A 266,364-nucleotide genomic window follows, 5' to 3' on the forward strand; every position below is an offset into this window, starting at 1 on the left:
TCATGAGACCGAGAATCAGAGGGCTGGGAGGGGGATTGGCAAGAGTGGGAGCCGTGTGAGAAGGCGCTGTTTGCAGCTTTCCCTCCACAGTGAAGCACCGGAGTCGCTCCCCTCCCAGGGGTTTGTCACTGTCCCCGCCGAGCTGCTCGCTGCGGAGCTCCCTCCCGGCAGGCGTCCCGCACTCTCCGGCCTGTTTCCATGGGTCCCGCTCCCTCCGGCCTGTTTCCATGCATCCCGGGCGGGCTGCAGGGCGCGGGGGGAGCCTCCCTGCGCGGCTCCCGCTCCCGGCTGTCCCGGACCCGCTGTCCCGCCTGGGTGCGGCGGCGTCTCCCCGGCGGCCGGGAAGCCCCGCCGGCTCCCCTCGGCCTCCCCCGCCCCGCGGCCCGGGCGGGCGGGGAAGCGCCGCGCTCCGCCCGGCCCCGCCAGCCCCGGGGCGCCACCGCCCGCCCCGCCCCGCCCCGTCCCATCTCATCCCGTCCCGTCCCGATCCCCGTGCCGGGCCGAGGGGAGCGCGGTCGCAGCCATGTCGCACGGGGCTCGAGTGATCCGCACCGGGGTCAGCAGCGCGGGGCCCGCCGCCCCGCCGCCCGTCACCGTCGCCTCCTCCTCGGCGGGCTCGGACGCGGAGCTCATGGACGGCGGCTATTTCCGCTCCTGCGCCGGCATGCTGAAGGTGGCTCAGATGGTAAGGGGCGAGCGGGGCGGGGGCCGCTGCCGGAGCTCCTCGGGGCCCTCGCAGCCCGCGGGAATCGCGCCCGTCCCGGCCGGACGGCTCCTGTGGCGGCGCGGCCGGAGAGCCCTCAGGCTCCGCGCGGGTTTGGCCCCTCAGCCCTCTGCCAGCAGCACCAAAACCCGCGTTCCTCTGGCAGAGCGTCTGTAGGAAGCTGTCCTTGCCTCCTCCTAACGCAGCAGTGATCCCTTCTGAGCAGACGGACGTGTGCGAGCCCAAAGTGGCAGTGTTAACTTTTTGCTACTAACAGCGGTAGCACCGTGATGCGATGGCACACCGTGCCGTGCAGCGCCTCATTCCTCGCTCATTCCGTAGTGTGGGGAAGCTTTTAGGAGGCAGCGGGGCCAAGTGGCGGTGCCCACAGCGACCTGGTAGAGTTGGGCACCACAGCTGAAGCTGCTGGCTCAGTGCCCTGCCTGCCAGAGACCTCCAGCAGTGACCCAGTGACACGGGGAGGGATGTGTGGCTGAAATTCAGTAGCAGTCGATGGTGGAACGCTGCCAGGATTTTGAGCTGATGCCTTAAGTCAGTGCATGAAATTCAGCTCCATGCAGATGTGGAGAAGATTAACAGATGGATAAGCTCTTTCTCATTTTTATGGGCCATAATTATCTGAGGGGTGATTTGTCAGCTTAATTACGGTTGTGGCAGTGATAATGCCCAGGAAAGAGCATGAAAGACGTCGTGTACGGATACCTCCACACGTACGTTTTCATCCTGCAAAAACTTGTGCCTTGGCAGAGTTTTATCTGGAGTTGTTGCCTTCATCTTTTGTAAGCTCCCAATGCCTTCTTTCCCCCTGCCTGTATTTGTCTGGTCATTTTTTTAAAGTTGTGTAGATTATTAGATTTCTAAGCTGACATTCAAAGTTAGGATTCATTGTGTTCTAAGTTATTGAGGAGTAACATCAAATCCTCAGCTTTCTCTTTCAAAGCTGCCTGGTTTCTTCTAGTTTGTTATTGGCTGTCAGCTGCCCTTAGAAGTGACCCTCAGTAAGAGGAGATGAAGTTGACCATGACTGTTCATGGCTGCCTCTACCTGCTGAGCATCTGCCCTGCCCTCATGAGACCTCGGAGCTGTCCCTCACTATGGATTCTGTGCTGTAGGAACACAAAGAGTTGATGTCTGCTGCCTTCTTCTGTCCTGGGCTCTTCCCAAACCACTGAGTGGATCTGGGGAGTCTTTGCAGGAGACATGTGAGCATGTGTCTACATTGCAGCTGAACCTGTAGCCCTAAAGCAGTAGCCTTGTGCTCTACTGATAAGCTGAAAGTCTATTTGCTTTCACCAGTGTAGAAAGAGTAGATCCTTTTATGGGCTGGAAATAACTCATCCTCTCTGCCCTCCATGCTGCTCTGGTGTCTCTCCAGCTCCGAGGTGTGACTCCTAAAGCTGCCCCAGCATGGGTATTGGTGCTGTAATGTCAGTTTCTGGTGTGCGTATTAAGTGCGTGCATTCTTTACATGCTTGGCATATTTTCATGTGCTGGATGTAAATCTATCTAATTTTATGTAATGCTTCACATACTTTGCATAAAGTCATATTTTATCAATGCTATTCAATCTAAAATTCATCCAAATTTAAGCAATTGGTTTTCTGTGGTGACTTTAACAGAAGTTAAAATAATCTAAATTATCTTTTCTTTGCACTCTTTCAGTTTCACCTTCTTATATTTTTGTGCTTTTCATCTTGCCTGTAAACATCAGTAGGAGTTACCTCAGGTATTCAAGGAACTTTGGGCAAATGAACCTCTTGCAATATCACATATCACAATAGCACTTTCTCAAATAATTCCATAAGAAAACCAAATGTTTGTGCTGTAGCCTGTAGAAATAACCATGATACATTAGCTCTAAATATACTCCTGCACCCAATAAAATAGGGAGAGCTAAATATTTTTGCAGTTCTCTTTTATCTCTTCTCAGACAGTATTTATACCCACAGCTCCATTTGTATGAGCATTCAGTTCTCCTAGTACAAAGTGTTGGCAGTAACTTTTCCTGGTAAAGATTTCTTCCTGCTAAGTCTGTACACATTCCTGCACTAGTGTAGGTGTGGCTGGTGGCTGTAGTGTTACTGAGAAGCAGAGCCCTTATGCTGGCAAAGCAGAAAGGTAAGGTCATTTGTGTTAGATATATATCACATTAAATTGTGTGCTGGGCCTCTGAGTGGTTGTGGTTATGAAGAGGAAATGTTACAAGTTTTGTTTTCTCTTTCTTCCTCGTCCCCGTTACCAAGAAGTAGAGGATGTTGTAGAGAGCAGGAAAGAAACATTTCATCATTTACTGTAACGTTGAGGGCTGTTTGCTGTGCTTGCAAGATAAAAACCCCAACGATTAGATGTATGTGTGAGTGACATGAACCTAATGTATGACAACAACATGCTATGGAAATCATAGGAAGAAAACAGAAGATAGTGTTACAGCTGTTCTGCTGTAAGACAGGACTAAAACTCAGGATTGTTGAAGAGATTGTGCAGCCTGAATTGTTGCTAATTTTGAGTGTTGCTCGTGCTTTCTCTTGAAATTCTGGGTGCTGTGGTGTCTAGCATAGAATGAAATTAAGAGGAAAAAAGTGTTTCTTGCCTGTAAGCCTATGCAAGTTCCTTTACATTTTTTTGCTAGAGAATTTCTTTAACCTTGCAGAATGATTATAGCTTTGAAAAGACAGTGTATTTTATGCATTGTCTTCATGGCCTGGGGAATAGTCTATAAATATGTTGAATATAAAATGGAGGAGAAAACATAGTTATGCAGACTTGTGTATTTTGTGTGGCAGTAAGACAATTTGAAAGCTGCTTTTCCATATGTGAGTGTCACTAACTTTAGTTGTGGCTTTTCAGAATCCAGTGTGAACTGACATTCTGATTTTAACAGGAAATTGTAAAGTATTTCAACATCTAACTTGCTCCAGCTTGTTTAACTTGATGTTGTTAATACAGATTTTGCTTTTTCTTTCCTTTCCTTCTCCTTTTTTTTTTTTTTTTAATATATTTGCTGTTGTGCCAAGACCTCTTAGGGATACATGCAGGATCCCACTGTGGCCACCTTGGTTCTGTAGCAGCAGTGCACTAAGCAAGTGTGTGAGTGGGTGTGTATCAGTGTGCACAATACACTTAGACCAGAGAAACTGACTGGTCTAAGTGTAACAAACTGATTTGAATGACTCAAATTTTCGCCAGCTAGCCAACACTGACACAGGTGGCACTCTCCAGCATTCTGCATGAGCTGTGCTGGTTTGGTTGAGGCACATTTGCTTTGTGTTTGTTTCTTTTTCTTGAAAAAGAAATTCACAAAAGCAAGTTCTGCTTGGTATTCTTTGATAGCTACTGAGTCTTTTAACTTGATCTTCAGAATGAAACATCTTTCTGTCCAAGGAGGTGATTGAAGTAAAACATCTAATTCTGTGCTACTGCTAACTTGTTTTATTGTAAGCCTTTGTAGGAACTGTTGCTAGCCTGGCAAGTTCTCAGTGGATGGGTTCTTGGGAGTTTTTTGAGGTATCCTGTGCCATTAGGGTCAGTGGTATGAATGTGCATTTGTATTGTCACCAGGGTGGCTCAAGTGCCAGCGTTGATAGAGATTGAAACAAGCCTGGTTCCACTGAACCAGACTCAAATGATTGCATTTGTCCTGGAGCCTCATGTGCTTTTTATATTTTTACAGCTGAAGTCTGGAGGATGCCACTGATGCTGTTCTGGATGAGATCCTGCTTCCAGCCCAGCCCCTGTGAGACAGGGGAGCCTGTGTAGGTGTCCCCCTCTCTGAGGCACTCGTAGGAGTGATTGTATCACCTGTGCACAGTGTCTGGGGCAGAGCTTTGCAGGGGTGTGCCCATACAGAATGAAGAGAGAAAATTGAAGAGCTGAGAGCTCGCATGTAGGAGAGCCATCATGGCACAGCACATGCTTGTGTAGGTTTTCAGGCTTCTCAAACTGTTGTTGGACCACTCCTTTTTCCTGAGAGGTGCACAGTGACCCATGGCCACCTTTGCCTCTCTTTCACCTCCCCCAGGTTGGGCCAAGCTAACTGTGCTCACAGTTCAGACTGAAGGCCATTGTTCCCACAATGACACCACTGTTACAGCTCTGTCAGAGTAAGCACAGCCTCAGAACACAGGGTGCTTTAAGCTGAAACCAGTGCTGATTCTGTCAGCTCAATGTGAGCCATCAGTTTCTCAAGACAGAGAACAAGAAAATCAAAATTACCTTTGCAAGGCTGAAGAAAAGATTTACAAGCAATTGAAATGTGAAAAAAGGATAAACTCAATAAAAGCTGACTTAACAACGTCATTTTAACTTGTTAAAAATGCTAAAGCAATAGCTAAAGCTTTTCTGCAGAGCATCTATTTAATTTCCAAAGTATGCCTTGACAATAGCATGACATACTTGACAAGTGAATGGCCAACAAGACAGTCTGTAATTCTGAGCAACTTTGAAGTGTGCTGAAACCTCTCTGGGTTATTTGTATACTAACATATAGTTGCATAATAGCATTCAAGAGAATATTCATTCATCCAACACTGAAGGCTAGAGAATGCTGGCAGTGAGGCTGCTGTAGCTAAGCTCCATTTCTGAATGTGTTTCCAAATTTACTGAAGAGCTATATTCAGAAGAATTTAAAATATGAAAAGAAAGCAAAATCTGTTAGTGCAAGAAAACAATTTCTGATTAAAATCATTGATGCAAGAAAAAGAAATTCACAAAAGCAAGTGATGCTTGGAATTATCTAAGAGCTACTCAGTCTTTTAACTTGCTCTTCAGACTGAAACATCTCTCTGTCCAAGGAGGTGATTGAAGTAAAACATCTAATTCTATGCAGCAGTGTGTCAGTGACATGATTTTGCCTTTATTCTAATAAAGCTGTTCAGTCAGAAGAGAGGCATTCTGGTGATATGCAGAGGTGCTGAAATTGTAAACCTGTCTGTGAGTCCTGTATAGACTGTGCTTTCTGGGGGATTGTGGAAAATCACCCCAAAAATGTGCAAGATAAACCACTGGCTAAGCAATGAGATGCATTTTCTGAGGCCAAGGTCAGAGCTGTTGTAGCTGCTCATTATTTTTGTTGTTCTGCTGGAAACTGCAGTAAAAGCACCTTGCTGGGCATGCTGAACAAAGAGATAGAAAAAAACTATCTGAGTCTTAGATGGCTCCAAACTAAGCTGGAGCACTCGAGTAAGGAATGTCCAAGCTTAGTAATTAAGCCCAGCAGGATTGGGAGGTGCTGTTATTTCCCCTCTGAGGACACAAAGCTGCCTGCCTGTCCTGCCTCAGCCAGTGGTGTTTTTAACGTGCTGCTGCTCTGCGTAGCCATTTTTTCTCTCCAGGTGTTTGCGTAAGAGCTGGAAGCAAACACTGTGTTCTCTGCATGCCAACCAAGGAGTGCTTGCTGGGAGCCTGACACACTTGTGTTTGATGATGTGAAATTCCACAAGCAACACCATTTTAAGGAGTTTCCCCCTTCTGTCTTGTCTCCATGCAGCTGTTCTCAGCTGTAGTGGTGTAGGTATCCACCAGGTTACACAGTACCAGGGAACTAATGGAGCTTCACTTCAGCTCTCTGGTTTTCTTTTTCCATAAGTGTTTTTAGGGAACAGTGCACCCACAGAGGCTGCTGTGGGCAAGAAGAGGTGTCTGGCATGGAAGGGCAGGAAATACATGAGCTTGAAGTGGTTCCATGTGTTTCAAACCACAAACTGAGAATGTAGTCCTTTTGCTTTTTCTCTTGGGCAGGAGAAGGTTTTGTACCATCTGTTTTGATTTCTATCTGCCTCTTTCAGGAAAAAAAGAAAAGAAACTTGTAGTTTTTCTGATGTCAAAGCTGCTCTAGAAAGCTCAAAAATCAACTCCAAGGCAATTATAGTCATTACTAAACACTAGGATATCTCTGCTCTGAATGTGTCAGTGAATGTTTTATTTTTTACTTACTAAAAGAGGCTTTCTAAAAGCTCAAAGTTGGAGCCATCTTTTATTGCTTATTTGGTGCATCCATTTGGATTTGTTGCAATCCATTCATTAGCAATCTCTTGTGCATGTAGAGGTGATTGTTTCTGTAGAGGTGATTGAACAGGGGTCAACAAATAACATTTTCTGAAATAACAAAAAAAGGGAAATGAAGCATAGGAATTTACCACATCACCTGAGATGTGTTTAGTGTGCCTGAACGAGCAGAGTGAATTATTGGCAGTGGTTTCTTAGCACATTTGTTTTATGGAAAGTTAAATTTTAAGGTGGTGTTTAAAAATCTTAGGTCACATGGTGTCTGTGGATAATAAGATGTGGTGAAAAATGTGGATTCTTACTGCTCTGTGACTTTCTTTTAAGATGTGCAAGAGTAGTGTGTTCCCTGTCCTCACTTTGTTTGGATTTGGTGTACCTTTGAGCATCCTCCTCTCCTGCCACAAGGTGACAGACCCCACTGAATCCCTTGTTTACAAGCTCAGTCTCCTCTGCCCAGAGCCTGTACATGACACAGAGCACCTTGCCAAGCATCCTTCACTGGGCTCCAGGGCTGCAGGGGCTGGGACCATTTGTTGTGTCTCACTGGGATCCAGCAGAAGCCATCAGTGAGAGAGAGAAGCACACCTGACCCTGAGGCTCTGGTACCTGCTCTGCATTAGTGGGGTGTTGTTCCCCAAAGCCAGACAGTGTTTCCTATGAGTAAGTGTTTCCTCTGCTGCCCTCCCTGGGGAGTCCCTGTGAGGTGCTCACTCAGTCCTGTGGCTGAGCTGTCCCCTTTGTGCTATTGTCATATCGTGTGTGCTGTGGTCTTGTCCTCCTATTTTGTGGTCATATGTAAAGTATGCAGCAGCCAGAAATTGCTGTTTTCTGTACACAGAGCTCAGACTCTGAAGTTGCTGTGATTTCCCTTCACCCACCTGTAAGCTTCCTCTCCTTTGTGTAACTGAGATTCCTGAAGGGGTCATTGTGGCTGAAACAACTCCCTGGCCTGTGATGATGGTCATCTGATGAATGTAATGGCAAGGACAGATGTGCCTGACTGGTCAACACTAGCTGTCTGCAGCTTTCAGAGCCAAAACAAACCTGGCTGCTGTTCCTGCAACAATAGCAGCAGCTGCAATGCTTAGGGCTTCCTCTTCTGCTCACAGCTTCCCTTAAGGAAAATGGAAGTGTGGTGATGACAAAATTAAAAAGCTGCTTCAGGGGGAATTTTCTCATAATATTTTTGGCAGTTTGATGTTTTGTTTCTGTTTTTTAAGGGTACCACTAATGAGTTCAAGACACAAGTGCTGACAGCTGGGCAAAAAGTATGCTGTTAACGTGAGATGACCATCAGCAGCTGCAGAACTGCAGACTGACTTGGCCTATTTTCCTCGAGTCTGTAATCATGCTCTGCAAGAGCTCTTTTCTTTGTTTGGGAAAAGCACAGTCCCCACTTGCTGCTTCTCACCTGCTGGCTTGTTGAGCCTTTTGGCAATTGCTTGAGTATCCAACTTCCCGGCAGACACAGGAGTGCTGTCCCAGCCTGTTGGAGAGGCCTGTCAGTCTCCAGGCACTCACTGAGAGCTGCCAGCTGCAGCAGTGCCACAGGGAATCTCATCTATTCCCATTTTCCCCCCTCTTTCAGTGCCCTTCGCTTCTCTGGCACCTTGCTAAGCATGGAGTACTCACATTTAGAAAAGGTTGTTCTGTGGTGTGCAAAGACCCGCCCTGACCCAGCAGCCAGGCTGTGATGATGCCAGTTCATCTGTGCATTGTCTTGATGTTTTCTGGAGCTCTCACCTGTGTTTTCCTGATGAAAATCATGATATACCAGCGCAGCTAACAAGGTGGACTGGGTGATGTAAATGAGTCCTCTTATTCAAGGAGACCTCCTCAAGGATCCTGTTTCCATGGCTTAGCAAAGCCCTTGCTGGAGATGATAGATAACAACTTTTTAACTGCTGTCTGTGACTGCCAGATGTCAGTGTGGTGATCTCTGAGGCAGGGAGAGATATGGCAGGTGTCAACTGAAGATCTGATTCAGTCAAGCACTAAATGCCTCACTCAGACAGCGAGAAGGGGCTGTGTTGTGAGCAGCATCTCTACGGGGGAGTGATGAGCAGATTGCTCGCTCAGGGTTGGCAGGCAGAGGCATGAGGCATCACTGAGCCCTTCACATGGTATCCCTTGATCTCAGCAACAACTTCCAGCAAGATGAGATTGCTGTTTGTTTTTTCATGCATCTAATTTGATAGCTTAGCTAGAATGATTGTTGCCCTGGGGTACTGGTTTTTGTGTTGTATGTTCCTATCTTAGTTTTAACTGGCTCTGTGCTGCTAGATACGTGTTGGATGTCCAGAACATGGTGGAAACTTTGCTGCCTGTAAACATACACAATGTACCCTGGGCTTCTAGCAGCCAGGCTTGGTTGGCCAGCCAACAAGGGCTCCTTCTCTGCAGGTGGTATTGCCATGCACAATTGGTGGATCCATTTTTAGACAGCCATGAAATTTATCTTCAACATCTCTATAGCTCACGAGTATGGATTAAGCTCTTTCTATATTGTGTATCACTGGCAATGTGGGACTTCACTTTGGGACTTTTTAATGGGCCAGCAATACAAACAAGCCAAACAATCCATCTGAGAATGGTTCAGAGCGGTGGTCTCAGAGGTGCCTGGTTCCTGCAAGCAGTTTATCTTCCCAGTCAGCTAGAAGGAGGTATGGCAGGTGAGGTGGGCAGCCTCCTGCAGTGCTTCTCCACTTACACAAACCTACTCACACTGGGGACTGTCTCCTCCTGGCCTTCTGTCTGACTCTCAGCTTTACCAGATGGACAGAACGGCTGATGTGGCTCTCCAGGAGGATCTAGATGGTGGAGGTGCTTGACTTGCAGAAGACAGGAGTATCAATCATAGCTTGCTGTGCAGTTCTTGAATCTGGAGAGATTTGGTTATACTAATTCCCCTCATTTTTGGCTGCTACCACCAGATACTCCACTTTCTCCTCGGGGAGTCTGGAGATTCAAGTGCCTTACAATGTTTTTACTTCCTGTAGTCTTTTGAGATGATTTAGAGATTCTCCCTACTACGCAAGAGAGATAATCTTCTGCAGTGGGGTGAGCCACAGCAGCAGCCACGGGCTTATGTGGTTTTTTGCAGCAATAAGGTTGCCTGCACAGAGGCAACCTTAATAATCCCTTATTAATAAATAAACAAGCTACAAAGTGCAGGGTTCTCCTGGTCCACAGTAATATTTCCATTTGTTGCAGGTGGCACTTCTTTGAAAGTTAGAGGGAAAGCAGCTGTGTTTCCCAGAGCTAGAACCTTGCTAGGGCATTTGCTGTATTAAAATTTCTGTTCCTGTCCTTTGCAGACATGCTAGCAGTCAGCTGTGCCGTTAATAGTGTTTTGCAGTGGATTTTATGTGTTTGGGGAATTGTTTGTAACTTGCATTATGCCACTTGTGCAATGTTACTGAGTTGCTGCAATACTTTGAGGGTCATGTGTGCAGCTTTTACATAGATTGGAAAAACTTACTGAAAGTGCTTTCACAGGTGGAATGTTTTAAATTTAAGTAGATTTTTAAAGAAATTGGAGAGAAGAAGAAATAAAATTATGAGGTGGGTAACAAGCTTTTATTTTTTTCACTAATTCACTGACTGATGGGAATATATCATATTGCTTGCCATGGAACTATGAAGTCCTCAGCTTTCAGTAAATAACATGCAGGATTGTGTGGTGCCTTTCAGTGTGTGCAGGCAGCTGTGGGATTGAGGCAGGGAGCTGGTTCAGCTGCCAGGGGTGGGATTGAAGTCCTGCATGCCCTGTGATCAGTGGCAGGCAGGGCTTAATTGCAGCTAGTCATTGCAAAGAATTGCCTTTTTAATGATCATGGCTGACACCCTGCTTCAAGGGCCCTTTAATAATGTCCTTCATATGCTGGCTCTGGGATTACCCCACATCCTTTTCCACCGCTGAGGCCTGGGCCTGAGCAGATAGATAACTTCTTATTAATAGATACAGAGCACCCCTCGCTTGTACTTAGGATTGTCCTCTTATCTGTGTTGTAGAGGGTCTGAATAAGATTATTTTGCCTTTTCTCACCCTCCCACCGTTTTTATCTTCAATAAATAGCCTGTGGATGGTGGTGCACAAGAGAAGTGACTTATCAGAGGCCAGGCAGCCTCCTTATTTTAGCAAAGCAGCCAGACAAGAAGGAAATCTGCCCAGACGCAGGGGCTGAGAGATGATTGTGCAACCAAAGACTGACTGCTTCACAGAACCATGCACTTGCAGGCAGCTGATTTCATCTGCCATTAATGAAGTTTCAAATGGACTGTGCCTTCTATCTTCTTTTTCTGGTGGGGGTTTACAGCTCACATTTCCAACACTGCCCTGGGAGAAGGAAATCTCGTTTACAGCAGCAGTCAACATTGCTGCTTAAATTAGCTGGACCAGTCTTGCCTGAGCTGCAGTTGTAACCTTGGTCTGTGCTTTGCTCATCTTTCTGATTTGGGAAGCTGTTAAAAAATTATTTTACTCCATCTAGAAGTATGAACTTAATAATATGTGGGTGTTGCTTCACTGTGTTGAGGTGTAACATTTGGAAATGTCCAGCTGTAATCAGTGACATTTCTCCAGGGCACAGTTATCCTGATTGGCTCTCATAGGGATGGAAAATTCCATCTACTATCTTGGCTGGTGTCACAAGCTGGAAACTTTGACTTTTTTTCGTTCAAATACAAAAAGCATTTAGCTCTTATATTAAAAAAATGTTGTGATGAAACTGCATGAGTCAGTGCTGTCCCTTGCTCCAAATTTGCAGACACACTTTCTGTACAATTGCTTGCATTAAAACTTGGGTAGGTTTTAACATAGTGGAAATCAAACAGGTTTTATCAATTTTATAAATAGTTCTCAGGGTCCTCTTTTTTTCAGATTCAGGAGGGACATTAAAGCAGTACAAAGGTTCATCAGTCCTCCAGCGAGTACAATGGATGAAAAAGAAAACCACTTTCAGATCTTACCAATAGGAAACTGGTGAGGCAGAGCTGCTGCCTGCAGTGTTTGTGCAGGTGTAGCACTATGCTGAATCCTGTCCCCTGACACTTCTCCCCTGAATGGTGCTAATTTTTGGTTAGCTAATTTCAATATGTGCCCTGATGCAAGAGAGTGGGCAAGATGGTTAGGAAACATTAAAAGAGGGAATTGGGGTGCATTGTCATGTGTAGAGGGAGATTTGGATGGGAAAGAATGAGAAATACAAAAGGAGAAGAAATATGGAGTGTAATGGAGGGAAAGAAGAGGAAAGGGGAATACGGAGCAGAAAAAAAAAGGAAAGGAAACACCAGAGACAAAATGTCTCTTCTTATGGGAGGATATGGTAGAGGGGAAAAGTCAAGGAAAAAAATACTCTGAGAAACATGAGGATGTGGTTATACATTGCATGGCAAAGTAATTAAATGAAAAGATAACACAGAGCTGGGTGGATTATACACGAGAATGTGTATGTCCTGGTACTATGGTAAAACTTTGAGATAAGAGTTATAATGTTCCTCTGTTACTGGGCACCTTGAGGCAATTTTGCTTCATATTAATGTTATCTTTCCTCCTGCAGTTAGGTTGGCATTTCACATCTTATTTCTATATAGAGAAAGAAAATTATTATCCAGAGCTTAAAGTTACATGGTCAGATAGCAGTTTCAGCCTGGCAATTCAGTACATCATCTTGGGATTTGTAAAAAACCATAGTCTGTGTGTTTCTGCAATGAAGTTTTTTAATATTGTTCTTTGTACTACCACAGAAGATAGAAATCCAGATAAGGGGTAGGCCACATGCAGTGAGTTAACCACATAGCCAGCAGCCAAACAGCCAGCCAGCCTCTCATTCACTGCCCTCCCCTGCAGGATGGGGAGAAAATAGAAGGAAGGCAAAAAGACCCATGGATCCAGATAATGGCAGTTTTATAAGGAAAGCAAAAGCTGAGCACACAAGCAAAGCTGTAAATTCTTCCATGACTCTGTTCAGGGCCAGGCTGGGTAGGTGCTCTAGCTGAAGGTGCCTCTGCCCATGGCAGGAGGCTGGGAACAGAAGGTCTTTAAGGTTCCTTCCAGCCCAAAACATCCTGTGATTCCATACATATTGGTTGCTTGGGAAGAGAAATGCCATAACCTAAAATATTCCTCCTGAAACCTGCTTGCCTTGAGCTTTTATCACTGAACACATCATATGGGCTGGAAAATCCCATTGCTCAGCTGGAGCCAGCTGGCACTGCCAATGTCTTGCCCACTTGTGAGCGTGCTTTGGGGTGAGGGGAGGGAAGGAGAAGCAGGAAGCCTTGCTGCTGTGTGAGCCCAGTTCAGCAGGAAGCACTGATAGGTTATCAGCAGAACCACCTTTCTGTGGCTTTAACCACAGAAGGGGCAGCCCCTGTGAGCTGCTGTGAAGGCAGCTGGTGACACACCCACAGCAGGGCATCACTGCTGTGCAGGGGCTGCCACAGTGGGAACGGGCAGCCTGTGCTCCACTGGCAGAGTGGTGAAAGAGCTGCTGCACAGGGGTGGCTGAGAATGTGCAGCTCTGAACTGTCAGGGATGGTCAAGAGGATGAGCACTAAAGTAGTCCTAGCAATAAAGATCCAAAACCAGTTTATTTGCAATGACTTGTGCATAGTGTGCTTTCTGAATCACTGCTCACAGTTGGTTTTAAGTAATAAGTGACAGACAGGAAGTAAATACTGATTTCCATTTTACAGTGAGCTAGTATTCTCATTTTTGTTTATGTTGTGTGCTGAGCTAGCAAGTCAAAGCAACTCTCAGAAAGTGAACCTTTTCCTCCTTTTGCTTGCTGTGTGGCTTCCTCCTTGGATGATTTTCACACCTGCTTGTCTGTTACATCTGTTGATTGTCCATTTGGGCTTTTGGGCTTTTTGGAGAGGGAAGCAGGGAGGAAAAGGATATGGGTATTTTGGTATGGCTTTGGGGGGGTTTTGTCTTGTCTTTTTTTGTTTCTTTGCTTGTTGGGGTATTTTTAGTGAGCATCTATTTTCATTCACTCTGTAAAGGAAAACAGCCATCTTGCCCTAGACATTTATTAGCAGTCCTCAAAATTTTTGCTTTTATTTTACATGTCTGAAGTGTTTCGAAGGAGAAGAAGTTTAGCACAATGCATGTGAAGTCTTTATTAGTCCTCATTTGGTGACTGGAGGAGCTGAATTGGGGAAACACATGATTTACTGAAGTTCAGACAGAAATGGGGTTACAAAACTGGAGTCAGGATTCAAGAGTCAGTGACTTACAATTTCTCCCTTGTTGTGTCAGTGGAAATGGGCCTCTCATCCTCAGAACATTAGGCTTTCCTTTAAGAGTATGTTCTTGTCAGTTTTGGAGATCATGTGGGATTTATGTTTGTGCAGGTAGCTGTGTCTGTGGAAAATTTAGTTCTCTCCAGACGTTACAGAGGAATTAGGTATTGGCAATAAAGCCAGAGCTTTATTTATGACATCCATTATAGCAGGACAGTAGAAAAAGATCATACAAAGCACTTGCACAGATTGATTCCTGGGTTATAAAATTGTTCTGTGGTCAGATAAACTACAATCATCTACCACATGAGCAAAAAATGCTTTGTGGTACCAGTAGGTACATGTGGAGCAAAACAAGTCCTTTCTTTTGTTATCCTCAGGACACTAGTGAAGAAAATTGTAATCTCTGGGCTGGTGGGCATGCACTCCTGCCTGCCCCTTCCTTGGAGCAGGTGGTTCTCTGTTAATTTTTTGAACTTTCTGGCTTGGCCTGGGCTTTTCCCTCTGTGCTGGTGCACTCCAGCACCGAGTGTTGGTGCAGGAGAGCCCAGCCCATCAGTCCTGAGGGCAGGCAGCTCTTGGGCAGTGTTGCTGGTGGCCTCTGGGGCCAGTGACAGGACGGGGAGCCACAGGAACAGCCAGGCAGCAGAGGGGCTGAGGGTTGTGTGGCTGGCTCTGGGTCTGAGCATCATGCCCAGCCCTCTCCCATGTGGACAGGGGCTTTGGAGCCAAGCTTGCTCTGTAACCTAATTGCAGGACTGCAGCCATCCAAGAGTGAGCATGGGGAGTTGGAGGTGGAATTCAAATCATCTAAAATGAGGAGTACAGCAGCATCTGGGCCTAATGCCATGGGGCTTTTCTCCAGTATGCACTTGCCTTTGGATAATTGGAAGTTGGATCTTCCTTCTATATATAATTTCTTCTTCATATGAAGGCATGATTCCTTTCATTAAGAAAGTGTTGAATTTTCCTACAGTGGAAGATTCATTTCCTTGAAGTCTTGATACACATTTTCTCGTTTTTTTACTGAGTGTAATAATGACCAGTAGACTCCAGATGCTCATTCTTTGTCAGGGACAAGAAGAAACAAGGAGGAAACCAGCTGATTTTTAAAAAGAAGCAGCATTTCCAGCACTTCCAGAGGCATTTTATAGCACAGGGGAGGAGAATGTATCCCTCTTGTCCAGTCCTTTCCTATCTTCTCTAGCCTGAGAAATGCAAAAGGAAGCTGTGCCATTCTGAACAGATTGAAGTAATATCTATGGGTTGGAAGGAAGATCCAGGGAATTACAAGTTTGAATGTCAGCTTCACCTCAGTCCCTTGGGAGGTGATGAGGAAAATCCTCTTAGAAAGCATTTCCAAACACATGAAGGACAAGAAGGTGATCAGGAGTAGTCAACATGGATTTACAAAGGGGAAATGATGCTTGACCAGCCTTGCTGCTTTTTTAATGAGGTGACAAGCTCGGTGGACTGGGGAACAGTGATGGATGTGGTTTACCTTGATCTTGGTAAGGTTCTGGTCTCCCATAACATCTTCACAGACAAGCTGACAAACTGGGTATGGGTGAAATAAGTGGGCAGTGAGATGGATTTAAAACTGAGCAACCCAGCCCAGAGGGTTGTGATCAGTGGTACAAGGTCCAGTTGGAGGCCAGTCACTAGTGGTGTACCTCAGGGGTCCACACTGGGACTGGCAGTTCCACATCTTCATTAGTGACCTGGATGATGATGCAGAGTGCACTCCTAGAAAGTTTTAGGTGATGAAAAACCTGGGAGGAGTGGCTGATGAGCCAGGGGGTTGTGCTGCCATAGAGAGAGAGAACATGGCAGTCTGCAAGGAGTCTCATCAAGCTCCACACAGAGAAATGCCAAGTCCTGTATCTGGAAATGTTTGAGGGTAAGCCCCTGCACCAGTACAGGCTGCAGGTTGGAAAGCAGTTCTCCAGAGAAGACCTTGGGGTCTTGGGGCACAGCACAATGACCATGAGCCAGCCATGTGCTTTTGTGGTGACAGTGGCCAACAGCTTCCTGGGCTGCTTTAGGAAGGAGACCACATCAGGAAAGAAAGAATTGTGTTTCATTTTTTTTGTAGATCTGAGTTAATTTCCAATACAAATGGGGTTTAGCTTGTGAAGGTATGTCAGTGCCATTCAAGAGGCAGATTGTGAGGATGTGGTTACCTCATCTTCAGCTCCAAGTAGGGAAGAGAATGCAGGTTCTGTAAAAGTCTTGCAGGCTCTATTATGTCTTTTCTGTCTGTAAGTGCTGACTGCCTTTAATTCACATTGCCTTGACTGCAAGATAGTTCCTGATCTATACCAGTGTCCCTAAACATTCTTCATGACTCATTTCGAATGTCTGGTCCAAAGGAGAGTCAAGAAGTGGGTTCATTTAAGCTGATTGACTTCTGTGAAACAGAGTAAATGTGGAACTTTATTTAAATCCAGAAATCCCTCCTTGGGGTAGATTAATGCATATGGTCTTTATTTTGTTCTCAGAAACCAGAAAGCACTTAAATAATAGTACCTGCAATGTGTCCCTCACCCCTTTTGTAGTGCAGGTCTGGAGCCCAGGTGTATATTGTGAAGCACACTGAAATCTTCTCATGAGACTGCCCATCACTTGACCTGTACTTGTGCTCACCCTGGCTTGCTGGCTATGGGTTATTACATCTGTACTGCTGTCATGACCTGTGAAGTGCTATATTGAAATGGAAATAGCGGTGCCCGGGGTTTTTTGATTTTTTTTTTTTTTTTTTTTTTTTTTTTTTGTGCCTCCAGTTTTTATTTTCAGGGTGTATAAACCTGCTCCCCTGAGCACAGATGCATAAAGAACACTCATAGCATTTGATCACTTCAGTGCTTTGCCATTCCTTTCTCTCTCTCTCTGTGCCTCCGACTGACTTCTGAGATAATGTTCAACTGTATCCCAGACAGTTACATATTTATCACTTTATCACTCAGTTCTCTGGAACCAGAATCCCAGGGGGAAAAAGGTACAGTCATCCCCTGGTATATCATGATAAACCAGTATCTGGTGAAGGAACTTCAATATTTGTCCGTTTCAAAGAAAAGTGATATTGGGTGGCTCTCTTACTTGTATTTGTTAGCTTTCTTTTTTTAACAGGTGAGTTTTAAACTCTATCTGCAGGCAATATAGTGTGGCAGATAGGGTACAGCTTTATAAAAAATTGTTGAGAGGTCCCCTTTGCACCTATCTGTGAAACAGAATCACATGCCTGTGAACTGAGGACGCTCTTTAGAAATCTCATGTTGCAAGATTTATGCTAAGGAAGTAAATCTTTGAAAGAAATATCTCTTGCCATGCAGTGCTTTCTTCCTGTGTGTGTGCTGAGGCACATCTAAATTTTAAAAAGGGAGAATCTTTACTAATTGGATTTGGAGTTGATTTAGTTATGAAGAACTGTTGAAATGGAAAGCATGTTTGTTCAAATCCACAGTTCTACCCTGTCAGGAGTTGAGCTGATTCTTCATTGGTACCATGTATCTCCTTATTTCCGAGGATGTACTTTCTGCCCTTGGATGACTCACATTCTTCTTTATGCTTCTCAATTTCTTTATACCTTTTAACTGAAAAGAAAAATACTGCTATGCTTCCATGAAATTGAAAGAGCTGGGTCTAGCTTAAACTAATGTTTTTTTCCCCACTGCTTTTTATTATTTGGATGGTGGTTGTACTTCAAGAGTCCAGTCCTCCTCCTTATCCTTTGTACATTGAAAAAAAAACTGCTAAAGTTAATTGTTCATGCATGAAATGAGCCAGTGAGCAGATTTAATATTTCTGTGAATTAACATTTCCTTCTTGATTTTTACCATGTAAAACCTGGGAACTGATTATTGTGAAGACACCTAAATAAGGGAAACTTCTTCTAGCCTTTAGTGGTTAGAGAATGTTGTCCTCATCCCATCTTTATCCAAGAGTAAGGCTCAGTGCTTGCTGTGACTTGTTGTTGAGTCTTCCTACAGAATAAAATTTCATTAAATTTAGTTTTAAATTATGGAAATAATAGCTGTGCCTTGCATCACTTAGAGTGTGCTCCTAGCTTATAGGGTAAATTATCTCCTTCTGATTGTTCAGGTTAAGTTATTTTTATTAATATTTAAGTTATTATTATTCAGTGGCTAAGTCAGATGACTCTGCTTAACTGACATTAAGATTCAGAGAGCAGGGCTCACTTACAGGGGTAATATCAGCTCCTTGGACTGCCACAGTAAAAATAATGGATCTGGACCAGCTCTGACAACAGCTTAGCCACTTGTGTGGGAAGGAATCCTGAGCACTGACTTTTTTCTCTGGAGCCACGGTAGTTCCCTGTCAAGACATTGATGTGGCTGTTTGGATGGAATTTGGTTTGGTGAAGGTCCTTGAGAAGTTTGTACATACAGACCTTTTGGTTGCCCTTGTACACGTGTATGTTTATCCTGTCCACTCAGAACTGAGCAGGTGAAACCTGGCTAACACTTAGGGAGAATCTAAGCTATGTTGTTTGGGCGTTGTGGTTGGGTTTTTTTCTCTTTTAATCTTAAGGGAATTATTCTGATAATGAATGCAGTTGGTTAGGAGTTTGGAAGATGAGTGTGCAGGAAAGAATGGCGCAGTCTTGAAGTGCTGGCTTCCTCAGATACTTTTTTAATGTCCAGGAGAAACACTTAAAATGTGAATCATTACAGCTTCTGGCTGACTTTTGACGAACTAAAAATTACAGTGGCTGAAAGCAAGCATTGACTGAGTCTGTAATAAAAAAATATTTTAGTATATTCTTGGTAGAATTATTTTGATCACCCAGGTTAGCCAGGCTGGTGGAAGCAGCAAGATTAGTAAAATAAACTAGTAGCTTTAGATTAAAGAAAAAAGCTTTTGTCCTTAGCAAGCATACAGCTGTAAGAAGTTGTACAATAATGCTTTATAGTTTTATGTGGCAGTGTTAACTTATAAAAGTTTTGGGGCTGAGGTGAATTAAATCAGTTCCTCCAAATGTTTGTATTATTTACTCTGATACTGCCTTACAGTCCACTAACACTTCTGCTCTGTAGGTGGCAGAAAAGGAAGAGTAAAACTGTTAGCTCAGGTCTCCTGATTGTGTGTGTGAGAAATGTCACAAATGAAAGTGAAAGGTGTGTTCATGGACACCTCCATTTTCACGGCTTTCAGTGGACTCCTGAAAGTCTCTGGGCTTCAGATGCTTCAGTCACTGGTGCAACTCCAGGCATCCAGTTCCATTTCTCTATTTGACATCCTTTCTGTTGTACATAGAGACATCTTCAAGCTGAAGCAGCTGAAACTGCTGCTTTCCTTCTGGCCATTGCCCCTTTCACCAGGGAGTTGCTTCAGCTCATTTATCGGCTAATTATAAAACCTTATTATCATGCTTGTCCATTTTGTTGGGACCACCCCATTTACATTAGATATTTGTCTTTTGTTTCTAAGTGTCATTTTGTTGTGCTTAAAATCATCTCCACAACCCTCTGAGCACCAAAGTGAACACCTTGAATGTGCCTTTTGTCTTCCAGATCACGCTGCTGATTGGATTCATCAGTGTAAATAATTCTCCATGGACAGATTACAGTGCATACAGCTTCTTTCAGATTGTCACCATGTGTGACCTGGTTATGATTTTGTTCTTCTACATCATGCACATTTTCAGAGTCTACAGGAAGCTGACTTGTGTTAGCTGGCCGCTCGCGGTAAGCCTGGGCTCCTCTCCTCTCTCCTCTCTCCTCTCTCCTCTCTCCTCTCTCCTCTCTCCTCTCTCCTCTCTCCTCTCTCCTCTCTCCTCTCTCCTCTCTCCTCTCTCCTCTCTCCTCTCTCCTCTCTCCTCTCTCCTCCCCTCTGGGCTGATGGGGCTTTCTCAGTCCATTCCCTTGTGCTGTTTTCCACTCAACTCTCACTCAAAATAGGCTGTCTTTCACTCAATTCTTTTTTGCCTCCTGTGCAAATCCTTTTGTTGCTTGCATTCAGCTCAGCAGATTTTGTAACTGTAAGATTTTCAGCTGATTTGGATTTGATTCTGCCCTCCTTTGCACAGACATAAATCTAGATTTATTATATGGAAGGCAATAATTTCATTAAGAGACAATTGAAAGGAAGCAACTGATCATCAAGCCTTCAGCAGGTGGGTCCTAGCTCAGGTCATTTATAGCAGCTCGGGGATTGCTGAAGTACCAAATCATAGCTTTAGAATTCATGTACTACATCCTGTCCCAAAATAAAGCCTGTGAGTGCTATTTAAATCAAATGTGCCTCTTTCTGGTATGGTTTTAGATAACTTAAACAACAGCAAAAAATAGTAGCCTCAGCCTGATTGCACAGCCTGGCCATTCCTGGGATATCCTGCAGGATGTTCCTGCCTCATTCCTGCGTTTCCTGTACACATCCATCTCTCATATCCTAGCAGAGAAGCCACAGGCAGCAGCAAAAATGTGAGACCTGAACTTCCTCATTAATATTGCTCAGGTCAGCTAACAGAAGAGTTTATCCATTCTAGTGTGGGATGATGGATTTTAACAACCTCTTAGAACATGCCTCCCTTGCATATGTTAGTTCCACTGAAGAAGGGCCAAAGGAGTGGGGAAAGCCAACTGGAGAGATAGAGAGGAATTTTTATACCCAATAAGTGGTTGGGTGGTGGTTCATGGAAACTACGTAAGCAATTTACAGATCTAAGATAACAGTTTGTCCATCCATCCATATATAACCAGAGAGAAAAATTTAATTTTCTTTTTCTTTTTAGCTGAAGAATATGGCTAGATTTTTTTTTCAAATAGTGCCACCACTATTTGTTTCTAAAGGTACTTATTTATCTAGAGATAGTACAGAGGCAGGGATTCAAATAAAGGAGTGAAGTAAGCTAATAAATAACAGTTTTGCAGAGCAGGATTTAATGTGTGCATTGCTGTAACAGGACTATGCTATTTTTGCCTCTGCATGGGCTGCTTCTGGGTTTTTTTTGTTGTGTGTTTAATTATTCCTCAATGTTCTAGAGTTTAAGGCACTGAAGTTTGTGGCTGCTCAGCTTCAGAAAGCTTTATAGGATGTGATGCTTGAACATTGCTGCTCTGTTGCAAAACAAACAACCTCATTTTCAGTCACATTTAAGTATCTTTAGAACAGAAGAGGAAGACGTGAGAGAGTCTGGAAAACTACAGCTAGCATTTGGATGAGTTTCCTGGCAGGATCTTTACATTGCAATCAGGGGTGTGATTTGCAGCCAGTAAAGCTGAAGTGGTTCAAGAGGTTGTTCATTGCTGACACCTTTTAAAGCTTGGAAGTATTTCTCCAGAGGGGCACTCTTCCGGCCCTGCCGGGGTTGCTTCTCCACCTAATGTGGCCTCTGATGACTCTGTTGCAGCTTTGCCCATCCCTTGGATTCCCTAAAGTAGTAGCCTGTGCACAGTGCTTTATTTGATGTCTCTAAAGAGGCAGTGGAATGTCCCATTTGCTGCTGCGTCATGGGCTAGTCAGAGAAGCCTCCTTGTGCATATAATTTATTCTGGCAAATGCAAGGCTTGAGATTTTGATTACCCAAAACAAGTTTATAAATTAGGAAAGTAACTTGTGGTCTCAGTGCCTACTTTACAGGAAAAATCCTCCTCAGCTCTTTTGAACATCTGAGCAGAGTGAAACTGGTAGGGTAGACTGTTCATCTTCTGGGCTTTCCTTGGAAAATTTCCTTTTGGAATTGTATTCCATCTTCTGATTTGAGACAGAATCTCTCCTCTCCTTTCCTTTGTATTTGCTTGGCTCATGCTGATAAAGGAAGCAGATATCCACCTGCCCCACCCCACTATGCACAAAAAACCAAAACAACCCATGTTCAGTGTCCAAACACTTGTACTGGTGTCATAAGCTTTGTGGGGATTCAAAATCGAAATCCACAGATACACCATGCTTGTAACTAGGTAAAATTGACTCCTGGACTGATACTTATCATCTCAGAGAAGAATTTAAATGTGGTGCCTTGGTCCTCTCTCAGAAAACCCCATGGCATCATGTTTTACTGCAGCTGTGCTTTTCATGGCTTCCCTCCCTTCCCTCCCTTCCCTGTGGTTCCCAGTCTCAGCTGATTTAAGTTTTTTGTAAATGCAGCAGTAGATCCAGTGCTTGCTTCCTAAGATTCTCAGAAGTAGGAGCATTTGGTTTCCCACTTATGCCATTTCATATAGGCTAGAGAAATGTGTCCTTAAGGCTCCTTCCTTGCTCCAGAGCCATCTCTTTAGGTAAGGTGCATACTTGGTGCAATGAAGTAATGTACTGAATTGAAAGGATTGCATCCATACCCAGCAAATAAATCCTATTGCAGTCACATTAGTTGACCAAACTGTTGTTTTTGAACAGAAACTGACGTTTGGCATAAAGTCCACTCACAAAGTGAATTGCTGGGTTTTGGTTTTTGTTTTTCTGCTTTGTTTTACTTTGCTTTCCCCCCTCCCCCCCTTTTTGGCTATGTTTTGTCCTCTGGGTTTGAGGGTTTGAGTCATCTCTGCCGACTTACTTTCTTTCTGAGACACATCAAAATGCTTTGTAGATAAGTCTCCCTTCTGATGCATGCTGTGCTTGTCTTTTCAGGAGTTTCTTCATTACTTAATTGGTACAATTCTGCTTCTCATTGGATCGATTGTAGCAGCATCCAAGAGTTACAATATAACTGGACTTGTGGCTGGAGCGGTAAGGCTGTGTTTATTAGGCTTGACACTTTTAAAATTGCAATATATATTAAGTAGGCCATTGGAAATCTATCACTTGTACCTCTGTTTTCTTACAGACTTGCCTGACTTGTGTCTTGGTTGGGTGAACAACCTTCTAGCTCATTTCAGTGAATGTTCTGTAACACAGTGCCAACAAAAATATTTTGTTGGCAGATGCTGGACTCATCACTAATGTTGGTATTTGTCCTGCCAGAGCATTGAAACCAAAGGCTTCTGCTTTAACTCACAGGAACTAATGTGTTTAGGTGAAGAATTAAGACAATTAACTTTTGACAAAAGACTCTTGTAGCAGCTGGAAATTACCTAAAGGATTTCATTCCACTTTTCAGCTTTCAACGCTTCCTGCTCCTGAACAGAGCCCTGTTCAAGATAATTTCTCCTGAGCTAAAACCAGTGAGGCTCTGAGCTGACTTCTGGCAGGTGCTGTCTGCTTCTCTTGGCTGGAAGGCTGTACAGAGAGAGGCATGACTTCCAAGTGTGGGTGACAGTATTTTCACAGCAGCAGGACCTGAAATACAACTCCTCCAGAATAAAGAATTACTTTCAGAAATTTAGTCCTGACAGTGCAAACAGACTAGGAGACCTACCTGACTTGTTTATTTGGCAGACAGCAGGGAAAGACTTGTTTGAATGGGGCAGTAAAAGAGCAGTAATCAGAGGTGCTAGAAACAGTCTTTTCTTTGTTGCAGAATCCTAGTGAGAAGTTCAGAACTTGACATTCCATGCTGCTGTCCAGCTGTTTCTCTCTCCTTGTGCATGACTCTCAGTCTGTCTTTCGGTTTTAACAAGACATAAGCTGCCATTATACTACAGAAACTTCTGGGTTTTTTAGTCTTTTGTCAGAATGGAGTAAAAAAACCCACTATTTTTTGTGTCTGTTAATCCCATAAAATGTGTAGCTGAATATACAAAAGTGTCCATACATGCATGGAATATGTGTCATCTAATGCTCCATAAGTATTTGTGGTTTGTTTGTTTTCTCATCCAGACTTTCGGGTTCCTGGCTACGATACTTTGTGTTATAAGCATGTGGTCATCCTACAAGGTTTCGTGCATCACACAGTCAACAAGTAAGTATCGTGCTTACTAACTGCCTGAATGCTTCCCAAAATGAATATTTATATTGTCTGCCACAGGGCTGTGTCTACCTGGAAGAATCTATTAATGCCCTGGTTGCTGTGACTCAGAATTACCCAAAAAGCAATAATTCCAAATTTTCTGTCATCACAAACATTGTCACAGCTACTGACAGCTGTTAACATATAACTACTGGAGCGAAATAACTTGCTTCTAGCTAATAGTGAACATAGCAGTGCTTTCTTTTCTCCCTTCCCCACCCCTTACCAAAAAGTTTCCAGTGTGTTGCTTAATAAATTGGATGAATTTGTTTGTGGCAACACAAGTGACACTTGTCTTCCTTTTCAAAGATGCATCTGTGTGACTTCATCACCTGTGCAAGACGTCTGCCTTACAAAACAGGATGCCAAAGAGGAGTGTCCACTACTGAGGAGAGAGACATGGGTGTTTTGTTACTAGCCTGGACAAGCTGGTAGCTTTGGAAGATCTACTTGAATTCCTATGCAAAACAATGTTGTGAACCAAAGTTTTTTTGCTCCCCCCACCCAAAGAAGTTTATAATGGAGAATCTGCTTGTTTCAGAGAAAGACAACTTCTATCTCTCAAGCTGGGCTGTGGCTGTTTCCTGCTATTTGCAATAAGTGTTATTTAAAACTCATTTGGACAGTCATTTGGTTCTCCTTTCAGAGGGATGGAAAAATTCCTTCTGATTTCCTCCATCTGTTTACACAAGGGAAATCCTGCAAATTCCTACCTGATTCTTAACTTCCAAGGATTATATGTTTAACAAATGAACAGTTACAAACTAATTCGTGCCTGGATAAGCTGACCCAAGCGTTTGTTAGCTCTTTCTATCAGAACTGTGGACTTCTTCTAACATCAGCTCAGCTAGCATCAAAATTTAAGAACTGCAACTTGAAAACATCATTGCAAGCACTTCTTCCTAGCCCCAACAGTACACGATGAAATCAGGGATTTTCTCCATGAATTTTTAGCAAAGATTATTCTTTAAAAATTCCCTTGACAAATAGAGGAAAATACGCACCCGAGAACATACATTTAATGTTTTATGGGGTCTTTTTTCTCCTTTTCATAGTAAGCCCACTTCTTTAAAAAAATTCTATGCATTTGCTATAAATTATTTGCTTTGTAATCTTAACAGTGTTTATGGAAAGCCCATTGTGAAAGGAGCAATGTGCTTCTTTCTCTCTCTTACATGTGATATTGTCACTTCTCTGCCTCAGCTGGAATCCGTGCTCCTGGGGACTCTGCCCAGAGCCTGGACAGGCAGAACAATTCAGTTTTGTCCAACCTGGTATCATAATGAAATTCTATGTAACTTCAGTGCTGAGACAATGCCTTCTTGGCACCTTTGTCTTTCCTTTTGCAATCCATCTCTGGTGAGCTGGGAATTCTTTGCAGGAAAAAAGGAAGCATGGGCCTCTCTTCCTCTTTGGTGCTTCTCCTATCATGTCTAGCTGTGAAGTAGAACTTGGTTTATTCTGTTGGGATAAGTGCACGATGGTGCAGCAGAAGTTGGGTTTATACAGTTTACCAGGGACAGTCTGAAGAAAAAAGCATTTTCTGGCCTCCTATTTATTTTTCTATTTGTCTGAAATTCTGCATCAATAATGCTAAGTAATTTAATGGTTGTCTCAGAAAACTCTTTTTGTGCCTCATGGCAGGTCAATATATATTGCTATTTGTTGCCACCTTTTTTTTTTCATCCTAATATATGTATCTTTACTTAGAATTTCTTTTTAATTCTGACAACAGAAAATTGACCAGCTGCTAAAATGTCAAAAATTTTGAGTAAGTAAATGAAAATAGATAACTTGAAGAGGTAAGAATCCCCCTCGTCATGGTGCACAGTTTCTGTGATTCTTTTTGCTATTCCCTTTCAAAAGTGTCCTGTTTGAAGCAACACAGAGCAGGAAACAATTCAAAAGGACAAAATTCTGTTTATAGTGGATGAAGGTACATACATTCACTCCAAGATATAGTGCTTCAGTATTAACACAGAGGATTATTCAAATAAACCATATAACAGGCAGGTATATTGTTACTAATTTCATATTGGCGATTATTTTTCTACAGTGTTCAACTTCTGCCCCCTACCTTCAGATGATGTGTTTTATGCTTAGCCAGGGATGAGCCATTTTTTTCTTTTTGACAACCAGAATTGAGCATAGCTCAAAGGCTTTCTGGCAAGAGAGAACAAACATTCTCCTCAGCTGGGAATCCATTGTCAGCAGTGTCAGGGATAGCTCAGCCTTCCTTGTGCTGCCAGCACAGGACCACTCAAATGGCCTTATGTGACAAGAGACTTCATTCTGGGCACTTTGAGTGAAAATACCTGCAGAACAAGGTACTCACACACACACACACACACTCACACACACATATGTGTGTGTATAATTTTTTGCAACAGGGGTGCTTGATCTCCAGTCCTCCTGCCAAGACTGACTTTACAGTTTTTGGAAAGCAGCACTCTGGCTTTAATTTGCACTGATATGACAGATGTTTGAGGATACAACCTCTCCTGTTTTCCTAGAAGAAAAAGGCTGTGCTATTTCTCCTTCACCTCCTGAGGTATGACCTCAGATTGACAGTAGGAACCTTCCCACATTAAGCTTTAAGCCCACTTGGCAGTCCTGTGGCAAGCAGTGTTGTGCTGCAGACAGGGTGAGTGCAGCTGACACCTCAGCCCTGCAGTGGCAATGGGGAGAAGCACCTGCTAAGGACTGGGGCTGGAGCCTGAGCTTGCGCTGCAGAAAATGCTGTTTCCACTTTCTCCTGGAACCATGCTCCCTCTCCTGCCACTATGCTGGCTTTTTTTTCTGCCTCTCACATCACTCTTGTCAGTTGTCACCATATGGAGGAAAAAAAAGTCAAGGGGAATTTCATGCAGTCTAACGACCAAAGAATTTCTGAGCCATGTTCTGTGATCATCCAAAGAATATGTTTTGCTGTAAGTGCACTTGCTTATACTGGATCAAGAGATGTGAGTTACCAGTTCCCTTTTGGCTTTTGTGCCTACTGACAGGGCTAAAATATCCCTGCAGCTTTGGCTGTTGTGACAGCGCTGGGTCCACAGACCCGCCAGATGCTCCTAATCAGGATGCTCTCAAGCTGGAAGACTGACATCTCTGCTGCCAAAGTTTCCTTGCTTTCCCCAAATCCTCCTTGTGAAGCATGTCTACCAAGAAGAGCACAGATTTTCTGTTATCACCAGCTCCACCGGGGGTTGCTGAATGACAGCTCCGTCTGGCAGGGAATTCAACACCTCTCTGCTGTACCTCTGCCAGCAAAAGTGTTTTAAGTCTCCTTCAGTGTCAACCTGGTTCTGAAAGCTCCATCTGTCTGCAACTTTGGCAAATATGGGATTCCAGCTGTTTTAGAAATAAACTCTGTTAGCTTTCTGGGTGATGTGGAGAATCAGACTGTTGTCCTGGTCATTTTTTTCCTTCCTCTACCACAGCAGTGGCTTTCTCTCAGGGGAGTATCAGAATACATCCTGTAACTGGAGGAAGATAGGTAAGAGCCACAGAAAAACCTGCTGTTGTGTTTGGATGTGCTCCAACTATCCCACCCAAAAGTTGTCCATCCTCTTCAGCTCCAAGATGAGTGTAGTTTATCCTTTGAGCTAACACAGAGTTTGAGATTCAGTTTTTACTGAAAAATTAAAGTGTAAATGCTGGGAGAAGAAAATTGGTAGTACAAACTGTTTCATACTGTGAAAAAACCGAAACCTCATGTTTGAGCTCTGGGGATTTGAGATAAGCTAGAGAGTGAATGGTGCTTTTGTCAGGTAGAAACCAGGAAAATGAGAAGGGGAAATGAAACTTTTAAAAAAGAGGAAGAGTGGCTTTGAAAATCTTGAGGACCACAGTGCTGGATGAAGACACTGCAGGTTATGTGACCTGCATAACTTGCATGCTTTTTCTGTTGCTGAGAATTGGTTGCACTGTTTGGAAACAGTTCACTATGTGGGGCAGCAGGATACCAGGATAATGATAACTTGTAAGGAAGTGTCTGTGTGCTGGTGGGGTGTCGAATGATGCTCCATGGAAGAAGGCTAGGAACTTTCTAGCACAAAAAGGAGCAGGAGAGAAGGAAGATCAGGTGCAGACATCCATAGAAAGCTAATGAGGGGAAACTAATGTGAGTGCCTTGTGCACTAATAGAAGTGGTGGCAGATATTAACAGTTTCTGTGCTGGTTATTAAAGGGCAGATCTGCCTGGAGTGACAGAGAAGTCTCTTTACTGCTTGCCTGCACTTTATACCCTGTGTCTGGGATTTTCCTGTTCTGCTAAAGCTGGGGGGATGCACGAGACCTGACCACAGGCTGTGGAACGTGGCATGAAGTTGCCACATGCTCTGCCCTGTTTCATTTTAAATTGCTGTGGGCTCCACTGTGCTTAGAGACAGCATGGAGCCACATGGGCTGCTGAGGCTGTGTGCTGCCCAGGGGCCTTGGCCATCCCTGCAGCTTGGGCAAAGTGTGGACCTACTTTTAGACTGAGTGCCATCAGAAAGCCAAGGAAAGCTGGATTTACCTCTCTCTGGGCCCTGCTGGGCATCCTGGAGGTGCTGCTGGTTGTGAGAGCCAGGGAGAAGTGGGGAGCAGAGAAAGGGAGGCCCACATCCTGTTCTTTCTGCCTGCAGAGATTTACACCCCAGTGGCAGGAGAGAGCCCTCACCACAAAGCTCTAGGGTGCTCTTAAGCAACCCACATGTTTGGGCTGTTTCAAGTTTCACACTGGAGCAAGTGCAAGTGCCATGCCCTTGGCTTACCCCTCACTCCTCTGCAGACACACGGGGCTGCACACTTGGGAGGCCATCCTGTTGGGAACAGGTGGCTCATGGTTCCAGTCCCTGATCCCAGGGCTTTTCTAACCCTAGCAGGTCAGAAAGTGGCACTAGTGCTTGTTATCTCCCTATCCTGGAGAAGAACAATTACTTTTTTCCAGCACAACGGCAGCTGGAAAACAGGAAAAGAATGATGTCCTTTCCAGAGATCACTGATTACCCACAGCAGGCTACTCCAGAGTTTATTTCTGTTCTGCCTGTCCCTGAGCCCAGTCCATCAGCCTCAGCTGGTCCCCTGGGTCAGCACACTGGTTTCTCACAGTCAGTATGGCAAGTACACATCAGTGTTTGTCACTAGGGACTGATCAGCATCCGCAGCGGGTTCCCACCACCCCAGAACTTGCACAAAATAAAGAAAAGGCCATATTTCTAACTAACTGATGATTCATCCTCTTGTTATCTCATATCTGCACTGTTCTACTGTCTAAAGGACTTGCCAATTCATTAAGGATCAAACAAGCCCTCATCACGTGCCTGAACCGGTCCCTCTGCCTTGGGGCAGTTGGCAAAAAAAAAAATCTGTGTTTTTTGCCCTTTACCAAACCTCTGCCTGAGCTGTGCTAATAGTGAAAGTGAAGCTGTCTGGCATGCCCAGAAGCAGCACTTCACAGGTGGGAAGATTAAAAGTTAGAGGGGAAAAAAGGAAAAAAACAAGGGAAGAAGAAGAAAACAATAATTAGAAGACTTGCAGCATCACAGGAGTTTACCTGCCTCAGGGATGAGGTGGCTGCCAGATTTCAGTTTTTCAGGTGAGCTTTCAGTTTGATATGGAGGCAGAATTTAGGTACCAAAATCCTTGGCATTGTTCTGGCTTAGTGCTGTGAAAGCTTGGCTTTAGGATTCCAGCGCTGAATAGTCAAAGGTCTGGTTTGACTGTGGCTGCTTGTACTGTGCTGCAGGGACAGCAGTATGATAGGGAGGGCTCATGAAAGGAGGCTGTGAGGGACCTTGGCTTTTTGTGTGGTCATGGTGAGGAATGAGGGCAGAGCTCAAAGAGAAAGTGCAGATGAGGAAGCTGAAATCCAGGGGTCACTGCAGAGTAGCAGCACTACCAACCTTTCCTGAGGGAACAGCTCAGCACAATGCTGTTCCTTGGATTAACATTTTAATATCACTTCCTGAGCATAACACCACCTCCAGCAGCACCTGGTTTTGCCATATTGCTGAACTGCAGCCCTACAGAAAGGCACAACAGTATTTTCAAAAGCAGTTTTGTCACTGGGTAAATGCTGGCTCTCAGGTGAGACATGTATTTGGGTAAAGTATGTCCTTCAGAGCACTATCCTTCAGAGCACTAGCCAGCCATAAAGGTCTGAACTTTTGAAGCAGAAAAAAAGGATTAGAACATAGATAAATTTGCTTCAATTAAAATTAATTTTTGATAATCCTGGCTTGGACTGATTTGAATTCAGAGTGCCCAAGATTGTGTAAATTTCATTTATTTCTCTTTAGATGTTTGCAGACCTAGAATAACAGCAAGACACCAAGCAACCACTTGAAAGGAATAAAGTGCCACCTCTAAAGCCCAAGCCAAAGAAATCAGTCCTGCCCTCCTCACGGTGACAAGAAGTTCTGCCTGCAGTGTGATGTAACCCAGGAATGCCCAGGTGCCAACACTTGGTGCTGCAAAGCCCCCGGGTTACTCTGCCTGGCCCTGCAGTGATCTCAGCCCTGCCTGGTGCACAGAGGCACTGTCACAGCTGTCACTTCAGAGCCCTTCTCCCAGGGGACTCCAGACAGCTGGGGCCATGCAAAGGCGGGCAGGCAAGTGTGCAGCAAGCCAAGCACCTGGGAAGGAGGGAATAGCACAGAAGAAAAGGAGCACACTGAGTGCTCTGGTTTTCCATGTGTGGGTGTGTGTAGAAAAGCAGTCCTGTGGGGGATGAAGGAAGCACCTGTGTGTTTCTGTGTGTGCTGAAGGGGCTCCCAGAAAGACAAGGAGAGCACAGCAGCTCTTGAGGCAGCTAGGCAGGGTGGTGGGGCATTCCTCCCCACAGAGGGGAATGTCCCCAGGCCACTAATGGAGAGTCATTGCTAAATTAAGTGTGTCTGAGCCACTTGTTCTTTTCTTACATGTTTGCACTTGTGCAGGAAGAGCAACACAGACAGGCAGCCCTCTAGCACAGGAGGAATGGTAACAAGAGGGAACTGGAATGAGGGGAAGAAGACACCCTAGGTGTAGACTTGAGGCATATAACCCTTGGGCATAGGAGGTCAGACTAGGAAATTAGAGACAGCACTCCTTCTGCAGTACTTTTACAGTCAAAGAGAGTAAAGATCCTTGTCCCAGGAAAAAGCACAGTGTATCTTGGAGACCATTTGCATGGGACTAGCCTTAATACTCAGCTACTCTCCCCTGCACATCTGATGAAGGAAGAGAAGAATCTCTTCTCAAGAGTGAATCCTAGCAGCGAGTCAGAGTGCAGGAGTTACCCTTCCCCTCTGATTCACCCTCCAGATGTGCCTCTTCCTCCATCAGCTACCAGGGCAGCTTGGCCTCTCAGCTGGAACAGCTCAGGGTGGAGCTGAGACACTGCTTTCACCTTCCCATGTGCAGCTGGGGCAACACTCACCTTTTACTTGTAGCACTTGTGTCTCAGCACATAACAGAGCTGCTGCTGTAGCTGGGTGGATGGAAAGGGACCAGGCTAGGGGTTTGATACCACCTCAAAGCCTGTAGCCAGCCAAAAGCACCCATTTGCAGCTTCCTTCTATTACATCTGCAAGCCAGCTGTGATGGTGGGGTATGACTCCCCTCCTCCCCCTGCCAGCACACACACACAATCACACTAACACAACTTTCCTTCATTATGATTATTGGGGGTTATATGAGGTGGACTGGTGCTGGGGGCTCTGTACCACCACTAGTATGAATTACAGCTCTGCTGGTGTAACAGCTCCTTTTCCACCAGAAGTGCTTTGTCTGTCTAGCATAGTCTACTGTTATTGCTACATCTGTAAATCACTCTTAACATAAAGCTTAATGATCTGCATCCCCCTTTTCCATGAACCCCTGCCAAACAAGAGCACAATGCTGCAGCTGTAGCTATTAAGCTATGGTGGCAGCAAAGCACTCCATTAATACCTCATGCTCAGCAGTTTGTGGTGCATGAGAGCTGAATAATTATGCCCTTGTTACCCTCAAATGAAATACACAATTGCCAGAAACAAGCGTTTACAATTAAAAAAAAACCCCAAAACTGTATCAAGTCAAGGACAACATTGGTTCATTCATAAAACAAGCCTTTCTGAGCAAAAGGACGATGAGGCAGAAAACAGGCTTACATTAATGAGCCAGTTGTTTCTAGAGCTCTATTGTACCCTCTCAGAAAGGCCTCCACAGCCTCTTTATCCCAGCTGTTTTGAGAAACTTAGCAGGCAGAGATTTAGCCAAGGCTCTTGTTGCTACGAGTTGCACTGATAGGGAGGTTTAGTTTAGGTTTGAGGTGCAGGAATGGGAAGCAAGGCTTTAGCAATGTGAGTATCAAATCCCAGTGCTCTGAAAGCATTTGAAACTGAGCAGGCAGGCAAAGGAGACTGAAAATGAAAATAGGAGTGATGAGTCTGTTCTCCTTGCTGAGGATGCCTCGCTGCTCACATCAGCATAGCAGCTCCACACCTTTGGTTAGTGGAGTGCAAGAGACCACAGAACAATTAAGTAACTGCCCCTTCTTCACCTAGACCTCAACATGAGCAGGGATTTCAGAATCTTGTCTGCACTGATATTTCTGGGAGAGGAACAGCTGGTGCAAAGGAAGTAGCTAAAAGGAGAGCCGAAGTGCAGACAGGCTTGCTTTATTTTGAGCAACATTGCACCATTCTCTAAGCAAGGGTAGAGCATATGGTCACAGCAAAGTTGTCATCCTTTTTGTCTTCCCATGTTATGCTTCCTGTAAGTCCAAGTGAGGACTAAAAAGAGAGCTCTGACATACAGCCCAAGCTTAGCACTGCAGAATAGTGCCTGCCTGTGTGCAGCACATCAGGCAGTGCACACCTGACTGGGGATGTGCTGTCCCCATCTGGCTGTGCATGCATCATGTGTTTGTGCTGTCACCTCCTCATGAAGCCTGACTCTCACCTCAGGACTTGCTAACTTCAAAACAGCCAAGTCTGGTTTATTTCCCCACCAATAATTCAGCCAAGAGATAATAGGTCATAAGAAACAAACTGAGTAAGTGATCAGGGCACGTGGGCTGGCCAAAGCAAGTTTCACTGGGATGCCTGGAGAGGACTGGAACTGCAGGAAGTCCCGTCTGGCACGCTTTACAGCTATGCTTGCCAACATTGCTGTTTGTGGACCTTGATTTTTTTCCAGCATGCATAATTTGCATTTTTGGATAATAAGCTTCCCTCATTTAACTTCTTAAGAGTCCAGGAAATGCACAGGTACGCCCCACTCCCTTCCTCTCCCACCTGTGATCCACAGGCCTTTCATTGAAAACCACAGCATAGTACAGACCACAAAGTTCCCCAAGACTGCAGTGCAGTGTTTCAAGTGCAGGTGCTGTCATGCAGCTGAAGCTCGACTTGCATTTTTAAAAACATGTATTGGCAGTTACAAAACACAAGTAATGCATGTAAAACCCTTTCAAACTGGTCAGGCAAAGTATCTCCCTGGGACAATACTGATGAGACTATATTGCCAAAAATAGTCCAAGCGACATATGGAGAAATAAGAAAATTAATGGAAAGAGTATCCCTAAAACGCACAGTTCAATTTATAGAGGGACATGGGGGCTTCAATCCCACTGGAAATAGAGTGGGAAGAGGACGGAGTCCTTCAGACCAAGTGATTTCAATCCCAGGATCATCTCTGCCCTCTTGTGGACAACCTTCCCTCCTGCAGCTTCTCGGCAGGTTCTTGTGCAGACGGCAGGAATAAGGCAAAACCATTTCTGCCCTTCCTTCCCTGTGCTTCCTTCCGCGGGCTAGGAATGGCCATTCCCAATCCAAGGGGCAGCCACGCCCAAAGCCCAGCCAAGCAGCGACCCTCGCTTGGCTCCACATGACCGCAGCTGTGTGAGAGAGCAGGCGGCTGGTCCTGCTCCTCCCTGGAAGGAGAAAATCCCAAAGCAAGGAAACGGATCTGTGCCTGGACCGAGGATGCACACACAGTGACCAGGTGGTGCCTGTGCACTCACAAAGGAAAGCTGCGTGCTACCAGCCCATATTCTGCCCTGCTGCACTACATTCTGTCATTTACACTGAACCAGCCTGGATTAGGCTCCTGAGAAGGAGGTTGTTATGATTCTAGCAATAACACAATTATACTGTCTGGTCAAGCTCAAATTATTAAATCTAGTATTTCTGAGTTATTTTCTCATGGTGTAAAATCTACCACTGGCATACCTTTCTAATACAACATTTTGCCTTGATTGTTTTCTTGCATCTAGTTAATTAAAAATATTTGAGACCTTTTTGCCTTTTGAGTCCTTACGATTACACTCATCTCTGGCAACTTCATCAAAGAGACAATTTCATCTTTCAAATGATTTCATCTTTTCATGTTACAAAATAAAGAAAAGCATACTGTGGCACCCCAGTTTCTGTGCCAACGATGAAGGAAGCATCATTCTCCTCCTGCGGACAAGATGACCACCAGGTAATAAGTAATCTGCAGGCTTATGAAACAAAAAAGTGCTCTCCTGCCAAAAGGCAAAACATGCAGGTTTGCTTCCTTTTCCTCACCCCTTACCACTGACAATCAGCCAAACAATTTTTTAAAGATCAGGTGGCTCTCCCTCAACCAAGGAAGTCAGTGACCTGTGTTTTTCTACACCAGAATAAATTATTTGCTCTCAACACCTTTTGCTAGGTTGTGCTCCTTCCTTTGGCAAGTCTGCCCCTTTATTTTTTCAGTTCCATGGAATCAAGACAATAGGAAGCAGCACCTGATTATGCTTCTCACAGGAACTTACAGACCACACGTAAAAGCTACTGCAAACTACTTAGGCTGGACCCTGTGGTCAGGGGCAATATGACCTTATCAGATCTTTTTTCCTGGGAACTTCTAGTGAGAATATCCAGCCACTTGGACCCTCTTCCCCAGGAACAGGCAAACACAATGCAAGCTCTTTCCTCCAAACCAGGAACAAAAGAATGATGTTATTTCCTATGGCTGGTTTTGGGAAAAGTACATAGCAACACCAAATCATAGCAGCAAAAACAAGACACACTTATTTACTAAACCTTTATTTTAAAAAAAAGATTACAAAATATTTTATAAAGTTCCTTAGATCAAGAAAACATAATGTGTTAAAAAAGATCACAGGTTTAGAATGATAAAAAAATATTTAGGCATTTAAAAATTATTTAGATGGAAATTCAAGGCAACACTGGAAACTACAAAATTCTTGCTTTATATATAGAAAATTAATGTATTATCATCCTGCTTTAATAATAATGAAAAAATCACTTAAATTCTTAATGGTATTAAAAGTGACATATAGCTCTGTCCAGCATAAAATTTAATATCCAGAGAGCTGCTTATGTTTACAGCAATAGACTAAAACAAAGATAAATTTTCATCTTGAAGGCAGTATCAGCATCTTTATTTGCTACAATTTTATGGAACCTTTGAAAATTTTCACTAAGAATTTCCCTTCTGTGTAGAAAGCTTGGTACTTCATTGCACAAATTTGAACAAGGATCACCATGACAGCCATTATGCAAAACCATCTTGTGCTGAGCTCTGGGAATTGTGTGAGATCACTCACTGCTCTCTCAGGTTGGAAGGTGCAAAGGTAGAACTCACCTGTAACAGACCACAACCCTTCCCTGCTCTTTTCAAGCCCAGGGTACAAGCAGTAAGGCACAATTCCTTCCCACACTCAGAACCAAAGGGCACTGGCAGCACTGTGTTTAACGTGGGCTAAACATCAAACACAAAAATTCACATTCACAATCTATGCAATGCCCAGTACAGATCTTGAGAGCAGTTCACAGTCCAGCTACTGGACAAGTCCTCATGAATCCTGAAAAATCCTCTGCACTGATTCTCAAGGTACTACAAAAAAGCCTTGAAAGTGGTTGCAGAACCTTAGCCTTGACAGGTTCAGCTGGAAAACACCAAAGCTGAGTGTCCAAGCAGGCTCCAACCCCACTGCCAAGCACTGTGGTGAAGAATGGAGGAGACAATCCCCAGATAGATCTACTGGGCCAGCTGCTTCCTTCCAACAGGCTTTACTACCAGTTACGATGTACAGAGATGTTCACTTTGCCAACAGAAGAAATTTGAGGCAGTTGTATCCAACAGCACTTCTGCCAGAGCTCCTGTCACTCTCCTGAACAATCCCTAATCTGCTTAAGCCAAAATCAGCAACCTTAATGGAAGCAATTTAAATAGCTGGTTTAAATAAGGTTGGCTGATTCCATCAGAAGCAGGCTGGGAAACAAGCAAAGGGCTTTGCTGAGAGCAAGGGGAGTAAGAGGCATCCAGCATACACACACAGCTCCTGCAGAACCAGACATTTAATCCAGCTCCAATAGTATTCTCTAGGATCAGTCTAATTAAGAGACAGACATTTAAAGCCAGCACCTGACACCAGAGGCATCAAAGGGGCATGTCAAGACTGCAGACAAGTCTGCTCAGTCACTGCAGCAAGGAAGCCTCTCCCTCACCTAGACTGGGAGGGCAGAGGACCTAGGAGTGATAAGGTAAGCTAGGATATAGGAAACTGATAAAGCAGTTTAAAAAATAACCGCACAGAAGCAGAAAACAGCACACACACGTGCAAATCTGCTTCTCAACTATTTTAAAACAGAGCAAAAACATCTTATAAGGTGCAAGAATTAACAGCACTATCATGCATGTTAGCCAACAACTGGTTTGGAAGAAACATTTTAGGCAACTGCCTCAAACCTACAACCATTCTGTGACTTGCTCCTTGATCCATAGGATTTAACTACTATGTGACAGACTATGGCCAGGTAAACTGCCAAGGCCAGGAGATGACTTTACAGATCCCTTTCTGTATTTCCAAGAATGGACATCAGTAACACATCACTTAGGTGGGGAAAAGCCTATAGAAAAAAACCAGCCAAAACCTAGACTTCCATTAACTTATCCTCAGGCTGAGAAAAATAACAGGAGAAATTACCTCAAGATAAAAGTCCTTTCATGGTGCTGCATTGCTTAATAAATACTTAGCAGCACAGTGTTGCTCTTACACTATATTTACAGCTACCAATTACAGATGAAGATTTAAAGACTACAGACATCTTGGTGTGGAAAAAAAATTCAGCAGGACTCTGGGCAATAAAAAGAAACCAAAACAAGACTGTTGGAATGTTACTGGGCATGGTCCCCAGGGTAAGACATTGCAGATCATAGAGGAGATATTTTTCATTATGGATATTTTGTATCACCAGTAACATTGCTCGTAAATCAAACATCTCTAATCTACCCAGTTATCAGAGACAGCTACCAGCAAGCACTGACTGAAATTAAATTTTAGTGCAAACGGACACTAATAAATACAAGGGAAAAAAAAGCCAGTCCAAAGAGCATTTCTCCTTTACAACACAGAAATTCTATGAAGGAAAGTATCTCTTCTATGCATAGTTCTAAAACCAAGCTGTAGCTTTAATTTGGTGCTTCACACCACCCAGCAAAATTTGGCATCCTCCAAGCAAAGTGTAGTGTTAGGCTTAAGTCTCAGGCCATAGAGAGAAAGATCACAAAATCACACTCATCAGAAAGTGGCAGCAATGGGAAAAAACCCAATTTTGACTTGCTACTACAGTCCTTTGTCTTAAAACAGCTTCCTCTTCCTTTCCTAAATACAGCTCAGGCGGTTTCTGGAGGGTTTGGTCTCAGTGCTGCCACAATGGGTTACAGGACTGGGAACACAGCAGGCTGGGATACCGGTGAAATGCAGTTAACCCCTGGGAGACACAGCAAAAGGCTCAAGCACTCAATCAGGTTTTTCTTATTTGCTTTGCTATTTTGGAACATCTCCTGGCTTACAGTAATTTGCTCTGCTTTTGAAAGCTTTCCTCTTAAGAGAGGCATAGCAGTCTTGCTTTTACCTCAGACATCAGAAAAATGCTTTTTTGGCACTTCATTTCTTTTACAGCCATCAACATCTGGTCTGACACACCCGTCACCTGTCCAATATGTGTCCCATCAGTAGTTTTCCTTGCAGTCCTACAGACTGTTGCTTGCAAAACAGATCAAGGGGACAAGTGCTTATTCCCCTGTTTACCAACTGAGCTAGTCAGCAGCAAGGAGTCTCAAGCTACTGCCATATCTATAAACACAGAAAATGGTGAGGTTTAAAACCATTCTGGCAAAACTTAGCATTATCTATACATAAACAAGCTGCATATGGCATTAACCTTGCAAGTAATATTCACCAGGGTAGAACCAACATGCTCTAAGGTTTTTGCCATTGATATTCAGATTGCTGCTTCTGGGGTCGCTTCACGTAAAATACTTATTCTTTATCTTATTTCTCCCACTGCTGGCTTTTCAAGTTTCTTCCTGCAAATGTTACAGTTTTTGAAACCATCTGAAAGAAGATTCTGGCATACAAGTCCAAACTTTGACAATCATGAGGTGCAAAACTGTCTCTCAATATACCATTTACATTACCTTCCCCTAAACTCCCTACAGTCTCTGTAACATGAAACTGATCTCCATAGACAGAACTGAGACACAGGACTAGTAAAAACAATCCCAAACCCCTTACTTAACGATAAACATTCCTGTAAATTCCAGTTAGGTATCCCTTTTGCATTCAGTTTCACCAGGAAGTACAAAAATGAATTCTGCTGTGCTAATTTTTAACTCACGATAGAAACATCTGGTCCATTTAACCAGGAAATATTTTTAGGTTATAGGTCAGAATTTATGCCTCAGACATTAACCTTTATTAGCCATCTCTGTCAAAATCAAATCAGCACACTACTGTTCTGAAGTTATTCTGTTCAGACCCAAGGTTTCTTAGTACCTGCCATCCCAGCAGGTGGCAGGACCAGGTACCTTAGAACATGATGCCCAAGATGCCATTACCTGACCAAGAATCCATAAAAATTGGTGATGAGCAATGTGTACAAAATCGACTAGAATAAAGAAACAGAAGTTGTTACCTACAGTGCACTGAAAGTTCATTTTAGTTTGCTCCAGTAAAAAAAAAAAAAAAAAAAGAAAAAAAAAAAAAAAAAAAAAACTATTTCAGGAAGTTATCTTTTTTTATTCAATGGCTGATTTTCTGTGGCACTCGGAGCGTTAGGAGGCTTCTCAGGGTGTTTCTTGGCGTTCCGTTTTTGTTTTATTCTGAGATAGATCTCTATGACAAGTTCAGCTACAAATATAGAAGTTGCAAAAAATCCAAATACCTGTGAAAAGGACAGAAATATGTGCTTTCAAAATGCATAAACAGTATTTATTCTAACACTGTTTGGAAAGATTCACTGTACCATTTTATATACATTAATAATGCTTATAATATTAAGATTATAGTCCTCCTTAAATCAATAGTTTCATTTAAATTAGACACAGATCAGAAGTCATAATTCTAGCACATTCATTGTGGAAGTTTTTACAGTTGTCATTCTTTTAATCAAGTGTGAACCTTATACTGTGTTCTAATCAACCTTTAATAGCAAAAGTATATTAGTTGCATTGCCAAAATCAGTTATTAAAGTAGCATGTAGCAGACTATTTATCTAAGAGAGGGCTGATTGATGAGAGCAAATGAAGAATAACAAAAGAAGATGAAGGAAGACAAGATCTGCAGAGCCTGGTCAGCAAGGGAGAATGAAATGACATTTTGTGAATGACATTTTGTTACCAGTCCTGGCAAGATGAGAGGTGGTAAAGAGAAGGCAGCTTTTTTCAAACAAGGAAAGAAACATATGCATTATTCCAACTCTACCTAAATTTTACACAACTGGTTTGGACCAAAGTAGTTTGACATTAATAAGTATTAAATCACAGTAGTTTTTATTTTTTCTGTACCAAAAAAAGCAAAGCTGACACCTAATTTATGCTCAACCTATTAGGTCTAAATAGATCTACATCCCATAAGATGACAGTACAGAAGTGTGTATCTCTAATAGCCAATGCTGCCATGGAACAGAATTATCTTGCTTTCTTTTCCACATCAGCTTTCCAGCAACCCTGAGGAATGCCAGCTCTTTGGATTTCCAATGTAAGTTTCTGGAAGATGTGAAATAGCTAATTCCTCCTGAAACATCACAATGCACTGAGCTCTATTCCCTGCCTAATTTCTTCTCTGCAAATTGAGTGAAGTTTAGAGGGCAGAGAAAATAACATACCAGAGAAATACAAAGTAAATCTTGCCATTTTAAGACTTACACATGCAGCATATTCTTCAGGCTCATTGCAGTTTGCAGAAAGCAGTATTGATGCTGACAGAAAACAGGCAATTATGAGCAGCACAGTCAAAAAATTCTGCAAATATAAAAAAAAAAAAATATATATATATATAATTTAACTGTATATAGGTTACCTAAAAAGAATGAACATCATAACAACAGCTGAGTTAAACTGCCTGTGAATTTATGTTTTGATACTTTGATGCTAGTGGAAGCTTCAGAAAATACATTTCACAACTAAATTCCAAATGACATTCAACATCATCAGCTATTTAAACAGCATTATCATCTACTTAAAGAAGTCTGCCTTTTTTTTTTGTATTTTTAAAGTATTTAATTAATTTAATCTAACCTTTTTTAACCATCAAATTCAAGCTCAGGACAACCATGGTAGCTTTATTCCTTATATAAAACATTTAAGAAACCAGAAAACTGTAAGTAAACGTGCTCATTCAAAGCTTTTGCTACACTCCCTTATCTGTATCCTCACATAAAGACACCACTGTTTGCTCTGAAGGCACATAGGAAGGGACACTTGTGAGATGGAATAACGTTCCTACTGACTTTACAGAGCAACTTTCTCCCACTGCTGGATCATCTGAAGCACGAAGCCATAAACTGTAACTGTAACGAGCTATGATTATTGCCAAAAAGGAAGTAGTCTACACCCAGCAGGAAAACAGATAGGGTAAACTGTTAATTTATTTTTTTTTAATTGTAAGCATCATGCTGGTGGTAAATTGTATTCCACATGTGTACAGATCTGCAATGGCTACGCTGTAGTATTAGCAGCATTAATGTGGAAAGACTTTTCCACACAAGTCCTAAAATCCTGCAGGTAGCCAGCTTTGACAAACATGTCAATATAAACTCTCAAAGTTGGCTCATTTTTAAACTATAGGATACTTTAATAAGATACTTTTCTTCTCCTTTACATGGAGAAGAAAAGGAGATTCATTTTGCATAGGCTTTTTACTCGACAGCAGACTTTATGCACTTAGAAGAAATGGTTTGTTTTTCCAGAAAAAAAGTTTTCTTACCAGTTTCCGCACTTTATCTTCCCCCAGTGATTCATACAAATCAGTGCAATACACATACAGAAACAGGAGGCTCAAAAGGAAGGCACTGCAGCTTGCAAATTCAAAGTAGTAAAGTGGACTACAGTTGTAGCATTCTTGCACAAGTTCTTCACAAACAACAGCCACTAAAGAGAAAATCTGCAAACAAATAACATGCTTGAGATGGATCAAGTCTCTAACATCTTCAACAAACAGACATCTCTGATACAAAGATTAATAAAGCTAGCTGGGACAAAAACTCTCAATCTACAAAGAGTTTGGTGAAGTTCCACACTATTTTCTTACAGACAGAAATAATTATACAATGCCATGGTTTACGCTTGGTTGTTAAAGGTGGTCCATAAAATACACTCAGGTAAGCTGAGCACACAGCCAGACAGAGGCTTCTTGATTAGACAGACAAGATTTCTGTTTTGTGGTTTTGTGCAGCTGCCAGTTTGAAGGAGATGAGGCAGCATGGAGAACACACATCCTGCAAAACGCTGCTGCTTACGACATACAGCTGCACTCAGCTCTGAATGTATTTGGGCTCAGGGCAGTGGGGAAACTGGCCAGCCCTGACACACTCAGCTACCTCCCCAAAAGCTCACAGCTGATGTTACCTCACTTGATCAAACTTCAGAGGAAATCCATGAGCCCAACGCTCACATGCTTGTGACCCAGTAATGACAGAAGCTGAACTGCTCCTGCAGGAACTGAAACCTTCCCTATGTTCAAGCGTGCTGGACAACGTTTAATCTATGCACAGCTCTACATTCACCTTCCTGCCACAGTGTGTTCTGAGAAAAGAACATGACTTACTTCCTATACAGTCACCATATCCCCGCTGCTGGATTTTCTACTGTTTTATCACACAAGAAAGAATATTGCTTTATTTAACCATTCGCTTATTTTGGCCACTTCTTGCTAGTTCCTTCATCCCATAAATAGCATCACTTTCTTCATCCCATAAGCTTGACATAGCTTTACAGATCTTTGTAAAAAGGAGTTCACCAAATTAAAATGAAACCACGAGCAGGAATCAGACTGGGTCATAAAACTGAGACTGATATGAGAATGACATGTATTTTTAATAAGAGTATGTGGGCAATAAACAAGTTGACAGTTCTTTGTTAAAAAAAAAAAAAACCAATAAAAATCTAAATTTAAGATTCAGAATTTTTCTTGGAAAATAACCAGCAGTCTTTGGTTTCAGTTTTCTCACAGTAAAAACAAGAACAACAATTTAGCAGTAGGAAGTGTAAATTCCCCTTACTAAGCCAAGTCTCAGAAGGGCACTTCAGAGAACCACGTTTCGGAAATGCAACAATAGAAAGTAAACAGGAGCTCAGAAACAGAAAGAATGGGAGCTGGGAAACATCAGCAGGGGAAACTATCAAGCCTCCTCATGCTCCCTTTCTCTCCACAGTGGTTGGCAACACAAACTTCTCAGCAGCCTTTGCACCTAAACCAGTGAACTACAATGTCAGCCCAGCAATGTTTTAAACGCTGACTTTCCAGATTTTATGGCTTGGGGGTTTTTTTTTCCACTTCTAAACATGGGCTTATAGCTGCATCCAATGACTTTCAATTTCACATTTTTCACAAGGTCAGCTGTGAGATAGCACTGTACATGAAAACTTATCTCTTTTTATAAGCACTGGAAACAGAAAGTCATCACTTTCACTTGGGCTGAAACAAAGCAGAAAGAAAATAAACTTGTCCTTAAAAGAAAGTATGTGTCCAGATAACCATAATATGATCTAAATAGCTGAAAAAAGCTTCTCTACAGAGTGTACAAGTTGAAAAAAATCCCACTCAAACAACAGTTACTGTAAGTAACAATAGAGTTTAATGCAAATTAAAAGAGCAGTTATAAAGGGTTCAGTGTCAAATAACTGAGATTTACCAAGTACAATCCTGTGTGGGACTTGTCCAAGTCAATATTCATTTTTTTATTAATAAGCTGAGTAATAAAATAGAGTACATCAATTTAAAAAAGTTGGCTTGAAGAACTTTGAGTAAGTGCTTTGATTAAGTTAATGTATCAGCAGCACATTTACAAGATGCCAGAGAGCTCTGCTTGGATTTCTTAACTTGCTCTTTGGTATCACCTTCACAAAAAAAGGTATTCCTCTCTTGTCCTACTACCACCAAAAAATAAAAGTTTTCAACACCAAAAGCATTGTTGGAGAAGCACTTGTTTGGTATTTTTTCAATTTTTTATTAGTCCTGTCTGTTTACACACCAGAAATTAAACACCTTCATCTGTCTCTTACCAGCAAAAAATTATTCATTGACACTGTCATAACTGTTGGAAGTTTCTAAACAAATGTCAATTTATAAAGAAGATTTGACAAGTGAATTGCTACAAAAGAATTTAACAAATGAATTGCTACAAAAATAGAGCAGATCAATGAACTTGCCAGCAATCCTGTGAAGATGCTTGGCATCTGGGAGGTACTGGGATTTCCTGTACAAAATCTAGTTCAGGTAGGTGCACATATTAATTCTCTATTAAGTTTACACAATTCAGGCTACTACAGAACATTAACAGCTCAAAAAGGAGCTGATTTTTAGGCCTGAATTACAATTTTCCTTTCCAGCCAGGTCATTTTGACTCAAGTTAAACAATAATTGATAACAATTTGTTCTGATTTAGGTAAGATTTCGTTTCTACCTCAATCTTGGCACAATACACATTGTGCCATTTACCTTTGTGCTGAATTTGAACCAGTTGTGGACTAACAAAAACATTCCACCTATTTAAAAAAAAGGCAAACCACAAACAAAACAACGACACCCTAGAAACCTGAGCAATAACATGCCTCCCAGCATCCTTTAGGCACTCACATTTGTGACTTTTAGCAGTGACATTTTCCTTGTTTCATTTGCTCAAAAGAACTGGCTTAGGCTACAGAGCATGCCATTATTCATCTGAACAAAAGTATTTCTTAGGTCTAGAAGCCAGTTTTCTGCAGGTGATTTCAGGGTGTTTTATAAAACTCCTGATCACCTCTGCAATGAACAGAGCCCACTTTTAGATTGCAACACTCTGTTCAGCAGTCCACCCCAGCAATTATCAGGGCATAATCCCAGTAACAACCACTGGTGTAACACAAAGCCAAAAGGCAATGGCCGTCACTGACATTTCCAAAATCAACTCTTTCCCAGAACAGGAACCTTTTACTGCAGAGACTGAGGCTCCCACCTTCAGGACTTTCCAGGGCTTGTTTAAAGTGTTTTGACCCAGACCTCAAGATCTCTGCATTTTGATAAAGGTTACAAAAAAGGAGGGAAAATGTTGGAAATTAGGAGGGTGAACAACTATAACTCCATTTTTTTTCCTCTCACTGACTAATAGGTTCAAGCTATTAGCTGTTGCTTGTTTAAGAACACGTCAAGCAGCTATCCATCCTGTCTAGGATAATGACAAATTTTCTTTTTTTCTACTTAGCATTTTAAATAATTAAACAGTTTAAAGCTTTGGTACAACAGTAGAATTGCCTACATAATCACTTATTTTAGTCAATGAACCTATTTATACAAACATTCTGCTTGTTAGGGACCAGAACCCAGCAGATCTTGCTTTAATAATCTCCAGTAGATGAATTAAAAGTTTATGTTCCATTATATTTATTTAAAGCATTCTTGGCTGTTATTTTTGTTTTAAACACTCTTAGAAAACTTCATTTTTGGCAGTGTTACCACTTTACAAACACTAAAGAATATTACATTTCTAATTGAGGGTTTTGACTGTGTGTGAGATGAAGCTTAAAACCAAAACGTCCTGTTTTCTGCAACGGTGAAGTAACGAGAAAGGGTTGGAAATCACCTACAATTCCTGTAAGCATGACACATCTGACTAAAAAGCCACTGTGTTGGCTGCAAAATGTAGGCTGACACACATTTGCAGTCAGCTGCCCTTTACCGCTACGGGTTTCACTCATTCCCTGCTAGTACATACGAGTGATGCTCCTCATCCTTATCAACACTCACACTGGTACATTTTGGAAGAGCCCATCACCAAACACTGAACAGGACCTTGCAGCAGGTGCCCAGCTGCTTGATTCAAGAGCAACGGTATGTATAAAAGGCAGAAAATAAGCCTTTTATTTCCTGGTGAGCCCAGGGCTGCCTGACATGAAGTGATGTCTCATGCTATAGGTCACCATGATCATGGGTTTCTGGGGCAATTTTCTACCACAAATCACAGGAGAAATAGGCTCTTTAATTTTAGCATGGACAGGCCCAGACCGACAGGCTTAGAACGGGCTACAGGATCTGCAAGAGAGGAAAGTCTGGAGCTCATGACCCAGCAATGCCCTTCCCAGTTCTACTGCCCTATGAAGTTCAACCAAAGGCTTCTTCCTCCTGATTTCATACAATCCGGCCCTCAGAAGAAACCGCTACATTTCCTGCGAGGCCTCCCTCTGGTTTGAGCCAGGGCGGGCGGCGTTTCAGGCCGGCAGGCAGCTGGGGCACGGCGGCCGCAGCACCGAGCCTCGGGCGCACGACGCCGGCGGCACCGGCCGGGGTCGGCACCTCCTCCTGCAGCTCGGACACGAGAAGGAACACTCCCACCACTTCCCCACCATAAACCACTTTGAACCAGCACCACGCCAGCTTTCCACCTGAGGTACAGGTCTGCACAACTTTAGGGACTCCATGCCACATCCTAAGTCAGGACACCTTCCCGGCGGAGCCCTTTCCGACAGGCAGAATCCATTCTCTCGAAACCTGTGTGTGGCCATCTCCTCAGCCTGCCCTGGTTCACCAAGGAGTTTAATTTTTAAGCGGTAGGGGACCGTCCTAAAGGCGAAGGGTCAGCACAACACGCCCGTTTCCATCCCAGACTGGGGCACCCCCGCCCCGCCGGGCTCAGCCCCGGCAGACTGTGAGTCTCTCCCGGGCCCGGGGCAGCCATCCTGCCAGGGGGGCTCCCTGCGCGCCAGGCCCGGCACGCCCCACCCCGCACGGCGAGGGGAGGAGGCACTCACCGTCTCGAACACCTTGACTGGCAGCCGCCATCCCCGCAGGTGCCGCAGGGTGCAGCCCAAGGGGAGGCGGCGGGGACTCTTCGCCTCGGGTTCCGTGGTCGTCTCGTAGACTGCGCTGATCATGGCCGGGCCGCGGCGCCGGCTCCCAGCTGGAAAAAACCGAAAGCAAAAGAGAGGCGGGCAGGGCGTCTTCGCCTCCGGTTGCGTGGTCTGCTTGTAGGCGGAGTTGTGCTCCCTAGCCGGGCCGGGCCGTCGGCTCTCAGCTGGAAAACACCTGAAGAAAATGGTTGGGAGGTAGCGGGACGCGTCCGGTTGTGTGGTTTGGTTGTAGGCGGAGCTGTGCTCCCCGGCCGGGCCGGGCCGCCGGCTGCCGGCTGGAAAACGCCTCAAGAAAACGGGCGGCAGGCGGCGGGACGCCTTCGATTGCGTGGTCCGGTTGTAGGAGGCCCAGTTCTCCATGGCCGGGCCGGGCCGCCGGCCGCCATCTGGGAAAAACCGCAACAAAGGGGGCGGCAGGCGGCGGGACGGGAGCGGGCAGGGCGAGAGGCCCCGGGGAGCCCCGGGGCCCCGGGGGGCGGCGGTTGCACCGACGGTTGGGCCCGGCGGGACAAAGGCGCTGCCCGGCGGCGCCCCCTGGCGGCCACGGGCGGGAGCGTGAGGGACGGCCCGGAGCGCGGGGCCGCCTCAGGCCCGGTCCGGGCTCAGTTCGCCAACAGGGGCTTGGTAAGTAAAGTTTACACGAGTATTCACTTGTCACACGAGATTACGGTATCGAAAGAGGGGGGTTAAGGCAAAGCTTTGCCTGGTTACATTCACATAATCAATTAGGTTGGAAAAACCCTCTGAGATCATCGAGTCCAGCCTTTGACCGAACACCAGCACTGTGTCAACCAGACCATGGCAGTGAGTGCCACGTCCAGTCTTGCCTTAAACACCTCCAGGGACAGTGACTCTGCCACCTCCTTGGGCAGCCCATTCCAGTGTCTAATCACTTTTTCTGGGAAGAAATTCCTCCTAATGTCCAACCTAAACCTCCCCTGGGTGCTGCTTGAGGCTATGTCCTCTTGTCCTGTCATGAGTTGTTTGAGAGAAGCTCTTGATCTCCATCTTGCTACAACCTCCTTTCAGGCAGTTCTAGATATCAGTAAGGCCACCCCTGAACCTCCCTTTCTCCAGGCTAAACAACCCCAGCTCCCTCAGCTGCTCCTCACAGGACTTGTGCTCCAGATCCTTCACCAGCTCAGTCGCCCTTCTCTGGACTCACTCCAGCACCTCAATGTCCTCCCTGAACTGAGAGGCCCAGAACTGGACAGAGCACTTGAGGTGTGGCTCACCAGTGCTGAGTACAGAAGAATCATTTTCTCTGAAAACATTTCTTTTTGTGAATGAGAAAATACTCATATCACCAACCCTATTCTAATATACTCCCATACCTTTGCCCAGGTCAGCTTTTAAAAGTAACTCTAAAAGTTTTTGCGGCCTACTAAGAGTAGATTGAACCTTTTATATGTAAGCAAAGGTGTGTTATGTTTGCTTCTATATTATTGGTGTATTACCCACAGAGCTATTATGGTCCTTTGTAGTTCAGTTCAATTATACTTGTTTAAATTCAAAGAAAAGGAAAATTGCTACAGGTTGAGAAAGAGATTTGTTTGCTTAACATTAGCTGTATAGGGACAGATTCCCTGCTTAGGGAACAGGTCAGGCTGTTCAGATACTGCTTCTCTTTGGGAGCCACACAGTGCAGTGGGAATGTGCTACAGAGCCCCATGAGGCTGGGGCTACTTTTAGCTCTGCAGGACCCCCCCTTAACCAGGCAGTTGCAGAAGTATGGGCCAGAGCAGAGCAGCTGGGCCATGCTCCCTGCTCAGTGTGTACCAGCAGACCGTGTGCTTCTCCTGGTTAGAAAAGACAATCCAGGGGAATACAGTGTCCCTAGGCAGGATCATACAGACCTGGCACTGTCACAAACAATGTTTGGCTGCAGGAATTGGCTTGGGAGGCAAATAAGCAGGGCAAGTCCTGTGATTCCCAAGGCATGGGCGTTTCCACTAAAACAAATGAGGTATCACCATGGGTGTGCCCCAGCTTCTGCCTGGGATTGGGGTGAGTCTAACATGGCTCTGTTGGCAGCATCCCAGACTGCAGGACTGAGCAGGTAGGTGCAGTCAGGAACATTTGCTGTTACTGCTTACAAGTTCCCAGTGCCTTCACTACCTCTTTTCACACTAGTACATTATAAATTAGATTACGTTACAGAAGCTGGCATCTCTCTTCTGAAGAAAATTTCCTTCTTGTTTTCTTTTCTTCCTTGATAATATTTCACAACTGGCTGAATAACTCCAAAGCCACAAAGCATATGTCTAGGCTACTGTGGTCTGACAGAGACAGAACTCAACCGAGATAGAAGCAAGCAGCTGTCAGGTCTTTTAAGATGTTCAGTAGCATCTAAGGCTATTTTGTAGCCCTTCCCTTGTGAGTCTTAAGAATGCCTTCATGCAGCATTGCTAGATTATGAATACAGATGTTAGTACTGAAGACAACTGTCCTGAGGACAGACTGCTTTTCAGGGAGCTACAGAAACAAAAAACATAACTACAAAAGATAAAATAGATGGCAACCTCTTTCCAGTTTCTACTGTCTTTAAGATGGTTTTCCTGTTCAGGCCCTCTCCAGGAAATACATATCAATGATGCATGAATGATAAAGGTTAGCTTGCCATTTAGAGCCTAACTTATTGAGGCCAATTTATTTATTTTTTTATAAGAGGTAAAGGAAAAGTGAAAGTCCAGCAAAACTAGGGAACTGTAAGGTCATGTGACAGAGAAGGAATGAAAACTGGACAACAGCATAGCAGTTGGTATCTTGAAAATATTTATAGCATTACATTATGCTGCTCTTCACAGAGGTACAGCAGGTGTTCCTCACCCTTTTTATCACACTAACTTTCCAGTACAGTATTTTTCCTTTAAAGGTGGAATTGAAACAACAGTTACTGTAAGTAACAATAGAGTTTAATGCAAATAACAGTAACTGGCTGACTGTGATGTGATGGAAATCCCATTCCAGGTATACAGCTATTAATTTCCTTTTGGTTATGTGCTACACCTGACAGTTTTCCAGGAAAAGAAGTCTCTCTTACCCTGCCACAGCCTCTGCTGGACTGGCAGGAGCAGAGCTAAAGGCGGGACAGGGTGGCAGAGAAGCAACCCCACGGTTAGATGCTGAGCTGTGGTAACATCTCCAGTCAGCCAGGCACAGAGAGGGACATCCCTGGAAGCAGATTAGTGATGAGTGACCTGGTTTTCTCCCTCATTACATCTCCTCCAAGACACCCTCCATAGTGACCAAAAATCAGTGCCAATGGAGAAAGCCCCCTCACTAGAGGAGATGGCAGTGTACACAGCATAGCTGTATGACAGTTGCCACTTCTTGGCCCCATGTTGAAATAATTTCCAAAACTGTGACTGGAGTTCCTTGAAGCAGTTGGGTAAATGCCAGCTGCTGCAATAAGGGGGCTCCAGGCCACAGCTGCATTGCTGTTTTCATCAAGTGAGCCCCAGTGGCTCTTTGGCATGCTCTGTGTGCTGTGTTACAATGAAACACTACTGCCTGAGTCCCTCACCCTCAGAATTGGTCTCACGAATTCATGTTCTCCTTTCTTCACTTTCATAAATGCAGTTATGGGGCTTTTTGCTTTTATTGCCAGAAGGCAAGGAAGAAGAAAGTAGAAAAATGGGAAAGCAGCTGGGAAGCCCAAACCACTGAAAGAGACAGACTTAGTTTCTTTGGAAGAGTGATGAGGAAGAAATGTGTGTTACTGCACAACTCAGGGAGCTCCACTGAATACAGCCTGTCTGAGGCACATCTCCCTCTCATTTTGATGTTCTCACATGGGCACCTCAACATATTCTGTTCAAGACTATCCCCATGTATTACATGAAGTAAGTACAGGATGATTAGCGAGCAAATGAAATATTCCAAGTACTGCAAAAATGAGCTCAGAGAAGACTTCAATGTGTTGCATCTGTTGAACTTTCTTTAGCTCTTGAGGCTCTATTTTTGTGCTCAGTATTGCAACTGAACTTCACAAACCATGACACCACACTAAACAGGCTGGAATGTGTGATTTTTAAACAGCTGAAGATGAAGAATTAGCATTTTTAACAGCAATTACTAAGTATCCCTTATGGCACCAGAGATGAAATAAATCCCCACACTTTCCAAATGCAAGCTTAGGCTAACTCTTCTCAGTGGTTTTGTGCATGCATCTGCATGGCACAGAGAAGCATTAAGCCATGAGGTATTTGATAGGCAACAGTTCTGCTGCTGTAGGTGTCCCACTGCAAACTGTTTGCTCCCCAAGAAGAGACTGCAGCCCAACAGGCAGCAATTCTTGCATTTCAGAAGTATCACTAGAAATTTAAGGTTAATATAGTAGCTAGTCCATCAAACCTAAAAGCCATGTGCACGTTCCAGAAATTGTAATTTTCAGCTGAAAAATATGACCTACCTGGAAATAAAGTGGACATTTGCTCAAAAATTTCAAGCTTAAAATTTGCAGAACAGCTTTATTAGAATCAGCATACTCAAAAGAACTGACGTGGGAACAGGGTAGAGAAGGAGGAAGAGAAGATTTACAAAATTCCCCTGAAACCTTTTAGTTTCAATCTGATCAGCAACTTGTCTACATTGAACTAGCCCTGAAAGTCTAAAGGAATTTAGTTGATTTATATTGTAGCATTTTTATAGTGTTCATACTGAATAGAGTTTAAAAAGTGTTATTAAAATTGTGTCCTGTAGTTCTTGTATCACCTCTTTGCTTTCTGGATCTTATGTGCTAGTCTGAAACTTTGTACCCAACAGCACTAAAGGCACAGAAGAGTGATTGAGAGCAAAATTAATGTAATTTGTAATGTTACTCTTTCAAAAATTGGAGTAACCCCAAACCTAACCCCTCCCCAGCCTAGAGCAAAAAAGTATTCTTGCCAAATTAGCTTCACTGTTTTCACCCAATTTATTTATTTTGGTGCTTCACTTGATGGTGAAAGGAGAACAGGCAGCAGGGTTTACTGGCACTACCTTTTGTGAAAAGGGCCCTCTGTCACAGAGACTGTGTTTTGCATGATAGCTGTGGTAAATCCCACCTTAATAGTCTACTCTCACCAAAGCAGGAGTTGGGGGAACTGCAGCTCAGGAGGACAAAGCAACCAGCCCAGGAGCCTTGGTCTCATCAGAGGGAAACAAGAAGCCAGAGACATCAGGTTACACAGAAATATTCTCAGGTATTTTCCTTTTGTGGGAAATTTTCCCCCCAGACAGCATGAGCAGGCTGCAGATAGGAAGTGACAGTAGCATTAATAGAATTTGAAGGAGGTAAGCAAGCTACTTTAGTATTTTAGAATGAAGAGGCATGGCAGGGGACAGTCTTTGTGTAAACAAGCATTTGTAAATAAGAATTTGAAAATCAAAACAACCAAAAACCTCCAAAGCTATAGGGGCTTAGAGAAAAACACATTTAGACGCTTCAAATACACAGAAGTGACATCTGTTTTAAGAAGTGAAATTATAATGAGTCATTTGTAAGGTTTTCCCCTGTCCCAGCCTTCCCAAATTAGGGCACCTGGTGTAATAGCTCTTAATATATTATATGGCCAATTTCCCAGCTTCATAAAGGGTTTTGTGCTTTGATAGATGCTCAAAGGAACTAACCTAGGGGCTGCAGTTGTCTTTCAAATACATGGACAGTATCCACTAGTTTAAAATGTTGCCCTTAAGATCCAGTTCCACCCTATGTCACAGACCACTGCAGTTGTGTGAGAATGGGTCCTGTTTTCATCATCAGAGGATCCTTTCTCCAAATTCACGCTCCAAATTCAGTTTCAAGTTTACATACTGAACCTAGACAACTGTTCTGATACTGATGCATGCCATGCATCCATCATTGGAAGCCTAATTTTTTTCTTCCAAACAATTTACTCTATACAACTGTTCATCAGCAGGTCATGCATTTCCCCATGTGTCCCCCCACAACCTTTACTGAACTGTTGACATAAGCAAAATTTTCAGGGCTGCAGTTAAAGACAGCTAAGAACATTCACTGAAACTTCTCAGTCCACAGTTCAATCTTCTATTTTAACAAGTGTGCTTAACTTGAGGGAGTTAAGTGCACAACTAGATAAATGTTGCTCTTAAATAAATTTAGGTATTTGGAAAATATGGAGGTAACTCAGGTCAAGGGAGGTGATCCTGTCCCTCTACTCAGCCCTAGGGAGGCCACACTTGAAGTGCTGTGTCAGAACAAAGACGATTAAAGGAAGGGAGCATCTCCCTCACAAGGAAAGGCTGAGGGAGCTGGGCCTGTTCAGCCTCCAGAGGAGATGGCTGAGAGGGGACCTCATCAATGTCTGCCAGTATCCAAAGGGAGGGTGCCAAGAGGATGGAGCCAGGCTCTTCTTGGTGGTGCTCAGCAATAGGACAAGAGGCAACAGCCAGAGAGTGATGCACAGAAGCTCTGCTGGAATGTGAGGAAGAACAGCTTTACTGTGCAGGTGACTATGCACTGGAACAGGTTGCCCTGAGACACTATGGAGCCTCCCTCACTGGACATATTCAAGAACTGCCTGGACACAATCCTGTGCCATGTGCTCTGGGATGGCCCTGCCTGAGCAGGGAGGTTGGACAAGGGGACCCCATTGCGGTCCCTCCCAACCTGACCCATTCTGTGAGTTCACCAGAACCACTACAGAATGAAGGAACTGGGGAAGAAGAGTACCACCATATTCAAAATAGAGAGATTTCTAACAAATTAGAGAAATTAAGACTGATTAAAACCAAAAAAAAACCCCTAGAAAATCTGAACTGATTAAAATGTCTTGGCAATCATTTGATCAGGATATATCATTTGATAAGGATATATCTTTTACATTTCCTAGTCTGAAGCCATAAGCAGAAAGTAGCCACAAATTTCACAGAGGAAAGAGCAATGTTCAACATTTGTGTACTGGAAATTTAAGTCAAGTCCTAACCTTGGTCAACTACTACTTAGACAACACACTGCAGCCAGCAGCAGGATCCTTAGTCTAATGTGTGCTCTGAAAACACTGCAGCACAAACCATCCAAGTCAGATAAGCTAGTTTCACTCCTAGGAACAAACACTGCAGATTTATCCCCTTCCTTCCAGAAACAATGTTTTAAGGAAGTTGAAATATCTGCCACTGATGTTATTAACTGAGAGGCGAAAATATAAAAGCATGTTTGAAGATGATTTGCACCACATCCTTAGATGTAACTGTAAACGAACAAGAACACCATGGCTCCAATGGAAGTTATTTAAATTTGAATGCAGAGAATACTTTATTAACTGATTACAGTTTTGATGACCAATTTTAAACCATAAGTAGTGTGGGAAACATAGTGGGGGACATTAAGGCTGAGCCATATATATATAGACAAATCTCGATACTGATATTCTGTACATTTAACCTCTGCTTTTTCTTTATACATCTTTTATTCAGTGTCTGCAATTAATCAAAGAGTAATAAACAAAAGAAAAAAAAAACAAACCTGGCCACTAATTTAGTCTTATACCCGGAATGAATTTTTGCATGGGTTTTTGAATGCAGTGTAAATTTCAGTGGAGATGAAACAGATTTTTTTTAACCATATTCCAAATTAAGTGTTTAAGTATAACTGGAGTTTGTTGCTATTATAGATTTGTGCAATTATTTTTCTCTTTGAAAAACTAGCAGTAGTTCTCTCATGTAGAGGTTAAATCTATTTAAGATAGTATTAAACTTACCTAACAGACTGGGAAATCAATATAAATTAAGTGCCTGTGGTGTGTATCAGTTTTCTTGCTCTAAGCAACCCCTATCACTTAAGTGGACATACTTGCAATTTTACAGAATTACACTGACTTTTCAACAAAACCCAGAAAAAAAATTAATGTACTGGTTTTGCACTGTGAGCAGTGCTTCTACACAATGTGATAACTGTTTTTCATCTGTACAGCTCCCTTTTGTAAAGTTGGGCAACACATATAAAAGAAAGACAGACATCAATGGTTTGTGTTCTGAAAGATATTTCAGTTCTTTAGTTCCAGTCACTGAAGGAAGAGGCAGAGGCAAGTTTGAATTATCCCAGAAAACTGAACAATTGGTTTTATTTGGTGTCTTCAAGATGCTTCACCTTCTGTGGGAGATGTAGATGATGTAGGAGAGACCATTTCAGGTTTTCGTGAAATTCTGTCCAATTCTGCCTGAACATCTGTTAAAACTGGCTTCTGACCTACAAAATAAATGTGTATCATTCAGTCATGTTTATGAAAAGCCTATGGTATCTTCAATTCTCAAATCAGACAAACCCCAGTAATTGTTACTGCATGCTTTAGGTGCACAACTAAGGCATAAGGCCAAAACCCAAAAGAAACAGAAAGGAAACAGTAGAAAGTCATATCCTTTCATATTTCTGAAGAGTTAAAGTATAAAATAATAAATACTGTTAAGACTAGCAGTTATGACTGCTTCTACACAATTTTCTCAGTGGTTTCACCAAGCCCAGCAAAGCCAGTTTTGCGTACTTGATCAGCATAAACCTGTGACACCACTGCTCATGCGTGCACACAGACCTGCAGAAGCCAAATCCCTTTCTCTCCTCATCCACTTATCTCCTCCCTAACTTGAACTGGCACAAACATTTGTGCAGCCACACTCTAACCTAATTTAAGCTCAAAACACACCATTTTCCCCCACCTTTTTAATTCCTACTCTTTAGTCTAGGCTTCTAGCCCACTATGTTCTATAGCAAGAATGGAGGAGCCAGCATGGGAAAAGGAAGTGCAGGATTAGGACTCCAACACTGACAGGAGTGCACAGCATCTGTAAAAGAGTGTTCTGACACATGTGCAGTTGTAGCAGTGTCCCAGCATCCTTTCTGAAGATGCAAATTAACAGGAACTATCCATAAAGATAATTTTGGCCAGATGTACTTTGCTGCTCTTCAAATCATTTAACAAAAGATAATACTGTATTAGAATCAAAATAGCTAACATTCCAACTACTAAGCAGAAGAAATTTCCCAAAGCTGCTGAGGAAAAGGTAATTCTCAAATCCCAAACTACTGCCTTAACAGACAGTTTTCAGATTTGAAGAGTGAGTGACACAAATATCACTAAATACAGACAGCAAACATTGAGGAAGGTGAAGAGGCCACATTTAAGCCATGTTTGTTTGTATTTATGGTAATTCCTTGAAAACACAGTCCTTTCTGATGCTAAACTGGCTATAACCCTAACCCTTCATTTGTTGCATAGTAGGAAATATCTGAGAACTGTTTTTCTCCTTAAGAATTAAATTTTGTCCTTAAAGTTTCTGCCACAGCCCCAGACAGAAGACTTTTCTGGAGTGCTGCCTCTGTTTGCTTGGCATCATCCAAACCTGCTGCCAGCCACTCCCCACAGGATTTTTCAGTGGGTGCTCCCTGTGCCTCATATTGCGTCAGCTGCATTTGTTTGAACAATCTCCATATGCTGTTCAAACTGGCACTGCTGACTTTGCCTACAGCACATTAGGAAGCACTCAAACTTTGCTTAGCCCACTGAGTTCTGCACTTAGAGAAGGGAAGTGTGCACAGGCTAAAAAAAAAAACAGGGTTAATCTACACAAAGTGTTAGTGGGAAGTGTGAAGCACCAATGAAAGACCAGCACTCTCCCCTAAGTGCAGCACTATTAACCTCTGGGGAAGCAGGAAAGAAGGTGTCTGTGTATACATGATCTTAAGTAATACAGAAACATTTTAAATTGGAATAGCAAGAAATGCCAGTATAGCCCTGCATCTAGCTTTAGCACAGTCATATTAAACTTTCTAGAATAACAGTAATTATTAATTGCCTCATATATAAACAACTGTCAAAAGAAAACATAGGTATTTTTACAGGCTGTCACCAAACTCAAAGTGCTCATCACATCAGAGCTAGAACTGTAGTGAAAGAAAATTTAAAGCTATTTTAATACTGACAGTATTGTCAAAAAGAATCAGCTTGAAATACAGTCCTAACCTATTTAATTAAGACTAGAAGAGGCTTTATGGCATAAACCATTTCATTGGAATGGTGGAAACAAAGGGAAAAAACAAGGAACTCATGTAGATACAATTCATGCTTAAACAACTACATGAAGATTTTTTCTTTGATCCTCTGAAAGCCACAAAAAGGCAATACTAAAGTGCTGTGAAAACAAAAGCAAAAAGCCATATAGAATATAAAAGCATATATATATATATATATATATAACATTCAGTTAAATATAGTAGTTTTCATACTTTTGATAAACAAAACTAACAGGCACAATCCATCACCCAGTTTAGATTGAGTCAATCTTTAATGTCATTAATCATACCTGACTTTTTTGCTGATGGTGGTAAGTTGCTGCCAGCACCTCCAGTGCCACCTCCCCCTGGACTGCCACCAACACCACCAGGGCCACCAGGAGAACCAGTTTTCTTGCTCAGGAGACTATTGAAGAAGTTAGCCAGGACTCCTTCAGATGTAGCTCCAGCTACAAGAAGGAAAGAAAAACCACAACACAAAACCAACACAGATTTTCTAAGTAAATACTTATTTAATGTGTTAATAAATCTAAATAAGCACATTAAAGCAAGCAGGCCAAGCAATTATTTTGCTTCTCCAGCTGCATGTGTGCCCTCACAAGAAAAGGTACCTTTCATATTGGGATCAATCTTTTTTGACCCAGTGGGGATAGGTGTAACACTGGCAACATTCGATGTTACAGATCTATTTGGTGTCCTAGGAGATCCACCAGGAACTCTTGGTGAGGCATCCTATTAAGAAAAAAAAAAAATAAAAACAAAAAAAACCAACAGAACAACAAACTTGAAGTGTAAGAATAGATTCAATGAAGCATTTTGTTATTTCTCACACCTCCTAAGCTTTTGTATTTTAAATGTAGTATCTCATGCAATGGAAACGACACAGGATTAGATTTTGCTGATTGCGTACAAGTTTTCTCACACTTGTAGAACATTGTTAAAACTATTAACTTTGGTGTAACTAAAGCACAAGAGAAGATTTTAATTTTATCCCCATGAGAAACCTGAAAATCCACATGCCTCTGGCCATAAATGCCTTCTAACATACAGAAAGGAAAGCCAGGACCTTCAGCCCTTGCTGTCAATACAAGTTGTCGTGACTCACTGTGGAGTGTCATAATTTGAGAGCACTATGAGTCTTTAAATACTGTGTAGTTAAAAACAGTTAGATCAAACAATATTTGACTGTGCAGATAAAAGCAACCCTCTAAATATATAGCAGTTAATGATTTTCATGTGATGATATTTAAAATTTTTGTTACTAACCACTGGCCTTCCTGCAGCAGTAGGTGGTTGTTTAGCCAACTGTGACTGCAAAAAAACAAACATACACATGAAGTGTTAGATATTACAGTGACTAAGAATGCAACCCCAAATTTATATTGGGAATGGTGTTAAATGAAACTCTTGTTGCTTGTTTTATAGACAGAAAATTACCTGCTGCTTCATAAGAAACACTTGGTCATCTTCTGCCACAATTTCTTTTTCATGAACAAACTGCAATACAAAAACATGACCATAAATTTGACTAAAAGAAAGAAAGAAAGGGGTTTTTTTATCTGCTGGTGAATATGACCAAAACATTCAATAATGAAGTACATGTCTCAAATACTCTGATTGCTGCATATCACGTTTTTCGTATTTAAGACTGCTGCCTCATGATTTCATTTAGGCCAAGTTAATTAGAAGTGAAATACAATTATCATTAACTCCTTTGACCTGTTAGGCATAAAGCTGTAGATACATTTGTAGAAAGACCTACTAAAAAGTTCATTTAATTGTTCAGTAAAGAGGAATTAAGTAAATGGTTATAAGGCCCATTCAGGGGTCTCAGGATCTGTCAGAAATGTTCATGGATGCACACACTCTGCATCATGCCCCCGTCTCTGGTAATTTATTGAGGCTTCATTTCAGTATTACTTTATAGGTAACTATGGCACACATGACTCTTCACCTGTGTTGCATCAAATTGGTGCAGGAACTGGACACAGACATCTCAGATCCCAGTTCTATGCATCAAATTGCAAGCACTCCCCTTCTAAATATGCTCATCAAAATTTTTGCCCAAGCAAGCATGGCAAATATCAGTATCAAAGTTTATAATCCAGGCCTGAAGTTTATAACTGTGCAAGAGGAAATATTGTCAGTTATATTTTTCTTGGACACCTATTTAAAATATCTTGATATTTTCCCTAAACATTTCAGAAAGGACATAGTATTAGTTTTCTCCATTAAAATAATTCCCACTTGAAAATAAGATCAGTCACAAAGTCTTAGCTTTGTTAGAAAAAAGCTATAGAAATATTTGCCTTCAATAACCTCTGAGTGCATGGGAGTCCACTGCTGCAGGAATTTTGTTCAACAACCTCACATATGTTTACAGGTCATTCTGTCAAGGCCTTTTGTTAGATAGTACAATGGAAAATACACTGAATATATGCAGAAGCTGTTTGCACATGTTTATTTTTTATTTTACACTGTCTCAAGCTTTCTTATTTTAAATACTCCAAAAGAAACAGAAAGTATGAAATGATAAACAACTCTGAGAAAAATGAAATGTTCTTAAAAAAAAACAACCTGAGAAACTGATAAATCATGTTTAGGCTTTTCAATACCAAATATGCCTTAAAAGCAAAACAAGTGTATTTGTAATCTTGAATAATGTAACAATGGAAGAAAAAAAGGTGTAAGTGGAAGAAGAGCTATACAGAACAAAAACACATAATGATCTTTTTTGTTAACTAAAGAGCAACTTTAAAAACAAAATAAGAACACCACCCTATGGTACATGACACTTTTGATAAAATGGAAGCATAGCATCAATGAAAGAGAAAAAAACTGCTGACAAATAAAATAGCAAAGCAGTTAAATGCAAAGACATCTCAGTGTACCTTTCTGACTGGTGGTTTTGTTATGATATCTTCAAAATTGTCATCTGCTTTTAGTGTCTGGAAGTTCTCATGCAATATTCCTATCTTCTTGTCATTATCCCAACCTGCAGGACTAGAGAAATAATTACTTGGCTTAAAATTCTATTGCTGCTTCAGGTTATTCTTGCATGCACTCCTGAACTGCATGCAGCTGAGAGCCAGCAAAGCTGTCTCAGTGCCCATTCTCCTATGTAAGCTGGTTATTGATCAGTATGAACAAGTAGAAACTAGTTCAACATAACAGAAAAAATCACTGGGCTTAACATTTCCCTTTGGAGCAGTGAGTGTTTGTAATCTTCATCCACTGGCCCTCACCAAATTCCATGGAACTTCAAAAAGCATAAACCATAAAAAGGCTCTAAATGCTGCTTTAAAGTATTGCACAGGTACATTTTGTAAACACACACACATAACAGTGCAGGTAACTTACATAAATACTGCATCTTTTTCCACAACAACAGCTGGAACATTGAAAGGAAATCCGTACAACTTCTGGACTATATATTTATACACTAAATCAATGTTTTTGTTTTCTTTTACTGAAGTGTAAATAAGTGCTGCCCCATCTGAATAAACATGTTAAAGAAAACTCAGTTTAGTGGCTAGTAAAAGAAAATGAAGTAACCTTTAAACTATCAAAAAAGAGTCAGCTCCTTTGTAGAATTTTGAAAGGGAATACAAAACCAAAGCAAAACAGGTCAAGTAACTTCCAACATTTCATTGTGAAATAAGCTATTAAGTAATTTAAATCAATCTTTCTTTTTCCTGTATTTGTTTTAGGCCAGCTCAACTGGTTTTCAGTAAAACTGAATTTTACTTGAACTGATTTTTAAGTAAAATTAAGACTATCTGGTTTTCAAAGCCCCCCAGTACCAATGGTTTCAATACAATGCCTTTAAAACAGTCTTCTGCTTTTAGTGAACAAAAATTCTCATGCCACATCCCTATATGTTCTCATTATCCCACCCTGCAATCACTGCAGCACTAACACTAGCAGCTTCAAAAATGCCAAAGATCTTCCACTTTCCCATCTGGGTTTTTTTAATTAGGGGAACAAACTCTTACATTATACAGTGATCTGCTTTTAAAGGAAATGAAGGCAAATGAGTTTACTATGTATTAGTTACTAAGAGACCAAGGGACTGCTTAGTATTCTAGCACAGTTTGGTATCAAATTAACACATTATATGCACAGGATTAATAAAAGAGAAATTTTTTCTTTGGGATTGTAAAAATACCAATTGCCTAATTTATTTCTACATGCCTACAATTCAAATCCTAGAAGAAACTTATATAATGTGATCTGACTCCTATTCTGTGAAATTTAGAATGGAATTTCCAGTTGTACAGGGCATATGCAATCATGGAGGCTAATCCCTACTATTTTATATTCTTCTGCCACACATAAGAATTACTACATAATTCCATCTTGAAAAATTAGGTCTTGGGAGCCCTTTGAATGAAGTGCCATTTCAACTGAAATCTCTGGCTCGTGAACTAATTTATCCATTCATCACCTGCTGTCCCTCCAATATAATTTAAACTTCCCTTCCCCACAGCACAAATGATGACACAATGTAGGCATGTTAGTGGCATCTAAAATCTAGATCTCAGCATGTCTAGCTGACTAAACAACACTAGACAGTATTTTATACCCTTCTCCTAAAATAATTAAGTTTAAATATAATAATAGCACAGCAACAGCTTCTGTGCATTGTCTCTGTACCAATACAAGGAAAGTCAGTGGACTTTGCCTACAGCAATTCACACTTCTTTCCTTCCATCCTAACCTCATCCTGTAGAATTACTGATCATGGAGGAGACTTCATATTTGGGACAAAATTAATAATATGCCTTATGTGCATCTGGAGCAAGATCATACTTAAATGAATTATCTTGTTGTTATTTTAGAGAGCTTGTCAGCTAAGATGTGCTGTTCTGAGAAGTGTTTTTCTAAATGTGGAAATGGAGGCAATAAGGCAATTCATGGTAAGGGGACATACTAGTAACTGTAGTAGCTATGTAAAAAAAAATACAAGAAAACCAAAAAATTTAATTCAATGTTGCCCATAGGAGTAGCTGAAGCAGACTGCAAGCTACAGTAAAAGAGCTGCATCCTACTTTGGTACAGACACAAATATTCTTTTAAGCTTGTCATAATTAATATAAATGTTGACATGAGTAATTATATCATAATTGTGATGTGTAAAAGGATACACTGTAAGCAAAACCGTCTGATATGTGACTGAATGAAGTCGAAGTGTTCATCTCTGTAGTCATGCTCTTTTTCCAGAACACTGATGGCATCACACTGTCAAAATAAACACAAAATTAATATACTGCTTCCAGTCATCTGCTAAAATAGCAGTGCTGCTACACATCCAGTTCACAAGGGGAAAGGGAGATGGAGTGGGGTGGGGTAGTGCAGAGGAAAACAAAAACCTGCTAAGATAGTTCAGAAGCACAATTGAACCTTTTTGTTTTTGATAATACATAACTGGATGTATATGGAGTCAGCATAACTTGAGAGTTCAAGTGACTGGAACTTTTCATTCACTCTCCCTCCCCACTCCAATGCATTCCCCACTCAAAATCTCTGTTGAAAACTTACCACTAAATGATATCACCATTTTTTACCCAATGTTTTTTACACACTGTGGCATTAAAAGACAGTGGATTTAATCTGGTTACTAACTAGCTCTTTGCAGAGGGAGGCAAAAGCAAAGAATATGGAAGCAGAAAAAGAAAAAAGGTGTGGGGGTGGGTGGAGAAAAAAATAGAAGGAAACCAGCAGGTGAGAAAAAAATGCTGTTCAAATGAGAGGGTTAGCCTTCCAGAGAGGGAACAGCATATGCACCAAAAGGTTTATGCCTTCCCTGGGGGCCAGCAGAGGCTGCAGAAGCAGTATGCTTAATGCCAATGAGAACTGAGGAGCTGGGGGGAAAAAACCAACAAAACTATATAAAAAATAGCCACAGGAGAACCACGCCATTGTTTTCTTTAATATGGTTACATATCTAACAGAAACCAAAACAGATCACATAAACACCGTAAGAACTGAGAAAAGTTAAAAGTGCACTGCTTCACTAACTACAATTCTCAAAGAAATTTATCTTCAGAAAAATATCAGAAATATTAAGAAAACCCACTATTTTCAGAATATGGAGGACTGTGGAAATCAAGGGGAACTCTAGTTGCTTATTGACTACCTCATTTTTGTGAGCAAAACCAGGTCTGAGGTATTTCTCAATTCCTTAAAAACTGGTGGAACTAAAAGAAAAGCTAATTCCAAAATAACATTAAATAATGGGTTCCAGAAGATAACCAGACTTCAGTATTAAACACTTTTAAGGAGTTCTTAAGTGAGGTATTCAGAATAACTTAATAACTGTGTGCTTCCCACCCCAATCCACAATTGACAGAATTACTTCAATAAAATATGCAAAAACCTAAAACATGAAACAAACCTTTGTACAAACTACTACTACTGGAATGCCTAAGTTACATGTTAGTGTATCTGCACCCAGGGGTAAAATCACACTGTCATCTTTGTCTTCCTGTAATGAAGTATTTCTTCTCTGTGGAGAAGCTGGAAAATCCTCGCCTGGTTCTATATACTCCTGGAAGTCTCTTACCACTGAAAGTAAAAAAAGTTACATTAAAACATCAGCTGCTTTATTATTTCAACAATGATTTCCACTGCCATTGATCTCTAGCACAGTTGATTCTCTAGCGCTGTACTTCTGATCTTGGTGTTGAAAAAACAGAGCATGCACCTAATCCTGGCTAGCTGCTGGCTCTGTGCAGCACAAGGGAGAACTAGCAAGTCTGAGATCTGCTGGATCAGCAGCCAGAAGAACATGATCAGATAAAATTGCCCATAAGGACAACATGAAAGCATATTTTTTTATCATTGTGAAACCACTAGGCAGTTGCTACTAAGGATTACTGTTTGATCTGCTTCCTAAAGGACATAAGTTTCCTTCCATTCTTATGGCAATGTTAATGGAACAGTTTGTCAGAAAAAACAGAATTAAGCCTCACACAAACCACTTAGTTACTACTGTACACCAGGTTTTACTTACTGACCCTTCGTCCACACTTCACTCTCTGTACAGTGACTCAACAGTAGTATAAACAAAAAATAATAAAATACATAAACACTAGTTTTAACTAGCTTTATAATTATTTAATAGCATATTAAACATTTGGTATGCTTTAAAATGTCAGATATTACTTTAAAATGTAGCAAGTGGGGTAAGTTACACTCTAACTTTCCTTTGTCCTAATTCTTGTTGCAAATCCTTGTCATGTTCTGCTGCACACGCCCAAGCCTCAAATTACACAGTCACTTACTATTCCTACAGTCAGGGATGCCATGTGAGGCATAAAATGTCTGCATTTTTCACATCACATGTCCTGTTCCACACAGCAGAAACAAGGCTCTACCAAAGCAAACCAAACCAAAGCACTGCCTATTCCACAAGTAGCACATCCTGATGCAGCACAAGAAGCCAGGCAGCAAGGCAGCTCAGCTGCATAGGGCCAGTGAACTACAGCAGAATATCCTCACTTCTGTGTTAATCCACTGCTACTGTCACCAAACTGACTGAAACCCTCTGAGTTCATTCCTAGAAAAGCATCTGTGCAATTGACAGAGTAAAACTTATTTCAATGCCCTAGAGGAAAAATTATATTAGGCAAAGATTATTCAATTCTTCTGTGGATCTTGGAGTTCACAATAACAAAAAGCACATGCACAGGTTATCATCTCAAACTGTCAACCCTAATTTAGGGAATGCTGCTAATTCAAGTCTGCTCCAAAAAGCTTCTTAGATTACCTGAATGTATCTGAAACCCAGAGTTCTCACCACAACATGCCAGTCACTCTACAGTGTCTTTCCTGTATAATATCCTGTCCTGGGATAATAATCCCCTGGGAAATCCTCCAGGGGATCCTAAAATTCCCAATGTGTATCACACTAATCTTTATGTAAGTAGAGAAAGCAGTAAAAAGGAGGATTAATTTAGTATATCACAACTTCAAAACTGTGGAATACTATCTCAGGTCTTCCTTAGAAACACAATTTCATTAAACACAGATTAATTCAGTGAAGAGGAAGAGCTATTTCAACCCTTCACACACTGCTGCTATGTATCCATGAATGTCTTTCTGTATCAGTTCTAGTCCTCACAGGGTCTGTCTTTGAGTGAGTGGAGTTAAGCTGCTAGAAGTGAAGACACACACAAACCCTCAGTAGATTTCAGTCCTGGTAGCAAGTTAAATCAGTTCTCAGGAGCACTGAGCTTGACACAGGAATCTAGCAGGATCCCGTAGCCAGAAGCCAGGCAAGCAATGTTCCCTCCCTCCTTTGGCAGTGTCAAGCTCCTGCCCGCCTAGCAATGCATGAAGTCACTTCACAACAGGATCAAAACAAAAACCAGCTTCCAGTCACATCTGGATTGTGTCCAGGGCCTCTGTTATACCCAATATTCACATTACTTATATCTGTAAGAATTAGACCAGATGATAGAAAACCAAAGCAGACCAAACTAAATGGAGTAGCATTTTTTTTCTTGACTCATTTCATTGCTTACATTTTCTGGATTTTGTAGAGTTTCTCTATTCTGTTCAGTTTGTAAAGAAGCAAAACTAACAGCTATACACCTTTAATAACACAGATACTGTACCCATACTTTCATCCAGCAAAATCCTATCCTGAAAGTGTTTGAGGGGATGTTTAATACACATGCAGCAGCATCCAAAACCAAACCAAAAAACACATCCAAGAGAGCTCAGCTTCTCCCACCTAAACAACTTCTTGTGGAAGATACAATTCTCAAGGATGATACTTCCCTTAGAAGAATCTCGCTCTTAAAGAGACAAACAAAACAACTAATATTTCCTATACCTCATTCCAGAGTATCTACAACTGTCACCTTACATTCCACTCCATGACAGCACAGCTACAACCTGCATTTCTAAATTAGCATAAGCACTCATTGCTTAAGAATGTACCAGTTAGAGTGCAACTTCAGACTTAAAAAGAAAGTTTAATCATGCTATTTGGTCTCAACCCACAGCTTTCTCAAATCTCTTCCTTGTAGTCATTCACTGAAAGGTGAATGGGAAAGACTCAAATTCTACTACCAGGGTTGCTCAAAAGTAATATGGAGCTATAATGTGAGTTCAGTCAGCCAGTTTAAGAAACCCTGCAAGATCTTTATGTTCTGCATGTTTAAAACTAAAAAGACAAGACACTGGCAGAGCAACAAACACATAGCTCTGTTAACATCAATAATAATTACAATAAAACTCTTCAAGTGGAAAGGGCCCAGACATGGCCATGCTGCCATGAATCCTCTCACAATTTACACTTTTGGTAGGCACAGAATATGTCCCAGATTCCCTAACTGGCTAACTACAGGAACAGTTAAGAAGCTGATGTAGTGATCTGCCTTTTAAAAAAATGAAAAACTGAATGCTTAAAATCTTTTTTTGCTTGGTGAATCTTACCTAGAAAAATACATAAAAAGCAAGACTGTAATTTCAGCTGTGTTCATTCTGAATTTTTTTCCCCCCTACATTGTTATTTTGTTAGCAAGAAGTACTAGTATTGTTCACATAGCTACTTGAGACTTATCTGAAGCTAAACTTGCTTGGTAAGTTCTAATTTTAAATAACACTTCTAAAGAATGAAAAGGACTGCAATGGAGAGATTAAATGGTGCAGAAAGCATTAAGCATATTTAAATGGATTCCCATGTATTTGCAGAATACTCACATTTTTGCTCCATTTCTTTCATTTCTTCGGGAGGAATTTTTAACTTGTCAATATGTTCTCTTACAACACTTGCCCATTTTTGTAAAGAATCCAGTGCAGTCCAAGGTCTAGACATGTCTACTACCAACATAACTAGAGTGTCCTTTAGAGAGCTTGCCTCCATTGCAAATTTGAGAAGACCTTTGTGATACAGGTCACCATCCAAAATCCATACATTACATCTTGTTTGGTCTACAAAAAAAAGGAAAAACATTTCATGAGATTTACTTGATGAAACACATCACTCCATAATGGCTATTGAATGTTCTTTGGACATGTAAAATACAAGAAGAAAGCAGATGATGTTTTATCAGTCCACTGAACACACATAATGACACAGCAATCTGCAGCTTGTGGGGAGACAAGCTCCTTGCCTTTCAAACCCTGATGTTTAATGGCTGAGAACTGAAGATCTTAAATACATTATCTGAAAGGGAGGACCCAGAGAAAGCATGCAACATTTTCAAAATAGTTGTTCACCATTTTTGAGTAGAAAAATGTTTTCTTCAACATGCAACTTCAAAGAGAAAAAGTGGGTGAACTCAATCATCTTTTTGCAGCTGTTGGCCTGCTCAGCTCTCAAGGATTGCCATCTCCCCTTCAAAACTCCATCTGACATTCTTGGCTAACTCTTAAGAGTATAGAATGTACCTCAGCCACTCAAAAAATCTGAAGAACTGTAAGATTTTAATGACTGAGTTTGACTTAATAGACAGTTTACTCTTCCAATTTGCAAAAGGACAATCACCATATAAACACACCATCCCACTGTTTTTACCCCCACAAATACCACAATACTACAAATTCACAAACACTTGTACAGTAAAAGAAGAGATGTTGATTCAAAATTAGCTGGCTTCATTAATTACACTTCCTTTCAGGTAAATTTTTATTACCTGTTACAGAAGTTCTGAGGAAGACATTTAAAGCAAACTCCCAACCTTCTTAAATCTGGTTCCAAGCCATCTTTGAGACCAATACCCAGACATGAATGTCAGTAAAGCAAGTGATTTCAGAAAAAAAAAAAAAAAAAAAAGGCCAACTTCTTCTAGTTCTCCTTCTACATGTTTGGGATTTTTTTATAGTGGGAGTTCCCATTTTTCTCCAAAGCTTACAGGATGTTAGTAAGGATATACTGGAACTCCAGGTACTGGGATATTAAATAGGATCTTAAACATATTTTTTCCTTTCTAACCATACCTTCACTCAAGTTTTTTGGGTTTTCTTGTTTGTTTTTTAAAACTCTTTTAGCATTGTGCACAATTTCCTACCCATCAGCCAATGACAGTAGTCTTGCAGACTGTGTGCCAGCAAGACAAAGGTTTCTCTGTAGGTTCAGGATAACTGCTTGCCACAGCAACTGAAATGGAAGATGGAAGCCTGGGCACCTCCTCCTCTAGGCCTGAGGAACACACATCTATTCAGAATGCTGCAGCTAAGTCTGCTTCCCTGGTCTTTTCCTTTTAGCTTTTTCTTTTGATAGGTTCCTCTCCTCCTCTACCACTTATGTGGTCATTCCTGGTATCTACCGGAGAAATTACACAGACAAAATTCCTTATGATACAAATCACTTCTGGCATAAGCTGGATTCCTGCATTCTATAAAGACACAAAAACATCCCACTGTCATTTCAAATATCATACTACTGAACCATTGCTTTCAAACTGGTTTAAGATATTGTCACAAATACAGACTCACCATCTCGGTCTTCATCATGCACATTTAAATACAAATACTCCATTCCTCTTCCTTTTTTGTACTCCTCTATTCCTTGAATTTTTCCTATTAAGCTAGTTTTACCTGCTCCATCTTCACCTGGAGAGACAGAAGTAAGATACCACTCAGTTTTTAATCACAGTTACATATTAAAAACCACCTGGGGCAAGAAGAAAACCATATCCTAACAGGGTGGCTGAGCTCATTAGAGTTTTGAAACACAGCAGGTTTTGCCCAAATCATCCATCTGTTCTAAGCCCATGTTTCAGCTTCAAATACTATTTCTACTTATTGATAAATGCATTTATACCACCAATTGTGCTACCTGAAATAGGCTCTTATACCCATCTTTAAAAGGATATGTTAAGGAGCAGTTAAGCACCTCAAACAATTTCAGTCTTTCAACTACAACCAAATTAGTAATAAAGTTTTTCTAAAGTAGAGTTTAATTCACAGTAAACTCCTCTTACAGTTCAGAACTCTCTCATTTCAAACAGCACACTAAATAGGCAAATCTGTTACCTCAGCTTTTATGAACTGGTTTCTTTGAATATTTTCTCTGTTACAGATCTCAAGACACCTTAAAAAGAAGTGACAAATAGGAAGCCCACTGCCATGTGTGTGTGCTTGGATAGCATAGAGACAAGCCTGCAATCCAGATCCATTCACTCCTCTCCCCTCCAAAGGGAGCTTGGATAACCACTGAACCTTACAGCATATGCACAATGTAAACACCACAACTACTGCCAGAGACCCTTCTTGAAAAACTTCATTTGTAGTCACAGCTCTCAGAGTTGGAAAACTTCATGTGCATTTTTTCCAGTTCAAAAGAGTAATCAAGCTGAATTTGGACACAAAGTAGGGGTTTGCCAGTTTGGTTTTTTCTCTTATTTGCAGAATGATGAGTATGTAACAGACATTACAGAATTCTTGAAACTCACCCACACCTTATAAAATTAAGGTTAATCCCAAGTTCCCAAGAAGCACGTTATTATTTTGTGTCAAACAGAACATTTTTTCCCAAGTCTCTTCTATAGAGGGAGAGTCTAAACATATGCTTCTAAACACATAACAAAGACAAAAGTTCAAGGGCAGTAACTTTCACTGCTTAACATAATGAAATTTTCCCTTTAAAGAGAACTGACCATGCTCTTATAGATGTCACTCAATGGAATGAACATATTTTAAATGAAATATATTTTGAGAAAGAGAGAGAGAGAAATAAGATCAGAACTGACGTTTGAAGTCTAGTTAAGTATAGACAAGTTAAATGAAAAATGAAGTTGTATCCCTTTAACTTTTCCACAATTTAAGGGTTCATTTGTGAGTTCCTGTATTAAATCAAGATGTACCTGAGCAAACAATTACAGCTAGTTTTAAATAACCATTGAAAAGCAGTAATAGTTTCTAGTCATACATCAAGCTTTTCCTCTTGTAAAAATATCTTTTAAATAATTCTGATGAAAAATAGGAGAGTTCAAGCTTCATCACCATAGATGAATTACAATTCCTCCTCTGCCCTCACCTCTGTACTTATCCAAGCTTCTTGAAATTGTCATGTATGAATAACTGAGAAGACTTTATTCACTGCTGCTCTGACAAGTTATGAAGCTGCTTTAACTTTGCCAACAATGACTGTATGATTCATTGAGCTATTTTACCTTTCTGAATTGGTAGCTTCAATTAATGTGTGCCAGCAGCAGGCTCAATAGGTGAGACAAATCCAAATTTGTTATTCCTTTTAATGAGGGGTTGCAATTAAGAGCTTTCTGAGTTTCTCAGAACAGATCACTTCCAGCTAAGTTCTTTTGCATACAGTTTGATTCACACAGGTGACAATAAAGATTTCAACTTGCTTGAATTTGGGAAGCTTTATTATCTCCTCTGTTCTTAAAGTAGCTGCAAGATGTCTAAGAAACTCCTGCGGTTGTAAAAGGCTCTGCACCTGATAAAAGATACACTTAAACAGTCTGAACTAAACCATACTAACACAGATGCTAATATCTAGAAAACTATTGTTACAAAGTGCTCAAGCTAAGCAATATAGGCAAACTTGAAATATACTTCCCACGAGCCCCTTACTTGTCATGGCTCTGTGTTATGTAATTTCCTCTCCAACCCCGTATTTCCAAATGCCTAAAATAAATTGGAGTTCAATACTGTTAAATTAATTCCTTATGGCAAAGTAAGAACTGGAATTTTATTTTCCCCTCTACACTGAAAGAAATTTTACCAGTACAGCACAAGACTAATTGATTTGATGTAAAATTAGTACCTCTGGACACATATGCACACACAGCAGTTATTTCAGCCTTCCATCAGTTCCTTCCAAGAACAACTTGAATTTAATCTGTTTCATGAGGAAGCCTGTCTATTCTCTTGTCCTTAGCAAATACTCACACATTTCAAAACATCAAGACCAGGCAGGTGGATCACTGACACACATAACAGTGCTGTACAAGTTACTGCACGAAGAGAGCAGCACTCATCTTTCATGAGGGAAAGCTGCAATGATGCATCAGTGAAGTCTGAAGTTAGTAATACATAAACCAACTAGTTTACAAACAGGATGACCCACTTGCAAAGGTACAAAATAGCTGCCTGGTCAAATGTGCCATACCTCATAAGAGGTCCAGAGTTCTTGATACATTTAAGCCAAATTAGAGTCAGTATTATTTAAAAAGCTGTGAGGAAGTAAAAACAGGATCATCACTTATGACACAAGGACTTCCTCCTTTTTGCCCAAACTACTGATCATAAAGGTGAGGCAAAGAGAACTGTCTGGGCCAAGAGAACACAGATTCATAACAGAATAGTTTGGGTTGGAAGGGACCTCCAAAGGCCAGCTAGTCCAACCCCACATTAGTGAAACCCAACATGCTAGATCTGAGGTTTCATCTGCTTTTTCTTTCTATGTGCAGTATGTTGCATATACCTTTTGAAATCATAACAACTGCAAATGTATTTGTATCCTTGTTATTATTTTTTCCCAGCCTAGTCTTCAATAAAAAACACTTGAAAAGGCAACACACTTTGAATATACTGAGTTATGGTGGGAAAGAGCAGCAGCAGATTTTTGCTTTGTAACTACTCTTCAGCAACAATAAAAACCAGAAAATCTTAAACCAGTGCTTATCTAAAACTCCTAGGTAGTTTTTAGAAATCTTGAGATCAAATTAATTCTGAGTGCCAACTTTTAAGACTTCTCAAAACTCAAACATTTTATTGTAATGCCTTTACTACGTACAGAATCTTCTCTCCCTCTCAGAGGAAAGGGTAATACATGTGAGGAAATTAAAGTCTATTAGCTGTTGGAGGTTTGATTGATAATGCACAACATACCAATACAGCTACCATTAACTGCTACCTGGGACATATATAATAGCATGTATGTTCAGAAAAAATGTCAATCACAATACATATATACTCACATATGGCCTTCCAAATTACAAATCTTAACACATTTAACATATTTACCTTTTTTTTGTGATACCTCTACAGTATATGAAAAAGTAATGCTGCTTAGTATCAGACAAAAGGAAAATTTCATATTTCCTAGATGCAAACATCACTGCCTATAAATATTATGAAACAATTCTTTTTCAATTGCTACTGGAGCAATAGAGAAAATAGAGCTTTATACACCTTCAAGAATAATCACCATCATCCTCCACTTCATTTCAGAATTTTGGAAAATCCTGTAGCTTCTTTATTTTTAACTGTGGGATAATTAAATTAACAACTGACTTCCATATATAAGCTCACAGAGCAAAACATTTCTGACACAGCATTTCTGATATAGCATTTCAAAGTAGAATAAAAATCAGGTAGATTTTGCATCCTTCTTTTGCAAATAACCAAAAAATACCTCCTTTTGCAGAGTAAATACTAAAGAACAAGATTTCTCCATTATACCAAACTGCACTCACACATTAATACAACAGTGAGGAAACAGAAGTGATGTTTCTAGCAAGCGGTGCTATGCAAAGCTGAATACAAGTAAAAGAAAAACAACAGATTTAATTTTGCACAGAAGTCAGGCTAGGAAGCAGTTGAAACAAAGCCAAACCAATCTGCTTACACACAGTATTTCACTGTCTTGTTAACAAAATGGAAAGTCTTATACTCAACTAAACAAACGCTGTCGCATTTTTATCCACACACTGCCACTACTTCATTCCTCTGATGAGCTCCAGTTTGGGGTTGTGAAAGCTCCTCTGTCCAAGGTGCTACTCTGTTCACAAAACAGATTTTGAAAACATCCTTCCTGCAGCTGCCCCCAAACATATAGGAAACTGTAACAATAGAAATCCTTCCCAGCCTCCTCCCTTCTCACTACTCCAGGCAAAAAAAACCATCTTTGCTGAGCAGAAAAACAAGTATCACTAAATGTTCTGCCACAATACAGAATTTAGCAGAATGGTCCCCCCAGACAGGGTGGCCAATGAGGTGAGTGAGTCTCCTTCTGTAAGTGCAGGCAAACAGCATTTATCTGTGTCCTGCTACACCAACTGTTCAGCCATAAGCTATTACATTAGAGAGGACTTAGGCTCTCCATTACAGAACTTCCTCAAACTTTCAATTAACATTTTCAAATTCAAAATATTTACTACTTGTGCTATTTCCACACTTCTTGCAGTTTAGCAAATGAAAACGTAAGTAGAATTTCCCTGGTCCTCCAACAAGACATTTCTTACTTGTCACAGGTATCTGTATGTGGAAGAGCAATCAATGTGTTATCTCCAGGACACACATGAGCTTTGACTGCCTGTTTAAGTTATTTCTCCATTGTAAAGTGTCCAGTGTGTTTAAAATATGTCAAGACAAAGAAGCAAGAAGTGAATACTTCTTTTGTGTCATCAGTATTGGTAGCATGCTCCTCTTCAGTCCAGGACCTCAACAGCTCTTTGAAAAACCCTGGATACCTCACTTGTTTGTAGTCTATAATCCTAGTGATTCCTTGAAGGAAGTTTTTTGTTTGCATTTTAAATCCATCAATTAAAATTCAGCTTGATATAGGAATTCTACAACTCATGTCTAAAAAATCATGTTCAAACAATGCCAAACAAAAGTAGAAGTAATGGTCCCAATTAACATCTTCTGCACACCCCACATCCCCAAGCATGCTTTTGTGAATCAGCTTTATACTTTTTACAATGCAAAAGACAGCTTCTGGGTAGAAAAATTCAGAACATTCAATATCTGTAGCATAAAATATTGAGTATTTTTATTAATTGGAAAAAATCTATCTTGCTTAAGTATGATAGAATAAAGCCATCGAGTCTAAACATGAGTTATTGAATGGGGCTAAGATGCCCTCCCAGAATCCCAGAGCAATCTCTGTTCCATGCCATGTGGAATGCCTGAATCCCAACACAGTGGTGTAGAGACATAATGATCTTCCTACTAGAATCAAGCACATGTGCACCACAGCTATTTTCAAGATAAAATACTTGTCACAAGCTAATAACTGCCTTTTCTACAGCTGCATATTAGTGAAAGAAGCTTGTTTACACATTCTGTACTAATTGAAGAAAGTCTTTTACAGAACAAGACCAAAATAATCAGAGTAAGCCAAATTTAGTTTGCTTTCAGAGAATTAAAGAACAAAATTCATTATGCTGATGAGAGCATACAATCTCTCAAACCAACATGGAAGTTCACAATAAGTAGGCCATAACAAGTTTACAAATAACTTGTCACTAAACTTTCATTTGCTCATTGAATAAAAATTGTCTCCTTCTCCAACTTTATTTTACTCTGCCAGATAAGTCTTTACCCTCACATACTATTCACTTGGTGTATCTGTCACACTGAAAAATTAAATAACTTTTCTGAGGAGCTCCTTAATTGCACTTCAGCCTTTCAACATGACAGAAAGCAGATTGCAGACAACTCTTCCAGCAAGTCTTTAGCCATGTCCTGCACCACAAGAATACATGGGCTGACTGTGGAAACAGGTACAGCAGTAAAGGTGTTACCTGTGCTTGGAGAGACCCACAGCCAGAGAAAGGCAAATACTGCAGAGAATTCTACAGTGACAATGAACAGCACCCCTTCCTAACTCAGTCCTTCTCCTTTAACATAGCAGGAAGTGTCTAGTTATTTTATCCAGGTTCACTACCAAAATAGAATAATCCCATGTTACTATCCATGGGACACCTTTATTGGTACTCCTGCTATTAACCTGCCTGGAGAACAGAGAAGCACAGTTCCTTTCACTGTTCTTCACCTTTGGAGCTATTTCTGAGATAGATCAGTAACCAGCAGCACCTCTGACACCAAGGAGACAAACTAAAATAAACGCAATTCAAGAATTTCAGAACTTTCCACGCTGTTCTAAGTGACTTCTACTACACAACATCCTTGTAATTCTGGATCTTTGAAAGAGTATTATAGCAGGAAGGGCATAACAAAGAAGTACTACTTAATTCTAAAAAAATGTAGCTACAAAACAAGCAATTAGAATTTTATCTAGGTCATTGCCCCATCAAAACAATTGACACTTTAGAAGCATAACTCTGCTGACCTAAACACAATTTGACTACATTTGCAAGGCTTTCATTGCCTGCAGAAGGTGAATTAGTTGCAAGAAGAGGACAAAAAGAAACCCTCTGAGTTAACTTCTGCAGCACTATGGAATATTTGAAATATATTTGAAGAAAAATACTTGAAATTAATAATATGGACAGTATGAACAAGCAGTATTTTATCAGTTTCAATGATTAAATGATAACAATGAAGCTGTCAGCTTTTTGAAAAGGAAAAAATAAAAGAAAAACTAATTTTTATAGTATTGAGTACAAATTTAAATAAGCAGATTTTATACCCTCATGAAAATTTGCTGTATCAAAACTTAATTTTTGAGTTCTTCACATTCCACAGGTCCACTAGAAGAAAGCAGCAAGCTAAACCTGCTCTTGAAGATATATAGGGAATGGCTGTTATTTCAGAAAATTGTCCATGTACACACAGAAAAGTGTACCTGTAAATTAGCTGTGGATTTGGCTTCTTTCCAAGCATCCTTACAGCCACTGGACAGGAGCAGAGCTCCACAATTCAAACAAACAGGCCTAGCCCTAGGAAGTGAGATGTCTGGGGTAAAGAGAAAACGTGGACATGAGGCAGCTGAACTCTCACTGCCCATTTAACTCAAAGCTTTTAACATCAAATGCATAAAAACCCAAGCCCACTAGAGATTGTGCAATACAGACACAGAGAGTCAGGTACACGAGTGTCACTGGATGGCTTGACATTGTTAAAACTTCAGGCAGAGAATATGTTGTGCTTCAGAGACAGAGGAGTGTATGAAACACAAAGCCAGATCGAAAACAACCATCGAATTCACTTGCCAGCTGGAAGCCTGTGTGCTGTGCATCCTGGAATGACTTTGAACATTGCTGCTTGAATGCATGCAGCAGTTCATTGGACACATCATTAGTTCAGGTCTCTGAATCCAAGCCTCCACACATTCTACAGCACTGTGGATTCCATTCAATCTGCAATGGTGAGATGTCAGCTGCTCCCCTCTACCCTGCTCGCTGATACATCAGAAAGGGAATGAACAGGAGAGCTCCCAGCTATAAGCACCAGTTTTCCCATCACAAAAACCATCTCCTGTGAACAACTACCTTTATTACACAAGTGAGCAAAAGACAGTCCATGAGAAGAAGAAAAAATAGAAAAAAAATTAAGCAAGAGCAACAGTAACACTGCTTCAGCTATCTACAAAAAGTAGCTAGAAATGTCAATGAGAGCACTCAATTTCCTTAAGAAAGCATGGACATTTTACATTTTCTGCTGGTATAGTTTGCTAAACAAGGTAGCTATGGCCACTATGACAAAACTACCTAGGAATCAGAGCATAAGGGACTTACAGTGAAGTTTAGAAAAGCTTGCACTTTTATTATTTGTTCATACCACAGAAAGATGAGAAACTTTCGTGCCACATGTGGTGCCAATCAGAGTTTAAGCTTTAAAGAAAAATAGTTATTGAAAAAATGTCTGCAAGTGGAACAACTATGGAGAAGTAAAACTGTAAGTCAACTAATTTTGGGCTGATTTTGAGCAAATAATTACCAGTGTTATTTGTTAACCTTCACTTCACAAAACTATGTGCCATATCTAGAGATTAACATTTGGCATTCCAGTCTCTTTTAGTTAGATAACTCCAACTGCTTTCCAGGTTCTTAAAACTGAGATGTTAACACAGCTAAAAATAAATACTGAAATAGCAGAATTAGCATGCCAGTCACAGACAGGTTCCCAGAACAACTAGGCATACAACTTTATGCACTGTTTGAAAAATAAAAATGCTGTAGGCAAATGAGAAAACCTGTCCTAGCAAACAAAAGAACACTACATGGTGGGGTTTACCAGCTGGTTTTTCAGGGTGGGGCCATGAGATGTTGGAGGTTTAAGGGATTTTTTGAATGCAATTTATATTTAAAATAAGCACTCATTTGTTACTATAAATAATATTTCATCTGGCAAGTTTTGACCAATATGACTGTTTATACAGTAAATATTTGCCTGCCACAAATTGACTGAAAACCATCAAGATGCTGGCCAGCTTTACACCTTTTCCTCAAAAGTACTGGAAGTATAAAGAAACTGAAAATAATCATGCCAGGAAGTGCTCTGTATTAGTAACAAAAGTTAGTACAAAACTATCTAAAGGAACAAAGCTTGAACATAGAGGAAATGTTTGATAACAGAGAAACTGTAAACACAGTTCAAGAATCCAAATAGACAGAATTTCACATACTGAATCTGTCCAATACAGAATACATAAGACCTCTTTTTCCTGTGATGTGGTGTGCTTCAGGAGAAGCATCATGACTTGCAAGTAAAAAACAAAGATCAGGTATTCTCATGAAAAACAAGCCCATGGTTTTGGACTCTGGCCAGTCCTCAGATCTGGTATTCTTTTTCCTAAATACATGCCAAATTTGGGGGGTTTAAAACCCCTCTTGGATCAAGGCCTTCCATGAAAACACAATTCCTAAGCAAGAATTAGAATTTCTTTAATAAATCTGTACATTTTCCAAAAAAATGCATCAGTCAAATAAAGGAAAAAAGGTATTAATTACATTAAGCCATTCTATGAGCTCTACATAAATGGTAAGAAAGAAATTTCTATACAACAGGTTGTACAGCACAAACTAAATGAGCATTTGGAAACAATCTATGATATCCTTTCTAGCTCTGAAGGAAGAAGTCTCCAGTCACTGAGCACTAAGGATTACCTGACTACGAGCAGAGGGGAAAAACAAACAGTGTAATCTTCTTGACAAGGATCACAGCTTGAAGAAGAATCTTCCAACTTCAGCAAGGACAATCATCCAATTTAGGTTCAAAGTGTCACATAAAATGCTATCAATTGTTATGAAATATTTCCTTTGTTTAATATCATTGCAACTTCCAATCTCAATATCCTACTTAATTACATAACATACAAAGCAACAAATTAAAGGGTAGTAAGTCTTGTAAGAGCTTCAGAAGACCATGCTAGCATCCTTGCACAGTCTTCTCTTTCTCCATCTCAGTTTTAAGTAACCACTCAGCTTATCAAAACAGGAAGAAAAGGATCACAGTGATTGCTTTAGGATTACAGAGAGGAAAAAAAAAAGCCTAACTCGAAGAACCTCAAGAGAGTATAAGCCACAAGACTACTCAGAATCATAGTGTGTACAGTTTGCAAGTACCTGAGTTTTAACCCTGTTTCCAAATATTAACACAGTTCTTTCTGAGGACAGGGAGGTTGGCAAAACAAGCAGAAAAAGTAGCTAGTTATAAATCCATACAACTGGACTCATGTTGTCTACTGGTAATAGTATTTAATAGTCTTTCAGGAAAAACAAAACAAAGCAAAATAACAAAAAATCACACCGCACTAATAATAGTACTAATAATTATTCATACACATACTCTTGAGAGCATCCATTTCTCTCTCTCCTCCACGAAGCTTTTAATTTTGACGTATCATATTCCTTCATGAATTGCAGCTGGGTGTCTCATTACCGCCCTACCAAAGTCCCCTTCCGTACCTGTCACCTTGCCGAGGCCAGGCTGGACTAAGGCCCTGGGTGGAGATGCCGGGGCGGCAGCGCTGGGTGCGAGTGGGCAGGGCAGAGCCCGCCCGGCCCTCCCGGGCTCTCCCCGCCCTCCGGCCCGCAGGCAGCACCGTCATTGATGCCGCTCGGGCCACGGAAGCGTTTTTGTGTCCGCATGACACACCGCAAGCGCCGGCAAGCGGCACCGCCGGCCCCGGGAGCCGCACGCCCCCGAGCAGAGACAATAACAGCTCCCCATCCAAGCCATCCCCGCCTAGGGAGCCAGGGTGGGGGAAGGACAGTAGGGTATTATGGCGAGGTACCTACGATGAGGGGCGTATCTAAAGCATCTGTGGACAATCTCCAAAATGAAGCAAAGGCCATACAAGGGAGGAAGCAGGAGGGCTAAGATAGCGCCTTGCCACCCATCACTCCCCCCTCCCCTCGGGGCGCTGAACAAGGGAAGCCCCAGGCACCCAGGAGAGGGCTCGGGAGCCAGCCTGTGTGCGGCGGGGATGGGGGCAGGATCGGGATGCTTTCCTCAGTCAGTGTGCGGAGGGGAAGGCACAGGGATCAGGATGCTTTCCTCACCCAGCAGGAGGACGTTCTTCCCCGAAGGCAGCTTGGAGCGGGAGCGCGTGGACACCTCGCTGAGGATGCAGGACCTGGCGCGGAAAGGCGACAGCGCTTAGGAAGGGTCTCCCGCTTCCTCCCGGTCCCCACCCTCGCCATCTCCTGGGGATGGGGGGGGCTACGGCATGAGGGGCGGGGGGCAGGGCAGGAGCTGCCACTGCCAAGGGGAGGTGCCCCCCCCAGCTCAGTGACTGGGAGGCACTGAGGGCCAGCGGGGGCGGGGGGATTATCCTTCCCCTCGCCCCCCGCAGGGCACCGAGGCGCCCCGAGGGCGGCGGCCAGCGCGCCCGGGTCCGCGGGGCGGGGCGGGCACTCACCAGAGGTTCTGCCCATCGTCCTCATCGCCCGCCCGCAGCTCCGCGTTGTTGTTGTTGGCCGTGGCCGTAGAAGCGGCGGAGGAAGCAGAGGAAAAGCTGGCAGCCGAGCCGAGCCCGGAAGAAGAAGAGGAGCCGAAGGAGCCAGCTCTCCCCACCGCCGCCGCCATCTTCGCTGCTGCCTCCTCCTCCCTCCCCTGCCCCGCCGCCTCCCCGGGACGCGGAGCGGGCGGCGGCGCCGCGGCGCCGGCGGGGACCCGGATGTTGGGGGGGCGGGGCCGGGGCGGGGGCAGCGGCGCTCCGGCCGCTCCCCTGAGCCGCTCCCGCCGCCGCCCGGAGCAGCCCCGAGCCGCTCAGCCCGGCTGCCTTCAGCGCCGCTCCCCCGAGCGAGGTGCTGCCCTGGACAGGTGTTGCCCGGGCAGCCTCGGCCCTGCAGGAAGCACCTCGCCTGCAAGAGAAGTAAGTGCGGCTCAGGGGCAAGGTGTGCCTGTTGGGGAAGACAGGGTGGTCGTCCTCTCCAAGAGGCCTCGTCACTCTTCCCTCACGAGTACCGCTTGAGAATTCGGAAAAGATGGGTTACATCACCATTATCTTAACATCTCGGCTTTGGCTGGAAGTTCCAGAAGAAGCAAGCAAGTGTGCCAACTCTTTTTTTATATGCTTCCTAGAGTAACACAAGGATGGTGCTAAATTCTGTAAAAGTTCAATGGGTGAGTTTTGTCCCTTAAGGGGAATTCAGGGAAAACCTAGCACAGGGGATGTTTCTTTGTGTCCCCCCTTTTAAGCAAAGGATGCACATTCCCAGAGACTCTGGGCATAGGGAAAGTTATTTGCTGTATTAATGACTTATGTGTGCCAGCAGTTTGTACTTTTATGTTTCTTGCTGCTGTGTTGATTTTTTTCCTCCGGAAAACTCTGATTTTAAATAGTATTTTGAAACAGGGGGGTGAAAAATCTGCTTTTCTTAGGCATGTGTTTCTCTCAATGGCTTTCTGTTGCTTTGCAGCCCAAAATACAGACGTTTCTTTCACATGATTGTTGTTTTGGTAGGGAGCAGCTGTTGTAAGGTGTAGGTCACCATTCATGAAAGTGTATTTCTTTCAGGTACTTCAGCTATAAAATAAATGAAACAACGGTAGCCACATGCTGAATTGGAGGTATCTATCACAGTAGATACAGTTATTGATCAGAAGTATTTTGTCATGGACAGAATGTAGGTGCAGAAGACTCATAAAGTTTTGATGTTGTTGCATTATCCTGTAAACAGGGGCCACTGAATAGAGGAGTGCTGCTAAAAAGCTGCCAAGAAAAAGCCTTTCTGCATGACCACCCTGCAAGGTCTCCTTATGGCCTGCTGTAAACTGCCTTCACCTGTTATCTCTGGTTTTCATCACTGTTGGGTCAACTGACTTAAATCACAGAAATACAGAAAAATTGATTACTGAAATGGCTGAATAACACTGCTAATTTCATGAGCCCATTCAGCTTGTGGGAAGTGTTTGACAAGCAGCAGAGCCAATAAAAAGAGTGGGGAACAGAAAAAAACAGAGTAAGGGGAAAAGAAGGGTAAAGTTTGAATTTGGAAAGAGTGGGATGGGAATGCTTTTTCAGTGACAATAAACAGATCAGCTCAGCTGCAGGTTGCATCCATGTTCTAAGAGAAAGGGGAAAACTCACAAAGAGCCCCAACAGATTCTGGAATACATTTCCTAACAGAAACAACTTAATAAAGTACAAACTTCAGCCACTTACTTCAATCAAAAGGGATAACATTACTTTTAATATAATATGAGAAATAGAGTGCTGTTTATCCAGGTGTGTGGATTTTAGATTTTTTGTGAAACTTTATTAAACAGGGGAAAATCACTGAAATTTGATGAATTAGCTTTAAATACCTCACTAGAGGCAGTGAAAGTAAGGAGAGTTTTAAACTAATTCATGTTGCTTGTTATTTTAAATTATGTTCCTTATCATATTGTTCATATGTGAACTATATTCAGTTGAGATATGTAAATAATATAACCCTAGGGCTTTTTTGAAATTAGAATGTACGTGGCAGAATTAATATCTAAATATGTGAATATGTGAAAGTAGTAGAAAATAAAAAGCTGCAAGGAAGAATGATAATAAAAGCTTGCTGCTTTGTGCTGAGTTAGGAACATACTGATGTTGAGAAAAGATAGTGCAATTTTCCTGATTTTTTACTGTTATAGAGGCTAGTATTGCTATCTGGGGAAAAAAACCAAGCCTTGTAACTATAAAGCTACCAAGGATTATTCACACTGAAAGAGAGACCGCCTCTTTTCTTTTTCCCTTCCTCCTTCCCCTGCCATCCATTCATTCTGGAGTGTTTTTAAGGTGGCTTTCACTGCCTCATCCTCTCCTCATGGAGGATTTTGCTGTGTACCTGTGAAGGGATGTGTATAGTTAGAATTCCCTGAGGACTCACTCACCAGATTGTCACACATGAAGTTTTGATGCAGGTTGTGTGATGTGTTTCCTGCCTTTAGCAGAAGGCATCCCACCCCCTCCCATTCTGCCCCCTCTCCATTTTATTTCTGTCTCGGGAGCTGCAGAGGAGAAAGTGAAAATGGAAATGCTCGGTCATCATGCTCTCAGGTTAGGTTACAAAGAAATCAGGATGGAAGCAAAAATGTTGAGAGAATCAAGCCTTCATCAACTGCAGTGTGCTGATAGAGTATCCCAATTAAATTATTCATAGAGTTAGCTGTACGGCATAATAGGAAGAGGAAATTTAGGAAAGCTGTAATGAAGCAACTGTAGAAAAGCAGGGGGAAAATCAGTAACACATTCTTGCCTTTCTTACCCCTTGAAATAACTTTCTGTCTGCCAAAATGATCTTGTGAATGTATAGTAAAAACCACTCCATGTAGCATTTCCCAAAATGTGGCTGTGAACAGGAATGGGTGTTAATGATGCCTAGCAAACATCAAAGCCTCATTTTCTCCTACTTCACCCAACCTATTAGCCAAGGACATTAAATAGAAGGTCTTCCCTCCTATCAAATTATAGGTTTTGAAGTTCAAGTTAAGTTTTTGATTTGATACTATGTTATATTCAGTGGCTGTTACACTTGCAGAGATAGGTATGCCTATACAATGGGAAGGTAATGAAGAGACAGGTCCCTCAACAATGCTGAGAAATGACATTTTTTCAGCTGATGATTGTTAAAGCCATTCTAACTGGAAACAGCACTGCCAACAGCTTAACCACATGCAAAGAGTAAACTGCAGCAGCATCTCACTGGTGAAATAATGTCATTTCCTAATGCAGGCAAGCTCTCCATCCCTGTGTGAGCTGCCCTGGGGTGATGCTGAAGGGCAGACTCTGGGAGGGAGGGGAGCCAGCTGTGCCAGCTGTGCTGTGCTGACCAAGAGGCACCAACAGGGACACACCTCCTGTGCACAGCTGGCTGCTGATCCCAGGAGTGGAGTCTCAGTTTCTCTCACACTCTATGCCTTTGCACTTTCTCATGTGTTTTGACTCTGCTGTGCTTCTCTTAACAGGGGGCTCCTTGTTGTGTGTCTCTCTTCTCTGAAAAACTTTTGTCTGAGTTAGCAGTGTATGAAATTCAAGATGTGATGGTCCAGCTTCCCTGTCTGCATCTATTGTCAGTGGCCAAATACTATAAAATTGGTTGCAAATTTAGAAGGCTTTTTTTTTCATAAGCCTGTGGAAATGAATTGTTATAGTTCAATTACATTTAAAAGATCCAGTTTAGGTTCTCAGAGAGACTTTTGCCTGTAAGGCAAAACTGGCTTCTTAGTGATGTTGACCTTGTTGTTGAAATCAGAATTATAGAGGTCACTGTGCTCAATACATGCTTGTAGTTTGCTGTGCAAAAAGCTTCCCTTTGAAAAGGCAGCACTGAAGAAGCAGAATACATAAAATTTCCAAAAAGATGTCTTGTTGCCTTTGGCTGCAATGTATTCAAAAATATAAACCTAAGTCTTTAAAAGAGAAAGGGTGATTTGTCATTATTTGCTGATTGGAATTTGTGTGCAGTTAATATTCAGAAAGCATTCATGGAGTTGGTAATGATTTTTGAAAGTGCTTTTTTGTAGTATTAACAGCCAGTCATCTGAAACTTAATCTTGAAAGTGAATTACTGATCTTGTTTACAACATTCAAGTTATTCTGTCAAGAAATGAAAAAAATGCTGTATGACTTACCTGAATAGTTGCAATAGCACAATTTGCAAATGCATTACTTCAGCACAGAGTTGATATTTGAATCTGTATGCTGAAATTTGTTACAATACTTAAGAATAACAAACATGTCTCAGGAGCCTTCCTGGGATTAATCCTAAGAAATACTAGACTCTGACCAGTTTTATGTATCACATTTCTATTTTTCATTTCACCAAGTATAAATCTTGTTATTCATCTAGTTATGGTTTGTCCTGGTTGGTAATAGAAGCTCTGCAGACCATGCAGCTATAGACCACTTCGTTCTAAATTAATTTTCTATGTACTGCACTGTAAATTTTTAAGAATGGTCAGGACTAGCTAACTGTGAAGTAGTATATTATGGTCTGCTGAAAAGGAAAAAGCTGTTGTATTTCACATAGATTCGAGAAATGTTTGATTTCTTGAATGTCAATTTGTTACCAGAGCATCTTAAACACATGTTTAAATGCATCCTTAAATTTACTTGCAATCAATGGGATTTAAAATGTACTTTACATGTATGCTTACTATGAATATATAGAAGATAAAGAACTATGGAGGGTCTGATCAGCTAAGATCCGAGTGTTCTTGTTTTCCATTGGGAGACCAGGTCCATTCCCTCTCAAGGCACATTCAGCTCTTTCAGTGCCACATGGTGTAAGTACAATCATTCCATTGGTTTGAGCAGGTTAATTTCTTCCAAGAGAGAAATGTCTCTGGTTGGTTGGTTTGGTTCTTTAATACAATACTGTTTATTCAGAAAAAAATATATATGGATGAATAATTTTTTCAGATTAATGTAGAGGCAGTCAGCAGCAAGCACTTCCTTGTGTTTTTTTTACAATTCTGCTTTTTCAGTGAGTTCTTTACCCCAGGGAGCTGAAAGACTCTTTCTTAAGTAGCTGGTATTCTTTATAGAGGTTTTTTGGTTGCCTGCTTGGAAAGGCTAAGATAAAATAAGGCAGGATCTGTGTTTGTGGTGTGGCAGCTACTTTATGCATGTTGTTTCAAGGTATCTGTGAAGATTTTTGTGTTTGCTCTGTCTTCAGTAGGAATTAGATATCTTCCATTTACTGCAAAATGAGAATGATACATGTGATTTCCTCATTTTTTTCCTTTCACAGTCAAGTCTTTGAAGCCCAACAGAGTTCAAATATATATGTACTTCTTTAAACTACTGGATTAGAAATCACAATTTTGACTAAGTGGTATGTTTCATATGTTGGAGGAGGATATTCTTTTCCATATTACTCTTGCTGTGAAAATCTTTAGTGAGGATGATGTCTTTTTCAATAAAATTGCCTGGTAAAATCATCCTCCTCCTCAGAACTGTATAAATGGATGACTTTGGTTAGTATAACCAAGTTATGAATGTATGACTAACCTGTACTGTCCTCTCTGTGAATTGGTAGAAAAACATAGCCCAAACAGAAAATAAACAAAAATCGATCACATGAGGAACTGCCTTAGAATAGCCTTAAAATGTCATAGGATGTCGAACAGAAAAACAAAAAAAAAATTTATTAATATGATAAGAAGAGAAATACTGGCAATGAGAGTTGAGAGTTCTCACTTGAAAGCAAACCTAAAAGAAATAATACATTCAGTAAGCAGAATTATGAAGGTTCTTTGGCATGGAAGGAGGCCTGATTGTTTTGGGGTTTTTTGGCTTTTGTTTAAGAGCTGTGATGCACAAAATCAGCAAGCAGAGCTGCCTGCAGAGTGCCAATAGGGGTTGTTGAGACACATTTTAACACACAGGGCAATATTTGAAGACTAGAGAGGGGGACACCATGGCACGAGGGGAGAGCATCAGATCTCGGCACAAGGCATTTGTAGCTGTCCTTGAGATAAACAGAGCAATGGGACAGAGCCATCGTGGCCCTTTGCCTGACTGGTAAAAATAAGCACTGTGCACACTTCATATGCATCTCTCCCTTGAATGTGTGGGAGGAGAGAAAAAGCCACACAGGAACAGATGCTCTGTTCTTGTCCTGTTCATGGCACCCTCCCAGCTCCTTATCCCTGCCCTTCGCTCGCTCATGCCACACTCAAGGGAAAGGCTCTGTTTGATTCTTAATCCCTGTAGGATTAAGAATCAAACACATCTATGGATTGAGTTGAGGATTGACTGATTTTTTAATAAATTTATTGGCTCATAATAAAAGAATAAATCATCTCGTGCACCATAAAAACAATTTCTCATTACTTTGGTAAGAATTTTGACAGGATAAAGAGAAAGGTTCAAATCTTAATTTGGGGAAGTACTGTTCTATGAAATTGATTCACAGCAAGTATACCTGAGTGAGTAAAAGTTCTTGATTTATTCAACATTACATGTTCTCTAAGCAAATCAGAGTAGGGGTTTTTTTCCCAAAAAACCTTGATAGTTGTCCAGCATTCTGTTTGTCATTGGGGCTTCCTGCATTTGATTTAATTTTTTTCTCTAAATTCTTTGCAAACTGCCTGTGCAGCATCTATCTTTAAGATGAAAATTTGCTAACACTGACTGTATGACTACAATGAAAGTATTTCAGCTAAGTACTCTGAAGGTTTTGAAATGAATGTTGATATTTATTAATGCAGTGTTCCATGTTTTGGAAAGACATCAAGGTCAGTTGAAGCATTTGTCTGGCTCACATCATATTACATTCAGATTGCATGTGAAATCTCCAGTTGCTTTGTTTTGCCTTTGGACAGGTTGCTCAGAAGGTTTGTCAGGAATGTTGGGGCCATGTTGGACAGGTGTATGGGCACATTGTGGGGCTGATTCTTCCCTTGACTTGAACTCAATCAAGTGAAAGCCCTATTAAGCCAGAGGTATTGCAACAAAGCAAAATGGGCATGAAAGGATAGTCAAACACAGACTGTTTCCTGCAGGCTGTTTCCTCATATTCATTCATTTTTCACTGTGTGAGGAGCACAGCAGCCAGGTACTGTGGCAATCAAGCATTAGAATGGCAGAAAAGAAATGAGAAAGTACCACTGATCTTTCTAATGACATAGTCTGATTTGAGATATGTATTACAGATTTTCAAAATATATGTTACAGTAATTTATTGTCTAAGGTAAGCATTGTATGGTTTCATATTGGGGTAAATATATGTGGGCTGTATATTCAACTTCAGTAGTATTTTGCTTGCTTTCATAAGACTAAATAGGCATACACAGCTTTTCTATTTAATAACTAAATCAAAATTTCTGCAGAAGGCCACACATTTTTTAAAAAAAAATTGTCATTTTAAATGTTTTTCTGTCTGTCCTTTCTCTTAATCTCCTTTGTCTTTCATAACCCCTTTCTTACTCATCTATAAAACTTGAATGCCCTGTATTCTGCCACCCACCAAGTCACTCTGGACCATTAAGGTCCTGGAGCTTCTGATGTTGTGGCACCTGGGGACGTGGTTTACATGATTTAGTGTTGTCAGAGTTAGGTAAATGGTTGTACTCAATCTTGGAGATCTTTTCCCACCCAAGTGATTCCATTATACTGTGTTTCATTCCCTCTGTGATAAAGCTCTTCTTATGGTATCTTCATGTTTTGGAGCCCTTTTATGTCCTCAAATCCCTTTTTTTGAGGTTTATGTTGGTCTTTGTGCTGGCCTTTCCTTCATGCTTGTGTCAGGACAGAATCCACTGCCTAAGCAATTTCTCTCATTCCCACTCCTAGACCCCTGCCCTTCCTGAATGCAGAAAAGGTGCTGATGTGACAGTGAAGCACTCAGTGAGATAAGTGCTAGACTTCCTGAAACTGTGTTCTCTGTGCAGTGTCTGTTAGTAGGAATGACTTGCAGCAACAAATCTGCAGGATGGAGCAGAGCCAGAGAAACCACGAGGAGTGAAAGGTGTCCAGGTTACCTGAGCAAATTGGATTGTAAAGGGGAAAGATTGGAATGTGTGAGAAATTAAGATAGACTGCTCTTAAAAAGTGCAGAACCATTGTCAAGTGTTCTGTCAGTCCTGATTTCCTACTGTTTTAACTGCATTTCTTCCCTTCTCAGGCATCTCTTAGGAATCTGGTGATGGTGATGTCAGTTATCTGCCACTACTACATTAAGATGCTTCTTCCAAAACGATAAGTGATGTCATTCTCTTTATAGAATTGTCACTAAGCTTCAGTCATTGTAGTGACATGCAGGGCTCAGCATTCCAGCAAAGCCCTTAGTGCAAATGTTGAAAATCTTTTCAGTTTGCTTGTCAAAATTTATCATAGGCTTTGAGATGTATGGAAAAACTGGAGTCTGTTCTATGGAAATTCGGCATTCCAGAAAGGCAAATCAGTACAGAGTCAGTGAGGAGAAAGAGCTTGGTGATCCATGGGATTGGAAGTGTATAGTGGGAAACTAGGAGTGTAACTACACTACACAGTGAAGTAGAAGTATATAAATAATTGATCTAAACTGTCTCTAAAACTGTTTCCAGAAGTGAATTAGTGCAGCCACCTTAGTTTGGCTCTGAATACGTGCTGGGGAAGACTGGCTGTCTCAGTGACAGGGCACATTGGCCTGAAAGGAATGTGCTAACCTATCTGCACAGCTCTTGGGACCAGGCCATGTGGGTGTGGAATGTCTGCAGTGTCTCTGCTCTGACAGGCCTGGTGTCACAGCCAGCTGGGACCTCTTCACATTGCATACCATGGTAGGAGAGATGTGCTGTGAAAGGGCTTGCCTCCATGAGCCAAGCTAAATGAGTGTTAACAGATGATATCATTTCCTTCTCTGAATGTACCATCACAGAGGTAAAGCTCTCCTGAAGCCAAGGAACTGTGTTAGTAGAAGAGCATAAGTCATCAACTGGCTAGGAATACACTGACTCTAAAATTCAAAACAGAATTTTCACATTGAGACTGCCATCTGATAAAGTAGTTACTAAAGGGTCTTTGGTCAGTTTCTGAAATAATTCTAAGTTGTATCACTTAGGCTCATTAGGCTTATTTCTGAAATCATTTATTTCAGAAACTGACCAAAGACCCTTTAGTCTTAGATACAATGCAAGTGTAAAAGTTGAGTACTTGCAGTGATTTAGGAGTTCCCTTCTAGTCCTGTGTTTGTATGTCTCACAATTCTGTTCAAGCATCAGAGTCAACAATGCATCCCCCTATTGACTAATCTGGGAAGAGCTGGGTCCTAATTATAATCCTGTGGAATAATAGCTCTTATCTTTCATGTATCTCTTATCTACATATATTTCAGTTAACACAGTTGAGGTGTGAAAGCAGTGGCTTGTCTGGTAGCCAGAAGATGTAACCTTAAAAATGTGGAGGGAATTAGACTGCCTCAGTTGGACAGTTAACGAAGCACTTTTGTTTTATTGTGATTCTTTCTAAGTAGCAGTGACAGAAACAGAGAGCTCTTGGCTAAATTTCTTGTAACAATATGCCAAACAATATACATAATGATTTCAGTCATTCTAGTCATGAGGACCTGAGAACTGCTGAATTCAGCCAGATGAGAAGTCTACCTAATCTAGTATGTAGATACTTATGGGAAAAATGTCCAGAGGCAGTCATGCTTGCAGGGATTTTTCCATCATGCTCTTCGGGCCTTCTGTGACTAGGAGACTCTTTTGTTTAACAGTTACTGCTGACCTGCTGAATAGAACTGCTGAATCAATGAAATCATGCTTTTTCTGCTCCATGTACAGTTTATGCCTCACAATATGTAATGAAAGTGAGCTTCGTTTATTATTGAAAAAGAAAAAGCATGCCTTCCAATATTTATATTGGGAAAAGTGATGTATTACTATTAATAGGTCACCTTTTGAATAAAGGTCTTTACTTGATACATTGCTCTCATATTCTTCTCTACATGTTTTTCTAATTCTATCATAATGTTTTTGATAATGGAATTACTAAAGCTCCAAATTATTCATAAAGTGTTTGTGGCCTGAGTGTTTACAGGGCAGATTTTTCATGTTTTTCTGTTAATTTTTAAATAAATAATAAATTCTGTTAATTTTTAAATCATTAAAAAGGTATGTTTGTCCCTTAGAGCACCAGATATTTTCAGATTTCTTTCCTGGTGATACTAACACCCCATACATGTACATATATGTGTATTTTCTCTTCCCTTCTTGATGTGCATTGCACTTAATGACACTGAATAGCCTCTGGCATTTTATCGCTCATTCAGTATTGAACCACCTCCAAAGCTTTTCATAGCCAGTCCTAGATTTCCTCAGCCTAATAGTTTTGTGTCATCTGATGTTTATTCCTTTGTCTAATTATGTGTGTTCTTTTTCACAGTGTTTATGAATATATTGAAGGCCCACATCTGTCAGCTGAGCCTAAGTCAGTGAATCCTGAAAAAGAATACAAGCAATATAAAATATGACCTGTAAAAATAATCCAGCCTTTTTTCTTCTTACTAAAATGAATTTTACTGTTTTAGTTTTATTATTTATTTATTACATAAGTAGATGCATTTTTAATTTGTTTTCATAATGCAGATCTTTTCAAAGCACTTGTAGGATAATGGAAATAGAAGACGAGAAATTCACTGCTTTCTGATAATTCAAAAATCACACATGTTGACATTAATGACTAACATTTTTATTTCATATTTCACTGTATAGGATTCTGGCACATACTGACAATTTAAGGGTGATTGTCAGGAAAGAACTATATAAAAGAAGCTGTTCTTTTTATTTTTTTAATGTTAGCATGTAAAGGTTGTCTTTGACTGTCTTCAATCTCCTATTGGCTTAATCCACTATACTTACTTATTAAGCTATGAATACCTGCAAATCCTTTAAAGGATTAACTGTATCTGCCTGCTAAGCTTTCCGAGGCAGTTAAAAATAACTACAGGCTGATTCTACTGACACACTAAAAAATTGGACCTGCTCTACATTTTATGTTGTATCTGCTGCTGCTGTGACAGATGTGACACAGTCTGGAGGTGCTTAAACCTTCTGTGAGGTTGGGTTGACCAAGTGCTCTCAATCCCCCAGTTCTGACTAGCAGCTGTTTTCCCTTACAGCCCAAAGAGGATCAGCATTTGCTTTGTCTCATGAAAAATGCCAGAGACCAAGAACATACAAGCTGGACAAAGAAATTCAGCTTAATATAAATTCATGAAACAAAGGTGTCCTTCTCTGAAGAAAAGGCTTTGCTTTATACAAGTGGTCTGCAATGCAAATGCAGTCCTTCCTGTTTGGTATGTTTTTTTTCTAGCTGTGCTCATTGACTTCAGAAAATGTATCTCTTTTCCACATTTACAAAACTGGTATATTCTAAGACAGTGTAAGCATGTGTGCTGGATGCTGCTAGATATTGTTAGGAAGGCAGCCAAATATATAATATCCATAAGTGGAAGCCTAACAGGGAATGCACAATTTCTCTCAATGGTCTGGAGAGTGCAGGAGACAGCAGCACATTAAAATGTGTGCTGACTACCTCTGTTCCTGCTGGCTGTCAAGGAAGAGTTGCACTTCACCTCCTTCCTTGATCAAAGAAGTTAAATACTGCAATATATAAAATGGAAACTTTGAGACAAAACTTATCACTTTCCACTGTCTTTTGCCAGGTATTTTCACTCAGAAGCCTTGTACTGGTACAACAGAAATTTATGGCTTCAAAAGGATTCAATAAATGCTGGTGTTTTCTTGCTGTCAAAGGACAGAATGGGACAGTGATTCTCTGCTACAGTGATTTCTACCTTCATTTACAGATTGTTTAAGTTCCTGTACAAAAAAGCAGAAGTGCATATAACAGCTGAAACTGGTTCTAAATTTTATAAGAGCTGAAGGAATGTAACATGGCATAAAGTTATTTTCCCCACAAGTCATAGGCATCAGGCTAATTAATACTTAGCTGAGTGCATGAAACTTGCATTTATTTAAAGCTGAAGGGGGAATATTAAAAACCAAATTCAGTCAGATGTAGGTACTCATAAGGGACAACTCTGTCAGCATTCCTTATAGTGAACTTACTGTAAAACAATATATGAATATAGAATAATATGAACTTGGGTTGGGCTTGCTAGCCACCCTGTCAGAGTGTAAAGCACTGGCACAGGTGCAGAAGGAATATTGGATCTATCAGTGTAGATTCAGCCTTCAGTCCCCAAAAGTATGGTTCCTAGAATTCTTTAGCTTAGCTAGTTGAAGAGCTACGTAGTTAGTGGTTGCTGATTAATTACTTAATTATTATGCTATTTGGCAGTAAGAGGACTGTAGGTTTTCCTGCTCTTCTAAATACACAAGCAAACTGCACAACCCAAGCTGAAGGTTTTAGCTCAGACACAATAAGCATTATAACTTTATTAGCATTAATATGTGCTAATTTATGTCTAAAATGCATATTAAAAATTGTGCTGAGACAACTTCATACTGAGCTGTATCACACAATCACATTATGCTTTTACTATTTCTAGCTAAGGGAAGTCAACAAAACCTTGGGAGAGTTACATTTTAATCCCTTGTTCCAGTCAGTGTCTGCCTGTGGCCCTGGTCTGCCTGAGGAAGGGCCATGGGTAAGCAGATACGTTGCTTGTGGTCCTTCAGTGTTTCTTACAGCTAATTGCAGAATTTCTGCAGTATCCTGTATTGCACTACTCAAGCAACAGATGACACAGACATACCAGGTAGATTGTGTGGTTCTATTTGCTTCAATACTATTTTTTCTCATTAGGCATGTATTCCTTAATGTTTGGTTTTATCTGAACTTCACCACAAACTGTCAAGTTAAATTTTACTCATTGTGTGTTTTTGGAGGCAGAAAATGGACTTGTACAAAATGCACTTCCTAACATAAACTATTTAGTATTTTGCTGTGAAGAGAAGGTAGCATTCTTATGTTTTAAAAGAGAAATCTTGTGGAACCCAAGCTTGTCAAATTTTTGCCAGAAACTTGCTCTGCTTGCTGGTTGCCTGCCAGCTCTCTACCCATCCCCTTGGCAGGTGGCCCAGCCTCCCCAGAGCTGCAGCTGCCTCTGCAGCAGGGCTGGCAGCACTGGCAGGGCTGCAGGTCCCTGAGCAGGTGGCCACATGGACTCCCTCCCAAAGGTCCCCTGCCACCCTGGCCTGAGGGGCTGTGCCTCCTGCTAAGGAACTTCCACGCCTGGAAATGTTTTATCTTGTGCCAGCCTGTAGGAACCCACATTCTTTACTTTAAGAAATTCTTTCATAAGTGGACATCCTATTTCTGTCGCTAAGGAAGGCCTCGTACCTGAAAGCAGGGATGGATGCCTTTAACACATCACTTTGTAGCAGTCCTGCTTCTGAGGAGGGTTCACAAAGAAAGGACACAAAATGCAGCAGCATGTCTAGAGGAATTTTGCTTTTTAAGTTGGAATTTGGCTTCTGACATTAGCATTAGGTTTTGTTGAGGTTTTGTGCTTTCATTTTAACAGACATTCCCCCCCCAAATAATATATAATCTTATTTGAGATGCAATCAGACATCAGCAATATCTTGTGGACTAATATGCAATTTTAAATGAGTTAAATATTCATGGTAATTGATACAACCTTGGTATTAACAATCTATTGTGAAAGAACTGTAAGAATAAATAGAAGCTGATAAGCTTTATGCTGGTGTGCACATGATTGCTGACCTTAGTATTTTTTTATCCTATCTTTTTAGGGCTGAGAAAAGTACAATTGAAGAGCATGGAGCATTCTGACGTGTGTAACTCTTTGTATCAAAGTAAGTGCCAATTCAGGTTAATTAATAAAAGTGCACAAAAGATTTTTTCTTTCTTTTCCTGATTATTCTTTAATATTTTGCTGCATTTTGAATAGCTTGCTAGAAAATTTACCTTTCCTAATGGACCCCTATTCCAAAAATAAATCAAATCCACGAGAATAGGCAGGGTTGGGGAAGAATTTTTTTTTTTTGTTCCAGCTATTGTTTGTAGATTGCTATTAGGTGTCATGTAAATAAATCAATCAATCTCAGCTTTATTGAAGCTAAATAATGATCTTGAAAGACACATGTGAATGTAATGAAGGAACTGTGATACACCAAATATTTTATAGACTGTTATCTGGAGATGATACCTTTTTATGACTGTCCTCAAGGAAATGTAGTGAAGAATTTTTAATTAACACAATACAGTAGAGCATAAGAAGGTCTTGTAATTAATTTGGCAAATAGAAACAATGATGCAATAGAAGACGATATTCTGATAAAATTTCTCTAGCTTTGTAACTTTTTCAGCAAAATTGCTCAGTGATTTTACTTCAGACCTTGCCCCACTGAAGGCAGTAAGTTTATTCCTGAAGTTCCTAGTGGGGTAGAGTAACAGTTTCAGAGTCTAGGTGGACATTATTTTGGCTTATACAATGTTACCTCACAGTGCAAGAGATGAAGGACTAAACACTGCCCTATTTAGGGAACCAATGGTCTGTCAAAATCAGTACAAAAGTACAAAAAAAATATTCCCCTCCTGTTTCTCAGCTAGTACAATATGTTGGAGTGGAGGTTAGCCTTGCTGTGCATTTTTAAGATGCTTCCAAATAGCTGCCCAAAATGACACCAAGCTCAATTGTGCTGCTGCAGCTTTATGTGTATTGAAAGCACAGGGGGGGTCTGTTAATAATAAAATTAGAATGAGTTAGAAATAAAGTGTATGCTCTCTTTCTTGCTGATGTGATGACAAGTAGTTTCTCTGATTTTATTCCTCTCTTGCATTAGCCAATATAAAAATTTTGCACAACGCTTACAGATTACCAATAACTGCCTAACTCCATTTCTGCTTACAAACTTAGTAACAGCATGCTTGCATAAAGTAGACTATGATGGTCACATCTTCTGCTGCATCCTGGCATAGCTCCAACTGCATAGCTGTTGACTTCATGAGGATTTGGATACAAACTTAAAGTTAAGCCCATGCTTAACTGCTTTGTCAATCTGTCTCTCTCTCGCCCTCTCCTCCTGCTGTTACTATCATGTAACATCTATGAAATTTAGCTCGTGCTGACATGAAGGAATGCTCAGGTATTTCTATACACTCCTTGTACACAAAGCTGTGGTTGATTTACTCTTGTTTCAAGCCTGAAGAAAAGACTGCATCCACTGTGACTTCCAGAGTGCTGTGAGTGTGTGTATGTGTTTATCTGTTCTCTAAGGTCACGTGTGGGCCTCTCATCCAACCAAAACTTCCATAAGAAGGGAGACTGCATTTCAGAATAAAACCTTTTCTGGGATTCCATGCCAAAACTCATGCTTTTTGTAGCAGTTGTAAATTAAGTAATTTGGTTTTTGATTTAAATCATTTAGAGGTATCAATAACTTCATAAACATTTTTTCATTTTATTTAAAAACATTTACAGCAAAATACTATATCAGTAATAGTACCAAAAATTTATAAAGTGAGCTGTATAACTACTATTATATATAATCTCACATACAAAACTGAAGTTATTACACAAAGGAAGGTATAATAAAATTATGACTGTAGGCAGTGACTTTCATGAAGAGTGTAAGTTTTTCAAACACTTAATAAATAAGAGATTTTCCCAGAAATGTAACCTTGTGTTTATATGATTTATGTTCATTCTTCTCCAAAGCAGCATTCAGCTACAATAAGGTTTAGTTGGGCATTTATACATGACCACATTAATGAATGTGATATTTGACTGTCTAGAGAGCTGTGGATATATTTAAACAAAAGGTTTTATAGTTGCTTTAATTAATGTTATAAATCAGAGCTAAGTGACAATATTGTCATAAATTAAAGGGAAAAATATTTTAAGCACACATTTCCTTAAATTTTATCGCCTAAAAAATTGGGCAGCATTTTTATGTATCTCTTCATAGTTTGGTATTTGCTAGATGTACTGTTGTTTCCCCTGGCATATCTGTTCTGTAAGGCAAGGGACAACAGAATCAAGAAATAAACATCTGACCATGTCACAAATCCAATTAACTCTGACAAGGGCTAGTAAAGTCAAGTGAATAACAAAGCACTGCTGTCTGGAAGCAGCTTTGCAGGCAGTAGGACACCAGCTGGACGAAGCAAAAGTACTTCAGGCAGCTGAATTTTCTGCCTCCACTAAGACAATCTTATACCCTGGTGAGGTCACAGTGCTGTAGCATTTTCAAGTGTCACATCTCATCTCTTCACTGTTCTAAGCGGCAGGGAGGAGGAGGAGGGAAGCATTCCCCTCACAGAATGTAAAATATGTGCTAATGTCATTACAAGGTAATGCAGCGAAGCAGAAACTGCAGCTACCATTGCACAGCCTCTCCTCAGCCACCACCACGGCGTTGGGTTATGATAGAAACCTCCAAGAGATTTCAGTGCAGCAATCCTTGGGCAGAAATCGTGGTGGTTTTCTAATCCCAAGGCCTGTGCATGTTCAAAGTAGCTCTCCTTTTTCTAGCTCTTGATGCATGTAGCTAACCAATGTCTATTTAATGGAACTGAATGATTAAATGATTGCTTCACCGGTCTGCTGTGTTCATCCATGCTTGAGACTTAGAAATATGGGGGGATTTCTCATCTGGAGTATAGCAGAGTCAATCTAGAGACATTCCTTTGGCAAAGTTATTTTGAGTTTATCTTGAGAGGACAATCCACTCCCTGCCCATCTGACTGGAAATTGAAATTCTTCAGTGCTTGTTTCCAGATAGAAAGGAAATACGTGCTCCGTTTACCTTATCTGTGTAACCCAAACAACACAATGTTACCCTTGGAATCTTTCCTTGCTCCAGCCTATTTCCCTGTCATGAAGTATCCTTAAGTGAAATGCTTTCCATTTACACTGTAGTAATGGAAGGAATCTTAGACCCCTATACAATACTCAGTATTTTTACTGTTAATTGTCAACATTATTTGCAGCTCCTAATAACCTATCTTCTAGTAGCCAGAAGAGTCAAATATATAGTTTGTCAGCTTTAATATGGGTTATAAAACTGAAACAAACAGATATCCTCAGCTTTGAGATGGAGGAAGGAATAGTTCTTAGGAAACAAGATGAGAATTGGGGTTAGCTCATAACTCACAGCTAGTTTGCATCTGAAATTTCCCAGCACTTTTCTAATAGTCCTATTAAACTGAAATGAAAATTATATTAACTTCAGCAAAATTTTCCAAAGGGAGATTTATTTAGTTCAGAATGGGATTTCTGGGTTCTAGAAACCAGAAACATCTACACACAATGACTCAGTGATTAGGTTATTAAATTACTAGATTTAGAGCAGGAAACTGAAACTGTTTCCTCTCTTCTAATTCCACGTGTTTCTATGCACAGCATCTTTTGAATCTTCCCCCCGCCCCATCCCCACCAACTTTAAATAAATACTTATTAATCTTGGAGTTGCTCTCAATTTTTCTGATACTAAGAAATTAACACGGGGTGAGATGGGTAAATTGAAGTGTCAGGATGGTCTCTGAAATCAGAAAAAGAAGCAAGGAAACAAGGAAAAATAAAAATATGCAGGATTGCTTCTACAGAAAACTAAAAATTAAACATATCATCATGCTTGTACATTTTTAAGTGTATTGAAACTTGATCTTCTTGCTACAACTTTGGACACAAATAGAATTTAGCAAATGGAGATATGCTGTAGGAGCAGCACAGGCATATGCTGACATACGATTACCATATGTCAGTCCACAGTGATTCTCGAGCTCCTGAGACATGTTTTATTCTTTAAATAGTTTTCCATCTTTTTAGCATTTTGAAGCACATAGACTATTTTCATTATGCTTTTTTCCTCCTTCCTTTGAAGCCACATGCATTTACAACTGACTTAGATTAGGCAGGAAAGACAGAAAGAAGCTAAAATAGCTTTCAGAAATTACTACTGCAGTCAAATTTATTTGGAAATTCAAGAGTCAACATGAACTATTAAAATAAAGTCTACATTAATCTTTATAAATAAAGAAAACATATGGGTTAGGGTTTTTGTCCTGCATTCATCCAGGATCACATGCAGTATTTTGTTCCTGGGATGTAACACAGCAAGTTAAAATTTAATTTAAAAACCAAAAAAAACCCCTTTGTATTTAATCAAGTATCATTAAAACCTGAGGTTTTGACTTGAACTGGAGACTGTCTGAGTCAGAACCTCACAGACTCACACAGAGAACATAGTAGCTGCCAACAGGCTATTTCCTGTTGCTTTTCACAACAAGCAAAAAAGGGATATTTCAGTATGATCTGCAGATGTGCAGCATGATGACATTTAGATGCAAGTTTTACAGAGGCCTACAATTTTAGGCAAATAATGTATAAAACACCCTCCTATTCCTTAAAAAAACAATCCCATCGCTAAAGACTTAAATCTTTCAAGAAATTGTGTGGCAGTCTTATGTTTTTAAGCTCCTAAAAGTTTTGAAGGAAAAAATACTTCAAATTTAATCAAATGCCTGTGAGAGCTTAAAAAAAGGGAAAAAATAATGAGAACATACATAAAAATTCTATTGCACATGTTAAGGTAGAAAAACTGTACTGAACACATTTTTTTTGCTTTTATAACATCTCATATAGGCTTTATCAGCAAAATAATTTGTTTCTTTAGTGAAAAAAAGTGCATTATACTTCTCAAGAGAGAAATAATCTATTTCTGAATGTCTGGAGAAATGCTGAGAATAATAACTACAACAAACAAGTCATTAAGAACAATTTACTTTTTCAGTGCCTGGAGACATAATATAATTTTCCAATAAGCTCCAGTCTCCTAGCTGTTGCAAACCAAAGACATCCAGTATTAGAGTTTCCTACTAAGTGTGCATATCAGCTTGAGCCAGCACAGGAAGAATTCTTAAGGCTGGGCTGAAAGAACCAATGTTTCCTCAAAGCCTCTGATTCATCACAGCTACATTTGCTTTCTAGCTCTGTGTCTTAAAAAGGGTCAAACTCTGCAATGTTGAAGGGCATAAAGTAGTGCTTGGCATATTGGACATAAACACATATATCATGCAGATATCCTCCTGTTAGGAATAAATCAACTCCTGCTTGCACTAAAAGGCACTGATGTAATCACAAAATGTTTTAGAGACCTTTTACTCCTAGTGGAGATTTTGCCCCTCTGCAAGTTATGGGTTGGGTCTTAGCATACTTTTGTTGAAATAAAGGTACTCCAGTCAATTTGAGAGTTGAACTGGAAACCAAAGTCCTGTAAGATTTGTGCTAGCCTCCTCTACAGGAAGGTAAACAACCCCAAATGAATGGTGATATGTGAATAGTTCTTCCACAACCTCTTTGTTTGCCAAAGTAATTGTAATTGAGTGGCCAGATTTCTTCTGGATGACACCAGAAGAGAAAAATGAAGGTTATATAAAACCATATTTTGTTTCTTATCCTAGGGAAGCCTTACATGACACAATTTGGATGATGTCTGGACTTAAACCCATTATCAGAAAAAGATAATGATGCTGTTGTGAGAGCCAAATGAAGGGACAACACATAATATCATACACAAGAAAATCAGAGGAGATCTTGAATGAGCAAAGAGGACGTACATGATGGAGTTATTTACCAGGTACTATAACATCAAGAAAAGCAGAGCATCTCTTCTCAAAAGGGAATTACAGAAATTAATTGAGGATATTGTGGCATCATTCCTTTAAATCCCTTATGCTCCAGAGTTCCCTGTTTCTCAGTGGCACCCCCTTGCTCTCAGAAGTTTTGCACCCACTTGTTCTCTTTCCACGTCACAACATCCTGTCTGTCTGTCTGTCTGTCTGTCTGTCTCCTAGGCTCAGCATCTCTGTCCGGCTGTGAACAAAGCTGTCATAGTGGTAAACACTGTCAGATAGATTTCCTGCCTCCTTTTTTAATATGTGAAAGCAAAAGGTAAGAAGGGTGTACTCAAGGTGTTTTCCTGGCACTGCTACAGTGCCTGGAGGGCAAAGGCTATTCCTCCTCCCCTGCGCCACCAAGCAATCCATGTTCCAGCACCAGAGGGAAGAGCAGGGTATGAAACAAGCAAAACAGTGTCACACAGAACGTGGAGGAGTGAGTAAAGAGGGCTGCCTTCTGCTTGTGAGGTTTTTAGTATATAGTGGAGACTGGTGTGAAACATATCTATGGAAGACAGGTGAGAGGGGAACTTGGTGCTTCTGAGAGGTCCCATGGCCAAGGAGGTTTTGTGAGAGCTTTTTTTCAGGGAGTTTCAAAACAGGTGATGATGATGTGCAGTACTGGGCCAATTCCCACCAGATGCAAAATAACTTCTGTGTGAGAATATACTGGAGCTATAAGGAACCTCAGCCCCTGCAGTTTACAGCTGTCAATCTGCTCCTGCTGCTCTGAATGACTTGCTAAAGTAAGCACAGCCTCTGCTGTCTTATTCACTGAGCACAGACACATCAAGTACGTGCAATACACAATAATTTTCCAGGAAAATATATTCCATAGCACTCTGAAAGTAAAAATACTCTATTTAAATGAGATTCACAGCAGCATGTTTTATTGACTTTGAGAGACAGATTCAGAAAAAGAGGATTACCAAGCTGAGACTAATAGCTACGTTCAACATACTTATGCTAGTTTACATTGTAAACAAGAATTCCACAGACCCAGCAGAAAAGTACCTGGGGGTGTTGGTTGACATCCAGATGAATGTGAGCCAGCAGTGTTCCCAGGTGGCCAAGAAAGCCAATGGCATCCTGGCCTGTAAAAGAAATAGTGTGGCCAGCAGGAGCAGGGCAGTGATTGTCCCCCTGTACTCGGCACCTCAAGTTCTGTATTTAGTCTTTGCCCCCCCACTGCAAGAAAGACATTGAGGTGCTGGAGCATGTCCAGAGAAAGGCAACAAAGCTTCTGGAGGGTCTGGAGCAGAACTCCTATGAGGAGCAGATGAAGAAGCTGGGAGTTTAGGCTGGAGAAGAGAAGGCTCAGGCAGGACCTTATTGCTCTCTACAATCCCCTGAAAGGAGAGTGCAGCCAGGTGGAGGTCAGCCTCTTCTCCCAGGCCCAGCAACAGGGCAAGAGAAAATGGCCTCAAGCTGCACCAATGGAGGTTCAGGGTGGACATCAGGAAGAATTCTGTCACTGAAAAGGCTGTCAAGCATTGATACAATCTATTGCTCCTGGTGCTGGAGTCACCATCCCTGGAAGCGTTTAAGAAATGACTGGATGTGGCAGTAAGTGCTATGGATTACTTACATGGTGGTGTTTGGCCACAGGTTGATCTTGAAGGTCTTTTCCAACATTAATGACTCTTACTTAATGATCATTCCATATTTAAACATGCCTTGTTTTATTGGACAGTGCCACCTAGGGGGTAATGGCTTTTAAACTAGAGTGGCAAAGGAGAGGGAGCTTTAATAATAACATAGAAAAGAATTTCTTCCATTAAATTCTCTTTTGGAATATACTAGGCAGACAAACTGATGCTGAGATTTTCATACAATGGAATATGACAAAAAACTGTAATTTTTACAGGTCCCTTTGGAGCTGCCCATACTCTTTTCTCTCTTTCCATTGAGAGAAATCTCTTCTGGCAGTGATTGGGGATGCCACAAATCCCGATTTTCTCCTCTGCTAGCCGGGTCTTGCTGGTATGATCAGTGGAGAGGTTATCTACATCTCATTACAGCTGTAAGGCTGGCTAGGAGATTGCTGCATTGCTGTGTTTGGGTTTCCAAGGACTTGAAATAGAGCCTTGAAAAGTTTGCTTTTTGAGGCCAAAAGCAGAGAGAAAACTCTGGTCTACTTCTGCTTAATCTAGTCTGCTAAAGGAAGGTAGTGTGCAAGGCAGGAATGAGATGCTGAGACTACTCTGTCTGACAGCAGATAGGTTTTATCCTGACACTTCCCCCACTGTCCTTGAAAGTACAAGTTGGCTCCTTTGGACTTCTAACAATTTAACCTAGAAATGGACAAAATAAACTTAGAAAAAATGCCCATCTCTGTACCATGTTTATTTTCTTCAGAATTAGATTTGTTTTAAAAGCCTGAATTGTGGTAATTTCTTTCCTGAAAAACAAAATTCCAGGACAGGTAATATTTTAGGAGTGGGTGTTTTTTTTCCCACACACTTTTTTTATACTCACAAATGGTATTTGATTTTATTCTGTATCTTCCACAGCAGATGGCGTGCCTGCCTCCCTGAGACCAGAGATCCCAAGCAGCATGCAAATGATACAAGAAACTCGTATAACATAGAAACAATAGTATAATATAAGAAACAATTATGCAAGGAACCTGCTCCTCTTTCCTTAGAGAAAAGTAGTGATGCTTCCACAATATTTTTGAAGGAAAAATGTCAACATTTTTGATAGCATGACTGTGTGTTTGAATTGTAACAAAGGGCAGGTCTCTTTCTTTCCTTCAGTAACCTCCACACACATAAGCAATTGAGTATTAATAAGAAGAGATTTTATTTCTTGTAAGTTCCTTTTTAAAATAATCCATTCTAAAAAAAAAAAAGGCCAGCTGATAAAAGTTGCTTTTCTGCCCCCTAGAAATGGAAAAAGAAATTGTTTTGGAACTACAAGCCACAGACATGGCAAAAAGGTGATGGAAATTATACCAAAGCTTGCTGTAAGTACCACTCAGGTAAACAAGTCCTGTGGTGAAATTATGGCATGATGGATTGTCTCAGGCTGCAAGATGTGGCTGGGGGTGTTTATTCTGTTGCCATCTGTTAGAGGTGGGGCAGTTATCTACTGTTAATTGGGCCACCTGTTAAAACCAGCTAGGGCAGTTTTCTTTAGTTCTTCCATGACCAGCCCTCCCTCCAGGAGATATCTGCTGTTAATGGGCCATTGAGTCTCACTGCATGACGGATAAAATTACATCATCCCCTTAAGAGATGCTCTGCCCAGGGGGAGGAGCCAAGCATTACTACATGGATATAATCTAAGATTTGGAATACCACAAGCGGCTTTTTCCCCTCTAGATTCCCAGAGGAAGACCAGGTCCATCTACACCACTGTCAGAGGAAAACTACACACTTTTACAGGATCACTGCTTCAGCAGAACCATGCCTGTGGTTCTGGATATAATCTGAGATTTGGAAAACCACAAGCAGCCTTTGCAAGCAACCAGAACCTCCTGTGCAGGAGGGCTGCAGCCACCATTTAATGGGACTGCTACCAACACCCTGACCAACAGGGTGTCAAGTCATATTCTGACTCTGACAGTGGTTTTTTTGTACTATTGCATTTGTATTTTTAATTTTACTAGTAAATAAATGTTATTCCTATTCTCATATCTTTGCCTGAGAGCCCCTTAATTTAAAATTATAATAATTTGGAGGGAGGGAGTTTACATTTTCCATTTTAAAGGAGGCTCCTACCTTCCTTAGCAGGAGCCTTTTCAAGCCAAGACATGGATAAAGCAAACTCTTACTGTCCTCTAGATGTCATGATGTGGAAGAGGAGCAGCTGGATACCAGGGCTGCCACACTTGAAGCTAAATAGGTTTTGACATGATCATTAAAGAAAAGCTACAGTACGGCACGGCAAATTCACCATGGTGCCCATCCTGATGTGACATGCTCTGGAGAAAGCGGGCTCCTGCTCAGGCACTGGCAATAAACACTGGACCAAGCCTGGGAGACAGGGACATGGACACCCACATCAGATCCACACTGGCCATTCTGGATTCTGGCTTGGTCACTCAGCATAGATTTTTGGTGACTTCCTTGATTTGATAAAATCAGAGAGAATATGCAGTTACACTTTTAGCACAGTGCTCTTCCCTTTATAGGTTTTATTTCTTAGCAATGCAACATGGTTTTTACATATACATGCACATATAAATAAATAGAATGGCAACATTAATAAATAATTACAATGTTAAATATGTATACACATTAGGAGGACTTGCTATTGCAGCTTTACTTGTAGATACTCACAAATACATACGAGTCTTGTCCAACAGCTCTTTCTTACAAAAGAAGATACAACAAATTCAGAGACTTGGAATAAGATATTTAAGAATAAGGATTGTGTGATTCTTTCATATATATGTGTCTAAAAGAAAGTCTGAAGATCAGAGTTGAGTGAAGATGAATTGAAGAAGCTCTGATAAATAGTAAGTCATTAGACATAATTTGGAATATTCAGAACTTCAAGTACAAAATAGGAAGAATCATCCTGCTCTTCAAATTCCTGAAATAATCCCGTTCCTTTTCAGAATCCATCATGCTACAGGGCCTGGCTCATTAAAAGCTGTGATTTAAAGGTGTTCAGAGCTAGTGTGTGTTAAAGTGCATTTCCTCCCCTGTGTTTCCCTGTGTTAAATCTTTCCTTACCAACAAACCTAACCTCTCTGAGGGGCCTGACAGCAGAGTTAGGGAGAACACTGTCCCTGGAGGCCACTTCACTGCAAGAAGACTGCTAAGAAATCCTGCTTCCACTGAATCCCTTTAGCTGTTGACTTTCCCAAGGACAACTTTCCCCTAACGTGCAAGAGGCACACCATAGGTGCAGTGTGCATGAGACACTCTGGGCTGTCTTGACAAGTGTTGTCCGCTGGCAACGAGACAAAAACCATACAAGCTGAAGTCTCTTAATCAGAACTGAGTGTATCTACACTTGCTGTCACAAGTAGGGAAACAAGGTGATGCTTAACAGGAATAAATGAGGAAGGAGTGGGGGAAGGGGGAAATCTTGGAGAACCACATCTGGATAAATAATAGAATAAAATGTTCCATATCAGCAGATAACTGTCGACTATCACTCTGGAAGCAGTGTCTGACAGGAACCCCACAGCGACACAGAAGCACACAGTGCACATCGATGATGGCCATTAAAGGTGAATGTCCCTGTGCCTATGGAGCCTGACTCCAAGGGACAGAGACACAGGGAACCTTTTGGTGCTTGAAGGGGACATCTCTGGGGTGCCTTCTAAGCTCATCCTACTTCCTGTTGTAAATAACTATGAGGGTTCAAAAGAGAGCCCCCTACCTGCCTCCTCTGCACTCATCCGCTGAGTCCGTGCCCAAGAGTCAGAACAAGAAGTGGCAGCTGAGCCTACTAAGATACATTGTAGCAAGGGTGAATGCTTAAATACTATGTATAGCAGATCCAAGCAATCACAGCATCCATTCGCTTGGAAAAGCCCTCTGAGATCAGGAAGTCCAGCCTATGACATCAACCAGACCCATGGCATTAAGTGCTATATCCAGCCTTCCCTTAACACTTCCAGGGGCAGGAAATCTATTGCCTCCCTGAGAAATCCATTCTAATGTTTAATTGCTCTTTCCATGAAGAATGATGCCCACCCTCCCCTGGCACAGCTTGAGGCTAGTCCTGTCACAGGTTGCCCACGAGAAGAGCCTGACCTCCCTTTCACTACACCCTCCTTTCAGGCAGCTGTAGAGTGATAAGGTCACTCCCGAGCCTCCTTTTCTCCAGGTTAAACAACCCTGGCTCCCTTGGCTGCTCCCTATTATCCTCTAGACCTTTATCCAGCTTCACTGACCTTTGCTGGACCCACTCCAGCACCTTTTGGCCATCCAGAATTGAGGGGTCTGGAACTGGACACTTAAGAATCTTTAATATTCATTATTAGGCCAGTGCCATTTATCCCATGCCTGTTCATTTAATGAGAAATATAGTAACAACCATTACAAAGACTAATTGGGGTCTTTAGTGTGATGAGGGTTTTGTCCCTCTGCCCAAGCTTTGGGTGTCCAGTGCCCAAACAGCCACTTAGGAAGGAATACAGGATGAGGCACCAAACCTGCACGGGGCACTTCTTGCCATTAATTAGCATGGTGAGAAGCACCCTAACAACACTTTAGATAGTGCACCTGATAATCCACATAAACTAGAGAATACATTGAATGGAAGCCTGTAGGTCACTGCTATTGCTCCAGAGGGATCACAGACTGGGTCAGGTTGGAAGGGACCACAGTGGCTCAGCTGGTCCAACCCCCCGGCTCAAGCAAGACCATCCTAGAGACACTGCACAGGATTGTGTCCAGGGAGGTTTTGAATATCCCCGGTGATGGAGACTCCTCAGCCTCTCTGGGCAATCTGTTAAGGTGCTTGGTCACCGACACAGTAAAGAAGTTCATTTTCATGTTCAGGTGAAACTTCCCACGGATGAGTTTCTGCGCGTTGCCTCTGCTCCCATTGCTTGGCACAACCGAGCAGAGGCTGACTCCATACTCTTAGTACCCCACCTTTATGTATTTACAGCCATTGATGAGAGCCGGCACGTCTGACCGGGGTAGAAAGGACAAACCCCGTTCGAGACAGCGGCCGGGGAGCTCCGTGCCGCGGCAGGAGCGCGCACCGCCGCACCGCGGCCCTCACACGCCAACATGGCGGCCCCGCCTCGCTCACCTCTCCTCCCCCCCGCCGCGTCCTGGCGTCACATCCGCGGTGCCCCAGCAACGGCCGGACGTCGCGGGCGCGCCGGGAACCCGGAAGCGGCGGGCGAATCGGGGCGGGCGGCGCAACCGGCGGGGCGGGCCCGGCGCGCAGGGCAGCGGCGGCGGCAAAGCAGTGCCGGGGGGCAGCGGCTGGTTGGTGGCGGCGGCGGTCGGGCAGCGCCTGTGGCGCAGCGCGCGGGGGACTCTCGACAACTACCGGCGCGCTCGGGCTCTGCGGTCCCGCACGGAGCTGCGGCCGAGGCGGAGATGGCGGCGGACAAGGCTGCGGGTGAGTGCGGGGGGAGCGGCCGCGGCCCCGCCGTGCCCGTCCCCGGCCTGCGCTGCCCGGCGCGGAGGGACACGCGCCACGGGGGGAAAGCCGGCCCTGCGGCCGTGCGCCGTGTCCTTCCGCCGAAGAGGTAGTGCCCGGCGGCGCGGGGCCGTGTGAGGGGCCCTGTGACACCTGCGGGTCACCGCGGGGCCGTGCGCGCACCGGGCCCTCCGTGCCCTCGGCAAGAGGCGCTGAGCGGGTGCCCCCTCCTGGCCGGGAAGGGCTCGGTGGGGAGGGCCCTGTGTCCGTATGGCCGGGAGGGGGGGTTATGCGTTTGTGTCACTCAGAGCTTAATAACCCCTACACAAGACGAGCTTCTGGGTTAATTTGTTAAACTGGGGCACGCAGGAGGTACGACGGAGGTTATAACTCTTGGTGGTGCTGCTTAATCGCTGGAGTGCAGTCTGATTCCCTCAGGGGTGCTGCTTTGGTTTCAGGGGATGAGTGCGTCCTCACTGAACTCGGGCCTGAACAGACCCTGCAGAGGGAAATCACCGGGACTAAAACATAAACCATGTTGTCGTAAACAGACAGAATAAATCTCAAATACAGTTGCTGTGTAGCACTGCTAAACCACTGCTCGTCCATCTCCTGTACAACTCCCTGTCATGCAAGAAGGCTTCATTGCAGGAAAGGTCATCCCGTCAGATGTCAGCTCCTGGGGGGATGGAGAGGAGGGCCATGTGGGGGAAAGCCTTACTTACAGAATTGTGTAGGTCTGCTTAATAGAAGTGTAGGATATCCTGGATAAAGATTAACAAATTCCAGTTCCTGGCCCTCCACAGGACATCTCTAAGAACCGCACCATGTGCCTGTGTTTTCCACACACTTCTTGTACTCTGTTGGACTTAGGGCAGGTGGGGAACCCATTCCAGTGCTCAAACACTCTCTGAATGAAGAACTTTTTCCTAATATCCAACCTAAACCTCCCTGACACAGCTTCATGCCATTCCTTCTGGTCTTGTTTCTGATCACCTTTTTTTCTAGTTGATTTTATGTGGGGGGAGCATTATTTAAAATCACCTTAAGCATTTTTTTATCTGGGTACTAAATGTGAAATGCCTCAGTATTTGGAAAAAAATTACAGGGAAAATAAGTATATTGCACATGACAGTTTACAAAACTGTCATGTGTTTATTTGTAGGAACTGTAAGTGACTGCTAAAGTACAAGAAAAAATATTGACATCAAGTTTTTAATACTTTTTTGTTGATGTTCTTTGAAGTGTTGAAGGAACTTTTAAGTTTTACTTTCTTTAAAGTATGTGCCAAACGAATCAAAGATATGAGCTATGGCAAGATATTGTACACGCTGCACTTGTTCATGGCAGCAAGCTCTAGGTAGCTTTCCACTGAGAAATGTTTGTTTTTTATTGCACAGCACCAAAGAAGCCTATTGTACCTATACTGGTAGTGAAGAGCTTCATACAAAAATTAAAACATAAGTCTTGGTGCCACAACTGTTATCTTGTAGTGGCTGGACACTGGCTGGGCTTCATACAAAATTCTTTTGGAGCAAGAGTCATGTGATAGATCCCTCCCCTTTCAAGAAAGGGATTGTCACTCTGCCTGAAGAGTTTGGAAATTAAAAATATTGCCAGAGATACTCTAATGTTCAACATCACAGTTCATACAAGATGTAATTTGCAGGGCATAGGAACAAGAGAGGTCAGGAGCAGCAGTCCTTGGAGAAAAGGAGTACAGGTATGAGAAGGATAATGATTGCAGTCACTCTCAGGTGTCTTCAGCTATGTGTGTGTAGGAGATGTGACTTTTGTTGCTTTTATGAAATTCTGGCAGCGATCCCGTCAGGAGAGCAATCTTCCTTTTCAGGTGGCAGTCTCATACTTTTCCTTGTTCTCCTTCCATAGAAACAGTTTTCCTGAAGTTCTGCTGGCCACCACGATGCACCCTCTCCAGCAGGAGCAACTTCCTGCTCGTACAAAGCAAACCAGCCTCTGTGATATAGCATTGCTGCTGCTCAGCCCCAGGATTGATAGCTAGGAAGATAATTCCTGGCTTGATTCTTAAACTTCCAATTCAGTTCAGCAGCTTCCTCCAGATCAAAATCTGAGCAGCTGATTTTTACATCCTGTTCCAGGCTGCCCCTTTTGCTCCTCATCATGAACCTACACAAGTTTTAGTTTTAGAGTTGGTCTGTATTCATGAAGGTTGGACTAATGAGAAGTTAAGCAAACAGATCCATATTAAATACAAATTCCAGAGATAAATCAAGTTCTCTCACTTGTGAAGCAGAGAATCTGCACTGCTCTGGATATTTCAGCTGATGGTTGTGGCTGCTGTACAGATGGGAGCACATTGGAGATGACTGGTGTGCCATGTGCTACCGACACCACCTGCAGTTCTGCAAAAATGCCAAAGGTCTAGGGGCCCAAGTGAGCAAGGCATGCTGTTTGTTTTGCCAGGGAACAAGTTCCCTACCTGTTTCACTTTCAAGTGCTTCAAAGAACATGGAAGTAACAGTTCTGTTTGCAAGCACTGGGATAGCCATTTGCAGCCAAGAGAACAGAGCACTCCCTCCCCAGCACCCCGCCACTTCAGTGCAATTGGTGGGCTCTGTTCAGTACCTTGTGCCAGGCAGCTTTCAGGTGACTCCTCTTGGAGGGATCTCTGATAGCAAAGATCAGCTGAAGCAGCAGATCCCAGTCTAAGCAAGAATGGCAGTATGACATTAGTCTGCAGTGGCTTTTAGGTCTTCAACAAGTTTCAGGTGTGTTTGGACAGGCAGGGTACAGAGTAGCCCAAGTGCTTTGTCATGCTTTTTTCAAAGGAAGGAGCTGTGCTGTGAACTCTATCAGCTGGATTTTAGTTTTTTCTTGATAAGCTTCTAGTTCAGGTTTCACAAACCTGCTTTGTTTCCTAAGTGCTAGTAGGTGCAGTTGATTGGATTACAGAGACAGCTCTGGTTTTGCTTAAATTAGTCCCCAGCTTCATTTTATGTTTTGGGTTTGTTTGTGTTTGTTTAATGTACCAACAAGTTTAGAGAGAGTGAAATGTGAAGACCTGTTCTGATTTTTCCTTAGGAATTACATCAACCAAGTCATGTAAGTGTAGTTTTCATGGCAGACCTTAAACAAGTATCTCTTGAATTATCTGTCACTGAAGACATTTTACTTCAGAATTCAGACTTCCTTTGAGATGCTGGTCTTACAAACCTGCATACAAAGGCAGTAATCATTAATGTACCTGGTATTTGATGGCTCTCTGCTAGGTAAACCTGTATGTGAGGAATCTGATCAGATTGAGTGTTACCAGCTTCAAAAGCTTTAGAGCCTCAAGGCTCTGCACTGTGGTTACCTTTACCAGCACAATCTGACAGGCATGCTGAGCAAGTAAAGCAGAAAATGCCACTGCTAGCATGAAAGTTTGAGGGAAGATGCATTTGCTTATTTCCTGCTGTTCTAAAGATCCTTGGAGAGTGAGAGCTTTTAGTTCATCTGTATAATCACAAGGTTTAGAGCTGGAATCAGATCTATGCTATATTTAGGTTGAAGCAGAGGTACTTCCTGTTCCTTTCCTCTTTCCCTGTGGAAAGCTTTTGGCACATCAGAAATGTTCTGAGCTTTTTTGTGGTTTAAATTTCTCTTTTGCCTTTCCTTTTGAAGGACAAGGCAGTGCAAATGGTGTTGATCAATGTATTATGCAGTCAGATTTCATAGCAGGTGTAGGCCCTTGAGGATCCATCCCTCCAGAGTACTGAAATTGCTGAACCCTGAATTTTATCCAAATGGCAATGGGTTACTCTTGCTGGTGTAAGATTTGTTGAGATTTTAAAATCTCTACTTTGTTAACATCTTAATGCAGGATGAAGGTCCCAACCAAATATTTACAATTCTTGCTCAATTGCAGGGGGCAATAGTATTATGCAGGTGGAAGGAATCTCACTATTTCCCAGTAACAGGCACAAACTTAACAGATTACTAAGTCTGTTTTGTTCTTACTGAGGATATTATATGATTAATTTTCTGAGGTTTGACTGCCCCTTATGATTGTCATTTGTCCTATATTTGTAAATTTTCATGGTCAGTAGTAGAAGATCCAGATATATTGGTGGTGATGGGGAATGTATTTTGCAGAGGAGCTCACAGCTGTGTTTTCATTTGTTCAAAGCAAAAACAAAATGAGTGGAGTTTGCATTATATCTCTGAATTATAGGGAAGAGAAAGCAGGTATTGAGTTTACATAGCCTACATAGTCTATTAAGATAGCAAAACGTGTTTTAGAGCAGATCTTCCACTGTGAAATTCAAGAAATACTTTTCTGCAGAAGCAGAAACCATTGCTGATTTATAGTGTCTTTGTTTCAAAAATATGAAATTATTTTTATATGTTCTAGCACATTAATTAGTACTCCTAGAAATACTTTCTCCAGTGTGGTGGTTGTGTGGTTGTTTTATTTTTTCTCAGTAGTCTGTGTTCAGCACAAGGAAGGGCTTAGTGGAGGGGTTTTTTTCAGCTTCTTTGACATGGAATATGTGTACTGTGCTTTTTAATGCAACTTCACTGAATTTTTAATTACATGATGACAAAAGGATTTAGTAGACTTCTTTCTGAAAAAATATGCTCAATAGTGACTGCAACATAAATCATTAGGAATTCAATGTAAAAAATTGAAGGCAATTAAAACCTTGTTACATTGCCGTATAAATGCATGAAGGGGCCACCATTGTAATTGCTACATGTTGTTCTTGCCTTAATCTGGAAAAGGGTGTGGTAGAACTGGAGAAGATTCTGGGAAAAATGTGAGGAAGATGGAGAGTAAACTGCTCCTGCTCATGTTGGAAGAGATGGGATTGAAAGGAATACCTGTAAGATTTGGAGCGAGGCTGAAAAAAATGAGCAGGCAGCATGTGCTTGTGCCTTGCAATATAATCACCAGACAGCATTTGATGGAGTATATTGAAGAATACAAAAGTATAGAGTGTTTTGTTAAAAAATATACTAGATCTGTCAGTGATTATTAACAATGATGGTTCAAGTGCAGCCTCTTATTTGGGCAGATACTCTTCCAAAGTAGGGAGCTGTGGAGTATAAAACAACTTGATATGTTGTGCTAGGAGATGTAACTTGGGATATAGATAGTGTAGTAAGGACACTGCTACACTTATCTGAAAATTACTTGTATTGGCAGGAGGACCTTGAGGACTGGCAGAAACAAAGTTTTTAAGCTGCACAGCTGTTATCACGCTTGCAAGCTTTGTTGTAATCTTCTGTTCCCTTTTACAGATCAAGGTACTGAAAAGCATGAGGGAGCAGGTACTTCTGGGATTACTGATCAGGAAAAGGAGCTGTCGAGCAGTGCATTGCAAGCTTTTCAGGTAAGACAAAGTCAGACTGAGACTTCTAAGTTACCACATTACTGCTAAGTGGCATTGTGTGATTGTTTTGCCTGTTTTCTTTATACAGCTCCAATTGCATTAAGATGTTCAAAAATAGTACTAGTTGTGTTGTAGAGGCAGCACATGCATTTTCTATCTGCTGTGATGTGAGAAGACTGAGCAGGATACTTGAACAAAAGCACTTTTTATTTTGATTCTCAAAACTTAGTAACCTTAAAACTATATGAGGCTTCTCTTCTGCATCAGCATTGGAAGTGCATGATCTCTTGGAAGAATTAATCACATCAAGCTAAAAATGGTGTGTTAGTGTTTGAAGGAACCTCATGTATTTAAAAAACAGCAGTGAAACAAACACTTGTGTTTTAGCATCATGCTATACTCTATTCTTTCACAAAAAGTGTTGTATAATGTCCTGTCACTTTGCAATAAAACATTTCTGAACGTGTAACACCTCCAGGCAGTATCTACTACTTGTTTTGTGTTTCTTGGAAGATTTTTTGATTCTGTGTTAAAGTTCAAGTACCAGGTCTTTCAATTTATTTCTTTCTTTGTATTTTGCCTATTTTTATGTAGTGTGACAGGAAGTGTAATTACTTTTCCTTTCAATTATATCTGTCTCCAAAATGCCTTGCTTTAAATTCAGTTTTAAATGTGTGAAATAAGTCAGTGAAGAATTAAAGTGTTGTCTTTTGAGATTCTCGTTTCAATGTTTCACTCAGTACTTCTATGTTTCACTCATTTTGCTACATTAAGTGCATATGGTTGGTTCTTAACATTGTGCTGTTCCCTGATGTCTCCTTGAACGCTGTCTGGCTCAATTGCTCTTTTTCAATAACATTTTAATCAGTGGCATTTGATCCTGAGAACTGAAGGCACATGAGAGAGTCATTTGTTTTCCACCTTGCCCACACATCTAAATACTTTTGATCTGCTAATGATTTCATCTTTACTTTTATCCTGGTCCAGTGTATTTATTTGGTTTATCTTGTCAAATTTTTCTTGCTTTGAGAATTCCCTGAGTTCATGGAGTGAGGTGGCAACAGATGTGAGCAGAATTAATTTGATGCCTTGTTTGCCAATTTTTTGCTATTGAATAGCTCCAGATAGCATTGTGGGCTGTCTCACATCCTGGTTTATCATATTACATGCCCAGTTTCAGTCTTGACAGAATTCCTATAGAATTGGGTGTTATAGTCTAGATCCTATCTAGTAGAGTGGCATAAAGGACTGTTAGCTGATGAAAAACATCACAAAATAACTTGAGCATTTAAAGGTTCAAGGTTTGTAGTCCAGCCATGATTATAAAAGCCTTGTTGCTGTGATCTGGAAGCTCCTACTGAAGAAAAGCTGCAAGTGTGAGCACAGGAAGAGGTGAACTGTTTCAACTAAAGAGCATGCCAGCAGCTGAGCTGCAGGTTCCTGTGTCCATGCCCATGATCAGAAGGCAATCCATGCTGTTGGTGCTTACAGATGTGAAAATGTGTCAGTGTCCTGCTACATCTCTCTAAGTTGTATAAGTGTGCCTGCCTGGGAGACTGGAGGAACTGGAGTGGTTCCATGGAGAGGAGCTGTAGAGTGGCAGCTTCCTTGGGGAGGGCAGAAGGACCACAGAGCTCTTCTCTGTTGTATTCTGCCCTTAATAGCAAGTTACTCAGCAGTCCAGGAGAAGCTCTGTGGAACAGCACCTGAAAAGGAGGAGTAAGTGGAGGGTGGTACTCCAGAGCTTAGCTTTTGGGTGTGAACCATTGACAGAGATGGAAATGCAGCTGCTTATCTGTCTATAACTCTGATATGGGAGAGGTAAATGTGATTATTCCTGTGTAGGAATTTAGCAGTTGAAACTGAAGCATCATCTAGGCTTAATGAGTGAGGAGTTTCTCTTTCATTCCTTGATGCCACTAAAGTCCTCCTGTGGTCAAAGAAAGGGATTTTTCCACTAGATCACGCATCAGTGGAGCATCATGCTTGGCTCCTAGTTTCTGTTTAGGCATTCCTAGGTGATTGAGTACTTCATCCAACAGCTAAAGCTTGTAAAAATGTTTTTTAAACCTATTTTGGGAAAGCGATACTTTCTTTTTCCAATCTCTCTTGAGCTAACTTCCATAGATTCAATTGTAAATCGCTATATATTCAGATGAACTGAAGACTGAACATAAACATACACAAGTTCCAAGTTGGGCAGTTGTGTAAGCAACTGCAGCTGCTTAGTGTTTGTGAAATGGGGAAAGATTGTGAAAACCGAGGAAACAGAATCTTGAAACTTAATATGATAAGAGAAATGAGAATAACACTTTTCATGAAAACATCTGATCATAGTAATCAGCTACTTAATTTGTCCTTACACCACCAAGTTATTTTTGAAGTTTGGATATGATTTCAGCATTTAGACTTGTTGCTCATCTATGTTAATCTGCATAAATAATGAAAGATGTGTATACACATTTAGTTCACTTGTATTGATAAAGGAAAGACTATCTTCTAATGCATGTTTCTGGTATGTGTGCAATTTACAGGCTGGAAACTATGATGCTTGTTTACAACACCTAAATACCCTTCAAGACATTAACAAAGATGACTACAAAATAACTTTGAATACTGCTGTTGCAGAGTTCTGTAAAAGTAATCAGACTACCACAGACAATTTGAGACAAACCCTTAACCAGCTGAAAAACCAGGTAATGCAACTGTATTGACATGGTACTCTATTTTGAGTACTATTAATGGTGGTGGGATCTTTCAGTGAAGTAGGAGTAAGACTTCTGCTCCTTCTCCCATAGATTTAACAAAATAAGAAAGTAACATTACTTTTAAACTTATGAGTCAGTTTAATCTTGTAGGACAGTTTTTGTAGGTGTGTTTTTAACTATTGTTGAAATTGGTCAGCGATTATAACAATAGAAGGACCTGCTATGTTCTTTCAGTAGAAAGTTCCTTAAGGTAGAATAGTTTGTGAAATGATAAAAAAGTGAAAATATTACTTTACTGCTCAATTGACAGTTCTGTATTTCATTGCATGTTTTTTTGCTGTGTTAATTTATAGCAACAATGAAGTTTATTAGGTCACTAAGTTATAATTTACTTTAGAGAAATTCATAGCTTTGGAGGTTTTTTTTAAATACCTGGTACTTTAAAATCATAGGTACTGAAAGTTTAATGAAATGAGTGGGGCTTTTTCAGGTTCACTCTGTTGTTGAAGAAATGGATGGTTTGGATGATGTTGAGAACAGCATGCTGTACTACAATCAAGCTGTGATCCTGTACCATCTCCGTCAGTATACTGAAGCTATATCTGTTGGGGAGAAGCTGTACCAGTTCATAGAGCCTTTTGGTATGTAGGCAGAAAGAAGAATCTTGTCCTTTCAAGAACTACAGAAAGACAATTCAGTCTTTTTCACTGTCAGACAGTAATTTGTAATTTGTCTAATATGGTTTTAAGAAATTAGGTAAGGTTTGGAATAAATATGTTTTACTTATATCAAGGACAACAAACTAATTTGGGGGAAAGATGGTATTTATATGAATAATATGTACAAGCTAATGAAATTATTTGAAATCTAATGTTTTGAGTCATCATGCAGCCTGATGGGTGGGTGTCTGTTTTTCAGGGCACTAATTTTTAAATACCTTTACTAGGTAATGCATAATTGTTTGTGCTTATATCTGAATACAAAGTCTGCAACTTTTATGAGCTATGATACCTTGTGTAGTAGAATTACTATATTTGCATGAAATAATTTCATAATCCTTGTTAAATCTTATAAGTGAGAAGGCTGAAGGATGTATGTTTGTGGGTCTCAGTAAATTAAGTAAATGCTGCTGTGTTCCTGCTTCAATTCCTCCCAGTTTTCAGTATGCATAATTGGGACTTACTCAGTGAAGTCAGCTAAACAGAGATGTGTTTTACAGAATCTTTGTGAGTTCTGTGGGATTCTACATCTGCATACAGCTCTGTCTGTTTGGGTGCTGCAACTTTGGTGCTGATCTACTTAGATCAGTTCTCAGAACCTATGAACATGAATTACTTGTTACTTATTAAGCTGTCTTTAGTCTGTGCTTTTATGCTGATGCTATTTGAATAAATAAGCTTTCTTTTCAGTGCCTGTGCTTAGCTGTGGTTTGGACATGGCTGCATTATTTTTTCTTATGTAGTATATTGATTTTTCTCATAATGTTGCATAAATGGCACTTTACAGTAGTTTTTTTTTTCATCTATGTTTGGAGGGATTGGTATTAGAGCTGTAAAACAAATTTTTCTTCTTTGCTTTTCACAGAAGAGAAGTTTGCCCAGGCTGTGTGCTTCTTGCTTGTAGACTTATACCTGTTAACTTACCAAGCTGAGAAAGCCTTGCATCTGCTTGCTGTTCTGGAAAAAATGATTTCACAGGGCAACAATAACAGCAAGAATGGAAAAAATGAGGTAAGCTTAAAATCATACAAATGCCTTTAAATCTTTATCAGAAGTATGATTTAGTTCAACCCAAAATCAGTATCTTAATAGTCTTTGGAATTATAAGACTAGGTTAGATCACCTGTAACTTTAAACAGCTGCTTAAATATTTTAGTGACTGAGTTAATTGTGTACAACAGCTGTTTATTCCCTCTTTTTCACCCTTTTCTCTTACTCCAGGGAGCTAAAATGTCTTTCTTCAGTCAGAGACTTGCATTGGAAAAACAGTTGTCTCCTGGGTCAAATATTGCTTGTCTTTGACAATGACCATATGAGACCCTAAGTTTGAAAGGGAAGTCAGTGTCAGAGGAACTGCAGTTGCACAGCATAGAATAGGAAATTAAGTATCTTTTTTACACAGTATCTCAAAGTGTGAGGCACACTTTCAAATGAAATCTTTCATGTGCCTTTTGGAAAAATCAAGAAAATCAGTGGTGTCTTGGAAGTGAAGAGAGGGCATTTCAGTGTTTTCCTGGTGATGGAATGTCACACTTAAGATAAAATTTTCTCTCTTTATAGTAATTCTACTGAAGGAAGCATTAAAGAAGTACTGTAGAATGTGCATGTCATCCTTCTAGGCAAAAGAATTCTTCTTAACTGCACAGCAACATAGTGTAGCACTAATGTTAGTACAGAATTCAGCTCTTCAAAGACTGGTGTGGTTCGTGGGTTTTGATTGTTAAACTCAAGTTAGTTTCTGGTGGGATGTGTATATTTTGATATTAAATACTCAAACAATATTATTATTAATACTATTAAATACTTATTTAAAAGGTGACTAACAGTAATGCTTCCTTTTTTTTTTTTGACAGTCAGGTAATAATACCAATAAAGATTCCTCAAATCAAAAAGCTGAAAGTGGAGCTTTAATAGAAGTTGCTAAATCTAAGATACATCAGGTAAGGGTCTGCATGTTATTTATACAAGAACATTCCTTTGAGAGTTTTCTAAATCTGAGTGTCATCTTCAAAACCAGTTCAGCTCAAATTATGATGCTTTCTCTCTCCTTGTTGTAAAACAAAAAATGAATTTATCTAAGTCTTCCTTTTTGTAAGATGCATGTACAGGAAGCACTGACCTGGCATCCTGCCCACCACCACCATTTCAGTCCCTGTGTTATTATATAAAGGAATAATTATAATTATTCTTTTACATGACAGTTCACTGCACTGAATTTGTCTGTTCAACCTTCAACAGTCTAAATCAGCTGAGGTTTTATTTCACTGTACTGTTCTGTTGAAAAATATGTGAAGAATCAGAGTGCTTCTCTATTAGCATTCACTTACTTGTGTTTTCAGTTTAGTAGGTAAATGTCTGGGTTTAAGATGGTAGATTATTTTAATTAGTTTGTCATTTTAAGTGCTCATATCTGTGTTTGAATATGGAGCAGCTGTTGGCCATTGAACAAAGTGTTCATCTGCTTATTGTGATACAAACCCTATAAATGTGGTGTTTAAAATCTGAATAGAATTTCTTTTTTGTGAGGACTTTTTGAATAGCTTTTTGCTACCTATTTTAAAAATGTATATAAAATATTCTGCAGTAAATATCTAGATACAGTTTGTCTTGCAAACCTGCAGAAATCATTGTATATTATTTAACAAATTTAATTTTTTAACAGTATAAGGTGAGAGCCTATATCCAGATGAAGTCATTAAAAGCATGCAAAAGGGAGATCAAGTCTGTTATGAATACAGCTGGGAATGTAAGTATTCTTAAGGCTGTTGTTTTTCAAATCTAGATGTGTTCTGTATCTTAAAACTGAATTTGGTAATGTTCTTTACAAAAAAAGTTCGTATTGAGGGTGGATGTTTGAAGTAATTCTTTATGTAGTCAGTTTGTTTTATAATATCTTTGCAAATGTAATTAATGTAGAATTTTCTTATTTGTGCTCTTTTCAGTTTCTAAAAAAATATGCCTCGTGGTGCCAAAATAACAGTGAAACACTATATAATAAACAGGTTCAGCATTCTTTATAACTGAAATGAAATAAGTTTTAGTTTACTGTAGATGTTTTGCATATTACAAACTTTGATGTAATTGGTAGTTTAAACCAATTTATAAAGGATTAATTCTGGGATATGTGGGCATTTTTTGAGTTGTTTTTTTTTTTCCTTTTTGTTGACATATTTTGGAGGCTTACGTCTTGCTGGAAAGCAAGTTTAACAGAACGCCTTCTGGATCATGAGGTCTGTGTTGGGAGATTCCAGCCTACAAGGAACTCTGCAGGGAGGGGAGGTGTGAGGAGGAAGGTATTAGAGGACAGGTTAGAGATCCTTTAGAGATCCTTTCTCCTTAGCCACTTCCATGACAGGGTCTCTAAAGTTCATGACAGAGTTCTTGAAAGTAGCATGGCCTAAACACATTTTTAAATGGCAGGAGAAGCAAGTTTGTGAACTGATATAACACTGGCAGTAGAAATCATCAACCAAGACATAACTAACTATTGTTTTCTGCTTCACAGTCAGCTCCTTCCCTCTTTCTTAAGAGCAATTTTGAGTATTTGAGAGGCAATTACCGTAAAGCTGTCAAACTTTTAAACAGTGCCAACATTGCCGAACATCCAGGCTTCATGAAAACAGGTAAAATAAAACCCCTTCATCTACAGGTACTTCAGTGTCTAGTATAACAGAACTACTTGTTGATAGCAATTTTAAGGATATTTATGATTACTTAACAGTGTCAGCCCTGAAAGTTATGGATTTATATGCTGGATGGGTTTCATCTTTCTTCTTGTACTCTCACACAACACTGTAGTGATTTTCATTGAACATTCTTCTACAATAGGCTGTGATTGTCCGTGAAAATGGATTTATGAAGCTGTGTTTTATTTGCAAGGCTCATGATCGAGTCTCTTAATCAATAAATGAAACAAAATGCAACTTAGATCTAGAATTGAGGCCTCTCTGGCAGTTTTTCTGCTTAAAGTTCTCTTTATTATTTAAAATTTTTGAAAATTTTACTGTCACATAACTTTTTTGCATTAGCTTTTTTGCACAGTATACTGTTCATTTAGTAGCCTTCTTGGCTATGACTAAAATCATGTCTGTTTAATTTGCTAATAGTCTGGTTATTTGGATTTTAGGGTGTTTTTTTTTCTTAACCCTGTAAAACTTTAGTCACCAGCAGATAAGTGAAAAATTAAAATTTTTGTCCTTTATTATTTAGAAAAAACCTCTCACAGTGTTACCTGAACATATATTTAGGAAGAAGGGTGCATTTCCTGCTTATATGGTTAAGTTGGCATAAATATATGTGTATGTCATATTGGATGTAACACTGTCACCCATGAACATCTCACTGAAAATCATCTTTAATAGACTGCCATAATATGCTGACCCATCAGAAAGTGACTGGAGCATTTTGAGGGCTTAGCAACAACTGTCACTTTCTGAAAATGGTCTTTTGTTGTTCTCTCAGGTGAATGCTTGAGGTGTATGTTCTGGAACAATCTTGGCTGCATCCACTTTGCAATGGGAAAGCACAATTTAGGAATTTTTTACTTTAAAAAGGCCTTGCAAGAAAATGATAATGCATGTGCACAGCTGGGAACAGGCAGCTCGGATCCAGGTAAGCAAGAGATTAAAACAGATGGTGGAAGAGGGGTTGGCAAGTCTAAGAAATAGAGAACAGAAGGTTTGAGTAATCATCAGCAAAATTCCCCTTCCATCTTTTTGTGGAGGGCAGGGTAAGAGGGGTGAGAATTTTGATGATAACCTGATGTAGGAATGTGGTTGCTGTTGCCAGAAATACATGATGATGATTAAGTATGTTCTTTATTTTTCTGGTTTTTGTGATGTACCATGGTGCTGGGACAATTACTTCTCTCTTGTTTACAGACTTTGTCCATCAGTTAGGGAGGGATGACAAAAAAAAGTTTTTGTGACCTATTTTGCATAGGTTATTTATAGTCCAGCTGACAATGTGTGGAATCATCAGGGCATGAAGGATGCCTTGTCCATATTCTGCATATTCTGGGTAATCAGGTCTCCTGTTTCCTTGTGGAGGGGACTCATATTTTCCCTAGTTTTCCTTTTATCACCAACATATCTATAGAAGATTTTGTTGTTGCCCTTGATGTTCCTGGTCAGATTTGATCCTGTCAGGGCTTTAACTTTCCAATCTGGTCCCTGGTTGCTCAGTTTCTCTGTATTCCTCCCAGATTGCTGATCCTTGCTTCCACCCTTTGTAATCTTTCTTTTTGTATTTGTCCAGGAGCTCCTTGTTCAGGAGGCCTCCTGGCACTTCTGCCCAACTTCTTTGTTGGGATGCATCACTCCTGATGTTGGCAGAGGTGATCCTTGAATATTAATCGGCTTTCTTGGGCTCCTCTTCCATTCAGGGCTTTATCCCATGGTATTGTACCAATGAGACCCCCAAAGATGCCAAAGTCTACTTGCCTGAAGTCCAGTGTAGTGAGCTTGCTGTGCATACTTCTACTGTCCTAAGGATCTTTAACTCCACTATTTCATGGTTCCAACCAGCCCCTCCTTGTTGGTGAGAATGAGCTTCAGTATAGGACCTGTCCTCATTGGCTCCTTCAACATTTGGAGAAGGAAATCATAAACACATTCCAGGAATCTCCTGGATTGTTTATGCCCTTCTGTGTTGTTCCAGAGAACAGGACCAGAGCTTGTGAATGTGAGACCTCTCCAATCTGGCTATAGAGGGCCTCCTCACTCAGTCTTCATCATTTCATGATGAAATTATAATTGTCTTCATTTCTTGTTTTCTTTAAAATATACTCACTATCTGGCATTTTGTTGGGTTTTTTTCCCCGGACCTAGTGTTGCCTTATTAATGTGAAGACAGAAAGTGTTTTATGCTTGTTAACAGCAAAGGTTTCTTCTGGAATCTATATTCTCTGGAATGTATGTTGATGTGCATTCTCACAAATCTGGGATTCAGTACTATTGTATACAGTTAGCTTGTGTGATAAGGAATGTATGAGGTTAGCATTTAATGTACTTCAGTCTTAATTAAGAATACAATTAATTTGTCTTTGAAATCAGTTTTGATATGAAAGAAATTTACTGAGGGAGGCTAGTGGATTTCAGCAATGAGGGGGATTTTGGTAGCTTTGGGGTGTTTCTCACAGCTTCCCTCTGAGTTTTGTGCTGTCTTGAGCTGCACTTCCAATGTAATGTAATCCTTTTCTGCAGGTAAAAAATTTTCGGGGAGACCCATGTGTACACTACTGACTAACAAACGATACGAGTTGCTCTATAACTGTGGCATTCAGCTCTTGCATATTGGGAGGCCCTTAGCTGCCTTTGAATGCCTGATTGAGGCAGTCCAGGTCTATCACTCAAACCCTCGTCTGTGGCTGAGAATAGCAGAATGCTGCATTGCTGCCAATAAAGGGGTAAGTAGCTTTGGAAAATTCTTCTAAAGAATGGCATGTGATTACAGAAAGATGGGACTAATACCTAGAGTTAAGCTGTGTATTTTGAAGGCCTGATGTTGTAACACCTCTGTAAGTCCAGATTAATTATTTCTTGTGTATATGTATTTTCACATGTTTAATCTGGAGCTGCAACAGGTGAAGGGAACTCTGCATGTGGTCTTTTTCTCTTCATGCAGCCAAAGCTCATCTGAGGTTTCATTGTTTCCTCACTTATTGTCCACTAGAGATTAAGTGGGGTGAGACTTTTGTGGGAGTAGCCTGTAAGTGACAGAGGCTGAGGAAGCAGACATCAGCCTTCTCCATCCTGAAGCTGTTGGGATCACACCTGCTGGGAAATGGAATCTCTAATTGCTAAGCCTTCACCTTCTTCTCGTGGCTATGTTGGTGGAAACCTGCTGATGGCAGGCATATTACATGTCCTGTGGGACATCTTGTTTTCAACCTGCTGATCCATGTATGCTTAGGATAAACCCACAGGATAAAATTCAGGGGGCTGAGGACAGGAAGAAAAAACTGCACCTAAATAGTATGTCTGTGAAATTAAGATACACTCTACTTGATTCCCTGTAAAAACTGTAATTCACCCCTTAAGTGTGGGGGAGTGATGATATAATCTGTAATTGCATGATCCTATACAGTTATTGCCACAGTATGCCCATTGCACTCCTCACACAGCATGTGTGGGATGAATTGAGCAAATAGCTATATTCACTGTATTTTCCCCCATCCTTGAATCCTCTGTTTTTCCTCTCTGGTTGGCCTCTGTGCATTTATTTACTGCACATTATCCAATTACAAAATTAATAACTTTTCCTTTGGGAATTTGAATAGTACTCAATATTTTGGTATCTCTATTTCAGAGAACTTAAGAAAGATACAACTTTATATCTTTGTATCTTTAACTTTATAGCAGAAGTTTGCTTGTATACCAATTTCAGAGGCAGAGCACTGAAGATTCAAGAGTATTGGGTCAAAACTGGACTGACTGTGATTCTGTATGTGCTACTTGTCAGACTGCCTGAGTTTTATAAAGCACAGCAAATGCAGGAAGAACAGCTTTCTTCATACTAATTTTTCAATTTTCTGTATCAATCCTACTGGGTGCAAGTCAGAAATAGATAAAGAAAACACATCTGATCATGTCTAGTGAAAAGCTGAGTATGCGAGCGGATTAGTGGTTTTATGGCAAAAATCCAAAGCTAGGATTCCATTTACCAGGATAGTATTTAACAGTCTGGAAAAGGGAAATACAGACCCTTATGGGGCATTTCCCTATTTACTGCAGACTAGCCAAAGTAGTAGATTATGCCAGGTTCCTGAGGCTTTCTTCCTGTACAGTTGTGATAATGTGTTGAATTCATGTCAAAAAGCAGCTTGTTGTTCCCTAAATTTGTAATCTTAAAAAAATTAATTTTAAATATTATTAATATTAAAGGCAAAGAGAAAGTATCTTTAAATTGTTGGATTTGCAACATGGCAAGTGAGGACCTAAAGTCAGTAATATGTTCAATTTGACCTTGCAACTCAATTTGCAGCAGTATTTCTTTATATCTAAGCATGGATTCATATTTATGCTCTGAACACTGTGCAGAAAAGCAATTTCACTGAAGCTAATTTTCACCCACTTTAGTATTTTGTAAGCACAAAATATGAATGGAAGAAGGGTCCCCTTTAAACACCTGAATTTCAAACACCTTTTTGAAATATGTGCTTCATAGCCAAACTTAGTGTATGCATTTTTTATTTGGCAGTAAATGCTACCATTTCAATATTTTTACTACTATGCTACTATGTCAGTCTAGTTTTGGATTCTGATAAATGTTTGAAAAAATTACTGCTATGAAAGTTCAGATTTAGGATTTTTTTTTTCTTAAAACTGCAACCCTTAATCACTCACTAAACTTAGCAATGAAGTTAAGATGGCTCATGGTAAAACAGCCAAACAAACCCCAGTAAACATGGTGTAGAGATAATTCTTGGGACCGACAATTAGGGTGCTTTAAATTTACTTGACCCCCAGAATGTGTCTGCATACTCAACAATCCATTAAACAAGTTAATTTAATGTATCTTTGCATATGTTGTTGTTCAGCTTTGTGCTCCCTGTGGAACAGTTTGGGAGCAGCTTTTCCAAAGAGCTTTCTGAGTGCTGTGTAAGCAGGGAAGATGGCAAGCGTTACAGTGCCAAGTCTGAATGTTATGTGGCAGATCAAATCATTTCTTTTTAGATATCCTGTCAGTTCTTTTAATATGACTTGGTTCATTGTTCTTTTGCTTTCAAAACAGAGGAGAAACTAGGTCAGTAGGCTATCAGACAAGCTGTCAGAACTAATCTGTGCTTACACTGTGTGCAATAAAACCCCTCTGCAACACAAAGACAATAGAAGGTGCCTGATCCTTCATTGTACTTTAGATTTAAAACTGTATCCATTATTCTTATATTTTAGCAGGGTTCAAGGCCTTCTTTCAGCCTTCACTTACTTTGTCAAGCTCTCATTCAATAGCCTTGATATTTAAGCTCTTTTTTTTCCTTTTAGACATCAGAACAAGAGACTAAAGGTCTTCCCAGCAAAAAGGGAATTGTGCAATCAATAGTAGGTCAAGGCTACCACCGTAAGATAGTCCTAGCATCCCAGTCCATACAGAATGTTGTTTATAAGTGAGTATGTTTTCCATGGGTTATTTATTTTGTTTTTATAGCTTTGTTAAGGATATATATCTGTTTATCAGAAATTTTAAAACTGGTGTGGAATAACTGTTCGTTCATGTAGTGAAGAGAGAGGCATGCTAAAATGCTTGGTGAGTCTTAAACATCATTTTGTGCCTCCTCTGTGATAGCCAGCAGAGGGCTTAACTGTGTGTTTATTGTAAGTAAGATGAGCATCCAAGCTTAAAATTTACTTATCTGAAATTTTATTTTCAGACTGCTGAATCTGTCCTCTTTTTCTCACTTAAAAACATATATTTTCACTTATCCACTTTAGAAAAATGCAGGAAGAATCTAGCTGCTCTGCCATAAAACTTTAGTAAGTGAAATCAAAAATCTAGTTAAACTATTTGGGTATTGTGATGTATTTTCAATGTGTAAAGATAACAAGATACTACATCTTAATAATTTACATTTGGTATATTAAAATGTTATTTAACATTTTTTGGGGTGAAGTTTCTCTGCATTCAGTTATTTTTGGAGCTCTGCTTTTATTTTCAATTTAGTAGGATTGCTACTTATTGGTCAACTTCTGTGTCTCTTTAAGTGATGGGCAGTCCTCAGCAATACCTGTAGCCAGCATGGAGTTTGCAGCGATTTGTCTAAGAAATGCCTTGCTGCTACTGCCAGAAGATCAACAGGAGCCCAAGCAGGAAAATGGATCTAAAACTAATAATCAGCTGGGGGGAAATACAGAAAACACTGAAAGCAGTGAAGCATGCAGGTAAACAGAATTGAATATAAGCCCTTCTTTTTGTCCAGAGGAACTCTGGGCCAATGGTCTGTGTCTGTGATTTACCTGGTTTGGTCAGCAGAAAAACAGAACAAATTTGTAAATAATGCTGGTATGTTCAAGGAAATTGTTTAGCTGCTTGTTGTTTTAATTAAAGAATAAAATACTGAGTTGACTCCTCCTGTCCCTATCAGCTTTTATTAAATTAGACAGTAAAAATTATTTTTTCCCTTGGCCATCTTTTTTTTTTCTGTGCTGCAAATGTTATGTTTTCCCACACCCTCCTGCTGTGCATATTGGTATTTCTCTAATTGTAAGTGAAGTTTCATGTTACAGTGATTTTGTGTGTGAGCGCACGTGCGCCGTGTACTTGATTCAATATATATCTGAATGTCTGGAAACTCAGTTGTAAGCATTTCCCCATGATCAGGTTTGACATTCATCAGCCCTAGTGTGCTTTGTTGTGTTTGCATTAAAATGGGAAACTAGATTTAGCAAGTAAGTAGGAAAGCAGCATGGAGCTATTGCTTAATAAATCATATTTTGCAGAAAAGAATTTAAGAAAAATCTTTTCTGTCAATAAAATTTCAGAAAAAGTAATTTGTAGACATGTATGTTAAAGGAAGGTGGCTTAATTTATTGCATCACCTCGTACATTTGGGACTTCCTTTTGGAGAACAACTTTTGATCGTAGTCTACACTTTCATTAAAGACCATTTTGAGGGTAAATGTTACAATAACTCATTTGGAAAAAGTTTCTGTGGTAGAACTTGAACTACTTAGAGAGTAATGAAAAAACACGGTGGTTTTGTCAGACCTGAGTACAGATAAATGTTAGGAAGATGAGATCCATTTGTCACAAGGCAGGATTTACTGTACACATACTGTATTGTGTAGGCACAAGGTGCATCCTCCTGTATTCTGAGGTTGTCTGTGGCTGGAGGTCACTGGCTGTTACTGTTTGCAACAATATTTGAAAGCTGCCCTCTATAGTCCTGTTTTTCCAATTACAGTCTGTCTTGTCAAATGACCAAATGATTTATTAAAGTCAGAGGGAGGAGGAGGTGGTTGTGAGTTTTTATTTTTGTTTGGTTGTTTCTTGTAGGGTTTTTTTTTCTTTTTCTCTTTACTAAGATTGGAGGTTCTCTGGCAAGGGTATATGCAGCCCATTGAGATGAAGCTTCTCTGGTTTAAATGGGACTTCACTTTGAAGCTTTTGGGGCTCACTAAGGGGCTGTAATGAAAACAAAATGGTGGCCCTTACTCAGACAAGACCTTCTTTTTTGTTTTCTATTGGGGTAGTTTTTGTTTATTTTTGTTGGAGTGAGGAAAGGAAAACATGCCCTCTATGGGAAGATCCTTTGCTACCTTCTGCTTTCAAAACCAGATGCTTCTTCAGCTGAAAAAAGCTAAAGAAAGGACTCCCTCATATCTTCCAGTAGTCATTGCCAATTTCAAAATATCCAACAAAGGAGGCTGTTCTTGAATTTCTGTGTCACATTCTGAAAGGTTCTCTAAGGATTTGTTCCTTCTGACAAGGGAACCTCTGTGAGAGAACAGTAAAACATACAAGGCATTTGAAGAAAATCACACTAATTGAACAGGATGGTTTTAAAGCAAATCCCACTAATTGAGCAAGCTGACTCTTAAGGCAGATTCTTCTCTTATTCACAAGAAAAGAGTGAATGCTTTTAGTGGTTAAGGGTATTTTTTGCAACTAATTTTTGGTAAAGGCATGAAGTATGTACAGCATTATTGAGTATGAATTCCTTGGAAATTTCTGCTGTATGTTTTGAATGTTGGAGTTATCTTACCTATTTGTAATAGAGAGGCATGAAACTCATAAATTAAGTTCTTGTTAAGTGGACAGATTCAGTTTCAAATCTGAATTTTCTTTTAAATCTTTTTCTAGACCTTGGTGTCTCTCACTGCCAAGATACAGCCATTAGCTCTCTCTTCAATTCTCATTCCAGAAGGTTCTTTCAGCTTATTGGAGGGTGAAGTTTCATACTTCTTAAATGGAATGAATACTCCCCAAATGCTCCCCTGTCCTCCCCCCCCCAAAAAAAGGTGTAATTTTAAGAAAGTGGAATTTTATTTGGAGAAAGGGAAAAAAATAGAAGAGGCATTTTGTAATAAAGGGAAGCTAGAAATCTAAAGGAAGCTGTAGCACTTTGTGGGTTATCTTTCTAGAGTATTTATGTAACTAGTTTTTAAGAGGTCTAGAGAGAAAACTAGTTTACTGCTTTTCTTACAGACTAAAAGGAGAGAAGCTACAAATGCAGCAAATTCTGTGTCCCTCCAGTTAAAAATGCTTATCCTGCACTGAACTTCAAAAATAGTTCAAGGCTGTGAAGAATGGTGTGGGTTGTTTGGTCTGTCAGTCAAATCCTTTCCAGCAAGTGTCCCACTTCTTCCTTCTCAAATAGAATGATTAGGATAAGAACATATGCCTCAATCTGTGAATGACTTCAACTCCCTCTATTTTAAGCTGCAGAATTTATGTTCTTTTAAATGGAGTGAATAAATACACTGAGAATTTTTAAATTATCTATTATAGTAATACACTGTTTTTATTCTAGCAATAAAAGTCACGAAGGGGATAAATTCATTGCAGCTCCTCCTTCTTCACCTTTGAAGAAACAGGAATTGGAGAATTTAAGGCAAGTAAATAATGTCAAATATTCATAATTAAAAAAGCCTCTCCCTTAATTGTGATTCCTAGGGGTCTTTTTGTAGCTACCTGTGATGTTGAATTGTAGCTGGTAATCTTTTTTTCAAATGTGTGTGCTTCCTTTCTTCTGGGCTTTGAATCTGAACAAATAGAAACCATCCAGAATTGCAGCTTAGGTAGATCAGTCTGCTTGATTCCAGTATTGTAAGTTTGGTTTTATATACTTGGCAAAGCTGAAAATACCAAGTCTCATAAGGACAAATCTAAAAAGCCTGAGAATGGCTGTTGACATTGGGGGAAGGGGATGGAAATTCCTGTATGTACCTTTTCCCCTTAAAGCCACAACAAGGCTAGTTTAGAATTCAGTCCCCACATTATATGCTTGTTGGATGGGAAAAAAAAATGAAAATGGAAAGCAGCATAGCTGCTTTTACCAATGAGAATGGTGTTCCTTTCAGCAGGAATAAATCCCTAGTTTGCATAAAATAGAAAGCAAAAATGCCTCTGTCCAGGCATTTGACTTTCTCACAATGGAAAAATATAGGTAAAATTTCACTGTAGATTTCTCATGTGTTCTCAAAGATCCTTAAACTGCCCGTTCAGGAGTCTGAATGTTCTCCAGGTGGAATAACTCATGTGTGTGTAAATAAGTATCATTTTATCTGGAGTCTCTTTACTTTTCCCCAAGATTACCATTTAGTGGCAATGTTAATTATTTCAGGTGGCTTCCAGCTTGTTGAAAATCTCTTACTATAAAGCTTGCACCTGTTTAGGAAAAAGAAATCTGTTTTAAGTTTCTATTATGGACAAAGCATACAGTAATTTCCCACTTGAACTCTTAGGTAAACATTCTGTTTCAGCCTAACCCCAGGTAACCTATGTTTTATAATGACCAGCTTAACCTTTCCTTTGCTCCACTACATGTAGCAAATCTTTTTGTACTCATTTAAAAGTACTTCAGGAGGAATCTGTGAGGCAACATTGATTATTTATTCTGGAGTGGTACAAGAGTGTGCTACTTGAAATAGAACATGCTGGATTAAAAACAGTGATGTGGGTTGCTTGTGGGTTTTGTGGTTTTTTTTCTCCTCCTGACTGTTGAAAGTGTGGCTGCCACATGTCAAAATTACATGGTGTCAATTTGTGATTTTTTTTTTTTTTTTTAATACGTAGTCTTATTTTTCACAATCAGCTGTTGTTATCTACTGATGAAATCTGACAACATGTCAGGAAAAACTTAGCAGTTCAGCAAGAAGTGAGCTGCTTCTGGTAAAGAACTTCATATAAGGAAAGGAAAAACATTGGATTTTTTTTTCACTGCATACGTTGGTTTAATCTAGAGGACTACACATTCCTAGAAAGGGATTCTGCTGAAATTGTTTCTAAGCTTCTGAAGATGTGAATAGCAAAATACATTACACTGAAATAGTAGTCCTGTAGCCTTGCTCACTAAGGAGCTAAGTGAGAAAATTGAAATTCTTGTTGAGTCCAGGAAAAATAAGAAGAAAGAATTCTGGATGTTGTCAAGGATTATCCTAAGGAATAGGTATCTGTTCAATTTTTTCCTGACAAGTCGCTGAATTGAAAAACCTCTATTACTTCTAGAACTGAAAAGGGACTCTGAATGCTTTTTTTGGATGATTTTATAGAGTTGTGGATTGTTGTAAGAGTTAAAAATGCCTGACTTACTTTTGCCCCTGAACAGTTTTTAAAAGCTAAAAATATAATCTGGAAAAGGTTTACATGCCCTCTGTATTGCTTGATACTTCTGCACAAATTGGTGGACTAGTTGAGTGGACTATTCTCATAATAAGCAGTAATTCAATTGCAAGGTTTTAAAAGCAACAAGCAGAAGTCTAAGGACACCAATCATTGCTAAGAATTTATGCATTGGAAGTAGAAACTCCAGTTTTTTCTTCTGAGTTTCTTCTAAACAATCTGCCTCGGTGCTTCTCATCCTTGGACAAGCCAGTTCCCCTGCTCTGCTCTCAGGGTGTGGTATGTTCCACACACCACAGCCACCTAACACTGTTTGGATACATAAGAGAAAAGATGTTCTGCTAGACCACAGTTCTACATTTGGAAAATGTTGTGGATTTTATTGTAAAAGTTGAGATGGACAGCAACAGACCTTGTTGTAGTCTTTCTCTCTAGATTGAAGGTGTTTGTGTAAGAACCCTAATTTTGCCCCTCAAAGCAGATAGAGTTAAAGGAATCATTTGTTTTCTCCACGCTTACCCAGTTTTGCCTCAGTTACCCATTTAAAGGTTGCAGTGGTCTGTTTAGCCCTGTCACAATACTAGAAGCTTACAGTGATTATCACCCATAGCTGTTTTGCTCTCTTCTTCCTCCATCTCCCCTTTGCTGGTGCTGGTTTTCCCCTTGGAGTAAGCACAGTCTGCATTCGGTATTGCTTAATATTTTGTATTGTTTGCCTGTGTTGAAACATAAAAAGTAGGTATTTTGTATCCATTGTTGGGCTTAGCTGTTTGAAATTATTTCACATTTGTGACGTTCTCTTAATGGTTTAGAAGTGTCATTTTTGGTGCCTTCATACTAAGTTTTGAAGGACTGGATTTGCTCTGGCTTGCCATTTCCCTGAGAAATAAAGCAAGGCAGATGTGGAGTTTGGGTTCCGTAAACTTAGAGTCTGTGTGGGCTGACAAATCCTGTTGCCTAGACCTACACAAGAGGCTGTTTGACATAATCTGGCAGTTTAAAAAAACATTTTTCTTTTTCCTAGTGCAAAGGCAGTTTTATTTAGGGCATGTGGAGGCTCGGTGATGCTGGAAGTCTGCCGTGCTCAAAGGCGACCTGCGGAGTTTTGTCAGAATCCTGAGCGGGGTGAAACACTAGTTTGTCTTTTCCCTTGTGCTGCAATTCTTCTGCTCCGGTTGGCTGTCAGCTCTCCTGAGCTTCGGTTCAGCCAACTCAACAATGGATCCAAGTGCAAGAAACACAACTGCATGGGAGGAAATCTGAATGTTTTCCTCCTTAGATGACTGTTGCTGAAGGCTTTTGCCTGCTCTTATGTGGCAGCAAACAGTGGCTGGTACTTAGAGCAGAGGAGTAGGTTTCATCCTGTTGTATGATTGGAGCCTGTGTTGTGTTTGAATTTACACTTGCAGAAATAAAAATAGGCTTTAAAAAAGTTGTGGGAAATGTAACACACATTGATGGGAAGGGCAGTAATAACATACTCTGCAGGCCCTGACTTGTGTGCCCTGACTTGTGTCTAAGGGTATTTTGCTGGTGACATGCAGCATCTCTGCTGATTTAAAAGCTGTACTTCCTTGAGGTAGAGACAAAAAGAGGTTAGTTAGAAGCAGGCTGTTATTGCAGAGATTTTTTTCCCCATTCCATCCCCCTTCCCAGTCACAACCTTTCAGAAATATTTTAGGTTTGGGACTTGAGCTGGGGAAGCTTTCCTCTCCCTCTCTCAAGCTTTTGTATGTGCTCAGATTTGATGTGACATCTGGACACGGTGGAGAGGAAGTGGGGGGTAGGGGAAAACACTGGAGAAGTTTCTTATCCTACTTGTGCATAATTAAGGAGCATGCCTCCTGGGAAAGGGGAATAAAGGCACCCCAGGCCCTGCCATGAATGACATGACTTACTGCTGGACCGAAAGCGGGCTTGACAGTTGCCAGAAGGCTGGGCAGTAATAGCCCGCCGGCCAGCGGGAGAGCCCGCGCCTCTCCTCCCTCTGCTCCCAACCCCTCTCAGAGCATCCACTCGTCCTCCCTGGAGAGGAACAGAGCCCTGCTCACAGCAGGGTGTCCTGGGCAGAGGCTTGTGCCCTGAGGACAGGGCAGCCTGCACTGAAAGATGTTTTACCAAGTGGAAAATATCTCCAAGAACAGTGTTTGGAGAGGGGAGCAGTTATTACAAAGTGTGAAGCTTGGCCTAATGATGGCGTCCTGATGTGGGGTTATTGTTTGAAGATGGAAAATGTGAGTAGTTCAGATTTCATTAAATAAACTGCCAGAGATTTTCTGGTTTTGGAAAGATAAGCAAGTCTGTGATGGCAACAAAATGCCATGGATCACTCAGAGTCTTGGCACTGGGTTACAGCCCTCAACTGAACACAAAACTGGAAATGCCAGATTCTCCAGCGTTGTCTCCCTGTGTGCAGATGTTGTTCAATAGAAGAGTGAAATATGTTACAGCCTAATTGATAGCTACTGTGTGTCTGTAGAGTGTGTTTTATAGCAATCTAGAAACCTGCTACTGTTCTCTACAACAGAAGGTGAGGGCAGAGGACTACAAATGGGTCCAAGGCAAGACCAGTAACAAGAGTGTGAGAAAGGGAAACTTTCCATGAGAAAAACGACACATGGTGAAGTCCATCTTTTTTTAGTCTGTTATTTATGATGAAAACTGCAAAATCTTACTGAGCACACCATGGTAATCCGTGGTTTATGTTCGTAGGACAATCAAGCCCATAAATAATGAAAACTCATTAACTTCATGGTTAGATAGGAAGTCATTATTGAAAGTTTGATATATTTCTTTAGCACTAAACAAGAAAGAGGATTTAACAGGTGTGTTTGGAATCACAGAATTCTCCATTTAACATGTTGACTCTCCCCTTCTCCCCTTTGTTTTTTTGTCTGTTTCTTCCAGGTGCTCGATCCTTGCGTGTAGTGCTTACGTGGCTCTGGCTTTGGGGGATAACCTTATGGCATTGAATCATGCAGATAAACTTCTGCAGCAACCAAAGCTCTCAGGGTCTCTTAAGTAAGTCTGATGGGGTCATTTCTTCTTTCTCAGCCCTGTGTTTTGCTGGACAGTTCTGAGTTGAAGCATCCAATGTCTGTATTTGGTTGCCAAATTTGTGTCTGATGCAAAGAATTGCTTGACCTGCTCCTGTTCTTGTTGAAGCCCTGACTAAATGCCCATTGATACACAGGAACATGAATTCCCTCCTTTGTATATGAATTCCACATAATTTGGAATCAATTGCTGCTTTTGTTACTGTTTCTCCAGCTCTGGGTCCCATGCAGCAGCAGGACCATCAGGTCTCTGTGATTCACTGCAGGGTTGCACATGCTTGGCACAGCACAAGGGGCAGGGATGTGCAGCTGTGGGTAGCCAACATCAGCCCAAACCCACACAGCTGAAAGGTTACTTCTGAAACTACAGCCTCAGAGGGGAAGGTTTGCTCAGTCACTCAGGGTAACAGATCTTGTGTGTGCAGGACTGTCACTTCACCTGCTACTGCTGCTTATGCAGGTTCCATTCTGCAGTTTCTCTCGGTCACCTCTCATTTGGCACTGTATTTTTTGGAAGGATATTCAAAGTGCATTCTTTTTCTACCCACCAGTTCTCATAGAATTCTACAAATTCAAAAAAGGCAACTTCAGTCCTATCCTTCTGACACTGCACTTAATGCACAAGATAAAGTATAGCAGAAGTTTTTACAGTAGTAATATTTTTCAAAACTGGTAATGTATGGTGGAAGGCAAGGTAACTTGTGCTTGTTTTTATATGCTGGCACCATGCTTTAAACTGGTCCATGCCAGTTAAATTCTTTGGCTTTTTTCTTCACACTACTGCAGCTCATCCTTTTGCACAGCCATTGTATTAGCAAGGTCTTTGAGGAGTTTGCAAGGTAACACATAATTTTGTGTTACTGTTATGTAATGAAAGAAATGCTAAATAACAGTTGTTTTGCAAAGACAAAGAGGTGTGTATCTTGGTCCCAGGAAAATAGGTGCTTTATTTTTATTGAATGTAAATTAATGTAGCACTTTAAATTGTAGATGTATCCATATTCTGGGGTGGCTTTTCTTAATTCTCTGAGTAAAGCCCCACCAAGATACTTTCTCTGTGGAATGGAAACTCCTGTGCACGGATGAATTGTCATTATTCAGGTGTGGAATTTTTTTATAACTTTGGTGCCTAAAAGCAGTAAATGGTAGAACTGGGTATTATGACAATACCTTATGAGCAAGTTAACTTCCATGCTATTGTTCCCAGTAACAATTCCCATGTGCTCACATCAAAAACTGCATTGTTTGTCTCTCATAACAAACTGTGGGGATTTCTGTGCTGACATTTGTACCCTGACCCTTTGCTGTTGTAGGTTTCTTGGGCATTTGTATGCAGCAGAAGCTCTCATCTCTCTAGACAGAATATCTGATGCCATCACTCACTTGAACCCCGAGAATGTCACTGATGTTTCCCTTGGGATCTCTTCAAATGAGCAGGATCAAGGTTAATGCACCCACACTTTGTTATAACTGGTTATGCTTTCAGCTGCTTTCCTGCTGTAACTTTGTAGACACAGATATAATGATGATTAAGACATTTTGTTTTAAGACCTGTAGGTTATTGTAGGTTACAGGAGGGTGTTGTGTTTCTGTTGTTGTGTTTTTATTTTCCTGGCTTCAGTTCTTACTTTGTGTTTGGTGTGTCTTTTCCTTGTTTGTCACTCCTATGAGGTGATTAATTCTGTAGCATTAACAGGACTGTATATTGTAGTATTCTGACTTGTTTGAAGGAAATTTTTGAAGTCATTTTTGCTAAATATGCTATTATGGTTAAGTTTGGGTTTTATGTCATTTATTATCTCTTCCAGCTTTTTGGTCTTTAAACCAGGCTTTGTCATACCACTGCAGAACACTTTACTGAGATATAGGGAGTGGGGAGACCTTAATCTTAGTCCTCTTGTTGGGAGTGTGTATTCTGTTAGAGAAAAGTACTTCAGAACCATCTGTATAGTGGAGTCTACAGCAGCTCTGATTCCAGTGACATGCCTGCAGTTTGAGTTCACTGTACTCATCTGCAAATCTAAAAGCACAACACTGAAGATAGGAAGTCTTGAATGATGTAAACTCTTGAGCAAACTGATCTGTTTTCCCTCTTTAATGTCAGACTGTGAAGAAAGCAGAAAATTTGTATCTTTGTATTATTTTTGTAATAACCTTTAAAAAAGGTCACAGAACATGACGTGTTTGTGTTTGTTTTTTCTTTGCAGGGTCTGACAAAGGAGAGAATGAGGCAATGGAATCTTGTAAGTACCAGCCACTGTATTCAGCAGAGTACAAGAACTTACTTGGCCAGTTGGAATAAAAGTGTACAGAAAATAAGAATTTTATTTTCTTTTAATTGCAGCTGGCAAGCAGACGCCACAGTGTTACCCCAGTTCGGTCACGTCTGCTCGAACAATGATGTTGTTTAACCTCGGAAGTGCTTACTGCTTGAGGAGTGAATATGACAAAGCTCGAAAGTGTCTTCATCAGGTATGAAAAACAAACCTCAAGGCAGCTTTAGGGACAAATGTGCTTCCTTCAAAGTGCCACTCGGATCACAGTGAGTTCTGGTGATTTCACAGCCCAGCTTACTTGCAGACCCTGCTGAGATGATGGCTTTTCTCTGTCTTTATGAACCAGTCTCTATTAAAAACAAAATTAATTCCAAATTTCTTACTTGTGTAAAAAGTTCAATACCACTACTGGCAGCATTTCATTTTCCTTTCATATCAGAGCAGGGGAAGATGACTGAGAAGCCTTTTCACGTTTTTTATGTTAACTTGTTTGAGGTTTTTGTTGTTTTTTTTTTTTGTGGTCTTTTTAATGCTCTAGTAGTAATTGTTATAATTCAGAGAAGGTTTTCTCCCTAGTCATTTATTAACTCACCATCAGAACTATTATGTTTAGGGCTGTGAGAACAAACTACAATTCTGCTGGAAGCATGCTCCTTGTCTGCCTCTTGTCCCAGGAATTCTCAAGTGCTGCTTTTGAAATGCTGTCTCCACCTGGCCTGTGTCACGTCACTTGGTCTTTTTCATGGCTGGGACCCATCTCTTTCAGCATGATGTTTCTCTTTTTGCAGCCACTCCTGTCTGTCAGGAACACTGCTTGGATGCATTGTTGAGCTACAAACTCAAACAGCAGCTTCCAAATTACTTCACAGTGGTTGTGTATGTGAACAGATTCAAATTCTTTGAGGCTCTCAGCTACTTAAGGCAGCTGTCTGGCTCTTTTTCCTGCTGAGGCTTCTTATGATGGGGCAGGTGTCTCTGCTTGGGCTCTGAAACACCTGTGTAAAGCCCAAAGGAGTGCAAGGCCACCCATGGGTGTAAAATACAGTGGGGCTCTGCATCTACAATAAATTCATTGACTTCATAGCTGAAAAATGGTTGTATATGGAAAGTTAATGAACAGTGTTTGTTAACTTTGTATTCTGAACTTTGGAGTAGTGGAGGTTACCTTCTTCACCTGTCACCTCAGCAGGAAACCACACTGGGCTGGCCCAAGAAATACAGATCCATATGAACATAAGCACACAGCAGATGGTCCTGCTAATTAGTGTGAAACAATCTTGCTATGTAGATAATCTTGCAGTCTCTCCTTGCATGTTTAAAACTGATGGAGTGTATGAGTTTGAAAAAAATCTGGTCTTTGTTGATGAATTGATCTTGTCAAGGGGCACTTTCTTTGTTCTGGATCTTTCTCTTAAGCACTTTTTCTCTCCACCCTCTTGTTTTTCAACAAGGCTGCTTCGCTGATCCACCCCAAAGAGATCCCTCCAGAGGCCATCCTGCTGGCTGTGTATCTTGAATTGCAGAATGGTAAGTTGGGAGGTGTTCAGGCAACCTAAGTTTGGGATACAAAGGAAGGAGGGCAGCACTCATCATTCCTACTCTATAGGGAGTTGTGCCACTATTTTGAACAATACACTTTAGCCCTGCCTCCTTCTTAACCTGCTGTGGATCCATGTATGTGCACCTTCACTTCCATAGTTTGCCATCCTGTTCTTACACACACCTCCTAAATATTCATTTCCTGAGCTGAAGTTTTCTATGTTTAGTACAGAAGTCAGCAGTCTTGGATAGGCTCTGTAGAAGTTTGCAGGCAACCCCAACATGGGAAGAGATGAGTTGACTCCATGTTTCAGAAGGCTGATGTATTATTTTATGATGTATACATTATATTAAAACTATACTAAAAGAACAGAAGAAAGGATTTCATCAGAAGGCTTGCAAGGAAAAAAAGGAATGATAACAAAAGCTTGTGACTCTCAGAATCTGAGCCAGCTGGGCTGTGATTGGCCATTAATTAACATGAGACCAATCACACATCCACCTGTTGCATTCCACAGCAGCAGATTGGTTTTCTTTTCCTCTGAAGCTTCTCAGCTTCACAGGAGAAAAAATCCTAACAAAAGGATTTTTCATAAAATATCATGGCTACATTCTCAGTAGAACTCTTGATGAAGTTTCTGCTATAAAGAGAGTTTGAAAAGCTTTCTCCATTAAAAGCCAAACACAATCCAAGTTTCCCAAAGAAGCTGTGTCAAGGCTTGTGTAGCAAGTATGGCAGCAAAGCTTGTAATACTGATAATTTTCTCTTCCACAATGCTTTTCTTTGAAGGTTCACTTGGTTGGTAGGAGGGGAAAGCTCTACATAATGGGAAACTGGAAAGGTTGCACTTGAATTCTGCAGTGAGAGCAGACTGGTGCAGCTGCTGCTTGAAGCTGTCATGGTTGCAGACCTGTGCTCCTTGGGGGGCATTTCATATCCAAGTGTTGTGAAATGTTCTGTGTGCCTGTTCCCCTTCAGTGATGTTGCACTGCAGGCAGGCAGAGGATTCTAGCATTTGTATTTGGAATTGAGACCTCTACAATGCTTTTCTTACAAAGATGTTTCTAAATTGGAGTTTTGGAAACCTTTATTTCTGCAATAAAGATGTACAGAGCAGAAAAGAGTAGAAAGTGGGATTTCCATCCCTCACCCTCTTCTAAGTACATGACTAAAAGAGGCTAAAGACATTTTTGTTCTATAAATGACAACAAAATGGTGCATCTCTTCTGAAACAAAAACTTCAGGGAAAGAAAACTACGAGGGAAAAATACTCTCCTCACAACTCAAGTGCCTTTTCTCCTGTAATTTTACAAGTTTAATTTTTAACAGAGTAAGTTTTCCATGTATAGTGGTAGTTGTTTGATGGACTGTACATACAGTTAAAAATCAGATTACTTCTTTTGAAAACATGTTTCATCCCCTTGGCATTTGCATTACTGTCTGCAGTGTCACAGTGTGAGGGCATTTTGTGTGAGGTCTAGAGCCTCGCTGTGCAGCTGGGAGAGAGAAGAGGTGACCTTTGGGAAATTAGAAGGTGCTTTGGCATCTTCCAGCTCTGAGGTAAAAACTTGATGTCTTCAGCTAAGAATAGGTGGACTCATTTTTTTCAAATTTCCTGTTGTCTACTGCTTTTCCTATCTGTGCCAGCATTTCACTGGAGAGGAGGGACTGCTGGTGTACCTGGCCTGGGCCCAGGGCTGGCTCATCAGCTCTCTGTCCCTGAACAGTAATTCATATGCCATTAAATGGTATTCTGGGGTTTTAATTGAAACTTGTCATGTAGGTAATACGCAGCTGGCACTGCAGATCATCAAGAGGAACCAGCTGCTCCCTTCTGTGAAAACACTCTCTGACATGAGGAAAAAGCCTGTTTTCCAGCCAGTCCACTCCATCCAGCCTATTCAGATGCCAGCTTTCACCACTGTTCAAAGGAAGTGAGGTTGTGCTTGAACCTGCTGCTGCCCTGGTCAGGGGGGCTTGGGATTTTGTATATTTTTTTAACCTAGGACACCTGAATACCCCAATTGCTGGAGTGTGTTTGTTTATGTAAATTTTTAATAAAAGATGTAAACCAAAAGACTTGTTTGAAAATATTATTAATGAATGATGGGAGGTTAGTACCTGCTTTGAATGGGAATGGTAGTCTATTTACAAAAAAAAAAAAATCCAAGTGTGCAATTCAGCTCTTTTTGAAGAGAATAGAGGGGAGAGCAGTGAGTGGAGAAAACCATTTACCTGCAGTAAAGTCCTGCTGAAGGAGCAGTTGAGCTGTTGTGTTGGCTGCTGTTCTGACATATATATGCCATGCTCTTCCTCAACAAAGAGGGAACCTCTTTCTGTTGGCTTTTATTTCTCCTTTGTGACTTTTTTTTCCCTCTCTGGTTTTCCTTTGCCCAAGGAAAGTTTGATAGTTACTTAATGGTGTAAGGGTGCAGCTATGGAGGAAGCATGGATCTGGCTATAAGAAAAAGGTTGGGTTTGGGGTGGTTGTTTTGTGGGGAGCAGGGGTTGGGTGGGTGGGGGAGTTTTGGGGTTTTTTGGTTAATTTTTTTTTTTCTTTTGGAGAGGAAATTGTGGCAGATTTTAATCTAGTTTCCAATGTAGAGGAATACCTCTCATACCTCTCATCTTAACAAAAAAACATATTTGCCTTTTTCTCAAAGGAAGATGGAGGATAATCAAGGACCTTGTGGTTACTGACTGTGAGCACAGGAGCGGCCCAAGATAATTGGAGCCCAGCACTCCTCTCACAGTCCCTCCAGGGCTGTTTTGTGCCATTTCAGCTATCCTGATAATCTCCAGGGCAGAGCTGAGCTACCACCTTATCTCCTGTGCTGCTGGCATTGTACTTTAGGTGCTGGCTGGAGGCAAAGGTCACTTCTCCCAGCAGCACCTTGGATTCGGGGCCTGCCCTTTCTGCTCCCAGTACCGTGAGTGTGAGGGAATGCACGTGTGTCCAGGAGAGGAAGGAAGGCAGCAGGATTTGTATTCATCATCTTGGAGAAACCAGCTGACAGAAACAGCACAGCAAGCGTATTCAACAATGTGCAAGTTGTGGAGCGAGCACAGGTGTGTCTCCAGAGGGAAGCAGCAGCTTGGGACCTGCTACTCTGTCTCGTGTCAGATCAATCCTTTCAGAATCCAACCCAGTAGCTGCCTTTTCCAGTGACTTTTCTATCACTGCAACGCACTCTTGTCCTCAGGTAGGGACAAACGGCTTAGAAACACTAGGAATAAAAAAGTATCAGGAGTAAGTTGGTAGCGATCACCTTTCTTGAAAGAGAGAAGAAAGGGAGCTGATAGATCTTTTACCTCAGAGCAGATAGACTGATTAAATACAAAAAGGTTCAAGATGCTCCCTGTGTGGTCCCGGGCCCTGAATGGAGAAGATTCTTCCCCGCCCCCCAAGGAATGCGGGGCATTCACATGCAAAAGCTGCTGTGGCCGTGCCCGGGCTCGGTGAAGGATGCGGTTGTTTCCCAGATAAGGCTCCTCTTATCGCAGCACGTGAGCCGCAGCCCCGGTGCCCGAGGCAGCTCAGCCCCCACCGCAGCTGCGGGATGGACGCGCCGGGATGGCGGCTCTCAAGCGTCCAGCGTTTGCTATTAACAGAAAGGAAAAAATAAATATCATAACACCACAAGGGAGGCAGCAGCCAAGGACCTGGATTCTCCCTTCAATCCTTTTGATCTCCTGTAGGAAAGAAATGAAGGTCAAGTAAAACGGTGAGCAGTCCTTCGGTAGAAAACGGGGAGCATGAGCAGCCCAGGCTCAGCAGTGGGCTGTTAGTAAACCCAGTAATGCTCAGCAGTTTGGTTTGAGCCCCTTCCTGAAGGAAAAGATGCCCGTCCCTCTCTGTCCCCCCACTCTGCCCTTACCTCCAGGATCTCCCCTGCAGCAGCACAGAGGCTCATATTCCCAGAGCAGGAGAAAGGGGTGCAGTCCCTTCCCCCCAGCACACACCACAAGCATTGCTGCTGCCTCAGGGCTCTTCCTGCTCCGTGCCTGTGGCCACTGCTGTCACCTTTAGCTGTGCCCATGGCCCGGTGCAAGGAGTGGCTAGCACTCATCCAGCAGTGTCCTGAGCCATCTCCTGGTGTTCAGGGAGCTTTTGGGTACCAGCTGCCTTCAGGAGGAGGGCACAGAGGAGCCAAGGGAATACAGAGTAACACAGAAGCTGGACAAACACACCTGGGCAGCCTTTGTCCCCACCTCCACAGGGCCTTCTCCCTCCTTCCCTCCCACTTGAAGGGATCTCTGTACTCCTGACGTGTTGTCAGCTTCTCCAGCAGGAAGAAGGCAATGGCCGGGTGATGGATTTTGATGGAAGTGCTGAGACCCCTACAGCTGTACAGGTGATGCCCAGAAGGCATCTTGGCTCTGAAAAGCTAAAGCAGACAGCACTTCCAGAGCCTGGAATCCACCTCCACTGCCACCCATGCTGGGAATTCAGGCAGTGGCTTTAATTATCAAACCTCACTCGAAGAGCATCTTCCTATGCTCACTATTTCTTTTCAAACCTTTTCCAAGGTAGTGAGGAAAAATGGCAGCTTTCTACCAACCCAACTTCTGTTGACAGCCTGCCCTGTAAGATGCCAGAGAGACTTATTAAATGTTCTGGTGGCTTTGCTTTACACTGCCATGCAGAAGAAACATTCTTTCAGTGGCCAAGGTGAAGGAAAGGAAACCTAGAAATGGACCTAAAAAAGTTAAACCAGAAACTTCCTGGCAAAATACTGGGGAAAAAAAGATGGAGTTTGAAGCAGTGAGTTCAGTATCACAACTCTTTCCCCCAGTCATGACAATGAGGATTTTTTTCTAGTAACAGACAACTAGGAGGGGCTTTTTCTTTTTTGCAACCTGATAAAAGAGAAGGCTTTTCCTGGGTGGTACAGAAACACACACACACACAGTTGCCGTGAAAAAAACCTCACATTTATTTGATTAAACAAAAATAAAATAAACTGCATAGGAACATTTTAAAGTCCAGAGAGACACTGACTTTGTTTTAAGGCTGCCAGTAGCTGATACATCGTCTCCTTGCTACATCCTTCAGCCTTCCCTATGGACCACAAAGATACATTCAGAAGCCTCCATTAACACAAGGGTTCTAACATTTTGTTCACTTATTCTACATAAAAGTTTGCACATAACCTGTCATGCTTTCTTCTCTGCAGTACTCAACATCTGACAAGAAAAAATTGTATCACTTTTTGTCCAAGTAGAAATGTGATGCCCTTTTTGGAGCACGGCAATTTTTGTCACAGCCTGACTCATTTTCAATTAGATAGAAAAGCTCTGAGCAGCTCATTAACAGCAGAGCACTGTCTGACCTCCTGAGCTATTTTATTATTATCAGGAGAGCAGCATCATTAGTTACTAAAGTAGAAGAGAAGTAACAGAAGAGGAAACTAAGAAACAAATCAACTCAACATCCAAAGAATTACAAGATCAGTCTGGATCCCAATGCAAACCTGCACTGAGGCAATGCTACTTACAAATCAGTAGTGAAAATTTTCTAAGATGGGTCATACATCTACAGCCAATTAAGGGGGAGGGGAGGAAGGGGAAAAAAAAGCATGTTTGACATTGGTTTTATGAGGCTGAGCTTCATTTTATTCAAGGCTTGCAGTTTCTATTTGAGTTAAATTGCAGGCATGTGTTTCACACCCTCAACTCCTCCAAGGACCTGTGCACGAAGCGAGCAGGGCATGACAGGTAATGCACAGTACAAACAAGAGTCACAGAAACCCCCACCAACTCAGGTGACTAAGCAAACCTTACAAACTAGTTAAAAACCTCTTAGTCATTTTAGAGAAAAAAACCAAACCAAAACAAAACCCCACTAAAAGAACCCCTCAGAAACAGGCATCTCTCTCTCTGAAGGAAAAACTACTACATTGTCTGAAAAGTACTCTACAAACCTATAAAAGGACTTTTTTTTTTAAACTAGTCTGGTAGTTCAAAAGGAAGTTACTTAACTACATCAGTACACAGACACTTAACATTCAGTCAGTAAGGCTCTGTGAAAAGAGCTTTAAAAATTATCTACCTGAGTTTGTCAGTTGATACAATCATTAATAGAAGGTCTAAGACCATGCAGGTACACAAAGCATTTTTAGAACCATTATTGGTTGAAAAATGATGGAAAAAGATGCCAGTCTGGCTTGTTAACCCGTAAGATCACTTAGAGACATCAATGTACATTTCCCACCATAACATTTACCAAACCCAACACAGCCTATTGTCATTAGGGATCTCCTGTACCCACTTCTGCCACCCCTTAATATGAGCTGGGGAGGAAAAAGGACTTCTTTTTCCTATAACAGAGTAGTCTGAAAATATGCTTCTGCAACTTAACTCCACAGGTAAAACGGGGTATGTTGCACATCACTACTTAACTTGCCTAAAACCCCAAGACACTGGTTTTAAACTGCCTCTCCTGAGTATGTCTGAACCTAAGCTGCCCTCCAGGAATAGGAACTTGATTGCTTTGTCATGGTGGAAAAAATCCCATTGAGTCAAGCAAGCTACAAATACAATCACCAAGTCAATAAAATAAAAAAACAGGACCTTATTCCCTTCAAGCATTTGGTATAGCATTGTGTTTACAGCAATCAGAACACCAGTCCTCCCAAAGAGGACACATTGGTAGGCATGCATAAAAGTTTTTCTCTTGTAGAGAGAAGACCTAAAGGTCTTAAGGACATAAGAACACTGCAAATGAACATGAAGGATGTCACGTCAGCCAGTAGTGTCATAATACTGAACAAAAGGTTACACTTCCATGCCTTGTAGTGAAACCAGAACAAACTCGGAAGCATTTCAGGTCTCAGTCCAGTTTGCCTGAACATTTGGTTTTATTTACAGATTCTCTAGCAAGGGCAGCTTAATATCTCCATAGGCAGGCAGCAAAAACAAAAGCAAACAAAAGCAGTCACCACATAGTACACACTTAGTATCTCTGTTTCAATTAAAATGCTTTTCCAACAGGCAGGATGAATCCTTCCCCCAGGCAGATTCTCAAGTATTTCCTAAGCCTGTCTGATGCTAAATTGAGGTAGATGATTTACTTCTGCAAAGTGAGGTAGAACTTCAAGCAAAAGATAGTGGCATCTCTAGTTGTGCATTTTGTACCACAGCAAACTGGGTTTCAAACTCCCAAGGACTCAAAGACCAAAGGTACAATATTTGTCTAACTCAAGTACCAGTGTTCCTTTTTTATACAGTTCCAAACTGTTTGTCTAAATATCTATACTTTTAAATACCCTATTACCTTTTGGCACCATTTGGCTTACACTCCTTTAAAAAATAAACAAAACTTTGGCACAATATTTTTTTAAACTAGAACTGAACAAAGAAATCTTAGGATCAAAGTTATGGCAAGGTGAGTCTATAAACCTGCTCTCTCCAGAAATCAATTTTGGTTTAACTAACATAACCCACTGGGCCCACTTTCCTTCAATTCCAAGGGAATGCCATATCCAAGTGACTTGTTCTTTCTCTCAGGTTGGTTATGTCTGGCCCTAATATGCATTCGTTTTCAGGTGTTATCTTCCTTTCCTTCCTTTGTTTGAAAGCTTCAGGTTTAAGGGCCCTCCTTAAATAAGTTATATTTAAAATGTACTAAATCAAAAGGAGCAAGTTATGTGAAGGACCTGCATTATCAAGTACTGAATCTGCTTCAGTTTGCTACTAAAGTTCCTGCTTAAATAATTCTGAGAAAGGATAAGATTGCTTTACATGCTGAGCACCCAAACCAGCCACACTGATTGCTGATAACATTTTGTCAAGCAAAAGGTTTACAGAGAGCCACTGGTTTAACCTGGCATAGAGAAAATCCTTTGGAGTTCGAGTAGACAGCTCTGTCCCCCACATTTGCTGTTCCCCAGCCAAGAGGCACACACTCACTTTACCCTTCTCCAGGCCATTTCCCCTAGTTAAGAAGGTTACTCCGAATACTTGTTTGGTTTGCAACCCAGCTTCCAAGCCTTGTTTTCCTCTCTGCATGCATGTACATTATGATACTGGGGCATTAACCTGAGAACATGCATAGAAAAGCAGAGCAAGGTTGGAATCTCGTTTATTACTTTTTAATAAGCCTCTATGGGGCATCTGATGTTGGCATTGTATATTAGCACTGCTTTTTTTCATTGCATATAAAACACTCCATTTTATAAGCTACACTACCACTTTTCAATGAGACCAAGTGTGCTTAGCACGATCTATCACAAAGATAAGGAATTCTTTTGGGTAGCTAAATAGTAGTGTTTTTAAAACGAAAAAGCTCCCCAACAACATGAGGTCAAACACTCAAGGTTCGGTTTGCAAGCAAATCCCACTGAGTTAAACAGACAGAAACTTAGAAAGAGTTTAAGTCATTCCTCTTCCTGACTGAGCTGGGCTGGGGGTTGTGCAATGGCTCCATTCAAAAAGCAAAGGGCAACTTCAGTGTCTGCCACCTTCCACAGGGTGCAGGCTGGGAGGGCAAAACGTCCCTCCAGTACAACACAATCCTGACTGCACACTTCACCTTTTTTTTTTAATGCCTGGAAAAACAACTCCCTTCTAGCCACAGAGAAGGGCAAACCCCACAAGCATTTAAGCACAAGAGCGTTTCTAGGACACTTCAACGCTGTCAGCCACTCTGGTCAAAGCATTTAGAGACCTGGCGTTTTCATTAAGACATGACAGGATAAATGCAAGGACACTGCAGACTAAACATTAAAGCTTTTTAAACCACTATTCTTTGGTATCTAGATCTTGCAGGCTGTTAGTTTTCACAGCCCAAGTTGCAAATAACTCTGCTGAATAATACAAGACAACCACAGACATCTGTCACAACTGTAGGCCACCCCCAAGAAGGGAGGCGTGCACACACGCAGAACTTGCAAAACCTGAAGGTAAACTAGCTCTCTCTGATACATGTTTTGTGCGGCCACAGAAATTTATTGACAGACATCTGTATAAAAGATTATCCTTTCATACTGTTTTTAAACCATGCCATCCTAAGATTAAGCCTAACTGAAACACACTGCTTTGAAGAGTTTGCTTCCTTGAGGCTTTGGCTGAAAGGCAGCACAGTTGTTTTATCCCATTTAATTTAGGTGGTTTTCCTCACCCTTCTTTTGAAAGAGGTTTTGCCATCTCATGAATTTTGTCTCTTTCTGGTCCTTTAGTTTAAGCCTCCTCTAAAGTGGCAGCTCTCTCTGTCTGCACACATCATTGGTATTTCTACAAAACTCAGAAAGTTAACACTCCTTGGAGGGGAAAAGCAGCAAGAAGGAAAGTGCACCTTGTGATTTCTCACAAACTTGTAAAGAGCCTGTCAACCTCGGGTCACTTTTGTGCATGGTGGCTGGCAGAGAGAGGAACCCTTTCCTTGCAGGATGGTTAAGGCTCGTCAGACTTTTTGACAACGACCAAATTTACATTTCAAAGATCTTCTCTTGCAAACAGTAAGGTAAATCCCATGGCATTTCCAAACTCAAGAGTACTGACACTGAAAGAGTTTTTTCCATTGCAGAGCAAGAGTCCTCTCTTGCCCACTTTAAACAATTCTTGTTTGCCAACACCAGAGGGTGAAGCTACAGGTCTGCAGAGACCATATCTGCTTGAACAGCTAAACTGGAATGCAGGAAATTGAAGAATAAAACCAAATCCTTCCAGGGACTCAAAGTCACATTTTGCTAAAGAGATCTCTATTCTCCCCAAAAGTTTCTGCTTCTCAGAACACCAGTTTCTAATATCCCCGAAAGGGCAAACTTCCCCCTGCCTCCAAGCTTTTAAGGATCATATACATTAATTTTACACAGAAGTCTTTGGTACTGCCCTGGGAAAAAAAGCAGCAAAGTTTCACCTTGATGCAGTTTGCCTTTAGCTGGTACTGGTAACTATTCACTTGGATCTGTAGCCAGAGATCCTGCAGCAGGGAGCTCCAGGCCCACCCCACCCACCCTAAAAGCTACAGTAGCTATTCCCAAAATTTTCAGTCCAGCTCTCTGGGGAAGCCAGAAGAAGAAAAAAAAAAAAAAAAAAGAAAAAAAAATCAATCAGTGAGAGAGTTATTGCAATTCTCTCTGAACAAAAAACCCCAAAACAAAACAAAACAACTGTTGACTTCTCCAAATCACACCCTGAATCTCCAAAGCTGTGCTTATTTCTTTTGGAAAAAGGTACCACTTCTAACAAATTCAAACTTTATTCCCTTAAGGTTTCTCTATGGGAAGGGGCAAAATACACTAAGTCATTTCACAAGAAAGTAAATCGAAAGGGTTTGATTTTCTCTGTTTCAATGCTCCTCCTAACTTCTTCTGTTACCTAGATTAGGGGCACTGATAAAAAGAAACAGCAACTTTTTTCAAACTAATTTAGCTTTCAGGTGAAAAGAGGTAAAAATGAAATTCTCAATAACAGGATACACTAAAGGAAGCCTTGCTTTTTATCTAAATTTTACAATGACTGCACTAAGCCACTAAAATGAACAATTTGGTTTAAACTTAAAAGAATTTTTGTGCATTTTCATCAGCTTCACTTTGTGCTGTAAAATTACTGTGTTTCAGTAAAAAAAATACACAGAAATGCCAAAAAAGATGCAAACTTGCTCTTCCTGGCGAGTGAATCTCACTCACTTTCATAAAACGTTTAAAGTTGTCTGGGAACAAGATGCTGTGCTCGCCAGTAAATCAAACACACTGAGGTATAAAAAGGAGAACAGGAAAAAGTTCTCTGCTGCAGCAGCAATGAAAAAAAAAACCAAAACAAAACCAAAACCAACAACAACAACAAATGTCCCTCCCTCCCATGTCCCCACCCACAGAACTGCAGAATGGTCAAGAACACAAATTTCTCTACAAACACTTACTACCATTTTCTCCATTTAAAAAGTTACAAAGCGCCTTTCTTGGCTTAGTCTAACAGAACTCACCACACAAACCACCTAATGTGCACAGCAATTCTCGTTTGTGCATGAAACCCCATCGGGGAGGAAAGAGGTAAAACGTTCTGAACTATGAGTATGTGGGGATGGGGCGGGGGGCGAGAAATCGGGGAGGGAAGGGAGGACAATGAGGTAGATAGAATTCAATTTTACAGGCTCACTCCCTGCAGAAAAGGTAAGTACATTCATCTGTAAAAAAATTAAAGATGAGGTAGGTTTGAATTAACGTTGTATTTTTTCATTTTCTCTTAGAAGAATTTCCCTGAGACAGTTTCTTCCTAATTCAAACACAGATTAGAAGACGAGAATTCGATTGTTTCCAAAGTCGACCACCACAATCATGCCATCAGGGGTGACAGCTATACCTGAAGGACGGTCCATCTGACCAAAGCCGCTTCCCTGAGTGCCAAACTTGCATAAAAAGCTACCATTGGACTCGAATATCTGCACCCGGTGGTTCCTGGAGTCGGCCACGATGATGCGCCCTTCCTGATCCACCGCCACCCCCTGCGGGCGCAGGAACTGCCCGTTGCCGGTGCCCTCGGAGCCCAGGAAGCGCGCCGACTGGCAGTCCGGGTGGATGACCAAGAGGCGATGGTTGTTGAAGTCCGTCACTACCAAGTGGCCCTCGTGATTGAACGTCACGCCTCTGGGGGAATCAAAGTGCTTCCAGAGTACCCCTTCGAAGCCGTACTTGTTGAGGAACACGCCGTCGGGCCCGAAGAGCTGCACGCGGTGGTTCCTCGTGTCAGAGACCAGGATCTTGCCCTCCGCGTTGACGGCCACATCCCACGGGTAATTGAACTGCCCGTTCTTCGTTCCTTTCTCCCCGAACTTCAGAATGAACTGCCCCTCGAACGTGAAGATCTGGATGCGATGATTGTCCTTGTCGGCCACGACGATCCTGCGCGAAACGTCGCAGGCCACGCCGGCGGGGCGGTCGAACTGGCCCGGCCGGGAGCCCAGCGTGCCAAACTTGTGATGGAAGGTCCCGCACGGCTTGAACACCTGGATGCGGTTGTTGCTGCGGTCGGCGACGATGATGAAGCCCTCCTTGTCGACGCTGACCCCCCAGGGGCGGCAGAGCTTGCCGTCGCTGTCTCCCTCGCTGCCGAAGGACAGCCCCGGCAGCCCGATGCCGATGTAGCTGCGCCCGGACTTCACCATCACTTTGAAGGGGCTGTTCTCGATGTGCTGGTTGCACATCATCACCGACACCAGGTGCTCTCCCTCCAGCTGGGGACGGTAGCTCACCAGGTAGGTCCCGTTCTGCTGATCGCTGACGTCGGCCCCGAACAGGTTTCCATCGGGGCCCATGACCACGGCAGAGATCATGTCGCCCCCCGAGAGGCGAGGCTCCCCGTCGTGGTCGTAGCCGATCACAGTGAACGAGGCCACCTTGCCCTGCAGAGCGCGCTTGAGACCTTCCCCCGTGGCTTTGGTCAGGGGAGCGAAGGCCCCGCTGCTGACAAAGCCCATGGATTTGATGGCCATATACAACGCCTGGTCAGGGGGGGTGAACATGATCCTGTCGTCCTCCTGTGGCTGGAGAAGGCCTCTGACGTTCTTCAGCTCCTGCACCTGAGCCAGCATGCGGTCCCGAGCCAGGAGAATGTCCATGGTGCGACCCTCCTCCAGGACCTGCTGAACAGCACTGATGGTGTTATCCAGCTTGTTCAGGTTCTGACGCAACTTTTCAACTTGCAGGTAGAGGGACTTGGCCTTGACTTGGCGAATCTTTTCCACCTTGTGGGAAATGGGGGAGAGAAAAGTGCACTTCCATCAGGAAAGACAGACCACAGAGATTTCCTTCAGTCTCCCTTCTACATAAAAGCCAGCTGAACAGTTGCTATGGCATGCTGACACACAGCTGCAGAACAAACCTCTAAAACTCACAATGCAGACAAGAAGAAACAAGGAAAACAAATATCCAAATTTAGGATTATTAGTCTCTCCTACCCTCCAGGCAACACCACACATTCCTACTCTGGAGATCTGCTGCATCAGAGTGACATTTGAGAGTGAGAATCACTTGCTTACTAGTAATTATTTGCTTCCACAAATGCTATTCTGTTTTCTAGTTGCAAGGTACTTGACAGATCATCCAAAGGCACACCTCATTCAGCCCCCAGGGAGGACAGAAGTTATTGCAGCCTCTCAGAAGAGCAGAGGCTGAGGCTTCACTAACCAGAACTGAGACCAATTTCATAATGTGGGTTGTTGTGCCACTGGGCTGAGCTGGGAGTCAGCACCAGCTAATGCACATGGGCTCCTGTCATTCCCCTACCTGCCAGAACTGTTTTTGTGTGACTGGATAACACCAGACATCTATCTCCAAGGATTTTTAGGGTCTGATTATTTTAATATTTTCTTGTAAATACTGGCAGTCAACCTGAGCTTGTGCTTTAAAACAGGATGTTTTGTGAATGTCATTTCAAATAACACAGAAGGTTGCTGCCAGTCCCTGCTTGAGGGACTGAAGTTGGTGCAAAAATGCCTGTTTTGTAACTCATCTATATAAGTCTGTGTCTACCCTTACTTGTGAAAAACCACTTTGGACCATCTGGCAAAGACACCTGCTGCATAAAACTAATGTAACATGTCTTTGTTTTATTGTTGCAAAAATACATTTCCTGATGTCTGAATACTTGCTTGGCCTCAGAACAGTATCTGGAATGCATTTCAGTGAAGGAAGACTCAATGTCTGAGGATTCCTTGATCAGACACTGACTAGATAACATATGTACAAACATGCTGTAAATTGAGGTGTGTAGGTTTTACCAAGCTGTAAAAAAAATTTGGAGATACTTCTTCCAATCAGTAATGCATCCAAGACACATTACTGATCTTAGGTCTTAGCTAAATCCATAGACTCAGCCCTGGTATACAAAATTGTTTATTAGCATGCTTGATACACAGAATTTGTTTTGCTAAAATGATTTTCCACAGCGTTTCCTTATTAAAATAATGTTTTTCAGCTTGAAGAGAACTTTCTGTCAGTGAAGATATTACAACTAAGTGCATTTGTACAGCACAGTAGGATAAAAAAAGCTTAGGTGCAGATCTTACTCCTCCTGTACTAGGAACACCTTAAAAGAGAAAGCTGCCAAGCTTCCTGCAAGAGCTTAACAGTGAAAATCCAAATCCAAACTCTCAAAAAAGCAGCATTCAAAGAACACTAACTATATAAAGTGCAATTTTAATCTTGCTATTGACACTTACAAAAGAAAACAAAGCTTCTTTTGCAGGGGACCATGACCACTAAATTACTTTTCTGGAACAGGAAACTTGCCTGTTATTTCCTTTCCTCCTCTCAAAATACCACGCATGCACTGTTGAACTGAAATGAGCCTATCAGTTCAGAATTGTGCAGATACTCTTTTCTTATACTAGTTCAAAAAAATTGCTGAGAGGGAGGACGCTACCTTGATTGACAGTAAAGGTTTTAAAGGGTGGGGACAGTGAAAGTTGGCCTCACAGAATTTCTACCAGCCTTTCTAGGAAACAAAAAAGGACGGGATAGGATATAGAGCTTTGCTCCTGTTCTTTAAGAGGAGTGGATCAGAAAGCCAATTATACTATGTACCTAATTCTAGAGCAGGTATTTTGAATATGTTGTTGGGAGGGGATTTCCTCTGGGGGCAGCTGCGGGGCCAGCAGGGGGAGTGCCCAGCCCGCGTGTGGGGCTGCGCTGCTCCCGGGATCCAGCAGCAAAAACCCCACCAGCAGCTCCAGGCAAGGAAACCGGCAGCTTCCCTCGGATATCAGAATCTGGCTGTGTAGTGGTTTGAGCAATTTTTCAGTTTGAAAAGCACCTGTCAGCAGTACAAACCACAAATGTAAGGGTGCATACCTTCCAGAGCAGCTCACACTCCCGCTCCTCCAAGGCCTTCTTGTGTCTAGTGGTCACTACCTTGACTTCAGACTGTACCACCTTCGCTTTCATCTCGACTTGCTCTGCCACAGCCTGGGCCTGTTCAATACTCAGCTGGGGAGAAAAAAGATACACACACTTAGGGCTTGACCAAACCAATTAAAAATACACCAGAGGACTGCTGCTTACATTTCACATTACATGTAAATGTAATTACATTTAATTTTACATTTACATTACATGCAAATGTAGAATTACCTGTCTTCAGGTAAAGGCATAAAGTGACAACTCTTACTTTCTTACTAGGCCTTCTTCACCCATTCCATACACTGCAGCCTAAAATCTCTAAGGATTCTGTAAATACATCTATTACATGGAGTTTACACCTTCATTGTACCTTGCACCCTCACAACAGCACTCAATGCCCTGTGCAATTGCAGAGAGCAGCTAATGTGGTGAACAAGAAACTTGCACAGAAATTCATACTCATGTTTTCTTCCACGTAGAGAACCCAGCTTTTGCAGCCCCTCAAAATGGTTCCCTGTTGTTGTGTGATGTTCTAGTAAAAAATGACACTGTGGGGAACAGACTGTGTTATCTATGCATTTGAGCTGCACAGAAATACCCCTAAAAGAGTGTGGAGATAATCAATTTTAAAAGAAAAGAAAAAATGGTTATCAGTAAAAAGTATTCATATAGTTATTCACACCTTGGGTAGAGGTGTGAATTATTTCTAATATTCAAATTATTTCTAATACAACATTGCAATGTTAATATTTTAAAAATATTCTGTAGTAGTATTCTGCAGAATGAACCCAGAAGAAGCATGTCTCTTTTCCCTCCCTCAAATTAAAAATGGTTTCCTCAAAAAATCTGTCCTAAACTACTCCCAAGTTTCACAAAATATTACAGAAAGCGGCATAAAAACAAAGACTCTGCAGGATCACAGTTCCCAACAGAACAGGTTCAATAGCAATGGCTAACAACTTTTTCAGCCTTTGTCATACAGTGAACCAGCAGATGAACCTGTGACCCTAGAGAGGTTAAAAAGATTGTAACTTATTAGTTACAAAATTCTAGAACAAGATGATGGCCTGTGAAGATATTCAGCCTAAAAAAGAGAGGAGTTCTTACAAGTATTCACACACTTGAGGGGAAGGCACTGAGAGGACAGACCCAGGCTCTTTTCAGTGGTGCCCTGTGACAGAACCAGAGGGAATGGGCACAAACTGAGACAGAGGTTCCCTCTGAACATTAGGAAACACTTCTTTTTCCTCAGACATGCAGGCTCATTGAAATCAGCGAAAAAGGAATTTAAAGGCTTTACCATACATACAGAACCTTCAGGAAGATGCCCTCATTTTAACTGTACTTATGAGGATGCACCAATCTAAGAACACTTCTTGCAACAATCTATGAACTACCCGATGTGATCCAGCATCACCTGGAACATCAGATAGCACACAGTCATATCTCACAGTCATATTTCACTAAATGGTTGTTATTACTTTCAAACTCTCCATTCAGCAGCAACTAGTTTATGCCAATCACTGGAATGCTAAAACATAAAAACATAAATATAGTGTTACTTGGACATTTCTCATACCAGGTAAGTTATTTTAGGACACCTAGTCTGAACTAGACTTATTCTTTCAGATCACATAGGAGATCCTTTTCTGAAAGAAAAAGGACGACTTAACTCGGCCAGGTGATTGCTCTCTGGAGACAGGCTGAAGACAACCCTGACAAAATCGGACAAGACAACATTTCTATCTTTACTCCAAAGAATTCTCCTGCAAACTGTCAGGGGAAAACAGGAGTGCTGCTTGACAGCCCAGTCTGCAGCCCAGGGCTCAGTAAGAGGAACAGGTCTTTCACCTCTCCCTCCTTCATGAACTTCACTACAGTTTTAACAGGGAATGTCTTCAAACTCATACAGCCTACACATCCCAGTCCCACTGGAGGCTGCCCTGCCCTCTCACAAAGTTTCTGGCAGGCAAATTTGACAAAAAAATCTCATTACAGTATTCAGCAAAGTAGACATGAAGTCACAACTGGCCATGGATTAAGACTTCATAAAAGCCAGTAGGCTCAGATCCAGCTAAAAGAGGCTACATGTAAGAATACTGTGCCTCTACCACCTCTTTGCCATTCAAATACAGAAGCTGCCCTACAGCAGGGAAAAAGTATGCATTTTTTCCAAAACAGACCTGGATTCCCATCAAGTACAGCAAAACACCTTCCTTCTCTTGTAAAGAGAAAAAGGTATCACCTTGTCAAGTGTCAGGGAAACTATCCACCCATATTCCAATTCTAACAATGATGTCTGTGAAAGCATAAAAATCTCAATTTACTTATTTTTGCTTTTTGTATTCCGTACCAATTTAGAACTATGATCCCTATATATGCATCCCTCATTATACCTTACATAACTTACCTCATTAATCCCCACTAAAACCAGAGTCCACCTTTCAAGAACTCCATCATAGCAGGAGAGGTAGCAATTCCCTGTGGATGCTGGGATCTTTCAGCTATAGGAAGCAGTTATGCACAACCAGTTGTCTACCAACTACTCATGCCATCATCTGAATTTATTTTTACTTGCCCAGGTATGAACAGCTCAGATCAGTGGGGGATGCCCAAAATGCTAAGATTCTAATATCATCCAGGATATTGGTGATGTTTTGGTAAAATTCAGAGGGTTCTGCACTCTGCCCAAATAAGCTAGAACAGCCAAGGAAGGCTGACCAGCATCAAACATGCAGAGGTATGATGGGGAGAACAGCAATAGCAAGTGATCTATATCTGAAGCAAAAGTCAAGAGCATTAAGTACAATTTTTGAGAGTCTTCTTCACATGGAAATTCCTTGTTCACTTTGGTTACTGTAAGGTGTCAGAGTTCTGCTATGAAAACTCACTCCTGCAGGCATTTTCTGTGCTGAACTTGTCTTGGAGAGGTCAGCTTTTTAGGAAGCATGTTGAGCAGCAGTGCTTCTTGTTCTGGTCAGACATCATGCAATCTCTTTAACAACAAATCATTGTAAAGAAGAACAGCTTTTATCATGCTCTCTCCTCATGGCATGTCAGTTTTTCCAGTGCTAGTGAATTAGATGGTCAATCAGTTCACACACTTGGGACACAGAAGACAGGGCCTGTGTTTATCCAAGAATTGTGCTTGGTTACTGAATGTGAGATGGAAAACAACTGTTTTGTTTCCTGCTGTTGGAAAATAAAGTAAATCATCTATTTGCAGCTGTACCTCTCCACCTCTGGCCTCTCAGGGCTCTAAAGATGGCCAACATCACTCCCCATTCTATCAGACATGTCACCAGTGCCTTGTGTTTGTTAAAAACAAGTGAGAACAAGAACAACACTGCTTTGCAGTGTATCTTGTAAACTTTAGGGTTGAAACTGGTACTTCCAATTCCCCAAGGGTAAAACTGAAGTAGCAGCAGTCCTTGTGCAGGTGGCACGTTCCAGGGGGCCACCACCCAAGGACACTGCACACAGAGCTCCCAGTGAGGCACACAAACGTGTTTGCATGAAGGACAGCAATGCAGACACCCACCACCAGCTGCTGCTACCAGCACATTTCAGTTTTGAGCAAAAGCTGAAGGGCAAAGCAGTGTCAGAACCTGGGTGTCCTTCACAAGCTCCCTTAGGTGGACACCTCTGTGAGCTCCCCTGTATCTACATTTCATCACCTGAGGGAAAAACTAGTGATGATCTTGCTCCAGTGGCCACGGCAACTGATGGTACAACATGAACCCATGAAGAAACCAACTGCAAGAGCCAGAAGTAGCAGAGTAGCATTACAGAACTTGGCCATGCTTCTGCATGCCTATGCTGACTACAGAGGTGACCAAATCAAGACTTGCCATTTTGCAGAATGGCAATATTCAGTAATTTTTTGCATTTCCTGTCTTCTGTTGAACAGTAGGAACTACAGCCTCAAGTTACAAAAAAAATTTATATTATTTCATTTTTACCTAAATATCCCTAAGGGATATTTAATGCTCGAGACTTCCAAGTTTTCACTAGTGCTACTTTGTTATATGAAAAAAAAAAAATTATCAGAAGCATAAAATGCCTCAGGAGAAAGAAAAACTGTTACAAAGCTTGTGCTCTGAAGAGCTACAACAGAGGTGCTGATGCCCTCACTGAGTGGTTTCTGCTGTCTGACACTCAAATTAAATCAGTATGTCCACAGTTATGCACACCCAGCACACAGTTATTTGAAGAGGCCACCTCAGGTCTCATAACCAGCAGGGTGATCCAGGTGCTGAGCCATGATGTTAGATGACACCACCTTAGTCCAGGAATTTATCCAATTGGACAAACTGCAGCCACACACCACAATGGTAGCACCATGAGATACATAAATGCTGGCTTGCATGAACATATTTGAAAAAGTCCCTAGGATTTTTTTATTCCATCCATCCAAAGAGGGGAGGGAGCTATAATTTTTCAGCCATTAATTCCAACACTTAAGAAGTTTCCTAATCTCAAGTTTTCCAATGAAGGTGCAAACCTCTGGAGAGAAAATTCAAATTCAAAAGCACTTAAACATTTTGGTTCTACTGAGGAATTCTTCAGTATTTGATGGGTGAATGGACCACAGGTATTGAATAAAGAATATTAAATATACACTTTCCTACCTCAAGTATGGAGGATTTGCAGTTTAACCATTAAGGAATTTAAGACTAAGTTAACCCTAATCAGAGGGGAACAAACAGCTGAGATGCTTCTTCTCTCACAAACTCCTTTCTGGATTTCAAAAGCACATTAACTACAAAAAAATCCTGAAGGAAACTTTTTGGTATGTCTCAAGTTAGCCCTCTTCCACCAAATGGAAGGTGTTCCAGCCATAGGTGGTTTGTTTTCAGTTCCTTAAGGCACAAAAAGATACGGTGGGTTTGTTTCACTAAACTTCTCCAGTTACTTATCACTGAGCCATGCAGGATAAAACAACCAGGACAAAACAGTTGGCTTTCTCCAGCACCAAGAACTGGATACAAACCTCCTGGTGTTCTTATGGTAAAAAAATTACCTGGAAGATCCTACACAATTGCAGTGAAAGTACCAGGATTTGCAGTAATACAGGTGCAGCTATAGCACAAACCACAGTAGCTGGACCGATTTAAAGGTTTCACTCTAATGTGTGTAAAACACTACAAAAACACTACAACATCCTCACTTGAAGTTCCTCACAAAGATAATTTTAAAAGAAGCTTTGATGGAGGGAGGGCTAGAGGCCAGGTTAATTCATGCCAGATACAACTAAACAATCATTTTGGTTTGTGCTGCAAGAACAGACTTTTTGCCTACAGTTTTAGGCAGAACAGTAGTTTGGACAGTGACACATGTCAAATCCATCTTCCCCAGTAACCATCTGCTCATATGCTGCACTGAGGAACTCGGTGAAACACCACACAAAACAGTGACTAAAAGTACAAAGAAATTCAGCCTCTTGATACAAATCCCAGCTTTAGAAAGGCACAATTGACTCCATTTTGTTGCCAAAGCTTCATTTCAGATTCTCAAACCTGCAAGCCTGACTTCAAAGCCACGCACAAGGCTGCCTGAGCTAACTCAATGTGACAACCCCAGAGAGATCCCTTGCAGCACAGCAGTGCCATCCTTCTCAGGTATCAACCCCCCAGCAGCACACATCCATATGGCAGCCCACAGGGAAGCTCCCACCCAAGGGCAGAGGCTCAAGGCAACAGATCAGCTTCCTCCTCTGGCCAGCTGAGTTTCTTACAGAACCCCCTCACCCCCTGTAAAGGTGTTAATCTATTTCATACCACTTCCCCCACAAATTTGGGAGGGAAGCTCCTAAGCCTTTCATGACAGATAAGAGCAGCTCCTGCTATGTTCTGCACACGGCCAGTCTCTCCAGGCAGTGAGAAGCTTGCATGGTGGTCAAGCACCCCAGCAAAAACAATTATAGGCTCAGCTAAGAAAGAATTTATTTTGTTTTCGAATAAACCCACTTTTTAAGACATCTGAGCTGAACAGATTAAAATGTACTTTGACATGTTCACCTGGAAATTGACCCTAAATGAACACAAGCACTCAGTGCTTTACTGTTACGCAAGTGCATTAGATTACATGCATACATCCATACATATATATACAGTTACACACGTATAGATGTATTTTAAGAAGGTGACATTTTGAAGAAGCCATCTATCTTTCACCATAACAGATTTACGTTCAGTTTGTGACCTAGTCCTTGGAAAAAATTCTGAAAGAAGACAGCTAAGTGTGCACTTTCGTGAGGTAAAACAAGGCAGCGGGACACGCTCCCCACATACAGAAAGGCAGCAGTCCTGATTCCTCCCACACCATTGATCCAGCGTCAACTTTGGCTTTCATATCACCCCGTGAATCAATCTGAGTCTCTGAAAAGGCTGGAAAAGTATCCCAGCTAGGAGTATAGCTTTCTGCTGAAATAAGAAAAGAGTCCTACCAGCACCCCAGCTGGATGTTGCTGCTTCATTCCCTGGCACCATCAACAGTCCTTGCAGCACTGCAGCCAACCAGCCAGGGGGCTGACCCAGCCAAAAAGTACAGCCACAGAAAAGCTACCCTTTCAGCTGGATCAGTTCATCACACAGGCACAAGTTCTCAAGTTGGAGACAGGCTCAGGAATGCAGGCCAGGACCATCACAGCACAAGGAAGCATGGAAGGCTTTCCACTGCTGCAGAAATATCACCAAGGGGGGGGACAAAAGCAAGCCTCTTGCTCTTTCTTACAGAGGACTTCAACTTCCTTGAACAGCGATGTTTGGACTCTTCTGGAGTGACAGGCTACATCAGGCTTCAGTGGATCAAGAGGTTGAAATGTATCCCAACTCACAGCATTTTTTTTTTAAAGTCTGAAAAACAATCTTTCCTCCAAAGCCACAGGAAGAGCTTAAATAAACATTTCTTCCTAAAAGCCTTCAACTTTGCTTAACCAGATACTCTCCAGCCAGTTGACTCATGGCTTGATTTCCTCTCTCCTGCAAGGCCGCCCTTCAAATTCCACCTTTTCCCATTTACTCTCAACTACCCCTCCTCATCCATCCTCAACCTCTCCTGTCAGGGGAGCTATCACTTTCAGAGCCTATTAAGAAAGAGTTTCTGGTACAGCAGTATGTATCAGTCCCACTAAGAAGTGTTACTACAATGTATTACTTTTCAAGCCTCTCAGAGCTCCAGTCTTATGTCCCTCATACCACAGCTTGTACTGGCATTTAATTCTCTGTTGGCTATTTCCATACTTTTAAGAAAACCACTCAAGCCAATTTATTTTAATTTAGAGACTACTTATTTTAGAGTTTGTTTTGAATTCATGCTGGCACACTGTCTCCTCCCTAGGATAAACATGCAGCTGCACAGCCATATTGTCCCAAGAATAAGGAGAGCTCTGCTCCATGAAAACTGTGAGTTGAGCACCTCTGCTTTTAACAGCATCACATGCTCTTCTGGTTGCTGCTGATGTTGCTTCAGGAGCAGCTGGCTTGGGCTGAACAATTTTCCCATTCCTGCACACACAGATTTTCACCCTGTTAACTTAATCACTGACTTGTCTGCTCACTACTCTTCTTTTGTGCAGTGGTCCAGATTAAGAACCACACTAAACTAATGAAACAACTCAGCTCTTGAAAACATGGTTCATTTTACAGATCTTTACACAAGCTGCTCAGCTAATACTTCCAAGACAGCCTCTTAAGCTGGATGGGCTGCAGCCAGACCTGGGCAAAGCTGCATGAGCTGAGTTCAGTAGAGGTAGAGTTGCTTGTTCAAGTCACATGAGCATAGCCAGTACCAAGAAACTTTTACCTGCACCATCAAGCAACAATCAGCCCACCACAATGGCAGGAGCCTTCAGCATGAAAGGCAGAAAAAGATAAGGGAGGAATGAGCAAAGTAAACTCAGTTGGAAGAAAATCAGGCACAAAAGCATTTATGCAATAGAAGCAGAATGGTGCTCCATGATCTCCTGCTAGTTTCTACTCCAAAACACAGTCTTTAGATGATTTAGTGTACCAGTCAGATGATTAAGAGCCCTGGAGGTCAAAAGCAATAATTTAATTACTAAATGGCAAGCCCTTGTCTAGGACAGCCTGGAGAAATTCAGTGATGGTCTTTAAACTAGTATAATTCCTTCCTTCTTGTCATTTTGGGGATGTGTAAAGCATTTCAGTATGGATACTGCTGAAGAGCTTTACAACCTAGTTTAAAACAAATCTTGGAGGATGCTATGTTTTACAGGATCCTGACTGAAGCTGGAGTTTAAAGTTAGGCATCCAGCTCCAAAAACTTGCTTATTGTGCCAGTGAAACAAGTTAACATCACAAGCTGAAGGAAAATGTCAACAACTGATTACTATCTATAGCAACATAAACTATTGCCATTCCACTGGTGCAAAGACTTAATGAGAGACTAATTAGTTGCTCTTGTCTCACAGAACAAGCTTAATTCCTTCATTTACTAGAAACAAGCAGCAATGGGAGGACAATGAGCTTCGGGTTATTTTAATTATTGTTTGTACCTTGCATGTGCTAGGAAAGCCCACCCAATTTGGAAAGTAAGTTACCTGCCTATCTATGACATTCTACAGAAGTTTACTCAAAAAAGAAATAAAATCTTAGTAGTTAAAGCACATAGTGTTGAGTTTTGTAATACTCTAATCAAATTCAGGACATGACACTAACAAAACTACATGGCAGCAGGTGTGGAGTGAAGCTTCCCACTTCTCCACTTCCCATCCAAAGTCTCCCTATAGACCAAACTACTACTAATATAATATCAAAGTTACCACTGGTATTACTCAGCAAAAGTAATTATCTACATATCACTGCAGTTTAACTCCCTGTGAAAATTCCTTGTCTAGTTTGAAGCACTGTGCTACCTTCTCTCCAGCCCTTGCCAGGTGTTTGTATTTGCACTACAAAACACAGGTGATGGAGAGCACAGTAACAGGCAGAGTGTGCCTCTGTGTGTGCAGAGCCATCCTCACATGGAGATAGCTCTGGATCCTCTGCACATGCAGGTTAAGGAATTTCACACTAATCCAGCAGGTGATTAGTATTTTGTATTTGGTGGCAACACTGAAGACATAACAAGAGTCAAAGGTAGGCAGAGTGCTAGAAGTTATAGAGGCAGGAAGATGCTCAAAGAAAGTCTGATTTGTAAAAACAAAACCAGGTTTGGCACTGCCACATAAGATCTGAGCTTTCTTGAAACGCTTCACACTCCAGTGCATTTGTACAGAGCTTCATATATATTGTGATTTACATGACAGGATTATGCTGCAAGAATGCAAAACTCATATAACAGCACTTTATTTTCAGCTCCACTGCCACTTCTGTCAGAGATCTGAGAAAACAGAAGGGGTGAGAAGACTGACAGCAGAAGCAGAGAGCTTCTTGCCTTGACACCTTGCCCTGTAACAGACAAGCTGGGTGGGAGAGGGGGGAGAGGAAGGAGGGGGAAATAAAGTACTCAAGTTGGGAGTATCTTACTTGAATAGCCTGTCGTCCTTGCTGAGCATCTGCCAGGAGCTGAATGGTGAGAGTCCTGGAGTCCTGTAGGGCGTCTTGGAGGTAGATAAAGCTGTGACCCACATGTCGTCCCATGGTACATTCCCGACATATGGGGACAGAACAGGTATCACAGTAGAAATGCAGTACCTGCAAGAAAGGGGGGAAAATAATTAATTCTCACTACATAAAGAAGAAATAAAAAAAACAGAGCCAGGATGTGTTAAAAAAAAAAATCCAAAAGCTCAACTATAAAGGAGATGGTTAGAGGCAGTAGCAACAGGCAAAGGCTTCACAATAGTTTCTCCACAGAGGAAGAGCTATCCTTCCCAGTAAACTCCAAACCATGCCCTAACAGTTAGATGGAAGTGTCATTGTTTTCTTTGCAATACAATACTAGGAAGAGTGTCCACATCAGCTCCTCTTAAGAGCGGAAGCCATCTGCCAACACTTACAGACTGGAGATGGCATCTATGGCAAGTTTCAGGTGAAGACTTTTCCTGAAAATACAAACACCAAATTCTCTTAAGAGGCCATTCAATAATCAATACACTGGAGAGCTGCAACAGAAGCACACCCACTGCTCACAAGGGGAAAACCAACCATGCATGCCAAGAACCATCCTCTCTTTTCAAAATATGCAAATCCCTTATGTTCAGGACAGCAACAATATTGGGGAAAACTCCCCCCTGCCACTTCCATCAACAAAGCAAAAATCCTTTGCTATGACAGTGTTTTCTGTGCTAGCGATGCTTTGAGATGCTTGAGTTGGAAAACAAGACTGGAACTTTATCACGCCCATCAGTGTTTGAATGCTGCAGTGATCTGTGGGTAACCACTAAATCCCCGTTCTGTTCACAAAGCACTCCCAAACCCTATATTCAAATCACAACTTAGACCAAGATGCTAGCCTAGAAAGCTGGATCCATTCATCGGCTGTAGCTGCTCCCATTCCATCCAGTAGAGGGAAGTAGCACATAGAAATAGCAGCTTCCATGGAAGCCTGTCTTCTTAGAGAGAAGCAGAAACCAGCTCTCAAGTTTTTATTTCCAAAGATGCACATGAAAGAGCACAAGATGCCAACAAAAGAAAGTTCTGTATTCAAGTCTTGCTCTTAACTACACACACTATTTTTCTTAGACTGTAATAACAGAAAATCTGTATTACAATGGAACAGTACAGTGGCACGAGGTTTCATACTACGAACAACTTTTCCATCACCAGATATTTGAAGCCTACCTCAGAGAAAGGAGCAGGAGCAGAACAAAGATTGGACAAGTGTTTGATATGCCTGTCTTCTCCCAGCTGTCATCCAGCCACTGCCCACTCCAGCTAACAGCTCGTGACATGGGGCGCATTACATCCCCCTTTCCCTTCTCCCTCAAAAGCAAGGGAAGGACAGGACAGGTGATTCCCCCCTTGGATTGCCTGGGCTGCATAAAGTGACATTTTAAGCTCCTACAAGTGCAACAGCTGAAGTGGTACATGGATTAATTTCTCAAAGGGGTATGTGTGTGTTCATGTGCACATGTCAAATTTTACTAAAACCTGCTCTTTTTTTTCTGAAATTAGGTTTTGCTGTAGGGAAACTGGAACAGACTTATGTTTGCTTCTGTTTAAACATTAAATCCTCAAGCAGTGTCTCAGATTCCCATTTTTCCAAGTAAAAAAATGCCTTAGGTCTGAAATGCATTGTTCCAACACATCATCTTCCTTAACTAGAGGGATCCTTGTCCTTGCACTGCGGTTGTCTAAATATGTATACCATGTCCACTTGCACATGAAGTTCTGTAATTTTTCTGCTGAAATTACAGGGAATGTTTATTACATGCTCCTGAATAACTCCACTTAAACAACTGAGAAGTTGAGGGAGAATGAAAACCAAGACAAGGTATCAAGTTAAGTCATATGAATCTGATATACTTTAAAAACATACAGCAGGGATTTGGGGCCTCACTCAAGCAGAGCAGCTGAAAAGAAAATGGTGACCATATGAACAGAAGACCAGAAGCAAGTTAAATCTATGACTAGTCCTACACAATAGCCAATATCAGGAGCAAAAGCTCAGTCCTCCCCTGCTGCAAGGTAACAGCATCCACTGGTAAAAGAGTCATCCAGCTGTTCAAGCCAAAGAAAAAAAACAAGCTTAAACGGTTTAGTTGCCTCTTGCCACCCACCAAAATGTGGTGGGAAACATCACTCCTGAATTTTGAATGAACAGTGGCAAGAGACATATTCTCATGTAGGAAATGGGCAGATTACACAGGACATGGCAGGGAGGTCTTGGGTAAATAATATAGAGTCATTGATAAGGCCTTATTTATTTCTTAGTCAAGCAAATAAAACAAAAAAGGTCAAAACAAGACAGACTAAAAATGGAGAGCAAAAGAGTTAGCAAGCTGGGGCAAAAAGAAGTAGATATGCTGGTCTGATCTCCACCACTACACTTTACCTTACGTACACAGGGGGGAAAATCACAAATGCACAATCCCTAGTGCTCTCCGTGGGGAGGGGGGCTAGCCAGATAGGCACCAGAAGAGCACTGAAGGAGTCAGGCTTCAAAGTGAACTAGCAACTCCCCAGAAACTCCTTCCTGGGCACAAAGACTACAAGAGAAGCCCCAAACTAGGCAGGGGTACCAGGAAGGGCAGGTCTCCTCCCGCAGCCACTGTCACACACACTTGTCAGGGGCACCCAGCAGGCTGCTGCATCAGCTCTGCCAGCAAAGGGGGCACGCTCCCAGAGAACAAACCTGGGAAATCTCTGGCTGTGCCGGGCACAACAGTGAGGGGGGTGTGCCAGCTGGGCTGCTGGGGCGTGGGCACAGCATCCAACTTGCCTGTGCTCGCAGCCACAGCCAGGAGTTTATTGTTAAGCTCAAGCCTGCTCACATCCCAGTCCCTAGGTCATGGCCACAAAGGTCACGTACTGCTAGATTAAGTTTCTATGCCTGGTTCTAAATAGAGGGGGGTGGGGGGAGCCAGAGCTCCCCTTTCCCCCCATCCCCCAAACAACCAACTCCCTGGAAAAAAAAAAAAAAGGAAAAAAAAAAGATAACCATGCTGGGGATAGGTGTAGGACAATGCACAGCTGTGTTCTCAGTTCAGAACTGATGCACACACAGTGCACCCAAAGCAGTTCCAGTTCCAGCAATGTGAGACGGCCTCCCCACATTTCAGGTCTCTGCTACTGCAGCACTGCAAGGCTCCTCAGGGACAAACAGCTCCTGCTCCTCACAGGGCAAACAACAACACTGGTCCTGAAGGGTGGATGGGCAGAAGTAGCACGAGGGAAGAGCTCAGGGGGAAAAAAAAATACACACCACCCCCAAAAAAATCAAAAACCCCACCAAAACAGTATTTATAGAAAAGTCCTATCCTAAAAATTTTCCCCCCTCCCTACCTGAAGAGGCAGAGATTATACAGCCAGAAGATCCATCAAGCTGTAAATTAACTATTGTCCTGTTAATTTCACTATTTACCCAAACATAGGAAAAACTGGTTCATAAGCAAACACCTTCAAACATTGCGGGTTTTTCCAAACCACGTGAATACTCTGATGGGCAGCAAGGAAAGAAGTATGAAAGCAGAGACATTTCTCCTTCCAAAGAAATTTATAATCTGTGTAAATTGCATTTAATGAATTGTTTCTTTCTGTAGTAATTAAGTAATTAAGTAAAAATAACATTTTAAAGATAAAAACTGGTGCCCTACAACACCCTACCCAGTAGGGAAAAAAAGATTAATAAGCAAGTTTAGGAGTTTTTATTCCTTTTTTTTTTTAAACTGTTCCGCTCAGTTAATTAGTATTTTAGAATTTCCATCAGAATTAAGTGAAGAGAGAAATCAGAAGGAAGAGGGGACTAGTTTTAGAGATAGTTAAAAGTGATTTATTTTAAAATAAATCAGCTATGGGTTGATTATTTCCCAAACAGGAAATATTTCCTGAATTGGTGGCATACAATTTTAGACACAAAACAATAAAGGGAGCCTACTTCAATTTAAACAGAATCAGTGAACCATGTTACAGGGCTATTCATCTTTTACAGCCACAGCAGCCCAAGAAATACAACAGCAAGGCCATAAATGTGATTGCTTCAGGAAAGGCTGTACAGTGCACCGTAAAAACATTTTACAACAGCAGGAATTCCTGGGTGTCGCTCTCCCCATTTTTTGGTCCATCTGCTTTCAAAGGGGGCAGGGGGATGGGCGGAGATGTTGTTAAACGTCCCCCGGGACTGCACAGCAATCAATCATCATCTGATGAATGGCCACTAAAGTTAAACCCTGACCCCACTCCACAATTCCCACACCAGCCCTTCTCTCCTTACTGCTGACCAGCTTCCAGCGCGCCCCCCCACCTCCCAGCCCTCACCAAAATTTCCCAAATACCAAGCCCAGACAAAAGCAATGGAATGTAGTAGGCACCCTGACAGAGGAGAATTCAGCAGGAACAGCATCTGAGGAGGCTTATCCTTACACTGTGTTTAAATAACTGCTCTTTCAGCAATACTCTCGGTGCCCTTCTCCTCCCAGCTTGCAAACACTTCACTTCTCTCATTTTCAGAGCACATGTGCATGCAAATGGACAATAAAGCACAAGAGAATCTAATCACATAAAAATTTTGTCCTCTGTCATGAAATTTCAGTACCTTGCAAGGATTTAATTTAAGCCTACAGCGTTAGGAACTCGTACAAAGCGGCAACACATAAGGCCACGTTATTTTTAAAATGCAAGTCTGCTCCAAAAATCTACCCTTAACCAACCAATCTTAACCAACAATAAAAGAAGTCTACAGACAAAACAGTAGCCTCCTGGTTTCCAATTTTGGAAAAGTTTCAGTATGGTACTTGTAAATTAACTTAGATTGATTTTATGATTAAAAAAAAAACTTACTATAGTCAGTTTAAAGTTTTCCACCACTAAAGGTGTTTTATTATCAAGCTCCCTTGACAGTACCTCCAACACCAGTGGCTTTGTTAGGTAGTGTGTAAGGCTTAGATGACCGAGTTTAGTATAACGCAATTTTCTAAGGAATGGTCCTACTTCCTCAACACTGTGGGTTTGATTTTTTTCTTTTTTTTTTTGCTTCCCTCCCTCCCTCCCTGAAGAAAAAGCTGCTTCCCTGAATACAGCAACTTTTTATCTTTTTTTTTTTTTAAACAGTATTTAAATGAACTAGTCCTCCTGACTGGTGTAGAGTTTGATACAGATAATTGTTGCAAGTTTAAGCAAAAATAGGTAATATTTTTACTCTGTAGGAAACTGGTCCTTAGTTTCCACCTCAACGGCAATTTGTGACAATTAACTTGATTCACACCATGGCTTAAGTAGTATTTTAGGAACCTTAATTTGAAATTTGAGTTCTAAATACAAAGACTGAAGACATGGGCAAGTCACATGATACACATCAGAACGACAAGGTATTTCCCAGTATACCTTAAACATTTGGCATTCAGAGATACCAGTTAATTATCTAATTGCTGCTAGAACTTGTATTTTAACTTGATGCTCTGGTGTAGAAGGGACTGGCTTTTAACACCCATCTTCCTCTCTGCATAGAGTGGCAATGGGAAATTGCACACCAACTCCAGAAAGTCTCCATAGCAGATAAGAGTTAATTCTTGAACTTAGCCCGATATTCTAATAACAAAATTTCCACAAAAGCATGGGCACTTTGAAGTGTTACAGCCCTATCCTACACAGGGCATGCAGCATGCACCAAGTGGCAATAGTGAATTCAATAGTGAATTTACTGTTACCTTCCTTTGCCACTTGGACGAACAGAGGTAGGTTTTGCTCCATTTGAAATTCAACTTTGTTCCATTTAGAAGTGCAAGAGGATCATTCAGCCCTTTTGTTAAATTCACCTTGATTTCCTTACCCCACCTGGAATAATAAAAGCCCAGCCAACAGATGACTTGGCTCATGCAAGTCTGTTTATAGGAAATAAAGCTGTAATTCCACACGCTTTTTTTCCAGCACTAGTGTTAATACTCTTCCTTCCCCAGATGCTCCAGCGGGTTCTGTTCCTTATTTCTCAGCCACACAGGTATCTCTTGGCCCAGCACACGAAGGGGAAGGAAGCTCACAAATAAAACCCCGAATGTGAAACCACACGCAGCCCAAGGCTGCCACTTCACTCCGCAGTTAAACTGACAGCCACTCTGTGAGGAAGCCCTAAATCTCCCCTGCCTTGCTCCTATCTCCCTCCCTTTACTGATCCTGTCTCAGTGAAAAAGATCTGGCTATCTTTACAAAAAGCATAAAATTCATTTTTGAATAAACTATTTTTATCAGCTGAGCCTGGGATCGGAAGATCAGTAGGACCAGCACGATGAAGGGGGAAGAACCCATAATTAAGGGCATAGAGACATTTGATGACAACTATCTGGTACTTTGCCAACCTCACAGCTGGAAATCAGTGTAAATCTTCTCCTCTCAAGTTCTAACTGGAAGAGAACAGTATCTAACTGGAGTGGAGTTAAACAGGCTGGTAAATCAAACAGACTACTACACTCTTAAAATTCCTAATGTTTACCTTCTTCAATCCTCCTGTGATGTCATGAAGCCAGTAAAAACAGCTACATATTTTAGAGTGGTGACAGCACTGAGTCAGTCAAACCATCCAGGTTAAAAGCAAAGTTTTTTGAAAGAGGCACAGCCACATTAATCACGTTAAGAACACCCAGTAGGTATTAACAGCCAGCTGGGAGTGGAGCAGAGACCATTTAAATTGCCTTTGCCAACACAAACAGCATTTGCAAATTTAAATGGATTTGGGGTAGAAGTGACAATCAAGTTCCACTTCACTCTGATCACTGAAATGGTGCGACAACAGGCTGCCAACCGGGCCAGGAGACAGGAAGTCACACCTTTGACAAAGCTGTTTTGAGGATCTGCTGGCTTCAGCCTACTATGAAATTGCATTCTCTGTGTTTTAAGTTAAAATCTTATAAATGAAACTTCATGTGATGACTGCAGCTTCTGGTTTTAGGCACTCGCCTGGCACTGCGGCTTTCCAAGCAATTCTCTTTCCATACATTTCTCTTGCACTAAGCCCCCATTGATCCACTCTGATTGTGGAGGGAGCACCACAACAGGCACAGATGGACTTTGGCCATCTCATCAGCTAACTTTCTAAAAGCTCTTGTGTGAAAGGTAACTCAGTCAGCTGATCTAACTCACTGCCCCAGAGATTCCAGTTATTGATGGACTGGAAAGAGCATCTTGTTTCCAACTCACTTGTCCAATATTTCTTAAATAGGGACAAGCAAGGCTTAATACTATTTTTAATGTTAAGACTGAAGTGATGCAAGGATAATTATCCCATAGCAGAGTACTGTTTAATTATTACATAATGGCAAGTTGACATTCAGCACCTTTCTTTAAATATGCTGTTTGGAGTAAAAATAAAAAAAAAAACAACAAACAAACAAACCAACCAGGATTTTGTTTTTAAAAAGTCACAACATCTGTTTCAACAGTGAAGCGGGTAACATTGCCAGTCTAGGGAAACATGCAATGGTGTCAGTAGCCAGTAGATTACTCAGTCCAAGATAAGTCACAGCTCTTTCACGGATTTCAATAGGGGAGACCAGCCTGTGCTTCAACATGCAACTCATTAGCTGTTTAAATGCAGCTTCTGTGCCAAATCTGCATGACATGAGTAGCAGCAGGGTGGTCTTGGCACACAGGGGACAGTGGGTGGATCTAAATATTCAACAGTTCAAGCATGCAAGCTAATAGCCTGCTGTGGTAGCTGACAGAGTGGGTCAGGACACAGTTCTGCTTTCAAGCCCATCTGTCCAAGGCACTGCTCTGAGTCCCTGCAAATCCTCCACTCCAGAGTCAGTAAATCCTTCAGCTTTCTGAAAATCAGAGTGTCTTCAAGTTCTGATCCAAAGCTTGGCCATGATTTCAGCAATGCTGTAAACAGCAACAGCTTTACAACTTCTTTGCTGCTGCACAAGGTGTTTTGTATTTTAGAGAGAACCAAATGTTAACATCTCTACAAACTCCTTGTGTAAAGGTGTTCTCTCCTTTCCTGCACAGCTCACCATAAGAGCTTGTGAAAATTTTCCTTCTCTGCACAGAAAGGGTTGGATAAGAGTCACAGTGCACACAAGGCTCCTGCGCCATCTCTGTGACCATCATCAGTACAGGCTTCACCTCTCAAAATCCATTTTCCTCAAACCCACAGCACTGCAGAGAGCACTTTCTCTGTTCAGGTCCTTAGCAACTGTTGATCTTCACATGGAAATATGACAGTAAGGACCCCATTCTATGTCTTGCAAACAAATAAAAAGTTTTTGTCTCTTAATATACTGGAGATAAGCCTTGTTGGTTTTTTTTTTTTTATTTGATGGGGGAAGGGAGCAGGAAGAAAGTCAACTCTAAAGTTCCCATATTTCACTCAAGGGCAGCTAGTCCTCATGGCGAGGACAAACCAATGAGAAACAACATGTTAAGCAGATGGGTTGTGTGCAGTTTGACAGACAGACTTCCCTGATCCCAACACAAACAGGTCTTGAGTAGGATTGATTTTCTTATACAGCTAGTCTCTAGTCAATCCTCCACTAACTAACAAAATTCACTCTGATGCAACTGATTCCCATTAATAAGCCCTGGGGGGTCAGAAAGCCTTTCAGGATAGACACCTTAAATTCATAATATTCAACTCCTAGTGGAAAACTGAGTATGAAAAGAACACATTTATCCAGATAAGCTTCTACTTTATCTATTTGAAGTTTGTGATAGGTTCTACTTCAGGTTTTTTTTTTAAATTATTTCATCTGAGGTTTTAGAGGGAGGGGCTGCATTTTTCTTTTTTAAAAGCAATACTAGAAATCTTGGTTCAGAAAAGCATTTCTTCAGAACATGAGCTTGGACTTTTTCACACCATGCATTGCTTCAATTAAATGACCTAGAACTCATTTGCTACAACAAAATAAAAGACAGAAAGCATGTATTTGAAAACTCCCACAGCTGAGGCACCACATGAATAAGTCAAACTGCAGAAGCTGGAGAATTCTGAAAGACTAAGTACTAGAAAAGTAAGCAGGCATGAATTCTGAGCCCACTTTCCAGCTTCACTGTCTCCTTGTTCCCTCTTGCTTATGTGGCCTTACTGACAATCACAGAGGAAAGGCAAAGAACCCAGAGTCAAAGCAATTAGTAAAGAACAGTGCTCAAAAATTTGTAAGTTCTAGATAAAGTAGTTTTTACATAGAAGTAACATGAACATAAAACCATCAAGTAGGCAGCAGTTCAAAAAATTTAATCTCTAATCTTCCAGAGCATACATTATTTGGGGAGGTTGTCTCTGCACTGATTATTCACCTAAAGTAATTTTAATATCATTACAAAATCTCTACATAATTTTTAAAAAACACTTCTCCTTATACTTTTTCAAAGGAGTATTTGTGTTAGGAATAAAGAAAAATGCATCAACTTGTAGACTTACAAATCTCAAAGTCCTTTTAACAAGGAGCATTGGTAGCACACGTTTGGCAAAGTGAAGCAATTCCGGTATCTAACACCACCACTACCAGACTCGGGTAACTCCAGTTTGAGTAACAACCTGGTAAGCACAATCATCCCCACAACTTGTACAAGACACTGTCCCTCCTTCCCTGCTTTCCAGTATCAGCTCTCCAGAGAGTTATGGGGGTGAATATTCTCACAGAGATAGCACAGCAATTACCGAAGAAGGATTAATTAGGCTACTTCCAATGAGAACTCCACTTTTACATATGCAAAACATTAAACACCCCTATCAGGTTTAAATTTAGTTTCAACTTCCATAGGATTGCTATGGCTCTGTTTTTATGTGGAGTAAAGGCAAATAACAATAAAAGCAATTTACCCATTAGGGCATAAGCCGACCACCTGGGATCCTATAGGAAGGAATTCCTCCTCCCTCCTTTTTCTCAGTGGTAAACTACCCAGATGGCCAAGAGTGCAGGCAGACTGGGGAAGGGGTAGAAAGTGGCATCCTTTTCTCCTCTCCTTCTCCCCATTCCATGCCAGCACTGGGCTCTGGGCTCTGCTGCAGCCCCGATATCTACTGGGAACAGCTCAGTTCTGCTGCTCCTCCCACTCCTGCCTCGAATCTCTGTCTTCAGAGAAAAGCTGTAACAGGAACAGCCATGGCACTGAACCCCCACTGCAGGAACTGTTAAATTTTTTCTTCTTTAATTGTGAAACAATCCATTCCTATTAAACAAGTCCGGTTACTACCAGTGCCATATGCACATCAAACTCGGGTCAAAGTGAATATGACCAACTATAGCCTTTTATTAGGAAATACAGGCAAGACGCTTGTCTGGGAAAACTGACACATAAACCCATTCCAAGTGTTTTATACCACAATGTTTTTAGTTACTGCTTATGTGGAACAGCTTTTGTGGAAAGCACAAAGGCAGCATCAAATTGGCCCACTCTGTTCTTTGCCTTACTCTGCCCCAAACGCTCTTTTTACAACAACTCTACACCCAAATATGAAGTCCTTATAGAATAGGGCATTGTAGGAAACTTCTTTCTTCACCAAAACAGCCAATGTGTACATTTGAAAGGTATCTTCAAAAAACAGTTGAGTTCTACCCCTATACCATCATCCTTTTAATGACTAACACATCAAAAATATGCAAGTGTAAAATTTTTACTAGCTTAAGTGCACATGTTTCAGAGCAGGAAAAAAAATTACAACACGTCAAGGTTTCATTTGGGATTACTCATAAATGAGGAATCTTAATTAAGCAAAACCAAATTTGGATGGCATTAAAAGAAAGGACAAAATTGGTTTGCTCCAAATCCAGGCTGTATTTTCTGGAACTGTATCATTATAGGCTTCCTTAGCTAACACCAACAAACTGTACTATCCATGTCAAAAATAATCATTATCTGCACCCAGCACAGGGCTTGGCACATACTCTGGAGTATCTTATTCAGAGAAACAACGCTGTCCTTGAGGACCAAAACTCTGATGCTTGTAGTAGAATGTCAGACTGCATTTGTCAGATTAATACGCTTGTTACAACTCCTCTTAATTTTAAGGAGGATTATACAAATCACATTTTATGAAAGAGTCATGCAAGCATTAGCCTATGGGTGCTAGTGCACTATTACTTCCAACTGAACTCTAGTATTTAATGTTTGTTTTGGAAGACCTAGCTGTCTTAACAGCCACAGGGCATTTCAATAATCATATAACAAACACTACTGCAGGTTACTCTTTAATCCCTCGTGAGTGAATGAGTAAATGCTTGTCCATCTATCATATAATTACACAACTCTGTACTTACAGCCAAAAAAGGTACTGTAAATCATAAAGGAAAGGCATCTAAGAGTAAGACAAAGCTGTTCCAGGAAGTCAAAAGTGTTGTTTGCACAGAATAATTTTTTTCTCCATCACTACAAAAAAACGTGAACAACAGAAAATTTTTGTTAACAAGACATTAACATAAAGTGAGAGAACCTATATTTATCTATAAAAAGACAAGTCCTGGTGGACAATTTAAATTAAGTGTGTCTTTATTTATCTCACTTCACCTCTCTGACAACAGAGCAAAACCTCGAAGTTTCAGAACTCTGAATGCATTACCTACCCACTGCACACTTATTTCCAAGTGGTTAATATATAGGTACAAACAATTTAAAGAAACCCCTCTTCCACCAAGTGGTTGGTTTGTTGATCGTGGGAGGATTTCTTTTTTAATCCCTGAAAATGTACTTTCAGCATTTCTGTCAAAGATTTAAGAGCGGCACAGTGTCATTTTCTAACAGCCTTTTTCCTCATGGAGGGGACCTCAGATTGCTCTACTTCTGAATTTGGGAATGCTGGAAAGTGTAAGCTTTCCAGGAGGAATATTTCAAGTCAGTGGAAACTGACAGCATGGTTACTACTCCTTCCAAGCACAGGACAGATGTGAGGCGCTTACAGATAATAACACTAATAACTGCACTTTGTCACTGTGCCATAGATGCCATTATTGAGTAGTAGCTCCAGTTCTGGGAGAACGAGGGCAATCTTCTATCACAGTCAAGGTTTGAGTTATGATTGATAGGCACTATTTTTAATCCATTCCATGGTGCTCTCTCTCGTGGGGCAAGTGTACAGTGTGGCATTCCTACAAACACCACAATGTTTCTGCTATAGAGCATTACAGCTTTGGTCTAACCCAACTTTAGTGGTTTGATGCCACCCTGTCATGGTTCAGGGCCAAATTTCAAAGACCTTTTTAAGAATTTAAAGGCATTCTGAATATTTAAAATGCTTAAATACTTTGAATCCCTCAGTGAAAGCACCAGCCTTTTCAATACCAGCATCCACCTTCCACTAGCTTTAGATTGGTTTGACATTGTGCAGACAAGTTAGCCTTATCCTAAACTTTAACTGTAGCCTTGTTTAAGCTTTAAATCAGGATAAATGAAAATATAGAAAGCTTGCTCAATCATCAGTGAAGGGAAGAAAAGCTATCGAGGCTGAACTAGAGGGGAAGATTTGAACATGATTCACTTTACCGAAGAAAGAAGAGGGAAAGGATGGCTAAGGTTAAACCTTTGCCCAGTTTTTGAAAAGAAAAATACACATTAGTCTTAATACAAAACAACAAAAAAAATCCCTCTATACACTTTCTTGTGATATAAAATTTCAATAAAGAGGACATTCTTACATTTAAAGTGCACTATAAACTCCTAAATTAGAAACAAGCCACTTCTGACAAGGATCAGCAGGACTTTGATGCCATTTAGGTACATGAACTAGCCAAAAGGCTGGGTTAACACAAGGTATGGTCTCATACAGCACACATATATCCTGAGGGAGGAAGTGGGTAGGCAAGGCAGAAGAAATTCTATTATCTCTGCACAATCAGCAGGTTGTGTTTTTATGAACGCCCTTGTGTACACAAGTCTTGCATGTTATGCCATGATCATTAATTTTTTATGTATTGCCAAACTAGTCCTACGTGTCCCCTGTTGACTAAGAAGCAAGTACCAGGAGGTCACAGATTAGGTTTATTCTCTGAAGAGGAAAAAGCTTTTCTGCAATCCAGGTACAAAACATGCTTAACCAGATTTCCAAGAACAGGACAATTAAACTAAGAGTCGACCCCTCTTGGTCAAATGAGTTTTAACTAAGTTACCTGCCTCCCTCCAGAAGATTCTATAATGTACTATTTTCTCCCAAAGACAGTTATGCTGAATTAAGGATAGGAAGAAGGTCAGGCTTTTGGACAGGGCTGTCATGCAGTTCTCTCAGCAACTGTGCACAGCATTAAGCACCATGCTGGTTTCCTAAATTAGTAGTAGTTAATTTATTTTAAGACACAAATGAGCACTGGGAAAGTACAATGGGTGTGCATGATTGAGAATGCAAGGGAGAATTTAAACTCCTGAAGCCAACACAATTAAAGTTTCAGGGAAAGCTGCATTTCTACCTTAGTGCTGTACCAAAATGTTTACTCGTTGCACCCCACACACCACCTTTGCTATCAAAGTAAGAGAGCGGCTTCAAGAGCCACACACAGGCAAGTACCTCTGGTAGCTTACTGCCAGGACAGACCCACTGCATCAGGAACATCACTTCCTGCAACACTGCTTTCAAGTAATAACCAGACCCACTGATTCACTTAAGATTTAATGAGATTACAGCTTGAGGTGATTTGACTGGAAACCATAAAAGTTTTAGGAGCCCATCTGCTCTGCAAAACTCCCCTCTCGCACACAGGCCCGGGTTTGAGCTGACCTTTGAGAGCTGCAGTGCAGTTAAGGCGGGAATGAGTCCAATCCGTGCTCTTGATGGGCACATAGGCCAGGCAAAAACAAAAAAAGATTTTGCATTTTCAGGCATCAGCACTCAAGGGGAGCTTGCCAAACAATCAGCAGTCTTTTCATTAAGAAAAGAAGAGTCACCTCAGGGTGCTTTCCCCACCGTTATCACACCATTAACAGCAAATGCAAACTGTACTGACAATGGTTGCAAAATCACCGGTATTGCAAAAGCCTAATGCATTATTCACCTTGTGTATACACCAAAAATCCATGACAAAATACTCTTGAGGAGTTGCTGGGTTGTTTTGCCTTTTTTTTTTTTTTTGTTTTGGGAGGGGAAAAAAAAGAACTCCCAATCACAATTTAGGGGTATGTCACCACTGGTTTCCATCTCACTTTACATTTCTTTCAATGACCTAAGCCATGGCAAGCATGTGCACTTTCAACAACTAACTGGCTTTTCTTCTATATTTCCCAGTGTCAGAACAAACATTGACTTTTATTCCAGTGGGGGGGAAAAAAGAAAAAACTTATTTTGAGAGATTGAGGGCAGAATGGAAGGGAAAGAGCTATTGTTTTTCCTCTCTTACTTTTTACAGACACGTTAAAAAGCAGCATTTACCTAAGACTCCTGCTAACATACTTTAGATGTGAATGTTGGGACAAATATTCACATTTTGTTATTCTAAACCTGACCTTGGTTAGTTGCAGAAGCATCAGTGTCATCAGCCAGCTGTACTTTGTAGTGTAAGAAGTAGGTGCTGTTATTTTTCCTTCCCCTTGTAGGCTGAGATGTTTTGTTGTTTTGTTCTCACTTCAGTAACAGGCCTCAATATGCAAGTTACATCTGGAAACAGACAAAAGCCAACTGCCCAGCAGTATTGGAAAATTAAAACATTGGGTCAGACTCAAACGGACTAGGAAGGCAAAGGTCAAAGCAGCATTAAATCATTAGTTTCCCAGCTGCCACCAAGGCATGGAGTTGACCTTTGATTTTGTAAGAAGTGGTCCAAGCAATTTTCTGGTGGCAATATGGGCAATCTGGCACAGTGGAATATTATCCTTGAAAGGGGTGGGTGGGAAGGAGGAGTTTAAAGTCTTGAAGGCAAAGATTAAACTAACTTCAATCTCTCTAAACCAAATTTGCACTGTGAATCTGTAAGTGCAAATAATGAATATTAAATTGTCAAGCTTTAAGGAAAAGAGACACTCCAACATTTGAATCATTCAAGTATCTTTTAATCACATAGCAGTGACAGCAAGCAGAACTTAAGAACATAAAGAATTCACTGCAGAGAATACTAGAATATTGTGTTTATTTCCTGGAATGAGTTCAGTTTTTAGAAATTACGCTTTAAATCAGTTTACTTAGTTTTGTTTTTTAACAATACATTTGAGATGGGCTCATGCTTCTTCAGAGGAAGGACTCAGAGCAACACTTTTAGTCTAGCTCTACCTCCACTACTTTTTTGACTGAGGTAGGAAAGACAGCTAAGCAAAAACCTGGCCTCCACTTTCTTTCTCTAGCTTCCCTGGTCTCAAACTTCATCTACCACTGCCCTGTGTTTGCAACTGCGCCTTGTACACTGCTCAGCTAAACGTTGGCATTGTACGTGCAGGCTCTGATCCGACTGCTTCCAAGTTCCTAGAAAGGGTTTGGTTTTATTGCTGCTTGGCAAAGGGCAGCACAGGTATCAAAGGGGCCCCAAGCTACCAAAGGACACTTGGAGAGCATGTCTGAGCCTCCATTAGCAGGGAAACACACAGGGAAAACCAGTCTGCATGCAATCAGCTGTTAAGGTATTTCTAGGTGGATTTCTATGCATATTTAAGCAACTCCAAGCAATTTCTTTAGTCTAAAAGGGTCACACAACTTATGCTTTATTGCCAGGGCAGTACAGGCTGGTGTTTTCCTTTGTGACAAGAGCACAAGTTTTCCAAACAGAACCTAGAGAGCTCCCCTCCCCATCCTACATCAGTGTTCCAGGATTCCTCACTGCCAGCTCTTCGTGTGAGAAACTAAACCACAGCAGAGACTTTGCGCATGGACTGAGTTGTATATCCACAACCTCTGATGAGGAAGAACATTTTCAGAGAATTGTAATTTGGCACTAACACCTTCAGTAAAATACCTCTCTCTGCTGTAAGCCACATGGTAAGCTGTAAGCCAGTTGGTCAGGGTTCTTTCATATGCAATCACTATTTTCACCAGCAAGGTGAAAAGCACACCACCTTTAACACCTACCTTAGAGAATAAGGATGAGCAGAACCACCTCTCTTCCCACATCCTTTCTTTCTATGAAAGGTCTGTGATCACAAAGACAGCACAAACATAGCACATTCTGAATATATTCTGTGCTACACAGGCCACTGAGCTAAACCACTTTGTTAAGACTTCTCTCTTCAAAGAGTGTAATAATCTAATGCTCAGAAAAGTGTAAGAATATTTAAGTCTGTTTTAATAACTGTTACAACCAACAGAATGCTGAAAGACCACACTGGTAATTGCTTAGAGAAAGCAACCACAAACTTAATCTACTTGCCAAATCAAAACATACAGATGGCACCAATCTTAATCCTTTCTGCACTCAATTCAGGTAGCACTGAAGGAGTAAAATAAGTAACCAGAAACCTTCTATTGCAGGAGACACATTTCTCATCAAGACCATTCTGAGAAAAATACAACAGATTTTTTTTTTGTTAGTGTTCTGGTTTACTCACACAAACTCCACTGCTGAGACCCTATGGAAGTATCACCCTCACTTCATGCAGCCTGAACGTGCCCACTGTTTCCTAGACAGAGGAGAGGTTCTACCACTGTACATTTTCCCTCCAAGAGAGAAAATCAAAGCTTTCATCAGGTCTGCAAGCTACCTCAGGCAGCTCTCATGGCTGTTGCTGTACTACCTTCCATGGTTCCAAAAGGAATACAAGACCATAGAATCACAGAATGGTTTGGAATGGTTTGGAAGGGACCTTAAAGACCATCTAGCTCCCACCCCCCCATCAGGAGGAGGGACACATCTTCCACTAGGACAGGCTGCCAGAGCCTTGAACACTGCCAGGGATGGGGCACCCAGAACATCTCTGGGCAACCTGTGCCAGTGCATCATCACACTCTGGGGGAAGATGTAAAAAGCTTAAAACAGCCCTTGCTAGAAAGAGCTATTCATCACATCTCTAATTTTAAAAAATAATTCTCATACATACAAACAGCCCAGTTAGCAAAATACTTTGGTTTCAGACTGGATAATAAGGCTATTTCTGGAATTGGGTACTGCACTGACACAGCTTCTGCCACAAAAACTTCTAAAATCTAGCTACTTGGATACCTTCTTTCCTGAAAAGAGAGTTCTGTTTCTTGTTTGAGCCAGAAATGAGACTTGACAATGCCCTAGAGTTCTTCAGGGGTTCAAGTATACTCCCTGGACCAGAACTGAGCAGCCAAATGCTGGACTAGCACTGCAGGTAGTCAGTCACGTGCTCTTAAGCAGAAGATGGCATGGGAATAAGATATGAATCATGCAGGTGTGACTGACTGACAGGTCCTGATCCTGCCTCAGCCCTATTCTGACTGCCATGTGAAACTGAAAAATATCTTCTCTGCTTATACAGGGGGGAAAAACCATTTTCCATGAGTTCTCATCTGTGTAAATGGAACTGGAGGCAGGACTTCACATTTACAGCGGAAAGACATCTTGTACCTTGAAACCATTCACAAGACACTCCTGGAGAATCACTGCTGTAATTGCAGCAATTTTTTGCTGTAATTTTTTGTGAGCATGTAGTCTCAATGCTGAAGACAACTGTATGTATGCCCACACAGCTGAAGCTTTAGAAACAAGTCAATTGACTTTTTTTTTTCCCTGATTGAACAGGCTAGTAACTGCCAAGACAGTCCATCAAGATAATACATGAAAAGAGAAGCATGTTATGCAACTACCCCCCTTCCACACCCCAACTGAAGGGGCCCATTTGATATCAACCAATGGCAGTAAGGGACCTTGCAGCCTTCCACAAGGAAGCTTGGGGAAAAGGAAGACAGACCTTTGGAGCTGGACCAGGGGCAAGTAAGAGGCCCCCTTCTGTGGCTGCACAGTCCTCCTCATCTTTTCTTTGTGTCCCTTATCACTGGGGCCAGATGCTAGGGGAGCACAACAGCCAGCAGCACAGCCAGGGACAATAGCCTGGATGCTCGGGCGTGGTGGGCGAGAGCAGCTAAAAAACAACTACTTAATGCAAGTTCTTGGGCATGGCTGGAAGCACCCCCAGCCCACAGGATCTCCTGAGAGGAGCAGTAGGAAAGATGCACAGCTCCCTCCACCGAGCTCCAGCATGCAGAGTGCCAGAGCTATCAGCCTGAACCTGCCTTCAGTGCAGGTGATTTCTCTGGATTTGTCTATTACCACGCATAGGAGGTGGTCTTGTGAAAGGCTTGCCTCACAACACAGCAACAACGATGCCTGCAAAGACAAACATGGAGCTTCCTCTGCTAGGAAGTATCCTGTATTATCTCAGAATTCTTGCCCCAGTTTCTTTGTGACAGTGAAATGCTGCTTTGTGATGTGGCCTTTTTGCTTGGTCTAAACACACAGCTCTGGGAAGTAAGAAGACATTACAAGCCATCACAGTTTTTTTACTGAGAGGACAGTCCCACACCCCTACCTCAGCGCAGGAAACAAAATGGAATTTGGCGATTCCTCCAAAATCAGCAGTTAACAAAAAGTCTAACAATCCCCACAGCTCCTGAACAATGGGCTATTGTGCCTCATGCTCAGGTGCCATGGGCTTACTGGATGGGGTAAGTCAGATCTCTCACTCCACAGGACTATGAATTTATCACTAGATGAGTTTCCAAATCAATTTGCTTTTGATAGAACAATTGTACCAAGCTTTATTTCCAGCTCATGGTCTACTTCTAGCTTTGCCATTTCTGCTATTCAGTAATCTGTGCATGGTCAGTCACATGGCTCAGTGCCCTTTGGAGCCATTCCGAGCCTCAACTGGGGTACAAAGATGAATCCCCAGGTAGCCCAGAGCAGCACAAAGTACTCCTGGGAATACTCCTGGCATTCCTCTGATCTGAGCAAGGCCACTGCACCCAGAACAGCTTATCAGCCAGCATCACTGCTTAGAGATACAGGGCAGGTTAAATGATCTATTTCCAGGAGGCGAGGTCTTAAGCAAGGGCTAAGAGTGAAAGACTGCTTCTTACATGCAGCCCCACAGAAAGAGGTTCTATGAGAACAGGAAACAGACCTCTGCTTTTATCCCATTGCCTTTCTTCAGCTTAACTCTCTCCCTTGGAGCTGCTGTTAACACCTTAGAAAAGGAAGCACAAGCTGCAGCAGCTTTCTCAAAACCAGACCACACTTGGGCACAAGTGGGCTGGAACAATTAGGTCATGCAGAAGCAAAATTTGAAGTCTAGAGAGGTCTACTCGTGTGAAGTCTGGTTCAGCTGCCAGCAACAGGTAGTAGGGGAATACAGACCCGTGGGTGATCTGAACAGAACAAGTCCTCCTTTCTGCTACTGATATAATCTAGGACTGGCTGGCAGCAGACCCTTGTACCTTAAAGTCAACAGCTTCCCTCAAAGGCTTAACGAAGATGTTGTCAGTAAAGACAAACATGGAGGTTTCCCCACTAGGAGGTACCCCATATGATCCCATAAATACCTTCCCCTCTGCTGGCATTAAAAAAAACTAGAGGGAAATTAAGAGTCACATGCAGCATTTTTGATGCTGCCTTAGCTATGATGGAAATGCTGCAGATAAGATTAATAAAGTGCTCCAATGTGGTAGATCAGTAGCCTGCGAAAGCCTCAGCTAGGTAAAGCTTTAAATGTGACCTTTCTAAGCAGAGCTGATCTTGCAGGAAGTTGCATGCTCAAAAAAAGTAATTCCAGTGAAACAGAGGCACTCAAGATGCTTGAGATCTGGAGCTAATACATACCAGGAAGGGATTTCTTTTCTTGGGAGAAGGGAGGAGTCAAGCAGGAAAAAAAGGAATAAAGCTTACTAAGAATGTTAACAGCAGACATTATATCTAATTTCTTTGCATTCCTTCCCCCCTCCTTTTCCTCCCGTTCTTTAAAAAACAGGAGCAAACTTGTGAGTTAAGGATTCTGATCAATGCAACATGTTAGGAAAAGAGAGCAGGAGGTCAAGAGGAAATGATTAATCCTGTGCAGAAGACTGGCAGGATGGGTCCTGGAATGGCTTACCAGAACAATGCCCCCACTAATAAGCAGGTCAAAAGACCCTTACAGTGAACAGAAGCCCCAGTTACACTGTACTTTAATATTCTTCCCTTTACCCCAAGTTACATTTGTTTGTTAAAGCCACATTAAAAAAAAAAAAAAAAAAACAAGTATTGAATTAGAAGACAGGTGAAAAGTTGTGGTGCCAGACAAGCAGGAAATCTGAAAGATAAAGGATTACAACTAAACAACTCAAAGTGTAAAGAGCTCCACTGTAAGATGGTATTTGCGGAAGGCTTTGGTAAACTGAGGAACAAGGCAAGAACCCTCTACTACAGATTTCACACTGACTTTTGTGTTCTACTCATGCAGCAGACCAGCGTCTCTTCTGATAAAGACTGTTTTTCTGTAGGTGGAATAGTTTAATGGGCTGAAGGAAAAAAAGCAAATTCACTGCAGGCAATACTTTGGACCTGAAGGTGCATGTGGTTCAAGGTTTACTGCAAGAGACAGCTGTTTAGTACTGTGGCTTCACGATATCAAACAGAAGCTATTCAATCCCAAGAGGCTCCAAGTTTCAGGTAATTATCCCAATCCCACACCACTTCTCTCCTCCACTTTAGGCAGAATTACAAGTCCCCAGGGCTGCACTGTGGATGCTGTCAGGGGAAGGTAGCTCTATTTCCAAAAAGATTCTGAACTTACATGAAGTATGTATGTATTCCAACCTCAGACTTGCGCTCAAATACACAGCAGAGGTTTCACAAAGGCTTCAAGGCTGACCCAAGCAAACCCACCTCTTCCAGAATCACCAGCCTTCCAAGCACTCTCCCAGTTCAGACAAGCACCAGCACCTTGAGAACTGATGTGAAGATTACCCTGAAAACTCACCCACAGTCTATAAAGGATGAAGTTACTCATCAGTTCACTGACACAGCCTGCTATACTGATGACAGGAAAGTGACAGCAGTACTACTAGAGGTGTAAAGGCTGGTGCTGAGGGGTGGGCAGGGGAAAGGGGCCAGCCTGCCCCTCCTGCTGGCCCAGCAGCAGCAGCAGCGCTGCCCTTGGCTCCTGGGGCCAGCACCAGCCCTGAAGGAGCCCAGCGCTGGGGAGGGAACGCCTCCGGCAGCAGCAGCAGCACCATCGCCTTTGTATCAGCACACAGCCTCCATTTTGAGCAGCTGGAGGCACTGAGCCCAGGCTGGAGGGGGCCAAACTTCAGCTTCCCAAGAGGAGGAATAAAAATGGGGAGATTGGTATCAGGGCTGACACAGTATTGTTAGTGCCTCAGTGCTCCCCCAGCTGTACACTACTCCTGTGAGCAGTGAGTGTCCATCTTTCACCCCACACCAGCAGAACAGGGCTGCACACTGAGCTAAATATGGGCCGAGTGCAGGGTTTTTGCAGTGAGAGCAATCCTTACACCATAATATGACAGAAACTCCAAATTCCTCAGCTTTTAGCAAACTGAATATTAAAGCAATGCTGATCATTAATACATTAACCTCCATCCCTATTCCCCACCTCCCCATTTTTCTGCAGGAGAAAAGGCACAGGCTGTAAAATGGGACATGGGTTTCAAATCAGAGAGGTCTTTGGGCATTAGAAGGTTGTTTCACGGAACTCCACACCTCTTAAGAGAAATCTGAAAAGCTACAGTTTACTTGCAAGAGAATTTGGACTCTGAGAGCTCTCTTGGTCAAAAACAAAATCTAGCTAATGTACATGTCACCTTGTGCCAGCACTGTTAAACCCACCAGTGCAGGCACAGCCTATTCCAGTTTGTGACCTCTCTCATGTCTGCTGAGAACCAGCAGATGTCAGGCCACTAATTTTTATTAAATCAGTGAATTAAATTGAAATATACCCCTTCAAGTCCGGAAGAAACTGAGTCTAAATTGTTAAATTCACTTTTGGCAAACCTGTTTTCCTATTTAATCCAGCTTTTCACATGGAAATGCATTTTAAAAGTGCTCCTCTTGTTCTAGGAGTAAGCTGCACATTCCATACCAAATCCTGCAGCGTGCATTAAGAGACTGGCTTGAGGCAGAGACTGTCCTTACAACACATCCAAGAAGCAAGCTTCAGAGTCTTTGTTCCAGAACACAAGCCAAAACCACCTGAGAGCTGGGTGAGGTGACACATCTCTGCACAGAACCAGGAGTGCAGCAGCACGAGGTGAGTGGAAATTAAAGCCCCGGCGAGCTGACCTGCTCCTGGTGTGCGAATTCACAGGACAACCCCGTGTGGCTGGCTCAACATGCCAAATACAAGGATGTTAAAAAGCCAAATAATTGTTATCTGAAGCCCAGTGCACGGGCTGAGTTCAGCACAAACATCCATTTTGCTCTGCCTCCCCCACACAAAAGCCAGGAAAGTGGATTCCAAAGTTCAAGCACTGTAACTACAGAGGAAATGCTGCAATGAAACACAGTTTCACTCTAGCTACATTTCCCCCAAAACTTAAAAGAACTATTCACTTGCAGTATAAGCCTAATAAAAATGAAATGGCTAATAAGTTTCTTAACCAATAAAAGTAGCAACAGCCATTATTTAGTCAAGGGATGATAGGAACTCTTAAAAGAGCAATTTTTTCTGCTATTTGTTTCTCCTCTATTCCCCACAGTTCATTATAAAAATGCATTTTCCACTGTGGTAAAGGCACTACTAACCAAAAGTTGGCACCTCCAGCCAGACACACACAGGTTGTGATGCAAACCAATGTGTTCTCATGCATAAAAATACAGTCTCCTCCTATTTTCTGTGCAACAAGATATTGTCATATGGGCCAAATCCATTTTAGCTATGGCTGAATTTTACAAACAGGATCAAGTTGCACGGCTTCCCCCCACCCAGCTGATGAACCTTTAAAAGACAGAACCACCACCCCACATTTTTGTAACTCCATTCTTGACTGGCAGATATTGCCATTGTTCCAGCCCTAATCCTGCACTCTAAAAGTATCAGATGATTCCCCCCAAAATAGGAACTACTCAGTCCTCCATCTGCCCAGCATAATTACTCTTTCCATGACAGTCACCATCTTTTTTTCCACAAAACATCAAGTACTGCTTAGGTCCAAAATCAGTTTTTAATGCTGTCCCTTTTAACACAAGTACAAAAGCCCAGTCTGCCATCAGTGAAAGTATTTATGGACTTGCAAACCTCCAAAATCCACCTAGAGCCACACTATCCTCTTTGAAACTTTTCCCAATGGTTGTCTCAAAGCAAGAGCCCATAAAGAGTTTAGTTCATCAAACTGGAAGCTGTATGAGGGGAAACAGGGCTTGTGAACACCACCATATTTAACTCGTTAGACTTTCTTCAAATGTTTTGGATTTTGACCATTTCAGGGAGGGACGGGATTGAAAGCATTTACCAGCAAGAGCCATGATTGATTTAAAAACAGTTTAGAGAAACAGGCAGAAGCAAGTGCAGGGCTTCCTTTCAAATTTGAAGAGAAACATATCTTGTTGTTGGCCCTCCGGTCACATTCAGTGCTGTTTTTTCTTAGGACCATCTAAACAAGACAGATGTAGCCAGTATCCAGGCAGCAGCTGAAGCCTGAGCACTCGAAAGGCTCTCTGGGGTGGGGGATGGAGGGGAAAGAGGCAGAAGAGAAGGAGGAAGCCATTTGGCTATAAAAAGGATCTTTCTTTCCTGTTGAAATGCAATGGTAAAGAGTGTCAAAATGGCTTAAGGGTGGGGAGGTCAAACATGTTTTGAGATGTTAAAAACTCTTAAGCTTTGTCAAAAAGGCTGGAAAAAAATCCTTAAGGTAGGTTTTTGTTCTTCTATGCAAAATGCTTAGCCATCATAATAGCCGGGAGCAATCCTGAAATTTCCATTATCTGTTCACTTTTATGACAAATCAGTCAAAACTATTCAGTTAACATTTTATTCTAATGAATCTGCCAGTGGAGAAACACTTCTGAAAATTACTGTTTTCCAGTAATTTTTAGACGCATCATGTATTTGCCAATCCTCCCTCCCTCCAGCAAGCCTCCATTTTAAAAATCCATCACTGCTGCTCATACAATGCGACTGACTCCGCACTCATAAGGATGCTGAAAAATAGGCACCAAATAGTATTTTCATTAATGCCACAGCACCAGCAAAATACACCTTTAATCTGTATGCCATCAAAACTGAACACAACATAGAGGGTTTTCTGCTAAACAAAAATATTTTAGTAACTTCTAGACTATCAAATTACTTGTCATTTAAATACAATAACGAAATTTCAGCAGTTCTAAACCTTGATTCACAAAGCCAGACAAGAAGGCTTAAAAAGCTTGTATGGTAACTTTCGCCCTTTTCTGTTACTTCACTAAGATCTGCAAGAAGGAAGCATATAGCCTGCACAGTGAAGCCTCATTTGCTATGGCTACAGAAAATGTTTAAAGCTCTGCAGCTTATTTTCTCGTTTGTAGTGCAGTAATACAAGAGTCCAGTTTTTGTGGTTTTTTTTTTTTTTTAATAAGTAATTTATTTAAGTGGAATAAGAGCCACTGGAGTACTGAGTGGCACCCCAAGCCCCCCATCTCTCCTGATGAGGAGGCTGGACTCTTCCTTACCCTCCTTCTCAAGCCAGTCACTCTTGTTCTTCTATAAAAGTCTCCCCCACAAGAGGCTCCAAAGCACCATCTCAGAAGTGATGTTTGCAAGTTCATTCACAGGAAATTGGATTTACACCTGCCTCATTTTCAAAATGTGCATAAAACAGGGATACAGCAGCACAAAGCCACTTCCCCACCATGACCTCCTGCCCCCACACCTGAAGGGGATGTAGGAAGGAGACCACCTTTGAGAAGGGGTTTTGAGATGCAACTCATGAACAGATGCTGGAAACCCAGATCCTCTATTACTGTTATGGAGCTTAAATTACACATCCAGAAATTAATTCCAGTTGCTAATATAGGAGTCAGGATGTTGTTAGCATCCTGACAATCCCACTCAACCACTGAAGTCCTCTCATGTTCTGTAAGCACCTTGTCTCTCTCTCAAGTTTCTACATTCCACTAAAACTCGCTGCTTGAGGTGGGGATTGCACCAGCTGGTGTTACAGCCCTTTAAACTAGGGGTGCCACTGCTTTGCACCAGAATTTTCTTCAGGAAAAGTCCTCTGAGAAGTGGCACTTCTCAGAGAGAAATCAGAGAGACAGAAGTCAGACTTCTCTCTCACATGGGCAGGTTTAAGTAGGAGTTCTTACCAGCACTCACTGGGCTGGCTTGTTGGAGAAAAAGCCAGCATTGGGGTGTTCCTCGAGGCTCAGTTTGTTTGTGGCACATTAACTGGGCTGAAGAAGTCACCCTTCTGGGCATCCTCTTGAGAATTAAATTCACTGCACAACCGGACAAACATGTGGCCAGCAAAACACTGGATGTTTACAGAAAAAAACCAAAGCTGCTTACAGCAAGAAAAGGGTTTTGAGTAGAGGCATAACTTCCCTCCTAACTGGGAAGCATTCTGGAATTAACAGCTAACTGTTATAACCTCCACAGTATCATGAATCCTGACGCTGCAATAATTTAAACTATTTCTCAAGCCAGCTTCACTAAAGTTGATATTGGAAACATGGTCAGAACCTAGTACAGCCCTTTTTCCCCAAGAATTTTCACCATTTGATCAACACATAGCTTTGACCAAAACCAAATAAAGATCAGTAGAAAATACTTTGTCAATTCCCTTTAAATGGCATAAAGGCTGAATCTCTTTTGTGCCAGACATTACTTTCAGATGCCAGCACTGTTGCCAAATTGTGCGGTCAGCTAATCTAGTGAGGGTAGAATTCCATCTTAACTAGTACAATTTTAGGGGATGTATACTGCAGTGGGTCAGAGTTGAAAGTCACTTGACCAAGTAATACTCCATCTTTTTGTTCCAGGGTAGAATCCACAATTATTAGGATCTCCATACAAAATCTCAAGTCTACAATATGGTATATTAAGGCTTTCACTACACCACCACCTAATTATTCAGGAACACTGCACCAGAAAACATCACAAGAACCAACAAAGTTTTCAGCAAGGTCAGGATGGTGAGTAGCCAAGAGGTGGCAGTGTTCCTGCCTGGTAAACAGGAAAAAGGCTAATTGTTGATAGCATTCTCTTTGGGTAGGAAGTCCAGTGGCATCAAAGTGATGGACTGCAAGGGGCACACTTTTTAAACTGCTTCTCTCCCCCTTTCAGCTGCAGCTCAGTTAAACTGAATATTCTCTGCAGGGACTACAACCAACTCCTGGTCAAAGCAACTGCCTTAAGAAGCAGTAGTAGTATACTACTACAAACGTTCTAATTAGAGAGTAATTGAATGCATCTAGGCAAGAAGGTGGCAATATTTTAATGCTTTAGTTGGCTTCTGTAAATGAAAGTATTCTAAGACATTATCAATTAAAAATACCTCCATGATTGCATAGACAAAGAATTTTCAGGTTTATAATAAAAATTGTACCTTAGACTTAGCACACAAAAAAAAAAAAGGGGGAAGAGTAACTCTATAAATCGGTACTTAAATTTCACTTGGCATTTAAGCTAGCCTAAGGAAATCCCAAGACTGCCTCACCTCTGAATTTTTAACATGGTTATTGAACACTGGAAGATGAAGTTTCAGTTCACATGTTCAGTGCAAAGGTCACAAGCTCTGCAAGACCATGATCAGAAACATTCCAGGGCAGCGTTGCTTAATTCATGGCAACAGCTTTATTTAACAAAAGCACTCGAGGAATGGTTTCCCTCCGTAACTCCATATGGGATCAAACATGAAACAAGCCAGCTTACTCCAAGAAGTGGCTTCTTTGACCACATGAGACCTGGGTGTTTTGAGAATTTATTTTGGCTGGTTTTGTTTCTTTTTGTTTGTTTAAACTTTGATTTGCAAAGATCTTTCATTCCGAAAGCATTTCCACCTAGCCGTAGCAGAACAAGAGAGATGGCATACATATTTGGCAGGAAGGTCTCCCCTGCCTGGAGAAAAACAGATACATGAAATGGGGAAAAACAACAGACACACCATGATATTCTGACTCTTAGTGATCTAGAAAACTATCTTCCAACAACCAACAGCCATTTGTTCCTAGTGAATGACTAGCAACAGTTTTCATGGGCCAGACAGGAGTTTCTGAAGAGGAGTTTCCTGTCTTAGGTAATAAATGTAGCATTTTGTATAATTTCACATCGTGCCGCTCAAAAAACTTGTAATACTTTATTACAACATGTGCATCCAAAAGAAGTTACTAGATTTGGAGCCGTGTCAGTCACCATGGATTATTTCCCCTTACTACCTCTCTCCTTCAGCAAGGGACTATGCAGCTGTCTGTCAAAGGATCTTTGCCAGGGGAGCCAAATGGAAAGCTGCCCATCTACACCCAAAATCTGAATCCACTAACACAGGTGGACAACATCTTAAGGGAAAAAATTCATACCAGGAAGCTTTGGAGCAAAAATCATACACCACTACAAAAAATGAGAAAATTGTTCTCAAAGGGAGGAATAAACTGCAAAAAGCTGAAAATTAAGATAAGAGTTATAATGAGGGAGGTTATCATTATCCCAAATAGTTTGTCTGATTGCCATCCCAGACAAGCCATATACAAATGTACCTGAATTCTGCAATGAGGGTAACGCTGTGTTCTCATATGCTGAGGAATAACTGGATGAAAAAAACCCAAGATTTCCGAGACAGCATTTCATATCAGTGAGTCTCTCACCTGCTGACAGCACATTTGGATTGCATACAGTGATCTCAGCTGGGAGGTATCACTATTCTATTTTTTTTTATTTTGGTCTTTGTTTTGATATGCAACACTTCCTCTTTACAATCTATCCCCTAGCTGCTGAAAAGTGTTTCCTTTTATATTTCCTCCTGGGATCGTGTTAAAATGAATTTAAAATTCAAACAACAAACACATTGATGAAAATATTGTGTTCTCCTATGGACAAGATCATATTGAATTTCATGCATTATATGGTATTTTCAGTTGAGACCATGATTTTTTTTCTGTTGCTTACATTAAAAAACTAATATTAATAAGACAGGACACCATCAATGCTTCCCCATGATAATTTTAAAATTTAAGTGGAAGGACACATTGTAGACCAGTTACTCTAAAATACATTCTAAACAGCTTTCCTTTTTTTTTTTCTGAAACAGCTGTCTTGAACATTGGTGAAGACAAAACAGCAGTTCTGACAGGGTACTGGTTCAATACATTGTTCCTAGATTGATTAACTGTCAAGATTTATCTTTCATTAAGGAGAAAATAAGTTGGTCTTATTATGCTAGCCAAACCCTCATAAATACCTTATAAAAATGATGTTTACATGCATACACTGACAATATATAATGAAGACAAATGAATGGCAACAGAAGTGTATTACTGAGCAGCTGAGAGGAATGAACACTTGTTCCACATTTACACAGTGACTTGCACTACCAAAGACCATGACATTTTAAAAGTGACACGCTTAGTCACAAGAATGCTTTATAATGAAATGCACAACTATGGCTTTCACCAAAAATTTATTTAAAGTATCCATGCTCAGCTTCCTTCTCCAAGTTTAAGGCAGAGCTGGGGAAGGAAAGGAGATGAACAGGTTCAGACCAGAAAAAGGGATCTTCAATACCTCTTTGGTCCACACCACTGGGGAGTTTTATCAGCTGAAGCTCCTTAGCAGCCCCTGTTCTCTGCTGAATGGAACAGGCTGGCATCAAGAACAGGTGTCACAAGTGATATCATGTACAGAACGAAAATGCTATGAATTGTATTTACAAGGATGTTGATTGAAAGGCATGACTTCACTCTAAGAAACTGGTGGCCAAATGAGGCAGCTGAGTAACTCCTCCTCACAAAGTTTCTGCAGCTAGACAAGCAAATTGGAAACCAATTAAAATAAAGCTATAAGTAGTTTAACACTCTAAATAACTTCTACAACTACAGAAATTATGGTACTCTCTGAAGAAAAAAAGTTAATTGCTTGCACCTAAGGACTGAAATATGAAAATGAAACTATTAACTTAAAAATGGCTCAAGCTGGTTTTTTTTGTTGCCGTTTGTGAAAGTAGGCACATGTTAACACCTTCACTTTTAAATTATGGTTCTCCCATTTGTTCTTACAGTGTATAAAGTTTTTTGGCATCATTGCCAAGAGACAGAGATAGGAGCACTAGTAAAGACTATCAGTAATCACGTACTACTTGAACTCCCTTCACTGGCTCACAGGCATAGGAAAAGAAATGAAAGGACTGACAAGGAAGTGTTCCAGTGAAAGAAGAGCCTCTGGATCTAAGCCAAGCCCAAGTATGCCACTACAAGCTCAAGTGGCCAGCCACAGAATCCAACTACTCCAGTCTTTGCAAAGATATGCTGACCTTACCTATATCCCAAGTCAATGCCAAAGCCTCCTACAAGGGGAAATGAATGGCACACATTATATTAATTGGAACTGCAGTGCTTCATCACTTCCAGCAAAAATCTCTCTAGTGGTTCTCTAGAAGACCTAGGTTCCTAAATCATAGAGAATTTTCCAATGTTACTACAATATTCCGACACGCACTAACCACGCACCAATATGGAACAGCATCGAGGTGCACAACTGCTCCCTGGAAATATTATTTGAAGAATAAGCCACTTGGAATGAGGGGCCCACATGCACCCCATCAGGTTCAGCAGAACATTGCCTTAGAGGCTTTCCACTTGTTTTGGTAAGAGACAAAGAAATTCAGCTGACTTGACACAACTGCTCCTGAGGAACAGTTCAGATTCAGAGGCACGTAATGAACTACTTTTGACAAGATGCAAAGGTGGGATAATTCCACCTTTGCCAGAAAAGCAATAGCATGAAGATAAAGTCATGTTTGTTTTGACAAGTAACAATTGTCTAAAACTCAGCAAGTTTATCAAACTTGCATGCATAGGGAAGTGCATACAAATGGAAAAACCACATCTCAGGAATGACTGGAAGTTTGGAGCGGACAGCCCTCCAGTGAATTGCCAGCTGCGCAGCAAAAGTCAGCTCTTCAGCCTTGCTTCCACTCAGCCCAGCCTGCTGGGACTGCCCACCATGAACCTCCCTAAGAACCACCCCACCAACCACCACAGAGAGTATATTAAAGTAAGGGAGCCATGCTTCAGCAACAGAAAGCTCAGGGGCCATACATTAATTATCCAGCAACAGGCTCAGAGCCCTTGAAAAAATTAGTAATGCAAGAGTGCAGCAGCTACCATGGAATACTGTCAATTAAAATACACATTGTATAAAACAGAGAAAGAAGACAGCACCTTCATGATAAGGGAGGCCATGTAGTTACCTTTTTGAACTCTGTCAGTAGCCACCACATATAATTCTAATCCAATTCTTAATTCTAATCTTATCAATGCTTCCATGATATTGGGGGAGGTGGGGTTTATTACATCTGCCCCCTCAATGACAACTGCATTGAGTACAAGAAAGGAAGAAGCAAGGAGAGTATTAAATCTTACCGCCATTACCATTTTAGTACATACAAGAGCAGCAGTAGAAAGACTGGGACCTCAGTGTTCCAGGAATTCTTTTGTACTTCATCCTTTCCAATTCCCAAATGTTTTGTTAGTGTTCCTTGTTAATTCTTTCAGGGTAGAATCCACTCCAGACCACTACCTGATCTTTCCAGTACCAATTTGTTTATTATGATAATTTTGGTTTTGTTTATCTTTTTTTCTTCCATAAACTGTGCTTTCCTTCTTCCCAATATCCAATATTTTCCCGTCCATTTAAAAGCCTTTAACAGAAGTTGACACCAAATACATCCTTTTGGGACATAACTGCAATGCTGTAGGTACTCCTACAGTAACTAGTATGGGGAAATTATTTTCCATTAGTTCAGTCTAGTATTCAGTCAATTCAACTGAATCCTCTTGTATCATTATCTGCACAATCGTGTCTACGACTTGCAAGCACTTCAGTGGGAGAAACAACAATTTTAATTTTCCCCTAGAAATAACCACTTCTCTGAGGAGAGGCTGTTCGGTTCTCACAACAACTTCAGCTAGCTTGCTGGTCAGTCAGCCATCGATTAAAGAAAATCTGGTTTGCAATCTGCCCATCTAGCCACAAAAGCTGTGTTTGGGACACTCAGCCGGCTCATTCGGCGACCGCTTTCTTAACAGAGAAGCCATGCCTTTCTCAAGTAACATCCTTGTATGGATCAAGTATTCTTGAAATTTGAGTGACTTTGTCTAGCAGGCTGCAGACCCCCTTCACGCTCCAACTTCAATGTATTAAATCTCCAGTGCCTTTGGGCATACCATATATAGCGGTGGGGGCGGGGTGTGCTGCAGGGGGCTGGAATTTAACCCTTTACCAGCACTGCTTTTAAAGGGGAGGAAAAAAAAAAAGGAAGGCTTGGAGGCATGCTGCTCCGTCTTTCTATGCTCAGAGAAAAGTTCTTCCTCAGAGTAAGAGACCTGCTCTGCCTCACATACACATGTACTTACTAAAACATCCAAGAACTACAGAATTGACTTCCAAAGCACAGCAGGACACAGCAGCAGCAAGACCCCAGGAGCTACCTGGTGGTTGTCCCTTACACCCTCCACACCTGACATGGCATTGTTCAAGGTGACAGAAGATCAGCAGGAGTAACCCTGTCAGGCAGCCCGTACTGGCTCACTGACTGGGGCTTCCCACCACCAACCCTGACACAAGGCAGCAGCATTTCTCTAGTCCCTGATGCAGCACTAGGGTGGATTACAAAGCTTAAGGGCATCCGTAATGCAGACAGCTTTCAAGCTTTGCTCACACCCAATATTTAAGGCTAGGGATTTTTATTTTGTACACTTAACTGTCTGACAGTGTGAAGAGCTGTGTAAAAAGAACCACTGAAGTGAAAGGGGAGGGAAAAGGGGAGGATTTGAAGTTTGATAGCTGACATTTTACCCTAAATAATAGTTTGCCTTTTGTTAACCAAGAGGAGCTGAACAAAAAGCTGTATAACATTCGTTTTTTAGCATATGTCAGCCACTCTGGACAGCAAGTGCCTAGACATCCAAACAGAGTCCACAAAACCCAAGATAACATAGGACATGGGGAAGTTACAGCAACAAGCTCCAGCACTACCATCCAAGAATCACACTGAAGTTTGATTGCTGAATTTCAGGTCCCTGCCAGTCTTTTAATCCAGCCAAACACAGCATTTGATAGTTCTGTACATTCACAATACCTTGCCTAGCAGAAGGCAATATTTACAGTAGATGGTAGTTTAACAACATTGGCTATCCCCAAAATATATTGGGGGGGCAGTGGTGGGGGGGAGCATGTAATACAAGCAACCATCTGAAAAAGAGGGTTTAGCAAACTTCACAGAACACCTTTAAATATTTTGGTTATGCATGGAGATGAACCAACACGAGAGGGATGATGCAACACAAATTCAGCTATCACCTTTAGCTCACTAAAGCACCCTTCTCCCCCACAACAAGATTAAAGGGCAAGCACATTGCTATTCTCACATCCCTGGAAAGCACTGGTATAAGAGCAGCCTTGGTGGTTGCTTGTGTGCTCTTAGGAGAGAGAATACTGTAGTAACAAACAGGAGTAAAACTGAGCTGCTGAGGTGACAGCAGCTGCTTTGGTTAGGTTAATTTGTATACTTAGAAATGAGTTTTCAAGGCAATCCACATGTTTCTTCAGTTGAGCTTTTCTCTGTAGCATTCAAGACATATCTCACAATCCCCAGAATTTTAAGTACCCAACTCTGAAAAGTTATTCTCACCCATTGCCAGTCCAACAAGCTTAGAGCTTGCCTCAAGTCACCTCCCTACCGCTGGGAGGTAATCCATTTTCTCCAAGTCAGCACCAGTGCAGAGGCATACAGCACACAAAGCATACAGAACTATAAAACAATAAGCATTTGAAGTTTCCAGCTCAAGTCTTAGTCACTTCAAAAATATTTCAACCACATATGAAGGAAACTGCTAACTAGTCATCATCCTAGCCAACCAGTTCACCATCTGGGGTTTTAGCAATGCATATTACACACTCAAGTGAAATAACAGGAATGGTGCTCTTATTTCTTAGAGCTGAACACGTAACTATGAATTAATTCTGTCAGTATTGCACACATATCCAAGATGCCTGAGCAACACAGAACATATATTCATGAGCCTCATCTGCGGGTACTGGCTTTTATTCTTTTTCATACTAGGCTATACAGCTAGAGCATTTAAAGCTGGCCAACACTTTTAGATGCTAAAAAAGATTAGCAGCTATGGACACTGTAACTGAAAAGAATTTATTTTGTTGAGGTTGATAGCAGAGGAAGAAACAAGTAGATGAGAAGCAAAAGAACATTGGAAAAGAAACACTACTGTCTTAGCCACATACAATTTCTCTTCTTTAAGATGGCAGAGCAAAGAGGAATAATAAAATAACTTCTGAGGTGACATTACATAGTAAAGAAGTTTTTGTACTCAAGGAGATAAGGAATTGGAGCAATAGTATGTTTTTTGTTCCATTTTTGTAACTTAATTCAGATACACAAGCTTAATTTTTTAGGAGGATCAAACCCATCCCACCCACAGAGCCCTTCTTCAAGCACAGCCAGGGAAACAAGAAAACAAGCCATGGAAGGGGCTGCAGCTGAGCCCACAAAGAGAACAGCTGAAACAAAGCCAATATGCCTAATATATTTTGGGATGAGGGACATCCATTCATCACTTTAACCAATACTTGGATTGCCAAGCAGTAACCAGTCCCATCCAGCATTTCTACACTTTTTAATTAAAGACTTTGAATGATAGGTTAAAAGCATTAGTAAAAATTATGTACTACATAATTATGATCCAAGACCATATCTGTAACTGCTCTACTGAAAGTGGATTACAGCTGAAGACAATAAACTCCTTCTGTGATATCTTATCTGTGGTAACATTAGTCTTGCATTCAGTGCATTGTTCATGCAGCTTAAGATCTGTGCTCTCAACACATCGTGATTCTTTCTTTGCCTGATGGAAAGACACCAACAACTTTGCAGGAAGGAAGGGAGTATGGGAGGAAAACTAGGAAGAGACTGGGTCAAGACAGTATTGAAAGAGGAATGATACCTCCTCCTTGACTTTAAAACAGAGGAACTAAGCAGTTTTCCTTAAAGGAAGCATGGTCTAGCAAGCATGTTTACATGCTCTGAAGATTTAGCTGAAAGGAGAAACTGCTACATATGATGAAAGATTTCATCACTAAATTGAAGCAAAAATTCAGCTAGACCTTCTCTCCCACTTACAAGATACACTTCAAGGCATCAGTTCTAACAAAACTGTAATTCACAAAATTATGGGTATCCAGTAGTCTAGTTTCATGCCTATTTATTGTATGCACATCTCCAGCTGTATGTCACTACAGCCTCAGAGGTCCATGCTGCAGCCTGCAAGCATTAATACCCCTAACACACAGCAATACTCTTGGGTTTTCAAAGACAGGCTCTAAGTAAAAACAGTCACTGAAAGTTGCCTGAACATCCAAGGCATTTAGGCTTCTTCCAATTCCTACTCACTGAAAATTGTCTGAAGCCACGTTTAATTAAGCCAGTAGTGTAACAACACCATATAATCACCAAGAGAAAAACCTGACAACTTTGCTGTGTTTACCCTAAAAATGGTGAGTGGATTTCAACACCAGTCAACTGCAAAGCAGCAAGGGGGGAATCAGATTCTCCAGAATAGTATTAAAGCTGTTTAAAACACAAAGTTTTAATTCTCTTACTAAAGAGAAGGAGTTAAATCAAAAGACTTCTGCATGCAGGGAAGAGCCAGGGGTTGGAAGATGTGATGGTGAAGAGGCATTTAAAGGGAAGTAAGGCAAAGTAATCCCAGAGGTTTAACACCTGATAGCTGAACAGTATTTGTAAGTTTAAAAATATTGTGAAACAAAAGATGATTCCAACCTTTTATCTTTCTAAGGACGTTAAATCCACATTCCATAAATCATGTATGAACAAAATAACTCACTACCCTGCTTTCTTCATCAGGAAAAAGTTTAAAAGGAAAACACAACTGTCAGTAACCCAATCTGAAGCACTGTTCTCAGATGGGCACCCGTATGTGCATTTGATATCAGAGAAAAGACACAGTAAGTATGATCAATGAAGGCTGCACAAGTACAAAGATCTATATGGAGTTTCTTACATGCCCTGGAAGTATGAATTTCTCTAGCTCATGTGCACATTTTTTCCTCTAAAGCTGAAGCTCTAGCAGTCACAACACCAGTGACACAAAGCATCACATTTAAAACCACTGCCTCTGGATACACTCCTAAAATTTTTAATCTCTTTGTTAGGTGGCAAAAACCTTAATCATTACAAAGAGAAACAGCAAGAGCCTGTACCACACACTGCAGTTTCACACAAATAACCCCTGAGCAAGAGATGCAGAACTGGGAACTCGGGCATACTCCCTCTGCATGAGCCAACCACTTTGGTGAGACGTGTGGGTGGGTGGCACTGGGAGCACCAGGGAGCAAAGCTCAGCATTTGGCCCTATGGAAAGCCACTACACAAAAGCAACCACATTTAACCTACCATTCCTGTCTAACCACTCCATTCCTCCTTTCCCCTCATACCAGTTCAGCCTGCAAATAAAATAAACTTATACCAGTGCTAGCAAAAGGGAAAAGTTTTCAGTCATGTTAAGTGAGTTAAATTGGCTCACAGAAGCATCTCCTGAGTGTGCTTGCTCCCTATTGTGAGACCACAGCTCTACCCTACATTAGGGGAGCTTAGACATAAATTCAACCAGCAACTTTAGCCAAGGTACCAGGTAAGTAGCTTTCAGTTCAGCTGACAGCTATGAAGTTGAATGCTTTCCCCTATACATGTGCAAGCCTCCAAAAATTGCATCTTTCACAGCCTGTAAAATAACAAGAAGGAATGCATTTTAGTCATAATCTAAAAAGAAATCCAAGAATATATGCAACACAGCAATCTGATTTTAGTGAGTCTTATCTGCATGCTCCAACAGCCCCATGAACCACTGCAACTCACTGACATGGCAAAAAACTTAAAAGAGTTTGTAAATGAATCTGATCAGTTAAGACCCTGACCAGAGACAGACATGATGGAAGGAGAAGGAAGCAACAGTGTGTTTAAGGGCAAGGGGAGAAAGATCTTTAAAAGCCTTTCTTGCAACAGAGGGAGCTGTGGTGCTACAGGGTTTTGTCTTGTAAGTCTTGGTAGTCCATGAACCACTTCTAAAATGGAATCTGTAGAGCAATATCAGAACTAGAAGGGTCATACACCACTAAGCTGACTGAATTTGGCAACTCCACACTTTCCCTAGAAAGTGTCAGAAGTCTGCTATTGAAGTGTTTTGACCATCCACCACTGTTATCATGAAATGATATTCAAGCTCACAGAAGCTGTGCTCTGCCATAAATGAAATCCCAGTTATTTAACTTGCAACTTGTAGCATTTTCCACTTTCTGCAAACTCACTCACAAGCCAAGTGTCCTACAGCTGTTCCAACATTTTCTAAGATGGTGGTTTAGTTTACAGCCTATTCATCCTTCCAAGAAAAGAAAAACAGAGGTGCTCTTTCCGTCCGAGATGAAACAATCAAGAACACATTGACACATCAGGGAGGATATTTGATTTAATTATGGGTAAAACTAAAGCAAAATCTTTCCAAGTCCCCCGTCTAGTTGGTTTTTATAACAATAACATCTAGTTGCTACTGTAGCATTGATAGCGCTGTACACACAAAAAATGCCAGACGGAAGAAAATTATCAGGGTTGTAACATGGTTACTTTTGTAGAATGCTTCAAAACATCTGAAATTAACCATTTTACATCAGACAGTGAGGTTCCCAGTAGTAAACCACCAGACTGGATTTCAACAGAAGTGCTATGACAAAGAATTGGCTTTTGCTTCCCCCTCACCCTACAACAGTTTTGTTCACCTTCTTTCATGCATCACTGTAGTACCTGCAGGCACTGCTATATGAAAGCAGTGTTCAGGGTTCCACTCTCTAATGTCTGCCACTACTGTAACAGTCAATATTCTCTGTTTCAGAGACTGTTATGTACTCATAGCACACAACAGGAGTCAACAGCTCAACCAAGACCAGAACCATCTCCACTGAAAAGAGACTACACGCCAGACACATCCCAGTTAAGAGCTGAAATCTGCATTTCTCTGCATAAAGAGGATGAGCAACTACACTGATCTTGTCTGGCAAATGTGTATGTGTAGTCTTGTTTTGAGACTTGGAACACCCAGCAAGTCACCACCCACGGTGCTGTTTCCCTTCTCACTCGAGGGAGTCTAAAAATGGAGGTGGAATGAGGGAAAATTATGGGGAACGGACAGTGATTCCCAGAAGGAGGGGTGGAAAGACCAGAGAGGAACAGGATGAAAGGTAACAAATGAGTAGCAATGTTAGGACAGGAGTGTCATGTTCTAGGCAAGGAGGCACAAAATAAGGGAGGAGCCAGAACTTTTGTGCAGAAAACCCTCAGGGATGGAGTCAAACTCCTTATGACAGGGTAAGGAGGATCTATCCTGGGGAAGGAGAACTCTGCATTTAAAAGAATTACTCTTCCAGCAGCTTGCAGATGAGATCTGCCTATACCCAAACCTTACCTGCCTGAATTAATCAGAGGGAATATCCTGCCCACCAGCTTTTCTCACATACTGAGTAGTTAAAAACCCGGGTTCTGCTAATATTAAAGTTTCAGGCTACCATTCCTGCCTTGCATTTTAGGTTTGTTTTTACACTATTAGCCCAACAAAGTGCTTAAGTGATGCACTAAGTACTCTCCTGGAAGGCTGCCTTTCTATTATCGTTCCTTTTATGAGGCTGTAAATAGCATTCTTAAACAAGCAATAACCCTCACAGTTTTGCAGCCACCCTTTCTCAGAAAAAAAAAAAGTTGTACACCTCACCCATATTTTTAGCCAAAGTGATAAAGATTTACAGGACAAACTGTTCCCAACAGTCAGACTATCCCAAACAATTCCTCTCGAGTGAATAATAAATACTTGCAAATACTGATCAGGCACACCCACATTAAGGAGCCACCAAAACGCACTAATCAAGAACAGTAGTAGATCATTAATTTGCAGAATAAAAGCCTTTCTCAACAGGAGCTGAAGGCTTGAAAATACTTAGTTGTTTTAAAACAATTTCTAGGTCTACAGGACACAGGAACACCCAAACCCAATTCTTTTAAGAAGTGTACTCTTTTCAGAGTGCACTGATGAAAGTAAAATTACTTATGTCAAATAAACTAAGCTTTTTCAGAAGTTATTATTTCTAGAAAATCCATACAGTTTAAGCAAGGCTAGAATACCTTTGTTCCCTTTGCAATTTAAGATTTTAAGTCCACAAAATACCTTGGAGCTCCTATCCCAAGCTACTCTTTTACTCAGCGGATTTAGAATGCATTGCATTAGAAGCTGGATATTCTATATTATTGCCAAAAGCCCTCAATTGTTTCATTTTACACACTTCGAAAAGAACTTTCATCCTACTGAGAACACAAAAACTAGAAGCTTTCTAGCCTGCACCATAAAACCGAAGTTATACTCCAAAATGAATGCAGAAAGATGGTTTTTTTTTTCTAGTGTCTTAAGATCATGCCTCATTTCAGTCTAGCATTCAGTATTACACAAGTGCTTTAGGAACCCCACTCTTAGGGAGATGCTGAGATACCACAAAAAGCTGTAAGCAGCTCAGCTGCCAAAACGTTTCTGGGCTGCTTTTCTTTTTGTTAAAAACTTGATTGTTCCTCAATCACACTTCATGCCCCCCAAATGTCATTTTAAGGTCTTTCTTTTCCCACAGAATTCATACGGTCTGTCCTCTGCAACTTTAAGAAACACAAAATGCCAGACTTTTCCAGAATTATTTCATACCTACAGCAACATTAGAGGACATAGAAAAAGTGTCCCTGAAAACTGAAGACAAAGGCATCACCACATTTCCCTGGGCGAAATGCCTTCGTTTATCAGTTAAGCAAGCATCCCACAGGAAGCTCTTGTACCACCCCTGTCCTCAGGCAGGTTTTCCCTGAAGCCCCTTGTGCTGTCCAATTTCATCTTGGGAGGAAACTACCTCCAACACCATTTACTGGAAAATTCCAGCAAAATCCCCCCCGCGCTGACCCCCAGAGCAAAAGGGGAAAGTCACCAGATCGCCATTTTCCAGCTTCAAACGAAAAATCAAGTTTCAAACTATCACAGCAAGAAACTATCCCAATGAAACTTAAGACACTTTCAAGTACATTTTGAAGAAGCCACTGCCTCTTTTAAGATCTATGAAACAATACTTAGGGTCACCAGAATCAAAACTTGCAAAGCCAAAGCGTTTTAAATTAACAACACGTAAAGCAAGTTCCTGTTTTTGCATCAGTAGATGTTTGCCACCACACAAGCAGACAAGATGTTAACCAAGAGCAGTAGATGTAGCTGGCATTTACAAGCGTTAGTATCTCTGCTAACTTTTTTACTGCCTTTTATTTATTTATAATTAATTAATCAAAAAGGCGTCTTTTTCTCAACACAGTTATCTTCCTTCCCTATTTATTCGTTTTTCTTCCTCCAGTGGGTTACACGCCGAACACGGCTGTGCACAGCAGACTCCACAAACCAGTTTAACTCAGCATCGGGACGCCGGGGGACCCCAAACCTTTTTCCCTTGCATCTCCACGGCCTCGCCACCCCTCGGTACGCGCCGGACGAGCCGCTCTGAGGGACACAACGCCCCAGCAGCCCAGCGCCCCCGCTGCAAGCCGTTCACGGGCCCGCCGGAGCTCCGCCGGCCGCCTCCCGGGACAGCAGGTCCCGCACCTCGCGGAGGGGCCCCCGGCTCACCTCCTCCTGGGCGGCGGCGCGGAGCAGCGCCCGGTGCGAGCGGGTTGCGCCCGGATCGCCGCCACTTCTCCGCACGCCCTCCCCCGGTGTGTCAGCGGCTCCCGCGCCCCGCTCCGGCCGCTGCCGGGGCGGCGCTGCCCCCTGTCCCCACAGCCCCGCCGCCCCCCGGCAGCCGGCCACGCGGGCGGGGGCCCTCTGGCGCCGGCCAGGGCCGGGAGCGCAGCCGCCCCTTCCCTTCCTTCTTCCCTCCCTGCGCTCACCTCGTCGTCGTGGTGCTGGCAGTAGCTGGCCCGGTCGGGGAAGACAGAGAGGATGTTGTACGGCGAGGCGGGGTAGGGCGGGCTGAGGGCGAGCGGCGCGGCGGGGCCGGCGGCGGCGGGGCCGGCGGCGAAGCGCTCGATGAAGTGGTCCTTGGTGAGGCGGACGCGCTGGTGCGCCCGCACGCAGTTGTCGCACAGGTGCTCCTGGCAGTCGAGGCAGCGGGAGCTGGCGGCGTTGCCCTCGTCGCAGGAGCTGCAGCGGGGCTCGCCCTGCCGGCTGTGGGGCCGCCGCAGCAGGAGCGCCGCCGAGCCACCGCCGCCCGAGGAGGAGGACGACGACGACGTCGAGGAGGACGCGGCCGAGGCGGCGGCGGCGGGCGAGGAGCCGGCGGCGCGGGGCGGCCCCGGCGGCGGGCGGCCGTGGTGCCGATTGTTGCCGCCGCCGCCGCCGCCCGAGCCCGCGGCGGGGCCGGTCCCGGCGGCGCGGCCGTTCTTCTGCTCGTCGGCGGCGGCCGCCACGACGACGACGTCCAGCAGGTTGCTGAGGAGGAAGTTGGAGGAGGGCAGCGCGTCCATGCCCGAGGGCTCCGAGATCACCACCTTCTGGTCGCAGATGGGGCAGCGCAGCTTGAGCGCGTCCCCCGCGCCGGGGTGCCGCTGCGCCTCCAGGCACTGGCGGCAGAAGGCGTGCAGGCAGGGCAGGACGTGGAGCCGCCGCGGCGGGCCCCCGCAGGAGGAGCCGCCGCCGCCCCCGGAGGAACTGGAGGTCTGCGAGGAGGACGAGGAGGTGGAGGAGTTGGACGAGAGGGGAGCCGGCGAGCCGCACATCTCCTTGCACAGCGGGCAGATCTGGAAGTCGGACTCGGGAAACGAAGCCATTTGCGATGGGCCTGACTCCCCGATGGGGGGCAAAAACGTGTCTCTCCTCCCTCAAAAAAAAAAAAAAAAAAAAGAAAAAAAAAAGAAAAAAGGCAAAAAAAAAAAAAAAGCGTGGGCGGAAAAGCAGAGGCGCGGGGAGAAGGTAGTTCTGCAAGCAGCTTACGAGCAAGCTGGCATCGATCAGTCGTTTTGCCAAGTGGGATCGATGGGCCGGTTTTGCAAATACGGTGTCATCGATCCGGCGGTCTGCAGGGAGCTGGGTCCTCTCCTCGTACCTCGCTGCTGCCGGGCTGGCTGCTGCGGGGAGGGGGGAGTATTTTTGGTATCAAGGTGTAGCTGTCCCGTTCTCCCTCAGTAAATGGATCCTCTCGTCCCTCTCATGTACTTAACCCCCGATCCCCCGTTGCATTAGACAAATTGTATCGATTCCCCAATCGGTCAATACCTCACACAGTCTTCTCATCTCCCCCTCGGGTCAGCAGTTTGACAACGTGGTTTGGTTACTTGTCCTCTTCCTCAACGGAAAGTGCATGGGCGCCGACCGCCCGATCCCCGCCGCATCCAGCGGGGACCGAACTCTGTCCGCCGGGGCTCGGCTCCGGTTCCCACGGCCGCAGAACCGGGTCGGGGCGGCAGTGCAAGTCCCTCTCGGCCGGGCGGGCGGGGGGCAGCAGGGGCTTAACTCAAGTTTCGCTCTTTCTTCTTGGGGCGTTGGGTTTTTTCCTCTTTTCCTTTAAACCTGTGCTTGTCGGGGGGGAAGGGGAAATTTCGTTTCAGTTCCCCCCTCCACTTTTGCAATCCAGAGCAGCTCTAGGAGAGAGAGAGGCACTGAAATACAGTGGCCAGGCAGACTTCTCCGGCTCCAGTCTTCCCCCGCCGACGCCTGCTCCACCACCGCATGACTGGGGGGTGGGGATGGAGGGCGGCGTTGGTGCCCACCCCACCGGCACAGACTCACGCTGGCGGGACGCGGAGGAGGAGATGGGAAGAATAAAAGGGCTCCGAGGACGGCCGAGAAGGGCAGTCCCCTCTCTCGCCTCTCCGAGTCTCGGCTCCCGCCGGACGCCTTCCTTTGCGCGGGGCTTCCCGCGGAGGGCAGCGCCGAGCCCGCAGCAGCCCCGCACACGCGGTACCCGGCGGCTCGGGCGGCCCGTCAGTGCCGCGGGCTCGGCGCGGCTCGCACAGGCTGCGGCGGCCGGGCAGAGGAGCAGCGGCAGGTCCCCGCCGGCCGCCCTGAATTATTCATGGGGGGTGTATTATATTCGCTCGCACAAATTGGAGCCGCTGTGCAATGCTATCCGAGAGCGCTACGCTCGCCCCCTCCTCCTCCTCCTCCTCTCCGGTTCTCTCTCGCTCTGAGCCCCTGCAGCGCCTAGGATCACATTTCCTTTGTCATCTCGCCTCTTCGCGTGGTGTTTTATTGAGAAAACAAAAATAATATAAAACCCGAAGAAGAGGCGAGAGGAGGGGGGGCGGCGGGAGGAAAGCAGCGAAAACCAAAACGCCCGCCTCCCCCGCGATCTGCCGAGCCGGAGCCCACCGGCCTCGGGGGGTAAATTAGCAGGAATTACTCACTGATGCGGCAGCACCGTCCCAGGCGGCGTGGGATCCGGGGAGAGCCATCGCGCCGGGCGCCTTCCCCGCCGGGCGGGGTGCGGAGGGCGGCCCCGGGGGGGGGCGCGGGGCTGGCGGCGGCGCTGGCTCCGGCCCCGCTGCGGCCGCCGGCACTGGGGTGGCGCGGCGTGCGGGAGCCTTTTAAGCTCCGACGGCGCGGGCTGACTTCCGCCCGGCTGCGGGGGGCGGCCGGGGGGCGGCGGCGGCGGGCAGGAAACATTCGCCCTCCTCCGGCCCGACCTGCCCCCATCCGCCTGCATCCAGCCCCCTTGGCCCACCCCCCATCTTGCAACGCCGCCGGTTTGAGCGCCGGGGACCCCCCGAGCACCGCGGGCGTGACGCGCCGCCGCTCGGGCGGTCCGCCAGACCTTTTGGGTTTGGGATGCGAGCGGGGCTTCGGGGCCGTTCTTTGAAAGCACCGAGGCGTTAATGCAGGTTTAAACATTAAGTCTCTCGAGTAATCGAGCGTTTTCCCTTTTTCTGACGCCCAGTCTAGGGGTGACGGGCTCCTCTCCGCGCTCTTGCGGTTGCCGCCGGGTGTGCCGTGCCCGGGCGGGCGAGCCTGGGGGGGTTTGCTTGTTGGCCGGGGCAGGCGCTTCCTCTCCGACGCATTGAAGTTAGCGAAAATTAGCTGGGATGCCATTTGCGCTGCTGCGAGACCGCACTTAAAAATCCGCAACAATTATTTTGGTTTTAATGAAGCTCCCCGCCACCAGCAACGCGTGGGTGGAAAGTTTCGGCTCTGCAGCAGGACCGGGTGGCCACCCTCTTGGTTAGCGGGGCTTGCGGTAGCAAGAGAGGATGCATGGCATTGCACCCTTAATAAGGAAACTGGAGATTGAGAAAATTTAAAACGTGGAACTGGCTTAGAGATTGGAAAGTCGAAAACCCAGGAAAAGTGATAAAAATGGGGAAATGTACAGATTAGTGAATGGAAGCATCTGTAAATAACCAAAATAAACTCAAAACTAATTACTGTTCAGCAACGATAATAAATTCTCAGAACCATCACAGAACAGGAAAACTGGTTATTAAAACATATTCAGTTATGTTTCTCCTTTGTTTAGCCCTTAGATGTACAAATAATTAATGCTATTTAGGCCTTAGATGCACAAATAACACTGACTTAAATTGTCTACTCAAAAATGCCTTTTGTCTTCTGCTGGCAGGTACTAAACACAGCTCAAGCCATATCTCAAAAAGCCCTTCAGAGATCTGAGAAACTCAGGAGTGCTAACACCCTTATGCAAGACCAAGCAATGGGAATCATTGATGAAGTCCATGGGGCAAGACAGGTGCATTAAGGTGTAAAACAAGCATGAATATTTATTATGCTCCTCAGTGGTATATTCTGCTGAGAACTTGCCTTATGTATCAATAAAGGATTTGGCTCTGGGGCTGTGTTCTTTATATTACGTATCCGTATGTTCACATTTGATTTCACATGCAGGTGAAATCACCACAGCTTTGACTATCCAGAGGTTAAAAAATCGCTGAGCCTTGCCTCAGCTCTGTTTATTTGTCCTGTGGTTGCTGCAGAGAGTTATGATGCTGCAGAGCTTGTCCTTTCCCTGATGAAATCAGTTGTGAAGAGCGGGAATTCCCTGAACAACAAGCTCATGGTTGATCTGTTTGAGTTTCCCAGATAACGCTTTGCTCCAGCTCACTCAATGGAAACTGTCATCTTTTGTGTTCAGAAATATTTTAATTGGGCAGAAATTCCCAGATGTGTGTCTCCAGGCATATCTGACACTCCTGTCTCCCTCAGTGACAGCTGTTTGCTTTCCAGCAAGCTGGCTGAAGGGGGCAATTCTGCACATCGATGCTTCAAATGGTCCTTAGCGGGCTCACGACGCTACCTATGTGCTGTGGAAGGTCCTTTTTGCTGACAGGATCCTCTGTGTTTGTGCCAAGGCTCCTGAAGCTCGTTTACATCTTACACCCTCCCTGAGCTTGTAAAAGGCTATAAGCAATTCACTGTCCCTGAACAGAGGGTCCTTATTCTCCAGCTGTCACCCTCATATGGGAGCACCTCTGTCTTGCTGAATCACAGTCCTCCTTTTCTTCTCGCCCCACTTCCACCGCTGAAGGAATGAAACATTTTGAGGCTTCCTCCAATTATGGATGGCTTTCTGTCTTCACTATGAAACATGCTGAAATAAAGCTAAAGGGAACACACCAGCATTATAATCCTCCTGAAGCATTGGCTGCCGGAGCACTTGTGCACTCAACGACACAGCAGATAGCACCGTGCATTTTTCCGCTTAATGCATTGACTCAGTAGTTTTCGATTCAATTAAGTTGTTGTGCTGTAACAACGCCCTCAGCTCTCCTCAGAGTGAGGCCTCAATATATTTCATTTGTTTTCTAAGCCGACAAACACCGTGAGTGAGCAACAGCGTGGGGGCGATAGGTGAAGTGCGGGAGGCTTCTCGTTCCTTGTTGGACAGCAGGATGAGAACTTATTTTTATGATTTTTCCATGGGAAGCTAGTGCTTCGCATTTTCCCTTTTTGTTTGTTAAAAACAAAAGAACAATAGCTATCCTGGTTAGCAGGGCTATTGTCCCTCTGTGCCAAATAAATGAAATCTCCCTGCTTACGTGAGCGTCTGAGACATTTCTCTGCATTCTGCTAGTTCTCCTTTGTGTCACTCTGGTGAGGTTTCTCGCACTTTATCCCCCTTTTCCCAGTCTTTTTCAAACCATTTCTCTCATCTTTCTTTTGTCCTCCATTCATACATGGTTGCTGGTCTGAATTTGAAATGATGTGATTTGTACTAAAGGCTTTTAAACTGTGTTGAAATCATAACTGTGTCATGATCATGTCAGAACTGTGTTAAAACATTAACCATTAAAACATTCTAACAACGCTGAAACCTAGGCATGAATGGTCAGATTATCAGAGACACTTAACAAGAATTGAAATAGCTCTGATGACCTGGGCCAGCTTCTACCTAGTTGAAAAGTCTCTATTTGGCAACATTTGTCTGTCCTTGACTAACTGCCCAGCCACTGCAGCTAAAGGATGCATTAAAAATGCTTTTTTTCTTCTTTTTTCCCTTAAATTCTAGTGGAAAATAGACTGCACCTGAGTCATTCTCTGGCATCTGCTTAGAATACCAGGATGTGCTTTCCACTTGGAAGCTCCGTTTTCTTGAAGGAAAGCATCTGCTTTCTGCCAGCAGCACTACAGGACAAACAGAATGGTGTTCCTGCCAAAAGCAATACAGCTGGAAAACCCAGGGGTCTGGAGGTTAAAAGCTTTGTTAAATAGAACCAGGTAGAGTAATTGTGACTTTGGGGATATTTTACTGTAATTTTAGAGGCAAACATTTGCAGAAAGAGCTCTCCCCTATGCCACCTGCATGAAGGGGTCCAGCAGCCTGATGTGGTTTGCCCTTCTGTGCTGAGCTCCAAGGCAGCGTTGTGAGCTCAGCAGGTCTTGTGAGCAGGAGAAGCTGAGGAGCTGAGGCAAGTCCCCAAATGTGCACAGGTAATGTAAACAGAGGGGTCTGAACTCCTGTAATCATTGTTGCTGTTTTGCACCTGAGGACCCAGAAAACAACTCCAACTCCAATATTGCTATACCACAGCCATTTAAAGCCAATTCAGTGGTTCATAGCTTCAAATTCTGCACAGTCTTTCCTAGGGATTACCAAGATCTAAAAGTCTCCCTGTCCTGCTGCCCCTGAGAATCCCCTTCCTTGTTTATCTGCTAACAAAGAGGCAAGAGACTCAGCATTACAACGTGCTTGGATCTTTGCCTCTCCTGCTCAAGAATTCATCTAGTAAATCAGTGTACAAAAACATCCCTTACAACAGGTCTACTCACAAAGAAAGTCTTTAGCAAGATCTTGATGCTGGTGTAGCCTTCAGAGATTTGCCATTTGTCAAATAGTGCCAGACAAATGAAAGAGGAAGGTTTTGTTGTTAGTTTTTAGCTCGCTGTTATTGACTTATTCATTATGCTCAGAGGAATATCCATCTTTTTTTAGGTTTTCACCACAACTGTGCTCCATGGACAACTGTGCCACTTAAGTTCAGCCACTTTAGGTCTGATTTGTGCTGGGTTTTTTTTCTCCTTTCCTCATTTTTCCTCTTGTGAGCACAAACTTCTAAATTTGCCTCAGATTCCAAATTTGCCATGCCTGCTCCTGCACACTGACTCTGGCTCAACCATATATCTGTCATTGGATCCATTAGTAAGTACAGTAGTAAGCTCAACTTTCTGCATGTGTTGCTGAGCTTCCTGTAGGATATGCTGGATCTTGAGCAGGGTGGAGGGTTGGGGAGCAAAGAAGCAGTAAGTGTTGTCCCCATGGTATAAATCATTGGAAACTGGCTTGCTCAGCATATTAATTCAAGCTCTTGACACCCCCTCCTCCGCCCATCCATCTCCCCTACAGCAGGGTCACCTTGAGTTTAAAGATGTGCTTGTTAGGGTGTGATGGGATCCAGAAAGGAAGAGAGAGCCTCCTCTGTGCACATGTGAAAGTGATCTATAGATCTTGTTGGTGTGCATCTTTGCCTCTGTACAGTCTTCAAGGGCTGGCTTTGGGAAGCAGGGATCTTGCACTCCAGCAGCTGACATTACTTTTAACCCCAGAGACACTGCCAGGTTTAGGCATCAGTCCTCTGTTCCCACAAAGAAGCAAGCACTTACTGTTGTGCTTTACAGCACTAAGCTCTGCAGGCAGCTGATGCAAAGATGTCTTTTTTCAATGTGCTTTTGGGTTTTTTCACTTCTATTACCACGTCTCCAAGAGCACCTTTATGCTTAGGCCTTGCTCTCTTTCCCACTGCACAGTATGCATTTGAGACAAAACTAAATTACCTTTTTTTTTTTTTTTTTTTTTTTTTCTGTGCATTCTGATAAATTCCTTCATCTTTTCAGAAATTCTGGTTGAAAATCATCCATTTCTAACCACATAATGGGATTTAGCATCACAAGGACTTTTAGCACTTTTACCTCCTAATGACTGTATCTCTAAAGCCAGTTTTCTCTTCCAGACTTCTCAAATCTCTCCCTATTCACCATCTGTTCAATCAGATTTCTTGTTAGGCTAAGTACCTGTGTTGGCTTTAATCTTTGATGATGACAGCTCAACTATTGCCCCCCAAGGATGGGCTCAAGGCCAGAAGATGCAAATGTCTGGTTCTTCTCACCCCGGTTCTGTTCTAAACAGCTTTCAAATGCGATGCCTACCATTAAGAATGGTCTAAATCTATGTCTCAATCACAAGAAGTGACTTCTCTGACTGGGAGTGAAAACTGATGCTGGAGTAGTCTTGAAGGTTCTCAAACTCACCTGCAACAAAATGTCCCTTCAGATCACTTTTCCCTTTCAGGAGAAGCTTGGCAAAATAGACATACTTGGCAAACATGCTCTGCAGGTCAAGAAATGCAAGCTCTGAGCAGGTGGAGGTAGAAAGCAGGTGCCAGCATAATGGGATAATAACTGCAAAAGTTTTGTTATTAGCCTCCTGCTTCCTGACACTGCTTCTGCTCCCATACCTCTCTCCACATTTATCCTCTCCGCTCAGTTGGCTGGGCTGTAACTCAGAAGTTCTCCTTGCCTTCACTCTTGTTCACATCTGCAAGATCCTTTTACTGGCTGGGGGAGTGCCCCTAGCAGGGAGAGGTGGTGTATGCTGACACTTAAGGGAGAGTGGCTTGTCAGCTGCTAACGCTTCCCCACAGCTGTGTAAACTCTGGGCGCAGGCAGCTGTTCCCCTCCAGATCTGGCGGCGGGAGCTGGGAAGCCTGGCACCCTCAGCTATCCATTACCAGCCCCCAAACTGGGAGGTGGGAGTGTCCCCTAACAGGCTGCAGCACTGCCGTGCCTGACCTTGTGCTGGGAAGGGTGAAGTGCTTGTGCAGCATGTTCCGAGGGACAATAGTGTCTCCCATCTCTCTGAATGGTTGTGAAGGTCACCTGCATCTTTGTACATCTTAGGACTGCCTGCATCCAACACTGCCTCTCCCCTCCTGCCTCCTCATCATTATTCCCTGGGGGGTGTGGGCAGATGCTTCTCCCTCAGGGCCATGCAGTGTAATTCCCTGAGCACTGGCAAACCATGAATCTCAGCCAGTGGCAAGCTCCCTCAGGTGATTCCATGTAACATACAGCACTAGTCCTGACCCACATTCAGGCCCTGCTCTCTCCTGTGCCTGCTCTGATCAAGACAGGTCAGTTCCAAAGGTATAAATGGAATGCTGAGAGGGAAAAGCAGTGGTATTTCTGCATTTTCCTTAGCAGGAAACATGCTTGGAGCTAATTTGGAGCTGAAATGTTTAGGGATTTATGTGTTAAAACCAGCACTGGTCAGGGACAGTGCATACAAAGGTAATGTGCTCCTTTATGAGAGTGAATGAACAAGCAAGCAACCAGGCAAGGTGCTAATCAAACTTTCTGGTTCATGTGAGTATTTACTGTAGTTATAATTGTGTTTCCTGTAGGGAAAGCTGTGAGGTGGACTCAGAGGAAGCTTCTGCTACCTTTCAGCCTGCTATTCCTCCAGGCGCAGGCTTTTGTGTACTCACAGACATGCGAGAGGTTGGAGTCTCCCGACTTGGCTTCTCTGCAAAGACTCTGGGGCCATCAAGTGACCTGTGAAGAGGCCTTTCCCCTCCTCACTGCTCCACCAGAGAGCCTAGGAGGAAGAAGTTCTTGGCCTGGGCATCTCTGTCTGGCAGTGGGAGAAGGCAGCTGCCTCCTCTCCTACATGAGACCCCAATGGCATCCCTACAGTCCTTCATAAAAGCAGACCCACAAAAACAGCCGGTGGTGAGTCACAGTCACGTCACAGCCCAAAGCCCCCGTGGCATGCCACTGGGAAAAAAGGCAGCTAAAGCCCTTTGGGTGGGAGTCTCCTCCCAGAAAATGAGCCCCAAGGAGCCACAGGTTTCTTGGGGGCTATTAAATGTCCCTCCTTGCTGAGCATGGAAGGGCCCTGTGCCTGCTGGTGTAAAGCCTTCCCAGTATACCTCCACCACAGCAGCTATAAATAGGCTGGGGGATAAGACAAAGGGAAGCTTTCTTAAAATGGAGGATATCACAGGTCCTGTTTGCAGGAGCAGGAACTTTATAGGGAAGTTTTAAAGCTGTTGATTTGGCTGACACTGTAGGTCTTAGCGAGGGGAACGCTGTCACTGAGGATCTTTTCCCCTTTTTGCTGTACTAAAACCGGGAGGGTGCTGTCTCTTCTTTCACATAAAACCCACGTGCATTTATGGTGATGGATGTCTGTGGGAAGAGAAGTTTGTGTATCTTCAGTTCTCTGCTAGCTGCAGAGCAGTGGAGTTGTGCTGAGCCTGACAGCCCCTTCTGTGAACCACTGCCTGGCACTACAGATGCTCCTTTATTTAAATAAAAGCAGCCAGGGGGCTTGTGTGGTCTCTGCATGCAGACCCTGCCCTTCCAGCGTGTTTCACAACTACAGGCCTTTGGATGCTACTGCAAGCTGGAGAAGTAAAAATAAGGAAGGAGGGAGCGAGCCTCAGGAAGCCAAATCAAATGGCGGTAGCAGCATCTCAGGAAGCTCGCCCAGGGTGGTGGGGTGCAGGGCAGGTGAAGAAGATCAGAAGAGTAGGAAATCAGGGAAACAGATGTGGCGATGCCAGGCTTTGGGGAGGGAGCTCCTGAGATGCAGGGCCAGCATTCCCATGTGTTCCCATCTGGCAGTGAAGGAAAGGAAATTATGTAAAGTGGAGGGGCCAGGGGCCCCCTTTCTTATTTTTTTTTCTTCCAATTCTTTTCTCCCTTCACTTCCCATGATGCAATTAAAGAGCCATTGCTGACATCATCATGTATGCACGCTGAATGCAGGCATTGTGTCTCAGCTGCAGTGCTGTACTATATATAGATTAGTTGCCAATCTCTGCTATGTATCAGCAGGGAAGACACCCAAGGAATTAAGAGAGCAGTTGCACTATAGGACTCCTGGCTTTTGTCCCATGGCCTCAAGACATGGTGGACCATACAATGAAACTAGAAATAATCAAAGGTAAGTTATTTGGAGACCAAGGCAGGAAACTTTTGACTGATTGATTTGCAGCAGTGGTAGGGAACAGTCTTCTGCGTTGTGATGCACAAAGAAGAAAGACAATCTGACCCATTCATGTTGCTACCATCTTTTATGTAAAAATTGATGGTTAGTCAGTAATCTGCTCTCACCAGACCCTATGCCAGGCAATAAGAGATAGCCTGCTTCCTTGGCCTTGGGTAGATGAAGAAAAAGCATCCACCTGAGAATTGTTTTGGCCCTGTGGGCACTTGAGGGGACAGAGGCAGTGACCTCCCCTCTGAAAGTGGCAAATGCACCTGCAATCCCCTGTGCAGACACCAAGCAGTGCAGCCGGTGCCTGTCCTGCCATTGCCAGTGGCACTCTGAGAGGACCACTGCTCTGTCTGCTGCCACTACACCCCAGGGAATCTCATCCACAATGAGCCTGCTCAAGTGACCTTGCCAGCACTAGGTTAGGGAAATTTGTTCTTGTGTATTTCCAGCAGTAGCATTTTCTTTTGCAGCCAGACAGCTCCGTCAGCTCCTTCTCCCTCCCACCCAGCCCTTTGGCAGGAGGTGACAGGAGGTGGCTGAGCCGATCTAACAGCTCAACACATCAGAAAGGGGCAAGTCCTGCTCCTTCCCTGCAGCTCCTGCTCCTTGCTGCTCATCAGTGGACACCCCAGGCAGCTGACAGCAGGGTCTGATGAGTGCTCAAGCAGAGGAGGTGATGGGATGGGGAGCTGGAGCACCAGGAGGTCGGGGGTCCTTGGAGGTAAGTAAACCTTCCCTGTTCAGCAGCGAGCTGTTAGATTGACTCAGACAACAGACAATTTGAGGGTGTAAATTGACCCTGAAAGAAAAGCTTTGATGTTAGAGGCTTTTTTCTTTCTTGTTGACTTCACTCCAGGCCAAATTCCAGCTAAACTGTGGCCATAGCAGCTTTTTCAATCATTCCATGGAGTCCCATACCAAGGTGATGAGACCGAGTGTTGCTGCAGCCCCAGGCACTCACCTTCCTGCCCCTACACTGCCCATGGGCCAGTCACAGCATCTCTGTTCCTAAAAGGCATTCAGGTCTTCACTGAGTAAATGGTACTTTTTGTCACTCTTCTGGAAGGAATTTGAAAATAAGTCAGGTAAAGATGTTTATTTCTTGTAGCCACTGTGAGAGTGACTGTTGCATTGGTAGCAGGCACAGAAAATGCTGCCAGGGTGGTTTTGAAAATCTTCAGGGGTGGATGTTCCCCAGCCTCTCCTGGTCCTGTATCTGACCCACCCCTCACAACAAAGGCTTTTCCTTTCATCCAGGTGGGATTTTCCTTGCTGCAATTCCTGACTGCTGCCTCTTGTCCTCCCAGTCTTCTTGGGCTAAATTAACCCAATTCTCTTAGCTTTTCTTTACACATCACACCCCAGTCTTCCGACCATCTTAGTGCTCCTCTCCAGCATTTCCTTCAGCATATTCATAACTCTCTTGCCCTGGGAAGCCCACTCGGTACCCAGAAGCACAGGTGCAATTTCACGGCTGCTGAAACCAAGGAAAGGATCACTTTTCTTCACCTGCTGGTTATGCACTTGCTGAGCAAACCCAGTCTGGAATTAGCCTTCACTCTGCTGTCTCACATTCAGGCCATTGCTCACAGGGACCCTCAGGTCCTTTTCTGCAGAGCTGCTCCCAGGTAGGTCCCCACTCATGCAGGGAGTTATTCTAGATGAGGTGCAGGACTTTCCATCTGCCTGTGCTGAACTTCATGAGGTGCCCATTGCCCCATTTCTCCATCTTGAACAGCAGCCCTGCTCTCCAGGGTATTGACCTCCTCCTGTTTTGACATTGTCTCTCAGCTTGTTGAGGAGGTGTTATCCCTCAGTGTGCAGGTTGTGTATGACATTGGTGTAAATCAATCACAGCCTCAGTATTGACCCCAAAACTCACTTATGGACTGCCTGATGGACTCTGAATCTGTGACCACTCCCTGCAGAACCTAAGCATCCAGACAGTTTTTCACCTTCTTTCTAGTCCATCCATGCAGCCTATATCACCTCAGTTTGGCTACAAAGATGCTGTGGGATACCACGGTGGAAACCTTGCTAAAGCCAAGGAAAGAGGCATCCACTGCCCTCCTCATCTCTGCAGATCAGGGCCCATATTCCATCAGCAGGGCAGGCAGGAGGCTGGTGGGGCACACTCTACCCTCGGAGAACCCATGCTGGCTATTCATACTCACTCCCCTGTCCTTCATCATGAGGTGGACATAGAGTCCCTCAGGACTTGCTTCATAATTTTCCCAGGCACTGAATTGAGTCTCACCATCTGGTCCTTCCCCAGATTCTCCTTTCAGCCTGGAGCCTTGGGTTTTTGTTTGTTTGATTTGTTTGTTTGTTTGTTTTTTGTTTAGTTTAGTTGAGTTTTGTTTTTCTTTTTTTGAAGGCAGATCTCACGTTGAGCATCGATCCACAGATCAAACACAGACCTGGCTGGAGCTGGTGGATGTACAAAGCAGCCTTCAAGTATGATAAAAGCAGCAAGTGAAGATCTCTGTGCAGAGTGAGAGCTGCTGCAGAAGCCACCACGCTCAGCACCTCAGTGAGCATTGTGCAGCCTGGAAAACACAGCCCCCTGTTGTCTCCTCCTGGGGGACAACACAGGACGGTCAAAGTTAATAACTGCAATTAAAATTGTAGAACTTTTGGCCAATAAATACTCTATGGTGTTACAGTCTATTTTCAAACAATTGAAAAACTCACTATATTGAGTTCCTTGGGTTGAAGAACTACAGTTAGTCCTCTGAAGTGTTTCCATTTCTGCTGGTACTGGTTAATCCTTTCAATTGCGTGTATATTGCAGAGTTGAATGAGAGGCACAAATTTGGATATGAGAATCTGGTCCAGTTCAAGCCTTTGTGATGTGGCTATTTCAACAGTGAAGACAAAGGCAGTATCAGAGCTGTTGAGGAATACTGTGTCTTTTCTGGAGATATGAGGGAATTCTTTGTATTTCCTGGATGCAAGCAGTATTTCTACTCAGTAATGCTGGATCACTTTTCACTCATTTTCTTTTAAATCCCAGACATGAAAAAACTCTATTTTTAAAACTGATTTTATATCTTTCCTTGATGTAGCTATATACAGCACCATAAAACCTTTCACCTAACTGGCTAATAATATTTTGTTTTAAAGAGAGAAAATGTTTTAAACTTCCCTTAATATTAAACAGCTCCTAAAGATGCTTTGAATATTGACCAAAGGCATGACATGGGGATGATTGATTCCATGAATATCAAAGCAAAACTTCCAGAACTCCACTAGGAAACTGGGCATCTCTGGGTGCCTGGCAGCAGGAGCTGAGGGCTGAGGCAGCATCTACACTGCCTTGATTGCCCTTGGGCACCCTGCCACACTGGCCCTAGCAGGTAGCTGCTCTGAACCAAAAGCATAAATTTGTCTTTTAGGATGAAGTTTTGAACTTTTATTCTCTGATCATGCAGATCCCAAAATTACGTGAAAAAACTGCTAAAACTGTAGTTCCCCACCGGCAAAACAGCAAAGCTTTTACCTTTGTGCAAAGCCTGAAGTGCTGACTCTGTCAGACCTGAGGGTGTCTCCAAAAGCCAGTGAGGAGCTATCTGATGCTGCCAGCAGAGATCTGCAGAGCTATGAAGCCCTCTCTGCTTTTCAGGTTTCTGATGCAAGCGCCTTGCGTAACACCACAGGCTTCCAGGTACAGGGAGCGTGGCCAGCCCACAGAGTGAGTGCATATCTTAGCCACCTTGGGGCCAAAATAACCTGACCTCTAGATGATCTCAGGAGGATGATGAATAATGTATTGCATCTCCCAGAAGGCTGATTTCTGCCCGTCCAGTAACTGACAGTTTTCCTGACATGCACCAACTGTGTCAGCTTGTATATTTTCAAAAAGGGTTCTGAGGTTATTGAGGGGGAAAACCTGTAAGGCAAAGGAAAGATTGCTTGAAAAAGAAGTCAGAAACTTTTGGAGTCATCAAATGGGTGTGACTTTTGGAACACACGTTGGGATTCCCCTGAGCACAAAAATCTATCAAAGAAGAAATAGCAGGGCTGAAGAAAGCGGGAACTGAGAGCTAGGAGAGAACTTCCAAGGAGTTAAGTAGTGCTGTGTTAGTGTTTGTGGGCAAGCAGACACAGTAAGTAAGGACATACATTTGTGAGGTCATTTAGAAATTCCCAAAGAAGCTCTCTTTGTTGGCAAATGCCATACTACCCACTATGAGAGATAATTTACATGTCATTCATTATGGAAAAGGCATTACAGGGTAAAAGTCCGAGTCTTTTGGTTCAAAGAAATCCCCAGGACTGCTTCAGATTAGCTGCCTGCCATCTACAGCTGTTTCCTGCTGAGCTGGGGTTGTTTTTGGGAGCCATTGGATCCCCAGGATCAGCTGGGTCAGGGCAGAATAATCTCCTGGTGAGGGAACTCCCTACAGTGGACAAGAGCCCTCCCATGCAAGGAAAGGCTTGTCTCCCTCTGCTCTCCCTCATCCTGGAGTTGCCATTAAAAAAGTTCAGAAATGGCAGCCTCGTGTCACGAGTCACAAAAGTGACTTTTAATGCCCAGAGGGAATTTTTAGAGTGATTTAATGTTTAGAAGTTTACACTTGTTTCGAGATGGGTAAAGCTCCTAAGCCCTGCTTTGGTGCTTTTAAAAATGTGCCATGCCAATTACCTGCAGATGTGTTTTCAGGGTAAGAAGGGTGCTACTAGACATTCCTCTGCTTTTTTCAGCTGGACCATTTCCTGTGAGCAAGCTCTGCAAAATGTCTGAGCTCTCACCCTTATGGATGGCAGGAATGGGCTGCACTTCCTTCTGGTGTGGTTTCTGGGCAGTGCTGCCCTTTGATGCTCTGTCCTGCTCCTCTTGCTATCCTTCTCCCAGTGCTCCACTGAGCTGGATGCTCACTGCAAAGCTGGGGCTGTCTTAAACACTTTTAACAGTGGGGTGGCCTTCTGTTCTTAAATGAAAATATAAACATAGACACAGCAAATGCTCTAGCTTTTGGGCAACAGCTAATTTTCAGGGAACCACATTTTCTGCCAGGATAACTTCAATGGAGTCAATGCAACATCTTTTCCAATAAAGCCTGTATGCAGGGGATGGCATCCATTATCAGGATTGGAGCTGCTTGCAAATAACAGCACAGACTTCTTTTGAAACATAATAAAAAAGAATGCTTCTGTATGATTTATTATATATTCATTATGCTCAGGCTGACAGCACTTGTGCTCCTTATGTGCTTTTCTCAATTACATCTTAAGCACTTGTATAATTTCAAGCACCTGGAGGCCTTGGCTTGCTTTGCTGGATGCTACTTCTGTTCAGCCTGATGCCAGGGCTGCGCTGCAGTGTGGGCTACAGTCTAAACAGGTAAAACTGTTGGTTTTGACTTGTGTTTTGTCTCTTATTTCTCTTGGGGTTTTATCTTCTGAAGTGGTTCTCTGGACTAAGCACAGCTCCAAGGTCTTCTCCATGCTTTTGGAAGATAACATCCTCCTTGTTGGGACTTGCTGATTAAACGGTGTGGGAATGAAGGGCCATTTGCTTCCCCAGCTGCCCTGGGCCTGCTGCGATCCTTTAACAGCCCGGGTGACACAGCAGGAGCTGCCACTTCCAGGGTCTGCACTGTAGTGCAGAGAAGCTGGATGCTTAACTGGAAGAAAGCAGGAATTGGGTGTCTCAGCACCAAGGGCAGTGGGTAGGAAAGCACAAACACAACTCTGAGTATAGACAACCTGTACAGGAGAGGGTGCGTGGCTCCCCCTGTTCCTCTGACCAGCTGGTCAGTGCTCACCCCTCCCTGAGGTCAAGGTAGGCTCCCATTGCTCCCCTGCAGGCTGCACCCACCTGGCTGAGCTCAGGCAGGGGCAAAGCTCACTCCTGGGGAGGGCTGAGGTGGACACAAAACCTTGCTCAGCCTTTTTCCAGCCAGCATCTTCTATCACAAGGAAAGATGACAAATTTTTTGTTAAATTATTTAAGCTATTACTGACTGGTCATGAATTATTAAAGTGTTTATTACTTACCATTTGGATGGCAACTCAGGGCAGAAAATCACAAGCCTTTCAGGAAACCTGAGGCCAGCCTTTGCGTGCCAGACATGCCGGGGACTCGGGGCTGAGCCGAGGTGGTGGGCGCAGCAGCATCTGCTGTGAGAAAAGGCACGGCTGGAGCCTGGAGCCTGCGCTGCTGCAGATGGCTTTGCCACTGCTGCTGCAGTCTCACAACCTCCTGCCACTCCTCCCAGTGCTATTTTTGTTTAATATTTGCATGATGGCCGTGCTGGAACCCCTTTATACCAGGTGCCATAAAACCTACAACAGAGACAATCCTTATCCTGGTAGTTTGCTCCCCATGACTGCAATTTTCTTATAGATTAAACTATCTTTAGGTACACTAGGAAGCAAGAGTGTGCTAATTCTCATCAGCAAATGTATGTTTGTTTATGGTATTGCTCTGTTGAAGATATTTGAATTTTTTAATATCAGCCTTATTTCTCCCTCCTTTTCAGTCTCCCTCATGTTTAGTGGTTTTTTTGTTTGTTTGGGTTTTTTGTTTGTTAGTTGGTTTGGATTTTTTTGGGCAGTTTGTTTTTTGTTTTTTCCTTTTTGTTTTAATTTTTCCATTCCTTGAAACTGTAACCACGTGCTGATCATTAGGACTTCTGTTCAATGCATACTTATCCTTTGTGGTCAACGTTCACCAGTTGGAGGTTAGTGATCAAAGAAAGAGCATGCCTTATCTTCCAGTGTTATTTTGAGGAAGACAAAGCAAGGAGATAAGCATAGTTTGGACATGCAACTCTGCCTAACAGTGTTAGACTGCCTCCACATCAGAGTTGAGACAGTCAGGATTGGGCAGTGGTTAAAATACAACTGCTTGGAGCAAAAATTCTGCTGGTGGGTTCTGATCAAATAACATGGCTGCTCAAAATTGAGAAGAAGCTTTGGGCTGTGAGACGAGTTTGGCTTGCAGGCATAGACGTATCACAGCATTCAAAATCCACAGGGTAGCCAGCAATTGCTGGAAATCTCTGAAAGTGTTTGTGAAACAGTCAGCTGAATATGTTTGTCCTTGAAATGCACTGTTTCTTATTTAGTATCCTGTGCTCATTTTTCCTCCCTTGCAAACATTTCAGTCATTCAGCCCAGGAACTGATTAAACCACCCAGTAAACACAGTACAGATGTCAAAGTGAAAAATTCACAAGCTATTCATAACAAGCCATCTGCTGAAAATAATTTGTCTAAACTATTTGGGGAAAATTTACGAAGTAATGAAAATGCTCAGAGATATTTGGGAAGATTCTGACTACCAAAAATCATGAAAGGGCCTAATGATATGTTTTGGATACAACTGAAACCTTCACAGCTTGCTGCAGGATTTGGGATACTAAATTATCTTTGGCTGCTCAGTTTGGAAGCACGTAAGCCTTTTTCACGTTCATGATTACCCTGCAAGAACGTGCAGTTTGGGCATAGTCCATGGTCTGATTGATATTCCCAGGGTGATAAATGGCCAAACTCCCACTCAGGCTGTATTTGGACTATATCGGGAGCTCAGCCTTTAGAAATTCAATCCATCCAAACAATACCAAGTCATATCCAACCTTTGCAGACCCTGCTCAAGACAAGACATACCTAACTTTCAAGAGTTTTTCATTCAGGTAAAATGCTGCTTTTCCTTGGCTGTTCAAATAGTTTCTGTCGTGCATTATCCTGCTTTTCAGAGCTTGTGCTGAGTTCTGAAGATAGTCTCTTTAGTGTGCTACGGCTCCAGAAGCATGTTTCTCCATTCTCTGCATCTTCTCTTTGCCTTGGTTTATACACTGGTGCTTTGACAGACACCTGAGCTAGCTAAAGTGGGTTTTGTGTGTGAAATGCAGATTTGGGCCCCTGGGAGATGTATTTGCTGGTACATCAGAGATCTCAGTTTTGAACCACAAGCAATTTCCTGAAGAAGGCTTAAAGTGAAATAAGAAAGAAGTGGAAAAGATTAGTATCTCCAGGGGACGTTTTCCAGCACATCACTTAAATCCTCCTCCCAGCCTACAGGCCGAGTAAAGGTTAATCCTATAGCAACTAAAATCCCATACAATCCACACTGCCTCAATGTACACATTTCCAGGAGGAATTCCTCTGACTGAGTGTAGTTGGCAGCCTCACAGAAAGGTATCTCAGCTTAATGGCCACAAGTCAGTGGATATCTAGATCCATCAATCTCCAATGGATATAAAAGTCACACAGGGACATTGCCGCTGTGCATGTGCAGGATGGGGGCTTCCTTTGTGAGGAAACCATGTGGACCAAGAAGAAAGACCTCTCTGAAAGCCCACACCCTCTTGGGTTGTCAGACCTTTCACTCTGGGATTAATGGGCCTGGGGTCAAACAGATAGGTAGGTACTTAATGAATTTTTCAGTAGATGTTACATCTGAAGTCTGTGTTTACGGAGTTGTTCTCATGGCCTGTTTCTTCTTTTCTTTGGAAACTGTCAGTATAAATATTCCAAACAGCCTGAAAAGTCCATAAGTAAAGCTGGTTACTGAACTTCACCAGTGATGAACACAGGGAAATTTGTTTTATATTTGTAGTCAGAGCTTCCATTTTTAAATGACTTCTGATATTGAAGTCCTAATTAGGTATTTTTAAATAGAAATGAGCTCATGCATTGTCCAGCTGCTCTTGCCACTATCCTGTGCTTGTTGATAGTTGCCCATCTGCTCTTTGCCAGCTTAAAAATAAACTAAAATGATGTTCATTTAGAGTATTATCCTCATGCTACACAATCCAGTGTTTTCCATCAAAAAGCTCATTCTGTTCAACAAAAAAACCACCAAAAGTATGCAATAGCTTGTGTTACCAGAGGGACAAACTGAACTCTCTTTATGAAAATATGTCATAAAATGTAGTTGCCAAACGAAAATCTCCAAAACCCGCGTTAGCCTACTTCCCTCCATCTTTCGCCTTCTAACACCCCGATCCCCGAAGTTGTTTGAGTGTCGGACTCCCGTTGAGTGTGGCGGGAGTGAAGCGCCTGGGTGCAATCACAAAACTCTGTTCTGGGGTCCGCAGCCTTGCCCTGCGCGCAGCCCTGGTGGAGCTCCGGCACGTGCCGCCGCCTGCGCTCCCGATGGGAAACGCCGGGAAACCAGGGATGCCGGCTGCGGCTCCTTGGGCAGAGCCCCCCGTGTGTTTCCCCGGCGGTGGGGCTGGCAGATCGCGGCCCCCGCCACGGAACAGGCCACTGCGGGGAGCTCGGGCTCGCTCCGGAGGCGGGAGCAGCGGGCACACGGTCCCGGCGATGCTCCCGGGCTGCGCCGCTCCCGCCGGGCGCGTCCAGACACCCTGGGCTCTCCGGGCCGAGGGCAGCGGGTCCGAGGGGAGCGGGGCCGAAGGGAGCGGGGCCGAGGGGAGCGGGCGAAGGGATGGGGTCGATGGGACGAGGGCTAGGGTCAGGTCGAGGGGAGCGGGGCGAGGGAGAGGAGCTGAGGGGAGGGGGCGAGGGCAGCGGGGCGAGGAGTGGGGGTGAGGGCAGCGGGGCCGAGGGGAACAGGGCCAAAGGCAGCGGGGCCTCGGGCTTCCAAGGTAGCGGGGCTGGCGGCGGAGGAGCGGCGGGGCCCGGGGTCCCGGCAGCGGCGACAGCGGCCGGCCCGGGCTGGGCGGGTTCGGCGGGGCGAGAGCGGCACCCAGCGGCACCCGGCGGCACCGGGACAGGGACAGGGACGGCGCCGCGGGCTCTGTGACACCGGGCACGCCGGAGGGACAGGGACACCGAGCTAGCAGCGTAGCGGGTGATGGGTGCAAAGCGAGGGAGGGACGGCTGGGATTGAGTGTTAGGAAAAATTAAGTTTTTTTACAGTGAGGGTGGTGAGATGCTGGCACAGGCGGCCCAGAGATGTGGCATCCCTGGAAACATTCATGGTCAGGGTTGGATGGGGCTCTGAAAACACGGATCTAGCTGAAGATGTCCCTGATCATTTCAGGGGGTTTGGAACTAGATGATGATAAAGGTCTCTTCCAATCCAAGCCATTAAATGAATTTATGATTTTATGATACTGTGAGTCTGTGTTTTGGTGAGTCTGTTATTCTGTGACTCCCAGCCCTGGGAAGGCCTTGAAAAGGGAAGGCCTTGAAAACTGGTGTGGCTTTCTGCTTTTGTTTTTGTTTTAATAAAAATGACACACACATGGAAGCCTGAGGAAGGCAGGAAGAAGGTCTGGGCTTGCTGCTGCTGTGCTGGGGCAGGAAGGGAAAGGGAGCTACAGGCTTTGGGACCTTACAAATATTAGGGATCATGGTTTCTCTACCCTCCAGCTTTGTCCTAAGGGAATCCTACCGAGAGGGAGCCAGAGGTGCTTCAGGGCTGGATTGCATGAAGCAAACCTGACCTTTCTCTGCCAACAGCAGAAATGGAAGAGGAGATGAAAATCTGTCAGACTTAACTGTAATCTCAGTCAGTGATATTTCAGTGGAGCTGCTGTGGGCTGGGAGTACTGCACTTAAGAACAAATTTTTTGGCAAAAAGAACTTAATCCACTGCCTTAGAGTACCAAATGCCACATTAATCATGTCTAGAATGGTCTGCATGCTTGTGTGAACCAGCCACAAAGCCCACAGCCCATCCCTCACCTTCCTCCTCTGGGTCTGATCCAGCAACTGTGCCAGTTCTGCCACATTTTGCTCCAGCAGAACTCCTAAGGCAAGTGAATCTTAATCCTACCCCTGTTTAAGGTGTTGAACTTTGCTGTCTTTATAAGAAGGGATTGTTGATAAGGATGATCCAACTGTGGCTTTGGAAACATGATAGATAAATAGATAGTGCTCAAATGGCTGCATTTCAATAGAAGTGGTGTTTGGAAAAAATGGTGTTGGAAAAAATATTTTAGGAAAAAGGCCTGTATTTATTATTGGTTTAAATCTTTTTAGTGTGATTACAGACTGGGCAGACAATCTACTTTTCATGTGGTGTAAAAGAATCCTCCTAAATGAATAAAATATGGGATATGTTAGGAGCTCAGTTTAAAACCTAGCAAAAAAGAGGAAAGAAAAAAAGCAGAGAGAACACAGGCAAGTCCCTGTCTCAGCTCTCATTGCCATCTGAGAATTTGTGGTTGGGATCCTATGAAAGAACAACCCCTGGTGGGACAAGAATTAAAATTAGAAGAAGAAGAAAAAAACCCCTAAAATACAGAGTGACCCATGAAACCTAGCCTAGAAAGAAGGAGGGCCACCAGAGGAAATGAAGTTAAGGATATGTTTGGAAGGAGTTTGTTTTCTCAAAGCCTTCTGTTTCACTGCAACTGATTTAAAACCAGGGTTGTGTTTCAGCAGCAGCAGTTGTAGGAGTGCAAGAGGGGAGTCTGCCACCTCATCCTCTGCCAGCATGCCTCACATTGAGTTGTTTCTGGAATGGGGTTCAGAAGCTGTTCATGGGACCAGACCTGGAGGAAAAGCTGCCCTTTCCTGTTGGTGGGTCAAGTGATGCTGCACAAGGGCACAAAAGGTGTCCCTTAGCCTGGCTGCAGACAGACAAACCCAGGAGTTTGTTGTCCAGCAGTTTTCCTCACTTGCAGGAATGGTCAGCAGTGATGCAGGGCTGTGCCCACCAACACAGGGATTTGTGCAGTGCTGGAACTGAACCAGATTTTGCTGAGGAACCAGTGCAATGCCATTAAAATGCCATTGTGGAGCCATCATTTCCCCCATCAGCCCAGCTTCTTCCCTCTCACATCAATGGCTTCACAAATATGCCTGCTTACTTACTTTATTTACTTCTTGCCTATGTTGTACAGACAGCAAATCACTGAATAATATATTTTTGGGGTGTTTTTTTCACGACAATTTGTCTATTCAGCTCACTCACTTGAAAACAGCACTGGAGGAGACCTGAGCAAGCTGTCACAGGGCAGAGCTGACCCTGAAGTGCTGTGCCAGAAAGTTAGCTGCAAAATGGTGTTCAGCACAGCAAATTCCCACAGGGAGATTGGGAATGGATACAGAGCAGAGAAAGGATTTATTCCAAAGGACATGGCCCTCAGGGAAGAAAGCCAAGCATGTTGTGTGGGGCTGGTGAGACAGCCTTACTCCTGGTAGTGACTTCAGTGCAGTGAGATTTCCATGTGGCGGCTACACATGGGAATTTCCTCATGCCAAGTGTTGGTTAAAGCAATGCCCTGCTTGCCTGTTGCCTGCCTCTCCTAAACACAGTGGGCAGGGCCAGGGGCAGGACATCAAGCCAGGCTGGAAAACAATGTTGTAGCAATTTCAGTGAAAATGTCACTCCTCCTGCAAGTGCACCTGGTTACACAACACACTCCATTCCCCCAGGCTGGCTGTTTTCCAAAGGCTGGGCTGCCACAAACTGCTAACAGCAGTGCTTTTCATCTCACAGTGCTTCTCCAGGTGGGCCACACGTGGGCTGTTCTCACCTCTGGGCACAGACCTGTTCTCCTCAGTGCAACCCCACTACAGCAAGCATAGCCTTGCTCCTCTGCACACTCCCACTGTTACATTCTCCTTAACCACAAAACGCTTCCCTTCTCTCCCCACACTGGGAAACTCTGTGGGGACCATGGCAAAAACAGCTGACCCCTGGAGATATTGTAGCTCCTTTCTGAGTCAGGATTGTCCTGCAGTGCCAGGTGGTGCCTGCTGTTGCATCTTTCCCAGCTGATGGCAGGCATGTTTCCCAGATGTTCTTTCCAGGGGCCCAGGTTCCAGCCCCCTCAGGATGTGGTGGGTGTCCGTGATGTCCAGTGATGTCAGCTGGGGGTTGCTGACACCATGGAGCAAACATATTTCAAGGGATGGTTCAAATAAGAGATAAATTATGGGGAAGTTTCTGCTTAGCAAGGATCTTTACACCAGAAATCCTTGTACTAACCACGTCTGAAAATAGCGGTGTGGACAGGGAAATATAAATTACACAGTCAAAAGCTGAGCTGAGTAAATTGCTGCAGCAGGGATCTTTCAAGTCCATTAGCTCTTTACAAAGCCATGCTTATATTGCTTTGGATAGACAAGTATCTCCAGAGAAGGGGTGCAAATCTGCCATCATGGTCCAGGGACTGAAGAGCCTGGTTGTCCCTAGGCACAGCACAGGTGCCTGGGTGCTGAGCCGCACTTGGGAACACATCATCTCACTGCTTGTCATGGCTGAGGACACTTTATTGCTTTCTGTCAACACCCCAGCACTGAGCTAGGAAGTAATATGTGCTTCTAGTGATGTGATCCCTCAGACAGCATTTTAAATCACGCTTCTGTCTGTGGGGAGGCATGAGAGATCCCGTGACACCATTTTTATTTCAGGAAGAATAAAGGCATTCATCTCTGCAACATTGGATAGATTCACTGCCTTATCCCAATAGGGCATCTTCACATAAACAGCTGAATTAAACTGCAGTCTGGAATAGCAGTCAGGGGTTGGAAACTCGGGCACTAATTTTACTTCTTCACTGAAACTATCTGTGTTTTATTGCTCTGAAGGAAGGTAGCCAGCAGTTTGTGCCATAGCTTCCAAATAATGGCACTATTTTTCCTCCGAGTCATTTTTGTTTGAATGCTGATAACTGGTGTTTATATTTTCAAGCCCAGTCATGGCCAGGACTCTGAAAAGAAAATCAAAAGCAAGTTCCAACCTTTATTTTCATGGAATCTGGCTGACCTGTGGAGGTCAAACTGCAGTTCAAATCTTTAAAATGCGGTTTTAGTGCTAGGACAATTGCTCTAAGACAGCCAAAAGAGGAATGGTGATAACAATTTTAATACCAATGGGGACAGCTGATTTGAATTAAGCCTTTTCTCTCAAGTGAGAGACAACAGCCCTTATAAGGACCACAAGTCTGCCGTGGTGGAGCTTTTCATGACCATTCGTAGTCACAACCTTCCTGAATGCCATGTAAGCTCTGAAAACATTATCCCAATTTTACACATGTGGAACTGTGGCCCAGGACTTGGCCTGGGACCTCCCCTGAAAGCACTGAGAAATCTTGCAGTTGAGCTGTAACTTGTGAGAATCAATCCCGTGCCTTTCTCACTTTCCTTGCCCTACACCAGCATCCTCCAGGCTGGATGTCACCCTCTGCCCCTTGGGCTGATGACAGCCCTTAGATGGATGTCCATGCACTGCCCAGCTGCTTTGAGGGAGGGCAGAAGAACCAGCAAGCTCCTCTGGTCCTTGGACTGATTTCCTTCTCCAAGCAGTAGAAAATACAGATTAGGAGACAAAAAAAAAATCAGTGTGCAGGGTAGAAAGCAAAGCTGATGAAAGTTATAGGTTTGTATGCCCAGCACAGCCTATGGTGTACTTAAATAACATAGCAAGGATTTAAAAAATCCAATCTTTTAATTTTAAAAGTAAGCACCACTTGTGAGTATACAGGTGTGTGAGTTACTAATTTGGTGTTATTTTTAGTTCTTTGATTTGTTTATGCATTTTGAAAGCTGCTTCAGCCCCAGTGGGTCTAACAACCCAAGAGGACAGGAAAATGTGAAGTGTGTTATCCTGATATCTTTCCTCCTTTTTAGGTTTTGCATCAATCTGATTTTTTCATGTCAGTTTGCATTACATTTGGATCTGAGTGTGTCCATCACCACATTGTAAAGATGCAAAGCTGCAAAGCTACAAGTGCGCAGAAGGTTGCTGCCTTACCTCACCTTTTCACAGACCCGGCAATTTTCCTTATCATTGGCAGCAACTGGGGATAAAATCTGCATGTGAACTGCTTCTAGCAGGACCTGCCCTGCTCACCCCGTGGGACAGGACTTCCCTGCCTTCCCAGGACTTCCCTGCCTTCCCTCTGCCTGCGCTCTGCAGAGTTTCCAACAGTCCTAGCTCCCGGCAGCTCAGACTATGGGGTAAGGGGAGAGCTCTGCTCCAGGCAGCCACTTCTCCCTCCTCCCAAGCATTGCTGCTGGAGACACACAGAAGTTTAGCATCTCTCACCTGGCACCACGGTTATTTATGCAACATATTCCTTCTCCTTTTGTCCAGAAAGCTGCATCCCTCTCTCCCCACGGCTGGGGTGACTCCTGAGGAGCAGAAATCCAACCCCATCCTGCAGGAACTGTACCTTGCTGGGTACAAGGGCTGCAGATGGCTGCAGCTGCTCAAGCCAACTGGGACGGCAGCCGCCGGCCCCCACGCACCCGCCCCGCGGCTCAGGTGTCCTCAGGAAGGAGAGAATTAGTGAGGACTTTAATGCTGGATTAGGCTGCCCCAAGTTTTCCCTTTTTCTCCTACCACCAGCTCAGCCCGTGGAAGCAGGCGGTCTCCGGTGTGGGTTACAGCCTGGGACTGCCCCTCTGAGTGGCCACATCCTCTCCTTGACCCACAGCCCCTCTGCCTCTCAGGCATCTTGAGGTGGCTGGTGCCTGGATGTGTGCCCCAGGGCAGCCCAAGGGCACAGGGATGGGAGCTGCTGGAGGCTGCAACTTACAACCCCACTCTGGCCTCTGCTGTGCAAAGCCTGGAGCTGAAATGGAGCATTTTGCAAAGAAAAAAGGCTTTTGCCTCTTCACTGTCTTTTTCAAAACCCATCCTCCTGAACACATCCATCCTCATGGCTAAGCCCCTTGCACTACATGTTCAAAATCTTCTCCCTTGTGTTTTTGGGCATTCCCTTTTTCTATGAAACCCTTGTTATATCCCACCAATCTGCAGAGAAATCTGCAAATCTGTTGTCCTGGCAGACTTTAATGGCCCTTCAGCCGTGGAGGACTGAGCAACCCAACGCTGTGGCCTTGCTCTTGCTCACAGAGGGAGACACACCATTCCCCTTGTGGTCAGACCTGCCACCATTACTGTAACTGCTGGGAAGCTGGAGCTGGTTACTCTGGAGTGGTAGCTGGTAAAGGCTTCTAGGCTGGATTTAGAGAGCCCAGCAGGCTGCCCTTCCACAGCAGTCATGTGGAAAGCCACAGAGAAGGTCAGGATATTGCAATAATGCCATTTTTCAGAGTCTTTCTGAAAAGGCAGTTCAGTGGCTGAATGAGCTCATGTGGATTCAGGACAAAAATCTCACAGTCATGCATCACAGAAATAAGAATTATAAAAGGCTTAATGTATGATTGATCCCTGGGTCTTAGAGATTTGCCAAAACCACTGTGCGCTGAAATCCAGGAGAACATACAAGGATATCACTTTTACCCTGTTTCTCATCTTTCCTTGAACATCTGCTACTCGTTGCTGCTAGAGAGAGGTTTGGGATGAGGAGACACACCAGATCTGACCCACTGCCATAATTCTTTTGCTTTCTGCTATGTGGTATTCACTTTTTAACCCCAGTTGACTTTGAACAACTCAGCAAGGCTTATCTGCCCCCCTCCTTGGGAGCTGCTCCTCACCTTCTGAGAATTGCCTATCTGAGTTTCCACCTGATAATTCATCAGTATTTCCCAAAGGGTAATTAAAAAGCTTTTGTTAACCTCTGTCAGGTCTGCCTGCCAAATTGAACACACCTTGGAGGGTGCTGTCCTCTCATAGAAGGATTAGCAGCAGGATTTACAAGCCGGAAGGAATCCAACTACTTTTTATGGAGATACAACCTTGGAGAAACCTCTGGCCCTGGGGATTTGCTTTTCATTTTCTGCTCTACAAGTGCAAACAGAGTAGAGAAGCTGCACCCAGGCTGATGGCTCCTGACCCTCTTCCTGCTCAAGATGTGAGGCAGCAGGAGCCCGAAAATCACAGTTGTGACACCACATTAATTAAGTAATTGAATTCCATCTGCCACAGCAAGAGCCATGCTCTGTGCACCACCACTTGGCTGCTGGCATATGAAGTTTCTCAAGGACAGCTGAAGTAAAATTCACACATTGGGAAGCTGGTGGAGCTTTAGGAGTTCATGCAAAAATGCATGAGGAAGGAATCAGTGTTTTTCACAAGAAATGTTTTAAAGTAAACCCAATTCTCCTTTAGTCAGTGTGACTATCCCTCAGTATTTTCCAACTTGTCTAAACCAGGCTTCAGGAAGGTTCCATTTCCAACACACATTTTTCTTCATAGGACAGGTGAGAGGAGGTGGGGCAATCTCATGGTACAGACCCTGACCTGAGCTACAAAGTACAGAGACAATTCACAGCCCAGGCCACAGACCCTGCCTGTGTGTAATTGTGCCACTCAGAGCAGAGCCCCAAAGGAGATGGGGCACAAGCATGTTTGGATTCTGCTGAATGTGTCAAAGGTCTGATGTTTGCATCAGATCATGCCATGGGCATGTGCTTTGTGTACCAGAGTCCAATTCATTGCACATTTCCCATGTTCTTGTTCCCCTGCCATGTGCTCTGCAATGCTGCTGCTCTGGGTAAATGGCCAATGCCAACCAAAGCTTTGGGAAAAACCTCAAGAAAAACATCCAGAACACAGCTCACCACCACAACTCTTGTCTGCTTGGAGAGGTCACACTGCATATCACAAAATTTGGGTCCAGCTTTCTCAGCTCTGCCTGGTTACCCTGTTCGAGCTGCTGAAGATGCTCAGCTTGGGTGGATACAGGAGCAAGTTTTCCTTGCACAAGCAGGTCAGTTTCTGGGAAAAGTTTTCATCAAATTTTAGGAGAAGTTGCAATCTGTGCTAATAAAAATTCACAGATTTTTTGGCGTGACACGAGGTAATCCTGTGACTTCCAGCCCTAACACAGCCCCACGGATTCCAGCAGTCATGTGGCCAACAAGACACAGTTTGGTGGACAACCCCTCACAACTCCAGTGGGAAGAGGAAGCCTTGAAAGCCCACACAGCTTGGTAAGAGCAAGGTTTCCGTCCCCAAAACAACATTCCTCACTCACCAGCAGCGTGGGGCTGCTGTGTCAGGGTGCTCTAAGGCAGGATAAGCAGTGCTCAAGTCCATAAAACCAGCTGTCAAAGGCTTTGGGGCACTGCTGTCCCTGGGGAGTCCTGGGAGCCCACAGGTGACTTGGTGACGATGTCCCTGTCAGCTGAGGCACAGTCTGTGTGAGCCCCATGGGAACAGCACCCCCTGAGCTCCCACATCCTTCCCTGGGGCTGCAAGTGGTCTGGCACTGAGTGCCTTCACTTCTGATGCCCCAGAGATCTGGTGGAGCGAGGGGGAGGTGTGTTGGCACCTACAGCTGTAGCATGAATTGGCCAGTATGAGGAATAAAAACAATGATCAGTGGATCCCATTTTACAAAATGCAGGTCAGAGGGGCACGAGGGGGTCTCACAGCACTGCCTTGCCTTTCCTCCAGGGATCACATAGGGGGTTTTGGAGATGGTGGCCCACACACATCCTTTTGGACTGTGAGTAGGGGTTCCTGCTGCCAGGGGACACCTTTCAGGCTTGAAGATACCAATGGCCATGAACTTTCCTGTGCTCAACTAGGAGTGCCAAGGGCTCATGCAACACCCGACGTCTTCAGGTACCACTTGGCACCACTGGCCAGGCTGAGCCAGTCTCCTATGAATACTTTTTCATCAGCTGCCATGAATTCCCATCTGGGTCAAGGAAACTTCCTTCTGGAAGGGCTCGGTTTTAACTTTTTTTTTTAAGCAGCTCTTTGATTTATATTCTGAACTAAAGATTTTAAGGATCTTGAAGCAAATCCCACCTCAGATGGCAGATCTTGGTATTGCAGATGAAGCAAATAACCAGTAGTAAATAACATGACATGCACCAGGTTTTCCACACATCATTATGGAGAAAGCCACGTGCCCAGAAAAGATTTACGACATACAGAAGCAGAAATCTGCAGAAGTAATGAACACTTTAAAGCAAAGAATATGCCTGTTTAATAGATAAATCTTCTTAATTAATGAAAAGGGGGTATTATTCTGAATATACGCATTCAAAGTGATTTTCTAGTATCAATACTTTGGATTTTAAAATACTATCTGCTATAGATCTCCATGCATCCATCCAGGATATTAGCTGATGGCAGGACAGCTTGTGTAAAGCGTGTGCACACAGCTCCTGGAAAAATCTTGTTTTCTTTGCGACAGCCACCACCTCTCTGTGTGCCATGGTTATTTTGGGCAAAGTTGGGTGGACTGGTGTAGAGACAAGCGGCTTTGAAATCCTCCGCTGTGCTTTGTAAGGCAGGATCCCAGGGATGCAGGATGCGGGAGGAGGGCGGAGGCACAGGCAAGCCAGAAGGAAACACCGGGAACACGGAGGTGGGAGCTTTGGAGGATAAAAGCAGGGGACAAGGACAAACTGAGGGGGCAAATAAAATGCTAAAGACAGAGTGCTACATTGTTGAATATTTCAGGCAGTTAGAATAACCATTCACACCTCAGAAATGCCATGGTTTATTTAATATGTCGTTTTTTGCCCTTTTCCCCCAGCCCTGAAGAGGAGGGAGCAGATGTGTGGCATCCCCAGAAGACCAAATCCTGCCCCCTCTGCCTTCTGCAGAATAAATTTGTTATGGGAGCTTTGATTGCAGTATTTGTGCTTTGCCAGCTCCTGCATCTGCAGGTCAGGACCCAGTTTGGATTTGTCTGCCCCTAGGATGCTCTGAGCTGACAGCATCCACAGATTGGTTTTGCTGCACTGTTACATTTTCCTGCTGCAGTAAAAATTAAACCATTGAGTAAAATACTCCCAGTATGAAACATGAAAATCTGCAAATGGAAAGCAAGGGAAAGGGCTTTGTTGCCATGCCAGCCCCATATGCACTGATGAACAATGAAATATAGTGACTTCTGCAACATTCATAAATGCAGAGTGCCAGGGCAGATTTAGGGCTGCTAGAGAATAGTCTCTGTGGCTGTTTGGTCAGATCCAGAGGTTGGACTGTGTGCTCTTCACTGCAGAGTGAAAAAAGAGAAGGCAGAATGTGAGTCTTGACTCACCTGCACTAAGCGCATACGCACAAAAAAATTACCAAAGTTTTTCAGATGTTATTTGAGCAGGGAAAAAGCAAAGAATGGTGGAGGGATTTCTCACCAGTTGGGAAAAATGATAATATAATTGCAAAGATGCAATATCCTCTACCTTCCCTGCTCCAGGTCTGGAGTTCCCAACATGAAATGTGCTGCTTTACTCTGTTATGATGAGGACAAAATCAAAGAGAGCAGTGCAGCCATGTGGGCCAGCCATGGAAAGCCAACAATTTTGGGCTCATAAAAGGAACACTCTGGGTGCCTCCCTGCACCCACCTGGTACAGAGTGGGGCTCAGGAACCCCAAAATCAGTGTGGCTCTGGCAGGTTGTCCAGTGGAGGGGTTGGCCCTGTGAGGCCACTGCAGCAAGGAGAAAGGGATGGAGCCCTGGGGGCCCACTGGTTCTCTTTCCCAGGCAAGGAAGGAGCTGGTTGCAGGCGGCAGGAAGGCGGATGGGGAGGGATGAAAAGGAAGAACCCCCCGAGCAGAGGCCACAGCTGATGGCCGTGCTCAGGGCGCACGCCCCGGCTGCTTCTGCTCCGGAAACGCCATCGGGGGGCCCAGCGAGGGCGAGCTACACCAGGAGAAAAGCAGCCTCAGAGCATGTCTAAGGTCATGACACTTGACCTTTCCTTTTCTTTTCCTTTTTGAAACCTGATTACATCTATTTTTAGGCCCGTGCTCAGGGAAGGAGGGGGAGCAGGGGTGGGCTGACCCTGCCCGATGGCGCAGCTCGCTGCGTTCCCTCCTTGTGCCTGCCCATTTGCACATTGCAGCCATGGCCCCATGTGCCCACGCACACTCCAAGTCACTGAGTGAGCCAGGAGTGGTACCAGGGTGCTCTCACCACCCCCAAAACCTCTGCAGACTGAGGTCTGCTTGGCATGTGTGAGGAGCAGGAGCACGTGTTACACCTGGTTTGGACAGGAGTAATGCTCCACAGTGAGCAGATTCCAAGGGGATTTGCTCTGGGTGCTGGGGAAGACATGGTTTGGTGCAAAGGAGTGAGGTTGTTGTAGACCTGTTCTGAGTTGAGATAACTTTGAGGGTGCTGCTGGTGAGTGAGGGGCTGCTGGGAAGGTACTGGAGTGGAGGAGAGAGTTGGGGATGTCAGAGTCAGAAGACAGAAATCGCCAACTTTGAGACTGATTACTGCAAACCAAGTTAGGCTGTGGTGTTTTAGCTTTGGGGCAGGCCAAATCATACTTGAAGCAAAAAGGAAAGGAGTGTGAAATAATCATGGGTGGTGAGAGGAAAGCTGGTTCCCAAGACAACATGTTCTTCATCAAGTATAATGTCTATTTTATTTTATCATTTTAGCTTGTCTGAGCAATAGAAAAAATAGTAAATAACAAAAACCTGCCATAACCTTCTGGGAGACTGTTTTGCCAGGCAGACACAGTTTTTCTCCCACTTCAGCTGCCTGACTACCAGGAGCACAAAGGGGAAAAGCCAGCAGTGTAGTGGGGGTCCCCGTGTGGGGCTGGGCTTTCCCTTCTCTCCCCAGGACCTGGTATTACTTCACCCAGTATGAGTTTTGCATCCTGCCTTTCCCACAGCTCTGGCCAAAAGCAAGCTGGGAACAGCAGTGGCGAAAATAAGGGCTGGGGCTCTCCAGTACTTTGTTCTGTTTTATACGTTGGTGTTTGGAAAACAATAATGCTAAAGGTGACTTTGGGGATAATGCTGGGAGAGGGGTGGACTTGGCTCCCCAGGAATCAGCTCCTGTGATCATCAGCCTTCAGGTTTTCAGGGGGATGCGAGATCATGCCCTAAGGGAGAGTTCCTTGGGCAAGCACTGAGCAAGTGGGCCTGGTCTTTCTGTATGGCAGAATCCCTCTCTTTCTTTTTATTTTAAAGCAAAGGTTATCCTGTCCACCCAAGGCCTGACTTGCTTCACATCACCCATGCAGCAGCATCTCGCAAACATTCAACAGCAAAAAAAATTGTGTGTCTGTTTTCCAATATGATATTTACATGTTATTTCAGATACCAAACACAGACACGTACACACACACACATGCACACGCACACACACACAAAGCTTTCTGCTTTGTGTTTTTTTCTTTAAAAGGCCCAGGCTATGGTCAACCAATTCTCTTGGCTGCTTAGCAACAGGCAATTGAGCCTGCCTATCAATTCTCAGTTTATAATAACCTGAGGCAGACCTAGATTTTTGTTTTCCCTTGAGCTTTTGTCTTCCCTTCCCTCTATAATAAATACCAGAAATGTAGGGGCAGCATGTGTCAGAAATCCTGCAGTGGAATATCTTTCATCGCGCTGCTGCGGCTGCTCCTCCGGCAGGACAGAGCTCTGGGTCCCATACGCCCTACCCTCCCTTGTTAAAACATTTGAGAGATTCATTCTGCATTAGACCACACCCCATTATAGATTTATCATTCAAATAGCTAAGTTAAAATCAGAAATTTTCTTTTTTTGTGTGTGAAAAACATGATCCAAAGATTTCACCTGGACAGATATTGAATGCAACTCTCAAGATACACAAGTAACCTGGATATGTCTGTCTTTGAAGGTGCTATAAACAAAACCCAGAATATAATTAATTTTACTGGTCAGTGGAGCCCTAAACAGCATGTCCTGCACTGCTGTGACTTAAGGGGCTGGAGCTGAGGGGCCTGGCTGTGCCCCTGGGGGAAATGGCAATGGCAGAGCATGAATGGATTGGGAACAGTGTTGTGCCTTAGTGAGTGCTGAGGAACTGCTGCCTTGTGTTGGAGGAGGCAGCATATGGTGATGATGGAGAGGTGGGTACTCAGCCCACCCTGAGAGGTGCCTGAGAGGTGCCTAGTGGGCAATGGCCAGCTTTGCTGTAACAGCACACTTCCTGTGGAACGCTCTTGTTCGCCACTGGCAGCACCTTAGGGGCGCTGCTTGCTGACCATCACTGCCTGTACTCGGGAAGGAAAAGCAACCTGTAAGGCCAGGAGACAAGGCAAACCTCTGGAGATAAAACATGAGCAAATGGGAGAAGCCTGTTCATCCCCCTCTGCCCCATGAGCAGGCCCATTCACAGAGCTTGGCTGGGGATGGTGTGGTGTTTTTAGATGTGACCCCTCCACACCAGGAGGACTGCAGTTCTCACAGTTACCCTGTACCAAACCTAAGCACTCCCATCATAATGAAGCCTTTCCAGGAGGCTGACACATTTTTTACAAGCAGGTGAGCAGCCACCCCACATATCCTGGATCACTCTAGAAGGAATCAACATCCCTAGTGCTGGTCCACAGCCCTCAGCCTCAGCACAGCTGGGGTACACAGCTCACACAGCGTGGTGCAAAGCTGCAGCCTGCAGCACTCCTGCTCACAGCCATGCTCTCCCTGCCCTGCCCAATTCCTTGCCCAATCTCCAGGTAGCCTCCAGCTCTCCTGGGTGGGCTCCTCACAGAGGATGAGCGTTTTCCCTCACGTGGGGAGTCCTGGTTCCTGGGGAGAGGCTTGGCACCATCCAGCCCCTCATCTTACCACGATATCACTGCCCAGTGTGGGTCCCTGCACTCCCCAGGCATTGCTGGCCTGTGACCCACAGCAGCAGCAGGTGCAACATCAGATGTAGCACTAATTGCTGATAACCAGTGTGGTAAGAGCACAGCACTGTCCCTCATGGCCCTTCTGACATCCCAGCCTGTCTGAAGGGGAGCTACAAACAACCTGTTGCAGGGACGACTGAAATGCTCTCCTTTCACTCAGGTCTTGGCAAGTCCTGCAGGCAGACTCGGATCCTTTCCTGGCCTCCACTGTGGGCACGTCAGAGCACCAAGTGCTGCTTCTCCCCAGACCTTCATGACCTGAAGGATGGTCAGAAACTGCTGGCAGTGCTTTTGCTTTCTTGATCTTTCTGTGTGGACCAATGGCTCATGCAGATTCTGGAGATGGCAGAGCTGCTGTGTCACTGACATTTTATGAAAATCCTTTCGCTAGGACTTTTCTCCTGAGAAGCCTCAGAAAAGAAATGTAAACAGTAACTATCTGATGGCTGTGGAATGTGGTCTGGAGGTTGCTTTCCAACAGGTGCATCTTTGATTGGTCTCATGTGGATTGTTTTTAATTAATGGCCAATCACAGCCCAGCTGTGTTGGACTCTCTGAGTCTGTCACGAGATTTTATTATTCATTCTTTTCTAGTCTTCTGGTGTCTCCTTTCTCTTTCTTTAGTATAGTTTCAGTATATAATTTTCTTTTAATATAATATATATCATAAGATAATAAATCAGCCTTCTGAAACATGGAGTCAAGATTCTCATCTCTTCCCTCGTCCTGGGGACCCTCAAACACCACCCCACTGCTGTGGATGGAGAAACCCAGTAATAGGCATGGGTCTCCTCTCACAAGCACCAGACACCAGAATGTTCCTCTTGCAGCGTGAGGGGACGTCATGCCCAGGAAAGAGACCTGGGGGTCCCCATGGTTCCAGCACAGCTCATGTGCTCACAGCCTTCCCCTCCAGGCTGGAGCCTGCTGAATTCTTCTGATCTGCTGGATCATATAATACCATCACTCAGCTTTTGTTTGCTGGAAATTTAGCAGAGGATCCAGCTTTTTATAAAACAGAATGTCTGGAAATGAAACATAGGCAGGCTATAGAGGAGGACTGGCCTAGGTGTTCCCTCAAGTGTAACTTAATGGAAGCAGCACATCACAGGGAATGCACATGGACAGGACCTTTCTCCACAAGGCATCCTTCAGGAAAGCCACATCCCTGCATGATGAATATGCAGACAAGTGAATTTATCAGTGTGAAGCTCGTGGTATGCTCTCATCAGAGCCTTCTTACAGTGGGAGGAAAATGTCACTGCTTCATTGAAAGTTCAGTTATAACAATGCTGAAGAATGTCCCAATCTATCTTCTCCTTCATGTTGTGCCCTCCTGTTAGGACAGTAAAATTACAGGACAAAGCAAGCTCTTCCTTTCAAAATAGCATATTAAGGGAAAAAAAACCCAAACAACTTTTCACAAAATCTGTGCATTTGACCTGTTCATAGCAGGAATTAAAAATCTACAAAGAAATCCAGGACACTTGGTGCAGTATTGTTTCAACAGCAATTTCTGGAGGCAAAGCATCCAACAGGGATTACAGAAATGCTGTGCAATCTCTCAGGAAAGGGGAAATTTTATAAAACACATTAGCTGGCTGTCATACAAATGAGAAAGAACTTCACTGAAGTCACACAAGGACTTGTCGTCACAAAATTGACAGCAATTAAACTGTACATTTAGCTTACAGTAACTCTGGTACAATTCCCCACTGGAAACCCACTTTTGCAACAGTTAGTAAACTTTTAAAAGTTTACTTATGGCTAAGACTATATGTTTAAAAAATAGAATAACCAAAAAGAAAACAAAATATGGGAACAAATACTCAGACATTAGTATTTTAGCATCCTGGATTCACCTCTGGCTCTCAGAATGCTGACATTTTCCTAGATACCCTCTTCCCATAGATCCTTGTATATTTATGCACCTGTACATCTGATGCACAAAGTGGAATGAGACCCTTTCCCACACTGAGGATGCAGCACTGGTATTTGAAGAAAACAGCTTTGCTTTACCAAAAAAGAATCAGCAACAACTACAAAGTCCAAACCAGAATAACGCTGAGGATAGAATAAATGCAACTGGGAGTGCAAACTGCTGAGAAAATAATTCATACTGAATCATTGTGTGTCCTCAACTATTTATTATGCTCACACACATGCTGATATATTAAAATTCTTGTTGGCAAAATGTCCATTCAAAATTAAATGATGCTTTAGCCTCATCATGAGGATTTTTGTTGTACCAAGTCACGTTTATAATAAACTGTATTAAATGTGATAAAATATTACACGGCTCAAACAGAGAAATCCAACAGGGGAATCTTGTCCATTTTTTGTTACACTAAGTGGTAGAGCTTTGTCATTGGCATTAGAACAGCTCTGAGCTTTGCTAGAGATACGTTCTAGAAAATCTCCCCTTAGCTCTTAATGAATAATTGAAGACAATTTATAACCCAGATGCTTGTTTGCTGCCTCCAGAGTTGGATCCTAGAGGACCATTAAATTAATTTTTAATAACATATGCTATGGTTAAAGTTATAGGACACAAATATTCATTCTAAATATACTCATCATATAAAGAGTGATCCCAAGGTTATAACCTGGCTAGCACGAGGTGCACAATGCCTAAAAAAGCAGAAAGGGAAACATTAGCACAGCTTACAGCTACTCCAAGTTATTTTTCAGATATCGTCTGTTTGTGCCTCTTACCTACCTGTTCCATGACTTTAACAGTGCACCATGGTGTGAATGCTCAAATTTTCCAGGGCAGTTCTCCTTGCTTTTGTGGTCACCTTTTCCCTCCAGAAGCTGGGAACTGGTGAGGCCTTTTGAGTGTATGGGGTCTGCACAAGATCTTACCCATCTAAATTATTTATCAGTGAGGAGGCAATTTCTGTTAGTGCCTCAGGGTGATATTGCAAATGTTTCACAAATTTATTATCCAAGAAAAATTCAGTCTAGTAAGTTGTCTGCAAAATAAATTTGTAGAGAACAATGTAATCACTTGGAAATCCAGCCCATTTCAAGTAATTGCTAACTGCACCTAGGCCTCCATTAATCACTGCATAATTGAGTTTCACCTTATATTAACTCCGTCCTCAAGAAAGGCTGGTTTATCTTTGGAATAAATGAACATAATAAAAGAAGGGAACAAAGAGGGAATGACAAAATCAGCACAAACTACACCAAAAAAGAACAGAGGAGTTACCAAGCACCCTGTGCCATGGATGACTCAGTATTTGTATAGAACTTCTACAGTTTACCATCAAGATGAGCAGCATGCAAGAACATATTTGAAGGCAGGTAGAATACATTTTGAGGGCCTGTGATAGAACATGAGGGTTTAGGACACTGTGCCTGTGGCCAGCAAAACTTTTTTTTTTTTGTCAGAAGCAGAAAGCAGTTTTGGAAACCCTGGCTTGCAATTTCTTGTATGCAGATATGCCGTGCTCCCTGTGCAGACTTACACAGCTTTACTGGGGTGAGAGAAGATATTTTAATTTTGGTATTTGAGGGAGTATCTTCAAGAGATTTTTCAAATAAAGGCATGATTAAATGTCAAGGCTTCTAAGAGAGACCCGTGAGCTGAGAAGGTCCTTTAGGACTCCTTGAAGACATCTGAAGATACCTGCAAATGCAGTAAGGTCTCTGTGGCTTTCCCCTGCTACCCAGTTAGGGATATGTTACTAAATTATAATTAGAAATCTCAGCTACATTAGGAAGGAGGTGGGTAAAAAGTCATAATTGCCAAGCTGAAGCAATCCTAAACTTGGTTGTTCCTTTTCCTCACTTTTAGGCCAGAGCACAAACAGTAGATGAACAGTGGCTCCTGTCAGAAGACTACAGTTATGGTTTTTATACCCAGTAAAAAGGAAGAGAACCATACAGTAGATGTAATTTTTTTTTGACCTCCTGACTTTGGCCATGAGGGGGTTGGACCTGCAGGGCTGTTGTCCCACTCACTTTTCCCCATCTCAAATTGAAGCATAGATTCCTGGCTAAAATCAGGATGCACATATATCCCTCAATTTACAGCACAGCTTATTTTCCCTCCAAAGTCTGCATGCCAGCCCAACAAAGACCTGAGCAGTGAAGAAAACTTTGCAGCCATATGGGCTTTTAAATTCTTATTCATTAATTTGATTTCATTTTGTTTGTGGTAATACAGAGTGCAAGAGACTGAAGTATTCCAGCCATCACACAAATACTGTCCAGGACAAGCTTCCCTGTTACTAAAACCTTTGTGAACTGGTTAGTCACATTTAGATGAACACTTTGTGACCTTTTAGAGAAAGGTCTTACAAGCTCAAAGATTAAACAGAGAGGAATGTGCATCTGATCATGCAATACACTAATGGCCCTGTGTTTAAATATCACCTGGCTGGAGGGATTGTGTATTTTGAAGACAGCAATATCAGCCTCCAGGAATCTTCCCTTATTTGAATTATGCAAAATTGAATCAGAGAATTGACTCAAAATACCATAAGCTGTTAATACTCAAGTAGTAATTTAAGAAAGGCCATTCCTCAATTTTGTTTCTATCGTTATTTTTATTTTTATTTTACTTATTTATTTATCCTTTTTTTTAGACAAGCAGGGCTCTTGGTCACTCCACCTGGAAGGCTGCTGTGATCAGTGTCCTCCCCTGGGGCTGCACAGGCACTCCTGATGAAGACAACATCGGTTCACCTGTGGTAGCTCAGCTTCTCTGAGGCAGCACCTTCACTGCCCCCTGCCAGCAGGGTGAGCCCCAAATCATAGAGTCTATGCACAGCAGTGCCCTAGCTGCCAGTTGGTGAGAGAGATCAAATTAAAGTCACACCTAGTGCTCCTTGTTAAGTGCTTCATAGTGCTTTGAATTGTGTGAAATTGAGGTGCAATAAGAATGTACGAATGGAGAATGTTCCCATCTATCTCCTCCTTCATGTTATGACAGTAAAATTACAGGACAAAGCAAGCTCTTCCTTTCAAAACAGGACATTAAGGGGGAAAAAACACCTTTTCACAAAATCTGTGCATTTCCTTTTTTTTAGCACTGCATAAAAGTTGCAGCTCTGTCTCAAAGGACTATCTAAACTCAATGCAAGCGGAAAACAGAAGTTACCCATGCCCTTGGATGATAACACAAGCAGGATTCAAAAACTCAGTCTACAACTACAACCCACTGACTCAATGAACTTGAAATATCCCATTAAAAAAAAAAAAAATCAAAACAGCTCTGAATGAGAAGCTCCCAGGAGCATGACAAACCAGTGGGTAAAATAACATGTGGGCTGGCAAAGAACTATCAAGGAAACGCCTTGATCTTCAACTGTGGCCGCCAGATCACAGAGCAGTCTTGAGGGAGGACATCAGGTTCCCATCCGATTGCTGCTTTTATTAAATGGTCCCAGAATATCCCATTACAGAGAGAGGGTGCACACAGCTACCACAGGCGTTAGCTGACTGCTCAACTATGTCCCTGCAACATAAAAAAACCAAATGACAAAGGAGATGATGAAAGAGAAACAATCAAAAAGAAATTAAAAGTGACTGGTATCTTAATCTACAATATAGTACCAACATCCCTGCCTGAATAGCTAGGCAGGGGTGTTGGTACTAAATAAGAAGAAAATGAACCCCGCTCTTTTTATTTAATCTTGGTGTTAAGAATCATTCATGTGGCCATTGCAGCCGTTACATTTGGCACAAACTTGGGCCACTCTCACTTTCCTGAAATCTTATTCCCTGTTCTGAGGAATCTTATTCCCTGTTAAAATCCAAGAGAACTTTACAAGGAGGGTAGGCAGCCAAATTTCAGGCATGTTGGGGGAGTCTGCAGTTAGCACAGTTCACAGCACAGACATTTAAACCTCTTTTGGTAAATACGTCAGCAGAAGCAAAAGGGTTAAAAATCATTTAAAGTCACTAAAATATGGAGCCACACAATAGCCAAAAGCTATAGAAATGGAAGATCACAGAAAAGACACTTTCAGAATATAAAAGCTGGCAAGAAAATATTGAATTTCAGGTCTACTAAATAAAATATCTTCTAAAGGTTTTTGTCTTAAAGAGATTGCTGAGCTCATAATCAATCAGTCTGGCTACTTAGACACAGCACCCCATCAGAGGATTTAGCAAAAATGAAGTACTAAATTATTCAGCACTTAAGCAATTGTGTAAGGAATATGTAGCTGAATAGAACAAACTGCAAAACAAGATTATTTCCCCATTACATCAGTATATACTTTAGTTTTAACAGGGCTTTCCAGGGAAGTATTTAGATATTTTTCCCATGCACAGAATTGAGATCCCAGCTTTTAATCTTGCATTTTAAAGTCAAATTACTGTAGTATTTATATGCATTTGAAAAGGATCACTGCTCTCTCAAATTTTAAAATTAACATTTTTACTATATTTACAGCTATGTTTTCTCTTTCTCAGTTAGGCTACCTTTCTATAAAAAATACCCAACGAAACTTCCTGCCCTTCTCTATTACAAATTTGCACCATGTTAAGCTTGTAAAAAAATAATAGGAAAGTCTCATTTTTGTGTACATGTACTACATACATATCATACATGAGTATGTCCAAGGAGTCACAGAGATAACATTTTTCAGACAAGAATTTTCAAAAAGACAACTGGAAATTACTGGAATTAAGTGTAAAAACCTACAATTAAGTTTTCTCAGAAAGGTTTTTCAAGCTGTCATGTACACAAACCAGATGAGATTTACATTTTTCCATGAAGAGTTTTGATGAATTTTGGATATGCTTTGATGCATCAGCTCTAATCTTCTGGAAGACTTTCCCTTTTTAAGTCTTTCTTCAGATTCATTATCAACCTTTTGAATGTCTTACAAAACATGAATACAAACCTGCTAGTGCTGGAGACTGTATCCCAGCTGTTAATACCCATAAGAACAATGACAAAATGGGCACTATTGCATGCAATTTCATGCAATTTTCATACACAGCTGTTAAAACACAGGCAGGAGTTCTGTAACACCGGAATTCACAAAGAACTGATACTGTAAAATGTTACACCAACACCTGACAAAATGGAAAATGTTGCTTGCCAGTGCCTGCAACTCAAGGTCACAGCATTAAACAGCATCAAAACAACTTGTTAAGGTGATAAATTTTGTCTCAAGCCCCCATCTCTTTTATTTTAGCATTGGATTTCCTTCTGGCAGCTGCACTAAAACACTAAACCACGCTGAGAGGCTGAATGACACGATCTGGGCATCACAGTTTATTGACTCATGATGGATAACCAACACACATTTCAATTCTTTGATCAGTGGTAGGGTTTCTTACTTACCTTTCAAATGTATGCTGCAAATTTCTAAACAGTAGAAAACCTCAAATCTAAGCCAAACAATAATGATTAAAACAGCAAGACATCAACTCCACCTAATTTAATATTAGGATTTGTTTTTAAAGAGGATGCTTCATGAAACTTCATACCAAACGTTTTCAGCTATTTGTCACAGAGCAAGCAGGAGTGTTGTACTGGATAAAACTACAGTAGATGTCAGTACTCATTCAAATATATTTCCAGAGTTGTGAAAGCACTGTCTGTTGAACAGAATTTGAGGTGTTCTGCACTATTTAAAAACACAAAGAGTTTCAATTCATCATCTGTTTCCATGCTGCCATAGTGACAAAAGATTTTCAGAGTTCTAACTCCTTTTTTCCCCCTGCCATATATAAAATGTAATTCTGACAGATTTAACCCATATACATTTACCTAAATGGATAATTCTGTTACTTTGGTGATGGTCTTCAAAATAAATCAAACATGACCAAATAAACACCTACAATACACACCTTTTTTCCCCTGCTGTTTTCTAAGTATGTTAAAGAATGTAAAGAGGTCCATATGTTTGTAAAGGCAACTTGATCATTCAGCAGCAAAACCAACTTACAGAAAGTGCACTATAAAAAACCAGTTACACACAGACCTTACACTGCTGAATTACTGACCTACACTCACCCTTCATTTTTATATTGCTAAACTTATGAGCAGTTTTAGAGATTTCATACTGCATCTCCTTCAGACCTCAGGGAAAAAAAAAAAAAAACAACAGAAGAGGGAAGGCACACCCCCATGGCATGTGAGACAACCATCCCATTGGTTCCAGGACTGGAACTCTGATTTATTAGACCCAAGACCCCAGCCTAGGGGAACCATCAGGAAAGCAAGCTGCCATGCTACCCTTTGAGGGCTGACACATTCTGCCAGAGGATTTTGGCTATTTTCCCTTAGAGAGAATAGTGAGAATCTTCAGATGCATCCCAGATTAGAAGTGTTTCACAGCAACTGCTTCACTGCTTCTACACTTAAGCTCAGTCCCATTCCCCTTTGTCAAGCTTTGCCTTCTCCAACCCCCATTCCACATCAGGGTCCCCATTACTTGTAGAAACATCCCATGCTCTATTTCATAAAGGCCCTTTACATCTTCCTCTCCAGCCAGTTCCATTTGTCCATTCTGTGTTGCATGGAGAAGGCGCAGTCACTGCTTTCAGTGACATTAGTGTCAGTTCTCACAGGATGGCCTCAGGCTCTTGTTTGCATCCACTCACCTTCCTTGGACCTTTTATTATCTCCTCTACAGTCAAACTGGACAGCTGCTTCTTCCCTCAAGCTCTGTAAGGAGTCATTCAACTCAAGCAGAAAAACCCCCACTAGTACAGTCTTATTCCCAGAGACACCCAACTTTCCAAGAGCTGAATGAGGGAATTATTGCTGGGTACAGCTGATGGCACTGGCTCACTTGCTAAGCACAGGTGGGACACAGAGCAGCAGCAGTGCTAGATGGACTGAGGGAGGGCATGTGCCATGGAAGCTAACTACTTGGAAGAAACTGTCAATTGATCTTCAAAACCTCTCCAGGCCTTGCCAGTAAATCCCCTGGATTGAAGGCCTTGAGGAAGTCACAGCTTCTGTCCTGACATTTTAGAACAGATATTTCTGAGATCACAGTGGGGGTTTTTACTTTAAGTTTGACATCTTAATAAACAACTTGATACTGAGCCTTCTAACAGGAGAAAACGGAGAACCACACCAATTTCCCAGCTCAATAGAAGTAAAAATACAAGGCAAGTAAGCATTTGACGATTCCTTTTCTTTTTGCCAGTTATGGTAAATTCAAATCCAGAAATGTTAAGCAGTTGACCTTTCTCAAATGATATTTTGCTAAGTAGTAATCCAAATACCAAAATGCATCTTGGCATGTATTACAATGAAAAAGTGTTGACATGCATTCACACTTTATTTCATTTTTTTTTTCAAGGAATAAAAAGTACCAGTAAGCATCCACGCGTTTGCCATACTGCAAACTCCTTGTTCTTACTGACTTGTACTTACTCTTGCAGACAATCCCACACAAATCAGTGCTTCCTTCCCTTAGATATCACATTAAACTACTCAGGGTTTAAGTGTTGTGTATGGGATTTGCAATCTGTTATAGTGTAAGTAAAGAGGATTGTTGGTATTTATGGAGCAAATGCCGGAAAACAAAAAGAGAACGACATCTGCCTTAAGGTAACCACAGACAGTAAAACTGGCATGTTTTGGAATTCTAAGGCAATGACGTTGGACCAGCATGTGAAATTCTGCTGTAGACTCCAAGTTAATGTACTGCTGTCTTCTGCAAAGGAGAACTATTCCAATGTTTTTTCCCCTTGTTTTTTTCTAATTCAGTGATAGGTAGCAATATGAAATGCCAGCATTGCCACCAGATAACTTCTGTATTTCTGTATTCAATGAACCCCTTAAGATGGCATGTAATGCCTGGCTGGAGGAGCACACTCTTTATTTAAGATGATTTATCTGGCGATATTAATGTACATTAAAGATACACATGACCATTTTTGCAGACTTGAAATTTAATGTATTTTCAGAATTCACTACAAAAACGGGTTTCACAACTGTAACCATACACTGGGACTTCTACAGTAGTATGAATAATGTACAGATGTCTTTCCCAGGACTACCAATACTGCGCATTGTGCAAATTGTCTGGAACTGCAATCCTTCCTCAGCAGCAGTTGGAAGAAAATTTGTGAGCTGAATACTGATATCAAAATACAGATTTAAATAATTTACTCTTAAAAACATTCATATTTATAACCTCTTACAGAAAATAAAACAATTCATCTGATTATCAGATACATCCCTCAGTTTTTCCAGTTCCAAGGTATACACAGGTCTCCATCCTGCAGCACAGAGTAGAAATGCGAAATGCAAAGGTGCATGCCTTCTAGGTAGGGTAAAGATTCCTCCAGCAGCCTCTTACAACAATCTATCATCTGTGCACTGGAAACACTGGGCTCCTTATACAGCCGGTCCAAAGAAAATCTTTCTGTGGAAATGTTGATCAGCTCCTTCTCTGTAAGTATCATCCTAGCAAATGGAGACAACACACAGTGACAAACTTACAACTGCATCTCTTAAAACCCCTGCCTTAAAAGAAGCATTTCAATATATACTGAACATATTAAAACAAGAAATACGTAGATTAAATGCATGCAAACAAAGGTATCCATTCATATACAGATATGGTGGGGCTGAGATTTTTGTGGCCCATGACTATCAAAGAAGTCAGAGTGAACATTCTTCCATGACTATGGGCACCATATGCCCATGGACTACATTTCAAAGCCCATGCCCTGACATCTTTTTGCTCATTAAGTAACTGGGAAAAACACAAAAACAAAAATCCCACGAGGCTCCATTTTTAATGTAAGGAATGAAAATACTTAAATAACATTGAAAGCTTAGGTTTTAAGCATAAAATCATGTTGATAATTACCCTGTCTTAATTAAACCAGTACTCTGTATGTCATCAAAACCAACAACTGATGGGTACAGTAAACTGATGCATATTAAGTGTGTTAGTAACTTTCCAGTTGCAGAACCTTGTTGATGTGTTTGGACCCAATGATCTTAAAAGTCTTTTCCAACTAAATGATTCTATGAATTTTGAATCCAGATCTTGCAGATGATTTTTTCCTTCACCTCAGAGAAATAAGACACCACATGCAAACTCAAACTATTCAGAAAGAAAGTTAATGTGTAGATTTAATTAAGGCACTGGAGCTGTGACTGATCAACTGACGAAGAGACAAGTTCAGGTTCAGCCAGCCCCACCAGCTTGGGCACTGTGCCACACGAACACAGCTGCACTTCCAAGCCAGCCTGGCTGCAGACACAGCTCCATTGCTGCCCTAGAGCACAGACCCTGCGCTAGACAAGGGAGGAGCTCCAGAGCAGCAGCACCAATGGGATGTGAATCAGCCCAAGGCAAGCACAGACACAGCGACTGACACCATTTACCTCACACGAAAATGCTACTGTAGGGCCTTGCCACTACTCCCCAGAGCTCAGGATGGGACCTCTCTGTGCTTGCACGGCACTGAGCTCTGCCCACTGTGGCAGTGAGAAATAAGTTGAGCCAGCGACTTAACCCAGGGCCTGCCTGTCCTCTCTACGGACCATTTCCACTCCACCTTCCTGAGTGCATTCCCAAATACCAAGGCACCAAGCTTTCCAGTTCTGTGAAATCTTAGGCTCCCTTGAAGGAAATCCAGTCAGCTGAAGAACTGCAGGTTTGTTTTCTGTCACTTCCACAGGGAGGCCTGTACCTTTATCACCACACAAACCTGATACTTTAAAGAAGCACGGGAAGGAGAATCCTGCATTACTACAAGACTGACATTATCCACACAGATACCAGAACTTTCTAAAGCAGCAGTGTTTGGATTTCCTTGTGCATAGAATTACAGCCACTCTATACTGTTTACTGCATGCAAAACATTCAAATCCACGTGCAAAGTACAGCCAGTACATCTCAAAGTATTTTCCTTTATCACAGGGCCTTTTTAACCACCACACGACGCCTAGGAAAATCAGAAGGACATGAGTAAGTCCAAGGAAGCATTAAGTGGAAAAGGAGTTTCCAGCTTCGATAAAAGACAAGTAAGAGGAAATGTGACACAGCTACAAAACAAAAGCAGAGGTGATACAGAATGACTGTTTTGTATTTCCTATCACACAAGAACAAAAGAACAACAAATGACATCATCAGGCTGTGGGTATATGAATCACGGAACACCTCCACCCTCTTTCATATACACATGCCATATGGGATTCAAATATGAAGTTTGCTGCCACTGGATATTTGGAACCATAAAATGCAAATCGGGTCAAAAAGGAGTAAGATAATTAAGAGGGGAAAAAATAAAGTCTACTGATTGCTATTAACACGAGACAATGTTTCCACCTTCACGTACTTTCTCAAGAGCAGTCAGACACAAAGTGGGAAGGAGTATGGAGTAAAAAACCCATCACATTTTTTGCCCCATGCATAAAGCCTCTCCATAAGCTAATGGATGATGGGGACAGATATTGTGGCCCAGTATAGCTGTTTACTATTTCATACAAACCAGCATCAGCCAGCACACAAGATATGCATCTTGGCTCTTACAATCTTGCAACACAGCTGCTTTTACTCTGAGGGCACAGTTTTCCTGGATTGGTGTCTTTATGAAGTGCGGAAAGGCGAGGTTTTTTGGAGAGTTACCCAGATGCAAATGCATATATTTGCTACAACATCCCTCCCAAAATCTACAGACAATACTTTCCCAGCTGTCACATGTGGACAGTTACATAGAGAGCTATTCAGTAGTTACAATTTATATGGCAAAAATTTAGCTTCCAAGCTGGAGTAGGGTTGTGGAAAAATTCCAACAAATCATGTTTACTGAAGTCCACCTGCAAAACATATCTTTACAAGTAATGAAGTCTTAACAGAGGTAAAATCATAGAGCCTTCAGGAAGACTCATGCCTAAAGTAATTTCACAAGAACGTATCTGGATCTATACATCATGTATACCAATGACAGTGTGACAGGTCAACAACTCATTAAAAGCTTTCCAAAGCAGAAAAAAAGACTTGCAGTAACAAGTCCTAAAGGAGAAGTACCACCCACTCACCTGTAACAGTACTTTATTTAAAAACCCCAGTAGCTCTACTTCATCCTCAGGGACACGTACAAGGTACAAGGTCAAGAACCAAACTCACAGTTCTGATGGATATTACAGATCATGGCCCTAATATTAAGTATGGTGCTGTGACTCCCTATCACAATCACTCTCATCATCTGTGAGAGAGTACCCACAAAGTGTTTCTCTCATCATTCTTTCCTAATTTTCTTTTCTTTGCCTTGTTAGGTACTAATTAATATTTTTCTCAACTGCCTGATCAACAACTAGAAATAATGATTCTCTAGCTGGTCTCAGTTATTTTGAGTTTGGATTTCACTGCCTTTTTGTCACATTTTAATTAACATTAATAAAAATTGTTCCTTTATTTATTCATTAATAAGGTGTTTTCCACCTTTTCTTTGAGGACATAATTGTAAAAACAATTATACAATTTTGTCTTGTAGGCAAAGATATTTTACTTCTGAATGATGTACAATTGTCTCTACAAAGGTGAAAGAGGGTGTTTTCCAATAACTCTTTGCATTCACTAATGCTGTAATTCTTTACTTGGTAAAGCTGATGGGTTAAGTTCTATTTTAGAAACAAAAGGGTTTTTTTCAGCAAAAGAATATGAATACATTTTTAAAAATTCTCCCCCTTCTTCAAATAAAAAACAAGACATGCAAAGATTTTAAAGAGCTAAGTGTATCAAGTCACATGAACACTTACTCCTCCTTTCTTTTCAAATTCTCTCTTGCTTCCTGTGCTTTGGCAAAAATAAACCATTGAAGAGCTGCTGGATCACAGATTGTTGGGATCACAAAGTGTCCAAGTTCATGTAGGCTTGGTGCATATCTGTCACTAATGAAACACAATGGAAGTAAAGAACAAGGTATAATTTTTTAATGCAGCTATTTATATAAATTACATTCAGAAAAAAAATCTAGAGATACAAGAATATAAGTTAATCACAATCAGAATAATTGGTAAAAAGCTATCAAGTTCGGTTCATGAGAATGGAGAAATATAGTCGGTTATGCTTTTTTAAAATGACATTTCAAAAGGAGCTGACAATAATACTGAAAAAATATAAACACCATCATGACAGCCCAAACTTTTGATTTAACACTCTAAACTAGACAGAATTGAGTCCAACTTGAATAAAACTAAGCATGATATTCTTCAATCTGATTCCTTCTTAACCCAAAAAATGCACTTAAAACCTTCAGAACAAAAAGACTTTGACACAATGAAAATCTGAGATTATATTGCTTTTCTTCTTAGTGAGAGCACTAAGCGGTGTAACAAAAAAAGGAAAAGAGTAAAAGCTCTAAAAGAAATCAACCTTCCTTGCCAACACTTACCTTTCCAGAATCATTTGCAAGCCTCGCAGACTGCGAGGATGAAAAGGTAATCTGCTGTCACGTAGTTTATTATAGAAAGAGTTCAGAGTCTCAAAGTACTCTTCTAGAGTCAACAGAGGCTGCAGTTCTTCAATGTATATTACTTGGATGCCTCCCAGAAGTTGGCTTATCCGATCCTCCAAAAGCAGCAGCCTTTTTTGAAGCTTATAATAATTTGGCAGTCTCTCAAAAATCTGCGCATACACATGAATGAACATTTTCTACGTTACAGAGCTTAAAAGTTAATTTTAATAAATTAAAAAAGTAACAAGAAACCATGAAAGAGACACTTAACAATGCAAACATGGAACCAGAGGGGAAAAAAAATTACAATCAACGAATACCATAGGTGAGAAATATTAAGTATATATGTTTTGGGACAAGATATAATCCAACAAGCTCTTAAGTATTTTCTGTATTTATAACATAAAGGTACCAAAAGGACATAAAAACATGGATGAATATCTTCTATATATTCAAAAATTAATAGTCTCAGATAAAAAAAAATATATATATAATCTGATGCCTATATAAAACATTTATCACCACAGTTATAGTGGTAGAGCTATTCCTCATACAGTAGTCACTACTTGCCATCTACCCTGTTGATATTATTTTAAAGTAGCTTTTCATATAAAAAAGAAAAAGCTGCTGCCACAACAAGTCAAGGGATTTCAGACCTATCTCTTTAGAAACTCAGGAGAACAGTAGAATAGACAGTAGATAGTTCTGATAGTAGAGTCAGAACAGCTTTTGGCACAATAAAATTTGGTTCAGCATTTGCATTTGTTACAGAGAAAACCAGCAAAAATCCTTTAAATATTGTAGCTCTGACCAAGCATCCTAGAGACTGACTTGGACAGTACTCTACTGCTTCCTTCTTCTAGCAATTAGTAACAAAAATTAATAGCACTTAGAACTGCTTTCTAAAATGAGGTAGAATTGGACAAATATGCTCTCTAGAAATTGACCCACCAACCTCATCAAGATTTTCACTGACTTTCTTTGTAACATTTCACATAATCTTCACTGCATTTCAAAATAAAAAGCCTCTGATTTCAGGTTCAAATATATACAACTCTTTTGTCTTCCCAAGCAAATACCATCACTACAACTAACAACACACATTGTTCCATCTGCATGTCATTTTGTGTGGCCTTATGATGCCTTTGGAAAAACCTGCAGCAAAGGTTAGAGAGATGAAGCATTTATCTTTTCAAGAAGTCAGTGTTTATTTTAGTATAATCAGGACACTTTATTGCAATGACTATCAACACTCTCAAATCTCAGAGTGTTTTCTATTAAATTCTGGTTTCTCAGTTTAAGTTCTTAGCAAATTGTTCACACTAACAAGCCATGGTTTGTTTCCTCCCCTCAGTGAAACATATATAGGGAAAAATTCAAAGCACCACCAAAAAAAGAAGATCAAGTGTTAACTTTTCATATTATTCACTGAATGGAATACAGAAAAGAATATTCTGATATTCTAACAGGGTGAAATTTCCAACTATGAAATTCCACCAATAATCCCCTTTATGAATAAATATTTTTGATAGAATTATCAGTAATGTTTCAGTAACTAAGATTAAAGAAAAATTCCTCAAGTGACATGTTTATATTGCAACATATTTAGTTTTTGGTCCTTTGCATACAATGCTATCATTTAGGATGTCAGAAAGCTTATCAACTCTGAACTTTACACAAGCAGCAGCAGAATTGACATAGTCCCTAAAGATAAAATTCTGCAACCTCCACATTAGCTGCCTAAAAGAACAAAATAGAGCAACACGGTTGGTTAGAGTCATTGACTGAAATTATCAGTTCACAACTCCCATTAAATCTCATATTTATAAAAGATTGGAATAAAATCCATTAGCTCTTCATGGCAATGAGCTCTTTATGATCACAAAGCATTCTGCCAGGACTCAGAATGCACAGACTGGAACAGTGCATAACAAATTAGTTTACTTTATCTCTAATCAGAAGTAGTACTGACTTACTAATGAAAGCAAAGATCTAGCAAAGACTGTTTTTAGTAACAGCACACACAGGATTAAATCTCAAATGCAGTGTACACCATTATGCTAAATGCATTAGCCAAGTGTTTGCTTTAAAACACTCATTGGTTATCTGCACCTATTAATATTTTTTGTTTATAGTTTAAAAAAGGCTGTCACAACAAGGGGCATTTTCATTTGATTTGGAATCTTCTTACTTTGGTCCAGTGATGGTGAACATCCATGGTCCCCAGCATTATGTGACCTGCTGCACTCATACCCGAGCGGTCAGTAAATACCACCGTGCGTCCTAGAGATTGAACAAAGCTCTTTACTCATTTGGCTTACTACAACCATTCCTACAATTACTGAAGGCTTAACCAGGCTGCTAACACATCACAAGAAATGTATTTCTGCAGCACAAATGCAAGTGAGTAGGTGCTTCTGTTATTCTTCAAATTTTGAAAGGTTCCTGGAAAGTCCAGTTTAGGAATTTTTTTCATACAAACCTGACCCAGCATTTGCCTCCTCTCTGTTTCAACTTGATAGACTTTTATTTAATTGGGCTTTTTTCTTATGACTGTTTTTAAAATATGAGAAAATCTCATCAGAGAGGATATTCAAAGAATCTGTATAAGTCATGTATAAAGTAGGAAATGCACACTATATATTTGAAGTATATGCAAATTAAAAGTTGGTCAAATAATTATGAATAAGCGCATTCAACTCTATTTTCGAATTCTCAGCAACATGCAAGCTGTAAGAAACACTTGTACATTATGTTTTCATTCTTTTTTAAAACAGAGACAACATAAAGGGCTACTTCTAGGTGAATTTTTAGGGGGATAAATCAGTTTTGAGTGTATGTTTTTTTAACAAAGATCTTCAAGATCTTCAAAGATCTTTAAGAATTCTTTAGGGTAAAAAGCACAGGCAACTATTTATCAAAACAAGCTTCCATAAGTCTTCAGTGTGATGTATCAATCTACAAGACAAGGCTTAAGTAGAAGCCCTTGCTCTTAGAAATCAGTGTTCTGAAATCCCAAAGAAAGAGCAACACTGACTGCAAGGCATCTAATCCATCCTTGTACCCTAAGGCCACATCAACTGTACTTGTATAGTTACTGATAGGTATTTATCCAGTGTGTTACTACATGTCTTCAAAAATGGAGACTACATCAGGTTCACAAGACAGACTTCTGTAATGCTTTCTATCTTTAGCATGCTCAGGAAAAGAAACTAATCTGAAATCTGATACAATTTAAAACTACTACTCATTGTCCTTCCCACTCTGTCTTTTGGCAAAGGATTAGGTGAACCCTCAAATGAAAGCCACTCAAAACTGGGTATCTGCAGACAGGCATAAAATGTGGAATTACAATTAGAGGAAACAGCTACTGCCACAGGTCAAACAGCTGTATGAGAAGAATGGTAGGTCAGGTTTACAGAATATTTTAGTTTTTCCTGAGAAAATACCGAATTTAATATAGCTATTTTATGGAACTCATGAGAAAAGAAAGCAAGTAGCATTTTAAGGTATTCTAGCAAATCATCGCTAGGGTTAGAGACGTACTCACATTTTTGACTTGAATATACCATGGGCAACAATCTACTGCTAACTCAATCCTTTGAGAGCTTCAGCTTAGATTTTTTACTTTCATTGCTAATATTAAGCCTAGTGCCGTCAACAGACTCCACTTGCATTTATTAAGAAGTAAACTAGAAGCTGAGTGCAGTCAATCAATTCTAAGGGAAGGTCACTTGAAAAAATACCCAGTAGCTTTAAAGGTAAGTTCTCACCAGCTTTTCTGTAAGCCTGACAAGTTTGTTTTTGCAGTTATCAAAAGAATCATTTGTAAAAAGAACTAGAGCTCCCTTGTCACAGGGGACCCATGCTCATTTTTGAATCAATACTAGATTAGGATATATGAAACAAGCAACAGAAATACCTTTAACATTCTCTAATATTTCAGGTCGCTGTTGGACCAAGCGACCCAGACTGTGCAGCTGGCTACAGCGGTGAGCAATGCCCCAGCTTCTCTGCCACCTAAATAAAATGGAATTGAAAGCATTTAATCCTCAAGATTATTTTAAAAAAGTCACAGAAGTTGAGATGCAGCTCAAAGCCTCATAACACAAGCAAAATAGCACCTCAACAGAAATAAAAGCAAAGGCTACCCAAAAGCTGTCCATGTCATATGTTATTTGAACTGATAAAAAGCCTAAATAAAATTCCAGTGTTTCTTAAAGTGAGTCCCAAAAAAAAAAAAACCAAAGAAAACCAACACCAGGAAAAATAAATATAAAACCAGGTAGACAGAACTCATAAATCTCTCCCCCAGAAAGAAGGGGGTTAGTAAGAGAACAGCACCAGACAACCCAGTATTTGGTTTGGTCATGGACCATGCAGTTTGTTTGGACAATGTGTAATGTTTGTCCAGAGGAGCAAATACAGTATGTAAGGACATTGTCTTCTTTTCTTTTTTTTTTTTTTTTTTTGGTTCCTAGCCCAAAACATTACCACGATTCCAATGGAAAGTTGCTATTATTAATATTTTATATTATTAAGTATTATTCATATTTTATAGTAGAGTAATTTTTGTTAAACCATACAAGAGCCAGGTGTTAACTTGCTGGCTTCAATACACATAGTTTTGACATTTTTTTATCACAAACCGATGAGACTGATAGCTAAGCAAATTTCAAAAAGCATCTAAACTGTGAAGTCCCAGTGTATTGGAAAAATACACCTTTTTACAGACTATTAATTGATGGAAAACTGTCTCAAAGTGGAAAATTCCCATTCCTTTATTGTACTGTGTTTGTCTGGAATTTATTTTCTTCATAATACTCATATTTTATATTTTATTAATAGTGATCATAACACACCAATATTTTGGCTATTGTGCAGTGCTGGCACAGCGTCCAGGTCTTTACTTTTTCCTCCCACTCTGCCCCCCAGCATCAGGATGCAGGCTGGGGTGGACAAGGTGCTGGGAGGGGACACAGCCAGGCTGGGTGACTCCCACTAACCAAAGGGATATTCCAGACCATATATCATGTTCAACAGTAAATGCTGATGGAAAGAAGGAAGGGGAACCTTTATGGCTGTGGTGTTTGTCTCCTCAAGCAGGCATTACACATGCTGAACCCCAACTGCCCAGAAGTGGCTGAACACCTGCCCATCAATGGGTAACACAGAATTAATTTCTCCTTTTGCTTTGCTTGAACTCAGTTTTGCTTCATTTCAGCTATTAAACTTCTACCTTAATCCACAAATTTTCTTGCTTGTGCTCTTCCTATTCTCTTCCTCCTTCCATTGGGGGTGTATGAATGAACAAGTGGTTGTGTGGGTACTCAGCTGCTGGCTGGGATCACTCACAACATCTCATTTAGGAAAACCTAACTGGCAAAACCTCACTCTTTGGTTTGCAGAGAATGGCACTATGCCACAGCACTTGTGAGGCAATTTAATGAAATACAAGTAATTCAAACAATTATTTACTGTTACCTAGCAATATCACTTTGCTTTCAGCAGCATCAGACTGGAGCAGAAAAAGGTGGCCATTTCTTCATCTGTCCTAAACTTATACATGCAATAATGCCAGTGACCCAGCTATTTTTCAGATCTCTGTGAACACTAGCACAAGGCTCCAGAACCACAGGTCATAGTGCCCTATTAAGATACTGACTTGTCAGATTTCCAACACTCACATTCTTTTCTGAATTAAAACAATGTGTAACTCATGGAAGATAAATAACTCTTCATGGAACACAATAATTTTAATGTATTTTAGAAGTACAAATTATTTAAGAAAATTAATATAGGCCATGAATAAAATCAAACCTATGAGTTTAATACTGAAGACTGTTCCAGAATGTTAAAAACCCTCACCACAGAACAGTTACAGAGCATTACAAAATTGTGTTCAAAAAACCTGGCTTCAGCTTAAAGGAAACCAGGGTCTTTTGCAGGGTGAAAGTACAAAAGCATGATTTTAGAAGCTTCAACTCTCTCTTTCCTGGTTAAAAAAGTAGCACATAACAGACTAGCCCTTGAAATAATCCCCCAGATTTTATTTTTCCATTTGTGAATACCTTCACTGCCACTTTCCCCACCCTGAATATCTCACTTCACAATATTCTCACTCAAATGCACAAAAATGAAAAAAGGATTGCAAATTATTTTCTGGAAGTATTCTGAAGAATCAAGACCTCCAACTGTACTCAGATCTTTCAAACAAAGAAATCTCCTCCTCTGGAGAGTGAGAAACTAAACACTAAAAGAAAGAACATTTTCATTAAGCATTCACAGGATGTCATTATGTACTATGTGCAAAGCTGCACTTCACTGCTGGTCTAGTTAACTTTGTAGATAGCAACTTGATTTCAGGAAATGCAATTTTAACCAGCAAAACATTCAAACTAACACATACACACCAGTTCTATTTCTGTGTTTGTCTCAACTGGAGCCTACATTTTCAGTTAGAAATAGGAGGTCTCTCAGAGGAGATTGTAACAGGAAACTTTTGATCCAGTAGAACACTTCTAGAAATTTACTCAGTGCAGTAACACTTCTTCATATATGAAATATAGCTGTTTTGCTGAAATAAGCTTTTAAAGTTCATAGCAGAGTATTAGACAACACTTCCTTGCTTTGACTGTCTTAATCCAAGTTCAACTGATCTAATTAATTACCTGATATCTGAGAGCTGGAGTTCATGAGAAAGTTCAATTTTTAAACGTTCTAATTCTTTTCTAAGCGGCAAACTCTTTTTCAGCTTTTTTACTGCAGTTGCTGCATTATCATCTAGCCAGGACCTGAAAGAGGAGGAAAAATACTCAACAGTAGAAGCATGCTGCTGTATGATTTATCATGTAAACAGTACAAGTAACTCAATTCTTACTGACAATATGTTTCAAGCCAAATTATCGGGTAAAGGGATTTTTTAAAAATACAGGATAGAAGATGAAATTGCTAAATGCTTCACCTTAAGATATCTACAAAGGAAACCCTGGCACTTAATATCTTTGGAGAGACCTAAGAAATCTAATAATCAAAATCACTGACAGTGTTCAAACTGTAACACTTGGATGTTTGTTTAAAAGGCAAAAAACAACAGATCACTGTGACTTCAGGGGACACCTTCAGAACTCTGATTTAATTTAAGGAGTTTCCACATATGTGCCTTTAAAAAACCTGAAACAATCCCACACACACCAAAACCTAACAGAAAACCCCAAAGTGATCATAGCAGACTATCAAATATGGGAGGTAGTACTAAAGGGCTAGGTTAGGTAACTTTTAAAGAGCTGACATGAACATAGATTAAACAGGTCAAAGTTTTATAGTTTTTTTGCCAATAATCACAACCAGGCAAACACGACTCTTTGAGTACATCTAAAATTTCAGCAGGTAATTTTGTTTCTAGGAAAAGGTTACTATTTAAGAGATTTAGCCTTTTTCATAGTATAAACTAATTTTCATACTCTTAACTTTTGCAAACAAATAGTTGCATTCTCATTTGTATTTGAAAAAAATTCAAATTCAAGTAAAAAGGGAGGCCTGATGCCAGCTGTCTGTGTATTAAAACAAGACTGTTAATACGTAACTGTCTGTGGCACTCCTTGTAAATGTGTAAAAATAAGTAAAAATATTCTCTAGCATGTTAAATCTCAGTTAAATACTTTATAATTGTGTATTTTAGAGTAGTTTTATTTGTGAGTTGGTATGCAGGACAAGGGGCATACTTTGCTCTGAAGATCCTTCCAGCATAGTTCTGCATTCATTTCAAATGGGACTTAAATCTCATTGTTACAAAAGTTTTTCAAGGCCCCAAAATGTCAATGTGTCAGAAAATGAGCATGTACAAATTTTTTTAAACTACCAACTTTACTACAAAACATGCTACATGTAATACAAGTTCAGCATTTATAACTACACTGTTATATTCAAGTTTTTCTGCTGAACAACAAATGAGAAGCACAACACTAAGATATAGTGTTAACATGCATATTAAAACCTTTTAACCCTAGTTTTCATGTATTATCTTCCACCCTCAACAGAATGGGATAATGAAATAGGAACCCTGAAGTTAACAGCCATACAGGTTTGTGTTACAGAAGTCCTATAAGAAGTAAGGAGCTATTTGGAGCAGTGGGGCCCCTGTCTCTTTTTGAACTGCCACCAATATTTCATAAATCTGAAAAACTAGATCAACCATAACTAGATTGACCAAACATGACTGCTGGGCAAAGAGACCAGAATGCTTCAGCTTTGCTGGCACTGTAGTTATTCCAGGAGCTCATCTGAACTCTAATTATAACAAGCATGGCAAAATTACATGTTGGACAATAAGGTTTTGTATTGTTCAGAATGTTTATTGCCTACCTTTAAAAAACTCAGCATTAGAATAAGACCAATTTAGGTTTCAAAATTTCAGTTCAATGAAAGCATTACATACAGTAAAGTTGTTTCCACTCTCTGGGCTTGCTCTAGTTCCTCCTCAGGATCCTTGAATCCAGTAAATGAATAATAAGTCTTATCCCATTTGATAGGTCTGTTCACCGTGCTTTTTGCTTCCTTGTGGGACTGACAGTTCCCATTCAAACTCTGAACATGCTCTGTAGATAGACTGCAGGAGTTGAGAATATCTAGTACTGTGCTCAGGAGATCCCTAGTATGTAATGTAAAACTGACCGCTCGAAACCCTGTAAAAAACAAGTATTATTGAATTAAAATTATTTTAAATGCATTCCCATTTATTTCCTCTTACAGAAGAAGCTAGGCAAGGCACAGGTAGTTGAAAATTGTGATGATACTGTTATTTCAATACTCTGCAAAATTCACATGCAGCTTAACTATGTCCCATCACTTAGCTACTGGGCCTAATTTCCCTAATTAGAAAGTAAGCTTTTGACTCAAGAGCAGAAGACAGGTTCCAGTTCAAATGTTATGTTAAGGAGACCAGACATAACCCTACTACCTTCTTGAAAAACAGCAAGATTTTATTTTCTAGCATGAGGGTGCCACACAATTTGCTCAAGTGTTTTGACTGTCAGGATACAGAATGCAAAACTCTTCTGTTAGGTAAGGCATATTGGTACTGGAGACAAAATGTAGAATAAAATTAATCAAAAGCAATAATCCAAATTTGGCAATATTTATTGTAGTCACAAAGATAAGTTACAATGAAGTAAATTAAAACTTCAGATATCATAGAGCTTCTTAGAGAGTAAGTTCCTACTGATTCTACAAGTGTCCTGACACTGTGTACTACATATAACTGCCATGAGGACAAGGACCCAACTGTTGCTCCAGTTAAACATGGCAATGGAATTAAAATCAGAAATATGATCATTTACATCCACCTTTTTTACTTCCTTATACTGTAACTTGACCTCAGGGCTGTAATGTCTCATTCTTTCAAGGCTTTTTAAAGCTTAAGATGTTTAATTACTTGGGATGGTCCCACCTGCCTGATCTAATACAGATTTTCATGGTTTGACAGGATTTTATTCAGTTGAAAAGTCATTACAGCTGCACAGGGCTAAGCAATGGTCTGAAGGAATTTAAAAACAGGAAGATACATTCTACACGATATAAAAGCACCTGAAGCACTGAAGGACTCCTGAACATTAGAAGAGTTTGGTTCTCTTTCTCTTACATAAAAAGTAAGCTGAGTTGGCTTAAAGGAACGAAATCCTGGTTTCTGTAGGTTCTCCAAGTAGCCATTTAGCCTCTTCAGAGAGTTTTCATTTACTTCCTGTTTTAAAACAAAACCAAACAAAAATTACAGATTATTAATTTGGGCATTTTTCATCTAAACCTTTTTAATCTTTTATGCAGAATTAGGTTTCACAAAATGTCAGTTGCTTTTAACAAGTACTAATATGGTTCATATTCTCAGCATTTATAATCACCTTGCACGAATAAATTTGTATGGTGAACATACTTGCATATTTGTGTACATTCCAAAACCCACTGGCTTTCAAGCTTAAAGAAATCAATTGATTCAAATAAAATGCACAGCATTTCAAAGCATTTAAATTCGCCTGGAAGGACTCAGTACTTTCTTCATAACAATTAGAAAATATGATTAATAAAAAAGGCACTTTCAAGGGACCTATCCCTGCTAAAAATTAAGAAAGTGCATCTTTTTGTTCTCTGGTACCAACCATAATTAATTCTATCGTTACTTTTCTCTCTCTGACGCAGGAAAACTAGAAAATTTCCATCCTGGATACATGAAATATTTACAAAGAAAGCATACTGAAGTATTTTACCCTCTCTTTGGGATGCTGGCCAAAGAAATCTGGATGTACAGCAAAATAGAAAGGTCTGAGAGCATTGATGGCATCAGCGACTGACAAAGTTCTTGACTGAAGAATGCAGTGCAGCAATATCTTGTCCAGACACAACCTAACAAAGCAGTAAAATGTTTATGTATGATGTTACCAATCAAGTGACAAACTCATACAATTGCACTAAAATGTGATAGAATGGAGTAAACATTTCTAGTTGCAAGTATAATAATTTAAAACTGGAGAATTGAAATTAGGAGTCTGAATTCTGGATCTTTCCCCTTGGGATTAACAAAGAGTGTTTTGACAGTGCCAATCCCATGGGTTTGAGGAATGGTGGATGCTAATGGTTGAGTAAGACCATGTAAATAAGTACAGAAACTTTTCTCTACTTTCTCAAATATGCCTCAAATAAAAATTCCGAGTCAAGTAGTTCAAACTGGAAATACTACTTTTAGTGCTATTTTTTGGTAGACATTGAAGCTGCTCCAAAAAGCCAACCTTTACATACCTCTGAACCTCCAAGGTAAAAAGCCAAACCCAGTATTTTTCAAGCAGTGCCAAAAGAATATGAAATTTTTCCCAGGACTAATAATCACAACTCAGTGAAAAAAAGTTCTGCATTAGTTTCTGAGCTCTATACTTGTGTCTATTAAAAAAAAATACCTACTTTCCTGAACATACTCTTTTATAGAAAACATCAAGTAAAAAGACAATACTTTTTGCACTTTCATCTTCATTGAATTACAAGAAACCAGGACTAAAAGAAATTTAATGGTAGGAGAAAAAGATTGGTTTACCTAAGATCAGAAGGAAAAGTTAAGTTGAAGAAGTTCTAGGAGTTCAGAGAGTTCAAATTACAGAATGCCTGCAATTATGTAGAAATTAAACAACAGTTCTGTAATGAGCACATTTGTGTTACAGAAGACTGAAATGGAAAGAAAAATCCCCAAAATATCCTGCCATAGCTCAAAGGTAATATGCACGTTTAGCAAACTAGGAAGCAAGAGAGTATACATAAAAGCAGCAAGAAAATGTGAATTGGGAGATATACAATAGGTTTCTCCTTCAGCTGATTTCACAAGCTACAAATTGATCAGGGCAATTCTGGTGATTAACACTCAGTTTGCAATCAGAAGGGCAGGCTCTGCTCTGTCAATGCAGTTTCACTCCTCACAGTATCACTCAAACTGCAACCCCCAAAAAGGAAAATATATGATAGATTACAGACAAAGCTGCTTCCAACTCACATAAAACTAATAACTTTTTTAGTAATAGTTAGCAGGACTGTTTTACAGAGATCTATTTATCCAGCATCCTAGATCAAATAATCATCCTGGACACAAGACACATGAGACTTTGCCAACTGCTATCATTAATTTAAAAAAAAATATTAAAATCCCCAAATTTGTACTCAGACAATAAGCAGAATGCTTTATTTTGGAAAATAATAAGCGATAATATTTGAGTTGTCAAGCAGAAGCAGTGACCCTTACTTTACCTTTTTTTCTGTCAACCTTCCCAGCTCTTCAATTAGAAACATGAAAGCAGTGAAGACTAATTTTTTTCTGCCTAAGAGGTAGGCAAATATTTAATTAGCAAATCTTAAAAGTCAGCTTGCTGAAAAATAGAGGTTATTGTAGAAAAGTGGGACAAAAACCTCATGATGTAAGAAAGCTGATGGAATTTCAAATCTGCTATGACTAAAAAACAATTTTCATGCATGTAGATGAAATGTAAGATTAAAAAAAAGCTAAAATATATCACTGGCAAACACTTCTACCTCCTTGTTGGCTTCATCTCAGAGACTCTAACACTAAAACTAGTCATCACTACAGCCCAAGATTCTACTCAAAACAGCAGGAGATAGTGAAGTACCACAGCAATATAATATTATTAGGGAGAATGAAAGCTCTTAATGACAAAATCATGCCACAGTTGCCCAGTGAGGCAGGAAAAACATCTCTACTAGACGAGGCAAGACAGGCAGCAAAACACTCTGGATAAAAGTCCACTTGGTCATATGCTTTACCAGTTTGGATCTGGAAGCACCAAAATAATTGTCTTGCTGAGAAAAAAAATAGTGATTTTTTTTTTCTCTTTTTTCAGGTAGCAAGTGGACACAAAACAGTAAAAGGAAAAAAAATATTTGCAGCAAAGGAAAACAGTAAATGAATCAGTTACCCTTCTGATTGCAGCTGACTGACATGCAAGAAATTCACATCCTCCTAGACCAAGGTGCTAGGAAGAAGAGTAGCTCAGTTCTCTGTTCACCATTTCCCACATCCACTCTCAAGCTACCCTGCATGATGTTTCCAATAGTCCAGAAAGAAAGTTCAACATAGCTGGAAACCATTAATCATACTTCTGAGTTTATTAATCATGAAGTTCCATCTGTTATTCTAGATGAAAAATGGCCAAGTATGGCTAACTTTAGTTCCCTTGTTTTGTATCTAAACAACACTGTCATGCTAGAAGGAAGGCTTAGGATTCCAGCCAAAAGTCTATTTTCAACTTGCTTAAAAGAGAAATGCTCAAAGGCCAAAATTAGTCTGCGTGACAGAAGGAAGAATTCATTCACTGAAGGTGAAAGACAGAACTCCGAGGCATCTTTCAGCTGGAGTGACAGAGTAAGTGAATTAAAATGGATTTAGAGGGAGAAAATGTAAGAAAGGTGTTTATGGCCTCACTCACAAGGAGCAAAGATTGTTCCAAGAGCTTCATTTAGATCTGAAGTGCAGAGAAAGGCTTCGTATCAAAATCAAGGTCACAGCCACTTTGAGGGCAGCGCCTCTGCTTCACGAAAGACATGAAACACAATCTCTACTAGAACACATTATGCAATCATACTCCAAGCCTGATTTAATTTATTGGTTTCATAATTCCCTTCAACTTCCTTTTTCTTCACATCTCTCCAAAGTTCAACTCTTTGGCGTATAGCTTTGGCACTGAAAAGCTCTGTTAAATTAAGTTCATAGTTACAGATGTATTCACACAATTTGAAGCACTGAGCTTTAATAACTCAATAATGCAGTAATATGTTGGATATCATATTCATATTTCTCATAATTAAGCCATTTTAGAACCCTTGTTTTGTTGAGAGCCTTTTTAATGTCTCACTTGAGGACAGGCATATGGCTTTGGAGGATTTTCAACTGTGGATGCTCTGCTGAAAGCTCCAAGCTGTAAAGATGAGAATATCAAAGAAATAAGCATGAAACAAAAGTACCAAACCAGTTTCACAAATATGCAAGTCATAAGCAAACACTGAAACATATGCTAAAGGTAAATTAGGTCAGTAACATGCCATACCTTCTCACGGTTCTCAAGCAGCAAAACATTTCAGCAACTTATTGGTTGAGCCAAATTTCAGCCATCCACTAACTCACTTAAAAAAAAAAGGAGAAAATAAAAAAAAAAGCTTTTAGAAATGGACATGGTATTTCCTCCTGTTACTTGCCAATGCACTTTCTAAATTTTGGGTGATAACTTCTAAAGTCACAATAGGTAATACAAAATTGAGCAAGCACATATATTACCTAAAGCTTCTTGTAAGAATGCTTTCAGGTTCCTCTACTAACAGTGAGTCTTGCCAATATTATCAGTTGTTACAGTATCTTGATTTGAGAATGAACATTTAAAGGCACTCCAGTTAGGGAAAATGACCTTCTCAGAATTTAAAAAGCAAACAAATAGAAACTTTCTTTAAGCACTAACACAAGTAAACTTTTACTAAGTCCTACACCCTAACAAATAATAATACCTTAAAACACAAGTGCCAATTACTTTATGGGAGGGTAATATAAAACCAGAGGGAAAATCACTGTCATACAGCCTGGGATTCTTAATCAAATGTTTGCTGACATTTATAAAAATGAATCAGCAATTCTTAACCAGTAACTTAGGCAATTCTTACCAATAACTTATGCACTAGGCAACTGTAGGCTAGAGTTTGCCAACAGCAGGCAAACCACTTGGCACGTCAGAGTGCAAATGTACACCTAATTATTAGGGATTATGTGGTAAACTCCCTATTGGCAATGTTTTCAAGCTTTTTTTTTTTTTTTAAATACACTTTGCACTTATCAAAATAACATGCCTGCAATATATGCCGTTTTAAAGAACCCGAGATGAACAGCCATCAGAGAAACATCATCTGTGTTCCAATACAGAATGACACTTCCTATGCCTACTTTGTAAAACACTGGAAGTTTCAGAAGTGCATATTACTAATACCAATATACTTAATGAAGAACCTAATTTTTCACTAGAGGCACATAGTGGGAGGCAAAAAATACACTGAGCTAAAATATCCCCAAAACATTTGGTAATTTTTGTCTTCTGATTTTCAGATAGGTAGGCAAAACAGTATCCGTGTATTTTCACTGTCTGTAACAAGAGTCCTAATCATAAATTAAATACATTAACAAGCTCTCTAGTCATAAAACGGTTTTCCTTCACTGTAATTTCAGCTTCAGGCATCTGGGCAGAGGATGGAAAAAACTCAACAATCTCACTTAATCCGTGGTGACGCTTTATATAACCAGACAAAAGCATCATTGTTTCTTGCTTTAAACGCTCTATTAACAGCTTGGAAATTGGTACACGGCTTAGCTGAAAAACAAAACCTCCTGGGTTAGGCTAAGCTTCACCTGCACCCCATCTTAAAGACAAATCCAGTGAAACACAACGAAATGTGAATTATGTCGCAGAAGGCTGAGGCACCCCGACGTGTGTCACATCGCTGGCAGCCCCGCTCAGCCCGCTGCTGTCTGTCTCAGGTGTTTACCTACACTTGAGGCAGCACGGAGACAACAGCGCGAAAAGCAACAAGATGACAGCGCTCAGAAAATCAGCTGCGGTGAACGTGACTCGCTCACTGCCTGGAAGGGAATCAGCTGCGGCGCTCCGAGCACTAATAATTTAAAGCACCGAAAACAGAGCCCTGTTACAATTCGCGTTAAGATCTGCTAAAGGCAAGGTCTTCCCAGAGGGCGGCAGAGCGGACCGCGATCCGTCTCTCGGGCCTTTCGCTGCCTCAGGAACAAGACGCGGGATAAGGAGCGGCCGATGCCGGGCCGGGCCGGGCCGAGCTCAGCCCAGAGTCGGGGCCGCGCGTGCCCGCGCGCACGTACCGCCGCCGGCCCCCACCCCACCGGCGGTCACCGAGCGACGCGGCCCGGCCCGGCTTCAAAGCAGACACCCCCCACACACCGCCCAGGCACGGCCTCGCACCGTCCTCCGGCCGCCGTCCGAGCGGACCCCCCGCACAGGTGGGCGGTGGGCCGCGCTGCCTTCGCTCATGCCCTCCCCTCGCGGAGAGGCGCGCCGAGGGCCCCCGCCCGGCCCCGCTTACCGCCGAGGCCGGACGGCGACCGCCGGGGCTCGGCCCCATCGCCCCCGCCGACGGCCCCGGAGGGGGCGGGGCCGGGGGATTCCCGCCGGGGGCGGGGCCGGCGCGCGCCTGCGCTCCCGCCCCCTGGCGGCTCCTCCGCTGAGCGGCCGCTGAGGGCGGGCGGGGCTCCCCTCGCCCCCCGCCCGGGCCCCGCCCCCAGGGCCGGGCGCGCGCCCCGCAGGCCCCGCCCCTCAGGGGCGCCTGAGGGAAGCGACCCCTTGCCTCTGCTGAGGCTGCTGCGCCCGCCAGTCCGGCTACGCCTGCAGCGGGTCCTCACGGATACAGAAAATACGGGATAACCCGATACGGGAAAACCTCGAGAAAAGGAATGCCTGCCCTTTTGCTCAGGGGATGGGAGCAATTTAGCCAAATGCTTGCGTGCGCTTCACGTCGCCTTTTGTTCTACAGAAAAAACCCACCAAGTAGGCGAAGAAGCAGGCGTGAGTTCTGCAGTCCCCAGGGGAATGGAAGAGCTGCTTTCCTGCAGCTACACAGAATCAGTTAGGTAGGAAAAGACCTCTGAGATCATCGAGTCCAACCTGTGACCCAACACCACCCGGCCACTAGACCATGGCAGTGAGAGCCACGTCCAGTCTTTCCTCGAACGCCTCCAGGGACGGTGACTTCACCACCTCCTTAAACACATTCCAGTGTCTAATCAGCCTTTCTGTGAATAAACTCCTCCTATTGTCCAACCTAAGCCTCCCCTAGCACAGCTTAGACTATGTCCTGCAATAGTAACCCTCGACGTACACATATATTTACACATCTTTTTTTTTTTTGACATCAAGCTAGTTAGTGTCAAAATGCACCTGATACAGGGACATGGAACCTCGGAGTAAAAATGTCTATGGCTGCCGGTGTTCGAGTACAAAGGGAGATTAACTGCTGGGATTGCTGTTACTTGCATGCAATCTATTGCATTTCCAGACAAAAAAAGGTTAAAAAGAGAACTGTCAAGGTTTAGGAACTATCTCTAGTTCAGTGAAGCTTTAAATCAAGTTAACATTCTCACAGCCCTTGGGGGATTTTCATAATTTCTGTAACATGCAGTGTGTTTTTTAACTTTTCAACAGAAGCCAATCAGTTATGTAAGCAAATTGGCTGGACAATTATGCAAATGAAAAAATAAATTTAATTCATTCAACAGAAAAGCATGCTGTTTCACCTGGATTTTCACTTGCTGAGGAATAAAATAAATGGGGAGAGGTCATCAGCAAGTGCCAGTGCCAGATACCAACTCCACCGCTTAGGGTACATATTTTCAAACAGAGCACCCCCATCCTGCCCCAGATCAGGAATTAATTCCCGCTTTTTATCTAAGTCCCAACATTTCTTGTGCTGATGGGAGTACTACTGTGGTTTTATCTGGTCATGATATTCCCTATCCATATATCCATACCCAGGACACATCCCACTAGCTCAGCAAGAGCTGCAGAGATTTCTAAATGGAAAGCTTGTTTTATACCAGATAAAATTATCATCTGAAAAAGTTTGTATTTTGATGTCTTGAGCCCTAACAGAGAATTTTAAACATTCTTGCTTCTTAGTTCTAAGTTGCTACAAGTGGCAATCGGAACTGTTTTCTCCTCACTCGTTTGTTTCTGGTTTGGTTGGTTTCCTTGGTCTGTGAAAGGTCAAAAAATAGCATCCGTTTCTCCAATCCTCTCACATGCAATGGTCCAGAACTCTGAGACAACCATGCCAGTATCATTCTGATACTACACATCATTCTAGTAATTAAAAAAAAAGTTAATGCAGGAGTGTAGACTCAAAAATATAGAGCTGGATTTGCAAAAAAACCCCTCTCCAAAAAAACCACAAAAGTGTGAGATGCATCTGGAGAATGTGAAAGGATAAGAAATGTGAATAATTGCTTTTAATGTGGCTAAAGTTTATTAAGCTGAGGAGTATGACATTGAGACTTTAGTAATTAAACTTCTACTACTACAGCAGAGCTATTTAATTTTGCTATCTCTCCTCAAGTGAACTCTTACTAACATCCATTTGAATTCTTCAGTGAACTGAGCACAGCCTGTAACCCTGGCTGTAGCCTCCACTCCCAGTTAAAACTGGAAGCTGGCCATCTCCACAGCTGGGAGTTTCAGCCCAATTTATTCATGAGCATTCGCTACATTGTGTGCTCTGGTGTGATGAAGAACCGCATAGTCTGACTGATTTCACACTTTCTCAACCTCCTCATGTGGCATATCATTCTCCAGGCTCTTGTAGTGGTTACAAGATATTAAACTCTTCACCTCTGCTTTGTTGCTTGCCTATCTTGCTGCATATCTAAGAGTGTTCATTACAAAAATCAGAATATAATTAAATAATTTAATGACAATACAGACTCAGATATTTTGAATGCTTTATATAAATATTAAAAAACATTTATTAACAACTTAACAACTCCTCCAAAATGCTCCCCTTCCCTCCCCCATTGCTCTTTATAAAACACCATAAAACTATCAAGGTCCTACTTCCAGTTTCTCACCTCTGTCCTGCATCTTGAAACTCTCAAAATTATCAATATTTGAAATAAAATTGTGGTAAGTCTTCCAAACCACATTATTCTGTTTTAGTTACAAGGAACTGTCCATACCCAACAAAAATAAGCTTTCCAAGAGCATAGT

At 42.1% G+C, this 266,364-nt stretch overlaps 6 protein-coding genes and 2 long non-coding RNA genes across 16 annotated transcripts; 3 read left to right on the plus strand and 5 right to left on the minus strand.

The window, feature by feature from the left end:
• The first annotated feature begins 459 nt into the window (after window positions 1-459).
• On the plus strand, window positions 460-27,219 carry CMTM7 (CKLF like MARVEL transmembrane domain containing 7). The gene is made up of 5 exons (XM_064704717.1): window positions 460-685; window positions 19,510-19,683; window positions 22,565-22,663; window positions 23,693-23,774; window positions 24,132-27,219. The coding sequence occupies exons 1-5, from the start codon at window positions 524-526 to the stop codon at window positions 24,143-24,145; spliced, it is 531 nt and encodes a 176-aa protein (XP_064560787.1). The 5' UTR covers window positions 460-523; the 3' UTR covers window positions 24,146-27,219.
• Window positions 27,220-38,750: 11,531 nt separating this feature from the next.
• CMTM6 (CKLF like MARVEL transmembrane domain containing 6) lies at window positions 38,751-46,652 on the minus strand. Its single transcript, XM_064704718.1, has 4 exons — window positions 46,056-46,652; window positions 41,038-41,214; window positions 39,978-40,073; window positions 38,751-38,995 (listed from the first exon to the last, which is right to left on the minus strand). The coding sequence occupies exons 1-4, from the start codon at window positions 46,512-46,514 to the stop codon at window positions 38,840-38,842; spliced, it is 888 nt and encodes a 295-aa protein (XP_064560788.1). The 5' UTR covers window positions 46,515-46,652; the 3' UTR covers window positions 38,751-38,839.
• A 6,721-nt stretch (window positions 46,653-53,373) lies between these two features.
• On the minus strand, window positions 53,374-78,885 carry DYNC1LI1 (dynein cytoplasmic 1 light intermediate chain 1). Its single transcript, XM_064704719.1, has 13 exons — window positions 78,638-78,885; window positions 78,279-78,352; window positions 67,615-67,731; window positions 65,878-66,108; window positions 62,561-62,730; window positions 61,311-61,404; window positions 59,524-59,659; window positions 59,055-59,166; window positions 57,601-57,660; window positions 57,430-57,474; window positions 56,775-56,895; window positions 56,454-56,612; window positions 53,374-54,345 (listed from the first exon to the last, which is right to left on the minus strand). The coding sequence occupies exons 1-13, from the start codon at window positions 78,802-78,804 to the stop codon at window positions 54,233-54,235; spliced, it is 1,599 nt and encodes a 532-aa protein (XP_064560789.1). The 5' UTR covers window positions 78,805-78,885; the 3' UTR covers window positions 53,374-54,232.
• A 17-nt stretch (window positions 78,886-78,902) lies between these two features.
• Window positions 78,903-102,917, plus strand: LOC135443888 (uncharacterized). 4 transcript variants are annotated; one of them, XR_010439128.1, is made up of 7 exons: window positions 78,903-79,093; window positions 89,805-89,981; window positions 92,410-92,472; window positions 98,084-98,259; window positions 98,477-98,573; window positions 101,189-101,267; window positions 101,626-102,917. It is a non-coding gene; the product is annotated as an uncharacterized LOC135443888 (long non-coding RNA). The 4 variants fall into 4 exon arrangements; XR_010439127.1 differs by having other exon boundaries at window positions 101,189-102,917; XR_010439130.1 differs by lacking the exons at window positions 101,189-101,267; window positions 101,626-102,917 and adding an exon at window positions 100,813-101,179.
• Window positions 102,918-104,987: 2,070 nt separating this feature from the next.
• Window positions 104,988-137,377, plus strand: CNOT10 (CCR4-NOT transcription complex subunit 10). The gene is made up of 19 exons (XM_064704720.1): window positions 104,988-105,343; window positions 110,630-110,721; window positions 113,256-113,417; window positions 113,920-114,070; window positions 115,014-115,159; window positions 116,002-116,088; window positions 116,811-116,894; window positions 117,654-117,771; window positions 118,610-118,759; window positions 120,352-120,554; window positions 123,133-123,254; window positions 123,850-124,026; window positions 126,618-126,698; window positions 131,336-131,449; window positions 132,798-132,928; window positions 133,692-133,727; window positions 133,829-133,956; window positions 135,212-135,287; window positions 137,084-137,377. Exons 1-19 carry the CDS (start codon window positions 105,004-105,006, stop codon window positions 137,236-137,238), a joined length of 2,553 nt encoding a protein of 850 aa, XP_064560790.1. The 5' UTR covers window positions 104,988-105,003; the 3' UTR covers window positions 137,239-137,377.
• Window positions 137,378-146,342: 8,965 nt separating this feature from the next.
• Window positions 146,343-202,317, minus strand: TRIM71 (tripartite motif containing 71). Its single transcript, XM_064703336.1, has 7 exons — window positions 202,185-202,317; window positions 201,055-201,348; window positions 200,773-200,906; window positions 199,731-200,655; window positions 159,632-159,799; window positions 150,093-150,227; window positions 146,343-147,985 (listed from the first exon to the last, which is right to left on the minus strand). Exons 3-7 carry the CDS (start codon window positions 200,784-200,786, stop codon window positions 146,534-146,536), a joined length of 2,694 nt encoding a protein of 897 aa, XP_064559406.1. The 5' UTR covers window positions 200,787-200,906; window positions 201,055-201,348; window positions 202,185-202,317; the 3' UTR covers window positions 146,343-146,533.
• Window positions 202,318-215,415: 13,098 nt separating this feature from the next.
• On the minus strand, window positions 215,416-216,477 carry LOC135443111 (uncharacterized). The gene is made up of 3 exons (XR_010438822.1): window positions 216,287-216,477; window positions 216,108-216,198; window positions 215,416-215,913 (listed from the first exon to the last, which is right to left on the minus strand). It is a non-coding gene; the product is annotated as an uncharacterized LOC135443111 (long non-coding RNA).
• A 26,898-nt stretch (window positions 216,478-243,375) lies between these two features.
• TCAIM (T cell activation inhibitor, mitochondrial) lies at window positions 243,376-263,826 on the minus strand. Of its 6 annotated transcripts, XM_064704724.1 has the most exons (13): window positions 263,693-263,776; window positions 263,126-263,251; window positions 261,649-261,724; window positions 261,457-261,519; window positions 258,319-258,454; window positions 257,645-257,798; window positions 256,497-256,743; window positions 254,731-254,853; window positions 251,982-252,079; window positions 250,251-250,342; window positions 247,997-248,229; window positions 247,362-247,493; window positions 243,376-244,049 (listed from the first exon to the last, which is right to left on the minus strand). In XM_064704724.1, the coding sequence occupies exons 3-13, from the start codon at window positions 261,675-261,677 to the stop codon at window positions 243,824-243,826; spliced, it is 1,533 nt and encodes a 510-aa protein (XP_064560794.1). In that variant the 5' UTR covers window positions 261,678-261,724; window positions 263,126-263,251; window positions 263,693-263,776; the 3' UTR covers window positions 243,376-243,823. The 6 variants fall into 6 exon arrangements, with proteins under 6 accessions (XP_064560794.1, XP_064560791.1, XP_064560792.1 ...); XM_064704721.1 differs by lacking the exon at window positions 263,126-263,251 and having other exon boundaries at window positions 263,693-263,826; XM_064704722.1 differs by lacking the exon at window positions 263,126-263,251 and having other exon boundaries at window positions 263,572-263,712.
• Between the last annotated feature and the right edge of the window lie 2,538 nt (window positions 263,827-266,364).

This window comes from Zonotrichia leucophrys, chromosome 2 (assembly GCF_028769735.1).
Source record: "Zonotrichia leucophrys gambelii isolate GWCS_2022_RI chromosome 2, RI_Zleu_2.0, whole genome shotgun sequence".
In the NCBI taxonomy this organism is placed as follows: domain Eukaryota; kingdom Metazoa; phylum Chordata; class Aves; order Passeriformes; family Passerellidae; genus Zonotrichia; species Zonotrichia leucophrys.

Excerpts from the sequence above, each read along its gene's own strand:
- CNOT10 (XM_064704720.1), top strand. The coding sequence starts at position 105,004 with ATGGCGGCCCCGCCTCGCTCACCTCTCCTCCCCCCCGCCGCGTCCTGG. Across the intron at positions 123,255-123,849 it reads ATACAGAATGTTGTTTATAA|TGATGGGCAGTCCTCAGCAA; the intron begins GTGAGTATGTTT and ends TGTCTCTTTAAG. Across the intron at positions 126,699-131,335 it reads CAGGAATTGGAGAATTTAAG|GTGCTCGATCCTTGCGTGTA; the intron begins GCAAGTAAATAA and ends TGTTTCTTCCAG.
- TRIM71 (XM_064703336.1), bottom strand. Across the intron at positions 159,800-199,730 it reads GCCAGCACCACGACGACGAG|GTACTGCATTTCTACTGTGA; the intron begins GTGAGCGCAGGG and ends CCTTTCTTGCAG. Across the intron at positions 150,228-159,631 it reads AAGGACGACAGGCTATTCAA|CTGAGTATTGAACAGGCCCA; the intron begins GTAAGATACTCC and ends TTTTCTCCCCAG.
- DYNC1LI1 (XM_064704719.1), bottom strand. The coding sequence starts at position 78,804 with ATGGCGGCGGCGGTGGGGAGAGCTGGCTCCTTCGGCTCCTCTTCTTCT. Across the intron at positions 59,167-59,523 it reads GAAAAAGATGCAGTATTTAT|TCCTGCAGGTTGGGATAATG; the intron begins GTAAGTTACCTG and ends TTATTTCTCTAG. Across the intron at positions 54,346-56,453 it reads ACCATCAGCAAAAAAGTCAG|GTCAGAAGCCAGTTTTAACA; the intron begins GTATGATTAATG and ends TTTATTTTGTAG.
- CMTM6 (XM_064704718.1), bottom strand. The coding sequence starts at position 46,514 with ATGGAGAACTGGGCCTCCTACAACCGGACCACGCAATCGAAGGCGTCC. Across the intron at positions 41,215-46,055 it reads CAGTCAAGGTGTTCGAGACG|ATTTTCTCTTTAGTGGCTGT; the intron begins GTGAGTGCCTCC and ends ATTTGTTTGCAG. Across the intron at positions 38,996-39,977 it reads CTGAAGAATATGCTGCATGT|GTATTTGGATTTTTTGCAAC; the intron begins GTAAGTCTTAAA and ends TCCTTTTCACAG.
- TCAIM (XM_064704721.1), bottom strand. The coding sequence starts at position 261,677 with ATGTTTTGCTGCTTGAGAACCGTGAGAAG. Across the intron at positions 256,744-257,644 it reads GGAGTCCTTCAGTGCTTCAG|GGTTTCGAGCGGTCAGTTTT; the intron begins GTGCTTTTATAT and ends TGTTTTTTACAG. Across the intron at positions 247,494-247,996 it reads TTGCAAATGATTCTGGAAAG|TGACAGATATGCACCAAGCC; the intron begins GTAAGTGTTGGC and ends GTGTTTCATTAG.
- CMTM7 (XM_064704717.1), top strand. The coding sequence starts at position 524 with ATGTCGCACGGGGCTCGAGTGATCCGCACCGGGGTCAGCAGCGCGGGG. Across the intron at positions 686-19,509 it reads TGCTGAAGGTGGCTCAGATG|ATCACGCTGCTGATTGGATT; the intron begins GTAAGGGGCGAG and ends TTTGTCTTCCAG. Across the intron at positions 22,664-23,692 it reads CTGGACTTGTGGCTGGAGCG|ACTTTCGGGTTCCTGGCTAC; the intron begins GTAAGGCTGTGT and ends TTTCTCATCCAG.